Below are 281,137 nucleotides of genomic sequence, written 5' to 3'. Positions count from 1 at the left end.
GAACCAGCAACAGCTTCAGCAGCATCGACTGTGGAAGCTGCTAGCTGGAATCTGGCAACGTGGCGTATGCGCAATATTATTAGATATTGAAAGCAGCCATCGATGATGATGGCCAAACGCTGCCCCGCTGGCTTGGGTTCCCCCTTTCCACCACCGAAAACCGAAAGCAATTGAAAGCAGCCACAGCAGCAGACATATGAATTTTTTCCTGGCTCCCTTTAGCACTTGGATTTGGAATAAACCTCCTTTAGCCCAGGCATCCCCTGCTCATCCCTCCGCATTTATATGGAGCATGTGTGAGGTTGGTGGGCTATGCGATTTGAACTCGGATTTGTCTGTGGGCGTGTCCTCAGCGAAAAGCTCTGTGGCTCCATGGCTCTTGCATATGAGGCTGAAGCTGTATTAAATCGATGGCAATGTGCTAAATTTGTGGCAGATTATTTATTAGTGTAATGGCTTTAAATTTGCCAGCGCAGATGCTCAAATCGAGGATGCTTTTCTTCCCGAGATTTATGTTTGTGCTCCGAGTATGGCTATTTAAATATAACATATATATGGTTTGTTCATACGATGCGATGAACACAAAATGATTGAGTCGAGATTTAACGCGCTTTTTATGCGGTTTGCCCGGAATTTATAGTGGAATCCGTTTGGGGGGCTTAAAAGGAGCAGTAACGTATTAACATATAGAATCATAAAATTTGCGAACGGAAATCAAAGTAAATGCATTTCTGTGAGGGAGAGTAGTGTAAGTTGGAACCCTTTTTTTATTTTTGTTCTGCATTATCTGGTAAAACTAAAGGTTTTATATAGCGATTGAAATCATTATGGGGAACTTAACCCCTGAAACAGAAAGAATGTTAAATATCGATTAAACATTTGTAAGTATATTTTGATACACGCTTTCGGCCAATTAGTCTAAGCTTGTTCATGACCTATGGCTTTGACCATGCCAGGGATATAATGGTCATGTTAATCGACCTTGGTTTCTGGAACTATATGATTATATTATTACCAAATTGTTTCAAAAACGATAGATTCTTGATTTTATAGCCTTCAACAAACCAATTTAAAGTCGGACCAAACTTATTCCAAAACTTATCGAAACTTCAGGATGCCCATAACCCTTTAGCATCAATGTCGGCAACTTATCTGTCACACTCCATCTGCAAAGTGGAATTGCTTCTGTCTCCCCAACTCATTCACCCATTGCCGCCTCTAATCTTTCTAACCATTTGCCCATTTTCAATTCGTTTTACCCCGTTCGGTCGCTTTTTTATCTGGCTACTTTTAAAATCAAATCTTACAAATTCACAACTGACAACAAAAACCAAAAAAAAAAACAAAGCGGTGAAAAATAAGTGTGAAAAAACAGCAGAAGCCGTCAGAAGGAGAGATGAGAAAAAAGGCAACACGAAAAATCTAATAAAAGAATAGCTCAAAATCGGTGTGTAAAAATCAAATAAACGCTGCAACTGCAACGGCAGCCACTAAAGGGAAACCTAGCCCCCAGCTGAGTTTCCTCTGGTCGGGGAAAAGTTAGTTTTTCGCCTTGTGCCAAGTTTTGTGCGTTTTTAAATGGCCCGAGCTGTGCTTGGCCCAAACAAAAAAGCGAACAAGAAAAGCTGGGAAAACCATTGGAAACACATGTCCAGCCAGCGGACAAGGACACGAGCCATGGATCCATGGACCCCGGGAGCTGTTCAAATGTTTGTGAGCTTGGATTTCTTTTTGGTCATTACATTAAGTTGGCTATCTGTGGAGATTCGTAGCTGCACAAGCACAAACACACAAACTCCCTGATATCCGCATAAGTGGTATTTGTGCTCCTTGGCCAACAGATGGGGAGCGACGGCTGCTCCTAATGGTCAACGATTCGTAATATTTTTAATATTTGCTCAATAAAATGTCAGACAATTTCTGTCTCTGCCACTTAGACTCATTACATTTATTTCAACGGTGGTTGCTTTGTTTGTGCTAAGCAAGTTCCCAGCAAGCTTAATTCGAGAACAAGGGAACTTGCTGATGCTCTGCGTTGCACGTAGTTATTTACCACATTATTCAGGAAGGTTGCTTGAACACCCACTAAGAAACGATGATCAATTTAACGATTTCTTTTTTTTTGTAAACATAATAAAACTATGAAAATATACTGACTATAAAATATTTTGTTCATGATTATATTATATGAATGATAAAAGAATATATTTTTAAAATGAACTTAGTGATTAGGTATTTTTAGGTACATATCTGTATTAATAAAATTCGCATATTCTTCATGATATTCTTTGTATGTAATTATGTATACATTCTATAAGAATTCCTTTACAGATATCCTATATGGTACTAAAAATAAACTTATGTAATAAGAATTAAACTTATCTGTAGTAGTATCCATTTGGATATTTTAATACAAAGTTATCCCTGGCATTTTATTTTTGAAGTATCCTAGTGAGTATGTATATACTTGTATATTGATCCCCTTAAGAAAAGCCGGGGCATTATTCTTCATATCCGTTGGCCAGGAAGGCAGAGAATCCCGAGGGGGGCATCTTGTAATCCTTTTTGTCGTTGACGCAAATCCTGTTGCTCTTTGCCAAGTCATAAAGTTTAATTTAGTTTTAAGCCTTTCAACTGGAAAATTGCATGGCTAAAGAAAGAGTAAGCGAGAGGGATAGAGTAAGAGAGATCAACGAGTGGCGCTTCCAAGCGAGCTGCTCTTTTGCCCCCCTTTCCATCCACTGGAATAACAAAAACAAATGGCGTTGACCGCAGCCTGTCATTTTGAGAGGGTGAGAGGGGGATAGATAGAGTCTGACATCTGCGCTGGCTATCCTGCTCTAAAATTAACACACGTTTAATATGCAAGTCGTGCATAAATTGCATTGTTGTTGTTCTTGTTGTTGCTGCTGTCACTGGAAAGAGTTTTCATCTTCTTCTTTGCGTTTTTAATTTGCCATCTGACGTCACGATGGGGAGGCAGTGCAACAACAATGACCACATGTCAGCGCCCTGCGAGAAAGCCGTGTGTTTTTTTTCCATTGCCACTTTTCAAAAAGGGAAAATACGTGCCGGTCGTCTCGTTATCATCATCATTATTATTATTATCATCGGGCGGCCGGACATTAATGTTGATGCGCTTTAATTGCCAATTGAGGCGATGCCCGGTTCTTCGCCCGATCCAATCAGAAAACTGCCACTTAAGGTAGTACCACTGCCGTAATTTTATTACATATGGCCCATCGTTTTACCGCTCTTATTGCACTTATTTTATACGTGATTTTTATACTTTACTGAGTAAATAAATCGGTTTACAGTTATCTTTTCAGGGGAAAATTTACAATCGCAGAGTTGCAGTTTTAGAACGGAATGAACGAACTTTTAAAAAGATTAAAACCAGCGGAAATAATATCTATAGGCATAACAAAAATAAGTATGTTTCATTTGTGTGTTGACAATCTGAAAATAAACTTTTTTCAAATTAAAATCAAAAAAGAAAAAACTTATCACTGTGGATAACAAATATTCATTGTCTCCTTTTGCCAATCTATTCACCCTAATTTATGTATTTCCGCCCAATTATGCCTGTTTTTGGGGCAGCAGACGGGATTTCCGCATTTTTGAGAAAATGCCAAATTTCTTTGCTGTCGCATTAACGACAAATGTTGCCAAGTAAATTGGCATAAAACAAATCGGCGTCGTCAGCGTTATTATCGTTCCTCTTCTTCCGGCGCCTAATTAGATTGTTCTGCCAGCACAAAAACAACTGGCAATTGGCAGACGCAAATTGTTAAATAATTTAAAAAGAAATTAGCGGCCATTTCGGGTGTGCGTGTGTGTGTGAAGAGTGCAGACAAAGCAGCATGAAAATAAAAATTGTAACTAATTTCATGCATAACAGTTAAATAAAATTTAATTTAGCAGAAAAACGAAGCAAATGCGAGTTAAAATGGGAAAAGAGCGAAAAGAAACATCAACTGCACAAATTGCCAAAAGAAATAAAAATCAGAGCCAAATGGAAAGAGAGGAGCGAACATTTAAGGTCACAATAATAATACAAAATATTAAATGCAACAATTACAATTACATTTTTCTAAGGAAAACGGAAAAATAGCACATAGTTTCAATCATTTTAAGTAAAAATTAACAACAAAGTTGTATTAATAAATTTAGTGTATACAAATGATAAATATTATTATACATTAATACAATCAAAAGTTCCAAAAATAAATGTTTTGATCGGCACGCAAATTTTGTTTCCGAACTATTTTTTTTGCACAACTAAAACATTATAATCTTAAAATATTTTCCGGTTTTTAATGCTACTGGCTTGAACCCAACTGTACGTGGGAAATATGGTAAAATAAGGGAATACCGACAAAATAGACAACGCAAAATGCGTTGGCCATAATGAAGACTTCATATTTGTGTAGCAGCAGCAACAAATGAATGCCGTCAACATTTATTATTAATTTTAATATTTCAAGGAGCTCAGGCCAGCGAAAAAACATAAACATTTAAAAAGAGAGCCCTTCTCTTCTTTTCTGTCTCCCAATAGCTGCTGTGCCTGAAGGAAAATGGAATAAGTAGGCAGCTTTAAAGTTTTAATTTGAGTGATTTTGTTGTTCGCCAATAGGACTGACTCAAATATAAACTGAAAATAAAGTTTGGTAACATAATTTAGTAAATCACTCACCTTTCTTTACACCTATTCATTTGCCGCCAGCGACAACAATTAACTTTTAAACGATTGCCAAAGGCTACAAAAATGTAATCAATTTATTTTATACCCTGAAAAAACAGAAATAAATGGCACTAAGTGCGCTTGAAAATGTGAATTTCATTATATGAAAACATTTGGCTCTGGGGTCAGCCTAAAGTCTTAAACTAACATTTGATTGTTTAGCTAAATTAAAATTGGTTAATTTATTAATAACAAACAGTCTAAAGAGGTTAAACTGCCTTTGATTTTAGGCTTTTAAAGTTTTTGATTCCGTATTTGTTGGTTAAATTTAAAGTTTAACAACCATAAATCAAAAAATATCTTTTAAATTTACTTTATAAACAAATTTTCAAATGTTAAATATATTAAATTAATTAGTTCACTGGGAACAACAAAAAGATTACTTCTAGTGTTCAAAATTTTTTAAAAAATATGATACAATAAATGGAACGTTGCTTTGTTAGTTCCTTATTATAATTGATAGTTCTTTGCTATAAAAAACTTCCAATCAAAGCAAATGCAAATGCCAATGTACAAGTACAACGTCACACACTGAATTTTTTCTTTGTCTAAGCTGTGCAGTATACTATCTTGTAAATTGCGCGTGTTAAAAATGTCAAAAAAATCGAAAGACAAAACGAACTTAATTTTAACGACAACAGAAAATAAATGGGTATAAAAAAAGGAGCTTTAACAAGGAGAAAGGAGCAAGGCGAAAAGGGAGCAAAAAAGGCATCAACAATGAAAACCACAAAGCGGCGCTTTTGTTTGCCAGTGTCGCATGCAGTCAATCTATATATATATGTGTGTGTGTCGCCTGCCAATCAACTCAACAATCGCAATCAATTTGCCCCGCTGCATAGCGCCCCCACACTGATTTTCCCACCCCATTTCCCAGCCCCATTTTCCATTTCGGGCGCATTGTCATGGTGCAAGTGCAACTGTCATTTCAAGAGCGCAATCTCTGCATATGCCGATGGGGTGGGGGCAATAGGAGGTCGGGGAAACGTGTGATATATCAGGGAAACCCAAACAAAAAAACAGAAATAAGAACAAAATAATACCCACGGCGCTGCAGTGCACTTTTTAATTACGATACTGCGACATTAAGAACCGCAGAAATCACATGCATGAATCATAGCCCCAAGATATTTAAAAAACAGCGAAATGAAAATCGTGTGCCCCGAAAAGGTATGCCCTTTAAAAGGTTTAAATTTTATAATTTCTGAATATAATAAACGAGAGTTCCGCACCTCAGATTGATACAATATTTGTCTACTTTGCGGTGGAGGACACTTTGATTTAAGTTTTTGCTTAATTCAAAGTTCTGAAAATATTAATTTAAAAAATTCAAAATTGGATTTTGATTCAACATATTGTATACACAGTTACAATTAAGTTTTGAAGTTTTAAGTAATTTTCAGTAATTTTAAGTCAACATTGTGATGGGGTCTATTAAAGACGGCTTTTGTAAAAGATACGATTTCTTTAAAAAAATGATAACGGAAACACAATTTGTTTTGGCTGGCCATTGGATGACCAAAAGTATAATTAATTATTCAAATTCTTGTTATTTTTATTTTTGAAGAACATTTTTGGGTTTTCCTATTAGACACAACAAACTACGAGGAGAAAAATTAACCCAAGACAGACTTTAAAGCTATTAAAATTGAAGCGCATTATACGCGAATAAAAATCATAATCCTAATACGCATACGCAGCGTTGTACCCGTAAACTCAGATACTCGTAAATTTACCAAGCATTGTTATGCTAAATTTATTTACCCTCAAAGCCATCTGTTGTTGCTGTTTTCGATGTTGTTGTTAACTTCATCAGAAGTGCGATTGAAACGCAGCTTCCGTTTCCGCAAAATGGCTGTCAATGTGTGGGAGTGTGAGTAAAAATGCTAAGGATGGGGAATTCCACTTAGCCTGCAAACAAATCAACTTGAACTTCCGTTTCATTTCGCTTTTTCTTGCCATTTCATATTCTTTTGCAAGTTCCCCCTGCTCACCGATTTAGCCGCTCTGCTCTGAAAAACCCACTCAACTCTCAATTTTTATTTTTCCTTTACTGTGCATTTCGGCGACTTTAGCGTAAATTTACTTTTCACTTTCAGCGCCATCAAAAAAGTTTTTGTGCATAGCTAACTTTTTGGCTCACATTACGTATATTTTCCATATTTTTCTCTGCTTCACTTGCTTTGCCTCTTATTCAACGTGCCTTTTCAATGTCACACACTTTTACACTTTTACAAAATAACTTGTATACGGGTTAAGTTCATCTTCTTTTAAAAAAATAATTTTATTCAATTATAAGCCATTAAATTCTGTTCCATTTATTTATATTAAAGTCTAACCCAATAGATAAAAGTTTTAAAAGAATGTTTGATTCTTATGTATACAATAAAAGGTAAAATTTAATAAGCAAAAAAAGTATGAATAAAATAATTTATTTGCATTTATTTATTTTATTATTTATATATATTTACTTATATTTAAGTTTAATTTGAGTTATTTTTATATTTTATATTTAATTTTAAAAGTACACAAATAAGCAATACATCATACTTATTCCCTGTGTACCAACACACTCGGAAAAGCTTGGCGTATGTGTTGCGCAAGGGAAAATTCCGTCTTTTCGACATTTCATTTCCTTCATTTCAGACGTTTTGCACCTCGGAGCGGTTTCCTTTTCTTTTTTGCGAGGGCGTGGACTAGGGCGGATGCTACAGTGGGTCTTCTTGTGTTTTTCTATTTGGCTCTCACTTCTTCTGACTGATTTTCCGCGAACTAAGTTGTTGCTGCTTAATTTAATGCTCGAGTGCCTATTTAAATTTTTGTCCCCCATCGTCTTTTTTTCCAATTTTGTTTTGGCATTTACGTTTGGTTTATATTGTTCACTCGTTTCCCAGCGAAATCAATCAGCGACCGGCACGTGTGTGCATTGATAACGTGGCCAATAATAGGAAAAGCCAAATGTATTTTTGGCAGCCCATGAAAATACATCCCAACTTTTCGATGCGAGTTAGCAATTGTTTGTGCAATAGGTGGAAAAGATGAAAACAATTTTGTGCAGCATGCTGTTAGGTAGTAATTTGTTTTTGGCCTCGAAAATGGAAGTGGGTCTATGAAATTTGAAACCGGGGCAGAAATTCAAATGTTTGGCAATTACAACCGTTTGTTAGAGATAATTAAATAGATTGAATAAACTTAATAGGCATGGATTATTTTTCATTTATAGTTTTACATTGCTTTTAACAATCTAAATTGTGAGGATGTAAAGATTTAAAGTCTAAAGAACTATTATTAAATGTAACTGAGGTTTTCAAAAATATAGTGTTTGTCTTACAATTATTACAATATTCCAATGATCACCCATTTACGAATATTCTTAGTTAAAAAAAAAAACTTTTCTTTCTTGTTCGAGATATATCAGTATTTCATAAATTTCTATCCATCAATTTTCATATACATAAGACTTCTTATTATTCACGCTTATATCCACTTATTAATGTTTTATTTTCAGCAAAAATTTATTTATTTAGTTACTTTTAACTTTCATTTCTTTTCTCTTTCCCCCAGAAAGGAATTTCCTAAACAGCTTAAAAATAGCAAGAGGAACAACGATTCCCAGAAATATAACTAACCCTACAATTATTAAAAGCACATCCACATTGTGATATTGCCACCAATTCAGTCTTTGGGCCGCACTCTGCAAGTAGGCAGCTCCCTGGTGACGGGTCACATGTTCCACCCAGTATATGGCATTTTCCAAGGGCGTCTGCTGCTGATCCCGATACCGGAAGGACATGCCCTGCACTACTCTAGTGAAGGCCGGCTCACTGGTGATCCTCTCGATCGCGTCTCTGAAATCCTGGGCCTTCAGGGACTTAAAGTCCAGCATAATGCCATAGCCAGTCTGCTCGGCATGGGCCATATTGAAGAACTGGTCGCTGAAGATTGGCAATCCGATGACTGGTTTGCCATGATAAATGGACTCCGTGGTGCTCAGCATTCCTCCGTGGGTCACAAAAGCCAAGACCTTCGGATGGGCTAGAATGTCGGTCTGTGGGAACCAGTCGGAGATGTAGACATTCTCTGGCTTTTGGGGCAGATCCTCCAGCTCGAATTTCCAGAGAACTCGCTGTTTTAGTCCACGGAACGCTCTCAGAATCTCTTGAACCTTTGCTGGCGGTAAGTCCTTGCTCTTGAGATTCGAACCCATGGAGAAGTAGATGGCTCCGTGCTCCGATTCATTGATAAATCTTTCGATCTTCTCGGGAAGCGGGCTTAGATTGCCATCGATATGCATGCCACCCACTTCAATCATGTTGGGTGAGTAAGGTCGTGGGAAACTCAGTGACGCATGCTGGTTGATGAGCACCAGCGAGGCATTCCTGCGCATTTCGTAGAAACACCTTTTGTTTTCCGGGAAGAACTCCTTGTAGAGCTGCTCCTGTCCCGGTAAATAATAGTAGTCTAGTAGAAATCGTTCATAGGCAAGGAAAGCCACGTTTAGAAGGCGTTCATAGAGCGACATGTGATCATTGAAGGGCAACATTATGTGGGGCACAAAGGAAGCTGGAGCTGGTGATCCAACCTATAAAGAAAAATTATAAATTAGTAGGCCAAAAGAAAGGTACTAAGTCTAAAAACATAAGAAGAGTATTCCTCCAAAAGGTATTTCGTGAATTTTGGAAAATATTTATAAAATTATCTTAACTAGTCTGAAACTTACGTTAAAGATTGATCGCAAAACCTAAAACTTTATTATTCTTTAATTCCTAATAAATTCGGTAATGATTACTTACCATATCTGTGATAAAGGTCAGACCTCCACCCGTGCTCAATCCAATGAGTGGGGCCTTGAAGTGTTCTGCTAAGCCATAGTGGGCATCATTATAAAATGTCTCACAAATTACGGCATCGAAACTTTGATTGCTCCTTAAAAAATCCTGGAAATTGGAGTCCTCGAAAAGACCTCTTGTTATGCGGAATCCCATTTGATAGTGATCAATAAGCTTCTGAGTTACTGGTTTTTGAATGGATTTCCACAAGGCAGCAATGTCTCCTAATAAAAAACACAGTTTTTTAATTAATAAAATAAAGCTACAAATAAGGAAGGAAGCAAACATTGGCAAGTCGAAGTTTATATACGCATGCAGTTATTACAAAACGACTAAATTTCAATTTGTATGCCTATATTACTAAAAACAATGAAGCTATGTCTGTGCATTATCGGCTTGAATTTGGTAAAGTTTGAAATGCAGATTTTTAGAGAATCAAATCACAAGTCTTTAGAGGTATGCCACTTTGGAATCGGCTTAAGTTTGGTAAAGTTATGGACTCTAGAAGTGCAACTTTGGGTCACTCTATTACAAGGCATTGGAAAGTTAGAAAAAACTAACATGAAAATGGGTTAAAAATTTGATCATCGGTAAATGGAAAATGTTGAATGCAGATTTTTAGAGAATCAAACCACAAGTCTTTAGAGGTATGCCACTTTGGAATCGGCTTAAGTTTGGTAAAGTTATGATCTCTCGAAGACCAATTTTGGGCCACTCTATTACAAGACATTGAAAAGTTAGAAATAACTAACATGAAAATGGGTTAAAAATTTGATCAACGGTAAATTGAAAATGTTGAATGCAGATTTTTAGAGAATCGAACCACAAGTCTTTAGAGGTATGCCACTTTGGAATCGGCTTAAGTTTGGTAAAGTTATGGACTCTAGAAGTGCAACTTTGGGTCACTCTATTACAAGGCATTGGAAAGTTAGAAAAAACTAACATGAAAATGGGTTAAAAATTTGATCATCGGTAAATGGAAAATGTTGAATGCAGATTTTTAGAGAATCAAACCACAAGTCTTTAGAGGTATGCCACTTTGGAATCGGCTTAAGTTTGGTAAAGTTATGATCTCTCGAAGACCAATTTTGGGCCACTCTATTACAAGACATTGAAAAGTTAGAAATAACTAACATGAAAATGGGTTAAAAATTTGATCAACGGTAAATTGAAAATTTTGAATGCAGATTTTTAGAGAATCGAACCACAAGTCTTTAGAGGTATGCCACTTTGGAATCGGCTTAAGTTTGGTAAAGTTATGGACTCTAGAAGTCCAATTTTGGGTCAACGTTAAACAAGCAATCGGAAAATTAGAAATAACTAACATGAAAATGGGTTAAAAATTTGATCAACGGTAAATTGAAAATGTTGAATGCAGATTTTTAGAGAATCGAACCACAAGTCTTTAGAGGTATGCCACTTTGGGATCGGCTTAAGTTTGGTAAAGTTATGGACGCTAGAAGTCCAATTTTGGGTCACTCTATTACAAGACATTGGAAAGTTAGAAATAACTAACATAAAAAAGGGTTCAAAATTTGATCAACGGTAAATTGAAAATATTGAATGCAGATTTTTAGAGAATCGAACCACAAGTCTTTAGAGGTATGCCACTTTGGAATCGGCTTAAGTTTGGTAAAGTTATGGACTCTAGAAGTCCAATTTTGGGTCAACGTTAAACAAGCAATCGGAAAATTAGAAATAACTAACATGAAAATGGGTTAAAAATTTGATCAACGGTAAATTGAAAATATTGAATGCAGATTTTTAGAGAATCGAACCACAAGTCTTTAGAGGTATGCCACTTTGGAATCGACTTAAGTTTAGTAAAGTTATGGTCTCTCGAAGACCAATTTTGGGTCACTCTATTACAATATATTGGAAAATTAGAAATAACTAACATGAAAATGGGTTAAAAATTTGATCAACGGTAAATTGAAAATGTTGAATGCAGATTTTTAGAGAATCGAACCACAAGTCTTTAGAGGTATGCCACTTTGGAATCGGCTTTAATTTGGTAAAGTTATGGACTCTAGAAGACAAATTTTGGGTCACTCAATTACAAGATATTTTTGTCCGATTTTAATTGGAATAAATTCGTAATACCATAGTATTTTAATATTACCAAATACCAAAAATTAAAAAAAAAATTAAAAACAACAAAGTTATACTTTTTTTATATTTTTTTTGGCGATTGTTCCTATGGGAGCTTTATGATATAGTCTCCTTCACTGCGTTGCAAACTTTTGACTGAAATTATAATACCCTCCGCAAGGGTACAAAAATAATCGTAATATTATACTCACCCCGCATTACTTTAATCACATTTGGTACATTGACATCGTGATAACCTGGTATGGGATTCTTCAGGGGAAATACGGATACTACAGTAATCTCATGTCCTGAATTGACCAATCCCTTGGCCAAGGCATGACCCACATTAAAATGCGACCGTCCCGCCGAGTTTAGAATCATTAGGAAATTGTAAGCATTTGAGAATCCAAAGCTAATTGTTATTCCCAAAATGAAGGCCAATAAACGCATGATGCTGAAAATCGATCGAGGAACTTATAACCGAACCGAGCAGAGCACGCTGCTTTAACAAACTGAGCATGTTTGCCGTGCTCAACATATCTTTATATAGATATCATTTCCACTCGATTATTGTGAAATTCTTAATTTGCGTGAGGCTCAGCACGGTGTGGACAGAAGCCAAAAGGTAAACACACTTGTTTGATTGTAGTAAATTGTGTAGGTCAAGTCGACTGATGAGTGAGCTATAGCTGAAAATATTAGTCAAACATTACTGTAACTAGTTGATTTTATTCGTAAGTTCATATTTTTCCAATATAAACAACTAATATTTATTTTCTAAGCCAGTTTATTTTGGCTTTACTATTGTATAAATATCAAGAGTGTTTAAATATGTAGTGTAGTGTCAAGAAGTGAATTGTGCTGATCAATCAGCATATGAATTAAACCACTTAAGTTCTCAAAAGAGCACACACAAACAAAACTCGTTTGACTCAACTCAAAAGCTATTAAGCAAAGAGTATTTTGTAGTGAGAAGAATTAAGTGATAATGCGTGTAAGAGAACAAGAAAAAATAAAGAGAACTTGAAAATATTAAGTATAATGAAAATTATAATATTAAATTTATTAAAATATATATTTATTATTTAACAATTATTAAGATCTATTTGTTAATTTTTCTTATAAATGACAAAGTAAAGTAAAACTTAAACAAATTAATACAGATAAAGCTTAACCAGAAAATTAGTTTTTAGTATATTGTACCCAAAATAATATATCAATTTGTAAAAACTCTTCAAACGTATTGCTAATCCACTCACAACTTATCTTATCAAATTCTATAACTAGCAGCTACAAAAGCAGTCGCTCTTCAGTCTGGTTAGAACTTCCGAAGGTGCTGTCATAATGCGTTGTTGGCTCCTCAATTCTTGGCTTTTTATTTTAGTGCCCTTTTTGGGCCAGGTTTGGGGCTACTCTTTCCTGTTGGTGAGCCACACTGCATCTAAATCACATCACGACGTAGGATTGGCGTTGGCCAAAGGCTTAACTACCGCCGGTCATGAGGTCACATTGATATCGCCATTTCCCCAGAAGAAACCCGTCAAAAATCTAATCGATATTCACACACCAAATATTATCACCGTAATGGAAGGTGAGTCTTATTTTTAAGTGGTTTAGTAAAACTTATTCGCTAACTGGCACGTAATTTCTTATCGCTTAGAATAATTTTGCGTCATCTGATAAGGTAGAACATGCCTAATTCTCAATGGGTCAACAACAAATTGGTTGCTTTTGTCGGCTTTTATTAAAAGATTTAATTTTGTATTGTTATTTTTCGAAATTGCTTTAATATTTGGTTTAAAACAAATTAAATTACCTAAGCAGAAGAACAAAAATCTTATATTTTGTAGAAGTTATGCATAACCTCAGAATCAGATTCTGAATGCTAAAAAATATAATTCTATTCAATTTATACAAAGTTATAGCTTTTTAGGTATGTAAAAAAATGCCATAAATCTTTTTCATTGTTTGATAAATATATTTGCTTGCTAAATATCAAAAATTATTTCAAGAAAAGAACTTAAACTTCTCTATTTACCTTCACTTATTTGTATCCAATAGTTTACAAAGCGAGGATTCTGGAGAATGCCAAGAGACCGGTCGTTCTGCGCTATCCATATATGAGTGCAATGGGATTGGACTTGACAGAAGCTCTTTTTAAGGCTCCGGCGGTGAAGGAGCTGTTGGGTCAAAACCGTACCTTCGATGGAGTCATCTGCGAGAGCTTCATGAACGACGCCCACTACGGATTTGCCGAACACTTTGGAGCTCCACTGATCACCCTGAGCTCTTTGGGAGCTACAGGATGGACTTCAGATTTGGTGGGCACTCCCTCACCACCTTCGTATGTGCCGCATAATTTACTCCGTTTCGGTGACCACATGAACTTCTGGGAGCGAGCCCAAAATCTGGGATTCCAGATATACGAATTTTTCTACCAGAACTTGATCAATCTACCCAGACACGAAGTGCTGTATAGGAAATACTTTCCCAACAACAAACAGGACTTCTATGAGATGCGCAAAAGTACTTCGTTGGTGTTGCTAAACAATCATGTTTCGCTGAGCAATCCACGTCCGTATTCGCCAAATATGATCGAAGTGGGTGGCATGCACGTGAATCGCAAGGAGCCGAAGCCCCTGCCCAAGGATATTCGGGAATTCGTCGAGGGAGCCGAGCACGGGGTAATCTATTTCTCATTGGGCTCCAATCTGAAAAGCAAAGATTTGCCCAAGGAGAAACGAAAAGCAATTGTGGAGACTTTAAGGAGTCTTAAGTACCGGGTACTTTGGAAGTATGAGGAGGAAACCTTTGCTGACAAACCCGATAATGTATTTGTATCGAAGTGGTTCCCACAAGACGATATTCTGGCACACGACAAAGTGATTGCCTTCATAACCCATGGCGGACTTTTGAGCACCATGGAATCGATTTACCATGGAAAACCGGTCGTGGGAATTCCCTTTTTCGGCGATCAGTTTATGAACATGGCAAAGGCCGAACAATCGGGATATGGAATCACCGTAAACTACGCCCAACTCACAGCTCCTTTGTTCCGGTCTGCCATCGATAGGATCACCAGTGATCCCAGCTACCTTGAACGGGTCAAGATCATGTCCAATCAGTTCCGGGATCAGAAGGAAACGCCTCTGGAGAGGGCTGTGTACTGGGTGGAGCATGTGACTCGACAAAAGGGAGCTAAGTACATGAGAAGTGCCTGTCAGGATCTGAACTTCGTGGAATACCATAATTTGGATGTGCTGGCTGTGTTCTTTGCGGTTATAGGCTTGGTTTTTCTTTTAATCTTTTTCACAATACGTCTTGTGATTATTAAAGTAAAAGGCAGTAAACTAAGGTCTAAAAGTCTAAAAAAGAAAATAAATTAGTTTAAGTTAAACAAGAAAGGAAAGCTAACTTCGGGCGGAGCCGAAGTTGATATACCCTTGCAGAATACTCTGTAAATTATATTCTCCAAAATTATTCATAATATGCATTCTTAATACTCAATCCCAACTTCCTAACTTTAAAAACACCAAAGTTAAAGCATTTCCAATTGTTCAGTTATATGGCAGCTATAAGATATAGTCGGCCGATCCTTATGAAATTTAATAGGTCGGATTGATTGGCTAAAAATGAAACCCATAGAAAATCCCAACTTCCTAACTTTACAAACACCAAAGTTATAGCATTTCCGATCATTCAGTTATATGGCAGCTATAGGATATAGTCGGCCGATCCTTATGAAATTTAGTATGTCGGATTGATTGGTCAAAAATAAAACCTCTAGAAAATCCCAACTTCCTAACTTTACAAACACCAAAGTTATGCCATTTCCGATCAATCAGTTATATGGCAGCTATAGGATATAGTCGGCCGATCTCGGCCGTTCTGACATATATACTGCGTGCAAAGGAAAGAAGGGTGTGTGCAAAGTTTGAACTCGATAGCTTTAAAACTGAGAGACTAGTTTGCGTAGAAACAGCCAGACGGACAGACGGACATGGCTATATCAACTCAGGAGGTGATCCTGATCAAGAATATATATACTTTATAGGGTCGGAGATGTCTCCTTCACTGCGTTGCACACTTTTGACCAAAATTATAATACCCTCTGCAAGGGTATAAAAATTATTTAATTATCAAATTAGTAATATTATGGGAAGGGCTGTGAAGACAAAACATTAACAATTATTTCCATCCCCATGTTTGCCATTACCATTAAAGCTTAATAAATAAATTTCAAAAAATAAAAAGGCAAGGCCAGTAAAGATGCTAAGAAAACTTTATACTCATAAACCCCACTTATTTGTTTAAATAGGGTTTCAATTATGATTATTTAAATCAATATATATAAAACTTGCAATATTAGAAATAACTTTTTTTCAAGCTAAGAAATTATTCAATAATAATAAAAATGTAAAAAAAAAACAAGAAAGAAAGTTTTAATACCTTCATTCTGAAGTATATGTATACATATGTACTTTTTTTATTATTCAGACCTAGCTTTTGTAATTTTCATTAAAAAAGGGCATCTTTAGTTAATTTTAACTTTCATTTCTTTTCTCTTTCCCCCAGAAAGGAATTTCCTAAACAGCTTAAAAATAGCAAGAAGAACAACGATTCCCAGAAATATAACTAACCCTACAATTATTAAAAGCACATCCACATTGTAATATTGCCACCAATTCAGTCTTTGGGCCGCACTCCGCAAGTAGGCAGCTCCCTGGTGACGGGTCACATGTTCCACCCAGTATATGGCATTTTCCAGGGGCGTCTGTTGCTGATCCCGATACCGGAAGGACATGCCCTGCACCACTCTAGTGTAGGCCGGCTCACTGGTAATCCTCTCGATGGCCTCCCGGAAATCCTGGGCCTTCAGGGATTTAAAGTCCAGCATAATGCCATAGCCAGTCTGCTCGGCATGGGCCATATTGAAGAACTGGTCGCTGAAGATCGGCAATCCGATGACTGGTTTGCCATGATAAATGGACTCCGTGGTGCTCAGCATTCCTCCGTGGGTCACAAAAGCCAAGACCTTCGGATGGGCTAGAATGTCGGTCTGTGGGAACCAGTCCGAGATGTATACATTCTCTGGCTTTTGGGGCAGATCCTCCAGTTCGAATTTCCAAAGAACTCGCTGTTTCAGTCCACGGAACGCTCTCAGAATCTCTTGAATCTTTCCTGGCGGCAAGTCCTTGCTCTTGAGATTCGAACCCATGGAGAAGTAGATGGCTCCGTGCTCCGATTCATTGATAAATCTTCCGATCTTCTCGGGAAGCCACCCACTTCAATCATGTTGGGTGAGTAAGGTCGTGGGAAACTCAGGGACGCATGCTGGTTGATGAGCACCAGCGAGGCATTCCTGCGCATTTCGTAGAAACACCTTTTGTTGTCCGGGAAGAACTCCTTGTAGAGCTGCTCCTGTCCCGGTAAATAATAGTAGTCTAGTAGAAATCGTTCATAGGCAAGGAAAGCCACGTTTAGAAGGCGATCATAGAGCGACATGTGATCATTGAAGGGCAACATTATGTGGGGCACAAACGAAGCTGGAGCTGGTGATCCAACCTAAAAATGAAAATTATAAATGAATTATAAATTAGTAGGTCCAATAAAATATCCTACTTTGGAAACGGGTTGCAAATATTAAATTAAACCATTTAGGAAAACATAGAACTTAATCCTAAAGATAAATCTTAATGGGATAATAAAACTCAAGGGTGTGTACAAATTTCAACGCCTTAAAGATTTATCGCTTAAAAGTTGTAAACTTTATTATTCTGAAATTACGAAACGTTAATAAATTGTAAGATAGTTACTTGAATTTACTTAAAACATTTATCGCAAAATTTTGTAAGCTTTATTACTCTTTAATTCCGATGCATGTTATGATCATTTTTTATTTACGAAAACTCACGATAAATTCGGTGGAGATTTACTTACCATATCTGTGATAAAGGTCAGACCTCCACCCGTGCTCAATCCAATGAGTGGGGCCTTGAAGTGTTCTGCTAAGCCATAGTGGGCATCATTATAAAAGGTCTCGCAAATCACGGCATCGAAACTTTGATTGCTCCTTAAAAAATCCTGGAAATTGGAGTCCTCGAAAAGTCCTCTTGTTATGCGGAATCCCATTTGATAGTAATCAATGAGCTTCTGAGTTACTGGTTTTTGGATGGATTCCCACAAAGCAGCAATGTCTCCTAAAAAAATTTTAAAATTTGATTTAATAAAGTTAAATTAAAAAATTAAATAGTTTCTTAAATAATAATATTTGTACTTACCATTCATTACGTTAATCACATTTGGTACATTGATATCATGATAACCTGGTATGGGATTCTTCAGAGGAAACACGGAAACTACAGTAATCTCATGTCCTGAATTGACCAATCCCTTGGCCAAGGCATGACCCACATTAAAATGCGAATGACACGCCGAGTTTAGAATCATTAGGAAGTTGTAAGCATTTGAGTATCCCAAGCTAACTGTTATTCCAAAAATAAAGGCCAATAAACGCATAATGATGAAAATCGATCGAGGAACTGACACCCACCACGTTTCTTAACAAACTGAGAATGTTTGCCGCGCTCAACATAAATTTACAGAACATTGATATCAGAGACAGCTTATTGTGAAGTTCTACTGGTTGAGGCCCAACGCAGTATGAACACAAGCTAAAATGTAATCTTACATGTTTGATTGTGGAAAAGTGTGTAGATAAAGGCGACTGTTGAGTGAGCTATAGCTGAAAATGTAAGCCGAAAATTAAATAAAGAGATAATGCGCGTAAGACCACCAATGTGTAGGATAACCACTTCAAACGTATCCACTCACAACTCTTATCCACTCTTATCAAATCCAATAGTTAACAGCTCAAAAACAGTCGCTCTTCATTTTGGTTAAAAACTTCTGAAAGTGCTGTGAAAATGCGTTGTGGACTTCTCAAGAATTGACTTTTTATTTTGGTGCCCTTTTTGGGCCAGGTTTGGGGTACTCTTACCATCGCTTTGGCCAATGGTTTAGTTGACGCCGGTCAGAAAGTCACACTGATATCGTCATTCCCCAAAAGAAACCTCTAAAAATTTAATCGATGTCGACACACCAATTATTATCACCGTAATTGGAGGTGAGTCTTATCTTTGAATTGTCATTTGTAATCTGATAAGATGAAAACTTGCCTAATTCTTAATGGGTCAACAAAAAATTAGTTGGTATTGCCGTGTTTTAAAAATATATTCCATTTCATAATTTTTGAGAACTTTTTCACTCAAATAAAAATTGTTAGAAATTTATCCAAATTGCTAATATGTATTGGAAATTATATTAAAATCTTTTATTTTTTGAAGTAGTTATCCCTAACTACACAAATACCTTTAAACTCGAAATGCTTCAAATAATAATATAATTTTTGTCAACTAAGCTTGACATTTTTTAAATTTGTTTAATAATTAAATGTTTTTCAAATAGTTACCATTTAACTTTATTTAGCTGTACTCATTTCTATCCCATAGTTTGGCGAAGATTCTGGATTTTGCCAAGAAGCCGGTCATTCTGCGCTATCCATTAATAAGTGCAATGGGATTAGGTATGACAGAAGCACGGACATGGCTAGATCGACTCTCTTGGTGATGCTGATCAAGATTATATACTTTATAGGGTCGGAAATGTCTCCTTCACTGCGTTGCAAACTTTTGACTGAAATTATAAACAAAGCAAAGAAAACAGGTGAGAGCGTTTGTATCGTGAGTAGCCTACACAAATTGATTGTTCGATTTCGGCAGCGTAACGATAATAGATAATCATAGATATGAAGAGAGATCTTGAGTGTACTGTTGCTGGTCATGAGAGCGATAAAGCGCCCGAGATACCAATACAAGAAGTCTCCTTCTCCCCAAAATGGGTCCTAACCCAACCACATATAAATACCCCATCAAAGGCTAGCAGCGGCCTTCAGTTTATTCCTAATCGCTGAGGCGATATTATATACCCCGTAAAAAACAGTTCACAAGTGGCCAAAATTAAGTGCAATTACTTGTTAGAAATCAAAGTCCAAAAACGGGAAAAATGAAACCAACCGCTGGCCAAAAGAGTTTTCTGGCCCTGCTGTTTCTTTGTTTTTTAAGCTGTGCATCGGCTTATAACTACTTGGTGGTTCTCCCTACCGCTGCCCGATCCCATTACCATGTGGGATCTGCTCTGGCCAAGGGATTAGCCAGCGCAGGACATCAGGTGACCATTATCTCCCCTTTTGAGCTGAAAAAACCCATTAAAAACATTAAAGATGTGACGTTAAGGAAGGTTCTGGCAGACTTGAAAGGTGAGTTTAGCTAACAAATTGGTATAAGCATTACACAATCAGACTTGTTTGTCTTTCATGAATGAAATTTTTCTGCTCAAATATTAAACCACGTTCTAATGCAAAAAAGATAACTTTGTGGTGTTACAAAACGCAGTTAATAGTTATGTAACAATCAAGAAACTAAAAAGGTTGTTTCATTTGGCTTTCATCTATATATTTGAAAAATATGAAATCCCTTCACTAAAAAATAACTCATATTGGATGACCTTGACACATGTATATATTTTTTTATATATATTTTGTACAGATAAACTTGAATGTTTTACTGCGTTAAGACGAGAAAAGTACAATTTATAAAAACACCCAATCTAATGGATAACAAATACACAAAATCTCCGTTACAGAAGAATTGATTATATAATTGGTTTGATAATTTTTATGAAAAATCAGTGGCTCATTTTTTGGTTTCATTGTTTATGATAACGTAGGTAACCATTATAATCCATTAATGCTCATACACTAAATCGACACTATCTCGTTTCTTATCGCTAATTATACCCTTGCAGAGGGTATTATAATTTTGGTCAAAAGTGTGCAACGCAGTGAAGGAGACATCTCCGACCCTATAAAGTATATATATTCTTGATCAGGATCACCTCCTGAGTTGATATAGCCATGTCCGTCTGTCCGTCTGTCTGTCCGTCTGTCCGTCTGTCTGTTTCTACGCAAACTAGTCTCTCAGTTTTGAAGCTATCGAGTTGAAACTTTGCACACACCCTTCTTTCCTTTGCACGCAGTATATATGTCGGAACGGCCGGGATCGGCCGACTATATCCTATAGCTGCCATATAACTGATTGATCGGAAATGCCATAACTTTGGTGTTTGTGAAGTTAGGAAGTTGGGATTTTCTATGGGTTTTATATTAGGCCAATCAATCCGACCTACCAAATTTCATAAGGATCGGCCGACTATATCCTATATCCGCCATATAACTGATTGATCGGAAATGCCATAACTTTGGTGTTTGTGAAGTTAGGAAGTTGGGATTTTCTATCTGTTTTATTTTTAGCCAATCAATCCGACCTATCAAATTTCATAAGGATCGGCCGACTATATCCTATAGCTGCCATATAACTGAACGATTGGAAATGCCATAACTTTGGTGTTTTTAAAGTTAGGAAGTTGGGATTTTTTATGAGTATTAAGAATGCATCATATGAATAATTTTGGAGAATATAATTTACAGAGTATTCTGCAAGGGTATATCAACTTCGGCTCCGCCCGAAGTTAGCTTTCCTTTCTTGTTTTATTATACTATAATGCAAAATTTGTTGTCAAGAGTCCACTATCAAATATATTAGTCACTCAATTCAAAAAATAATAATTCATTTAACTTATTCTTAGGAAGAATGACAAACATATTGGAATCAACAAAGCAACCCTTAGCCCAAAGGATCATGAAAGTTTATGACATGGGAATTGAAATAACTGAACGTCTGCTGAGTGAACCCTCTGTAATTGAACTGATGAATTCGAATCAGACCTTTGACGCCGTAATATCTGAGGTTTTCGTAAACGAAGCTCATTTTGGACTGGCAGAGCATTTCAAGGCCCCACTTATAGGACTCGGTCCTTTTGGGGCCATTAGCTGGAACACAGATCTGGTGAGACTTCCATCGAATAAGTTTTATAAGGCTCAAAACTAAAATCATACTTCTGTTACTCGTATAGGTTGGATCTCCCTCACCGCCCTCATATGTTCCGAGTGCTCTGCTCAAGTTCAGTGACCACATGACTCTCGTCGAGCGGGTGGGCAACCTGGCCTTCCTCACCTACGAGTATGTGTTCCTCAACTACTTCTATCTGCCGCGCCAAGAAGTCATTTACCGCAAGCACTTCCCCAACAACAAGCAGGACTTCTATGAGATGCGCAAGAACACGGCCTTGGTGCTGCTGAATCAGCATGTCTCCCTCAGTTTTCCCCGACCCTATTCACCCAATATGATCGAGGTTGGCGGTATGCACATTAATCGAAAACGCCAGCCGCTGCCCAAGGACATTCAAGAGTTCATCGAGGGAGCAAAGCATGGATGTATTTATTTCTCGATGGGTTCCAACCTAAAGAGCACAATCCTGCCGCTGGAGAAACGACAGGCTCTGATCGACACCTTCGCCCAGTTGAAGCAGCGTGTCCTGTGGAAGTTCGAGGACACAGATATGCCCGGAAAACCACCGAATGTCTTCATCTCCGACTGGTTTCCCCAGGACGATATTTTGGCCCATGAAAATGTGATAGCCTTCATCACCCACGGCGGTTTGCTGAGCACCACGGAGTCCATTTACCACCGCAAACCCTTTGTGGGGATCCCAATCTTTGGCGATCAGTTCCTGAACATGGCTCGCGCCGAGCAGAATGGATATGGAGTCACGGTACACTACGACGATTTGACTGCCCCTAAACTTTTGGCGGCCATTCACCGACTAATCGAAGATCCTGAGGCAACCAAAAAGGTGCGCGACATGTCAGACAGATATCGGGATCAGCCTCAGACTCCATTGGAGCGGGCTGTTTTCTGGGTGGAGCACGTGTCCCGGCACAAGGGTGCCAAATATCTGAGGAGCGCCTCCCAGGATCTGAACTTCATTCAGTACCACAACCTGGATGCCATTCTAATCCTGTATGGCGGCATTATATTCGTGTTCTTTTGTCTTTTCCTGCTGATCCGTTGGGTGTGGCGCCTTTTGCAAGAACTGTTTATAAAGAATGAAAATTCCAAGCCAAAACCAAAAGCCAAGCGGAATTAAACCCAAGTGATAATTTTGTTTGGTATCCATGACCAGTCTAAAATTTAGGGTGCTTTAAAATAAACTTATTTTCAGAGGTGTAATTTTGTAAAAAATTAATTCTAAAATAGTCTTTTAAAATGTTTTGTAAATAGCTTACAGTCAATAAAAAAATGCATAATTTTATGATTTTTCTGATTCAAGAAAATAATAGATAAAATAGTTCCAGAAGTATAATGTTTTAATATCTAGTGTATATATTCTAAAAAGTGATATTTAAATAGCAAAAAAAGTCTGAATAGTATTATAAGAGTTTAAAGATATTATTTTTTATATATATTTTTTTTCGACATTTCAGAAGAATAGCTACCTCAACTATTTTAACACCACTATATAGATTGTAAAATGGCCACCAATTCAGTCTTTGGGCCGCACCAAATTTAATATCAGAAATGTTGCATTTTGGAAGTGCGATCGTCATGACTTTTCACCTCGTTAAGGGGTGTTTTTTGATTGATATTAGAAATAAACTATTTTCTTAAGCTTAAGAATTGTTCAAGATAAATAAAAAATAAATTTAAGCAAGCTAATAAATCCAATAAAATGATTTTCTTTACAATTAAATAAGTTCAAAAACAAGAAAGGAAAGCTAACTTCGGGCGGAGCCGAAGTTGATATACCCTTGCAGAATACTCTGTAAATTATATTCTCCAAAATTATTCATATGATGCATTCTTAATACTCATAAAAAATCCGAACTTCCTAACTTTAACAACAACAAAGTTATGGCATTTCCAATCGTTCAGTTATATGGCAGCTATAGGATATAGTCGGCCGATCCTTATGAAATTTGATAGGTCGGATTGATTGGCCAAAAATAAAATCCATAGAAAATCCCAACTTCCTAACTTTACAAACACCAAAGTTATGGCATTTCCGATCAATCAGTTATATGGCAGCTATAGGATATAGTCGGCCGATCCTTATGAAATTTGGTAGGTCGGATTGATTGGCCAAATATAAAACCCATAGAAAATCCCAACTTTCTAACTTTACAAACACCAAAGTTATGGCATTTCCGATCAATCAGTTATATGGCAGCTATAGGATATAGTCGGCCGATCCTTATGAAATTTGGTAGGTCGGATTGATTGGCCAAATATAAAACCCATAGAAAATCCCAACTTTCTAACTTTACAAACACCAAAGTTATGGGATTTCCGATCAATCAGTTATATGGCAGCTATAGGATATAGTCGGCCGATCCTTATGAAATTTGGTAGGTCGGATTGATTGGCCAAATATAAAACCCATAGAAAATCCCAACTTCCTAACTTTACAAACACGAAAGTTATGGCATTTCCGATCAATCAGTTATATGGCAGCTATAGGATATAGTCGGCCGATCCCGGCCGTTCCGACTTATATACTGCGTGCAAAGGAAAGAAGGGTGTGTGCAAAGTTTCAATCCGATAGCTTTAAAACTGAGAGACTAGTTTGCGTAGAAACAGACAGACGGACAGACGGACAGACGGACAGACGGACAGACGGACAGACGGACAGACGGACATGGCTATATCAACTCAGGAGGTGATCCTGATCAAGAATATATATACTTTATAGGGTCGGAGATGTCTCCTTCACTGCGTTGCACACTTTTGACCAAAATTATAATACCCTCTGCAAGGGTATAAATATATTTGTATATAAATATGGAAGTGAAAAATTCACAGACGCCCTCATGCTACATTCTTAATAATATGCTTTTGTTGAATAGTAATTTAAACAGTCATTGGAGCGGGAAGAGGAACCTAGAAACAAAACAAAAATTGAAGTCATAACCGAAAAGCCGGTAAACAAAACAAAAAAACCAAGATTCGAGAATAAAACAAAACAGATAATGAAGGCGGTTGAGAGGCGAGAGCGTTTGGATCGTGAGTAGCCTGCAAATATTGAATGTTCGCTTTCGGCAGCGTAACGATGATAGATCATAGCTATAAAGAGAGAACTTGAGTGGTCAAGAGAGCGATTTAGAGACTGCGATACCAATATACAGAGTCACCCTCTCCCCAAATTGGGACCTAACCCAACCACTTATAATTACCTCATCGCATGGCGAAGCTTACTCAGTTTATTCTGAGTCGCCAAGGCGACAGTACCCATACATCAGCTCCATAGAACACAGTCGCCGGCCGATAAGAACACAGTTCCCAAGTGGCAACAATTAAGTGGAATTAATTGTTTAGAAATCATAGTCCGAAAATCGGAAAAATGAAACCAACAGCTGGCCAAACACGTTTTGTGGCCCTGCTGCTACTTTGTTTTCTAAGCTGCGCATCGGCCTATAACTATTTGGTGGTTCTCCATACCGCCGCCCGATCCCATTACCATGTGGGATCTGCATTGGCCAAGGGATTAGCCAGCGCCGGACATCAGGTGACCATTGTCTCCCCTTTCGAGTTGAAAAAACCCATCAAAAACATCAAAGATGTAACGGCTAAGAGCGTTCTGGCCTCCATGCAAGGTGAGTTTAGCTAACAAATTGGTTTGAGCATTACACAATCACACTTGTTTGCCTAATGCTACACTAATGGTCTTCCATCAATGAAATTTCTCTGTAAACTCATATAAAAAACCTTGTTCTAGTGCAACAATATTTCATCATATAAAACGCAGTTATTAGTTAAACTAATTATTAAGCTAAAAAGGGTGCTTATTTGGCTTTTATCTATATATTTGAATAAAACTTGTAATTGGCCAATGGCTTAAACCGGTTAGGTTACATAAAAGTGATTTCAGTTTCGATTCACTGGTGAAACACTTAATTAAGATATTTCCAATACATTGATAATGAGGATAGATAGATAACAGATATACAGAGTCTCCTTTGTAAAAGAAAACAATTAAATAATTAGTTTCATAATTTTATTGAAAAACAGTGGGTCATTCCTCGGTATAAATTTTTATGAAAACCTCGGTAGATTATAAATTATAAGTCCCCATACCCTTCGACACTATTTCTTTTCTTATCGTAAATTTCATTACACTGCAAATGCTGTTATCTAGAACCCGCTATCAAATATATTAGTTTCTTAATTCAAGAAAATACTTACCTTGTTTACTTTTTCTTAAAATTGAAGGAAGAATGGCAAACTTATTGGAATCATCAAAAAGACCTATAATCGAACAAATCATTAATTTCCATGAAATGGGTATTGAAATAACTGAACTTCTGCTGAGTGAACCCTCTGTAATTGAACTGATGAAATCGAATCAGACCTTTGACGCCGTAATATCTGAGGTTTTCCTAAACGAAGCTCATTTTGGACTAGCAGAGCATTTCAAGGCCCCACTTATTGGGCTGGGCACTTTTGGGGCCATTAGCTGGAACACAGATCTGGTGAGTTTTTCTTCGAATAAGTTTCATAAGGCTCATAGCTAAAATCAAATTTTTTGTACTTTATAGGTTGGATCTCCCTCACCGCCCTCATATGTTCCGAGTGCTCTGCTCAAGTTCAGTGACCACATGACTCTCGTCGAGCGGGTGGGCAACCTGGCCTTCCTCACCTACGAGTATGTGTTCCTCAACTACTTCTACTTGCCGCGTCAAGAAGTACTTTACCGCAAGCACTTCCCCAACAACAAGCAGGACTTCTATGAGATGCGGAAGAACACGGCCTTGGTGCTGCTGAATCAGCATGTCTCCCTCAGTTTCCCTCGGCCCTATTCACCCAATATGATCGAGGTGGGCGGTATGCACATCAATCGCAAGCGCCAGCCGCTGCCCAAGGACATTCAAGAGTTCATTGAGGGAGCAAAGCATGGATGTATTTATTTCTCGATGGGTTCCAACCTGAAGAGCAAAATCCTGCCGCTGGAGAAACGACAGGCTCTGATCGACACCTTCGCCCAGTTGAAACAGCGTGTCCTGTGGAAGTTCGAGGACACAGATATGCCCGGAAAACCAGCGAATGTCTTCATCTCCGACTGGTTTCCCCAGGACGATATTTTGGCCCATGAAAATGTGATAGCCTTCATCACCCACGGCGGTTTGCTGAGCACCACGGAGTCCATTTACCACCGCAAACCCTTTGTGGGGATCCCAATCTTTGGCGATCAGTTCCTGAACATGGCTCGCGCCGAGCAGAATGGATATGGAGTCACGGTACACTACGACGATTTGACTGCCCCTAAACTTTTGGCGGCCATTCACCGACTAATCGAAGATCCTGAGGCCACCAAGAAGGTGCGCGACATGTCCGACAGATATCGGGATCAGCCTCAGACTCCGTTGGAACGGGCTGTTTTTTGGGTGGAGCACGTGTCCCGGCACAAGGGTGCCAAATACCTGAGGAGCGCCTCCCAGGATCTGAACTTCATTCAGTACCACAACCTGGATGCCATTCTAATCCTGTATGGCGGCATTATATTCGTGTTCCTTTGTCTTTTCCTGCTGATCCGTTGGGTGTGGCGCCTTTTGCAGGAATTGTTTATAAAGAAAGAAAATTCCAAGCCGAAACAAAAAGCCAAGCGCAATTAAACCCAATTGATAATTAGTTAGTATTCATGACCAGTTTAAAATAGGGTGCTTTAAAATGAGTTATTTTTAGCTATTTCAGTGGTGCAATTTGGTGAGAAATAAATAAAAAATTATTTCAGAAATAAATTCCTCTAAAATCTTTTGTCTGTATACATTACAAATATATTTTTCAATTTACTCACAGCTGGGAAAGTTGAAAATACTTTAAGAAGCAAAACTGCATTTTCATTTCAATTTTTCGATTCCAATTGTAAATGATAAAAGACAGGGAATTTATTTGCAAGTGTCTATACGTTTTCCTACAAAATATCTTCAAACTCGTAACCATTTCATGTTGTTGGGGAGCTCGTGAAAATTTCATTTGATTTTACAGTGGGGTTGTGCGGTTGGATTCGGCCTGCAGCTTGAAACTTGTAAACTAAAATGGAAAATATTTTGAACTTTTATCGAAAAAAAGCTACGTTGCTCTTGCTATTCTCCTTTTCGATTCTCTTCTGCTTTCATTTCCCTTTATAGTTGTGCACTCCTACAAAAATAATGTAGTAACAATAATTTTGTATTACCTTTCTATAAACAAATTTAACTAAACAATATTAAGTGCAAAATGTTTCTTTATAAGACCAGTAAATGTACAAAATTCTATTGGCTTATAAATTTCAATCCTGGTAAATTATTGTATTGTTTCAGCTAAGAGTATATGTAGTTTCGATTGAGCGGAAATACCTTTTTTTTGGCTCCTATTTTCTACGCTCTTTTCTTTCATGGTGATGCAAGTTGCACATAGTTAACGCTTCAGTTGTAAAAATGCCCATCAGCGCGTTCAAATTTTTAACAGCAACCAACTGCGTGCCACGCCCCTGCTACACCCACTTACGCCCCCGGCTAAATGCTTTTATTTTCTTTACCGTGCATCCCCCTCTTCTCATCCTTTTTGGCGCGCAAAAGGCGTGTAAAACTTTAAGCCCAACTTATTGAAACTGTTTTGTGCCATGGCAGCGTCCGTCGCGGAAATGTTGGCGGCTTTAGTGCCGATCCGGTTTAAAAAGGAGACAAGGAGCTATTGTTTTTGTGGCATTATGCATCACGAAATAGGGAAAAGACTTAACAAATGATTATTTGGTTATAATTTGTTGATAAAAAAACATCCAAATGTAAGCATGGTTGGAAAGAAACCACAAAACGATCACCCACTCAAAAAGAAAATATTATGTTGTAAGAAAACCAATACTTTATGTAAAATTAAATAGTATTTATTTAAAAATATAGCCTATTTCACCTTTATTATACATAAAATTATAGGCCTACAATTGGTTTTTATAGAAACTTGTTGGGGAATTTTTTTAAGATTCACAGAAAATAAAATTAAATGGAACTATTAAAGTTCAGTGATATAATCTAGGAAACTTAGTTAGAACCAATAAGGAATCATTTTAATTTATTAAGTTAAATAAATTAATCCAATTAGTTTGCCTTATTATAAGCTAAATTTAAAAACAAAAAGATTACATTATTATAATTCCCATAAAAACACAAATATTAATAATTACAGATAAATAATATTTGACGTTTTGAGATTTAAGCTTTTAGGTTTTAGTATTTTTATTTTTATTAAAAATGAATTTATTTGTTAAACAATAATGTACTATTTGAACTGACTTTTGTCATCTTTATTGAAAATTCTTTTTAAAAGTAAAACAAATAACCCTTTTGAGTAGCTGTTTTACGTATTCCTTTGTTCTCATCTTTAGCGACTATTCAGCTGCGCAACATCGTATGAATCTGTACATATAGAGACGGCCAAGTGATCTTGTTATTATGCCAGATCAGTCGCAATCGTTGCTGGGTAAACCCCCAATACCAATTTCAGCCGCATGATTTAGTATAAAAACGACAGTGGAAACTTTTACATCTCAGTTTCAGTCAGTCGGCGAGATGATAAAGTTCTTTACAGTGGAACTGCTGGTTCTGCTGGCCAGTTCATCGGTTTTCTCCATCGAAGTGGACACCGAACTGGGACGAGTGCGGGGATCGAATTTGACCTCCAGATTGGGATTGCCGTTCCATGCCTTTCGTGGCATTCGCTATGCAGAGCCGCCTTTGGGGAACTTACGGTTTGTGAATCCCCAGCCTGTGAAATCCTGGTCTCCAACGACTTTTGATGCCACCGAAGATGGACCGATGTGCCCTCAACCGTGGGACAATATGACCGATGTTTCCGAGGACTGTTTGCGGCTGAATGTGTATACGAAGGATTTGAAAGGTCGCCGACCAGTGATCGTCTTTCTGCATCCCGGCGGCTTTTATGTGTTCTCGGGGCAAAGTAAATATTTGGCCGGTCCCGAACATTTAATGGATCGCGATTGTGTGCTGGTCTCGCTGAATTACCGGCTGGGTAGCTTGGGCTTCCTGGCCACCGGAACCAAGGAAGCTCCGGGCAATGCAGGACTCAAGGATCAGGTTTTGGCATTGCGATGGATTCAGAAGCATATCCACCGTTTTGGTGGTGACCCCGGAAGTGTGACCCTTTTGGGCTATAGTGCGGGTAGTATCAGCGTAGCTCTGCACATGCTATCCCCCATGTCGAGGGGTCTATTTCATCGCGGCATTTGTATGAGTGCCTCACCATATGGACCAGTTCCCTTTAAAAGCAATGACCTTTTATTGGCCCAACGACAGGCTAGACTATTGAAGTGCCCCCAAGAATCAGTCAAGAAAATGGTGGAGTGTATGAGACAAAAACCCTACTTGGATTATGTGAGTACCTACAACGGCATGTTTGAGTTTGGCTGGAATCCCGTGCTCAACTGGAGGATAGTAGTTGAAGAGGACTTTGGGCAGGAGCGTTACCTAATCGAGAGTCCCTTCAAAACAGCTCGACGTGGCGACTTCCACAAGGTGCCCCTCATCACTGGCATTACGGAGTTTGAATTCCTTTCTGGAGCATTTTGTAAGTTCTAATTTTAAAAGGCAATTGTAATGTGATATAACCAAACCTCTTATTATTACCCACAGTTGATTTGCGGAATGAGAGCATTGTGAGCAAATACAACCAGGACTGGGAACACTTTGCTTCAATTGCCCTGCTTTTGGATCGTAACTCTACCCACTCACAAAATGCCAGTCGAGTTTTGAGGGATTATTATATGCCAGAGAGTAGGGACAAGCTGGAATATCCGAAGTCCCTCAAGGGAATGGGAGAACTCCTTAGCGATGCCCTGATTGGAGTGTCCTTCAATCGTTTTCTTCGCATAATGGCCCCCCACACACCCATTTACACCTATCTGTTTCGGTATAAGGGTAGATATAGTTTCTTGAAAAATCCCGATAATCAAGAAGCAATGGGTGAGCAGTTGTAAAAAATTACCCCGAATTTTACATATTTATTATTGTTAAACTTACAGGTCCCGTTCACCATGATGAGCTCTTATACTTATTCCATGTGGGTCTTTTGAGTCCTCTATTAAAACGAGAGGACCCTGAGAACTTTATAATTGAGCGTTTGACGCGTATGTGGATTGAGTTTGCTCAAAAGGGGTAAGTGTTCATATTTTACTTTATGAAATTTGTTGTTTAATGTGTTGTTTACCAGTGATCCCCACAACAAGAACGATGAGTACCTGAAAGATCTTAACTGGCCACTTCACAACTCTCACGATCAAGCTTATTTGGAAATCGGTAACAATCTTACGGCAAAAACTGGTGGCTTCTTTCTAGAGCGATATAAAATCTGGGAAGAATTATTTCCTCTGTCAAGCTTTTCTTAGAAGTTTTCCTGCATATTTAATCGCATTTCCTTATATAATCAAAATTAACTTTATATATATATTCCTTATTTTTATTAGTGGATATTTCTACAAAATTCCAAACCCTACTAAACTTAAAGTTATTCCGCAATAAAACAAATATTCCTTGAAAACAGTTATACTTACTTAAATTTTGTTGAATGATTATCCTGAAAAACCTTTAATTTTCAAGATAAATCAAACACAACAAGAAAGGAAAGCTAACTTCGGGCGGAGCCGAAGTTGATATACCCTTGCAGAATACTCTGTAAATTATATTCTCCAAAATTATTCATATAATGCATTCTTAATACTCATAAAAAATCCCAACTTCCTAACTTTACAAACACGAAAGTTATGGCATTTCCGATCAATCAGTTATATGGCAGCTATAGGATATAGTCGGCCGATCCTTATGAAATTTGGTAGGTCGGATTGATTGGCCAAATATAAAACCCATAGAAAATCCCAACTTCCTAACTTTACAAACACGAAAGTTATGGCATTTCCGATCAATCAGTTATATGGCAGCTATAGGATATAGTCGGCCGATCCTTATGAAATTTGGTAGGTCGGATTGATTGGCCAAATATAAAACCCACAGAAAATCTCAACTTCCTAACTTTACAAACACGAAAGTTATGGCATTTCCGATCAATCAGTTATATGGCAGCTATAGGATATAGTCGGCCGATCCTTATGAAATTTGGTAGGTCGGATTGATTGGCCAAATATAAAACCCATAGAAAATCTCAACTTCCTAACTTTACAAACACGAAAGTTATGGCATTTCCGATCAATCAGTTATATGGCAGCTATAGGATATAGTCGGCCGATCCTTATGAAATTTGGTGAGTCGGATTGATTGGCCAAATATAAAACCCATAGAAAATCTCAACTTCCTAACTTTGCAAACACGAAAGTTATGGCATTTCCGATCAATCAGTTATATGGCAGCTATAGGATATAGTCGGCCGATCCCGGCCGTTCCGACTTATATACTGCGTGCAAAGGAAAGAAGGGTGTGTGCAAAGTTTCAATTCGATAGCTTTAAAACTGAGAGACTAGTTTGCGTAGAAACAGACAGACGGACAGACGGACAGACGGACAGACGGACAGACGGACAGACGGACATGGCTATATCAACTCAGGAGGTGATCCTGATCAAGAATATATATACTTTATAGGGTCGGAGACGTCTCCTTCACTGCGTTGCACACTTTTGACCAAAATTATAATACCCTCTGCAAGGGTATAAAAGGTGCAGATGAGTCATCTCTCGGTGTCACAACTCACAGAAATTAACAAACAAAATTGACAAAATGCTTGAGCGCATAACTATCACCAGGTGAACGAGCAATGAACATATTTTCAGCAATTTCCAGCTGCAGCAACTCGAATTTTCTCGACTTTTCCCCTGCACAAATTGTTATAAAAACAGGAGAGAAAAAGCAAACTAGAAGAGGAACGCAGTGAACCGACCGATTTGCTTGGACAAGTTACCGATTAGATTCAGTAAAGAAGTGAGCTGATATTTCGACACGTTTCTTAGTCTGCAAATTGGAATTGCTGACATTGCGTAAATAATAGCAATACTTTGGGGCAAACAAAGAGGGGTAATTAAACGGCAAGTCATGACTTAGATTTTTGAAATAAATATTTTTGCTGTTTCCGTCGGCGATAATCAACAGCTCATTAAAAACGCGTCAAACCACAAAACAGGACATCATTAAATGGCCTCTTCTGCACCAACCACTCGGGACATTTAAAGGGCACAGAGACGGAGCTGCGGGGGTCAACAGATCCAACCCAAAATTGCATGAAATAATCTACATTTGCATGCCAACACAAAACACACAGAGCTAATGGCAATTCCAGCCACACCACATTTATATAGCTCATGAATTTTTGATTACGCATTTGGCGATGCGGCCAAAAACGGCCAAAAGCAGCCGAGCCCAAATGAGCCAAACCAATCCAACGGAAGTGACTCCGTGCAATTTAATATTACGCATACGCAGCGAATGCAACTGATTGGCAGCGGTTAATAAATGCGCTCAAACAGGCTCGCACACATGGCCACGCAAATATTTGTACGCGTATTCCATAATTCACTCGACGCCAATCGAGCAGCTTTGCGTGTGACCAGAGAAGCATCGTTATATAATAAATACGTGCATCATAATATCCCATCATTTTGGTACGCTGTCTGCGGTGAAAACAAACTAAGAGCCATGGGGCCTCTCAGGATTCAACTTGCCAATAGGTAGTTATTTGCCTGCCATTATCCGGCAGTGGATATTTCCATAAGTATTTTTCTGCTTCGCACTACCACTTTTCAAATATAAAATAAAATAATATGTAAAGTATTTTTTTTTAAGAAGATTATGTCTTTGTTGTTTTAAAATCCGTCTTTAAGGCCCAAGGTCAAAATAAAAAAGACAATTTTTCCCAAACCCTAAAATAAGATCATTTCATTTAAAACAAGAAAGGAAAGCTAACTTCGGGCGGAGCCGAAGTTGATATACCCTTGCAGAATATTCTGTAAATTATATTCTCCAAAATCGGATCGGTTATTCATATGATGCATTCTTAATACTCATAAAAAATCCCAACTTCCTAACTTTAAAAACAACAAAGTTATGTCATTTTCAATCGTTCAGTTAGATGGCAGCTATAGGATATAGTCGTCCGATCCTTATGAAATTTGGTAGGTCGGATTGATTGGCCAAAAATAAAACACATAGATAATCTCAACTTCCTAACTTTACAAACATCAAAGTTATGGCATTTCCGCTCGTTCAGTTATATGGCAGCTATATGATATAGTTGCCCGATCCGGCTCGTTCTGACTTATATACTACCTGCAATAGAAAGACAACTTTTGGTAAAGTTTCAAGCAGATAGCTTTAAAACTGAGGGACTAGTTTGCGTAGAAACGGACGGACGGACAGACGGACGGACAGACGGACGGACAGACGGACAGACGGACATGGCTAGATCGACTCTCCTGGTGATGCTGATCAAGAATATATATACTTTATAGGGTCGGAAATGTCTCCTTCACTGCGTTGCAAACTTTTGACTGAAATTATAATACCCTCTGCAAGGGTATAAAAAGGCAACGGGCCGGTAAAAAAAAAAAAATAAGTCATTCAAGTTTTTTCAACATTTAATATAATAGATTTCTTAGCCCCTTTTGTCAGCTGCAAAAATACAAAACTTAATTTTAAAAAATTATAAAAAAACTCTAAAAGCGACCAAATTTGTTTGTAAAATTAAAAAGCCGAATTTTACTGAACTTTCTGTTTTTGTTTTCCTTTATCGACTCCACGTCTTAGGATCATCCTGCAAATCGTAACGACACAAAGGACAAGAGCTGCAAGAATAACCAGAAAGGCTACAAGAAAAGTGCCCAAGACATCCAGACTGTGAAAGATGAAGAAGTTTAATTCTCTTCCAGCCACTCGCATATGGGATGCACCCTTGTGTCGCAGGACGTAGTGAGTCCACCAGACAGCCGTTTCCAAAGGATTCATGGGTTGATCCCGATATCGAGCTGCTGCTGTTCTAGCCGCTATGTCGAAACTCTTCTCAGTCAGCAACTGGATGATAGTCGACCTGAACTCCTCGCTTGTCATATTCTTATAGTTCAGAACCAATCCTTGGCCCTGTTTTTTGATATGTTCCATATTGCGGAACTGATCGAAAAAGAAGGGCAGTCCCAACATGGGTTTGCCATGGTGAATGCATTCGACGGTGCTTTGCAATCCTCCGTGGGTTATAAACAGCTTAACTTTTGGATGGGCCAGGATATCCTGCTGCGGAAACCACTTACTAATGAAAACATTTGGGGGCTTATCCGGCAAATTCTCATCCTCAAATTTCCACAGGACACGCTGTGGCAGGCTTGCAAATGTTTCAATTAAAACTTTCTTACGATCCTCTGTCAGATTTTTGGCCCTAACATTGGTGCCTAGAGAAAAATAAATTGCTCCATGCTCACCAGCATCTTGGATAAAGTCCTCAAAATCCTTGGGTAAGGCTTGGGGTTGTTGATTAATGTGCATACCACCCACTTCGATCATGTTCGGGGCATATGGCCTTGGTTGAGCCAACGTAAAGTGTTGATTTACCAAAACCAAAGCAAAGTTTCGAGTAATCTCAGACAGTGGTTGCTTATCAGCTATTTTCGGGAAATACTTTCTGTAGAGCGCCTCATGATTTGGCTCATGCCGCCAACGCCAGTTAATCCAAAAAATAGATTGTTGCACAAAGTGACCCAAACGTCCTCCATAGGTCTCCAAATCGTAGCTGGTAAAAGACGGAGAATGGAGGTAAGAAATCGGAGATGTATTGCCCACCAATTCGTCGATCTTCAATTCAGTGCCGTAGGAAGCTATTCCAATTATTGGGGCATCAAAATAGGCCGCCAAACCATAGAGAGCATCGAGCCGCCAAAGATCCACAATTATTAAATCAAACTGAGCTTTTCCTGGCTTAAGTACTTCTCGACGAACTCCGTCATTGTTCAGCACTAACTTTACGAGGTTAAGATTGTAATTGTTTATATATTCAGAATAATCCCAACTGTTTAAGGGCGTCGAAAGATGTTTAATCATATCTGAAAAAAATTGGAGAAAATAAGGTCAAAAACTTCAAATTAGATTGCTTATTTGTTAAGTAAAAAATGTAAAACAAAAACTGTCAAACAAAATTTGGACTTTATAACTATATTTGTATCAAGTAAATTTTAAATAATCATTATAATATCACTTACCGTCAATATTGTCAAACAGTTCTGGAACAGGAACGTCTTTTATATTATTCATAGGTTCTTTCGATGGAAACGGGCTCACAGAGGTTATTTCATGACCCAAAGAGGCCAAATTTTTCAGATAGGGTAAGGCGTGGTAATAATGCGAGTGACTCGGTATGGGAAACAAGGCGAGGATGCGAACTCCCTCCAAGAAACCGGGCAGAAAAATCACTAGGAGAGTGAATGAACTGAAAACCAACATTTTCAGACGGCTCGTGCATTTGTGGCAAACTCGATGGATAGACTGACTAGTAGAGCCCACAAGAACGAACGAAGAAACCTTCTTGTTGATAAGATTAAACAACCAAAAACAATAAATTATGAATTGGAAAAGGACAAAATTAGGGAAATCACTCTGTATACGTTGGCTGTAAATCAATATACTTTTATCTGGCTGTTAAAGTTTTTGTTACACTTTAATACACATTTGGCTCTTAGTCTCCCTTTATTTTACTGAATGTTTAACAATTAACATATAAATCTAGTAATTGTGCTAGCGAATTATTGTTTTTTCTGCTTTTTCTTGGAGTTTCCAAATCCAGCTATTTTCCATAGAATGACCAAACTGATTGTCAGGATTAGGAGAGCTCCACCCAAGAGAGCTCCAAGGACATCCAAGCTGTGGTAGGCGAAGAAGCCCAAGTCCTGGCCAGCCACGCGCATGTGGTATGCTCCTTTGTGCCGCAGGACGTACTCTGTCCACCAGATGGCCGTGTCCAGAGGAGTCATGGGCTGATCCCGATATCGATCGGACATCTGCCTGGCCGTCTCGGCAAATTGCGGCTCCTTGACCAACCTTTCGATAGTCCCCTTGAACTCCTGCTGGGTCATTGTCTTGTGATCGAGCCCCAATCCAAATCCCGCCTGCTTGGCCCGCTTCACATTCAGGAACTGATCGTAGAAGAAGGGCAGTCCCAAAACCGGTTTACCATGATGGATGCTCTCGATGGTACTCAGCAATCCGCCGTGGGTGATGAAAAGTTTAACCTTAGGGTGGGCCAAAATATCTGGCTGAGGAAACCATTTGCTAATAAAAACATTGGCAGGTTTGCCAGGTAGCTGATCGTCCTCGAATTTCCACAGGACCCGCTGCGGCAGACTGGCAAAGGTTTTCAGCATCAGTTGCCTTCTCTCAGCTGGTAAGTCTTTGCTTTTTACATTGGAGCCCAGGGAAAAGTAAATCACACCCTCCTCCCCGGAACCCTGAATAAACTCCTCCAGGTCTTTGGGCAATGCAGCTGGCTTGTGGGATATATGCAGACCTCCAACCTGAATCATATTCGGAACGTAGGCACGCGGAAAGCTCAGCGAGAAGTGTTGATTTAGCAGCACCAGGGAGAAGTTTCTATTCAAATCAGTGAGTCGAACCCTTTTCGAGGCTATGGGGAAGTACTTCTCATACAATCTCTCCTGTTCCGGCATATGCACCAATCTGTAGTTGAGCCAGGCCACTGTAGTATCCACAAAGTTGGACACACGCTCCCCGAAAGTCATGCGATCGGTAAAACCCGCTGTTACCAGGGGTGTATACGATAGAGGCGATACATTGCCCACCAGCTCATCAATATTCCAATCGGTTCCAAAGGTTGAGATGCCTATAATAGGGGCATTGAAGTGGGCCGCAAATCCGTAGTAGGCATCCGAGCGTAGAGCCTCCACAATGATCAGATCATACTGATCCTTTCCTGGAGGCAAAAGGGTTTCGGTAACCTCTTTATTGGTAAGAACTGATCGGGTGATATCCACAAAAAACTTGTTGATGAAATTGTTCTCCTGCCATATATTCATCGGATCGTTAAGCTCGTTTATGATTTCTATAAAAATCAAAGGATATATTACTTAGTCTAGCCATGGGTGTGTATAGATGTAAACCTACATAATTTTGCAAAACATTTAACAGTCTTTCTCAAAAAAAAAGCTTACATAAATTTAAATATTATATTTGTTAAATATTTTATTACCATTATAATTGTCAAAAACTTCCGGAATGGGAATGTCTCGAAAGTTTTCCAGTGGTTTCTTTTGCGGAAAGGCGTTAATCGAGGTCACCTGGTGACCCCGGGAGGCCAGCGTCTTCAGATAGGGGACCACATTGATGTACTGCGATGGACCAGGAAAGGGAAAAACAGCCAGTATCCTGGCAGCCTGTATACAAGCTGGCAGAATAAGCAACAATCCACTCAGGTGTATAACCAGCATCTTAAAGATCGTCTGGTTTACACAAACTCAAGCTATAAACTGAATCGGTAAACGAACATTAAAGCATAGAACAAGGTTATTAGATAACATTCTGAGGCACCGACATGCGATAGCAATTCTAGACAGATGCGATTACGGACATTTCGTAGGCGATCCACATCTCAGCGTCGCACCCCATCACTACATTGGCTCCCATCCTAACCCCTCCTATCCATCAAACAAACAAAGCATTGCACGGAATTAAGCGATTCCTACAGTTCAAAAACTAAGGAGTACAATCCGAAATTCTTATCACAGCTGGGGATTACATTTACTATAGTAATTAATTTTAAGATTCGCAAATCCACAACTCATGATTTTTTATAGGTATTCTTTTAAAAAAAAACAAATTTTGGTATCTACCATACAAAAAATTTATTTGAACATTTTGGTACTATTTATTTTTCTGAGTGTGATGTCGGTGATAGTAACGACTTTAAATTAACTGATAAAAAAAGGTTGGGGTTCATGCGTGCACAAATATGATTATAATGATTGCAATTTACGTTCTAACAGTAGACTCTTTAGCATGAATAATTTTATTTCGTTGACCAGGACTCAAGTTAGTAAAAAGATAGCATTAATAAACAATAAGTTAATACCCTAAATTGTCAAGTATTTTTCGAGTTTCATTATGTTTTCAATCAATTTTATATTATTACAATTATAAGTGCTAATAACACAACAAATAATTTCAAATGTACCTTACACTAACGTTAAAAATTAAACAATTTAAAAAGATCGGTGACGGCATAAACTCGACTAGTTAATGGCCTTTAATTGGTTACTGGGTCTTCAATTTGCCGGACCCCTCACGACGCCTAAAGATGATATAACTGAGTCCCCTCAGTAGATAGCGTAGTGCAGTCACAAAGATCAGTATGGAGACCAGAGTGACAGCGATGAGCAGGCCCCAGGTGTCTAGTCCGTGGAACTGAATAAAGTCCATATCGCGGGAGGCACATCTCAAGTGGGTGGCGCCCTTGTGCCTCAGTACGTATTCGGTCCACCAAATGGCTCGTTCCAAAGCGGTTTCCTTTTGATCTCGAAATAGTTTGGATTTACTTTGAGCTGCGGCCGCATAACTGGGATTACCCAGTAGTTCCTGAATCAGAGAAGTAAGTTCTGTGGCATTGGCACTCCACAAATTCGCACTGAGACCATAACCCGCCTGTTTGGCCCGCAGAACATTCAAGTGCTGATCGTAAAAAACTGGCAGACCCAAGACGGGCTTGCCAAAGTAAACACTCTCGATGGTGCTTAAAAGTCCTCCGTGGGTGATAAATAGCTTTACATTCGGATGAGCCAGGATGTCCGGTTGTGGAAACCACTTGCTGATAAACACATTCGAAGGCTTTTCAGGCAGCTGATCATCCTCGAATTTCCACAATACACGTTGAGGCAGGCTGGCCAATGTTTCCATTAGAACTTTTCGGGTTGCCGGTGGCAAATCTGCACTCTTGATATTGGAGCCCATTGAAAAATATATAACTCCCTGGGGGGCCTGCTCCACAAATTCCTTCAATTCTGTTGGTAGGTCCTTCACCTTTCGCTGTTGTTGCAAATGCAGACCGCCCACCTCGATCATATTGGGCAAATATGGGCGTGGATAGCTTAATGAGAAGTGCTGGCCCAGCAGCATCAGCGAAAAACTATCCAAAACTTCCTCCAACGATTTCCTGGCATTTGGAAAGTATTTTGCATACAGATCCCGCTGAGTGGGCAGGTGTATAATTCTCTTGTGCAGCCAAATAATAGTAGCTTCCCACACATTTCGCAGACGTTCCTCGAAACCCATTCGCTCCGTTCGCGATGACAGCAACATGGGATTATAGGATAATGGGGATATATTTCCCATCAACTCATCGATGTGAATATCGGTGCCGTACGACGAGATTCCAATGCTCTGCGCCCCAAAATGCTGGGCTAAGCCAAAAAGAGCTTCGGTTTGAACCGTTTCCGAAACGACCAGATCAAAAGTTTCCCGACTGGCCAACAATTCCTTTACAGCAGGATCATCCAGAACACTTGTGGTAAGGAGATTAAGGAAATCGGTGGTCATGGTCAAAACTGTCCATTGACTTGCCTCCTGATTGTAGTCCATATTTCCAAACGCTGTAATACAGGGTTTTCTATTACTTTCTGGTGTTCAAAAATAAGGCACATATAGGACAAATTGCGAAATAATGAACATTTCGCTTTAAAACTTAACAATTTGTGTAAGTTTGTTATAGAGGAATATATCGCTTTTAAACGGACAGATATTTTTATAAAAACTATTCTATAGAATACTATAGTATTGCTGATTAATGATATATTATTTCAACAAGACATGGGGTATGAAATATAGAAATTAATATATTATATATACATAAATATAATATATATCGAATAAAGTTTCTGACTCTCAAAAATTTCAAATTACTTTAACCACGATTTAAATATCATTTATTTCGCAATAGATCGTTTGTATAACCATTTCTTACCTGCCATTATTTCGTGTATTTTTTTGGCACCAATCACACGAAAGTTGGGCTCATTTTTATCGCTGCCGAACGTATTGATCACGGTGACATTGTGACCCCGACGGGCCAGTTCCTTGAGATACTGTTCGGCGAATATGTACTGCGATCGGCCGGGAAAGGGAAAAACGGCCAGGATTCGGGAACCTTGAACCACTTCATCGGCATTCGCGCCGAGCAGCAAGACCAGGCCAAATATCAGAAGGCCCAGCCCAGTTCTACAAAGTTTGATTCCCATTCTCGAAGCGACCATAACGATTCGCTGACAAACGACAACTAATCTAACACAAAAACTTTTCTATATATAAATGTAATTATCGGTGAGTGCCGATTAAAAGAATCGCCAAAAATTTGCTCATTCTACAAACAATAAATTCAATGGAGCGAGACGAAAGCTTCGTTTTTGCTATATCTATAGCTTTAAATTTATGCACATACATATATGTATGTATATATTTTTTGGCGTCACCGGCTTGCCTTAGTCAACATTGTTGATTGTTTATACACAATTAGTTGTTGTAATGCGATAGGAGAGTCGAATAGTGCTCTTTCTCTCCATGTAGCTCTCTTTACTTCTCGGCTTATCGGCATTTGACTCTTAGCTTGTCAAGTTCTATCGTTTTTTTGTTTACCAGAACATCTAATTTGGCACAGTTTTTGTGCTCAGAGAGCTGTGAAATGCATATACCCTACTCTTAATTGAGTATTGATCATTTTAGTTTTAAGGCAAAACAAATTTTAAGCATGCAGCTTTAAAATATAATGCAGTTAAACTGGCATAACAAATATCAAGGCGAAATTTTAATTAAAACACCAAACATTTTTTGTCTTGTAAATATATATTTTTATACCCTTGCAGAGGGTATTATAATTTTGGTCAAAAGTGTGCAAAGCAGTGAAGGAGACATCTCCGACCCTATATATTCTTGATCAGGATCACCTCCTGAGTTGATATAGCCATGTCCGTCTGTCCGTCTGTCTGTCCGTCTGTCTGTCCGTCTGTCCGTCTGTCTGTTTCTACGCGAACTAGTCTCTCAGTTTTAAAGATATCGAATTCAAACTTTGCACACACCCTTCTTTTCTTTGCACGCAGTATATAAGTCGGAACGGCCGGGATCGGCCGACTATATCCTATAGCTGCCATATAACTGATTGATCGGAAATGCCATAACTCTGCTGTTTGTTAAGCTAGGAAGTTGGGACTTTCTATGGGTTTTATATTTGGCCAATCAATCCGACGTACCAAATTTCATAAGGATCGGCCGACTATATCCTATAGCTGCTATATAACTGATTGATCGGAAATGCCATAACTTTGGTGTTTGTAAAGTTAGGAAGTTGGTATTTTCTATGGGTTTTATTTTTGCCCAATCAATCCGACATATCAAATTTCATAAGGATCGGCCGACTATATTCTATAGCTGCCGTATAACTGAACGATTGGAAATGCCATAACTTTGGCGTTTTTAAAGTTAGGAAGTTGGGATTTTTTATGAGTATTGAGAATGCATCATATGAATAATTTTGGAGAATATAATTTGCAGAATATTCTGCAAGGGTATTTCAACTTCGGCTCCGCCAGAATTTAGCTTTCCTTTCTTGTTTTAAATAAAGTTATCGTCATTGTCCGTTGTTTATTTAATTTATTTTTAAACATATAAAAAAATGGTTTTTACTTTTGTAATTCATTATAATAAAAAATCAAAATGTTTTACTTATCACAAATAGAATTAAGATTAAAGTCTATTTGTGGTCAGCTAATTTTAAGCTAAAAATCTCTTAAATAAAAAATTATACAGCCGTATACATAAACACTACGCCGTGTTAAAAAACACTTCGAAACAATCATAAATAAATGGCAATTAAGATAAGATAGCTACTATAGTGCTTATCATTTACTATACCCGCTTTTATCTCGAACCTAAACAACAATGAACAATAAAATAATTACAATCTAATTTAAAATATACATTTTAATAAATAAGCATAGCATTTTAACGAAGCCCTTCGTTATTACGTTGAATACCAAGCGGAGGCCAAAAAGGTTTTATATATTTGGCAAAATTAAAGCGGCAAAACCTCATTTTGGAAAGAGCCAAAAATACTATGCTCACGACCAGGCATAGTCGAACTCCAACCATTAGGAATTTGTCCAGGGAATAGTATTCAACTAGCTTTATCTTTGATTGGGGGACCCTCATGTGCTTCGCTCCCTTGTAGCGCATGATGTATTCGGTCCAGTAGATGGCCGTATCCAACGGATGCATCGGCTGATCCCGAAATCTCTTGGAAATAGCCAACACATTTTCTCTATATTTTGGTTGATTTATCAAGCTATCCATTGAATTCTTCAGCTGTTCTTTTGTCATGCTGTTAATGTTTAACTGAAGGGCTGCTTCCTCCTCAATCAAAACTTCCAAATTTCTGAATTGATCGAAGAACAAAGGCATGCCCAAAACAGGCTTCGCGTAGTAAGTAGCCTCAATAATACTTAGCATTCCGCCGTGGCTAATAAAGAGCTTTACGTTTGGATGTGCCAGAATGGCTTGCTGTGGCAAAAGTTCGGATAGGTATATATTACTGGTTAAATTCCCCGGAGGTTTACCCTCAAACTTCCAAATCACTCGCTGTGGCATTAACTTGAAAACATCCAGCAGCATTTTCTGGGTTTCCTTTGGCAAATCCTCACTCTTCTGCTCCACACCCAAAGTGAAGTAGATCACACCATGTTCGGCCTCATCGATGAACACCTGCAGATCCTCGGGTAACTTTGGATCCTCTTTGGGTACATGGAAGCCAGCCACCTCGATCATGCTTGGAACAGTTGATCTGGGCTGAAACAAGCTAAAATGCTGATTCAAAAGTATTAAAGAGAAACCGTGTCGTATCTCTGAAAAGCTCTGATTAAGATGGCCAAAGAAGTGATCGTGAACCAGTTTCAGTTTCGGCAGTAAAACTAGCTGTATCAGCAGCCACTCCTCGGTGGTGTAGTACCAAGTGTAGATGCGATCCCAAATATTCCGCACGGGCATTATGCCATTCGGCATCACTGGCTCCACCAAAAGGGACGATCCGTGATTTAACAGGCTATTAAGATTCCAATCCGATGCACAGGTGGAAAGTCCGATCAGTGGAGCCTTAAAATGCGCTGCCAGTCCGTAGAGCAGATCGGTGAAAGACGGTTCCACCACTACCAAGTCGTATGTGACATTCGATTGGATCAAGGCCCGAACCTCCCCATTATTCATTACATTTAGACCAACATTAACCATGATTTTCGTCAAAAAATGCATTTCTCCCCACTTGTTCGCCGCAGAAGCGATCAGAAAGTCTTCAAAGTCTGGAGTAAACGAGAGGAAACAAAGAAAATTAGTTCGCTAACTTCGTCCCATATGCCTAGTAATATTTTAATATATGACAAAATGTGTTTTTCAAAACTAAAACAAAACTAATTTGTCTCTGTAAGTGCTAAGATCTTTTATTGTAGTACGTCTTGATTGCCTTTATCTTAAGATTGCTATTCGGCTTTTTCACCGCCCAACGAAATAATATTTCTTATCTCGCGTCTGAAACTGTAAAAAGAAAAATTTCCTTATCAAATAATAATGACTGAGTTTAATGATAAACTAGTCTGGCAAACACTGATCGCTTTTCCCAATAATTTGATATTTTTTAATTATCCGGCTTAAATGGATATGCTGACAACCCTACGATATTCCCAGGACTGCAAATCTCGTTGTTCGAGACAAGTTTTGCTTTTTACGTATTAACATTAATTTTACGAACCTGAATAAACGTTATTATAATCCCTAATACGTATTAAGGTCACATTTTGAATGGGTTTGCAGTGCTTAAATGCATGTATCACCGTCAGCTGGTGACCCCGATCGGTGAGGCCCTGTATATAAGGCATCATCATCAGGCATTGTGCGTGCGATTCGAAGGGGGCGATGACGAGAACCCGGTCGCCTTGGACCCAGAAATTAACGTTAAGTATCAGACCGATTACCGGAAAAAGCCATCGCCCCGAGGGAAACATATCGATCGAGCGCCCGCTTTTCAACTGACTAACTGGAGTGGTTTCAATTCGAACGTTTGCGCAATTTTGCTCATTTTTTGTACTGATTAGATTGCGCCATCAAGCATGTCTGTCGCGGTATTTTGACCAAAACAGTATCGCTTCGGGCATCGGTATGGGCGGTCGATTTGCGTGAAATGTCTGGGGGCTCGGGCATTGCTGGTCTGCTGCTACCAGCTTTGATATTTGGCCTGCTGGGCCCAAAACTGGCAGAAACGGAGAACATTTTGGCCATCTTTTCGTACACCTTTGGCTCATCCTATCTGTTGATCACTCCGTATTTGAAGAGCCTAGCCCAGAGGGGTCACCAATTGACTGTGATATCGTCCGTCTCAGAAATGCCCCACATAGAAGGTGTTCATCACATACGCGTGCCTAAATTGGATATGCTAATGGAAGGTAATTACCCTCAGCAAGCTAAATACTTTAAATAACTATTTGATTAGGAAAAAACACTACTTTTATTGACCATAATTTTGAATTATAGTCCCAATATTTGCTTTAAAATATTGGATTCAATAATACAGCTAGGGTTGAATAGAAACCTTTGGCTGTATACACTATAAAAAATTGTATTTTGATATCGACATGATTCAGTGAGATGCAGAAATATCGTTATACTTAGTTACAGCTTTATGATATTTTATGTGTTAGTCTGGAATTTGATTTACCAAAATTTAAATTGTCATAAAATAGTAAATGTTTTTTATATTTCAAATAAGTCATTTTTAATCACTTACAGAGCTTCTAGATTATGACTTCGACTTAAAACTAAGCAAATGGATGGAGGCTCAGTTTGTGTCCGAATACTTTTACAACTGTTCGCGATACGTATTGGGAGATCCTGGGGTGCAGGAGTTGCTCCACAACTCAAGTGCCCAGTATTCGATGGTAATTCTGGAGGCTTCACACACCGATGCCCTATACGGATTTTCGCAGCACTTTAATGCACCGCTGGTGGGGATTGCCGCCTACGGATCGGCGTGGAACATTGACTTCCTGGTGGGGAACTCAGCACCGAGTGTCTACGAGCCGATGTCCGCCTTGGGCTATTCACCCGGACACAGTCTGATGGAGAAGTGGCACAACCTGATCTTCATCACCGAGGAGCGTCTGGTGGAGCGGTTTATCTACCTGCCCGACCAAATCGATCTCTACAAGCAGTACTTTCCCGAAGCGTCAGCCAGTATTCATGATCTCCGCCGGAGATTCTCGCTTATCCTGATTAATCAGCATTTTAGCATGGGTCGAGTACGCAGTAATGTTCCCAATATTGTTGAAGTGGCCGGCATGCACTTGGCTGAGCCTACAAAACCCTTGGATCTGGAGCTTAAACTTCTATTGGATGAGGCCGAACATGGAGTCATATATTTTTCAATGGGTCTGCAAGTCCTGGATAAGTGGCTGCCCCCGGGAATGCAGGATACATTGTTGGCCGCCTTTGCACAATTAAAGCAGCAAGTGATTTGGAAAAGCAATAATCCAGCTTTGTTTAATAATTCAAAGAATGTGTATGCGAGATCATATTTTCCCCAGCGGGAAATCCTTAATCATCCCAATGTGAAGCTGTTTATCAATCATGCAGGCGTCTTGAGCACGATCGAAGCTGTTCACTATGCGGTTCCCCAGCTCTGTATTCCTTTATACTACGATCAGTTTCAGAACACCAAACGCATGGAGCAGTTGGGCGTGGCCCGAAGTCTGGATTACACAGATCTCACCAGCGATGGCATTGTTATGGTCATTGAGAATATGTTGCTAAATGCTAGCTATAAACAAAATGCCCGGGATTTGTCTAACCGATTTCATGACCAACCAATGTCGGCTATGGAGACTGCAATTTGGTGGACAGAATATATCCTGCGTCACAAGGGAGCCGATCATATGCGAATCGCCGAGCAGGAAATGTCCCTGATGCAATACTATAATGTGGATGTTGTTTCGGTGCTTTTTGGACGAATCGGACTAAGTGCTATGATTGTAATCTTCCTCGGTTGGAAACTGGTCGCATTGGCCACAAGAAACCTTGAATACAGATTTAATGTGCCCATGATAAGGTAAACTTGAGAATAGAAAACAAATTAATACATGGCCAACATTTGGATCTTAAATATATATCCCGAGGGAAGAAGGGTTAAATTTAACTATTTTAGGACAGTGTTTTATTTTAAGACTAGCTGTAAATAAAAATAAGTAGTTGTATATATATATATATATGTATATTATAAAAACGTTGGCAGAAGTATTTAATTACTAAAGCTTAAGGCTTTTTCAATTCAATTTCCTTTTAATAAAAGGCTGATTACATCGCAAATTGGTTACTAAACTTTATTATTTAACAAATCAATAAGAAAGTTTACGGTTTTAACCTTACGTTTCGCTAATCTAAATTATATATATATGTATGTATTGGTATGTGCCGTCTAAAATCGCGTGTAGCGCAAAAGAAATAACTGCATTTATTGTAAGTGTTTCTATCGCACTGATAATAAATTATCTAATCAGTCAGCCCTGGAAGCGCCAAATAAATGTTTTCACTTAAAAAAAAATTAATGAGACTACAAACCATTTGCAATTTGTTAATATTTCTTTTCATAGGTTATTAAGCAATATTTGTGGTCATTCATTAGTTTTATTTGGAATATGAAATGTATAATTAATCTAGAATGGCATAGCGGTCATATTATAAAAGTCGCATAATTAAATTTACCCAACCACATTAGTGCTTTAGCAATTAGGTCATGATTATTTTATTTGGACAAAGAAAAATATTTAAAATGGTGGAAATTACGAAAGGAAAGACCGAAAGACTGCTCCCCTCTTAACTGTCATGTATATTATAATTAGAAAACTCTACCTTCTCCAATCGTTATCTATCCAAACCCTTTTCCTTTTTTCGACCATAAACATAACCGCGCTCATTACGTATTTTACATCAATCAGCACGTGCCCAGCATCTTTTCAACTCTCCACCAAAAAAAAAAACAGAAAGAAAATAAAAGGCGAATTGAAAAAAGAGAATGCTGGAGGGAAAAAGGACATTAAAATGCACAGGACAAGATGGTAAAAAAGTGCGCACAATTGCTCCCACAATTGCTGGGTGAAATACCCCCAAAAACGTGAACCAGAAGAAGTCGAAGTCGGCTGGTCGACAGAACTCGAAAAGGGTGAACTCGAAAGTGTATAACTTCCCCTTCATAACCATTGAAGCGGAATGTCTGTGACGGTCCATCGATAGCCAAGGTAAAAGGGGATCCAACTACAGTGATCGGTCGGTAAATTGGATAAATAAATACAGGTGTTCTGATAACTCTTACAGCGTTTGTATGCTTTGTTCATTGATTAGATAGCTTGATTGCATTTTGTTCATATCAATATTTACCCAGCTCTCTTTAATAGGCGAGCTTTTCAAACTGGAATAGAGAAAGTAATTAATTTCACATTGAATAAAACATACTAAATGTTATGACAAATTAAATAAACAATAATTATTGTTTCCTATATTCAATATATATTAATTTAATAACATTCAAAAGTTTAATTGATCAGTGCACATCGTATTTTCCAGTTCATCAAATTTATTTAAAAGCTGGTACTAGTAATTGAAAACGAAAATCTATAAAAATCGAATTTTACCCACAAGAATGTGCACCTAGTTATGCCAAAAGTATACCTAAAAGAAACCAAATAAAATGTGTGTCAAACGTTGGCATGTTAATAAGTTAGCCGAAAAAGGACCAGGCCGGCACAAAACCAAATTGCACTCAACGTGTTGTCAATTTGATGTTTATTGCAGATTTTTATTTGATTTTCTGTTTGCAACATTTGAATTTATGATCCGGCCATAAACTGACGGCGAGTCTAATCCGAAAATTCTTGTAAAATTGCCAAAGCCTCGCGAGGCACTGGGCGATGAGGAGTTGACCTAAGTCAGGCCAATTTTATTGGCCATTTGGCAAAGGCGCCGAGGCAAACTTTGTCCCTTATTGTTGGCGTTGGCCAATACTCAAGTGGGCGGCTTTCATTGGCGCTTAACTAACTGAAATTAAGTAAACTTTTCTTTTGACTTTCATAAGCCTTTTAATAAGCCATAATCCCCGCTGGCATTATCTGGCCCCCGTCACAAGCGCACAAAGGACAAACCCACACACACACAACAGCACAGGCATACTAAAATCTAATTAACATCCCGGACTGAGCTCGGGAAAACCTCGCGCAATAAAAATCATCAATAGTAGGAAAGAAGTTTATTAAAAGTGATTTTCATCACTGCTACCAAGTCTCTGTGGGTTGATGCTGGCTATTGCTGGGGATACAGGAACTAAATGTTGGGCCAAGAACTACTATTTCCAGGGCAGATTGACTTTATAACACATGCCTACGATGGCCATAAAGAGGATATGACCAGCAGAGTTTCTTATTTTCTTTAGGGGTTAGTATATATATGTCTTAAGAATATACTCTTCGTCTAAGATACATTAAAAAGTACTTTATTATTGTTTTTTTTTACCCTGAACTATTTTAATAATAACGAATTATTTAACCGTCTGATTTCGACAGAGCACAAATAAAAAAGTTATTTTAAAGTAATTTAAACAGAGGCCATAATTAAAATAAATTTTCCATGTTTAAATTGGTTAATTATTAATTATGTTCATAATAATAATAACGGGTTTTACTGAATTTTGAATTACACTTTTTTCGAACTAAAAATATCCTATGGATTTATCAATACTTCTAGTTTGGTAAAGTACATTTTTCAAACACATTTTGTATTTACCTCTCATGTGTTATAAAACCCTTTTATTACCCAGCTTTTACCACAAAATTGAATTAGAGAGCATATCCGATTCGTCACATCGATAAAGCCCCTTATTTTAATATTCCTATGACTCTTATACACATTTTTGGTTAGAAAAGTTATGAGGCAGGCTTTTAATTAGCGCCTGCCAACCAGTCAGCCAGCCATCGTGGCGAAAGTCCCAGAGCGTATTACGCATACGCAGCGTTGACGCCGAGGTTGCCGCTGAGGCTGGCACATCGGCTTTGGGATTGCCGCTGGCTGGTCGGGCACGATTTTAATTAATTAGACTTTTATGAGGCGTACATGCAGCTCCGGCATTGTTGGGTTAAAGCCCAGTTATTGTTTTTTTTTCTATTTTTTTTTGTATTTTCCTTCTGCTAAACCCCGTCTGTGCTGGTTCATGCCGCTTGTTGGCCCGGCCTAATAAGCGTTTCAGAGCTTAACACCGCCAACGAAATGTGTATCAAAATTTAGCATTTATTTTTGGCGGACGGGTGTGAGAGGGTCGCACACACATGTCCGCTGGCCATGTCGTGTGCGGTAATGAAAATTGCGGTGGCATTATGCTCAACATTTGGCATAATTGCAGTCCAGGATATGCGTTTATGCTCAGAGATTACTTTTTGTGGCTGCTGGCCATTGACCAAGCCCCAAGCCCCCACCACATACACAGCCACCGCCGCTACCAACAACAGCGAATGGCCAAGCATAATAAAAGCCAGACGATGTCGCCTTTTGTATAAAGGAATAAAAATAATACCCAACTCCCCCCACCAAAAAAAAACCCTTACTCCATTGTTGGTTTTTGTGTTCCAGCCCTTGTTATTGGTATCTCGCTTTTCTACTCTCCGGTTCCTTGTTCCCTTTTTTTTTTTTGGTTCCTTTTCCAAATTAATTTCCAGTTCCTATTTTTTTTTGGTTTCGCGACATATTATTGTTGCTGTCACACTTTAAGGGAGCGCTTTTTAAGAGTGAAAAAGGGTATACGAATTTTCATAAATTAGGTAACAACTCAAATAATCATGAGCAAATTTGTATCTGAAAATTGTAACTAAAATGCTTTACAGGCTTAATGGCTGGTAGTAGGGATTAACTTAATTTTTAAGTCCGCTTTAAATCTAGAAGTCCAATTGTGGATCAGTTTTTACAAGTATGCGGAAACTTAACAATAACTAACATGAAATGGCTCAACAAATTTATCAATGTTAAAATAACAAATTTGGCGGCAGACTTTAAGAGAATCAAACAACCAGTCTTATGAGTTTTGTCACTTTGAAATCGGCTTAAGTTTGGTAAAGTTATGAACGGTGAAAGTTTTATTATGGGTCACCTTTTTAAAAATCATCGAAAACTTAAAAAAAATAGTCTACTTTAAAGTGACAAATTTAAAATTACAAATCGGCTTAAATTTGGTAAAGTTGAGAACTGAAGAAGTCCAAATGTACCTTAAACTGCATTGCAATCTTTGAACTGAAATTATAATACCCTCTGCATTCATGGCAGTAATTAAAACTGATTTTTTTCATTGGCTAAAATTTTATTGCTTGATAATAACAATTTTTTTAAACGCTTTACTCAATGTTGAGAAGATTCCTTTCACATTAGTATTTAATTTTTAGTAAAAAGAGATTTTTGTGGCAATTAAATACAGGCTTATTCATTTACATATATCTGTTATTGTTCATATTCACAAATGCAGAGCAACGAAAAGGTTGTTTGCTGTCTTTCACCTTTAAAGAATAATTACTCCATAGCATTGCAATTCACGCTTACTGTCAGTGGAAAACATAAATTACAGTGAACAAGTAAAAACGGCCTCAGAAATGTGTAAAAGACTTTTATCGCGCAAATCAAACAAGACCAGCAAAAAGTAACCAATAAACATAAAAAAACAGTTGCAAAACAATAATTAAAATGCACACGCAACAATTTTTTTGCTAGGCAAATGTATACATAAAAAAGTGAATAAAAAATAAAGAATAAACCAAATTAAGTTTATTATTATGCACGATGAATGGAATGGAAGTAGAAACAAACAAAGCGTCAGAAGAAAAGTGCGCTGAAGGGGCGTTATCAACCAAAAAAAAATGAAGAGAAAACTTGGGGGTTGGCGCCAAGTAATCCGCTTGTTAAAAATAAACGAAAAGGAAGAGGGCAGAGGAAGCGCACACAAAACATAATCATCATAAACCGGAAATATCCCGACGGCAAAACATCCGCACATAAATTTTTTAAATAGTCTACAATATTTCGTTTTGCCGTTCGGCATTTGGTATTCGCCATCTCTGTTTCGGTTGCCTTCATTGTTGTGGTTCAACTTCCACTTGTTGTTGTTGGGTTGGCATATCGCGTGTAAATACGTTTAAGTGTCGGTGCTCTCCCCAAAGATGGTCGGAACCCAGCGCCGAACTTGGCCAACTGCAATAAACACACAAATTAACCCGTAATACCCAAGGCCAAGCCAAGGACCAAAAGGACAACGTGCCGCAATTCCAGTTTCGTTTTGCTGCTGTGGCTATTCCTGTGCCAGCAACAACGCACATAAATAAAATATTACAATTTTAATTTGTCTCTAATCCCGTCGGACATTGAATGGCTTGTGGCTGCCATCTGAGTGGGTCTGAGTTTTGCCTTAGGGAAGGGATTTCATAAATTGCTTGAATACACCCAGACCAAGTTTATCTATGCGGGATTTGTAGCCACGAAACAATGAATACATAAATCAAATGGACCGCTCTCACTGACAGAGCTTATTCAATCGTGAGGTAAGTATGCTCTGCACCTTTTCTCCTTCTCAGATTGTCGCGGATTTTCTTGAAGTTTCCTATTACTAAATCTGGACAGCTTAGCATTCAATACTTGATTGAAAGTTCAGTTTATTGACTATCATGAGATAGACCTGGAATTCAGTAAGGAGCTTAACTCTGAAAGTTAAACCTTTTTAATATGGGCTAATCACTGCGAGTGCACGTAAACAATATATTAATGTGGTTTCTTAAGCTTTTCACAAGATTAAAGCTAGCGACCTAGAACCAATAACTTCATAAGAAAAATGTATCTTAAAATTATTGTCTGTTATAATACTGCCCTTCCTAAAAAGTCCAGTAAGCCAAAGATTTATGTTTTTTTTAATATATTTCAATACTATTGAAACATCCAGAAAAATACGAAGATCTTAATCATATATGTTAAGTAATGTTTTTTGACTTTTTTTACTCTTTTTTATCCATAAGCTCCTCTAGTGACGAAAATAACCTCTATCTTCCATCGTCAACGTTATCTGATTGTCTACTTATTTATGATAGTTTCCGACCCGTCTCTTCCGCTTCGTTCAGGACACACGCTGCGTATACGCAATCTACGCTTTCACTTAATTCAGTGCAGTAAAATCGCAAACGTTTCGATTGCAACCCACTAAAAATTGCGATTTGAGCCCGGCTCGCGACAATAGCCAACGGCGCGACACTAACGGTAACCGTTACGGCAACAGCAATAACTACAGCAGCAGCAAAACTCAAAAAGCTTTGGGCGAGGTCCTGCCCTCCACAGTTGTTGGTATTGCTACATCCAGTGCCACTACGATTGCGATTGCTAGTCGCTGCCATCGGTGGTGAGAACTTGGCTATATCGTACTCAATTTAAATGTATTCTAAAGAACTGTATGGGGTGTAGTAGGGCAGATGATAATAGTCCAATGTAAGTAATGAACTTTATTATTTTCAATTCCGACTCAGTTTAATAACTTTATACCCACTTAAATATGTGAGATATGAGATAAATACCTAATAATCTAGTATTTCTTGTAAGATAATTTTTTATAGGTTAACTTAAAGTAGACTATTAAAATTATAAGTACCAAATTCATTCATAAAATAACATATTTTAATTATGGTAACCTCTTTCTTATATAGAAAATTAACACATGGTTTTTTACTTACATAACGTTTATTGCACTTCATCGTTGGCTTACCTTTAATAACCAGTATAGTTTTTATCTTTCCATATTTCGTTTACCCCTACCAAACACAATCTGTTTTTGGTTTTTGGCAAGGACCAGCAATTTCGCCTGCTTGATTGGACCAGAATAGTTGGCAACACTGGTTTCCAAGCCGGTTGCCAGGGTCGGCTATTGCTTTCACGTCTCTTTTATTATTTCACGCCATTTCAACAGCCGTGAGCAACAAGATTATTTATGCGTTTTTCTCGCCCAGTCCCAAGCACGCTTTAAAATCGTCCCGTGTCCGTGTCCGTGGACCGTTGTCCGTAGTCCGTAGTCCTTAGTCCGTATTCTGTATGCCGTATTCCGTATTCCGTTGTCGGGAGTCCGTGGTCCGGGGCCAAACGCATTTGGTAGACGCGCGTGTTTGGACACAAGTTAGCTCGGGAGTCTGTCCATTGCCTACTTCGCGGCGTTGTTACAATGTGGGTGGATGGTGGGTGGATGGTGGGAGGATAGTGGGTGGATGGTGGGTGGAGGTGCGAACTTCGCGGAACGGGAAATGAGAGGTGTGAGCACTTCGAGTGCTATAAAATGCCGACGGAGGGACTGTTATTGTGATTTTTGGCAATGAATACGAAATGCCGAACGTCTCCGTTCTCGTTTTCGTCCTCGTTCATCTCGCTCCTCTCCACTGTTCATCATCGCTTCGCTGTGTTGCCTTTTGACAAATGGCTTCGATGATGTTTTTTATTGCCCAGACCTATCTGACTCAACTGTGTGTCTCCATGCCTGCTGACATTGTTATATAGGAGGCGCATATATATATGCTTACATATGTACATCCATGCACTGCGCATACGTAAACTTCAGTTAGCACTGGGGCATATTTCGTTCATTATTTTCGACACAGACTTCAACCTGCCCCTAACTCCGTTTTTTTTGGGCTGGGAAAATATTTATTTTCCCTTTCCTCATTTTTTGGTTTACGTGGAACTTTATGTATAATTTTTTTTCACTCTATGTCAAAGCATTTTCAAAATGTGAAGAAAAGTAAAAATGTTTAAAATTTTATGACCTTTGTGACTATCTAAGTATAATGCATTAATTACTAAAACGTATGTATGCTAAAATTTTATTTTATATTACTAATAAGATCTTATCATTTTCCAGAGTATTTAACTGTTCGGTCTGATTTAGGTCATCCAATTTGGTTTCTTTCTGTGTTTGTTTTATTTTTTGTGTATTTTTATTGTTGTCATGTTGCTTTGGCCGTAATGGCAGCTCGTAAAAATGTTTCATTTATGCTAAATTCATTTTTGTGCCTGCGAAATCTGTTGCCGCGCCAAAGTAATAAAAGGATTCTTTCCATTTGCAACCATTCATTCGCTGGCCGCTCATTCATTCGCATCCTTGTCTAGCTGGGGAGGGGGGAAAGGGGGGTTCTTCTTTATTCTTTGTTGTTTGTTGGCTTCCGCATAAGGAGGATACCCACGGTCTGCCCATTTTTGGACCCAGCCAATGGGGGGGGACTGAAGTTTATTGGTCTACAAATTATATTTGCTTTGTTCAGCAGTTAATGAGTCTGTTAACGTTGTGTGTTAGCGCTTTTGAGTGTTCATAAAATAAGCGAGTGCATACTGAGTGGAGTTTTGAGTTGCTATTCAGCTATTCATGGACATTTGGGCGCTCACCCTTTGATGCCGCATAATTACTCGATAATATGCATTCAAATCGTAAAACCGCCAAAAAAGGCTGTAAACGGCAAAGAGCTATTAGCCATGGCCACCTGGCACGCTTAATGATGGCCATGAAATTGGACCGATAAAGTTCGAAAATTTCCGAGAAATAGTTTTTAATGGATTCAGGAGTTCACGTTCACATTTGCATTTGCAGCTAATTGCTGGATTCACTTAAGCTTCAACTCCAACTTTTTATTGCATACTTTCGGGGAAAAGATTTGGAAAAATAAATTAGCCCCGCCAATCCCCGATTCGAAATCCAAGCCAGAGACAAATCAGAAATCCAACAAGCTGTGCAGCAATTCACACCCCAAGCCACCGGGTCGCAGGACTCCGGAATAAGGACTGCGGGACTCAGGACTCCGAAATCCTTGGCCATCGGCGGCGAAGCGTTGCGAAAGTGACAAGCATTAAAACCGAGTGAGATGGAGGAAGGAGAAAACTGCGAGGCATCCAACCGCCATGTCATTAAATGCGAGAATCCATTAAAAGCCGAAAATCAAACCAACTTTATTGAATATCAAATTAACATGTTCATAAAAATGCGCACATTAAATTAAAAGCAGAAAGCTCGGCAGCCAAGGACGAAGTCGGAGTCCAATACCAATTTCAGTGGCTGTGGTGCGAAGAGGAAATAATAAAAATTAACCAGCAGGCAGAGAAAAATATATATAAAAGAATCCCAAGACAGGCGAACTACGTTTATGGGATCGAAGATTTTTAATTCGTATAATGACCTTTAATGAAAAATAACGTTGGTTTAAAATTGAAGCTCATTGAAGTTAAATATAATGCATTCTTTAAACAATATTAAATGACAGTTTAACAATTAATAAAATTTGTCTTTTAATGATTACAAAAATATATAATCACATTGTTTTAATTACATTATCTTTTTAATCAACCATTAAATTTGCATGCACTTGTCTCATTATTTTTTAATTTACACATTTAATTAGTTAATTGTTACTATAATGGTAAAATATTGTTGTAAATAATTCCTTAAGGAATTTAGTCTATATTTTCTTATTAACAAATGGATTTGTAATGCAGTTAATTATAAGTAAAATAAAATCACAATTTCTTTATTTGGTTTATTTACGAAACATCAACGTGTAAACCTTTAAGTTTGGGAACACTTGTTAGCCAGGACCAAAATGTCCTTTGGTGGCCTGTGGAAATAGCACGAGCATTTTATTTATTTATTACGCTTAGGTGACAAGGACATTGGAGGAGATTTTCTTAGCTCCTTTCCGATGTTCCATCTCCTTATCTTTGCCCCTCTACCTCCTTTCTCTGGCGCTTTGTGTGTGTAATTAAGTGAGGCATAAATAAAATGCCTTTTTAGTATTCATCACAATTTATGCTAAGCTCTCAAAGCATCAAGTTGCCTATGACAAGGCGCCAGAATCTTTTTCGCATTCCTTGCGAGCAGGGTAGAAAGTGGTTCTGGGTTTTGTATCTTGCTACTCTGTTGCATAACTAAGTGCGTCACGGTGGAGGGGGTGGAATTGGGCGTTGCGGGTGGATTATGGCATCCACTAGTTTGGGGGCTCCTCGCACATTCCACAATTTGCGTCGCCCGCTTCGTAGCTCATCAAATATGCAATTAAATCAGTTTCCGTTTAATTAAACCGGAAGTGCGTCGACTGCCATCTCACTCGGTTATGTATTGGCATCCCCGGCCCCCACACTCTGTGGTTTGATTTTTAAGTGCTTCGCCAAGCCGGGATTTTTACATTTTTATGAGGTTTTTCACTGCATTCCATTTCATTTTCTCGCCGTTTTCCTCTCCGGCTCATTGGTTATTTTGCATTTTATTGAATCGAATGAAAGGAGGTTCGGAAAAATGAATGGCAAGCCGCAAATGAATCAGTGCTAAGCATGCAGGAAGGCTTAGCCTAGCAATTAGTTGGCCATCGGCATTGCCATTAAGTTGCAAGCTGCAAGTTGCAATCGCTGTTGCCTTGACTGCCTGAAAACTGGCTAATTAAACCACTGCGAATTGTGCGCCTTAAGTTATGCCACACTCGAGAACAACAATATATCCAACAACAATGAAATTGCCGGCATTACCTCCTTTTCTGCTTTCTGTTTCGCTTCTTGTGCTTATTTCTTAATTATTAATTAAGAATGAAAACAAGGCAAAAAGTAAGTTGCATGCGGGTACTTTCGCTGGAATTGCCACAATTTCACTGAGACGCCCGTGAGCATGCAAAAGCTTTTCCACACTAACATTGATGTACGGGCATGTTCAAATTTAGCACTCAAATGCAAAGTCAGATAGGCATTTAAATATTGCTTAAAACCATTTATTTCCTTAACACTTACTTAAATTTTATTTATTTACCTAAGAGACTAGTTAATTTTATTATATTTCCTTATGATTAATAATGCTATTTTACATCGATACTCACAGACTTATGTGGGTTCTTACTTTTACAATTTAAAACAATAAATAAGAGACCATTTCGAGTTTTTTTAAAGCCCTATAGATTTATGAGGTACCTTTGGACATAGTTTTTACGGAAATAAAAAGTCATAAAATTCAATTCTCAAACAAATTTAATACATTTGTAGCTTTGTTAAGTAATGTTTTTGAAAGAGCATCTATAAATTTACATTGAACGTATTTAGCATTTTGCCATTTTCCCACTTTGGCAGCCTCGTCAAGACATTTGGATACAACAACTGTGTCACTTCAGCCGTTCACCTTACCACCCGAACTACCCACATTGCCGCACCAACTCCCACCACGACCACGCCCACACCCCAAGCCCCAAGCCTCGGCACTTGTATACCTAAGGTATTATCCAGCGTCGTCAACGGCAACCAACGACAACAATGGTGATGATGATGATGAGGACGAAAACGAAGACGATGTTGCCATAAGTTAATTTGCGTCTCATATATGCATGCCTGCATTTGCATGTGTGTCAGTCAGCCTGGGTTTGCATTAAAACTTGAAAATTTAAATGCCCTAAGTGTTGCAACTTCAACTGTCTTACAAGTGGCCATATAAGTATGTATATCTCTCCTTGTGCCAGTATCTTACTGTGTGGTTCTGCAGCTATTTCACTTGTCTGTGGCGTTTGTAATTAGCATGAAAATAACTTTTTGAATCACCTCCAGGCGGAACTTTAAAGATTTTTCGTTGAACAAGCATGCATACACGGTGGTATACTTCGTACATAATTGAAACAAATGCATATTTAATGAATAACGCATAACTGCTAATATGTGTCATCTGTCAATAGACATGTTTAGGTATTGGCCAGTAATTGATTTTGCGAATTTATCACGCAAATTAATGTTAATTGTGAGCTAATATCGATATTTACCACCCCGCCCACACTGCGTATGATTGATATGCTTAAGTGCCACACTTAAATTCAATTTTGTGTTGGTCCTTCTAGTGCTTTCATGTGCAGCTTCAGGTTGCTGTACTTTTGTTAAGTCATTATGCCTTTAACCACAATATAACAGCCCTAATTAAAATGGATTTTAAAATTTAATTTCTTATAATTTAAGTCTTAGCAAGAAAACAGAAGATATTATCGCTAGCCAAAGTATGGATTCGAAATACTCTCACTCAAAATAATTTCGTTAAATATGTAGATAGAAATCAATTGGCTTTTAATTTTCTTCGACCTCAATTATTATTTTTTTTATATAATATTATCAAATTTAAATTGTTATGGGGTAATTTTCACAGTGAAATTTCAGAAGCAATTGCACAAAATACACACGTGACCCCAACCCCAAAAAAAAACCATTTGCAGGCCAACCAAGAGTAGCAGTTAAACATTCTTCACTCTTTCTTCTGCTACGCCTTCTTCTTCTCGTTTTTATACCCTTGCAGAGGGTATTATAATTTTGGTCAAAAGTGTGCAACGCAGTGAAGGAGACATCTCCGACCCTATAAAGTATATATATTCTTGATCAGGATCACCTCCTGAGTTGATATAGCCATGTCCGTCTGTCCGTCTGTCCGTCTGTCCGTCTGTCCGTCTGTCTGTCCGTCTGTCTGTCCGTCTGTCTGTTTCTACGCGAACTAGTCTCTCAGTTTTAAAGATATCGAATTGAAACTTTGCACACACCCATCTTTCCTTTGCACGCAGTATATAAGTCGGAACGGCCGGGATCGGCCGACTATATCCTATAGCTGCCATATAACTGAACGATCGGAAATGCCATAACTTTGGTGTTTGTAAAGTTAGGAAGTTGGGATTTTCTATGGGTTTTGTATTTGGCTAATCAATCCGACATGCCGAATTTCATAAGGATCGGCCGACTATATCCTATAGCTTCCATATAACTGATTGATCGGAAATGCCATAACTTTGGTGTTTGTAAAGTTAGACTGTTGGGATTTTCTATGGGTTTTATATTTGGCTAATCAATCCGACATGCCGAATTTCATAAGGATCGGCCGACTATATCCTATAGCTGCCATATAACTGATTGATCGGAAATGCCATAACTTTGGTGTTTGTAAAGTTAGGAAGTCGGCATTTTCTATGGGTGTTATATTTGGCCAGCCAATCCGACCTACCAAATTTCATAAGGATCGGCCGATTATATCCTATAGCTGACATATAACTGAACGATTGGAAATGTCATAACTTTGGTGTTTTTAAAGTTAGGAAGTTGGGATTTTTTATGAGTATTAAGAATGCATCATATGAATAATTTTGGAGAATATAATTTACAGAGTATTCTGCAAGGGTATATCAACTTCGGCTCCGCCCGAAGTTAGCTTTCCTTTCTTGTTTTTTTTTTCAATTTTAATTACAAAACTTTTCATTTCGCTACATCGGAAAAGCAGGGAGTAGCGGAGGTTCCATGGGGGTTCCACGCTTGATTACAGGGCGTGCTTATGCGCTGATTGCTCGGCTATGAGTTCCATTCACTCGCTCCTGCAAAATAGCCCCTTGTACCGCATTGCTCCCGCCTCACTGATTGTTCCATGCAGCATGACTTTGCCATTATTATTGGCTATTGGTCGCTCTTTTATCTCTGTCTCTATTTTTGTACACTTTGTGTTTGATTTCGGTTCTTTTTACGTTCCTCTTAAATGCCACATAGTTGTCCTTTTCATTATTAATTTTCTTTTGGGCTACAGGCTACGAACTCTTTATCAAACATTGTTTTGATGTTTTTATTACTTTCTAAATACTTTCGTGTGGCATTGGCGATTATTTGCCCAATGCCCGAAGGGAAATACTTCTCAGGCAATCATAATCACTGAGAAAGGGAAGATATCTTTTCTAGGGTGAAAATAGGTATACACTTTGTGTTGATTAAATGAAAACTAAGGATTTATTAAGAGTAATACATTTTTAAACGTTAATAAGTAGGTAACTTATTTAAATTTTAAACAATTTTGCTATATTTTAATAAAAACGTAGACACAAAACACTTATGACTAGTTGAGTAAATATGTTACCCCCTCTTAAAATAAATATAAATTGTAATACGTTCTTTTTATATTTATTATAAATAAAATCTTTTCTTGGCATCTCAAAACAACTATACCTTGAGCGAGAGTATATTGACGACTTTTCCGGTTGATTACTCACAAAGGTCTTCTCGATACCTTTACCTTTTCAGGTTTCACTTTCTTTTTAACCTTTTTCCAGCTCAACTTTTGTCTAAGGCCAAATTACAGACATTTTTTACGAGGATTAAGGCCAAGTTTCGTTTAACCAAATTAATTTTCCAAATTAATAGATGGCATGTCTGCCTACCTCGTTTCCCCTCCCTCTTTCCGTCTTACCTGCCTTCGCCCGCCAGTTTCAACCATAAAAATCTCTTTAAAATGTTGCCATATGTGTATGGTTTGTTGCTGGAGCCGAATAAAATATGCTGGAAATGCTGCCACATTTTGCTGGCAGGCAAAAGAGTTGACAGAAATCTCCTGCTGAGAGCGAGACAGCTACATGTGGAGGCGGTTGAGCAAAGGGGGCGGGGCAGACTACGACGAATTACAATTATGATGACACAAATTGGTTATGTTTCTGCATGTGTGTTGCTTTTTGTTCTGCCTTGAAGTTGCTTTTTTTTCGGTGCTGTCTCTTTTTGGTTTTCTAACAACCCAAAATGTCAGGATACTCAGACAGGATACATGGCATGTGGGGCTTGTCATCGTTTCGTTGGCATTCGGTTGGCTCTCTATCCATCTGAGCATTTTTCCGACTCAGCCCCAAGAGCGAATAAAAACAAAATCGTAAAAAATCATAAAGTATTATGCTGAAAAATGTATGCAAAAAATGGCTTGCTAGCCTTCTGGCCAGGCCAGCATAGCCAAACATAAAATATGAAATTACATATAATAAAAAATCAAGCCATAAAGTTGTTTGCTACTGCATAAGCTCCACTCTTTGATGCTGGGGTCATATTCATGGGGTTTCTCAAAAAAAAAAAAAGTGGGATGAGAAATGGGTGATGGGGGAGTGGGCGTGGCTGCCAGTCTCTCCTTGAGAAGTAACTAGAACAAATTGCATTTGATTAGCTCGATTATGGAGTGGAAGCCAGTATGATATATGAATACCTAAGTGAGCTGAAAATGGATCTAAAATGAACGGCATTTCTGTCTTTAAAATCGTTTAAATTTTGTAATATTTGTAGTATGCGCCAAATCATCTTGGCACATCTTGGCTCATCTTGGCCGTAATGCTAAGCAATTTATTATAATTTTCTTAATTTTATAATCATACGTTTTTTAGTAAGTTTAAGCTTTAAGTTATAAGTTTTATACGTTCGCTTTATACGTTAGCTTAGGACAAGGAGTCGAAAAAAGGTTTCGTGAACAAATCCTGACTATTAAATAATATATTAATAATATTTTAAGCTTTAAAATTTATTTAAAAAATTTATAAGTTCAAGCGCACCAAATATTTTTACTTTTCTTAGCCATCTTCATTTGGGAATGCATTACTTGCCTTCTCTAATAATGATAAAACATATTGAACGGCAGAAATTAAAGTTTTTTAAATGAGAAATCCAGGATATTCATTTGTAATAATCCAACAGGTACAACTTTTGTGCAAAAGTCAATTGTATGCTCAATAGCTAATAACCGCTGGCTATGTGTGCGTGTCCTGGTTTTCCGAGGGGGAGGGCGGGCTGAAAACAATTTGGAGTCACAGACCTCCCGCATACAAACGACTATTTCAACCCTCTGGCTAGGAAGAGCACCACCATTACAACCACCACCCACTGAAATAACTTTCCCACCTGCTGGCCAACAACAACAGCAACAACATCAACGAGGGCATATAAATAACAATGTTGCCACTGAATATGTGAGGTGAGGGGGGCTAAAAATGAAAATTGTTTACGCTGGCCACGGAGTTTGTTTCGCCAGCAGCATAAGACCCTAACTTATTAAATTATTGTTTTGACCATAATTTCAACGACACTAAAATTAAAAAACCATTACCAACAGCCAAAAAGCATTATGCTCTAAAAAAAAAAGGCCAAGTTGAGGGAGAAACACCCCACACAACACGGCCGGAAAATATATTTCCGCTTAATTTATTAACGATTTTTGTAAGCCATAAACTTTTCATGTGTGCGCTTGTGAGTGAGTGCCCTCCACTAAGTGATTTTTATCTTAGGCAGGGCAACCTCCCCCATTTCTTTTTTGTTTTTTTTACGATTTGCACATAATTATAATTGAAATTGCGACGATGCCGTGAGCCAACGACTTTCATTCGAGTGCCAATAAATAATAGAATCAAGTCATAAACTGATAAATGATGTGGCACCATCAGCGGCAGGATGCGGATGAGTGGGCGGATGCCTTCCCGGTTCGCCCAGTTCTTCCTGCTGTAATAAACAAAGTTAATCATTTAGGATAATTGAAATTTTTACGAGACACTCAAAGTTCTTTTTGCCTCTTTCTTTTTCACATCTCTCGTTTTTCACCATTTTGGCAGGTAGCTTAGACCCTCATTAGTCTACATAACCGCTGTGCGGGGGATGTCTGAGTTCGCAGGGTTCGACGGATAAGTGTTATATACTTATCGATGCAAGCTGTTGATTGGAATTATGCCCACCCGCCCAAGAGAACAAAGACCGACGAGGACGAGTCTGCAATACATAAATAAAAGCGAACACGTGGACCATCAAAGCGCCTGAAAGTATGCAACAAACGCGAGTCAGCAAAAAGGACATAGGCCTTGGATTTTTTGGTAAACAAAGTGAGTGGAGAAGTCTTGGCAGGTGTATTATAATTGGCACTTTACCTAAAAAAATAACGTTTTAATCTAAAAACAGAAGTATTTTTTCACTGCAACTCACATTTATAAAAAAAATACATGAATACTTTTAAACCGTTTAAGAACAACCTGCAACAAAAATAGTTTTTGTATTTTATGACACATTTTATATTCACAACATCTTTATTATATTGTATATTTCACAAAACCAATTTTACTCATATTTAATTTACTTTCTGAGTTTATGAGAGATTCTTATTAGGTTCAAAACACCATGCTTTTATTTTCTATAGACTGGCGAAAAAGCGTATATTTATATAATGAAATTTATTAAATTCCACAAGCCAATAATTAAATTTCACACCCATGTTCGCACTCAGAGGGTAGTTCGTTAACCTATTCCCTTCTGCCGTAAAAGAGCATCTGTCAGGCGCCAGTTTTCCGGCCACGTTTGCTGTGTACCAACCAAACACACATTCCACCCAAAACTTGCTGGCAAAATACATTAAAATTAAATATTAAATTTAAGTGCATCATAAACGCAAAACAATGAACCCATCAGACAGTCGAGTGAGACAGCCATCGGGTGTGGAAGTGGGCTGGGAAATTTACCTGCACCCAAAGTGTCGACGCCTCAATTTTCATCACACGAAAATAAGAGCAAAGGTGAAAGAAATCCAAACTCAAACCAAAAAAAAAAAAAAGGAGACCCGAACGTAAGCCAACTGACAATATGTTAAACCGAAATGGTGGCATGGAGTGACGAGGTTGGATTAAGCTGCACCAAAGAAAAATTCGAAAAGTACCGAGAGGAGTGCACTGGAAAATTCAAATGAAATACTTTAAATAATATATTTAATATATATTATTAGTATTCTGTTAATTATTTAATATGTATCTGGATCATTCCAAAACTAGTTTCTATATATACAAGTATCTATAGATAATCTGACAAATAGCAGAAATCTCTAGGTTTTATTTGAACAGTATTATTATTATTTTGTTGATACCATTGTGTATCTTTACAAAATATTTTCTTTTAATTTTTATGCTAAAGTGTAAGCCTATTTTGCTTTAAGTCTAGTATAGATTTAATTTGACATCCTTTTTAATTAATACGTCAGAAACCCAATACAAGATACCTACCTAAATTCCCCGGAAATCATAATTTTGAAAGTTCGTATTTATTAGTAAAATTTGTAGAGTGTAGTTTCACTGTTACTGCCACTAGTGCACTTGTCGATATCGACGTCAAAGTCTCGTAATGCCGGCACTCGCAGTTGTCAGCCTAAAGATGACAGTGATGGCAATGTGTTATTCTTGCCACGGTGTGGTTGCAGGAGCGGGATGGCGAGCGAAAGGACGCGAGGTCCTGGCGGGTTAACACATATTACGGCCCTTGCGTATTGATGTCGATCAAACCAATATACGAGCATGTATATATGTGCCCGTGTATCCAACGCAATTGAGGTCATGTCCATGCGGCATTCATTGTCGACATCGGCGATGGCGACATATATGCCAAAGCATTAACTCGGCATTTGTTTCAAGCTGCTCGGAGGCAAGTCCGAGAAGGGCGACATGGGTAAAGGGATGGGGGTGGAAATGGGGGAAGGACATTCGGTATTGGCGGGCGGACAGATAGCGCAAGTTCGGGCCGAGAGTTGCGACATATTGAAAATCATTGCACACACACACACACACACACTAACTCACCAGCCGGGGAAAGCCAAAAAAAAAGTAAAGAAAGCAGGAACAATGTATTGAAAGACAAACGGCATTGGCATCAATTTTTATTTGCCTGCACGGCAATGTGTATGTGTGTTGGCCGGAGGACAAAAAATTTTTATTACATTGAAAATTTGCATAAAATATTTAAGCCAATGGTCTGTCGATTGTACGGCTAGGAATTCTAAAAAAAAACTTCCCCAAAGCAATGGCAGAAGGACCACCTCCACTCTCTTAGTCCTGTGAAAGTTGGTGGGATTTGTTGTCTGAAGATTTGACAGGCCTTAAGGGCTAGAGAATGGTAACCGACAGTTGCGGTTTATTTTCGATATGTAAAGTAAACCTTATTGTTAATATGTACCCCTTTAAGTTGGGCTGCTATGATTCTGCAGAAAAGGATTTTTGCAATATTTATTAGATATTTTTTATTGACGTCCAAGAACATTTATACTTTTTTATTAAATATTTGCTTTAATATTTTATAGTATTTATTTATGTAATATAATATCCGTTTTTTTTTTAACAAGTGATTACAAATAAAATAAGAAATAAACAAGAGTGTTTTAAAAAAATATAGGGTTATTATATAACTCAATTATTGAAATATAAAAACAATAGAAATTCTTCCCTTTCACCGAGAGTTTGTCCTTTTGCAACATATCCTTTGAGGATCTTTAAAATACTTAATTTAAATGCGCGACTGAGATAGCACTACATCTCTATCACGATGAATGAAAAGAAAGAGACAGGCGAATAGGGAGCTGTGGCGAAATAGAGGAAACTTCAAGTATTCGCTGCACGTTCGCATCTTTAACGCCATATGTTGACTTTTGCTATAATTTTCATGCTAACCCACAAGAAGTGGGGCACGGGGTGGGCCATATCCTTTATCTTATATACGCTATTTTATGCCTGCACAACACCACGCCATCTCCCCTCGTACGGATGTTTTTGTTTCTCGCCTCTTTCGCCAATAGATTGTGCCACCACACTTTGGCATTTTATAACATAAACTTTCATTTGTTTTCTTTCGTTTTTCTTACTGTTTTTTATTTTTTTTTTATATTTTTTACGCCACAATGTTGTTGTTAGTGCTTGTAATGCGCTCATGTAGCTTGCCCTCTCAGCCCCCCTCGCACTCTTCCTTTATCCTGTTTTGGGGCGCATATGTTAAGCCCCGAATACATAGAAACGAGTCCGATGTCTTGACATCTGTCTACCGAGCCCACAACCCCAACTTCCCCAGTTTTTGGGCTTTGACAATCGTCCAAAAATGTAGATTTGCATGCGCATCAGCATCGGGCACACATTTATCTCGCCCACTTTCGACATTGCCGGCCGTCAGTTGTGTGCTCCTTAATGTAAGGCGATGCGAAAAAAAACAATGAAAAATTTCCTTTAATGGTAATGAAATATTATTGGGACTTTGTAGAAGAATATCACAAAATTAAATACAGTATTTGTTTTACTTATGAACCGAAGCTTGACTAATAACCAATTAATAACGCAATTTTTCTCTATTCAAAACTTACATTTAATTTTGTACCTTCTGACTGACAATATATTGCTAGATTTTTTTAATAAATAGTATTAATCAATAATACATATATCTTTTGCAAATAAATGTCTTTTAAATTCTGTAATTTCTCAGCACATCTTTTTAAATTATAGAGTGAGACTCTCTATGGAAATACAGATAGACGAACATGAACCATAATGCAAGCAAAAGTATAGGCGAATTGATTGATTCGAGTAAGTGAAAGAGTTTATTTGCGTATTTTACAGAATTTTATTGCACAACGGTAAACAGAACTGAATTACTGCAGAAATATGCAAAATATTTATATTGCAAAAATATTTTTAACATAAATAAATGGGTGGTCGATTGCAAAAGTCAAACAAATGTAAACTCACTTTGTAGTTTATTGAAAATTTAATAAAGTGCAGCCGAGAAGCAAAAGGATAATACCGGGCATTTAAGATTGAATAGGTAAATACCAATAAATGCAGAAACTACATGGAATGAGAAATAGCCAAATAAATATGCTATTTGCCTTTATTGCAATTCAAAGCCCCCGGAATCAGGAGTCAATTTACGTATTTAGGGATATATTTATTCCACAAAGAATTTGCAGCTCCCTCGACTGCTCGGCATTTTTGGTATTCAAATGACATTTAAAAAGCATTTCTGTTCGGAATGGTTGTCAAGACTACACGGCTGACACAAATCAGTCAGCAGGTGAGGCAAAAGCCAAGACTGGGACAGCCTTTGACCTGCATCTGCCCTCTGACATCCTATTTCTTTGCTCTTTTTTTGATCAATATGTGTGCCTGGAAGGAAAGCTTCATACAATGTACAAGTGATTGGTTGAATGCACTTTTTAAGCTATGAATCAAGAAGAGTATGCATTGGCTACACGAGTTGGATACAAATAAATAATACAAATTAAATTTACAATTTTTTTTATTTTATTAACATATAATAGAGGTGTGTATTATAGCTTGATATTTTACTTTAAAATGGGACCAACAAAATTTTGTTTCTCTTGTCTCCTTTGAGAAATAATATTTTGTTCAAGTATGTGGGTTTATAAAAATTTGTAGATGGGATTTTTGTAATTTTGCAACTTACAAACCGCTCTATTAATTGTTAATTTTATCGACTTTTCACTTGATTTCGAAAAATTAAAATAAATAAATGTTAATAATAAAGGGTGTTTTAAGAACCATATACAATTCACAAGGCAATGCAATGCCACACACAGTTCCACCAGCAAGAAATTAACAGACAGGAACGTTTTAAAACAGGACGTAATTCAGACATGTTTGTTGTAGTTTATATTGTTGGTTCGGAGACCAAATCAAAATCCAACAATATGGCAATAAACGAATATTGGTTGTACCAACGCATTTGATCTCCGCCGGTCTGCTTCCACACGAACTCCGCTTAACCGCATACAATTTTGCTGGCATGCTGATATCCATGGCCACGGTGATGGGGCCAATGTACGGAATGACCCACGCCCAAAGTGGGCAGGATAAGGCACCTAATGGGGGGCAGAGGGTGGTCCAAAAATGTCCCTAGGTGTTGGCTACATGGATGCCGACCAAACGCATCTGTTTGTATTTTGTTGCAGGACATGCTCTCTGTGGCCATATCCTTTACTAGCCTGTAGAACGGGGGGAAGTGCCTGTCACAGGGTCATCAGACGGAGGCTTTTATTGAAAATGTTCAATGGCAAAAATTCATAACTGCAGCAGAAAAGTACACAGAAAAAAATATAAATTAAATTCGGCCGCCATTATTCCTTACTACATTTATTACTCCATTTAGATTTTGAATCGTATAATTTGTTCATAAAAATGCTTTTATAAATTAAAGGTTGACATATAATAAAACAAATTGTATCATATCATAACACACTGGAAAATAAATTATCATATTTACACTTTAACTTATATACAACATTTATTTAATGAAACATAAAACACACTTTTTGGATAAAAATAAGAATAAAACAGTTACTTATTCAACGCAACCACTTTTTTGAACAGCGCATCGCATTTACGTTTTCATTTTGAAATCAATCGTGGACAGTTTTAGCCTCCCGGGCAGAACATTAGAGTTTGTCTGTTTTATGGCCCAAAGAACTATTTTGTTTTTACGAAACGTTGAGTAATACGATTGCGGTAATAACTTAGCTGCAATGCTTCAGTTTCAGTATTTTTGTCTCTCATATCCGGCACTTGGTTAGTGACATTGGTAGAGAATTGAATAGCTTCGATTGCCGCGGGCGAATCTTATCAATGGCCGGCCAAGTGGCCGCTGGCTCTTCTGAAAAAGGCTCTGCAAAGTCAGTCAGTGTCAACATGTCGTCGTGGGTTGTCTCCACCACCGAGCTGTACGATTGTGGTGCCAATGGCGCAACATCCTCATCCACGTCCACATCCGCTCGGCACACTCGACTGATCCTCCTGGTTTGGCATAATCTGGCGGAGAAGTGCCAAAAAATTGGAACCTTTTTTAGGCGCGAAACAAACAAACCGCTGCCCAAAGAACTGAGGCGATCGTTACGTCTTAACAAATCGGCCAGGCGAAAAGGCTATCGGAGTTGCGAGAGCGAGGCAGATAAACGGTAAGAATTATAAACTTATATTCGAATGGGCTAGATAAGCCCATTGTTATTGTTTACCAGAAGGTACGCCTATGTGCACCTGCTAGAGTGGACCTCTATAAGCTGAAATATATAGACTTTAAGTGGATTAAAGTGTATTATTTGGGCTTAGAGAGCTTGAATCAAAAATATTCCATAGTTTTTTTTAAATTATAAATAACTTGCATTAATTTCATATTGAGCATAGTTTAAAATATTCAATTTATTACGATTAATTTAGAAATTTTAACAGATAAAATAAAAAAATAAAAACTATAGCCAATGAAACCATTAGACATTTGATTGTGCTTCTGAAATTTTGAATTTAAGATGAATTTTGGATACACTCAATTTATATATCATAAACTAATCTATGAAAATTTTTCCATTCTTCAGGCTGATGAAAGAACGTTTAAACGAACCCGCGAACATATCCATACGAATGGGACCTGCCTTCGACTATAGGACATCGAATTTCTGACCGATTTTGAAAAGGAAACCAGGACATCGAACTTCGAATTTGTTAGCTCTGTTGCTAATTTAGCTTAAGATGTAATGTTGGCTGTTGTAATCTGTTATTAAAGTTTAAATTTTACCCATTTTTACATAAATGTAGTAAGCTCCGCAACAGCTGATGAAATTCGAGAGCTTTACGAAGCAAACAAAGCTCTATATTTCTCTTAGGATTGCATGTAAACTTGCTTCGATGAGCTCTCTTCAGTTGCTAGTTGGCCCCTGCTCTTAAGTACGCCCACACAAAAGTTTATTGCCCCGCTCACAACAAGTGGACGTGACGTTGTACTCTACCCACAAGAGTATATTATCAAAATAAATCAATTAATTTTTGAACAAATATATAATTTCAAAGTTGTTAATTCACTAAAAAAAGTGCTAAAAATTAAAAAAAAATAATTTAAGAACTTAGCAACAACAAGTGAAAGTAACAAAATGTACAGAATAATATATTTTAAATGAATGAACTTGTATTAAATATAATTTATAAAATTAAATATTCATGAACAATTACTTAAGAAATCGATAAGGGGCAAGGAAAAAAAGAGAACCCCAAATAGTTTTCACTCTTAAAATCTGGAAACTCTGCTTTCGATTTCTGAAAACAAAAGGCCAAAGAGCATTTGACAGTCGTTGAGACATTTAAAGTAACTGGGATTTCAGTTGGCTTTTCCTTTCTGCCGCCTTGCACTGCCACTCTCACTCTCTGCGAAGCACTCTCCATTTTTCTCTCAACCTTTCTCTTCTCATACGTCACAGAAAGCGTTATCTCCCGAGTTTTTTTGTATTTTGCCTGCTTAGTGTAAAAAACGTGTTCGACGCGGAAATGACATTGATAGTGAAATTTTAACCAAATTTGAGCAGAGTCGTGTTTATTTTTGATATCTCGGACAGCAAACAAACCAGTTACGAAAAGACTCAAAATTCGATCTGATGAGAAGTGAACTTTGATTTAAAAAAAACTTAAAATTAGTTTACGCTATTAAAAAAAATTAACATAAACAAGGGGTTGAGTTCAAAATGAAGCTGATTTCCACATTTGTTTATTTACTAGTGGCATTCTACAAATTCTTAAAGAAACTCCTGTAAGTCGCCATAATTATCTAACAATGTGATTTATTTATTGGGTGTGCCAGGCTTCGTCCTTTTTTCGCCCTTTTCCTCCCTCAAAACAACAAATCTTAAAGCTTATTGATAAAACAACAAGCAAAACATTTCGTTTTTTGCTGCTGCTTTTCATAAATTAAGTTTCCTTTGTGAAGCTTTTCCGTCTCGGTCTTTGTTTGCTGTTTTTTCTTTATTTTTTGTTTCTTGGATTTTGTTTATGTTTTTTGTTTTTGGACTTTCAGTTTATTAAAAGAAATATACAAATTTGCTCCAATCTGCTGACTTGTGCGAGTGAGAGGGAAAGATAGAGTCCAACCCGCTCTTTGTGTACTCTTCCCGCTCTCACCCTGTATCGCTCTCTTACCCCCCACCTCTTAGTAAAGCCACGTTTTTGTTTGGGTTTAAGGTCTCTAGGAAATTGGATGTGGTTTGTTTCATGTGGCGCTTGTAATTTACCCAAGTGCATGTTTGCGTGTGTTTTTGAGGGCGGGTGACAACAGAAATGTCTTTTTAATTACTATAACTGCCCTTTGTGGGCCTCTTTTCCAGCTTTAAGGGCGTTGTACACATAAGTTCCAGCAAGCACATAAGATCTTTACTGATTAAAGCGAATATCTCTTGTTGGAGGAGCTTGTAATTTCATTACAATTGACCGGAATTCCCCGACCCCTAGAAATCCCACTTGTTGAGGGTAAGAGCTGACAAATGTAATTGTCATAAAGAAATGTAGCTTTGGGGTATGGGATGATTAAGGTCATATAACCAAAAAAAACTGTTTAGAGTGTGTACATATATAAAATGAATAAAGTCTGTGAAAAGAAAACTAATTCAAAGCATTGTTTTTTAACTTTCTAAAACAACACAAAATAATTATGATTATGCATTTAACAACAATCTATTATCATACAATAAACATTAAAAATCAATTATCCATCTGCCTATATATTACTTATATATATTTACACAAATATTTATCGAAATATCTTTATAAAATATCTTATCTAAAATTCACTTATCTTTTAAACGTTCTTAAGAAGGTAATTGATTTTAAATAGCCTTTTTCGGATCTTAATTTTATCATGACTGTTTTCACAAATGTAAATTGTATATAAAGACTAAAATCAGAAAAATATAATTGCAACTTGAATCCCGTTTCAATCGGAATTGCTCAGTTATAGACCTTATGTCCCCATATTTACTATGCAGCTTTTAGTACCTTTAAATAACACATTATGTGAACGGCATACGCTTGCAGGTCCCATTGCCAAATTGATAAGAAGTGAAAGCGGTTTGGCAGACGTGAATAAATAGCACGAAGGTTCTATTATTAAAAAATGTATAATATAGATGATAAACTAAGAACCGAACTTTATACCGAAACACTAAAACAAGGCCGCTGTTGGTCCACTCGAAGTCGTTATCTTATCTCGGCGGCTAGACCACTGGCTGTTAATACTAAATACTCGGCTATACTAAAAAAACTAAATAGTTGTATTACCCACCTAATCGGCAGTCGCACTCACCACTGACCTTGGCAGGCCAACTGGGTGCGGGATTGGCGAGAACTACGCAAATCCAACCGCCCCAAACTAATTAAAACCAATTAGATCCAGGCTACGTCACTTTTTTGTTGCATTCCCCGTTCTTATCAATAAGTAGTAAATCAAATCCAATTTGAAAGTTTTACAACAGACCCGTGCGAAGGAATTATGCTGGGAGAAACGTTTTCAAGTGGCTAATGCCTTCGGTTCTCATATAAGAGCACCCGATAAGATATACCCCAAAGCCAGACACAAGACCAGACACGATCCTCATGTCATTGGCATTGTTATCAGCGCGAATTTACAAATTGTTCACAATTGACCCACTCAGGTCCAACAAAGTAAGTGAGTCATTTGATTGACGTCTTTGAATCTTTGTTTGAGTGGGAAAGTGATTGATAATTGCCTTTTCGAAGTGCTGAAGATTATTTGCATGTATAGATCGCTTCAACATAAAGCTTTTATATATTTTTTGTTTACTTTATTATTAATGAACTTAAGGTATTGTTATTATTATGAATAGCATGATTAAAGAATAGAAACAACCCTTAAGAGAGTTATTAGGGCAAAAGTTACAAAAACGTATTAAGCGAGGTATGGAAGAGTATAAGAATAATGTAGCTCGTTAAGAAATTTAACTTGCATTAAGTTTAATGGATTAGATTTCATTTCACTCGTAAATATAACCAAGCTTGTATATTTTAAGTTATAATCAAATTAAAAGAATATCCTAGATCTATACCCTCAAAGACTGTGCCTGTTCCAAGTACCGCAACTCTAAAAAAAGTATTGGAAAATGTATACATATAAACAGTATAACAGATTTTCTGTTCATTTCCTAATACAGGGCTTGTAACCTAACAAAGACAATCATTTAAATAAGTGTATTTCCAGTAAAAATCTCTTAGCAGGAAATATTTGTTTACTTTAAGAAGCTAGTGGATGCAAAGTTAAATGCTGATCAATTTGAAATAAATTAATACCACATATCACTCATACGCAAGGTATGCCCAAAAGAAACCGAATAAAGAGCCGTAGACCCTCGCGACTATTTACACTAGTGTTACAGTCCCTGAGAGCGTGAGCCATTGAACTTATTACGATAATGAGGTAGATAGTATAAATCGGAGAGGGCTCTTCTCGCCGGCTGATTGTGCAATGGTGCCTCAGTCGGCCAGACGAACAGAGCGGTCTCTTGGCATTATCCTTATCAGCTTCCCGCCACAGAGAGCGTTGGTATAAATGTCGCAAAGCACGTACCATCGAGTTTAGTTCTTTGCAGCTCGCCGGAGCATTTGAATCGCTTAAAAATCGCGCACTGTCAAACCGCACTAGACGTTTTCTCGGTTCGCGAAAAGCAGTTTGCGGACAGTTTGGATACTCTGCGATCGGTAGTTAACCATGTGTGGTGGTGCTTAGTGCAGGCAGTGCAAAATGGTGAGTCTGGCATTCGCAGCGATAGGTTGAATTTGCCCCACTGAACCACTTGCAATGTGAGCCACAAAGCTTTCGGGGAAAAGCGGTCGATGTTTCATTGATTTTGCGTCCAGATGGAATCAGCTTTTGCCGGAGTAGAACCAGTTTTTTCCAAGCCAAAGCCGATGCGATACTCTCCATATGTAGTACGAGTATGTGTCCCAATCTGTCGCTATGCTGTTGTATAACAAAAATAATCACCAGGCAGCCCACTAAGCCGTACACTATTTGTCTATACCCTGTATTGGACCAGATAATGTTCAAAAGAATAAGCTGTTATTTTTAATAATGTCATTTTTACACAAAAAAACCAAAAAATAAATCAAAATATTAGGAGTTACACAATTTTTATAGCTAAAGCTATAATTTTGCCGAACAAGTAGTAAACAAACCTTGAATATATGTCAATCTGTAGATTAAGGAGTGAAAGATCAAACAGGTTACGTCAACAATCCTTCTACCTCAACCTTTACAATCATTGTGGCAATTTTAATGTCCAGGTCATCTGATAGTCGAGTTTACAGGATGGTTGTGTGTGAAATCCCCTGATAAGCTTATCAAATCGCTGGCGTCTCTCCCTTTTTATTTTGTTTTTTGTTTGCCTTATATTAATCTATATCAGATGGAGTGATCGACGACCCGATCAGCCAGCGAGAGCAGGTGTCCAGCAGCTACATAGTCAGCTGAATTGGCAAAAAATGTTATATAGTTTCTTTACACAATTCCCTATTATCTCGCCCATGAGGTGTGGGCCTGTCATAAATTGAGCGAACCTGTTGCCAAGTTCATGTGGCATTCTCGGCATTTGGACGACTCCCCACAGGCCCGTACACTCACGTACATATAGCCATATAAATAAAATCCAATGTCGGCCGCTGCTCTTGTTGATTCCGCTCGACTTTCCGCAGTGCATTGCCAAAATAAATATAAGACCCGTACAAACGTTTGTAGAGCAGTCGCACCTGCGGAAGGGGAAGTGAATATTATTTTCAATTAGTGAGATATCGAAAATTGACTCAAGCTGTGTAGGTATGTACTGCTTAAAATATAAAAAGTACATTGGATTTGATCAAGTTCAATAACAGCTGAGCAAATATTCAAAGGCCAGATGGTAAAAACTCTTGCCTACTTTTGGGCAGCTATTTAAGAACAATTTAAAAAAAGAAGGAAACAAAAAAAGAAATGTATGTGTTTTCTTATGAAAGTCAAGTGAACATTATATTTTTAAACCTATAAATTAAATTCTAATTAATAATTAAGGTTAAGCCAATTAGTGATTTACTTAAAAAGAAAATTCGCATATGGCGGAAATGAATAAAAGTCGTTCTATTCATGCAATTAGCCTTATGTCTATTAGCCAAATGAAATGCAATCAATTTGCTCTTGAATTAATGCAAAACATGAAAGTGCATAATAATTTATAAGCTACAAATTAGCATTGAAGGCTCATGTCTTTTCTCTCGATTTGTTTTGATTTCATTTTGGAGAGGAACAAAGTGAGGCGTAAAATTAATTATGTCTGTGTGGATATCAATTGACAGGCAGCTGACATAGAGGGTAATTAATCAATCGCAGCTGATTGGAAATTGTTCTTTATTTATCTGAAATTGATTGTTTGCGGAATACGAAATTCCTTTGCCATTTTCACACACATAGAACCTTAAAATTAACTTACACTCTTAAAGTTGATTAGAAATAACTGTGTGCGTGTTACAAAAAGTATTTCCTTTGATTACCACTTTTTTGTAAACACAATTTTTTAAATATTTGCAATTATTTCACACTCGATTTAACCTTAAGCAGCTGCAAGTTCAAGTGAAATCTTGTTTGTTATGCTTTCGAAACAATAACAACGCTTGGCGTACTGATTCATCGGGTCATGTTTAAAGTCGAGTCGATGAAAGTATTATTTAGTATTAAGCTTATGACTTTTAAACAGCCAAACCGAGTCTCTATTTGGCTAATAATAAATTTGACATTTTGGAAAGTAATCAAACAAAATGTGGTTTGCCTTTAAAAACGAACTGAATGAGAGCGGCAATTTCAATTTCATGCTATATATTATACCTATGGCTAAACAGCGGCAATCTGTCTGCTCTTTTAATGAGAATCGAGAGAGAGAGATCAGGGAACTGAGCAGCTGGCACTTGATTGCCTCGATCTCGGCTAGAGTCAACCAGAAGATATAAATAAGGAAAGGCAACGCACGCGCGTATTAATTGTTGGCTGTTCTAAACGGCCAGAAGTGCGCTCAACAAATAATTGCAACGAATATTACGCATACGCAGAGTGGTCAATGAACAAAGTGCTGGTTAAAGAAGTGATACAACAAAAAAATGGATCAAAATAGTAAAATACGTGAAAACTATGGCCACAGACGTCAGCCAGCCTTGGGCAAGGCCATGCCAGTAACGGCTCTGCTGTTAAATCTAGAGGTCAATCCTATGGATTACAGAAGAAGTGATGGAGGATCGGAGGTGCTAGAAGAGGATGATAAGCCACCACAGTTGTTCAGTGTGACGGATGAGCCACCCTCGCCCGATGAAGAGGACTTCAGGCCACCCAATCACTATTCGGAAGATCCAAAACTTTCTGGCCATTCGCAGAGGGATACTCCCTGTGCAAATTGCCTGAGAATGGCTCCAGATCACCTGACCGATCGCAACTCGGCCATTAATGAGATGTGCCAGCGCCTGTGTGGTCCCGAATGCAGACAACCCCAAGGCCTCACGCTCGATGGATTTCGACAGGATTTCCTCAGGCAATACGAGATCGCGGAAGCTGTGGCCAAGACCTCGGCCATGACCTCCACCGTTCAGATGAAACAGCGCCTGGCCGCACGAAAACTGGAAATCGAAAAGGAAATGGATGACCAAATGGGCGGGGCCAGCCCCCATAACGATATTAATCTCGGCCAGAGTTCCGCTTCTGCAGCAACTGGAGAGTTTGAGTTTGAGCCGCCCCGCGATCTGCTCTTGTATCTGGTGAGGTGAGACTCAGTGAGACCCAGACTCGTTTCTTACAGGGGCTACCTGTCTGTCTGCCCGTGCTTATAAATCAAGTTCATGGCTGGCAGCGTGTCAAGTGTTCTTAGCCATTGGCCAGGCCTCAAAGCCACTTAGCGGCAATCAACAACAACAAACAGCAGCAGCGTCAACAGATCACCGAGAGCAACAAAAACTAACCTTGCACAATTTGCGCGAAAGTGATCATGACAAAAACTGACAGTATAATGTATATATAGCTGCGCCCCAGGGAAAGAGAAATACGAAATATTTTTTATTTATATTTATTTTATTTTATTATCCCGATGAGACAAGACAGGGTTTTATATTTTACTATATCCTGGGCTTACATATTTAGGATTGTTTTCTTGATTTAAAGAATTACACACGTATATTTAAAATCTCAACATCAATGTGAACCATTCTTACTTCAGTAAACTTTTGTATTTTCTTAAACTTTGTTTGATAATTTTTATAATTTATTAAAAGATTATTACGTCAGAATTAATTATTAATAAAATTAGAAAAAAAAGTAGTAGTTTTAGCATGTAGTCAAAATGGCTTTTCTTTATTGATTATTTAATATACGGATATTTCTTGGCTTTCTAAATTATTTAATTGAATAGGATATTTAGAGCAATAGGACTTTAAATTTATGTCGAATTTTAGAATTTGTAATCAACAGAGTTCCTTTTATTCATTTATTTGCTTTTCTATATTTTTATATTTTCAGTAAAAAATATTTGTATACATTTTTCTTTTCATTAATACATTTTATTTATCTTCTTTTTGCCAAGTCTTCAAAAAGCATTAAGGAAATTTGTGGGGGTTTAAGAAAAATAGTTATACAATTTCAAAAAATTAGGTTTTAATTTCGTTCAGCGGTTTTGGTATCGATTTTGTAAGCTTATCTAACGCACAGCTTAATGGCTTTCCATTAAATGATAACTCATGAGTGATAATTAAATCGCAACCGTGTTGGTGTAAATGGAGTAAAAAGATCCTATCAATGAATACGATAATTGCATTTAGGTCACGAAAGTGTTTCGACACGTGCCAATGGATTGAGTAAAGTTCAACATTCCGCTCCGAGATTAGTGGGCATCTTGCAAGTGGCATTCAGTCTGAGATCAATGAACCAAACCCATACAATATTCTAACCCTGTAATAATTTTGCCTTTCTAGGAATCACAGATGGGGCCGCGTCTCTTTGACATTGCCATACTGACACTTAATATAAAACACTTTAAGTTATCCTAATACCTTAACAAGAAACGAAGAATCCCAGACCAAAAATAAGAAACCGAATAAACTGAAAGTGATATTTTACTTGGACGAGAGTAAAGATAGCAAAAACAGTTCAAAATGGAGTTTCTAATGAAAACATCGCGATTGATCGTCACATCGAAGACTTTCGCGAGACGTGTGGCCGTGCCGATTCCCAGGTAACAAAATCTCCCCCTCGCCGAATCGGTTGCAGATACAGATAAAGATTCTATATATTTCTTGGGGCGGACAGCTCATTACGCATGTAACTGCGTTGCTGTATAAATTGTGCAGATACAATTGTATCTTTTGTCTGTCGTATTAGCATTTGAGAACATTTGGGATTCTGCTTAGGCATACAACACCGCCAGGCATTAGCTAAGGATGCTGGCTCCCTTTTTTTCTCCATTTTGTTGTTTTGTTTTTTGCATGCATATTATATCTCATTCGAGCACTTTTGATTTCATTAACTGATAGCCATTCCCCGCCGCCCTGGCCGCATAAATATTTAACAAGCCCGTCAGTCAGAAACGTTCTTTTGTTTAGCATTTTGGCGGGGCGCTCTCACACGTGAGCCGAACGTATTGATCTCGTTGTGCGGGGTATCTGTATCTTGCAGATACATCTCGTATGCGAAATACCCGTTTGTGCGTGCTCTCCTCGCGATCTTTTCGCTGCCTCGCGATCGTTCTCTGCCCGGCAATGATGTCTCTAATAAAACCCCGCACTTCAGTTGGCATTCAGTTTCGCGAAAGTCGCTTGCAAGCGCACCTCGTTCCGACTCCCCCAGGTTCCAAAAAAAAAAAACTTTAAAAACTAAGTCCGAAATCCTAAAATCCCAAAAATCCCGCAGTTAAAATTCTCGCAGAAATGGAGCAAGAACTGCCGATAAAGCGAGCCAACAAGGCGCCCTGCAAAAACGATCGAAAGGCCTATCTGCAGAAGGTGATGCTGACCAGGTGAGAAGAGGATGTGGTGGGGGGGGTCTCATCTTAGTGGGCATCTGCTCCACCGGCGGGTGATTGATTGCGGTGACAGGCCGAAACCCGTAAGCCCCAAAATCCAGTCTCCATTCGACATCCATATCCATCCCCAGCTGGGAACTGGTTTCAATTCTCTCGCCGAGCAAAGCAAACCAGCCGAACAGCTGCGAAGCTATTGACCGAGCGACATTTTTCGCCTTTGTTTTTGTTTCGCGGGACTGCCATCGCGTGGGCGGCCCACCATCTCATACATCCCCCTCTAAGTCCCCACTAATTCCCCTTTGATTCCCGGTCAGTTCTTGGAATCAGAGCATATGTGATAATTGTCGAGAGCTTCGGTTCACGAATTGGATCCAGAATTAGACATCAGCAATAAAATAGTTTTAGCTATAAGCTATCAGGCCTCACCAGGAGAATAGATTAGATTTACCAAAGGATCAAAAAGGAATTAAAATTACTAAAAAATAACTGAGAGGATTTAAATTTAAAGCTATGAACGTTGAAAATTATTGTAATTATTGTATTATAATACCATATCATATTATAATATGAAAAGCAAAAGTTTCATTGTATCTAGAAATGAATTATCAGCTTTGTGCTTTCGTCTTTATCAGTTTATTTTGGAAAGAAATTTAAACATTTAATTTAAAAAGATCTTAAAATCAAATATATTTTTTTAGCGTCTATACATTTTTAACTTCATTAACACGAATTCTTTCTGGTTTGCTTATGCATATGTTTATTTTACGTGTCGATGTATTTTTTTAAATTTTGAAACTTTATTTAACAATATCTTAACAACATTTTTCTTCCTCCATACACGAAATTTGACACCACCAAATAATTATTTACAGCAAAGTGAAAATGGGAAAATTTTATACGAGTCAGCGGCACAGTCATAGTCTGTTCATTTTCAGCATAATACTGAGAAAAATTTTATATAGAAAACCAAATGCTTTGTGAGTACCAGAAAAAATTGAAATTAAATATATTTCATTGATGTATTTGCTGTTGTTAATTTGGTGTTGTTCGCTGAAAGTTGTTTGTTTGTTGCGAAAAGCTTTTATCAGTTTTATCGATTGAAATGCTAAAAGAAAACATTTAAAGAGGAGCCAATGAAAACATATATTTTGTTGGCTTATTATTTGTGTTTTGTGAGCAATATAATCGAACGTTTGCTTAGCTGAGTTAAATCTCTTTGACAATTATTTGAGACTAATTGAAATGCTGAATCGTTTTCCAGAATGGGCTCATTCAACTCGGCGCCCAAGATCAACAATGTGGACTCGCAGGACGATGGACTGGAGTTGCCCACGGGTCTGAGCACTTTTGCTCTCCTCCAGCATGTCCAGCAATTGCGCGGCGGTGGAATCGAGCAGCCCTCGCTGCTCACCCGCGGCTTCCTGAAACCGCTCCTGGTGCACGAGGATGTCGCCGACGGACTGCGCTGCCTCCAGCTCAACTCCTTGTCGAGGGGTAGGTTTCCATCCTTGTCCTGTCCCAGTGGTATTTTCTAATGTGTCCATGCAGTTTGCAGTGCACCAGTTGAGGGCGATGCCTCGCAGAACATTCGATTGCTACAGTGGAACATTCTTTCGCAGAGTAAGTATTGTAAAACAAGAGAGAACGCTATAGTCGGGTGCCCCGACTATCAGATACCCGTTACTCAGGTAAAGGGAGTGCGAGGGAGATGGAGATAAAAACTTTGATCACGCATAACTTTTTATCGAATGGTCCGATTTGAAAAATTTCTTCTACATTTCGATAGGTATTGATAAACACAATAAAACTGCATTTTTACTTTTCCGAAATATTTAAATTTTTAAAATCGTATATAAGCGATTGTGGGCGTTAAAGGGGGCGTGGCACCTTTTTGAAACAAACTTGCGCTGCGTAGGAACTCCTAAAATCTACATGCAAAATGCCAATCTTCTAGCTTTTATAGTTTCCGAGATCTCAGCGTTCATACGGACAGACAGACGGACAGACGGACAGACGGAGAGACGGACAGACGGACAGACAGACGGACAGACGGACATGGCTAGATCGACTCGGCTAGTGATCCTGATCAAGAATATATATACTTTATAGGGTCGGAAACGCTTCCTTCTAGCTGTTACATACTTTTGCACGAATACAATATACCCTTTTACTCTACGAGTAACGGGTATAATTATCTATTCTAGTCACATTGTATTAGGGTAATGCCATTATCAGAAAAAAAGAACTTTAAGTCCTTTTGCAAATATTTATTTTCTTCCAAGTTTAATTTTTTTAAATTAATAATCCTAGACTAAGGTATTCAATATAATTTTGATCTTAACTAAATAAATAAACATGAGCGGTTACATTGTAATTTTGGATAATAAATCAAAGTTTTTTGACTACATTTGTTTTTAGGTATTCTGAAATCTATAATGACATTAATGTTTAGCAATATCCCTCTAATACGGTTGCTCCTCCCCCAAATTAGCTCTCGGCCAGCACAACGATGGATTTGTGCGTTGTCCCGAGGAGGCGCTCACCTGGGAGCACCGGAAGTACCTGATTGTCCAGGAGATCCTGCAGAACCAGCCCGATGTGATCTGCCTGCAAGTAAGTACACACTACCCCAAATCATCAGGGCAGTAGCACTTTAACGTCTTTTTTGATATATTTAAATAGGAAGTAGACCACTTTAAGTTCCTTCAGACGGTGTTGGGTAGCCAAAATTACGCGGGCATCTTCTTCCCGAAACCGGATTCCCCTTGTCTGTATATCGAGCAGAACAACGGACCCGACGGCTGTGCCATTTTCTATAAGCGTGATAAGCTGGAGTTGCAAGGATATGACACCAGGATCCTGGAGGTGTGGCGGGTGCAGAGTAACCAGGTGGCCATCGCCGCTCGGCTGCGAATGCGCTCCAGCGGTCGGGAGTTCTGTGTGGCCACCACCCACTTGAAGGCCCGACACGGTGCCCTTTTAGCCAAGCTGCGGAACGAACAGGGCCGGGATCTCATACGGTTTGTGAAACAGTTTGCCGGTGAAACTCCTCTGCTGCTGTGCGGTGATTTTAACGCTGAGCCCGTAGAGCCCATCTACGCCACGATCCTGGGCTGCGATCTTCTTCGTCTGGGCAGTGCCTATGCTGATGTGAAGCTGGACCGCGAGGAGATCCTGCAGCCCAGCGAGGATGTGGCTGAGTTCGTGTCGGATTCGATGAAACGAGAGCCACCCTACACCACCTGGAAGATCCGCGAGGAGGGCGAGGAGTGCCACACCATCGACTACGTCTTCTACACTCCCGATCGTCTCAAGGTAGGTTTATAAAGCTGGTTCTAAACGGTTCAGCATCTGCAGAAGCTGCAGTGTCTCATCATGATAATATCATCATTATATGTATATCATCAAAATATTAAAACGGTTTCAATATTTTGTTTAGCATGTTAAGGCTGCCGCTGCACCGTTTACCTGTTTACAATTTGTTCGATATTATATTATGGTTCATTTAAATTTGACTTAATAGCTAGTGACCTTCTATTAAGTAATTTATAAGAGTATTGATTTATTGTTGAGCAATGAATTTAAAATAGTCTCCTTTATTTCAGATCAAAAACTGTCTAGACTTTCCGGCCGGCGAACAGATCGGCAAGAACCGCACGCCCAGCTACCAATATCCATCGGATCACTTTTCCCTGGTGTGCGACTTCGAGCTGCTACCTTCAATGGAAAACGGAAAGGAAAGCGATGGGGAAAATGAAACGGAAGCGGAGGGCAGCAAACATGGATCCATTCAGTAGAAGACTCCGGATTCAGAATTTACCAGAGGAGAAGTTTCAATTACATTACATCGATTGTGATATTAGTTGTTAGATACATTTTAGCCTCATACAAGAGCGTTGCACGACAGTTTGCAGCTTTTACAAATGATAATCCAAAATTCACAATAAATAAATTACTAATATGGAAGAAAGTCAACTAAAATAGTTTTTTTGTGACGATCCTGTGTTGTTTACGAAAATAAGTGTCGTATCATATCTAGATTGACACTTTATAGGAGTTTAAATCATCATGGGGTATATTGCAATTATTAAATAAAATGCACTAACGAATATTTCTTCAGAGTTTTTATAAATAGCTTCGATTCGATTTTTATCTCAAAAAAATTTAAGACTTTTTTAGTCTGCTTGTATCTGAAAACTTAATTTAAAACTCTTTCTCGTTAATTACGCTAGGTTAAGTTCAGAAGGCACTGAACAGATTCCAGTGAATAAAAATAATAATAATAACGAAATTTAAAAATCTTTCCCATATCTGTAAGTTTGTAGTCCGTCGATTTTAATGTTCAGTTAACTAATCTGACAGCACTGGGCGTATACTTGTTCCTCAATTTTAAATACTATAATACTTAAATCTTAAGACTCGTTTTCCTTTATTTCAGTATTATTTTAATAGTTTTGAAAATAATAAAGGTTGGTATGCCTTAACAAAATGTTAATTGTTTATATATATTTACATAGGACATATTATATACGAAGTAATTTTACGAAGTTGGAACACATTTTTGTAATACGAATAAATAAAATTTGAAAAGCCTTGCATACTCTCAGGCGCAGACGTTAAGCATTCTATTAACGAGAGTCGATGATGCGGACCGTATACTTGATTCTATTGCTGGACCTTAAATTGCCTCCCAAATCATCCCACAATTAGAGAACCTCGTATGAATACACCCAAATTATTATAAAACACGCTATTCCGGCAAATTGTACTGAAGAATAAACGAATGTAACGCTTTTAAAGTAAGCAAAATGGGTTGCGTAACACAACAAATAGCATTTTAAATATACACACTACATGTATTTAGTATATAACAATTTTCACATCATGTTCTCACTAGAATTTTATAGATACAGGCAAGGACCTGAGCTTAGAGAAGGGCCAAGATTGCGGTCAGCACAAAAGAGGTGGCGACCATTGCGTAACCGGTCGAGTAGACCTCCTTGATCTTCAGGAATCGCCCGGTGTCCCATAGCAGATGCCGGATGCCATTAGCCGTATGATAGCCTGCCGGATAGGCGATGATGAACTTGAGGGCGGTCAGAGTGGCGCCGCTCAACTGGAGTCCCTCCACCATGGTCACATAGTGGTTGATGTCGTGCGACGAGATCAAGGCACCCAGTCCAAGGCCCCAAACGCCCACTCCCAGGGCCAATCCTGTGCCGCGATGCATGATCGACAGCATGGAGGTCAGCTGCGGCTGGTAGATGGTCAAATGGGGCGACAACTTCCTGCCCAGGCGCTCGTTTTTCTCGAAGAACGACTCGTCCTTCTGGGTTGCGCCCACGGAGACCACCTTCAGCGACACCTGGCGGTTGGCAGCGGCCATTTGGAGGCCCTGGCGCAGCGCCGGCGATCGGATCAGCGAACTGGAGAGTGCATACCTGCAAAAAGCAGTCTTAAATCAGGGTTTTGGCAGTCCCATCTCATAAATTACGTACATTTCCCTGTTTTTCGCTCGAACTTGTATGGGTGGGACCGTACACAACGTGTCCAAAATTACCGCAGGCAATGCTGCCACTATGTTGTAAAAACCCAACGGATTATCGATTATATCAAATAAAACTTAAAAATAAAAAACCGTTTTTAACCTTTTTAAGATTTGAAATTTTAAACTATTAAGGCGCGATGTAAACGTTTAATGTAAACGTGAGAAGAGCAATACCGTATCTAATATATACAAAAGTTATTTTAAGTTATATTAGATGTTTTGTCAATGCCAAGGATTTCGTAAAACGATTTAATTAATTAAGTAAATTTGGAATTACAATTTTTGAAGTTAAGAACTTTATATATAAAATAAAAAAAACAATTTGATAATATCGATAGGCGTAGTAGGCGCTGCCACACCGGCCATTGGCGTTGCCGGACTGTGGGACATCAAGCGAGTTGGCAGTTCATTCGCCATTTTTTCTCGCTCATTCTTTTTGCTATTCAAGTGAGCGCGTGGCAAGTCGTTTCGCTGTGTTCCCGGTCCAGTGCTGTTGTAGTTGCATATTCGCCATCGATTTAGACGCCATCTTCCGACTCCCGAAAACTCACTCACCATGAAGATCTACAAGGATATCATCACCGGCGACGAGATGTTCGCCGACACCTACAAGATGAAGCTGGTGGACGAAGTGATTTATGAGGTGTATGGCAAGCTGATCACCCGCCAAGGCGACGATATAAAACTGGCAGGCGCCAACGCCTCTGCGGAGGAGGCGGACGAGGGCACCGAAATCACCTCGGAGAGCGGTGTGGATGTGGTGATGAACCACCGCCTGACGGAGTGCTTCGCCTTCGGTGATAAGAAATCGTACACCATATACTTGAAGGACTACATGAAGAAGGTACTGGCCAAGCTGGAGGAGAACTCGCCCGACCAGATCGATGTCTTCAAGACCAACATGAACAAGGCCATGAAGGACATCCTCGGCCGTTTCAAGGAGCTGCAGTTTTTCACCGGCGAATCAATGGACTGCGATGGCATGGTGGCCCTGGTGGAATACCGCGAAATCGATGGCAACAGCGTCCCCGTGCTCATGTTCTTCAAGCACGGTCTCGAGGAGGAGAAATGCTAGAACGGATCGCAATCCCCCCGGAGCACACTATACTCATGCATACCTTCTACATATATTTATCAGATGCTTAGTTACAATTTTGAAAGTCTTAAATTTATGTTAACCGATGACGAAAAGCCTGTCCTCAATCTGTGCGATTTTATTTTTGATTTCTTTCGGCCGGAGCTCTCATAAATTCGACTTAATGTATGTTTCTTGTTTCAACCCACACCAAGCTAAACAACTGAATTGCGCCAACAACTATTGTAATTAAATTAATATTTTGATAGCAACAATTCAAATTTTTGTATGCATTTTCGCTTTACCCATACATAAATAGAAAGAAAAAAACTACAATTGGGAACACCAGTACTGAAATTAAACGGAAACCATATACAACTGTAAATCCGCATGCATGTACTTCTTTCCATTTTACAGTTATGCGTAAGTGCGAAAGAGAGGGGCCGTCTGAGTCACGCAGACTTTGGTTTTTTTTTGGGCAATTGCGGAGTTATTGACCTTTGACAGTGATGTACACGTGCCGCCATATATATATATATACGGAGGTCATGCGCACTGGACTACTATTTTCTGCACGCTGCAGTTCCATTTGCCCTAGATTCTCACGTTGCGCTCGCCCTAACCTCAATGTTGGTAACGAAATGCGCCGCTCTCGCCACAATTTAAAAATTCTATAATCTAATTCTAAGGCGGGGAAATCGTTAGTCTTTATCTGCTGGCGGGGTGGTGGCCGGCGTACCAACACAGGTGCAATTTTCATTTCGGCAAAACGTGTCGACCTGTTGCCGTCGTCGCGTGAGAGATGCTTACAGTGAGCACTCGCTGGAATAAGTTTGGCAAAAATCTTTTGCTTAATATGGACCAAAATGTATGTAGTCGGCAACATATAAACATAGAAATAATTCTACCACTTTTATTGCAAATAAAAATATTTTTTTAAATAGTTTGATTAGAAACAACTTTTTTAAACGTAGTGCCCTTAATAAAATATACAACATATTTTTATTTCGTTAATATTAAATCTTTGTAGCTTTCAAATTTTACTTGTGAATGGGTGTTACCACAATTTAATTCTTAATAAACTGCTTATATGAAACCCTAAAATACATACGCAAATTAAATTCAAGTAGCTTGAATCAATAAGAAAAGTAAATAACCATGCACTTATTTTGACTTTTAAAAAAATAGATAGAAGACCACATTTTGAGTTAAAACGGATTTTGTTAACAATTTATATTAGATCCCAAGAAAAAATAATAATTTGATTTGCCATTAAAACGTTATTTTATGTAAAGCATTTTTATGACAATCATTAAAATGTTGTTAAAGGGCTTAGTATTTTGTTATAAACTAGCTGGCAGTTGATAAAATACTTTTCACAAATTATTATGAAAAGAAAAACACCAATTAGGGCTAGAATACGGTACTTTACTATATTAAATAACGGGCACAATTATCTTTTAATCAAACCAAATAGGTTGTGCTACTTTTAATTAAGCAGAAAGTAATTTTAAATTTGTATTAGACCCCACAAACAACTGATGGAAATTATACACTAATATCACCCCAACCAGAATTAAAACTCGTTTTAATTCTGTTTACGTATAAAAATGCTAATAACAAATTAAATTTTATTTCGTTCATAATTTTGATACTTCAAACTGTGGCAAAAACGGTTCTCTTAATGCACTTCCACCGCACAGCGGAATGTCCGTGGAAATGTCAGTCAAATTGAAATATATGCTATTTGTAGGTATGCATGTTTCGGGTTTTGTTCTTTCTGAATTTTAAAAAAAACTTTAAATATATATATTTACTCTTGCACAATTTCATTCGCTTAGCTTACAATTACACTAATGCTCCTCGATATCGACTATCGCATACGTTATGTTATGCTTTCAGTATGTATAGAATGGAATGAATGCTGAACGCATTTCAACAAATACAAACGTTAATAAGTTAACAAAATTCGCAAAATTACTAGTACAACTGAAGATTAAACATTTTGTTTTACTTAGCTTTTGGAGGGGATTTTTGGAAGTGATGGGGAAGTTGTGGCGCCGAAGTAAACTAAAATTTTAAAATAATGTTTGATAACATCGACGCTCTTTCGCACTGCACATAAACATGCAACACGAGTGGCCAAATATACACATCATTGTACAAGGACGCCGGTGGGCGGATCCCATCTGAATCAAACATAATCCAGTTGTATGTAGATCTGCTTCACGCCCACCGCCTCAAAGATCATCCGCGTGTGCGTGACCACGTACTTGGGGTCGACATTCTTGGACACCTCCAACTTGAGGGCTCCCACATAAACATCGGAGCAGAGGGTCCAGAAGTGCGGCTCCTGCACCGCATAGACACCGGCCAATCCCGTGACCTTCTGGTAGCACTGCGGCAGCGATCTGTCCAGGTCGGTCGGCTGGCGCTGCATCAGGATCATTATCGACTCCTTGATTAGGCCCAGCACACTGAGCGCTATCAGCAGGGCGATGAAGATGGAGCAGATTGGGTCCGCAATCATCCAGCCGAACATGTGCATTAGCACTGCCGAGATAATTACGCCCACCGAGCCCAAGGTATCGGCCAGGATGTGCAGGAAAACGCCTCGCATGATCTGCGAGTTGCTGCCCGACATATCTCCATGCGAGTGGCCATGGCTGTTGTGATCGTGTGAGTGCCCATGACCTGGAAAGATTGTAAACATTCAATTAGAAAATAATTATCAGAAACCAATTTATCTAAAAATAACTTGTGAAAAAAAGGTAATTCCTAATCAAAATATCCTAAAAACTGTGCCTAAAAGGAATTGTGTTTTTTAGGCTGTGTAAATATGATTTTGAAGGCTAAAGGCTAATAAATTAACCATTTTCAGTAAAATTTCGAGAGTGAAATTCAAACTTTTTGCCTTCTTTTAGAGCTTAAATATTTCAATAAAACTGCCCGTTACCATTGTCCAAGGTGATGGCCTGGTGATTGTGGTTGTCGGCGTCGTTGTGGCTGTGCGAGTGTCCATGGCCTCCACCGTGGGAGTGCCCGTGACCACCGCCTCCATGCGAGTGGCCGTGCCCGCCGTGATTGAAGGCATAGATTCCCACCAGATTCACCAGCAGCCCCAGCACGGAGACTACAAACAGCCGCTCATGCTTGACTTCCGGCGGCTCAATTAGCCGCTCCACGCCCTCTGACAGGATGAAGAAGGCTATGAACAGCAGGAACAGGCTGTTGACAAACCCGGCCAGCACCTCAGCCCGCACATAACCGTACGAATACTTGTCGTTGGCCTTCCACTTGGTGATAACCGAGGCGGCCAATCCCGCCAAGAGTCCAGTACAGTCGAAGAACATGTGAAACGAGTCGGAGATCAGACCTACGGATTAACCATCAAGGGGGTTATAAAGCCCGGATAAGATAAAAAGCAATTAGGGGCCAAGAACAGAACCAACCTAAACTGTTCGTCGCGATACCGTAGAAGAGTTCAACGAAGGCGAAGCTCAGATTAAGCAGCAAGAAGAGGAAAAGATTCCGGGAGTTGCGGTCGGAAAAGATGAGTCTCTTCCAGCTGTTGAGCTTCTCCCGGACCCTGTAGCCGAAACTACTCCGGTCCTTGTGCGACAGCGGTATCATCTTGCCGGATATGAATCTGCAAAGGCACCCAGATGTATGTTAGGGCAAATACCCACAGATAATACTTATTGTTTGCATACGTGGTATTATCGGGGGCCTATAGGCGCGCTCCAGCTGATTCCGTGATTCCCACTTCGTTTCTGGCCGGGTACGCGAGAATCTTTATCTGCGTGCGGCGGCGACAGCTTTTTGAATCGCGAATTACCTCACAACCTCAACGCTTCCTGCTCGGCGGTCGTCTTGTGTGCACAGTTGTGCGGCGCGGGCTGGTCGATCTTCTAGATTTCGCTAGCTTAATTCATTTTTACTGGCAGCCAGATACTTGAACCGAACCCGTCTTTGCCAGCACCAAACCAATCTGCCGTGTTGTCATCAAAATAAAGGTAACCACGTAAACATATTGGCTGAGTTAAGACCGTTTCGCTGCGAATGGCAAGCACAGTTGGAATCCGCATGAATGTTTATTGGGTAGATTATTCCGCGCAGGGGTGGCAATTCTTTTATTTACATTTAGTAACTTTTTAAAGTTTTACAAGGGCTATTAAAATTATGGTCAAATTTTGTAACCCAGTGCTGTTAATAAAAAGATGCCCGTTTAGCTTAAACATAAAACTTCTAAGCAAATTCTCTAAGCAAATTTTAGAAACGGTTCGTAACGGAAATGATTGGCCAATTTTTCGTAATTTCTTTGTTATGAGTGCCAAATATTTTTTAGCTCAATGCATTGCAGTGGTAATCTTTCTCATATATATGTTGATACACACCACACAAGGATGGACAATGTTTTCTTGTATTGTCAAATAAATTCTAAAGATCCCAAAAAAAGCGGGTGCTCTATTCTTGGGCAAATCAGGTGTGGTCATAGCCGGTTATAGTGAAATATATAGCTATCACTGCCAAGAATCCATAAGTTTGTTAGGTGATTTCCTTCTAATAACAAATTTTCATATCGTTATTATTTATTATTTGACATTTTACTAAGTTAAAAAATCTTTGCTAAAATATTTGATTGAGATCTAAGTAAACATTTCTTATATATTTATAATGATTTTATTTTTGTTTCTTATTAAAAACAAAATTAATTGTTTAACAATGATTTTATACAAAAATTAAATCAAAGGCAGTCCAACATTGAAGTGCTTACTGTTAAACAGACGTGAGCACGTAAAGGGTGAATGCCTTCGGAAAAGAAGAAGTATAAATTCTTATTAGACACAGTCAAGCAAATATTTATTGATATTGTTTTATTAAATTTAATAAAAAACAGGAAGTAAAATATTTAATTGATTAAATTATTAAAGCTGGTTAGTAGTTAAATTATTAATTTTTGAATTCATATGAATTTACACATTTCTGCTAGAATACAAACCATATAAAAATCAATTTTTGTAGTTCTAGCTAAAAATTATTCTCTAAAAATTATTTTGAATAATAACAGTTAGCCTGTTTGGAAACAAAAATATGTATTGCATTTTGAAGTCAAATTGTATTTTATAGACGTAAAAACATAGTACTAAATTATTGATATTATCAATATTACTAAACCAGAAGATTTCAGTTGAACGATTTTGAATACAATTCAGCTTATAAAATCATTGGTCCAGTTAATATTTAAGTCAAATTCTTCTTAATAAGACATCACATTTCGGTTTCATTACCAAAAAAATGGAATGTTCTTAGAACTGACCTATGCATGTACTAATAGTGTTGGCTTACTTAAAAATACTATTCTCTAATGCAGCCGGCAAAAAACCGAAAACCACAGTTTCATGGTTACCCTTTCGGCAAGAGGTCATCATAAAAATAAAACATCACGCAAATGTTCCTTACATCAATAAGAAAGCAAGTTTATTCAACATTTCACACACAGCGGCATAGTAGAGCTCTTGAATACAATCAGTGTTCGATTGTAAAGCGAATGCGACTACAGAGATGCGTTGGGCAAAAGGTAAAACATTTACGCCTCATCACCCTTGGTGGCACGTGTGTAGATGACCTGGGAATGATGCTGCACAACCTGCTTGATCAGACCTGAAAGTGGATAGGATTATAATTAGAAACTGTAAAATAGGATAAGGTTTATATCCGGAAAACATACCCTTCTCGCGCAGCTCAATCAGAGCACGCTTGGCCAGGGAGCCGCGGATCTTCAGACGCTCGGAGACCACCGATGGGGTGATCAGCTTGTAGGCGGGCACTTCCTTGTACAGCTTCTCGTAGGTGGCCTTATCGAACAGCACCTGGTTGTTCAGCTTGTCCCTGACTTTTCCCTTGGACCACTTCTTCTTCTTGGCCTTGCCGCCGCCGGATCCCTCCTTCTTCTTCTGTGTCTTTTGCGGCTGCTTGGCCGAAGACTTTGCGTCCTTCTTAGGCGGCTATCGAAGAAATAAAATAACATTAATATTTGTCACTAATAACAATTTAAATAATTTCCATTGACCACCGAGCAGCACCTGGAGCTGGCCGCTTTCGAGGTTAGGGCATGCTTTTGTTTTTCGCCCGGAATTTCACATTTTCTCTCTTTCGGTGGTCGGTATTTTCATGGCACAGCCCTGGGGCAACAGTTCAGTCATGTTTTCTTTTTGTTTGGAGGCCACTTTCACAGTAAAACACTATTATTTTCACAGAAATCAGTAGCAGCGAACTCACCATCGTGAAAAGTCAATGCAGAAAGATGGAGGGCGGAAACAGTCAGAGTTACCATTCATCGCGAAGAGCTGCACGCTTGCCTATCGATAGTTTGTGCTGGAATTTTTAAAATACTAAAAATAAATGAAGGTAATACAAAATTTTTTTTTTCAAGTTTTGAAATATTACAAAAAACAAAATTTGGAAAATAATAGCGTCAACAAAACTTGAATTGAACTTCGATGTACTGACCATGTTAATTCAAGTTTATTTAATTTTAAACAATTAATATGCTTAATAATAAAATTAAAAATTAAAAAAAAACAATGGCAGAAAGACGACGGTATAATCTGTATAAATATTAAAGTATTTTTAATAAATATAAAATAATTTAATTCATCAAATAATAGAAATGAGACATCGATGACTAATTCAGTGTCTCCTTCAGGGTAGTGTGGCCAGCTGTGAGAAAGTCAAAACCCGCTTACAAATGCCAGGCTTATGGTATTATTGTAATCAGCGGGCACATATTTTGTTCATGTCAAACAAATAAATTTAAATAAAATAATTGGCAATTCAATTGGATGAAATGAAGCAGTTCTGCCGCACCTGCGGCAAGACCATAGTGGCCGATCAGTGTATACAGATCTTCTCGCCCGAGGGCCGAAAACTGCTGCAGTCCGTACGCTCCATAACAAACTGCTGGGTGAGCATAAAAGTTAAAATATAATGGACTCAGTTTCGACTAAAGGTTGTTAACCAACATGCAGCTACAGAATTCCCAGGACATGCCCAATCATGTGTGTCCGGATTGTCAGACGCTGCTCAAGCAGGTCCAAAGATTCCGCCGGCGATGTGCGAAGATCGAGAAATATTTCGCCAGGCGGCGGAGAAGAATGAATCTCGGCGAGGCTCCTGCGGCCGTGGCGCTGCAGCTTCCCGTCCAACAAACACCTGCTCCGGATCCCCTGGGCATCGACGAACTGATGACAGCCAGTGAAATCAAATTGGAACCCAGCCAAAATGGAGCAGGAAACAAATTCTTATCAAGAGTATCAGCACCAAGAAAAAAGCTTCGAAGATGCTCCAGGCGAGGATTCTCTGCCCCTGCCCGAGGACTATGGAGAAGGACAGACTGAAATGGTGGGCGCTTACGATTCCAAGCCGGAACAAGGGAAAATCAAAACCAAAATAAAGTCCAGCAAGCACACAATGCGTATGGGCAGAAAGCTAATCCACGTAAAAGTCATTAACGACAAACAACCGAAGCGCATTGTAGACCGCAATGGACAAAATGCCAAACCATGCATTTGTGAACATTGCGGCCGGCAATTTAAGGACACTAGCAATCTCAATGTTCACCTGCTAAGGCACACGGGCACCAAGCCATTTGAGTGCGAGCAGTGCCACCAGAAATGCTATACCCTCCATCTGTTGCGACGTCACCAGCTGAAGCATACGGAGGGTCCCTACGCCTGCACTTTCTGCGGCCTGGAATACAGCACGAATAGTTCACGTGTGCGGCATGAAAGGTAGGTCAAATTAAAGTTTTTAACGCTGTTTTTACATGGACTTGCATTTCACAGGGAGGCCTGCAAAAAAGGACGAGCGCCGCAGTCTAAGTGGGAGATCATCAAGAAGGGCGAGCGCACTTTCCAGTAAGTTTTTATAGTAAATCATCTATTTTCTTAGCTAACTACTCCGTTTTTTTAGCTGCGAAGTATGTGATTTATGGTTTTTGCGCGCAGGCAACTTCACCCAGCACATTAACTCCTCCAGTCACATGGAAAACGAACGCAAAAAGAAACGTAAATCAAAAACAGTGCAACCCCCTGCCATAAATACATGAAACAACTGCGATTGAAAAACAAGCTCTCGTTTCATTCTGCTTCAAGTATTAGTTCTCCGCCAGTTTTGCGTACGTTCTCCTGGTGCATTTTGCTGTTGCCATGAGTCTTCAGGTTGTACTTGTAACGGAAGTGAACATTGCACACCTCGCACCTGGAAAGATTATGAAGGGATTGTTCCATTTATTATATTTGAGGAAGCGTGAAGAGAAAAAGTTGTTAACCCACCAATATGGACGTTCGCCGGTGTGGATAAGCTCGTGCTCCCGCAGTCGCGTACGCTGGTAGAATCCCTTCAAACAGACGTCGCACTGCAGCGGCCTCTTCTCGTGGGTCATTTCGTGTCGCTTGAGCTTGTTGGGATCGGAGTAACTCTTGCTGCACTGCTTACACTTAAAAGCGTTCGCATCGGTGTGCGACTTGATGTGCCAGCCCAATGCGTATTTGGAAGCGTAATGTTTGTGGCACAGCTTACATTGGTAACGCACGTCATCCCGAGGTTTGGCCATGGGCTTTGGGTTGATTCGCTTCACTATCAGGCGTGGCGCTGCATTATGGACCTCACTAAAAATTAGGAGTGTTCATATCCTTAATATGTATATTGTATACCACCCACCTCTCGTGCTTTTGGCGAGCTCCAGCATAGGCAAACGTTTCGCTGCAAAAACGGCAGGCAAAGGGCGATTCGCCACGGTGACGAATGCGGATGTGTATGTTGCGCATGTACGCGTCGTAGAAGGTCTTCGGGCACTCGCTGCACTGGTAGTTCTTGGTGCGGCTGTGCCGGAGCATGTGGATGCGGAGGTTATGGGACATTCGGAAGGCTTGACCGCACTGGTCGCACACAAAGTTCGGCGGCTTGGCTCGCAGCTGGGCGCGACGTATGAGATTCCTCTCTTCTTTGGTCTTGGGATTGGCCCTGCGCTTTGGCTTTTGCTCGGAAAATGCGGTTTGTCGGAACCTAGACTTCTTGGCAACTGTCGGCTCTTTTTTTAGTTTAGTTCTTTCATGCCCCGTGTATTGGTCTATTAATTCCTTAAAGATCTTAGCCCCTAGAGCCACACTGAGTGGATCCTGTGAGGTGGGCTCATCGGGTTCGATGAATGGCTCTTGACTCAACTGGTCATTCGAATTAGCTTCATCCTCGGCAGGCTCTTCATCTTCTGCGACTTCTTCAATTTCTTCTAAATTTGTGAAGTCTGAATCCGAGCCAAATTCAGGTTCTGATGTCGAAGACTCCTCGTTCAGATCCTTAAGCTCGATTTTAGCTGGCTCCATTTTGTTCAAGGGGTTGGACTGACTGATCTTAAGCTCCGTGCTGATGCACATCTCTCGGAAATCTATGGCCTGGTCTAGGGATAATAAACAAGCAGGGCACATAAGTTGAGGCTCGGCTGGTTTGTGGCTGATCTGAAGGATAATTGAATCAGTAATGCTTAAATCTTTAGGGAAAGTTTATAGGACCAACCCAAACACCGCTAATGACTTCAATGTGGAAGAGCAGAATACTGTTGGCCTGGTCAAAGAGATCCTTTGCCCTGTTGTCCACGACAAAGTCCTGGTAGCAGATGCGACACTTCTCCTCCTTCTCCATCTGAACTCCGCCGATAATTGCATCGTAATCCATTGCTACAGCGTCTGCTAAATCCACATTATCCTGTTCTGGACAGACAACCGTGGACGGTGCTAGAGCACTCGACTTGGACTCATCTTCTGCCAAAAGTTCGGCCACCAGTTTTTGGTTTCTGCGCCGCTGAGTCCTTTCTTTTCGCGCTCTTTCCGAAGGACTTTCCTGGCTTTTGTTTATGCAGGGAACCGCACCCGGTCGCAACGTTCTCTTTTTGGCCAGTCCTGATTGAAATACAAGGAATTAGTTTGCAGTTGCCACTTCTTTGGTATGTAATCGGATGGAACTCACCCATTTCGAACTTTAATGAGCCCTCGATGTCCTCGTCTTTGAAGTGTTCAATGCAAATGCACGGATTCTTCCACTTCAAGGAGACCTCGGTGAAGCCGCAGAATGCGAGCCAAAGTTTGAATGTTTCCGGGCACTTGGGAAACCGGAAGAAGCCGATCTGCTGCTGCTGATCCGGATCCCTTTTAGATTTGCTGACAAAAGCATTCCTGCAATTGGGCACGGCACATCTCATATTTTTAGAAAAGAGTGCGCAATGTTTATTAAAATTATATTTAGCACTAGTTTAGTGTGACCAGCTGTACCAAGAGAATGATGAGTAGAAAGAAAGGTGGTATGGTGGTTACGTCATAAAATTACTTTTGTTATATTAAATTGGAATAATAATTGTCGTTACAAATAGTTTTTATTTAATATTAATGCTACAATGTTAATCACGTCAACCACAGTGTTTTGGGTTAGCTGAAAAATAAAACGCAATCGCTGAGAGCAAATAAAAATAATACAATTTTCAAAAAAAGAAGCAAGCAAACGAAGTTTTCTTTTTTATAGACTTTTTACAAAACATTTAATTTTTATTATGCTACTTTTTTTTATGCATATAAATTTTAGAAAATAGCTAAATAAGCTGTTTTTAAATAAGAAAATTTTCCAGGAATAACATCAGTATCTTTTTATTTGATTTGATTTGCTTGCGAACCAAGGGACTGCAGATGTTAAAATTGTGCACTTGGAATTTTTTGGGATAATTGGGAAGAAAGAATAGCATATTCTGCTGATGATCTGTGTGCTTTTCAACCCACCATAATATGCATTTTACAGAAATTTAAATATACGTACATGGATAAATACATATGAGTAACTAAGACTAATATAAAATATATCATTTAGATTAAATATTAATAATAGAGAGTATAATAGTAAGTTGGTTGTGCCTATTTCTGGGACTTTTCCACCCGGCCAGTCTTGACTCCATTAAGCTTCAGTTTCGGCTCCTGCTTGGCGGGCTTCTTGGACTTCTTTTTCTTCTTCTCGAAGGCGCTGAAGTCGACGGTATCGGAGTCGTCCTCGTTGCCGTACTTCTCCACCAGGCGATCCATCAGGGAGCCGAAGTTGGACTCCCGCTGATTGCGGCGCGCGAGGATCATTTGCTGTAAGTCGCCACCGTTGTCCGCCAGATCCTGGTCATCCTTTTCCTTCTGCCGACGCTCTAGGCGCTTCTTGATAACCTTGGCTTCTTTGAACTCGCGTGCGTACTTCTGGTGTCGCTTCTTGCGCTTGGCGACCGGCTCCTCGGTGAAGATCTTGTACTCGGGCACCTCGCCACTGGCAATCATCGTTTCGACGATCTTCTGGATGCGCGGCTCGTCCTCCACTTTCATGAAGGGAACATGGTTCATGAGGTAGTTGATGCATCCCTTCCCGCCCAGGTACGCCTTCTTTACGTCCGTCCGCTCCAGCTCGGAGTCCACATACTCCTTCTCGTAATTGTTGATGTCCTCCTCGGAGATGGGCTTGAAGATCTTGCTCCAGAGGTCCAACCACGACGACAGCTTGGACTCCGCCTCATCGTCGTCATCGATCACGCCCTGCTCGTCGTATAGGGCACGCTTTTGCGAGTCGGTCAGCACTTGGTAGAGCTTCGATAGCACCTTGAACTTCTCGGTGGCCTCCTCTTTTTGCTCTTCCGGCACTCGGTCGGGATGAACCAGCAGGGACAGCTTGTGGTAAGCCTTCTTTACCTCCTTCTCAGCAGCGCCTTTGGCCAGGCTCATAAGCTGGTACACGTCCTTCGTCCCAAAGTACTTTTCGCAGAGATCCAGCGTCGACATTGCGAATTTTGTTGGTTTTATTTTTCACCACAAGCACTACCACAAAATGCGCCAAAACGCCAAAGAAGTGTGACAGGGCGAGGGATGGACAAAAATCCTGATTCAGTGACAGTGGTTCTAAAATTTGCTATATTTATTTTGTTAAGGCCTTTCGCACTTATAAATGTCAACTGAGTTTTTTTTTTTTTGGTAGTGCTAAATAAAAAACATACAATGAAAATACAAAGTGTTTCAGAAGAACAGTTGTTTCAAAATATATCCAAATATAAACTTTATGGGACCACAAACATGTTTTATTTTTATATTTCGTTGTTTTTTTCCAATTTATAGCTAAACTGAGCTTTGATATTGCGGTTGATATCTGGTTATTTAATTGCTGAAATTTTTACAAAATGGTTCAATCAGTCGTTAAGGGAATACAAAAATGATTTCATATCAGCAATTTAGTTTATTTTGTATAAATTAATAGATATACAAATAAATTACCGTATGATGACCTATAATTAATACATTTTTCTATAGAATGCTTTGATACAACAATGTACCCACCTACTTTGAAATCAGATTAATTGTAACATTTAAATTATGATTTTTACAGAGAATTAAAATTAAATAACCAATTTTTAATGCTGGCCAGTTAACAGAGCCAAACCGAAAAGGACACAAATGGGTTGAGCACGAACTATGGTTAGCATAGATCAAAACCAAGGTTTGTCTCAGACATATGTTCTGTTAAGAGTAATTTTTAATACATAATTTAAACCGAAGGCAGCCACACTGCCATCAAATCGCAGCCAACTTCACTTCGCCGGGCAGCACTTCCCTTCTTTTCGTTTTCATCGTCTGAAGAGAACAGACATGGTAAGTTTCAGCTCACTAAAATGGGGTAAAATAAGTGAACAGTAAAGTGTTGGATGGTTCAAGTACATCAATTATGTAAAATGCCGAGAAATACTAGCGGTTGCTTGCACCTAATGACGTTTAGATGCATGCGAAGTTGTTTTATTTTGATAAATTGCGAATGCAACATCCACGTGTTCACCTAACCTTAAAGTGAAAAATGCACAGTTGCTGATGGTTTTTTCAACTTATTTTACAGTCGCATCGCAAGTTCTCAGCGCCTCGCCATGGCTCCATGGCCTTCTACCCCAAGAAGCGCTCAGCTCGCCACCGCGGCAAGGTTAAGGCCTTCCCCAAGGACGACGCCAGCAAGCCCGTCCATCTGACTTGCTTCATCGGCTACAAGGCCGGCATGACGCACATCGTCCGCGAGGCCGATCGTCCTGGATCCAGTAAGTACTCACTTTCACCTAAAGACTTCCGAAACTACACCCCTTCCATGATGAGTAAACTAGAAGATTTATGGTTAGAACACAACTGATTAACCGTGATTATCTCAACTAGGGCGGACTGATTAAGCTCATAGCTAGTTTATCATTGTAGAAAATATAGTGGCATGATATTAAAGGAGTTATTTTCTTCATTTACAGAGATCAACAAGAAGGAGGTGGTCGAGGCCGTCACCGTTCTGGAGACCCCGCCCATGATTGTGGTCGGTGCCGTCGGCTACATCGAGACTCCCTTCGGTCTGCGTGCCCTGGTCAATGTCTGGGCCCAGCATCTGTCCGAGGAGTGCCGTCGTCGCTTCTACAAGAACTGGTATGTATCGAGGACCACGTGTCTGCCCCACTCTCGTCGCCATTTTGTTTGTCCCCGGGTGTATACACACACATACACCAACCACGTGTTTTCTACTAGAGTCTGGATGATGATACGATGGTATCTGAAAGAGCAAACATTGTTGAGAAGCCTTCTACCATCTGCTGCCTTCCTTCTGATCGGCCTCCTAGAAAACTCTTGGTTGGTTTTGTACTTCAAATTTTATGAAATATCTTTTTTAATTATTAGATTTTTTAAATGTGTAATGAAATTTATAAGATTTTTAAGTGTACAACCCGGTGTGTAAACTGCCCTTAAAGAAACCCATTCAATTTAAAGAAACCCATTATTAAATGCAAAATGCAATCATAAAGTTCTTCGATCAGCTTGCTGAGAGAGCTTTTTAAATCGCTGAAAGTTGTGTGAGCTGTCAGTTTTTTGGTCTGGGGCCCAGCCCCTGGTTGACTGAAATTACTTGACGAGTGAGCACGACACGGAAGACTGCATCTCCGCTCGCCATTTGTTGCGATGAGGTGCACTTCCTGTTCTATCTCGCCCCACATAAACAGCGCGGCTAAGAAGTTGGAGTTGTTGAGACACCCCAATGGATTGCATCATGTCGCTCGTTTCTGACCATTGCATCTTCAACTTGACCATCGTCTACCAGGTACAAGAGCAAGAAGAAGGCCTTCACCAAGGCCAGCAAGAAGTGGACCGATGATCTCGGCAAGAAGAGCATCGAGAATGACTTCCGCAAGATGCTGCGTTACTGCAAGGTGATCCGTGTGATTGCCCACTCGCAGGTAAATATCAACTTCCCTAGTATTCCTTATTCACGACGTCCTTGGCCTTGTTGTGCCATTGGTGCTGGACCCTCGGGCTCGGTGCCTATGGTGCGCCTGGCCTAAAAAGCATCTTCGCTGTGGTTTTCAATGCACAGTTTAGGGATGCAACGTCGCAGAGCAAACTGCCCCTCGGGTGGCGGAGCTTGATATATTCCAGTAACGGTGCGGAGCCGCTCAGGCGATGATAGCGCGGTTAAACCATATCACGCACAGTCCCACAAAACAACCTACAATTGGGTGAAACTAACTTCAAATCTTTTCTCCCTTTATAGATCCGCTTGATCAAGCAGCGCCAAAAGAAGGCCCATGTCATGGAGATCCAGCTGAACGGTGGCTCCATCGAGGACAAGGTCAAGTGGGCTCGTGAGCACTTGGAGAAGCCCATTCAGGTCAGCAACGTGTTCGGTCAGGACGAGATGGTCGACTGCGTCGGCGTGACCAAGGGTAAGGGATTCAAGGGTGTCACCTCACGTTGGCACACCAAGAAGCTGCCCCGCAAGACGCACAAGGGTCTGCGCAAGGTGGCCTGTATTGGAGCCTGGCATCCGTCGCGTGTGTCCACCACCGTGGCTCGTGCTGGTCAGAAGGGTTACCACCACCGTACCGAGATCAACAAGAAGATCTACCGCATCGGTGCTGGCATCCACACCAAGGACGGCAAGGTAAGCAGTAGTAGCTATCAATTGCTTAGCAATAATCTTAAATTCGGCTATCAAAATCTGTTGCTCTGATGATAAAAAACCAAATAACAACGACATCGAAACTAAAAAAAACTTGATGAACCGTGATATTTATAATGATAGGACTGATCACAGATCTTAGCCAAATAAGATGAAATACCTAATGTTTTTCCCAAGATTACAAGTAGACTGACCCCATATTTCTCACTTGCAGGTCATCAAGAACAACGCTTCCACTGAGTACGATCTGACCGACAAGAGCATCACCCCCATGGGTGGCTTCCCCCACTACGGTGAGGTCAACAACGACTTCGTCATGATCAAGGGCTGCTGCATCGGCTCCAAGAAGCGCATCATCACCCTGCGCAAGTCCCTGCTGAAGCACACCAAGCGCTCGGCCCTGGAGCAGATCAAGCTCAAGTTCATCGACACCTCGTCGAAGATGGGTCATGGTCGCTTCCAGACCCCTGCCGACAAGCTGGCCTTCATGGGTCCGCTGAAGAAGGATCGTCTCAAGGAGGAGGCCGCCGCTACCGCAGCTGCTGCCGCCGCCGCCACCACCACCTCGGCTTAAGCAAAATGTTGTCAACGCTTAGTTGTCTGCTTGTTTCTACCGCCTACTGCTGCGGTAGGGCAGCGATCAATAAAAAGATTTTGGCTAAGCTAATATAATCAATGTCTTAAATTCGATCAACTGGGGAAAGACTGCTTCTACTTGCAATATTTCGCTTTATTACTCTAAATATTATCGATTCGGATCAGAGTTAACTTTAATATCCATTGTCTCAATATATTTGAATCACTTGGGTCGATTTTATTATAGATGTGGTATTCGCTTAATCATTGGCAAAATTAAATTGTAAATAGATTAGATTTAAATTTATTTGTTAGAACATCTTAGAGCTACAAGTTTTATAAACTTATTAGGGTACTAGTAATTGTTTATAATAAATAGAAAAAAGTAAACCTGAACCCGTTTCTCCTTAATTCTAACAACAAAAACCACAGTTGTAGAGTTCAGCTCTTAATATCCGCATAAGCTTTATATAAAAAGAAAAGTCATTAATCAAGCCATTATACATATATCAGTTCCTAAAACAGTTGGCTGCCGTCGACGACCTTCTCGTTGTCATATATCTCCTTGGCGTAGCACAGGTTGGGATAGTCGAAGGCGGCGCCATAGCGGTTCTTGCAGCCGGTAGTGGACTTCTCGCCGGGAGTGTACACGGGCTGACCCACGATGTTGGAGGTGGCGAAGTTGCAGGTGAGCACAAAGTGGTTGTAGAAGTCGCGAGAGAAGCGCACAGCGGCACAGCGGCACAGCCCACATGGGTGTTCTTCTCGGCCACGGCGATGGTGAACTTGGCCACTGCCTTGTTGGGCAGCTCTTCGGGGAAGCTGGCCAGGATCTCAGGGGAGGCATTAAGGCGCTCGGCGAACCAGTTCTCGATCTGCTCCTTAATTATCTCGGAGTCGGTATACTCGCTCTCCGCTCCACTGTAGTGGAAGATGGCGTTGTTCTGGCCGGCATAGGCGAACCTCTCCGTGCTGCGACACTTGTCTGGCAAGGATTCACAGGTCTTTACGTTGAGCAGGGCCAGGTGAGACAGCTCCTCGCACCAGGACATCTTGGCCATCCGAACGGCTTTAGGGAGGCCTTCAATTGTCCCACCTGCCACATTGTTGCGAAGCTCGTTGAACAGGGATAAAATCAACTTATGATGGGCATTGATTTTAACTTCTCGGACATCCTTGGGGCAGTTCTCACTAAAGTTCTGGTGGGGAGAGGGTTAATAACAAAAGGGATTGATTCCCATTACTTACCCCTTTGTTATTGCAGGCAACATGCTTATCCAGACATGTGGGCAGGGCACAATAGTCCACAGCTATGGCGGTACCAAACAAAACGGAACCAAAAGCCAGGAGCAGGACACCAGTTGTCATGTTAAAAGACTTTGCTTGAATTGCTCTTGACTTGAGACTGTCAAAACAGGCTTCAATGTGCGGTTTTTATAGCAGGTTGGAGCCCAGCCTAGTTAAATTACTACCATGATTATTAAGAATTTTGAGTTGGAAACAGTGATTCCTCCGAAAACAGCTGCCCATTTCGCAGTTAATTATTGCAACTCGAGGAATATGGCAGCAGTCTTCCATAAATAGAGACCCGCAACTATTGGCACTTCAGTGGGAAACCAACTGCGAAGAACACCATGAAGACTATCTTTGTACTAGCCTTCCTAATCGGAGCTACAATTGCCGTGGACTACTGTGCCCTACCCACATGTCTGGATAAGCATATTGCCTGCAACAACAAAGGGGTAAGATATGCCAATTAATGCCCTTCGATACTCATCCCTTTTCCACCAGAACTTTAGTGAGAACTGCCCAAAGGATGTCCGAGAAGTGAAAATTGATGCCCATCACAAGTTGATCTTATCCCTGTTCAACGAACTCCGTAACAATGTGGCAGGAGGTATAATGGAAGGCCTTCCCAAAGCCATTCGAATGGCCAAGATGTCCTGGTGCGAGGAGCTGTCTCACCTGGCCTTGCTCAACGTAAAGACCTGTGAATCCCTGCCAGACAAGTGTCGCAGCACGGAGAGGTTCGCCTATGCCGGCCAGAACAACGCCATATTTCACTACAGTGGAGCGGAGAGCGAGTATACCGACTCCGAGATAATTAAGGAGCAGATCGAGAACTGGTTCGCCGAGCGCCTTAATGCCTCCCCTGAGATCCTGGCCAGCTTCCCCGAGGAGCTGCCCAACAAGGCAGTGGCCAAGTTCACCATCGCCGTGGCCGAGAAGAACACCCATGTGGGCTGTGCCGCTGTGCGCTTCTCTCGCGACTTCTACAACCACTTTGTGCTCACCTGCAACTTCGCCACCTCCAACATCGTGGGTCAGCCCGTGTACACTCCCGGCGAGAAGTCCACCACCGGCTGCAAGAACCGCTATGGCGCCGCCTTCGACTATCCCAACCTGTGCTACGCCAAGGAGATCTATGACAACGAGAAGGTCGTCGAGGGCACTCAAGTGTTGTAGGCATCGATCAAATTGGATTGACAGAATAATTAGAAAAATATAATGGGGCTATATGGTTCACCTTTTTAACTTTTGTAGTAATATGCAACAGGAATAAATTCAAAATAAGTAAATAACGGCTTTTCAATATCCCATCAGCTGTTTTACCAGCAAGTGGACAGCCCTGTTCGGGAAAATTTAAATACCCTTTATTTCAGAAGAGAGAAGGCATATTGAGTTAAATTTAATTCCTTGTAAAAGAAAGTATCTGGCAAAATAAATACGTATCCACTTATAATATCTTTAAATTGATAATCTAGTTTTGTATGGTGCCTTACGACTCATTTAGGAAAAGAGTTTAGCATCTTATGTTATCAAATGAAAAATTAATACAGGGTGTCTCATGGTCGAGCAGAGGAGGTGCTCACTTTTCATATGTTTCTGTAGGAAATTTTTTAGCCGGTTCGAGATGTTACGCGAAGTTTTAAAGATCGGCAGCAGGCGCTGTTATAGCTACAAGTCCGTCCGTCGTCCCAGTTTGGGTGCCACCAGTCCTCCAAAGGTGGAGGCAACAAAGGAACAGTCAGGATCATCTCCTACAATAGAAAACGGACATGGCAGCCTTTCCAAACAGTTGCGGGCCAGGATTCTGGCAACTGGACCCATTCCTGTGGCGGAATATATGCGCGAGGTGCTGACTAATCCTCAAGCGGGTTACTATATGAACCGGGATGTGTTCGGGCGAGAGGGTGATTTTATAACATCGCCGGAAATATCGCAGATCTTTGGAGAGGTAAGCTACAAAGCATATCTCCATTAGTATGGCTCAAGGTAACCTTTTATTCCCCAAAGCTCGTCGGGATCTGGTTGGTGAGCGAGTGGCGCAAGATGGGTAGTCCCTCACCCTTTCAACTGGTGGAATTGGGACCCGGGCGTGGCACCCTGGCCAGGGATGTGCTAAAAGTTATCACCAAATTCAAGCTGGGCGCCGAGTTTTCCATGCACATGGTGGAGGTTAGTCCGTTTCTGAGCAAGGCACAAGCACAGCGATTCTGCTACTCCCACGAAACGGTACCAGAGGATTCGCAGTTGCCTCATTACCAAGTGGGTACCACGGCCACTGGTACGAAAGCCTTTTGGCATCGCCGACTGGAGGATGTGCCTCAGGGATTCTCCCTAGTGCTGGCCCATGAATTCTTCGACGCATTGCCCGTGCACAAGCTGCAACTGGCCGGTAATAAGTGGCAGGAGGTGCTTATCGATGTGGCTTCTGAGGGGGAGAAGGACTTCCGATATGTGCTATCACGCAGTCAAACTCCAGTATCGAGTGTTTTCCGTCCAATGCCTGATGAGACGCGCTCCTGTTTGGAATACTCCCTGGAGACAGAACGACAGGTGGGACTCCTGGCAGAGCGCATTCAACGGGATGGAGGCATTGCTTTAATTATGGATTATGGACATTTTGGTGAGAAAACCGACACTTTCCGGGCCTTCAAGCAACACCAGCTACACAATCCCTTGCTAGAGCCGGGCAGCGCTGATCTCACGGCCGATGTGGACTTTAAGTTGGTGCGGCATACCGCTGAGACGCGCGGAAATATCCACTGCTGCGGGCCCGTGGAGCAGGGACTATTCCTGCAACGGATGCAGGGAGAAGCTCGGCTGGAGCAGCTGGTGTCACACGCGCTGCCCGAGAACCAGGAGATCATTCGCTCTGGCTACAAGATGCTAACGGATCCGGAGCAAATGGGCAGCCGCTTCAAGTTCCTGGCAATGTTTCCCGGCGTGCTGGCAAACCATCTGAATAAATATCCCGTCGTCGGATTTAGTTAGTTTTAAAAGTAAGGTCTGATTTTATGGTTTTGAATATGTTGCACATGATTGTTAAACAAAATACGAATTCTATTTCTTTTGGAATGATGCATTGATCGCCTGCATCTCTGCGGTGGTAAATTGGAGCACCGCCGAGATGGCGTTTAGCATGTGGCGCTTGCCGTCCGCATCCCGGGTCACAATGTAGCTGATGATCACGTTCTTCAGGTACTCCAGATTAGCGCCCTCGCGCGTCTTGCAGCGCTCGAGTCTGAAATGAAAAAGGACAATGCGTTACTACTTGTTTAATATAGAGTGCGACATAGCTCCACCTGTCCACCTGCTCTTCCAGGCATTCGATCTTCTCATGCATCTCCTGCTGTGAGGTGACCTTGTCCTGGATGGCCTTCCTCAACGTGGACTCGGCCGCATACTTGGCCTTGCGCAGGGTGGTGATCTCGATGTCCTTTCGGGCCAACTCGTTGGCATAATGCAGCATGTGGCAGTTCTCGCCCAGTGACATTTTCTTTGAGCGCACCTTTAGCTTGCGCTCACGCTGCTCACCCTCTACCTCGACGCTGTCGGCATCGGAGGAGTAGTTAAAAGATTCTGCGGCGGCTTCTAGTGTGGGAGTGGCTAGAGTGCTGCCCACGCCACTGGCCGAGTGAAATACCTCGAAAGAAGTCTGCAGTGTCTTGATCTCCTGTTCCTTCTCATCGAGAAGCTGCAGCGATCTCTGACGCTGCTTTTGCAAAAGTTGCTCCAGTTCGTTAAGCTTGCAGCGTGTTTCGTTCTCCAGGTCCGCCTTTGCTTCCTGCCATTTGGTTCGCTCACTCTTCAAGGCCAAGCGCAGTTTCTCGCCCTGCTGTTTCAGATCGATTTCCGCCTCGTCGATGTTACGATTGAGCACCTGCACCTTCTCCTGGAGCGTCTGAATGTGCGAGTGCTGGAGCTGAACCTTTTGTTCGAGTAATTGGCGCTGCTGTTTGGATGCTTCTAGCATTTGCTGAGCTCCCTGAAGCTGTTGCTCGCAATGGGCGTGGCTTTCCGCTCGCGTCGATGTTTGGCCGCTTAGAGAGAGGATCTCACCGAGATCCAATGGATTGGCGGATCGGGCATTGGCACTGGTAAGCAGTTTCTTTAAGCGCACCATCTCGTCCACCAGCGTGGCCACATCCACATCTTCATTAAGAGTTTTTGAATTGGACGTGGGACGCACGTGGGCCTGCTCTAGGTCCTGCAGCTGTTGTTTCAAGGCATGGATGCTATCCTGATCCTGCTGACGCAGGCGATCGTAGCTGCCTACAGTAGTGCTGAGCTCCGCCAGGCGCGCCTCCAAACTGGCCACACGATCCTCGTGGAGAGCCGCCTGCCTGCGACTCTGATCCTCTGCCCGCAGGACACGTCGCTGTTCCTGGCGAATGGCCACCGCATGCTGCTCCTTTAGCTGCTGCATCTCCAGGCGCACTTGTTGCAGCAGAGCAGCACTATCCGCACTGGCGGCCGCAGCTGCAGACTGCTCCGCCTTGGTTTGGAATTGCTTTAGCTGCGATCGTGCCTCTTTTAATTGGAATTGCAGTTCCCGCAGGCGACTGTTCTCTGCCTCGTTGCTGACGAACTGCGTCTTAAAATTGTTCAGTTGCATCTCGATGTTGTCCTTCAGATGGCGCTCGTCGGCATAAAGCTTCTGCAGCTCGCGGATCATAAGCATCTGGTTGTTGGTCTCCTTCTCGCGTTCCTGCCGCTCCACAATCCACTTGGCCTTGACCTCGTCCACATCACTTTTGGCACGCGCGGTCTGTTCCTTGGCGCGCACATGGAGTTCCTGGATGGACTGCTCCTTTTGAGCGATTTGGCTGCGCAGTTGCTTCTTATCTGCCTGGAAGGAGGCCTCCATGCGGGATTTCTCGGCGGAGAGCGTTGCCAGGGAGTTCATCAGCGTGATGATCTGGGTCTGCAGTTGGCCCTCGGCTTGAGGGGCTGGTGGACCTGAGGCACCCTCGCCCGCGCCATCCGTTGAATCTGGTGTCTTACTGTTGCTTTGGGACTCCACGTCCCTGGCCGGGGATCCGTTTTCGCCCACCGCCGTGGCCTCCGCGTGCGCCGCCAGACTCGTCTCCAGCGCCTCCTTCTCCTTCAGCAGACCTTTGTAGGCAGTGACCACGTCTGCAAATTATTTAATCACTCAGAGTACACTGCAAGATCGCCAATGCAATTGTTTACCTTTCAGACGCTTCTCGTAGCGCCCTAGTTGCTCCTTCTGCGTGGAGACCAACGCCTCCAATTCCCTTTGCCTCTTCTCCATCTCGTTTTAAATTTTAATAATTCGCTTAACTTTTAGTTGGCTTATTCATTGAATTTACTTCTTTCCCGTGGCATTTTTGCATTTCCTTCAATTAACAAATTTTGGCAGCTGGCAGGTGGGGCTGCCAACTAGTCGGAATTGCTGAGCAACTAAAAATTACCGGTGATGTGATTTTAAAAAAATTAAAATGATTTTATTTTGAGTTTTTAGATTCTGACTAAATATAGTACTATAAATAGTTACCTAATGAATGCCAAGGGATTTTAACTTTTAAAATGTATTCATTGTAGTCAATTACAAAAGGTAGAAAGTAAGAATGCATATTTAAACTACAGCCCATATAAATAGAGTTTAAAAATGTGTATTTCCACAGGAAAATTAATTTGGCATTTTAAAAAACTAGCTAGATTATTATTTTAAGCAAATTTATTTCTTATCTTTAATTTTAACGAAAATTTCGTTTTTAGATTAAGAAAATATTTGTTGATTTCTCGTTAAAGTAAGTAAATTAAATTATATTAAAAAAAATTGAAATTATATGTTGAAGGGTTTTTTAAAATAGAAACTATGTTCGATTTTCTTTAGACTATGGTACAATGGTTTCTGAAAACAAGGTTTTGCTGTTTTTTGGCATTTTTTTTCAGAACACAGAGGTATTTATAAATACATTTTTTGTGGTGTTCTTTTTACTGAAACCAAAATATCATTTCTTCTTATTAATAAAACGAGGATGCTTTTCAGCTTTGTTTAGCTAAACCACTGAAAAAATCCGAAATAAGATTAACTAATTTGGAGTTTATTCATTTCCCTCCTCCTCCTTCATCATCTGCTCTATTAGCCGCTTCCGCTCCTCAGCCTGGCGCATCTTGCGCATGACCAGGTCTTCGTAATCCGTCGATGAGGCAGCGCTCCCGGCGGTGGATCCCTTGGATGGCTGCTTCTCTTCCGCCGGCGGTGTCACCCATTCGAAGTGCAGTGGCTTGGCGGGATCGCCCTTTTCGTAGGCCAACACCATGTCACAGGCTTCACGGGTGGCCAGCTCTACCATGGCGCGTCCCCGTCGCTTGCTGTTGACCACCAGGGCCACCACATCGCCGTACTTCTTGAGGTACTTGAGCAGCTGATCCTGCGTGTAATCCTGCCCGGCCTCAGCCTTCCACTTCATCTTGATGCGATGCTGGGCGGAATCGAACTGGGCCGGCTGTTGCAGGAGTCTCTGCTTCTCGGCGTGATTGCGGCGAAACTGCTCCTGCATGGCCCGCTGCTCCTCCTCCAGCAGACGGGATCCCTCGCGTCTTAACCGCTCAATTTGCTCTTGGAGCAGCTCCTCGTCGCTTTTGGCCACCGTGCTGTAGGGTTGACTCTTAGCCAGCTTGTGAAGTGCCGCCCGTTCCCGTTCCTCCAACTCCTGCTTAAGTTTCTGCCGCTTCCCATCCAACTGGCGACTCCTCAATTCCGCCGCCTTCTTGGCTTTGAGCACTTTGTCATAGGCTGCCCGGGCGGACTCATCGGTGAGGATCTCGAGGGCCTTGGACAACTCGTGGAAGCGCTCGACCGCCTGTGGATTGTCCGGATTCTTGTCGGGATGGCAATCGAGGGCCCGTTTTCGGTATGCCTTGCGTATCTCATTTTGGTCAGCCTCCAGGGAAATGCCCAAAAGATCGTACAGATTGATGTCACTGAATTTTTTGCTTGCCATTTTGTGGATGTGTATTTTTTAGATATAAATGTTTGAGTATTATAAAATATACCCTTGAAATAGGTAATTGCCAATAAAGAATCTGCTTAGCCAAATTAATCTGTTTTGTGAGACTATTTCGCGAAACTACTTAACTTTTTTAGGCAGCTAGAAATAAACGTACTAGCTAGCTATAAATAAAATAATATATGCCGGTTTAATGCATTATATAGCCCTTTTTCTTATTTCACAACAGCAGCCGGCTTGCAAAAACAAATGAGAAATAAAATTATTGCTCGGCCAATTGTTTACCAGATCAGCTGTTGTGTGCAACGAGTTGGCAGCACTGCAACACAACGTGCCTATTTGTTTGGCGTGAATTTATCTTAATCCTCACATTAAACCCTACATATAATGAATTCAAACCCTTAAAACAAGAAGAAAGTACGTCATGAGCATCTATCACGACGAAGTGGAAATCGAGGATTTTGAGTACGACGAAGAGGAGGAGATGTACTACTATCCCTGTCCTTGCGGCGATCGATTTCAGATCTCCAAGGTAACAAGGCGTATACGCAACGATTTCAGACCTTTTATAATTTGATGTTGTACTTCAGGAGGAACTGATCGAGGGTGAGGAGGTTGCCACCTGTCCCAGTTGCTCGCTAGTCATCAAGGTCATATACGATCCGGTAAGTGGCTCATCCAAATCAACTAGAAACCACCCACTCACAGATTGGAATATTTTAGGACATGTTCAAGGCAGAGGAAGATGAGGAATCCGTCCTGAACGAGAAACTTAGCGACTTGAAGCTGGAGAAGAACTAAAACTAACTTTTTGGTGTAATTAAATAGTTTTTATTTATATATTTTTATATAGACTCCATTTTAGTGTAAATAATACGTTGACTAGTAAAACAATGAATTCAAAATATGCAAGCTCGCGGAAACATTTCGATTTGTTATGGATTATTCGTTATTGGGTGAACTACAAATAATTTATACACACATTGTACAATATCTAGAATTAAAACAAAGGGTTAATACATTCAACTGAGCACTTTTTGGTCTAAGTGTTTTACAAGCAGAGCCCAATATGATAACCAACGTAAAGTGGCAATTTGGAAACACAAATTAAAGGAACTGTGGTGTACCAAGTGTGGAAATGTGAGTAATACATAGAGTTACATACAGTGGGAAGCGGTTGAAAAAATATATATATAACATACAGTTTACCACTTTCTTCTTACGGCTTAGGAATTCGACTTAAACTTTGCCTTAAATATTGTTACGGTTTGTCATGTAGCAACCAGGGGTTTGGCTTTTCTCGGCTTCTGATTTCTTTTAGAGAGCATGCTCGTTCAGCAAGTGAGTGAAGAAGGTCTTCATCCTTTCGATGCGTTTAAATGCCGTTTGCAATGTTTCGAGTGTGGGAGGGATTCTAATACTGATTCTACTGTTCCAGCCAGGATCCTGTGACGGCATTCGGTGACTTAAGCTGCAGTGAAAAGAATTTAATATTTAAATGCTTTAACAATAGTTTGCCAATCTCACCCTTTATGTTGAACTGCTTTAGAGTGCTTTCCAGTGCCATAGCATTGCCCGAGAAATAAGCAGCAATGGCATTGTGCAGCAGAATCAGTTGCTTGTGCATCACTTTAATCTGTTGGCAAAATATCGGGGATAAATCTAAATGACGCCGCGTTTTCGTATGGTTTAACAACTTACGCGATTCTCGTCAAGAAATTGCATTTTAACCGCCACGTCAGAGCGCAGCTTCTCGTATTGCTCCTTGTGCTGTGCATAGCTGCGCTGGGTCTCCTCCAAGGCTGCGGCCGAGGGCGTTAACTCCGGCTTGGTGTTTTCTAAGTCCATGCGATAGGCATCAAATTCGATTCTAAAAGCCAATCAGCAACATAGTTTTTTAAGAACAACGAAAATTATTAGCAAAAAAGTAAAGCTTGAAATAGGTTAACTTCTTTTATTTAACCGCAGTTGAAGTGACTAAAAGTGAACTTTTTCAAGAAAGTAGGGTTAAGTTAAAACTCTTATAGCAAACACATGAAAAAATGTAATTCCGTTCCATATAGGGGTTGCTATTTCTATAACCGGAATTATTTATTCGTAACGTTCAAATTTTTATTTTCCAAAAAAAGTGTTTTAGTAACACAAGCATGTACTTTGAAATTTGGTTAATCGCAAATTTTGAAGAACTTATATCATTGCTTATAGGGATTTAATAGCAATAAAGCTCAACATAACGCGAAATAAGGAGGAATATTAATTTTAACAAAAGGATTAATGGACTAGTGTTACCTGGCTGTTTCATATTGTCGTATCGTCAGCAGCGTGTCGTCGATCGTCTTGTTGCACAGCGTGTTAACCGATGAAATGAAGAAGTTGAGTGCGTTGAGCAGCAGCTCGCCATTCTTGGTGAGATTGCGTTGCGTCTCTGAGTTGCAGGTGAACTCCTTTTGCAGCTCGGGGTTCTTCTGGGCCAGATCGGCGAATGAGTCGGCCAGGGCGTGCTGTGTGACAACCACGTGCTGGAAGTGCGAGCTAAAGGCGCGCGTGAGCCTCAAGATGGACAGATACTTCCGCTGTGTCTCGCGCAGCTGTTCGATTTGGGCCTCCAGCTCCGAGTCCACGGTGCGCTGCGACTTGCCCAGCTTCTCCAGCATGATCTGGCGTGTGCACTTGTACGTGGATATGCTCCAGTTCTTGAGGCTGTCGATCTTGGAGGCGCTAGTGCGAATGAGGCTGCCGCTCCCGCTTTCCGTGGGGCTCATTATGCCATTGCCAGAAGGCGGGCTACTGGGCGACATGGGTGTAGTGGGTGCTATTGATTGATGTGGTGAGTAAGGTTGCTTGGCAGTGATATATGTAAGCGACTCACCTGAATGGTTCCTAAGTGGCAGACTGTTGGGGGCGGCAAAGGGTACCGCCCATGGCCCCATGTCCTCCTCCTCCGGCGATACTGTGGCTGCTGGCGCTCCCGAGGACCAGGCTGCCGCCTTCGGTGCCCGTGTGCACCGATCCACAGCTGTCGTTCAGCGATGGCGCGTCCTTCAGCATCTCGTGTATGCTACGCTCGCGATCCGCCATGGCGATTTCTCTCTTTCAGCTTCCGAAAACTATTTAATTGCCTGCGGAAAAGTACTTTTCCTGTCTGCCCGTCTGTGGGGGTGTGGATGTGTGCTTGGTGGACGACGGGGAAGGATGCGCATCTGCGATTCCCACACCAAAATCAATGACGACGCTGGGCGATGCGAGATTCCAATAGCCGTCGCCTATACTCTGAGCAATTTCGCAATCCTTTTAAAAATCAGAGAATATTCACGGTTTCCTTAAAACTGAAAATCTGTGTGACCGTGCGGTGGTTGTGTATTAAATACCTTAGTCGCAATAAACTCTGTCAGGACACCGGCATTTACGCTTAGTATTTATTGTTGGTTAAAAATATGATTTAAACAAAATAATTTGAGTATTCCCTAATACCCAAAGCCAATTTATTTTATATTTATATTTAGAAGATAAACAGAGAAAATCGAGCCCTTTCAGTGAGTTTTCTCCGATATTATAGGAAATATATTCCAAGTATAATTTTTAGAGAACCCAACTCTGTTTTGGTGTTTTAATAAAGACCACCTGCGGTCACATCAAAGCAGACATTCTATTTAATTTTGGGGGATTTCACGTTAACCAAGTGGCCTGCCTTATCAGTTTGTTATTTAATCCTTTGAATTGCGTCGTTTTAGTGCAGTAAGCAGATGCAAAATGGTGTACCTTAACTTTGTGTTTGGCCTTGGCGTGGTTTTGGCGGCAGCTGCAGCGGCTGTTTACTTTAGCTGGCCGAACTACCCGCAGGCGGCCCCTCATCGCCAAACGCCTAGGAATCGCAGGGATGAGGACAAAGAGTTCGACCAGGGTGCCAGATTGCATCGGAACTTCAGGGACCAGCGTTTGCGGCGCAGGTTAGTATCCAGGAGTCGTTGAAATCTAGGAATAGCCTTACCAAATCCTTTGCTTCCTTGCAGCGTGCCGGGCGACAGGTGCCCCGTGTGTCTACTGAATATGGAGCAGAGAGACATGCACCACATGAAGTGCGGCCATGCCCTGGACAACGCCTGTTTCGAGGATTATCGCTACCTGCGCAGAAACTGTCCGCTCTGCAACCAGACGGTTAATCTCAGCCTGCCCGGCGACAGTTGCTCGATTTGCTTTGATCCTCTCGAGAAAAACAATATGGTGCATCTGCGCTGCCAGCACGCACTGCATAGCGAATGTTTCCAGCAGTTCATGAACAGCGGAGCAAAGACCTGCCCGCTCTGCAGGGAGCAATTGTAGGAGCCACAAATTTCGTTCAGAGCTCTGCAATCAGATATATATTTCAACTAATGATGGCTCCCCAAAAAGAAATTTAAGGAACCACATATATTATCAGCAGAAGCAAGTGATATACGCTTGGTGCACAACAATTTTTTATCAACCAACAAAAAAAAATAGATAAGCAATCGAATGAAGTCTGTCTTAGCGTGTAATTGTCAAACGTTTTGTTAAATAAACAACATAAAATGCCTTAGAGGAATGCCTCCAGTACGGGTGCCGCAACGAGACGCCAGCTCTCCCGCCAACGCAGCTCCTGGAACTGTTGCAGGCTGCGCTGAAAGCCGGCTCGCGTCTCCACGATACTCGGATTTTTTGGAAAGTGCTCGAACCAGATGCGTAGCTGCTCGGCCAGCTGAACGTGGTCCCCAAACACAAAGCCATTCTCTCCGTGCTTCACCAGTTCGTTTAGGCTGTAACAAAAGATTGGTAATTAGTTTGTAAGTCCTATATAAGAGTTGTTTCTTCGCGTTATTCCAATATTTATATTTGGTAACCAAATTATTTTTATGAAAGGTTGCCAGTTAAAGACAAGATTTTTTAAGACTTACGGACGTGTTTTTAGATGTACACATACTAACTACAACTAGATTAGGCTGAAATTGACTGATTTTGGTACCCACCACTTGAAATCGTAGGCGCAGACGGGCAGCCCGCTTCCGAACATATCGACTACCTTCATGGGCAGGTCCAGACCACTAGTGCTCCAGTGCAGGCACACTCCAAGATCGGCGCTGGCCAGCACAGTGGGATAGTCCTCGATCTCTAGCCAGGGCGTGATCACCGACACCTTTTGCCATTCCAGCCGAGCGATCTCGTCCTTGTAGTGCTCCTTTTGCGGTCCCTTGCCGGTGATGATGCACAGCAGCGAAGGGTACACTAAGGGCTCCGCTTGCGCCGTCTTCTCGTACGCCTGCAGGGCGTTGAGAAGTATCCCAAAGTCTTCGTCGGGCGTCCAACTGGTGCTGGACACCAGAACTGCCTGTCGTTGGGGTTTGTACTGCACACTGCCGTTTGCCAACTTTTGGGTAAGAGCGGTGGCTTCCAGCACATCGGAATGGCTTGTGTCCTTGGTCTGAAACTCCGGGAAGTCCTTGGCCAGCTTTAGAAAAAGCTCGTGCTTCTGGGGCAGGTCGATGGGATGAAATTGAGAGGGCGCTCGGTCGTACAGAACGTTTACGGGTCTAAAAGTGGATCAGTGATTGGTTATTACTACCTTTAAGGGGTTAAAGCCAGCCTTACCCAATCCCCCAGTTCTGCTGCAGATCTTCCTGCATGGCCCGCGTCACACAGAAGTGCGTGTGGGCCTTGGAGCCGAAGTAGCGCTCAAGACGTCGCACCAGCCGGATCAGGAGACTCTGCTCCCCGCCGGACATCCCCAAGGCCAGCACAGTGTAGGTGTAGTTGTGCCAATCGATGGCCAGCTTGGTGCGGGTAAGGGCGCAGTACAGGTAGCACACGACCAGCGTGGGAATCCCTGGCGGATTCTGGACGAGCAGGAAGCTGGGCCGACCTATGGAGATGAGGGCCATCAGCAGGCTGAGCGTCTGCCAAAAAGCCTTGAAGAGCAGGCGCAGTTTGGGCGTGAGGTTCGTCACCGGCACGGCGGTCAACTCGTGGATGCGACACCGGGGGTGCTGGTTGAGAGCCTCCAAGGGCCGTGTCTCCAAATAGCCGATGATGTCCACGTTGAAGTTTTCCTCCAGCAGGCTCTGGGCATGGTACTGCATTCGGGGACTGCGCCCAATGTCACCCAGCACGATGACGCAGGCGTTGCGCTTCTTGGGCGGCACTTCCGTCATCGCGGGGCAGGAAAACTACGTGGGTTATCTCTGATCAACGGCAATTGCGCGTTTTGTTTTTGGTTGAATCCTGAGGAGGGGTGGGAACGCTACTCAATTGTTAAAAAATACCTTTGAACCTGGAGAAATATCGACGTTTGCGGATATCGATAATTTTGGCGGAAAACGGCGATGTTTGAACCACAAAAATGGTCCTCCTGTATTTGCTAAAAACTGCTAAGATATAGTCAATACTTAAACGGTTAACATTTTCCGTTAGCAAGTACACACTCCAACTTTAGCGGATAAATACGCACCAGGTAGCGGATACGGGCGCCGCAGGTAGCAAATACTGGCACCACTTCTTTCTCGCGGTTAATGATGCCCAGCCAAACATCGATATTCCAGATGTTTTGAAAATCAAATTTTCAGTTTCGACTCGCAGCGGCGCAGACGTCGCTTGGCGCGGACGGATATGCAATTTCTTGCAAGAAACCCAAAATAAATAATGTTGTTGGTAAAAAAAATAACAGAACTAAAGCAAAATCAATAAAGTATCACAAAATATCGGAGTCAGTGCAAATATTTAGTAAAATAAAAAAAGGGAATAAGAAGTTAGTTGCAACCATTTACAATGTTTGAAAAATAACGGAAAACAGGATGAAGTTGCAGATATTGCTCGCTAGAAAGCAGCACTGTTTCGAATGCGCCATCTGTAGGTTCTGTGATCATGAGTTTGAGAGTCAGTTGTCAGTCTAGTTTTAGAGCCACTGTTACTCCTTTTGAATACTGTTAACAATAGAAAAATGGCAGCGCCGGGATGGGGGTCTTGAGGGTGGCAACGCTGGAAGTCTTGAGGGTATGATTTCGGTCGTGAGGCTTGGGAGCGTTTCCTGCGCTTTTTTGAGGATCGTGGCGGATTTGGGGGAGCGGGCGCAACTTTTGGGGGCTTAGTTCGGGAAACTGAGAAATTGGGGAAAAACCGGTAAGGTTCAGTTTGACGGTCTGGTAGCACTGTATTTTGCACAAGGGTAACACGCGCGACTGGAAAACTGGTGTATTCGATCACTTTCCACGGAAAACTGATCGCGGTGACCTGCCGCCCACCCCCGGCTCCCGTCGACAGCACTTTTTCTCGCGGAAAATGCGGCGAAACGGAAAATTTCGCGACACACAGATTTCAGGTCCAGGCAGTGTGACCACCTTTGGGTTTAACGCAAATATAGGCGCTTTCTGGCCATTTTCTCAAGGCGTTACAGGACTTTCTGCGTTTTCTCCAAAAAAGGAATATAGTTTTGCCGCCTAGTGTGCGATATATTCGACACCGTTAGAGAATGCAAAACATCGATAGCGCCCTGTCAAACATCGATATTAATATAGATACATCGATATTCGCAAAACATCGATGGCGTGTATGTCGGCATCGACGTTCTTGCACCTCTAAATCGCGCGGAAATCGGATCGTTCGGACGTCACGTCGCGGCTGGTTGCGGCACTTTTCTAACGGGACATCAAGCTCTGTGTTTGTGTGTGCGCGTGTGCGTCAGTGTGCGTCAGTGTGTTTACCTACAAAGCTGTGCTACAATATTCGAAGCGACTAAGCTGAGATAGAGAAAATATTAATTAAATACTAAGTGGTGAGAGAAACAACAAAGGCAAAAAACAAAGTCTGTCCATATTGTGGTTTACCATTGGACTTCGAGAACAGAATATATTCCGGTGAGTAAAATATGGATAAGCGCTCCAACTGCCGTTATTTTACGCATTTCGCCGGCAAAACAAGCCGGTTTTCCACCCTCCATTTGGCGCCTGTCTGGTTTTTTGTGTGTGTAGGTGTGTGGGGTTATTTCAACCATCGAATTTCGATGAAGTGGAAATGCAAATTTTCCTACACCACACACTACAATTTCCGAACTTCAGCAGGTTTTGTTTTTCATTTATGCATTTTTATGCGCGTAGTATTTCTTGCTATCATAAAATTTGTCACACGACTGTCTGGGATTATAACTGTATGCACAGATGCGGTCAAGAAATTAAAAAAAAAATAATATTTTAATAAAATTATTGACAATGTGCCATTGATTAATAATTGTTAATTACTTTCAAATTTTAAGATAAATTTTAATAAATTCTATGAATTTCTAAGCCTAGATAGACTCTTAGACCCAAAAAAAAAAATGCACTTGCCTGATTACTTACACTTAAACTTAAAAGCTTAAAACAAAATATTATATATTGAAAATCTATTTTTCTTCCGCAAATTGTATTATTTTGGCCCCAGCTGTGTGAGTGCTACACGTAGTTTATCCCATTAGGCGCGTCTGCAATTCCTGATCCAGACGCGATATTCTCTACTTCCTGCGTCCTTCGCAAAAGGCCAAATAGCCAAACTGCCACCCCCAAAGGAGGCGTTGAACGGGGGGTGGTTGCACTGGGTGGTTGGGTGGGTGGTTTTCGGTGGGTTGCTGTGTTTCCTACGCTCGTCTCGTGGGGTTGGCCCGCAAGTTTCCACTCTTGATTTTTGATTTCTGTGCGGCTTTTTATTGCGCTGCAGAAGTTTTTGCCCTGCCGTCGCCCTTTTGCGCTCTTTTCCATTCTCTTTCCTTATGGCAGCATTCGGCATACAAAAGTTATCCTCGGTCTAGACACGGAATCAAAGGACATTTTTCTTAGACAGGTTTATGCGGTGGAATTAAAATCGCATTTTAAGGATGCTGGATAATACTTACTTACATACGTTTTTGAAATCACTGCAGCGAAAATTTGTTCCATTGAAATCCATATCTATTTCCGTTTAAAATATTTGTCAAGGCTGATGAACTTAAAGATAAATATGAATATGTATAGCACAATTTATTTTTACTGCTAATTTTGGTTAGGACCGTTATAAAATTGATTGTTTGTATTTCAACATTACACATCTAGGTTTTCTCTTAATTTAATGTTTCATGTTTTCAAGTTTCATACTTTCAAGTACTTTTTCATTTGAACTCGTATAAACTGGATACAATTTTACTTACATACACCCTTCCTGCAGCCTGCGACATTTCATTCATCATTTTTCCCTTTTGCAGGATTCAAATTAATTTCATGTCAAATTTATGTCACTGAATTTCGTTTCGCCAAAATAAACTTAAATAGTATTTCAAAAATTGTTCCTTTGCAGCTACTACACCGGAAAACATATCAAAGAAGGGATTATTTTGGACTGAAAAATTCACTTTAAAGGAGCTCGAGAGTAAAACCCGTGACAGGTAAGCTTTTCCAGCCAGTGCGTGTGTGCATTTCGGTGGGTGAGGTGTTGTGGTTGGGTAGTTTGGTAGTTGAGTAGGTGAATGGATGAGGATGACGGAGGAACTGAGGCAGTCAACCTGAATAGTCGATTATCGCTGCATCTAATTTGTATGCCAAAGTCGTCGGGCTTATGGCCCGCATGCAGACCGCTCCAAAGGCAGGCGCGAGCTATTTGAATAATTCGCATCATGGACTCTCGGATGCCTGGGATATATAGTCTCCAAATGGGGCAGCTGTTTATAGGGTCAGGGGGGAGGGAATTCTGATGAGACGGCGCCGTATGCAGGCAGCTGCATGAGCTTGTAAAATGCCAGCACACAATGCCAAATATCCTAAACAAACTTCCGCTTCGCAGACGTCGCCCCGACGGAGAGGTGGCTATAATTAAAAGCGGAGCGAATGAGAGGCCGTCATATGGCACAGGGAAGTGTGAGAGAGTCGGCAAGATCGAGGCAAGTGCAGTGCATCCAGGCCCCTTTTTCTATTTGCGCTCGTCTGATTTACGGCCCATTACTTAAACACACCAATGCAATGTTAGGATATTAGGGAATTACTTGATGAATTTACCTTAAAAAATGATAAGTTTTAATATAATTTAAATTTGTAGTTCATTCAGAGCTGGCAATTATAGGTCTTACAATTGTATTTCGAGTTTTTATAAAATATTGGCAAAGGAGGGACCTTTCTTTCTTTCATTTCATTTTCATTACTAAACCTAATTTTTTTTAATAATATGTATATATATTGAAAAAACACTAATTAACAGATTAAAACTAATGAAATGTTAAAGAAAATTTTAGTGGTTTTTCGAAAGAGTATATTTTTTGAACAATTCCGATTTTGAATTTCCAGAATGGCACATTTTGTAGACCTTCTAATAAACAGTCAATTTTAAACAATCTCAACCTTTAATACCTACAATTTTCTTTCAGTGCAGCGCAAGATCTTTTGCTGGGCACCGATCAACATCAATTGTCTTTGACATTTTCCAAATAACAATCGACAAATGTTCGCTTAAGGGAAACAGGGAAAATAGCTGCGGAAGTGCTTGTTTCGTCTTTCATTCTCTATCTCTAATTCTCTCCATGCACTTCAATTTGTGAAGTGCTTTCTCCATGATAGTTGTTGCGAGGGGATGATGAGACGCAGGAGGGGGTGTTGCCTTAAAAGGAGGGCGAGGGTAATCGAGTTCAGTCGCCACACGTGACAAACATGTGGAACAACTTGTGCCGAGATGGTAAACTACTGGCTATCAAAAGGCAAATTACGCGAACCAATTCAGGTAGCAGAAGACATAGAGAAAGATAAAAGATAGCGAAAACAGTATCTTCGGGTCAATGGCTAAAGTTTGTTCACTCCTCTTAGCAATTCTACTTCTAAAGAAAATGGCAAGTTACGCATTAAGAACCGCAACCGTATTAAAGTTTTTCATCCTTAATAAAGCTATTTAATAGCTGCATAAAAGAGAGAATCCAATAGAAAACAATTATAAATTGTTCTTCCTGAAAGAATAACCATTTAAAAAGATATTTACATCCAAAGCCATCTATTGGGAATGGTTTAGTCTTTATTTGATAATATTTTTTGAGGAACCAATGACCATTTTTAAAATTATTTGATATACATAGTGTGTATTTAGCAAATAAACTAACATCTATTTAAATATTTCTTTTGAGGTTTTTTTTTCGAATTAATCCACAATTACAATTACTTATTAACCATAATATCATATTATCAAGCGTAGCCAGGAGGAATAGTTTTCTACCTTACCGTACCGTATCTGAAAGATTCAATTTCCGTGTAGTCACTGCAAGGTGCTTGAAATTCCGTTAAACTGTCGGATGCAGATGTCTCGTCTCCAGTCAGAGATGCAAGTTGCTAGCGGGTCATTTGTGCTGACGCTTTTATCCCCGCACGTGGACACGCGAATGACTGACTGACTGGCAGACTGAATGACTGACTGACTGACTGACTGACTGACCGAGTGAATGACTGACTGACTAACTGACGGGCACGCAACAATTGCGGCAACAACAACTAACTGGACGGAGAAAGGTAAGGGAAGAGGAAGCGAGTAACTTTTTCCTTCCCAGGTTCTGCCATCCAAATTTATGCAGTCCCTCTAAATGGAGGAGGTCATTGGGGTGGGGGAATGCCGGGTGAGTGCCCTGGGCAACGACAACTGCAAAGTGTTATTAAGTTGAGTTGTTGTTGTCACTATTGTTGTTGTTGTGCTGCTAGTACGATGGCTCTTTTGTTGTTATTCTCTTTTGTAACTACAGTGCCAACTCTAATACTCGAACAAATTATAGAGGACAAGTTTTATACAGTTTTATAGAAAATTGGTAGTTTTAAACTTGTGGCATCTAAATATTAAATATTTTACAAATTCTTAAGCTAAAATCAGAGAAAAACAATTTTCACTTCTCACTTAATGGTTTGCTAAAACGAAAGGTACAACTGATCTTAATGATTTATTTTAATAAAAAATTGTTTTTGTCCTATTTCAATGCATATTTTTAATAGTTAGTTCGATTTCAAAAAGTTTAAAGTCTTTAAGTCGGCGTAAGAAACTTTGAGTTAGTAAAGTTGGACTGTATATTTGTGTTGTCACTGCTCTTTCTCATTGTTGGCACTTGCTTTTGCTTGTTGCCTTTGGGCAATATTTTGCACCTTTTACGTTTATTGTGACATTATGCTTTGAATAATGGACGACACAAAAACAACAGCAGCAGGGCAAACACTTTTTAGAAGGCATGGGGCTTGGCGGGGGAAGGACGACTTTGTTGGGTTAGTGCCTGCCACTTTCCTTGTGTATTTTGCATCCTTTTTACATTATGTTTTGATTAAAAACTGAGCCACAACTTCGCCGCAGCAGATGGCAAAAAAAAAAAACAACTGAATACACAGAGAGAGAAAATCACGAGAAATGCAAACAAAAGGCCCGAGAGCAAGGCAAAGGCAAACAAAACATAACAAAGTGCGGTGTGTACGGAGTCTGGTCAAGGAGAGGGGGCGTGGCAGTTGGTGGGCGGGTAAATAGCTGCCACTGCGGCGGTCACTTTCAGGACATCGGAGCGCAAAATAAAAAATGCTGCGGCTAAGTGAAAAATGCTGATTAAAACGACCAAGACCAAGAGCCAGCTTGTGGCTCTCGGAAATTTATAAAAAAGCATGAATTACAAAAAAATAATCTGCTATTTCACTCTTAATATCTTCATAGCTGCTGTGCAAATAACTCAAATGTCATTTTAAAATATCCCGATTACAGCATCACTGAGTCTTTTGTGTAATTTTAATTAAAATGTTCTGTCTAGCATGACAGCATGAAAAATTTTAAGGTATGATTCAGTCCTGTGTTAAAATGATTCTTTCATATTTGACTTTATTTTATTGATAAAAGTATGGAACGTATTTCAAGATTTTGTTGATCTCTTCTACTTAAATTATCTTCTTAAATTTTTGGAAATTATCATTCTTATTACTTTAATATCATCATTGGCTTTTCGTTTAAAAAAAAAAGTTTATATAGTGTTGTTTTTTTATTTTCTTCTTATAACAAATATGTCTTTAGGTAATTTGTACGAGCATGTTTGTTTTTAATGTCAACATTGTACAAGTTGAATCGAATTTTAATGAGACTTTCGTGTTGGCCATGTAAAACATAACTTATTTAGTTGGCCACAAAGTTTTCATTTTTCACGTCACGCTTTGGAAACCAATTAAAAATATTCCTTTAAAAAGCGAAGAGCGGCCCGTGTTACATGTGCCAGGACACGGGACTTGGGATAAAGGATACAGGACACGCTTTTCTGAGCTGAGCCGGTGGCTTGTCACACCTCCCAAAAAAATGAAACAAGGAAAAAAACAAAAAAGATAGCAAACTTCGGCATACCGAAGTTTTTACACCCTTAAAAATTTTTTTTATTTCGATTTCGATGATTAAAAACAGTAGCTTACTACGTGGATATATGATATAGATGTTTAATATACAATTGAAACCGAAATTCTATAATCGTTAAAATTAGTACGTTTTTTACTTTTTATTTTTCCCCCCAAATTTTCCTAAGGTACTTCTTGCAAAGTTTCAGTTAAATGGGTTATTAAGGACTAAGGATTGCGTAGAAACGGTCTCACAGACATGGCTTGGTCAACTCACCTGGTTATGCTGATGAAGAATATATAAGTTTATAGGGTCGGAAATGTGACTTTCACTGTGTTGCAAACTTTTGAATACAATTATTATACCCTCTGCAAGGGTATAAAAACAAAAATGCGAACTGGCAAAGGAGCAGCGAAACCCGACTCCTCTGCAGTTGGTAAACTCCGTTGCCACAAAGTGAGTGAGTCATTATGGTGGCAACAGGGGGCTTCTGTGGCCAGAGTTTGGATGGGGGAGACGAGGGAACAGGGTTTGACGTTGGCGCCTGTCCGTTTTTTGCAAATGAGGTTGGCCAAATCTTCCCAGAAGGATGTGTAACTGCGTGTGTTTTCGGGCCAGCTGCATTGTCGGGCAATTAAGCGCTGTCTTTGGCTGAAAATAAGCTTCGTGCACTGCGAGGAACTAGATGTTTAGAAATCGAAGAACCTTAAAATAATTACTGCATTCTCTGGGACTCTTTTAAAGTGATAAATTAGAATGTAATAAGTCAAAATGTTATCTTAAGACTTTAAATATGTTTAAAGATAAAGAACGATTATAATTAAACATAAACATACACGGTCTCGATCATGCCAAAATTTCTTAAAATTAAATATTACACTTATCAGCAATCTAAGAGCTTTTGAAGCCTAAAGTGTATTCATTAACTAATTTTTAATGGAAAGTTTAGCACTTGTGTATAATGAGAAAAACGATTTTCTTGTGGAAAACATTGGCTCTCCCGTTTTTATTAGATCAACTTGTTTAAATTAACAAAATGAATGGGCAAATATATTTCATTAGTGGGTGGAGAGGTGCCAAGATTGTGATGGCTCCATTCCCCCCAACCACCACCTGCCCCTCTTTTTCATTTTACCATCTTCAATTTGGGTTCATTGTCGTTTCTCGTGGCTTGTAATCAAACAAATGACTGTGCTCAGGTGTTGCCGTGGGCGGTACCACACCCACCCAATCGCCACCCACCCACGCAGCACCCATTCCCCCACCACCGCTTTAAACTTCACCTTATTGGGAGGTGTACAATTAGGAGGTATGCCAGTGCCCTCAAAGCTTCTTTCATTGCCTGTCAGTCGCTGGGTTTTTGGCTCTTAACGTGCGTTTGCCTTCATTATTGGCTTTTGGCAGGCTCTTTTCTGTTCCTCCTCTTGGCCCTCACATGTCCCGCTTTCTTCCCATTTCCCAGTCGACTCCCTCTTTACTTTTAATGATGCGCAATTTGTCGTTAATTTTTTGGGCATTGTGTTTTATGTTTTATTTTTGCTTCTCATCGTTTTCCAGCTGAGACTTGCTTCTATCACTTCCTGGTTCTTGGCTTTTACACAGAAAAAAAACACTTTAAAAAAAAACGTATAAGGTGCTATTTAAAATACCATGGCACCCTTAAAATAAACTCATTGCATGCCTGCATTTATAAACAAATGGCACCCGTTGATACTTGATTATAAGTGAATTGCTAATATTCATTAATTGATGTCAATATTGCAACCATAGAAAATATATTTTTCTTTTACATTTTTTTGACTGTGTAAATTCTCATACCACTTAGAAAACGTCTTTGTTTTCAATGCTGTGACTTTGGGGAATTTTTGTTTTATGTGTTTGGGTCGTGCAAAACTTTCTTCGTCGTCATCATCATTTCATTAATGGCATTTTTAGTTGTTACTTTATTCCCCATTGCTGTTATTCTGGTTGCCATTGTTGATCTATGTCCTTTTTCGGGTAGCTATTAAAATCTGATTATGTGCTCCAATGGGATTGCGAATACATAGATAGCAAAGCAGCGGAAGCACTAACATTTTCCATTAGATTTTCCACAGCATTCTCAACCGGTTTCCGCCCATTGTGTTCATTAAGTTAAGCACTCGTTGAAACTAAATGGCGCTTAAAGGATTCCGAAAGCGGAGCAAACAAGGAAAAGCGGAAAATAGAAAGGGCAGCGCATTACCAGCCACGTGGCAAACCCTTTTACGACTTCATTTTCATTAGCGGAGCCCGTGCAAAGTGCAAAATCCGGGCAAAAATTGAGCTGCACCCACTAGTTTCCCCATTTTTGGGGTGGCTAACTACTACGGAACCCAAAATAAAGAAGAGCAGACCAGACCAAACCAAACCGTACCAGAACCACCAACCAAAACAAATGCCCCACGGCATTGTGGTAACTGCGCATCTGTTCATCTGCTCATTCACTGCAACTTTTGACCCCGGAATTGCTGCACCTTTTCATTGGGCAATGGGTGGATAGTAGAGGGATAAAGTGACTAACTAAAGACATAATCAGGAGGGTCTTGAAATAATGCATGAGATATCTAATAAATCTGATAAAATATTTATTCTATTTATTTAAATCGGACTATTTTCAAGTTTATCCTTTTGTGATGAGACAGTACGATAGTACTGAATTTAAAACTGAAATTCAGTAAAGTTTGTAATTTTATATTTTTTGACGAAGCAGAATAATTAATTTCATTTTTTAAATTACTTTGCACTAAATTTAAAAATTGTTTAAATTTTATCCAATTGACAAAAAGAATCTTAAAGCACGCCAGCTGGTTTCTTTAGAAAAGCATTTTACTTGAAGCAATAATTTCTATCCTTCTGCTGCTGCTTATTGTTCTGATTGCTGAAAGTGCTGCGAAATAGAACTGGAAATAGCGAAGGAGCAGAGGATGATGGCTGCTGTGCTGTTCAACTAGCTTTTAGCCAAGAGCCGGCTCATTTCACTCGACGCCTCATGAAACAACGGGCATTGGCCCAAAAGGCACTCCGCCTGCATTCCACACTCAACTTGCCCCCCCTCTAGTGGTCCAATCCAATTGCCATGCAAATGTGCAACAATTGACAACAGAAACAGGCGCCAGACGAGATGCCATAGATAGCACCGGGCGGAGGAGCGGATGGGGGGAGTGGAGGACACATGACGCACATGGACATGGACAGACAATTAAGTGTCAAGTTTTTCACGAACATTATAATGGAGGAGTAGCATCGTGGCCAGGGGGAAGAGTGGAGTGATGGGGCACACTGCAACTAGTGACGACGAGTGTTTTATGCTGTTTTTCATTTGTCTGGGTATGGAGCGGATGCGAAGCGCGGTCCAACACAGAGAAAAAAACCACATAAAATCTAGTACAAGTTTTTTAGTCCAAAAGGTTGCATCTTTGCTCAGTTTTTGAAAAAAAAAAAAAAATTGTTTAACACTGAAAATCTATTAAAACAATCATTCAATAAGAATAGTTTCACTTCCAATTCTAATAGTTTATATAAGTCTCAACAGTTAGATACCATAATAATTTTATCCAACAGTAATAAACCTTGTGTTTAACAATTAAAAACAATAATTTGGATTAGAAAATAAGATAAAATAAAATCTATTACTGGCACTTTAATATTTTGTAATAACATAATTGCTGATTAAATTGATCAATTTTTGGCAGTGTCGTTGAATGCCATTGCTGTGACATTTGTCAACTGGATTGTAACAAAAACGTTGAGCTTCAAGGGTTAGGGTGTAAGGGCGACGTAGACAACGGGGCGTATGTATAACTTCCGGATTTTCTTGCTGTTATTGTGAATTCCTTGTTTTTCTTTTTTTATCTGAGCAAAGTGGATTATGCTAGTGTGTGTGTAGTAGGGATTTTTCATTTGCCTAGCTCCTGTACAGCCCCCTTTAGTCTCCTCAAACACGAACCATGCAGGCAAACAATTGCCTAACAAAAGCGGCTTACATACAACACTTGAGGCTCGTACAATTCTGGCTGTTGCTCTCTGGTTTTTTGCTTTTTGCCATTTGATGCTGCTGTTGTTGTTGTGGTTGGTGCTGCCAACTAGAGTCTGACTGCAGTTAAATTACAATTGTTCGCTTTGTTGCACACTTGTTTTTTCTACCGATTTTTGCGCAATTTGCATTCTACTTGGGGTTTCCTACCCGCCATACCCCGTTCTAAATATAGGGTGCAAAAAAGTCTTTTTGCGTTAAGAATGGTTTTGAATATAAATGAAAACGTAATTCGTTTTTAATTAATGTTTAATTGATTATATAATCCATATTAATTTTCTATAAATGTCTAATTAGTTGCTTATTAATTAATGTTCATTTTTTTTGCAGGTAATGACATTTATCAATGGATTTTTCTGCGAATCTCTTATTATAAGCCGTGACTTGGTAAATAATACTTTTTTTAATTAAGATAAATATATTTTTTTCTTTTCATTTTAATTATTACACTGGTGTTCTGATTTTAGTACCAAAATAGAGACACTTAATTTTACGAAAACTAGAAAAGCCTTTTAATAAATGAGAATCATATAAGAGTATTAACAATTTATGTTTGCATTGGATTGTAGGTACAAAATGCTAACGCATTCATTCACAGAGTACATCCAATTCGAACCCCTTTTCTTTTAAATGAGAACCGCTTCTAACTGTGAGTTCCCTTTACATACCTCCATAGAAGTAATATGTAATTGTGTTTGGTCTGCTCGAAAAGAGATGCACACATTCAGTGAAAAAGAAGAATGAGACAGGGGCTTAGAGAGGAAAATGGAAGGGGGTGGAGCCCCACCAGCTTTGTCACAATGTTTTCCGCCATTTCCCGCTGCTGTTTTGCATTGTTTTCTGTCTGGCGGTGTGTGCGACAGTGTTTAAATGGTATAAAATGCTAATCGCATTTGCCCCACACGGCGTTGATTTATGCCTGTATGTGTGTGCGAAAGGATTTCTTCCTGCCGTGTGTAGGTGTAAAGGATTATGTAGAATTTGGCTGCCACGGCTTAAAATTTCATGTTAATTGTAACCGTATTCGAAATTAATTCATTAGTCATAAATCAAATGAGAGCAGAAAATAAAAAAAATCCAAGGGAAAGGGACAAACAAACGCACAAATTTCACTTCAAATATAAAATGTAACGCGCAGACAAACAAACCTCATTTGCATATGCAAGTTAACTTCATTTGCATGAAATGTGACGCTGCTTACCCCCCACAAAAAAAAACAGGATCAAAACAGGAGGAAAATGAAGATGGGAAATGGAGTTAGCATTTGCACTTGGTTGACTTATAAAGCAACAGCAGTGGGGACTTAAAAACATTCACACCTTACTGCCGAGTAGCTAAATAGGACATAGAAACTGTCGCGGATACAGTGCAACTTGGAACGTCGAAAAGTGTAGCCAATACCACAAATTACGTTTTCGATTTGGTTTGTCATCATTTTTCAATTCCAATTTTCAATTTAAAATACTTTCAGGTAACAACAAATAAATGTATCTCGAAACATACAAAAAAGGATTTCATAACTCTTACAGTACATTTTGTAACATATTGGAAGAAAATATAGATAACAAACCTGTTTTAGTAACTAATCTTATCGAGCTATGCTGATAAAAAGTATTGCTAATGCAACTACCATGAAAATGGGTTATGATTGCTTAATGTTTCGATATAAGTCAACAAAATTATAATTTATAAATTGATTGTGAGACTACGCTTATAAGTACGATCATAAATTAATAATCATTAAGTTAACAGAGCAATGTATAGTAAAAACCTATTATTTAATACTGTTTTTGTTAATTTAATAATAGTTATTTACTATTATTTATAAACTGCTCTGTAAACTATTCTTAAAATCCTTAGTATGTAGGTATTAGGTTACTCTTCTTGACGAAAACCCTTTAGTTTGATGATCATTTAGTAATTGTGTGTTTGGGAAAGTAACTCATAATTAAGCCATTTAATCCGTTTGCGTTAACGTTCATTAGGCTTGAAATTCAAAAACGCACTGTATGTGTGCATCCTGTGAGTCCTGTAAATCAAGAACATAATGTGGGTAAATGGAATGCACACAAGTAGTGTGTGTAAAGAGAAAGCAGGTGAAGTCAACAGAGGATTGGATGGCGGATGGCAGTTCTGGGTAAGGATGAAAGGAGAACTGTGGCTGTCTAGCTGCCTGCATTCCTATAATGAAGCATCACGAACTTTTGTATTATAACTTATTACATTTCTGCGGCTGCTACAGCTCCTGGAGTTTTAGTTTTTGAAATACACTAGCAGAAATTGAAGCCTTAATTAAAGACTTCCGGGGTTTTTTCCTGCTCACTTCATCTGGCATTTTGTTTAATTATTCGCAACGGGAGGAAGCCATAGCCCCGGGTTTCTTTCGACCTTTTCATTATTATTCTTTTGGCCCCGAATTCATTTTCATTTATGCAGCTCGTAAGTTTTTCACATCGCCACATGGCATCCTGAAGTCATTTTTCGCCGGCTTTCCTCAGTCTGTCTCTCTTCTTTCTACTTAATCCTTGTTAGCTTTCGGCAAGAGCTGGGTTTTCTCCGTCTGTCGCGCATTTTATGCAAATTACTTGCTTAAAGCTTAAAGAATAAAAAAATAAATGGCAAGTGCAGATTGGTCCTGGCATAAAGCCAGTCACGTCACATGTGGCTGTTGGCCCGAGGAAAATATGCCATTCGGCTTTGGACTTATCGACTGCGTCTCTTTGAACCTGGCCGAAGGAGATCCTTTTCCGCAAATGCGAGTTGCGTGACTTTTATTTTCTTTGACTTGCTCATCAACGAAGCCACTTGCGACGAGTCATCATCATCAGAGCCCTCATCATCATCTTTCGCTTTCCTGTTGACAGTTGAGCATTATAAATGCCAACGAATTGCTACCTCCGACTTCTCCTTTATCTTTCTGACTGTTCTTAACTTTTTCTGTGAGTATGCCGGTGGTATACACCCGCTTTATTAAATGGAGCATAATTTATGTGCGGGATTTCGTTTTATTGCTCGCAAAAGGGAGACTCGTGATATGCATATCAGAAAATTGCCTCGCTGTAAAGAATACTTAGGAGCCGAGATAGGGGAGAAATTTGTGCAGCCAGCAAGTGCTAATTGAAGTCTAATTACGGTCGGGTCTTCCCTCAAATGGAAATCTACTTGTAATCCACACTCAACTTAATTCTCTTACTTTCCTTTTATGTGGGTCACCATCATGTCCCAAATTTAAGTATCTAAACCAAACCAATCAAACTATGTGGCTCTAAAACCACCCCAAAAACAACCCTTTGGGTCAAACAAACCACACCCCGCAATCAAGTTCAAGGCATGCATGTAATAACCAACTCAATTAGAGGCACTGGCAATTCGCTATCGATTTAATAATTGTCTGATAAAAGTAAAAATACATGGCAATCGATAAAATCCATTAGCCATAAACAACCGGGAGAGAGTTCTGCGTAGTTTCCTGGCCCAAGCCATCAACAAGAAATCAAAAATCGATTAAGCCCCTGATGAATTTCCCCTTTCTCCTCTGCGGTTGGCAAAAAGTTTTAATTACGCGAAAATAACAAAAAAAGCGTGTGTCGCTGTTAATATGGCAGAAGTTCTTGAAATTTTCATCGCAAATTGCCATTTAAAATGCAATCACATTAACCCCAGACTTCCTTTGATCAATTGAGCCAATTGCGGAATGCTTAATTGCTGGGCTTAATGGGTTTTTTCATCATTTTTGGTTCTGCACTGCAGCTTCATTTAATTAATTTGTGAAGTCTGCTGCTGGGAAATAAATATTTTTAGGAACAATGGTAATTTATTAAAAACAAAAACTATTTTAAATTGCAAAAAAAATTATACTCCAAAAATACTTTTAATAAGTACTTAAAATTACCATGTTATTTAGGGAATTTAACTTATTTCGTATTTTCTTTCATATATTATATATCTTATTTTGCTATCTCCTACATATCCAAACCTTGTGGCTAAGTGTAAGCACAACCGCCAAAAAATATAAAGGAAACACGTTTCATCTTCCTGTTTGGGATGCATCTGAAATCTAACAGCTGCCTTTAAAGGCAGATGAAACCACCGATTGCCTGGATGACTGACCATTAATTTGAACAAAGCTAATGCTGAAAATTATATGGCCAACGGTATCCGCCAAAAAATTTGGGTTACCCTCGAAAACGAACAAAAAAACGGGTTTGTTAGCGACTGGTTCGCGAAATAAGTCCCGCTCCCTTGGCTCCAAATCGGTAAAAGACCAACAACAACAGATGTCGGCGATCGCGATCGAGTTACCTGAGATCGGGGGCAGCTTTGCTGTTGTCTGCTATATGCTGTCTCCTTTGATTTGAGCTGTGGCAGGTGCAAAAATCCAAGTCTGATCATTGCTTTAGGGTCTCTGTTGCCAGCACTGAACGAAATAACGTCAAAGACAAATCTAATATTCGAAAGACTTTGATTGGAATTTGATTTTGAAAATGAAAATTATATTAATTACTTGAAAAAACATCTATTTAAGAAAGATAACTCTTTAAAAATATTAGTAAACTTTCAAACTGAATAAGAAATATTCAAAAAGGAGGCTCATGGTATATTAGTTTTATATGAAAGGAATAATAACCCTAAAATAAAATTTTGAAATCCCTAATGATCTCATACTTTTAGGGCATTTGGTAATGATTGGGCTTATAATATAATCCTCAGTGCAGGTATATCTGTTCCTGTCCCTGGCTTTGTGTCCATTGCTTTAACTGATTTCCTTTGCGTTGGCACACCTGCTGTTCCGTCCTTGTTTGCGATCTCCCTCCAAATGTATGCATATATCTCTCCTTACACTCTGACTCATTCAGGTAGGCTGACGTGATCCTTTGTGGCCATAATGACCTTTTCGCAATTTGTTTGCTTTGGTTGTTGGGCTCTGTGTTAATCGAAAGTGCTTAAGTCTGTATCCTGCGCAGGACTCTCGGAGATTACAATCTGCGGCTTAAGGAGGACGGGACTGGAACGACCTCTATCATGATTGTCCGTGTCACAATAATTGCCATAAATTATTCGACTACCTGCTACTGTCTGGAAATAACCTCGAATCAGTTGAACAAAAACCAAAGTCCTTGTGAATGTGTTAATTTCGTTGACTGCCTTTTGTGAAGTTTTTTACTAGGCGTCAAGTGAATTGATTTATTTTGTAGGGCTATTCAAGCGTTTACCTCGTTTCCTTCAATACGTTTGTATTATAAATAATATATAATCTTTTATTTTTAGATGATACAAAATTGTATTATTTAAAACACTTTTTAAATTATAGAAAAGTTGTTTAATTTAAGTTAAGTTATTTATTGTCGAAAGCTCATATATAAAATGCCTTCCATTGCCATTCATGCTTTAAAAAATGTCACTCCCTGCAACCTTTACAGTAAATTTAAATTAAATTTATCATTGCCATTTCATCGTTTTCTTGTTTCAGCCCTCTGCTCTTATCAACGTTTGATGAAGTGATTCCACTTGAGTTTCACTTGACCAAATAAAATTTCCTTCATTAAAATGAATGAATACCAAAAACTAAACTTGAAATTGCTCAGCCTCAAGGGGGAAGAACAACTTAAGAGGGAGGAAGGAGGCTTAGCTATCTCTGAGTACATCTCTTCCGAGTTCATCTCACATTTTCAGTTTGTCGTGTCGTTGTCGTTCAGATTTGCGAAAATTACGACTCTATACACGGGGTACTTCAACTTGAACTGTCGCTTTTGGTTGGTGTTTCCTGAACAGACATTCTCCACCCAGCTACCACCTCGCACCATTCCACTTTGTTTCTCTCTACTCCCAAAATCCCAACTGCATTTGCCAGTGTTATTCCAACGCCATTCGCCGTCGCATTGTTTGACAGTTCTGTCTCTACTTTTCGCCGTTCCTCCTCTATTTTCCTTTTATCTAACTGCCCCCCTTAAAACAGCCGAAAACCAGATAAAAACTTTAGTTTTCGACTGTACACACAGAAATTGGTGAGAGAAACAAACCAAAACCAAACTCAACCAAAAATCGATAGAAATAATAGGCGAAATAATACCTAGGGAATCTCTTGCTCAGCGTAGTTTAAAGTCTTTTCGTAAAATAAATTGTACAGACAACACTGAAAAGCAGTTACTATTAGAACCAAAAAGTTTTGAAAAAGTTTTAAAAGGGTTAGAAAAATAGCTTTATATTAAAAATACAATTGGAATGTATTTGTCTTATTTCATTATTAAGGCCTGACTACCGTTGTGATGGTGATATAGTTTTTATAGTATCATTGGTTTTTAATTAAAATAAAACTAAACATTATTAGCACTAAAACATATTTAAACTATTTATAATGGTTAATTTCTTTTAAAATCGAAAAAAAATATTAGAAGAATTAGAATTAGAAGGACTACGGTGAAAACAAAAAGTCAATTAAAACTTGTTTATGGTACTCAACACCAAATAATCGTTGTTATCAACGTTCCAATACCTTCAGCAAAGTGTCGAAACTTTTTAGAGAGACTTTAAGCGGGTAGCTGGGGCTTGCCCGTCAGTTTGCCCATAAATAGAATGACGGGTCTGCAAAAGAGTCCCGGTTTCCTCATCCCCATCTGCCTGTCCATTTTATATTTCGAAGCATCCTCCCACGGATGTGGTTCCTGCTGCCTTTCCTTCATTAATGTTTGACAGACGCTGAGATGTACGTGTTTAGCCGAGGTCCTTGGAGAAAAAGGGGGAAGCCTGTCAAGGTAGGGACGTCAGAGCTGTTTGAAAATCTTTGTTGATAACCGCATTGAGGCATCCTACTGTCCTGCAAAACTGTCTCATCCCCCTGCACGAGCAGTTCCTGCATACATACCCATCAATTGAGGAAATACCACTTCAAGTGGCCAGGCCATAAAACACAAAAACCCCTCAAAAAAGTGGGAGCCCAAAGTGGAGCCAGTGTGCCACTTGAATCGCCTCGAGTGCAAATGAGAAAAGACGGACGAGTGGCTGGAGATCCTGAGGTCGTCGTAGTTGGAGTGTCCTGTGTCCTCTGCTGTCCCTGGATATTTATCATTTTGCACTCTCGACTCGAGTGACAAACGAGTGGAAAGCCAAAGACACACGCACAGAGATGAGCCGATGGCCAAAAGAAAATATTGAAAAACAAGAGAGAACGCTATAGTCGGGTGCCCCGACTATCAGATACCCGTTACTCAGGTAAAGGGAGTGCGAGGGAGATGGAGATAGAAACTTTGATCACGCATAACTTTTTAACGAATGGTCCGATTTGAAAAATTTCTTCTACATTTCGATAGGTATTAATAAACACAATAAAACTGCATTTTTACTTTTCCGAAATATTTAAATTTTTAAAATCGTATATAAGCGATTGTGGGCGTTAAAGGGGGCGTGGCACCATTTTGAAACAAACTTGCGCTGCGTAGGAACTTCAAAATCTACATGCAAAATGCCAATCTTCTAGCTTTTATAGTTTCCGAGATCTCAGCGTTCATACGGACAGACAGACAGACAGACAGACAGACAGACAGACAGACGGACAGACAGACGGACAGACGGACAGACGGACATGGCTATATCAACTCAGGAGGTGATCCTGATCAAGAATATATATACTTTATAGGGTCGGAAACGCTTCCTTCTAGCTGTTACATACTTTTGCACGAATACAATATACCCTTTTACTCTACGAGTAACGGGTATAATGACTCGAAAATGGCCCCCGGTTTTTGGTCTCCGATTATAGGGTTTCTGGTGTCCGATAATGTCAAATGTCAGTCTTCAGTTAAGCCAATTACAAATTGTTCAAAAGTTGTGTGAAAGGAGAGTAACTTTATTCTGTTGCTGGATGTGCTGGCAATGATTCATGATTGAAAAGAAAAATCAAATTATATTTTTTAAGCCTAATTGAATGAGTAATGATAAAATAATAAATGTGAGATAATTTTTTGTTTTTTATAGCAACTTTATAGGTAGGCTAGTCTTTCATTACTTTTCCAAATGATGAAGTTTTCTAGCTGACTTGACCCCATTGCTGATTGTATCATTATCTCAAAAATGTATGTACCTGAAGGAATGTGTGTATTTGTATTAGTATGGGAGTGTGCCTATGCTATCTATGTGTGTCAGTTAGTGAACTTTTGTGGCTCCCCCGCACATCAGAGTTTTTCAAGCAGTGTGATATTTACTTTTACGCCCCACTCCCTGTATTTTGTGACTCTGTTTGATGACGAAGTCGTGGGGCCGTTGCCTTTATCTCTGCTTACTTTGCCACCTAGCGGGTGGGTCTTCCTGAATTTCCCACTCTCTTCATTTCTCCAATTCTCCCTTTCTCCTCGCCTTTCTCCTGTGACTTCTCTAATTCAGATTGCCTGAGTGGCCGTGTTGGAAGTTCCCTAAAACATTTTTGTGATTATGTCCGCCTGCTTTTCTCTTCCACACTGCCCGCACGTAAGTTTTTCGAAATTCAGCTCTAGTCCAGATCCTGTGGCTCCTCGAGTTGCTCCTTCAGGACCTGCCCACATTGCCTTAGATTTCTGCTTAATTTATGTTTCTATGTCGAGACCGTTGGTCTGTTTATCTGTCTCTTTTACTTTTTCAGGTCTTTCCTTTCCTTTTTCCAACTAGTTCTGTCCTCTGTCTTCCATATTTAGCTTTTTGACTACCCTATGCTGGATTTTTAAAGATTAAGCTAAACCACCGCTTAATGGCTGGATTACCTGTTAAAAATTTTTTATTTTACTATTATAATCCAAAAGTATTTAAAATTTGAGAAATATTTGTTTATAAATACATTCAAGAGCTGTTAGATTAAAACTTGAATGATTTAAAGACTTTAAATATATACATAGATAAGAAGAAATTATTTATTCCGAAATTGTATATAATTTGTATTTTTTTTAAAGTCGCAAAGTATGTTTTTTCCAACGTTCTTTTTTTTGCTGTAAGAGTATACAAATTTTGACTGACATTTTTAAGAGTTAAAGGGTGTTTGAAATTCGTTCATTCCCTTTTAAGACTTGTTGTATTCACTACTCTGGCTTTAAGTCCCATTTACCAGGTGTTCAGCTTCCCTTTACACCTGTCCTCCTCCTGCATAAAAATGCTGCTAAATGCTTGCCTTTGCTCTCGCCTTCGTTTTTACGTCCTGAATTTCCATTTACTCGCCAGAGCCAGCCCCATTTGTTTGGGCTTTAAGTTTTCGGTTGCATGATAAAGTTGCCCAGATTGCGTCACATCTTAATGAGCAAATGCAACGGCCAGGAGCAAAAAGGACATAAATGGGGACGCAGCTACTTCCGCGACCAGTGCGCCGGCCATGATTAATCTCAACACTTTCCGACCCATTAATTTCACTCGGCTAAAGGGCCCAGTCGCGGTGGTAATGGATAGGGCACAAAAACAGAGGATTCCAAAGGGGTCTGCGAGTTGTCATGCGAGTGCTTCAATTCGCATTACTTCACACTCCTTTTGCAGCTGCTCTTTTGTGAGGGGTTCCCTGTGACCCCCAATTTCATCCACCTGTGGGGATTTCTCCTTTTCGACCCACCTTCCCCTAAGGTGTGACGACTGGATGTCCAGCCCCTTTTTGCCACGGGGATTCTGGTGACGATGGGCAGATGATGATGTGGTGTGAAGGTAACAAAATGGCAGATTGAAAGTGCTCTGCCGCATTATAAACATTTGCTGTGTAACTCTCGGCTGTAAATTGGAATTCGTTCGGCCAGAAAGGTGGGTCGGTGTCGCATATGAGGAATGCGTGTCATAAAACTGGCTAAAATATTGCCCCAGGCTGCAATTGACATTAGATGGAGAGGGTGAGACGGCCCAGTCTGGGAAGTATTGATAGGGGGAGTAGGACATTAAGACGTGACCTGGTCGGGGAGTTTCATTTTCAGCCTTCGCCATGGCAACACCCTAATCTACGTCCTGCCAGAAGCGGGGAGGAAATGTATATTTATTTATTTTTCTGCTTTTCCGCTATTTTATTTCCTTATTCTGCAATGCTCTTTTCTACAGGCATCACGATTTTAAATAGAAGTTTGTTAAACATAGTAATAAATACATGTATCCCTTAAACAATTTATAGAAAATAATTTGATATAATAATAATTAATAACAATAATTATAGTAAACAAACACTCATAATGTATACCTACATATTTATTTCATCAAAATATTTTTATCATTGGCAATCGTTTTATATCTTTAAGTATTATTATTTTTCGTTTGCAAATTAAATTAAATTTTCAAACTAAAATGTCCATATAACTACTGACACTTAAAGAACATTTATTTTATATGCTACTTAAGAAGTTACAAAAAATTGTAAAAATTGTATTCAAAATTTATGAATGCTTTATATAATAAAATCTTTAAAGAGTAGGTTAGGAATATCGATTGAAAAGAGCATTTCAAGGCTTGTTCTTATCAAGTTTTCCATTATTTCCTTCTTCGTTTTTACGGATTTTCTCCCCCTTCGTTGTCAGGATACGAAATTACATTTGTACCTTTAATTTATTGATGTTTGAATGCGTTTGCCTAGTCACAGGGCATTCCGCAGTTCAGGGGAGTGGTGAGTTGTGTTTTCGGGGGGTGTGTCCTGCTTATTTGAAGGTGCCGATATACGAGGGGTCACCTTTGTGGGCTCAGTTTAAAGGTTCATTTGTTCAGTACCCATTCGGGGCGTTGAAATGGCCAACTAATAGAATGTCTTGACCCGAGAAAAGGGTTGCCAGCAATTTGATTTACAGGCCTGTCCCTAATGGCAGGAAGCGGATGTGCCATGTGGGGCTTCTATCATGGAACAGACTTTTTTTTTGGCACGTGACAGCACGAAATGCTAATGAAGTGGGAAATGGAAACCGTTTCATTTGTTTTAAGGCCCCGCCGCTCAAACGTCAGGTGTGGATAGTAATGGTGGATAGAGAAATCTCTTTTGGCAAATTGGTTGTGAGAGATTTCCAAGCAAATCGGGCTCTGTCAAACTCTTCTGGCTCCCTTAAGCCCTCATTCAAACGGCCATAAATTATAAGTGACGAAGGATCTGGTGTGCTCGTTAAGTTTGATGGCAAAACCCCTGCAGCACCATTGTCCGCATGTGTTGCAACTTATTTACGTGCCACGCCAGGATTCGTTTCCACTATATATCTAGCTATTCCCTGTCGGAGCACCCAATCTGCGTACCAAGAACTTAATGCCACGCGCCAGACAACAAAGAAAAACTCTCCTGAAAAAAAATGAGGAAACCCCACAAGAAAATGCAAAATTTATCATTTGCTGCAATGAGCTCTTCCGAATCTCTGAAGAAATCCCATACTTTACCATCACACAATGATTTCTTGGGTGGCAGGATGCAAACTAGCAAATTGTTGGTGCTGATATATTTACTAATCTTAGTTTTTTTTAATTTTTTAATTTTTTTTGTCAATTTAAAGTACTTTAAACATTGTTCTTCGTGAAACCTTTATAAATTATGTTGAAAGATTAATTAAGACCATTTTATCAGAATTGCTCCAACTTTTATCTCAGAGTTGCATCTTTCAATTGTATAATTCTTCAATAAAATGTAGAATTCACACAACGCATAAACGAAGCGGCGACTAAAACTTTGCAGCTTTGACAATAAAAAAGTTTAAAGTCCTTGTGCACCATTAACCAGACTGAGACAATGACTCGACACACACTCCCGAAAAGACAAAGTTGAGTCACCCGGGCACCACCCATAAAGTCTGCAGATTTCCACACAGCCAAATGTTTGCGTAAATTTTCCTGCAACAATTTTGCCTTTGGCCAAAAGGAAGATTCATTTTTTGGGTAGGTGATGGTGGTGGGTGTTGCTGCAAGGTGACACATTCCTTTGATAGCTAGCAAGTGGCTGCATCTACTCTGTGCTTGTTGACTTTCCTTTGTTTTTATTTTTTTTTACTACTGAGGATATTTTTCATTTTTCAATGCCAAAGGACAAAGGGACGAAGGACTCTTTTTTCGTTACTCACTCTTTCTAGTTCTTTCCGTTTGGCAATCATATTGGGATCAGCATTGTAAATTGCCCGACCAGAGTCCCATATTTCTTTATTTCTTTGCCTGATTTTGATAAATGAGGCGAGGGGCAAAATTGAGGAGATGGAAAAATCTCCCTAGGCACAGCTTGTAGCATTTGATTGCCCCTTGCCACGGCAAAAGTTAAACATTATTTCCTTATTTATTTCCCTCAACTTTCCAGACTCCCCAGAACCCTTTTGCACGCATTTCCTTTCGCTTTCGCTGGTTTTTGTTGCCCGAAAACATAAATTTGCTTTGTCGCAGCTTCCGTCTGGTCATGTTTTATTTTTTGTTGGGTTTTTCCTGCTTATTTTTCCTGCTTCGTGTTGAACAGTTTCACAAGCTCTGAACATTGGTAAACTTTTTCCCCAACCCTCTTGGTTGCTTTTGCAAATGAGATTTCGTTCAGTTTGCTGTGATAAATTGTTGATGGCCCTGAATGTGCTTACATGGATGGTGTGGGTGGGAATTTGCCAGGGGTGACGAGAGGTTAGATTCCGATTTTTTGGGAGTATGACTCTGGGTGGCATTTGGCATTTCGCTTGCTGAGAAATTTTTGGGGTAAGCTGAGTAAGGAATTCCCTTGACTTTTTTCGCTTCCTAGGAGTTCTCCACCGCTCTCTTTCGGTTTCCTTTTAATCCAATTCAATGAACATAATATGGAAATTGTTCTTTGGAATTTGCGGAGGTAAAGGCTCAAATGACCTCTGATGGTAGGGAGAAAAACTCAAGGATTTTAAAAATTAACGTTAGGGAATGAATAATAAAATTAAACAAGTTTTAGCTTTACTTCTTAAACTACCAGAATATTTCAACCTTATTCAACTATGAGATAATTATTCAAAGAAACACAAAATTCGACGCTGAAATTTTAATGAAATATGCAAATGATTAAGCAGCTAAGGACTGTACGATGGGTATTTCTGTGGTCAGTCAGTGGAAGTAATTGTTGAAATTATGCGCTAATATTTTGCACAGTCAACAATAAAAATAGCGAATGTTGAACTCATTTCGTAATTAACTAAGACAGAACTGAAATCCAATTAAAAGTTAAACGCCACAAAGGCAAAACCCATTGAAGAGTGTCTGCCAAGGAGCAAGGTGTTAAAACACTGCACGAATATCGCTGTTCAAATTAAATTATTAGGGTGTTAATATTGTTAAGAAATTTCCGTTTTTCTGTCAATAAGTTCTTTTAAATCTACGACACAGACTTTCCTGCCTGAGAAAGAATACATCTGAGAATATATTCAATAATATAAAATTTGATCTTTTAAAGATCTGTATTGTCTTAAATGACCACTTACAATAATATATTAATTTTTAGGATATCTTTCTAATTCTTCTCAGTGTGAGATCTTGAAGTAGTGCATTTTTTTTCTCCTTGGCGCGGTGGTCAAGTTGAAGGCTTCCGGTTAGCTGCAGTCGAGGCCAAAAGGAGTAAGCGAGCAGCGAGCTTAGCATATTATAAATAACATCCAAACACGCAAACCGTTTGGCCAGGTGAAAACTACGGAAAGAGGGGAAGCCCCAAACGAGTTAACGAAGCCATTGGCCGTAGTGTTGCGTGCCCAAAACTCTTTTGGCCAAAAGACCAAACTGAACCGAAAGAGAAACTTTTGCAGCTGCAGGACGATGAACAGGAACTACGGGAACCGTAAGGAACTTTGATTAAGTTTTCCATCGACTTAAAGTTTCTGCCTGCGAGGCGGCAAAATTAACTAACACGGAATTGTGAGAACCGCGTTATATAGGGAGAGAAAGAGATAGAGAGAGAGAGAGAGGGAAAGAGATGGCGAAAAGGACGTGCTTGGGTTCTCTATGAACAAGAGCCCGGATAAGTATGCTATAGAGATTCTCGATGGCACGTAAACATATAAAGATGAGTGCGAGAGAGACACCAACATAGCGCGCGAGAGGGAGAGAGAGGACGATGGGATAGACCGAACCTCCTTTATGATTATTGTCTTAAAATTAATCAATGTGCGTGCCTGAATTGGACAAACTTTTTGGCTGGCATCCTAATAGATTTTGGGCCCTTCCCCACTGCCATCGTCTATGTTTGTGTTTTGCATTTAATTGATATCCACAATTTATGCGTAAACAGTAAATATTCGCTAAGGGAACTAGAATACATAAATATTCAAAATTAATTATTTTTTAAAATTTACAATGGTGTGTGTCTAATAAATATTTTCCTTATAAACAATTTTTAGTTCTCAAGAAAGAAACACTCATTTTGGGACTAAAATTTAAGAGAATATTTATAAAAAATAAAATAAAAAAAAGAGTTCAGTATACAGTAAGTAAAGATTCTTCTAACCTTTATTCAGTAAAGCATATAAAAAAACAGTTACTTTACTTTTTCTCTGATTCTGACGACTTTAATATCATCTCAAAAAGTTTACCTTTATTGTATAAATCAAGACTATGTTTCCAGTTGTAAAAGTTTACTGGGTAAATCCCAACACCAACATCGCCACCAGCTTCAGGTCAGACTTTAATACTTTCGTGGGAGATTAATTAAATTACAGGCAATATTTGTTATGCAGAGGACAACGCCAGCCGAAGGATTTGCTTTCCAAGCGAAACAAATTTTTCTGGCGTGTGGAAAGTTTTCCTAAAAGAGAACTTTCCCACTTGCGGTGTGGTTTCGGATGTGCAGCTGTGTGTGGTGTTGGTGGTTGGAGTATGACAGGCTTTTGACGTGGTTATTTTTGACAGTGTTTGCGGCCGATTTGTCGTTTGAAATACCCAACACTTTGCGGCCGGATTGTCAAAAGACACCTGCGGCCAAGGTTTCGATTAACTATTTGATTTTCGACAGGCCGCAAAAAACACTCCTCAAAGGCTGCTCACGTCATTTGCATAAGGCTGAGGCGCCACACTTCGCTAAATGTTAACCAGCTGTCTCTGAACGCCTTGCTTGCTAGCTAGCAACGATCACAATATTTCTTACACAGAGAAACATTTTCAATACTATGTTATTTTAACCAAAATAAAAAAGCAATTTTCGACAAGTAGAAATTTATATGCCCTAGCAGCTGTTACACAAATATAATATTGTATATTCAATGTTGGATACCTAAAAACATAAGTGTAAAAGTACTATTTGACGCTTAGAAATGGAAAATTTAATGAAGATATGCGATTACGATTTTATCTGTGTACTTTTCTCTCTCTTTTTTCCCCCATCAAGTGTCAACCACCATTTTATGTATCTTTAAATATAGGAAAGAAAAAATGCAAATAAGAGCGGAAAGTGGAAGCACATTTTAAACTGTCATCAGTTTAAGCTGATGAAATTGCTCACAGACAGACCCCCAAACCCCCATTCTTTTTTCTGTCCACTTTTCGTTCTTGGTTCATTTGCCATCATCGTCAATAATATGACATAAGTATACTTCCAAGCAATAGTCCTTTACCAAAGTTTTTCCGTTTTCATCTCGTGACGCCCGCTGTGGCTGAGCTTCGTTGATTTCATAATGTTTTCTGGCTGCTTTTCTATTTTTTGATTTAGTGCCTGACATGGTTTCGTCCTTTCTCTCAAGCGAAATAGCTACAGATATTTATTTGTATTATTTTCCTACTTTCTGTTCGTGTTTTTATTGGCTCTGCTGATTATGATGCTATTTTTGACACTTGATAAAGTCAATAAACACACAAAATGGTCTTGTCAAATAATAGACTTGACCTTTGAGTTTGACCAAGAGTATATAGGTTTTAAGTTAAATATATTGTATTTTTTTAAAAGCTTTCCCTTAAACAAAAAATCACAAACATTTCAAGAATATATATTTTAACCCATGGCTTAATAGGTCCATCAGTAACTAAGCCTCAGCTTTGGGGAATAAATAATAATCATTTTGCTCCCACTGAATGTAGCCTATCAGCTAGGACATTTATTAAAGCAACGGCTTTTTGGCTTTATTGCTTAACCGTGCATTTGATTCATCGATTTCATGTGGCCATCATAAATCAATTTATTTATATTTCCATTTCGGTGGGTTTCTTTATTTTTTTTTTGCAGCATCAACCATAACAAATTGGAGTCAACCAAACGGAACCAACTTTGAGGCAAAAGTGCGTTACGGTTCCGCCAATTAATATCGATGGTAAGTTGATCTTTATTCCCGAAAATATTTGTTTGCTTTTTGTTTTGCGTTTTACATAAATTGCATTTTGCAATAAAAATTCTTTGATCATAAACTCAATTAAGTCTCTATGGTGTATAAATATTTCGGAATATGCAGTTTAATGAAATTGATGGTGGGTTCATTTAATTTGTTTGCACACATGAGAGAGGATGTAGATTATTCAAGAATTTAAGTTATCTGGGTACATTAAAAAAAGTGAAAAGTAAATTTTAGTATTTATATTTATGGTGTACGTAATATTAGTTTTTAACTTGGTTACGCAAACCGTTCTTTATTGTTTATATCAAATTTAATATAAATTTATAAATATTGCTAGTCAACATTTTATTCTAAAGAGCTGTTATTTAATCGATAAAAGAGTAATCAAACTTCCCAGAGCTAGAACCCCAATCCTGCGAAATTGGTTTTGTATTTTTTGGAAACTCCAGCTTGCTCCATTTTTAATGCAGTTTGTTGAACTTTTCCCGTGCAATTTGTATTACTAATGCGGACGGCAAACAAAGATGAGTTGGGGAAAAGTGCAGGAAAAATAGAAATGGCAAGCCAATGAGTCGAATGATTCGGGCAATTGCGATTCCAAAGGAGCAAAACTGTTCGCTCTCCTTGGTAGCTGGCCCAGATATCCTTCGGTTTGAGGCGGAAAGATGTCCGTAATAATTCACTTCTGGCAAGGGTGAGCTGGAAAAAAGGATTAAATATGCAGCACAAGTCGAGACCAGGAAAACTCTTAGTCACACGGAAAGAGCACGAGAAAACAGCAGCTGAAAAGTTTAGTTTAAGTGTAGAAACAACAACAACATCGACGACGACAGCAAGTAGAACTTGGCTTAAATGCGCTCATGTGCAAAAATGCCATTGTTTTGGATTTGGTCGTAAACAAAGCGGTGAAGCGAAGGCAAAAAATTTCCTTTTCCCTTTTTCCAAGACCAGAGAAAAACTAGGCGAAAAAGAGGAAGGCAAGTTGGAAGAGAAAATGAAAACGGAAGCCTCAGACTAGTACTGCAAATAAGTGTAAAAGGTTGGTCAAACTTTTAGACTTGGTTAATTCCCTGGAAGAACGATCATAAAAGCATTAGGAAAGTGTCTTATTAGACTTAAGAATTCATACAGTTGTCCTTTTTACTTTATTAAGAAGTACTTTAGAAATAACAACTTACTAGTATTTTTTTAAGTCTCAAAGATTATAATCTTTAGGTTTCCGAAACATTCAATAATCTTTTAATTCGAATGTACCCAAATGGTTGTGGTTTTGTTTTTTTAGAGTGTATGACCAAGTAACAATAGAAACAGGGACAACAACAATGCCCGTTCAGCTCTTGGAAACTCTTTCCTACGCATACACACAGATGGACTTTCGAACTGGAAAGGAGTAATGGAATGGGTGTGAGCCAAGAATTCTAGATCCTTTTTAGTTTCATTTCTACTTGAGGAGTGGGTAAAAAGTGCTATTGGGTTTTTGGGTTCTTCCTTCTGCTTTTGCTTTCAACGTGCGTAGTTTTCAAGAGGAATAAAGGGGGAGAATGCGGCTGTGGGGCTGCAGACTGTGCCACAAATGGCGTCACATGCTAAAAACCCAAACAGCAACGGCAACTACCCCAACAACAACGACAATGTTGAAAATGTTTGCTTGCAATCTCACTGCAAAAACTTTTAAAATGCTACAAAAAAAGGGGGAAACCTAGACGACGTGGGCGGAGAAGTTGGGGATCTCTCGAGTGACTACAAGTCATAAAGTACACAACACAACAGGGCAAACACGGAAAGGACAATACGCAGACATTCAAGTCCTCCTCGAACAGTCGACTGCACAAAATGTCCCCCAAAAATGTTCGTGTCTTGTTGCTCGTTTCTCGGTTCTCGTTTCCTGGTTGAATTGCAGTCACATTTCTGGCATATGTCACCACACCATATGCAATTACAGGACTCCAGGCAAACATTCACATTGAAAACATTTTAACCAAAATAGAATGTACTCTATACTCCTTCCCAGAACTCAACAAAGACGACAAAGCCCCGTCCATTAATAATTCTGAATGGCCGCCAACAAATTGACCATCCAAAAAGAGATCCCTCTTCTGACCCATGTGAGTTTTTCCAGAAGTGCCGGAAAACAGCAACAGTTCCGTAAAAATGGCTTATAAATTATTATGGCACAAAAGAAGTAAAAGTATTTGTTCGCTCACTTTCGCAGCGTAGCCGAGTTTATAAATTGGCAATAAAAACCAGAAGCGGCAGAGAAAAGTCGGTGGTTTAAGGGCGACAAAAAAACTTTGCGACAAATTGTCGAAAAAAAGCTGCACTAAAAATATGGGACAGGCTCGCCGGTTGCCCACTTTTATTCGGGGGATTATGGAAAATGTTTTTAAACCGTAAATTTATGGTGTATATTCTTGATTCAGTTACAAAAATGTAATAAATAAAGTAATTTATACGAAATACGAATACCAAATATTAATCTTATTTACGTTCTTTGAACCTTCAAAATATTTTAGGGAATTTACTAACTTAATATAATTAATTACAATTTTAAAAGTCCAGAAGTCTCTTACTTTCGTACCGTCGAATCTACCCTTGAATCTGGTATTAAATGGTCATTCAACATTGTTGTAAATGCTTTAGTCAACAATTGGTTGGCCACTTTATTTGTATAAAATGGATTCTATCTAAATATTTATGGTTTTAGTTTAGAGTTGTCTTTATTAGACCGCTTTTATTTTCCTATTCCCATTCCGTTATCCGTTATCCATTGTTTGGCTTTCATTTTGGAAAATTGATTTGTCTATTTAGATAAATTCATACTGTGAGCATTTCATGCGGATACGTTGTCTATATGGATGGGTAAAATAACATTTCCATTTAGTTGATTAATTGTCAATCAAGGATATTTGCTTTTCGCTGCCTTTTAACCACGCCGCAAGGAAATGCCTGCTGGCTGATTTTAGAATATTTCCTTGGCCCTACCGTTTCTCTATCTTCTTTGTCTACCTCTTATCTCTCGTTCATCTGGTTTTCCTTCGTCATGTGTCAGCTGCCTTCGCATTGCAAATAAATATTTTATGGCATTTTGGATGCGCTCCCCCCGTCCCCTCGCTCCAGGTTACAAATACAATATGGCCGCCGCCATTTTGGCATTCACTATTTCGCCATTTTTACCATTCCGCCATATTTCATTTCCGCTCCTTCCATGTGATTGTTGTTTTTGCTCCCGCTTCCTTTGTTTGTTTGTTTGCTGCTGCCATGGCGCATTTTGTGAAAAGTCAATTATTTATGCATGTCACGTTATTTTTCGACAAAAAGGCACAAAAAAACTGAAAGAAAGGAAGAAAACCCCACCAAACCCAACCAAATAATCATGAGTTGGGTATGCAATGAAACAAATAGCAAAAAAAAGAGGCGAAATTTGCGCTAAAATGGCCAAAAATTCAAATGTCACCGCCAGCAGCAACCGCATGTTCTCCTTCCCAATTTTACCCCCATTAGCTCGGCTTTTTCGGCTTTTTCTTCTCGCATTTCCACCGTCAACATTTTCACATTCGTTAGGTGGCAAGCTGATTATTAGATTTCACATCTATGTGTGCCTTGTGTGTTTTTGTGTAATTTTGGTTATATATTTTCGCTTTGCTGTGTGTGCTAGAAGGGAGGGAGCGAAACTAGAGAAAGGCACAATGGTAGCGGCTGCCGAATCATGACAACACATGCGATTGAAGGCAATTGAATTGTAATTCAATGGAATAAAAAAATTTCTTCATTTGCTGCCAAAGTAATTTTTTCATTTTATTATGTCAGCACAATGTAGGTACATATAAGCACGTAAACAAAGAATAATTAAGAAAGGTCTCGCAGAAAAGTTGAGAATTTTAAATAAAAGTGACTTAACAAAATTCTGTGTTATTTTTTTGTAGTAAAAAAATCAACTCCTAACACACAGTAAATGGGATTAAATACTAGAAAGATTTTATTTGGTCGAAAGTCACTGCAGAAATCTGCTGTTGCATTTATTATTACCGTTCGTTGTAAGTTTTGCCGCCTGATTTCTTAATGACACATGTGGCAGACCAGCATAAAGTATTGACAGCACCTCAAGAGTCAGACGGCGCGGCTCATTGACGATTCTCAAACCAGCCAGCCATCCATCAATCTTTCCATCAATCACGCTCGGTCGTCATATTAAATCTTGACAGCCACCAGACTGGACATCGTGAAAAATATAATATTTGTTTTCAGTTGCTTTAAACACCAATTAAATAGATTAAAACCAAGCTCGTGTGTTGCCAGCAGCAGTCAAAAGGAAATGTAGTCAATTCAATTAAATTTAAATTAAATTTAATAGAAAACACTGGGCAAAAACAGGCAACAAAAAGGTGAAGTGAAAACAATGGCCAGAATCCATCGCGAACTGGGCTCAGTGGGGCGTTAAATTGAATTGTTGTCACCACAATTTACACAGCCACGCCCTCGTTTCCTCCATTATTCTGACTCACTTTTTGCAAGTTATTGTTGTTGTGGTTTTTTGTGCATTATCGGGCTTCTTTTCTTCTGTCATATTATTACATTATTTGCCATTTGCTTTAGACCAGCCGGCACACAAGTTTTTCCTTCGCTTTTTCCCTTAATATCCCGGCATCCGCCGTTTTTCCGAGTCGCTCTCTCTTTGTCCCCGGCCATGGGGCGTATGCGTATTGTAATCAAGTCATAAATTTGCCCGACTGCGAATTGGTCTAAAGCGTTACCAGGCATTTTCCCGGCCCACAAGCAGCTGTAAACTGCTTTTCAGGCCGCACGTGCCAACCAACCAGCCAGAGAGAGCCATTCAGACACATAAAGATTTATATCTTGGGTGGGCCACACTTTTTGCCTCGTTTTTGGTTTTCAATAAGAAAGGATTAAGTTGAGTAGGAAAACTACAAACGACAGTCGAGCTTTCCACCTCCTTCGCAACCCATGAAAGCCAATAAAAAGCAAAGATTGCATATCTATAAACCCACTTTTATAGAGGCCGCCTTCCCTGTTCAGCCCCATTTTTTGGGCGATAAGTGTTATTTTCAACTGCCAGCTGTGATTCTAAACCTCTTTCAACCTCCCCTGAAAAAAAAAAACAAGAAGAAAGTTTCATGTTCAGGAGATGTGCCTCCACAACTTTTCTTAGCCTGCTTTTTATCCACTTTTTGCTGGTAGCTCGCATTTCACCAGTGTGCGTGTGTGTCACTTATAAATTTTCTTATCTCAACATTAAATTTGTCTGCTTCAATTTGGAAATCTTTAACTTTCGCCCAAAGAAAGTTGAATGTAATAAACTTCAAAAAAAAAAAAAACAAGAGGGGAAAATGGAATGACAGAAAGAGTCAAGCCCAGCGGCGAAAAAACAAGAAAAAAATGTAAAAAATGTTCCTTCTGTTTGCTGGGAGTTTCCCTTTTGCGTGGGCGGGGAAACAAATTATGAACAGCTTGCGCCATATGAGAGGCACGCCCTCTTAACTCCCTGAAACCTAAACGTTTGCGGCACTTGACTTTGGCACCCTCCTCCCTTTTCGCATCCACTTTTTGTAGGTTCGGAATTTTGAGCTTTGGCTTCATTTAATTTTCATAAGGCCAAATGGAAATTTCATTCTTCATTCTTCAAGTGGCTTTCGACCTGCAGTGTAACCAACCAAGTAACCAAAAGTGCCTAAAGAATCAAAGGGAATTTTAGTTGACAGCTTGAGAGGAGCATTAAAAATCATGTGGCCATTAGGCTTACGAAATGGGGTTTCTATAATTAAAAATTTAAGTACTTCAAGTAAGAATGAAATAATATTGGGTAAGACAAACTATAATAATTTTCAACATTTGTATTTTTAAAAAAATTTTTTTCTTGATTTTGGTAGTACATGTTCAAAATTAAGTAACACTCATTAAAAAGTTTTGGTTTTCGTACTTTTTTTTCAGCACGAACAAATATTCTTGTAATATTATGTTTAACGATTTGTGAGTTTGCTTTCCATCTGGTTGCGGAACAGACTTCTAGCTTTCCTTTCAATATACCTAATAATATGTAAAACTAATTTGAAGTTGCGGGAAGTCAGTCCTTTGCTGTTTTCCCACTCCTGCTTATCCGCCCGAGTTTTGTGGAAATTCCTTTTAGAATTTCAATTAAACTTTGCGTCACTTTGTCGCAGAGCTTCCATCGCTGCCAGCAGCTGTCAAGGGCGCCGCCTAATGGAGCTGCCCAGGGGGTGGGGGTGGTGGAAAGTTGGGGATAGTCGTGGGAAAATCGGGGAGGCGGAGTTTGCCGCGTTAGCTGTCAACATTTGTTCAACACAAAATTTCAGTTTAGCATTTTACGCTTGACGCTTTGACTAATGGTCGGGATGAAGTGCAACAGAGAAAGAGAGAGGATACAACAAAATGAAACAGGGAAGAATAGTAAAAGAGAGAGGGAGAGAGAAATATAGAAGGTCGCCTTAAATGAATAATGCATTTTTATCCTCAATTTAGCCAACTTTGGTTATGCTCGGTTTTTGTTCTTCTTTCTGTTGTGCGCTGGCAAAAGTTTTATTTTTTCAGCCACTAACTAAGTCAGAAACTTAAGCTAACCTCCTTCGGTACTTACACCGCCACTCCACCTTTTTTCTATAATTTAATTGAGACCTGTATTGCGTTTTGGTTTTCCCTGACCGAATAACCATTACTCGATTTCAATGCAAATTGTCTAGGGTTTTCCTTTGTTTCACTTTTGTCGTTTCTCTAACTTCGTTTTTAGCTCATCTTAACTTGGCCTACCCGCTTCTATCTTTCTTGTGGGCCAAGTTAAGTGCCAAACTACTTCATTCGTATGCATAAACTGCAATCAAATGGGACGACAAAAACAGCTTTGCCCTTCTTCTTTAACTCGGAAAATCCTTAGCAGGGTAGATAAATATTTTCCATTTTTAATAATCGTAGCTTATAGAACGTTATAGACTTTCTGTGTGTTTGTGAGGAGATAAAGATGCCGGCAAAGGAGACACTCACACACACACACACACAAGCAGGGCTTAAAGCATTCTGGGAATACATTTTTGCAATTTTTATTTGTTGTTGTCAGCAGTTTTTATGAGTTTTCTTCAGGCATGAACTTCCACAATTCCCAATAAGTACCAAGTCACAGCCCACCCATCCCTCGACTTTTTATACCCGTTACTCGTAGAGTAAAAGGGTATATTGTATTCGTGCAAAAGTATGTAACAGCTAGAAGGAAGCGTTTCCGACCCTATAAAGTATATATATTCTTGATCAGGGTCACTAGCCGAGTCGATATAGCCATGTCCGTCTGTCCGTCTGTCCGTCTGTCTGTCCGTCTGTCTGTCCGTCTGTCTGTCCGTCCGTATGAACGCTGAGATCTCGGAAACTATAAAAGCTAGAAGATTGGCATTTTGCATGCAGATTCTAGGAGTTCCTACGCAGCGCAAGTTTGTTTCAAAAAGGTGCCAAGCCCCCTTTAACGCCCAGAATCGCTTAGATACGATTTTAAAAATTTAAATATTTCGGAAAAGTAAAAACGCAGTTTTATTGTGTTTATCAATACCTATCGAAATGTAGAAGAAATTTTTCAAATCGGACCATTCGTTAAAAAGTTATGCGTGATCAAAGTTTCTATCTCCATCTCCCTCGCACTCCCTTTACCTGAGTAACGGGTATCTGATAGTCGGGGCACCCGACTATAGCGTTCTCTCTTGTTTTCTTTCATCCTGTGCTCACTTTTCTGCATGTTCACCCAAGTTGATCAAGTTTTATGGCAAAATATTTCCTGTGCAGCGGCATCGCCGATTTTAAACATATAGACACTCTAGATTTATTTGGATATTAAAATAGATAAGTATTCTGATAGAAATTTCTGGTTTACTGGTAAAATGTGGTAATGCTTATGATTTTGTTTAAATTTAATAAGTATTTATGTCTTCATTTGTTCGCTTAAGATATGCAAAGCAATTATTATGTTAAATACAGGATTCCTAATATTGTTTAATTAAATAAATCATAATAGAACACAAATATTACCATCATGAGCAGTGATAATGATTTCGTGGGTTATTTGATTGACGTTTACCAAGAAATCTTAACCATTAGGAAACGTCAGTTAAGCCGTATTTCCGATAGGCAATTTCCTTTCGCTTACTTGCCTATTTCCATTTGGAAATCGAATTTCAGAGAGTGCATTGAAGCTTCGTGAAGTCAGGGTGAGCCGTTTTTAATGTCCGTGTTTGAGTTGCTCAGGCATTTCCCTGGCAAACCATACCAATCCATACTCCACCACCAGCACATCCTTCTCTGCATCTCTCTGCGTCCTTGCAGCGAGTTTTATGCAAATATGCGCAAATGTGTTCATTGCTTGAAAGTTTTCCCAGCCCCTTTGGGGAACCCCCTTATTTTCCAGCCAGCTGTCTTTGTATGTCGGTGGGTCCTGCTTGTGGCATTCTCGTGTCATAATCTCTGACAACTATCGGCATTCATGTGGCAGCCAGCTGAACTAACTTCTCTCCTTTTATCCTACGCCCCTGACAATCCTTTTTGCTAACCAAACGCACTTGGCATCAGCATCTGCATGCCATTTGATTTGCTGACTTGGCTTACGTTTTCCTCTCACACACTGCTGGAAAAGGAATAACCAAAGGCAAAAGTAAAATTTTAAAATGCTGATTATTATCATCTCAGAATATGTTCTTTTTAGGATTTCCTTTAAATGTATTTTCCGCTTATAAAAGAATATAAATGTTGCTGTGTTTGTTTAAATATATACACAAATTAAATCCTTTTAATAGTTATTTGTAAAAAAGGTATTCTTGTTTTATATAAATCTCTTGTCTTTGAATTTGTTTTCAGTGAAAGACCTGCTGAAGGAGGTGTTTTTATGGGGGTAGTTGTGCAGGAAAAGCAGCTGCCAGCTGTGGTTGCATTTTTCCGCTTTGTATTTCCAGCTTCGCAACAACTTTGTTGTTCTCTCAAATGTGACCACTGGCCATTTCTCATCTTTCACAGCTCCTTTTTCGTCTGTTGCCCCATTTGATGATGGTTTTTGCTCCGCCCGATGGCTCTTGCGGTTTTGTTATTAAGTGAAATTGAAACCTCTGGTATCGACTTTGGCTGCCGTCTCAATTTTACTGGCATGTGCAATTTTTAATAGCTCCCACCAGCTGGAAGGTTGGGTCAGATCGGTCTTTGGTTCGGTTTAGCTCCAGTTTGTCCTGTCACTTGGCTGGCTGATCCTTTATTGCCCTGTGGTTTTTGCCTTTAGCTTGTTTTGTCTCGTCTGTCCGCTTTACTGCGGTTTATGCCTTGAGCAAAATACTTTTGGCTCAAATTTCCTGACTGACGATAGCTCTGTTGCTGGGCTGTGATGTTGCTTTCCTTTTCGCCACTCTGGCAAATAATTGAACTTGTCATATAAATCCCAACATTTGCAATTGTTTTTGTGCGGTTTTCCCCCCTACATACTGGAAATTGCATCAATTTATTGCTAAAATGTGCAGAAATGTAGAGAATCGAGTGTGGATAATTTATTCAATAGCTTACTGATGGCTTTAGTGAAAATGCTTGTAACAGATTTTGCAATTTCGCACACAATACAAATTCAATTAAATCCTGGCCAAGTCACATCATTCTGTTTTCTATATTTCCAATGTGTGCTTGTATGCGCTTAACTTGCCCAAATATGTTTATGAATCAATATTGAGCATACGCCCCGTTGAGCTGTGGTTTTTGTGCCCACAACACGACCGTCAAACGAACATGCCAAAGTTGATTTCAATTGCAATGCAATCATTATGAGCCACGATTTTCCCCAGTTCCCACTCCTACCATTTCCATTTTCAGCTAAAGGCAGAATTTTACTTTTTTTCCGCTTGGGTTTTCCCTTCTGTTTGTTTACCACTCACATGAGCAGCTCATAGCCAGTTGGTCAGTCGGTTAGCTTGTGTTGATATCGCTGTCGGCGTATCACTACTGAGGGACTGAGGCAGATGGGAAATATTGTTGTTTCTGCCGTTCTGCCCATTTCTCCTATGGCTTAATTAAAAAACCAATTTTAGCCGTTGAAATTGAAAGGAAATGATTGTCAGGAGCAGCGATTGTGTCTCTAAAAAACTTTAAGGGAAATAAAAGAATAGAAATAAATGGGTTACTGTTTCGCCAAGGGCTACAGATATTATCAGCAACATAAACAAGTTAAAGAAAGGAAAATACAAATATTGTGAGTAATACTTATTCGAGTATATCGGTTCATATTAGTTTTAAAGAGAAGAGTAAGGCGTTTATTATTGTTATTAAATTAATTAACACAGTCACAAATTAGATGGCCAATAAAAATGTATTTCCTTAGTTAATTGATTTTTTGTTGCATATTTGTTTATAGAATAAGATGATTGATAACCAACGTCTGAATCTTGTTTGTCTTTAATATGGTTATGTTATGGTTGATATAGTGTATGATTTTTTAGACTTCATTGAATATAAGTAATTTCAGAAATTTCTATATACCACTTAAGTTAAAAATGTCCTTTGTAATTTGTTGGTACATAAGAGTACTTTTCAATCTTCTTAACTCTTTCCCTAGATGACCCTTGTTAAAAGGGTACATTTTCCGCTCAGCCTTTCGTGTACTACTTGTGCAACATTTGATGAAAGCGGCTTTCATGTCCTTTTTACTTTCTTATTTTTTGTGTTCGTTTCGTTTGCTGCTTTCTTTTTGCCAAGTGCGCAGTTCCAGTTTTTCCTTTAACCTTTCCTCATTCCTAAAATTTGTTTTTTTCTTGCCCTATTCTTGTTTTGGTTTTGCCACAAAAGTAGGCAACCCAGAGGAAATGTCAAAACAAAATGCCGCTTAATATGGCGTGTCGTGAGCCCTCAGCCCACCTGTACAATACAGAAGGGTGGTTTGATGGGGGTTTCATTGATGTTGTTCGGGGGACTCATCGATTTTCTTAAGCGGGAAAAGTTTTCGCTTTGAATATTTTTTGAGCCTGCCAAACTCACTCATGCAATGTGCACAACAACAAACCGCTGACTACGACGATTGCACAATAACAGGGCACCACCACACCCTTCCAGAGTTTTACCCTTCGAAAAATCCATTCGATTGCCATGAATTCTCCGGCATTTTTACGACCCGGAACCCGGGGGCAAGTACTCTCTGGGAATGCAAGCGACAGAATCTCCGTGGGGAGCTGGTGACCCAGTAGAGGGGTGCCGCCACATCCCTCAAACTTTGAACCCCTCGCTTTTACCCCCATTTGCCGTGTAACGCAATTTAAGCACTCTCAAAATTGGTAACATTTCAACGCGATATTTGGCTTAGCCCGTCTGCAAGTGGTGGCATGTGGCTCATTTGTTGTTGCCCTGGCTTTGGGTGGTTTGGTTTTAGGGGTTTTGAATGGGCGGTGCAGCACAGTGTTGGTGAACGCGCCCGCGATGCGATAATTTACATGCAGACAATGTTCTCTCCTTTCATTTGGTGCCATTTTATGCGATTCGCATTCTAATTTATAGAGTTTATTATGTTTTATTTTAATTCTATTTTCCCGCTGGTAGCGATTTAATTGCAGTCATAAATTTTACCACTCCCTTGCGGGTTTCTTTTTATTCGGTTGTTGTTTATTTTGGTAATTTCGGGTTACCCAGGGCATTTATGACCTAGTTGCGCACTAGCCGTACAAATAAAAAAAAACTTGATTTTAATAACAGCATTTCAGTTATGTTTTGGCAAGTTTTACATAATTTTAGTGTTGGTCCTGCTGCACTGAGCAATAAATCAAAATTAATTGTACCTATATTGTGTTAAAGTTTTGGGGGATTATTCGGCAGCCCCAGAAAGTAGGCAACACATTTTCAGCTTACTCACGTATTGCCAGCTGGAAAGTTAAAATTGAAAAAAATGTCATTCGATGGTGAAAAAGGGGGGTAACACGTATTAACTCGGCACATGTGTAAATCCAATTCAAAACATGCCACGTGCAACCCTCCCTGTACCCCACCACCAAGCTAAGCCAAAAACTTTTGCCAGCCAATGCAGAAAATAAATTCTTCTCTCTTTTTCCTTTGTCCATGTTTGTTGGCAACTCTTGCTGAAAATACATTTAACAAGTGAGTCACGATGTTGCAGAGGGGTGAATAGAAACTTGGCTGCTGGAGGGAAGATGTTGCAGTCAGAAAAAGTTCGGCTTAAATTTTGAAATTCGGTAATATAATGTTGAGAAAATTAAATTTATTTTTCGCTTATATTTTTTCAAAGGGAAAACAGAAAAAGTAAATTTAGTTTTCTTTATTTTTTTTACATTTTTTTTGTAACGATTATCTTATGTATTCTCAGTGTACTCACATTTGTCACGCTTTCAGTAACAAAACCAACTGCCGAGATGCAGCAGAAGAAAGAGAGTTTCCATTGTGTTTGATTTTGAAAGAAGAAAAAAGGACGAGAGTAAATGATGCGGCGAGGAAAATGCAACATTTTCATTTATGCAAAATTGTGAAAAAGCAGAAAAGCCATTTCAATGGCAGTTTAAATAAATATATAAGCATCAAGGAAATTGTACAAAGATGAAAATTTGGAATGTTTTTCTTTGTCCAGCTCTTCAGCAGTGACCGTTCAGCCATCAAAAATAAGAAAGGAGTGGAAAATGAAGAAGGGGTTGTTCAGAACGAGACAAATGAAGTAGAAGTGGAATGAAAGAAGCTGCTTGGCCATATAAATTAGCCGGAGTGGCCCACTTGAGCATGCCACTGGCAATGTGTGAGTCGAGTCTGGAACTCGAGAGGGGGGGGTTCATGGGGAACGAGAGGGGGATTGTGGGGTGCCAAGTGCCATTTAGCATATTTTGCTGTATTTTTCCCCCTGTTCTTGGGGGCGGAATGCTTAAGTGAACCTGAGTCTGCGTCTTTGGAGGGGGTAAATAAGAAAACCCGAAAAAATGAGTCACACTAATGGGATGAGAAGGGGACGTGGCGTATGAAAAAGTGGAAATAAAAGTGTGAAAGACAGAGAGAACTGTGCTAACCAAATAAATGCAGTTGAGTGAAGTTTTTAATTTGCATTAACAGCAGGGAGGGTGTGCAAAAAACGAAGAAGGTCCCACGTTATCTCTCTCTGCATTCAGAGCAAAACATTTTAATTTTACGCCAGGACACACAAAGGAAATGCCAAGGAAAAAACACATATGCACTGGGAAAAATTGGATATTTCAATCAATTGGAAAATATTAAAATGTAACATTTTTAAAAGGAATTCTATTCACATTAAATGAAGGAAAAATCCTTTATAAATCCACATCTACAGGCTTTTTTTTATACAATTAGAAATAAAAATAATATTTATAGATAAATTTGATTATAATTTTTGTTCCTGTGCACTCACACACCTCTCGACGCCTATAAAGTGGCTGTTTCATCTGCGTAAAAGTCGTGCGAACGCGACAAATTGCCCCAAGGACAGGGGCAAAGTTCTTGCTCTATCTTCTCGAGAGGGTCCCAAAAACACCCAATCCACCCTCCAACAAAATCCCCCCCCCCACTCCACCCATTTAGCTGCACCGGCAAAAGACAAAGAAAATACCCCAAAGGAAAGCCACTGAAGAAGGGAGCTGGAGCGGGAAAAATAAATGTAAACATCTGCATTTATGACTTTTGCGGCTGGTTAATCTGATGTTGGGTATGTCAAAACAGGAAGGAGGAAGGAACTCCAGGGAGTGCTTGGATGGGTTGCCTTGGGTGCACATTAACCACCCCCCATTTCCCTGGGACGCAGCCACATGGCCCCCGGAACTCCACTGTTCTGTAGACAACCAACATGAAACAGAACTCCTAGCTGCGGAGCCTGGTGGAGATTGTAATTAACATAAAATTAATATCAACATGAGGCTCTGGTAAACGGAACAGGACTTACAGGATCATGGCTGACAATGTTTGCTAGATTTTGTATGAATAAGGTAGCAGATTGTGGGTAAACATCAAGTATATAATGTTGCAAGGATGAATTGGCAACTACAATTTACTAAATTAGATGTAGGTATTAAAGAACAGAAAGTTCCTTTGATATTTTTAAATTTGCAAATTAAATTTCAAAATGAAAACAACAGAAGCCTTAGCAATTTTAGATAATTTAATGTGTGAAAATGAAATCCAGTTTTCTACTGCATTTTACCCTCCTTTAAATATACTGAGATTTTGCATTACTATTATTTACTGCGGATGTTTAACTGTTTTCTGATTGGGCTACCATTTCGCTGTCGCTTGGGCCATTGACATTACGTTGTTCACAACAGCCATTATCAATTAAATCGGGTCAATTACTGGGCAGCGAGAAGAACGCGGAATAAGGGCACATTCCCGCCCGTTTGTTAACTTTGTTGTTGCAACGCGTTTAATTACAAACAACGTCGACGCGAACAAATTGCAAACATTTTATTATTTTTGCATGGCAAAGAGCAGCGGAAAATGGAAGGAAGGCCAAGGAACTGCGTTTCCCATTTCCCATTTCCCTTTTGGCCAACTCGCGGTTGTGTTGAACAAAACGCAACATTTGCTGAAAGGCGGCATAAATGTTAACGGCTCTACACATGTTAGATTCAACTGCAACACGCAAAGCTGCAAATAGTTTACCTGCCTCACACTCGGTGAGCAGAAGAAAGTACACTGAAAAAAACTAAACTATTTGAAGATTTTGATCGAAAAATAGCTTCTTCAAAATTGAATAAAAAACTTAGTTGCAAAATTGTTAAATTTGAAAAACATATTGCTTAAAGTTTTTGAACATGGTCAAAACACTTTCTCGCTACTTTAAATTTTTAAATATTACCATTACTGATTATGGTAATTAGCTTATATTTTATTATTTAATAATCATATTGACAAAAGTATAAAATTAACAAGGTTATGTTTGATTCGAACAATGCCACCAGAAAAAAGTAGAAAAAAACGTTCTTAAAAAAATGTTTATTTCTTTAGAGTGCCTTATATGCCAACCAGTATTAAAGATTTTTCTACTTTTAAACTTTTTTTTTTGGTAAGTGTCTTTTTGGCCTATAATTATGCCGCTTTCGATGTGGCAGAATACGAGGCGCGATGCATAAAACAAGGGCCCAGACAAAGGAGGCTTCTCCCTGGAGGTTCCGCCTCTGTCTCGCCCATTCCCCGGCTGCATCTCTCCCGACGCATTTGTCTGTCTGGCAACGAGCGTTGCCTTAATTATGCGACAGCCAACAGCGCCAGCAACACCTAGCAGCAACATGCGACACCCAGCAGCAACAGCAACAGCAATATAACGCAACGCCCAAAAACGGCAGGAACTTCAACTCTCATGTGCCAAATTGGTTTATAGACACCGAATGGGCAGTAATTTCTCCGCCATTTCCCCTAGCGGATTGATTTGTAGTTTCACCCCTCTCTGATATTCGTTTTGGGAGCTGTAATCTTATTTAAATTGTTGCCAATTTGAACGCGTCAATTTGGCCATGGGCCAGCAGAAGAAAAAGCTGAAAACCCGTACGTGACTAATTAAAACACGGCTCGGATTTGCGCTCGACGATTAATTATTTATGGTTTAAGTGAGCTTTAAAAATGTCATGTATTTTTTAAGGGATTTGCAGAATTATAATTGTCTGCCTAATTACATAATAGAATGGTTAATTAAAAAAAACAATAAAACTGCGACTTGTTTAGTATTTATTTGATGATTTGACAATTTGACGAAATGCTTTACAACTATATATTTTGGATATATTCAAATTAAATTAATATATGTTTAAAAATATTTTGGTTTAATCTGTGACTGAAGGGTTAATTATCATTTCAATCTCTAAGCTAAGCTATTTATATTTCCCAAATATTTATGTGATTTATTTCCACCACAACTGATTTTCGCATTTATTTTTCCTCTGTGATTGCAGACACAGCAAATCAGTGTCAATCAAAGTGTGGGAAAACGACACGAATTTCCACAAATATGCGCCAGCAAATAGAATTGTTGGACGCTATAATGAGCCATATCAGCGAACAAATATTATCCACGCCGCCAGCCACTGGAATGGGAAATGCCCAAAACAATGAGCAGCAGCAACATCATCATCATCAGCAGCAGCAGCAGCAGCAGCACTTGAGTAAATAGAAAATCAGTGTTCAGAATCAATACAAAATCAATACAAATAGTGCGGGGCGATAGACAGAAATTGATTGTCAACATTATTCGCTGTCGCGCTGAGCGATAAAAACCCGAGTAGCGGCAACAAAAGCTAGTGGAGGAGCATTGAAAGGCAAACAAAGTCGAATCCCCCAGCGAGAATGGGAGGCAAGCACCAAGGATCTGCAGCCGGCGGAGTCTCCTCTGGAGGCGGCGGCAGCCACAACTCAAGTCTGTGCAACTCGGTGATGACGACTGCCACCACAGCCAGCAGTAGTCTCACCCAACAGCAGCAGCAGCTGCAGGCCAAGTACATCAAGTCGAAGCGCCACCAGAGCCGCTACACCAGCCTCCAGCACTCCGGCCACGACTCCGGCAGCTATCTGCACCTCAACTCGCTCTGGTCCATCTGGTACGGGGTGCTGCTCACCCTGTTCCAGGGATACCTGGCCATGCATGGGGCCTACAGGTTCCTGGGTGAGTTTACGCAACAATTTTGTTATTGCTTTATTTAAAACCTTACAGATAGCTTTCATATTGTTTTTGTCAAATATCTGCAAATGAAAAAAAATGCATCCTTTTCCTTTGTGGTATTCTTAACAGCAAAATAAATAATTCTTTTTATTTTGTTTAGTATTCTCAACAGCATAAATTTAGCTTACCTCCCATTCGAATAACTTTTATATTTTAATCAAAATTTCTTTGAAATGCAATATACATTGTCAAACGAGACATTTATTTTATTATTCATTTGCTAGTAGTGTTAACAATTAAATACGTTCATATGAACGTATGTTCATGTTGGAGATTAAGAGATTGCAGTTTATTGCACATTTTGCGGGTAGAAAGTTTCAAGCAATTGTCATTTTAAATTGTCTGTTTTATTTATTTTTATCTTTGCAGGCTGCTCACTGATACCCTGGAAAATCGAGCCCGTGGCCGAACTAAATCTGCAGATTGTACTCTCTGGAGTGGTCTTTATCCTGTTGCCAGTCTTTTTCACTTCGGCCGTGTTTAAGGTGAGTGGCTGTTGTAGTGGCCGCTTTGTTCCAATGGGTTTTTAACCGGGATCATGCTCCTGCAATAATTAACTGTATACGGGAGTGTCCTCTATCTACGCGAGTGTACTCGGTTGCACTCAATAATTAAATTTTTTTGCTGTCTCGGCCGCTGCAGTGGCTCCATTTCGCCTGTATTCTGCTCTTTGTGCTTGTGTGAATTATTTTTAGTGGCATTATTCTCGTTATTAAATTTATTTGCAAACAAAAACAGCAGCAGCAGCATCAGCAGGACCAGGAGCAGCATACGTTGCGGGTCCTTTTCAGAGGATCCGCAAAATGGCTGACAGTACAGACGCACACATGGACACTCGTCGTGTGGTTATGCCTTCCCCAGGACACACATTGGTGGGTCCTGTGTGTGAGTGTGCTCCTTTCACCCCTTTCCCAGTGTCTCTGTTTTTATCAGCATAATAAATGCAATTATGGTTTTCCCTTGTCCATTTCCCTCTTGGTGGTTCCCATACCTCGTACATAGTTGGTTTGTATTTTATTTATCATCTATTTATAGAGTGTACGGCAAGCGATGATGGTAAAAGCTCGATAGAAAAATACAATCACCGACAAACGGCATTTTCTTTACCACCTTTTACTCTTTCACTCCTTGTTTCTGGTAAAAGCCACTTAAAATGAAAGACAGATATGAAGAGAGGTACGGAAACGGGAGTTAGGGGTCTCTGCACTGAAAAAATTGCAGTCCCACAAAGCATACAACATTTGACCTGAAATTAAGACATAAAATTTGGACTTCTAATTATTTTCTTTGCAATAAATAGTTTAACCAATTCATTTTGACTTCAACAAATTTACAATCTGTAGTACTATCAACTAAGCAATTACAAATTTAGCTATTGCTTTATGGAAGAAGAAATGAAATATGGTATTTTCTTAACTGTTTTTGCCTCTGTGACTGTCATTCCAAGTCTACGTCCCCATATCTGTTTTTCCCAGGACCCGCTCTATCTGAAAGTTTTCACAAATAATTGGCTTGTTTTTAAAACAAGCGAAATGGAAGGAAGCTGCTGGAAACTAGTGTGGGAGATTCGAAGTGGAGTGAATGGCCCGCCACAGGCTGTCCATTGGCTGTGACAGCAGACTGACCATGTTTCCTATCACAGGAAGTCGGCCTGCTCCAAGCGGCGTCACTTGTCCTCCTTTGACGACCATCCCCTTCGGTCCTCAAATACGTAATTCCATTAACTACGTAGCGTAATGTCCCAGGAAGAGTTGATTATACTCCTCTTGGTGAAAGGGTATTGGCTTGGTAACGGAGATATTGTTAGCCCACATGTTTGGGTATATAAGTATAGCGCTTCGGTTAAATAAGTTTTGTTAGAATGTTTAGATTTTAGTCAAGTCGATAACAAATCAGAAAATATTGTCGGCCTTTCTGATACTTTTCTAAGGATTTCGCAAAATGAATGGCTATTTCTGCTGTCAATACCTATTTTCAAATGGAAGTCATTGGTTTAAAATGCGAAAGAACATTAATTATATGGTGGTTGTCTAAACCTAGTTTATTAAAGCTTATTGATTTATTAATTGTTGCTATGCAAAATCAATTTGAAATCATAGTTTTTTTATATTTTTGTTGCTGATTCCTTACACTGAAAAATAATCGAAGCTTTTCAACTTTTTATTGATTTCCGTATAAATATTCATGGACCGATCACAAAAATCTCTGCGTGAATTTTTTTACACTACAAAAGAGTATACAAATTGTATGCAAATATTTATTTTACTGCGGCCAGACAGCCACAAAAACGGCAGCGGCATCAACAACACAACATCATCAAGAGCAGTCGAAAAATGCTGGCAAAAGCTGCCTATCAGTCAGCGGCCAGACAGAGGCTGATGAAAAGCGAGGAAAGCGTGGGGAAATGCGGGGGAAAACTACTGAAAACCGAAAACCGCCAACGAGCAGTGTGACAAAGGGAAGGGGTGGTAAAAAAACAAAGTCAGGCCGGGGAAAGGGCTTCATCACACGTCACCGAACGTTTAATAAAAGGCAACAGCAACGACAACGAACAGAAATTGGTTGCAAACTACAATCCCAACATTGACCATTGAGGCGTGGCTATCAGGACCCTGGCAGAGACTAGAAACCAGAGTCCCGAAATCAGGACGAGCAACAGGAGCAGCACCAGAAGTTCATAGTTTTGCTTAGTTTTTTGCCAGCAGACAGACCACCAGACCACCAGACCACCAGACCAGTCACAATTACGTTCATTCCTCGGGGTACGAGTATGTGTCGACCGATAAGGCTTGGGGCAATTGGAAAAAGTGGGAAGAGCGCTCATCAAAGCCGGGTAAATCTGGGTAAAACGGGCAAAAGAGCATGTCCACCACGGAGTTGGCAAACTGTCACAACCATAACAACGATATGCGAAAACTTTGCGACTTTCATATTTGCACAGCATTTGAAATTAATCGAATGAAACGACGGGGTTTCAGGACAAACCACACACCCAATGCGGCGTGGGTCCCTAACGAAATGGTTGACCAACATTGGCTGAGGTGCTCCAAGCAAATAACTTTTAAATGCCGGAAGCGAGCTCGTCCAGTATAGTTGGTGTATAAGTGCAGAGAACATGTTTGTTAGAATGATTTCCTTTCTTTTATTTAAGCTGACTCTTGTATAAAGCTGATTATACGTTTATCCACATTTCTTTTTTAATAATAAGTTGGTAGAATTAAAAACTTGTGTTATTTTGAAGATGTTTTTTGAAACTATTTTAACTTTCAAAATGTGTTTTCCTTTGTAGTTGAAATCTCATCCTAGAGGCTTTTATCGTCTAAGACGTTAATGAGGAGGTGCATGCAGTGACATGATTTAGAGATGATTCGCCGGCGGTGGGGGAACTGCGAAATGTTGGCACATTTAAATGTATTATCTGTCTGGCACTCAACTTATCTCCCGCTCCCCGTATGCACTTTGAATGCACTTCACTTTTTGCAAATTGCAATCATTGTATCCCGAAACGAGGCGAAACCAAAACCAAACCAAACGAAACAAAACCGAAACCGGAGCGCTGCAAAACAAAGTGAACGAGTCGAGTTCCATTTTCTGCTCCTGGTGTTTTTGCTTCAGATCCTGATTCAGATTCAGCTCCTTCATCATGCTGATGTCTGCTTGTTTTTAATTTAAAAGCCCGACAGCTCGCATTTATTTATATATGTATGGTGCACGTGATTTTAATGCTCTTTTTTTTCCAGCTCGCGCAAATAAATGTGGAGGGAGCGTGAGAATATATATGGGAAATAATAGATGCATGTATATTGCATGGGTGCGCGTATATAAATATTTCATTTCGCCATTTGTCACGTGCAACGTTTTCTTTATTTTGTTGCTGTTGTTTATGCGCCAACGCGTCGTATGCGCAATGCTTTGGTTTCTCTCACTCTGTCGCTCAAATCGCGATGTGTTCGCATTTTGAGCGCATAAAAAATGCATTAAAACACAAAAGCACTTTTTGTGCGGATTTTTGTTTCTGCTCTACACATGTTCAATTGAAGTTTTCTCGCTCTTTTAGTCGTTTTTATGTGTGAATATTTTTTTGTTAATTGCCTCTGGCCCAAGGGACGAGTACACTAAATTGTCCGTCGCGCAGTTGGACTGGTGTGCGGTCAACCAAGGACATCACTTTGACAGTCCTTGTTTTCATTCGCAGGCAATTATGGAATGCTTTTCCTGCTTGATATATTCACAGTTGAGTAATTTATTCATCGAAAATAGTAGATGCCATTGATTGTGAGAAACGCGAGCAAAGGCAAATCAACATCAAATATAATAAATCCTTTGCAGCCTAAGATTGTCTAATATTTTTTAAAATAAATTTAATCCTCACATACATATTTATTGTAGTCAACGTCACGACGATATTGATATTCCAAGAATAATTGATGCTTAACCTAAGCTAAGTGAAATATAATTCACGACAGTATTGATATTTAAAGACTAATTGATACTTATCCTAAGCTAATTGAAATATTGGTGAACTTATTGACTCAGCCTAATAAATACTCATTTTATACTTCGTTACTAATTTACACCTTTTTGTTAAATTCATCTATCTTTAAATAATTTAATTTTTTTTTAATTTATTTATCTTTGATTTTTTGTACACTTTGTAAATTGAAAGCGGTAAATCATGAATATAGTTAACTGTGTGTAATGGACCTAAAAAAACTTTAAACTTTTGTTGATATAAAACTGTTGCATTTTTTTTTAGGAAAAGCAACAATTTATATTTTTTTATTACTTTTGTTCTGCTATTATTTGTTTTATTGTTTTCAAAAGCTACAATGTGCTGTTTTCTAGCAGTTGTGCTTTAATTTGTTATTCTACCGTATATTAGAGAAAATTAAATTGCATATGCATGCACATTTGCCAGGAAGTTGAGTGAGTCTTGGGAAATTTTCAATTTCCGCTCGTGAGGCAAAAGCGAAAGCGAGGTCGAATCAATAAGCATTCATTGCCAAGTCCTTGGCTCTGCCTAATTTAATCCTCCCCTCGGCAGATCATTTGCATATGCGAACTATTTCCCCTGTTACAGCCCACTGAATCTGCTGAGGACCAAAAGTACTCGAATATATATTTCATTTAAATAATCTTGAATTTTGTGGACTACTCGACAGGTTGGCAACTTAGCAAACGACGGCATCAAATTGGCCACCGGTGCCAGGGAGCGCCGGTGCACGCTTTCTCCGCACGATGGCCTGGAGGAGGAGTCGCGCGGTGGCACCCTTCGAGCCCTTTGGACCCACGGCGGACCTACGGCGGCCTTCGTCCACATCCTGATTGCCCTTTGCCTGCTCCTGCCGCGCCTGCTGCTCGAGGCTCGAATCATTGAGAACGGATTGCTGCCAAAAGGTGAGCTTAATTAACCAAGAGCACATACACATTGTGAAATCAGAAACGGAAGCAGCCCATAAGTATGCAGCAGAAGCGATGCAATACGAAACTGCCGGAAACTGACGCCATGTTGCTTTATTTCCAGATGTGCACTTTCGGTGATTGACTTTCAGTTATGCAACAAATAATTTCTTTGCATTAAATTGATATAGTAATTTTGATCTGCATATCTTGCCTTAAGAATTCTTTGCTTAATCTCAAAACAATTTGTTACAGATGCAACTAGTACTAGGAAAAATATTTTCAAAAAGGGTACTGAAAGTTTCGATTCCCTTGGAGTCATTTTCATCGCTGTTTTTATTGCATTTCCATTATTCATTTCCCGCGGAAGGGGAAGTGCCGGGGGCAGTCAAGAAGAGAATAACCCGTGCACAATGTTGCAGAGCACGAAATGCATTTATCCCCACTTTCATTGTTGTCAAGCATACGCCACGTCGTACATTGTCATATTGATGGTGCGATGACACTGGCGCTGTCGCTGATGACAACTATTAAAACGAACATGAGTGCAGACAGTTTTCCGGCTGGGGAGAGTGGGGGTGGGCTTTAAATCAATCATAATTTCCATTGTCGATGCAATCAATTCACAATTGCGCTGGCCATTCGGTGTTTTAATTTAATTTATTGTGCTTAAAACGAACTGAAATTGTCTGCAATTTCCATCCTCCTTTGGGAGAAAACGGAGGTGGGGTAAGTGAGCAGGCCAATTTAAAATCGTTGCCATATGTTAAGGGCTATGGCAAACTGTTTAACCAAGAAGTTTAGGATGCTCCGAAGGACGCTTAACAAAGTGAACTTGGGGGAATTTCCGGGGGAAGCTCAAAAAAATTCCGAGGAGTAGCTGCTGGAGCAGCAGCTTCAAAGGCAATCGCTGGGGAAATCTGCTGGCCAAACATCTACGGTATATACATATGTGTGCACTTGCACGACCGCTCGGCAAACAAAAATACAAACGAACGAGCGAGCACACAGGCTAACAACCGCAGGAGCAAACACCACTCACTCCACACACACATATACTTATATAAGGAGAAACTGGTTGACAGGGACGAGGTGCGCCCATTATGGCCAGCAATAAGCCATGTTAATAACAAGGCAGGCAGCAGCAACAGCAACAGCGAAAGCCAGCCAAGCGACCCAAAACTGAGCAAATGTTGGCCAACTGTGAGCAGGACACCAGTCGAATGAGTCCTGGGCCACATCGGCAGGCCTCTGTTTGTATATCATCCCAGGAGCTCCTCGTGTGTTTGCCCTTCTGTTTCTGTGTACAGTCGGATCGGCGAGTCTCACATGATGCCGTCGTCGCAGCACAGTAAACTAATTCCACAGTTAATGACAGGCGGAAAAAGTAATGGCGGCGAACTTTAAATAAGTTGGATAAGGGCGAATGGATATGTCCCCTAAAACGTTTTGTGGATTTCATTTGATTATTCAACTTATTGGTAATTTGCTAAGCCTATCTATAAAACAACAATATTTTTTTAAATATATGTTCTGGAAATTATTTCAAAAAATCAAGTGGATATTAAAATATAAATTTATTTTGATTCTCAATTTTACACCTTAATGAAATCTATAATTTATTATAGTTATGTTACTGCAATGATTTTACAGTTTTTCTTCGTAACATTTTTGATTAGATCCCGATCCCAATTTGAGTATTTACCCTTTCGACCAAAATTTTACATTAAAATTGCTAAATATAAAATAGGCTTTAAACTCATTTCCAACTTCCTAAGCTGCTTTACAAAATACACATACCCTTATTGTAAAAAACTTTCGCTAAATGGCCACAAATGGGACTGGCGGCTGTAATAGTAGAAGGAAAAAAACGCGATGGCTGAAACGATGATGGAAAGCTATAGCAGCAGCGTTGGCAGGCAAATCAAAATTTACTACATTTAAAGTGGATGCAAGCTGGAGTCCCTGGCCAGCAGTTGGTCCGGAATTGTTCGCCGGTTTATTGAACCAGTGGGAAACGGAGAACAGAAGTGAATCAGTGGGCAGGGCGAGAAGACAATGGCATCGACGGTCCATCGTTTCCACGCGGACTAAATTAAAAATGTGGCATCGACAGCGGGGCATTGGGTTGGATTGGCATCATAAAAACCATGACGAGATGAGTTTAAATCCTCCCCGACTGACTGACTTGTATGCTGTGGGTCCTCCCTATGTGATTTTTCAATTAATTTCGTTGTCGCTTTTGTTGTTTCTGCTGTTTTTCCTGCTGCTCCTGGTTCGCTGCCACAAAGTCGATCTCTTGTCGCTGACAGACATTCTGCAGTGGTCGATGTGCAATCCATGCTGGGCGGGAAATTGTTTTTCCACCCACACCCCCCTCTTAAATTAGAAAATCATTGGCACAAATAAAATGTGCAGTCAAAGCTAAAGTTGCACTTGGCCAAAAAGAGGAGGTGTGGGTGGTGACGGGAATGGAATGCTCGGAGTCAAGGGGCCAGCTGGTCAAGCTAAGTGCAATGCCTTGTTGCGCGACCCCTTTTGGCCATTTTCACGCTCGGTTTGCTGGCTAGCTGGCTGGCTGCCTGGATTTTCTCCGTTCTCTTCTTTTTTTGCCCTTTTCCTTGCCCGCTTGTCCCTCGTAATTTGTCAACGCCTCTGACATCCTTAAAGACTTAAGCCTGCCAAGATTGGCCTGTCGGCCCGGTCGATGATGCGCTTATGGCTGTAAGTTGAGAATTATGATTTTCAGCCGGCAATTAGAAATTTTCTGCTAGTTGATTGACAGCCACTGATTGGCTGGTTGGAAACTAATAAGTGGGAGGGAACTGAACTTTTATATTAGCATAAAATCGGGACCACAGAAAGATGAAGCAATTAGGCGGAGCAAATCATAAAAAACGCTTTTAAAAGTTTCGCCCAACTCGCATAAAAAGCTGCAAGGAAAGGCCATTAAAGGAGTGGAAAATGTGGCCACAAATGCATTTCATGATTACGTTTCATTAAATTCAGCCAGAACTTTAACAGCTTTTGGGGAAATTGCGTATACGCAGAGTTTGCTTGGGAAGCAGCAAATTATGGCTTTATGAGAAACCTATAAAAGTAAGGTGGCTAAGATAAAACATTGAGAAGATTATCCCAAAGAAGTGACTTCATCATTACTTTTTCCGCAAAACCATTCCATACAACTGTACCCCCTTAACTATGCCAAAGATATCTCTAAGATTTGTTCATCCTCTGCTAAACTTTCCCACTGTCCCAACAAACTGCTTCATTTACATATCAAAGTAAAAGAAAACTTATTAAAATATTATAATAAAAACTTTCCTAGAGCCTGCAGCTGTTGTTGGCCAAAAAAAATTTATGAAAAATAAAAAAAATATGGTGTTTAAGGGCAAAAAGAGGAGGTGGCGACAATTCATTAATTAATTTCATTAATAGATGACACAAAAATCACTTGGAAGGACAATTTTATGGCGAAATCACTTATACGCCATCCTGTACTCATAAATAATTAATGCAGACATCTCTGGCGAAAAACAAATGAAAATTCAGATGAGAATGGGCGGGAAAAACAGCAATAAGTGGATGGATAGAAGAAGGCTCCAGTCCAGCGCCATATTAAGCGCATAAAAGGCTGCTAAACAGGCTGGCTCAGATTACCACGAGCCTCGTGGATGGGTGCTTTCTCGACGGGTGCTCCGGAAGTGGTTCAAGACATTGGCCCAGGATGGTCCGATGGGGGTGGTCCCCTGGCACAATGGCGGTCAAACTAATAAGGGTATCAGGAACGTCCGAATTTATTTCATTTAATATTCTTTGGTTTAATGTCTTTTTATTTTTTCCAAGTCTAAAAATAATTATCATTATTTGCCTTATAACAGAAAATTCCGCTAACACAACTAAAATTTCAAGCAGAAGTAGCCTTGGCTACGAATGTGGCAAAGAACCTAGGTTTATAAAAGCAAGAGAGCTATTTTTGTGACCGCCACTGTACATTGGCTTTGCTCCCCGCCAAGAACTTATCATTATTCATGCTAAAGACTTAACGAGCGCGAGTTTGGAGCTGCAGGAAGGGGCAGGCGATTGGAGCGGGGTGGTGAGGTGGTTGGTTGGTGGATTGTGGGTCCGTCTTATCGCAACTATTACCGCAGCGGGAAGTCGCCGCCTCCGGTGGGCGTGGTCGTTGGAGTTGGATTTGCGCATTTTCATTACTCTTATCCCCAGAGCTCCAGCGTCTTTCGTACATCGTTCCTTCGGCCGCTCGTTCTCGTTGGTGTTATTGTCATTGGCATAATCAAGAGGGAGGATGGGTGGCAGGATGATGGCACGTGGTGGCAGGCCTTCGGGTTAATCTTCAGATTTTCGGTGTTGTCGGTTTTACGAGCCACTTGCCGCTTCGCCAGCACCGTCTTTAGCCATAACAACAACGACAACGGCAGCAACGACATATTATTATGGCAGCCATTGTTGTAATCCCGACTCGGTTCGTGTCTTTTGGTTTTCGCCCTTCGTTTTTGGGCCATTGTCTTTAATATTTGCTCGGCAATTCTCATTTTGGCGGCTTTCTTTTATTTCCAACCGCCCGCTGGGTAAATGTCCTTAAAGCAACTCGACTAATAAATTATTTTATGAAAGTGTTAACTTTGCAAATTTTCTCTTGTATTTTTTTTACCGCTCCATTATCAACTAGGGCATTTTGTAGGTGCTATGTGTATGATGCCATGAGCGACATCATAAAGTAAACTAATTAGAAAGCCTTCAGGAATCTTCACAAAGTTCAGCACTGTCTTAACTGGGCTAAGACAAACAAATTTGTTACTCGATGGAGGAGTTAATAAGGATTAGGAGCTGTGTGAGTAGGAATAGTATTGTGGTTGTGCTGAGCAATCAGGTGGAGAATTCCTTGAGGCAGAAAAGTTACTTGTCTTGATCCCAAAGGGATTTCGTTGTCAATACAAATCTGCCAATTATTCATTGACTGATAAAACATTTTGAGAAATTTGTGATTCGCTCAAAATGAATATTGTGTTTCTAAAACTTTAAAATACATATAAAGCGCTCCGCATTGAAAGTATTTTTTCCATCGAAATGCAATAAAGGAAAAGCAGAGCATATTGGCAAGCTTAAAGGAGTTCAAAGGTTCTACAAAAAATGTTCTTTAATTTTCTTAAAGTTTGATTAAGAAGACCCAAAACTGATAACTGTAGTTATCTGCTCGACTGATTCGCTTACCGACTTCGCTGTGACATCCAATGTTTGGTTAAAAGCATAGGGACAGGGTGTGATACCAACCCTTGCGGAAAATCCCCAATCCTCCGCTCACTCCAATAAATCCAAGAGTCAAGGCTTGACCGTAATAAACATGGATATTAAGCTCGACCACCGAGCAAGAGTTAAGCCACTGCAGCTCAGTTATAAGCATCGAAGTTCAGCATGTATAATGTAAGCTAAAAGCAAGTAGGGGATTTCAGAAGCACATATGTTTTCAATGTGCGCCTAATTAGACCTTCGAAACTGACCGGGGAAGATGCCTAATGGTGAAATTTTGTACATTGTTCTCCCATTTGAGCAAAATCGAGCGGAAATGGGATGTGTAGAGAAATGGATTTGTTTTCCGTTTTTGCCTTTCGACCACATTCCCTATTGTCTGTACATTCCAGTTAGCTTGGTCATCGATTGGGCTCGTCTTTGATTGGTATTCATTGCGATTCAAGCAAAAAAAAGTAACCACCTAAAATAGGCAGACACATTCGCATCTAATAATCAACAGGGCGTGGATTATAGAAGTCCTGCGAGTATCGATGCCTCATTTAATTAACGATTGCTTCGCAGATGAAAGGAGATGGTGTGGAAGAGAGGAAAGGCTCATGTTTATGCAAGCGGTGTGCGTATGCTCTTAACAGGTGCTTACCATGTAATCCTGCGTGATGTATTCCAATTAGATGCGAAAGCAACTTGGCTGCTTCCGAGTTCAAAGCAATTAATTCTCTATACTTGAGCAGCCATCAATCTCAACCCCACTCTCCCTTTCTCTTTCCATTGCAGAGCAAATTTGGGCCACTGAATTGGACTTTGTTGTGATCAATCGACGCAATTTGATGGCCCTGTCGGTTGTGGGAGCCACACCATTCCCCAGGCACCACCAGCAGCAGCATCAGCAGCACCACCAGCACAGACTGAACCTGACCGCAAACAGCTTGGAACAGGACGAGGAGGACTACTTCAACGACACCATGTTCACGGCCATTCGAGGAGTGCCGGCCGGGGGCAATAACAATTTGTTCGACCTACGACCCGATAAGGCAAGTGGCAGAAAGGCGGCCAAGGCGACGGCAACGACGAAGACAACAACCACCAAACTGGATGCGGGCAAGAACCAATACTTTGAAGTGCCCGATTTAATTAATCAAGATATCGACGAAGAGGAGCGCCAGGAACTCGAGGAGGCGATGCGGGGTGAAAACGAGGAGGATGAGGAGGGCATGGGTGAAGAGGGAACCGTCATCATGCCCGAATTCGATGAGTTGCCGCCAAGAACCGCAGTTGGCACGACAACCACAACCAGCACTGATGCCGGCAAGTTAAATATCGAAAACTGGCAAAAGCTGGGAACCCTGGGTAAAGAGACCACAACAACCAGCTCCAGTACAACACCATCTACCACCACTACATCAACGACAACGACAACCACGGCTGCGACGACAACTAGCAGTAGCACCACCACCACCACCACCACGACCATTAAACCTGTTGAGATACAAACCAGCAGTAGGCAACCACATCACCACCATGCAAAAGCTCGTAAGCACCACAAGCATCACAACAAGCAGCAGCAGCAGCAGCAACCACGCCGCCATCATGTGGCCTCGCACGAGCAGGCAATCCTCGAGAGCTTCCAGGAGGAGGAGACCACCACTCGCGACAGCAGCATCCATCGAGTGAAGCCCGAGGTCCTACCCGAAGTGGCCATACCCTCAACGCCCGTTTCCGCCTCCAATTCGAAGATCATTGCTATCAAACCGAAGAATCAAAAGCGAAGGATTGCCAAACGGGCGGCCGGTGTGGAAATCGAACCGGAATATTTGCTTGGCGATGCCAATATAAATTCCAGTGAATTTGTGGCCAAGTCCAATGAGGAGGTGCCGGAGGAGGCTGAGGATTTCGAGCTGGAGGATGGTGATTTTCAGGCAGTGCCCGCCCTAAGCCCAGCCCCTTCGGCGGCGCCAACCAACCTGAAGCCTGGAGAGGATTACGTCCGTCTAGATGGCTTCGCCGGAATGCTGCAGCTCTTCTTCGGCATTGATAAACCAATTGATGTGGCTATTTTCTCCCAACCACCAAGCGCAGAGTTTGTGAACTTGCTGTGCGCCCTGCTGGTCTGGTCCGTTCGTTATCCGGCAGTTTTCTGGAATACCTCCAAGGCCTTTGCCTGCGTGTTTAGCCTCCAGATGGTAGTGGCTGCCCTGGACATTATCCTAGGCTATGTGGGCGTCTCCAATCTATACAAGCTGCAGATCTACGCCGAGGCCATGCCAGTTCATCAGCCTGGACTAATCCTAAACGCCGTGGTCACATTGGCCCTGTATCTGTTGTCCACCGCTTTGGTGGTGGCCTCTTCAATGGTCATGTATTTGTACGGGCACGGACGTCTGGCCACGCGGATGCGGGACCGCTCGATTATCACGCTAAAGAGCCATCAGACCTGGATTTACTTCGCCCACTGCGCATCCTTGTGCTTCGTACTTGCCCTGGCGGTGGTGAAAGCGCCGCTGCTCAACGACCTTAGTGCCACCTACAAGAACAACCTCCATTGCCCCACATTCCTGGCGGGTAAGTACAATTTGTAACTATTAAGGGCTTCGTCCATTTGAAAATGTATGCAGAGCAGTAAGCTTGGGACAGAATTTGATTAGAAAAAGAAGAATTTTATATCTAACCTCGAAAATTAACTTTTCAAGTTATGAATTACCCTTTAGAAAAACTAAAAAATACTTCGCCATAATAACCTTCAGGTTGCCAATACCTGGCCATACAAAATATCAAATATTAAATATTTCCGAACTCAGTTAAATAATCATTTTGTCTAAAAAGAATAACCTAAGCCGATTGAGCAGCTTGAAAAGACTTTCATTATTAAAACGATTTAATTACTTGGCAGCCGAATTGTAAATTAGACAGATAGTTAAGACACATAACTTTTGAAGGAGTATTATTTCGAAGAACAATGTATATTTGTAAGCAAATGTATAATGATCATTTAAATTTAAATTTGACTATATGTACATGAAAAGGCATTTAAACAATCATGTCTAGTTTAATGCTTTTAGTTCAGATTGAGATGTTTGAGTTATTTGATTTTAGAGGAGGGCAGTGATGCAAATCACCGAACATTTGATTAGGTGTGTTCAATCTGCATAATGGAATAGCCGGTAGACACCAATTCAAGAAACCTCCAGCGATGAACTCGGTCTGAGGTATGTTTTGTAGCCTAAGCCAATTAGCGGAAATGTTTGGACTTTGAATGTGCGGTTGTCTGAGTGTTAATCGTCGGATTGATAACCCGATGAGACAAAGACGACGTATTGAGTGTCACTCGAAGCGAGACAATCGAACTGCAGACTCGGTCCAATTAAGCTGTCATACGGCTGGTTTGCGCCTTAACCGTATTACGTTTCCACCTGTGCCTTCTCACCATCCCCCCTACCCTATTTTGTCTCTGGATTTTGCAGCTCTTGTTGGAGTGACACACCTGCTGCTCTGGATCGTCATCTGGCTGTGCCTGACCATCAAGCGGCGTTGGCACTTTAAGCTGCCGCCGCTGGACAGCACTTATGGGGGATTGTTGGGCAAGTCCAGCGCCCAGCCGCTTTTGATGTCCAGCGGTCAGCGGACGGGCAGCAACTCGAGCAGCAGTGGCTGCAACTCGACCAGCACCACCGTCAATGGAGGCGATTCCAAGCCGGACATGATGAGCACGGCCACCAGCACGGAACTGGGAATGAGTGGGGTTATCAATGGGGGCATGGGAGGGACGGGCATGGGACTGGCCGCCCAGGAGGACATCTACTGGCCCAAGCTGACACCCAGCTCGCCCAAGCTGAAGGTCACCTTTAACGAAGTTACGAGTACGTCTGATGATGTCCTACTAATTGGTGACCAAGAACAAACTGATGGCAAGCGGTAAAAAATCGTTTTTTAGCTACCAACAACCAAACAAAAAGCATTACGGGTTCGAAGCTCCGTATTTGTCCGTTCTCTTAACTCTAACCATAGAAACTAGTTTCATTTAGTTTTTGTTCACACACACTGCACCACCAACAAACAATAATAAAAACAAAAAATGCAATCACTCAATACATAAACCACCCTAGCACCACTTTTCAGGAATTCCATGTGATTTTATTTTTTTCGTTTTCCTAGACTAATTCATTCATTTTGTACTTTATCTGTGTGTTTCCCTTGCACGTACCATTTTGGGGAAGACCTATTATTGAAAACTAATTGCCCAACACTAATCATTAGTGCAGTGTTTTGCCACACCTAATTTCTCCCACGTTTACCAGCACTATATTCTTCAGTTCCGATACGTGCGTGCTTCTGACATTCGCCATTTTGTGTAACCACATTTTGTGTTTTCGTTTAAGTTTAAGCTTTTGTTTGTCCACTAAAACGATTGTTCAATTTAACATAACAAAACGATTTATCCTTATATATATATAGAAAGACATGTATGTATAGAGGATGCAGGATAATGATGAGAAACTATTTTGTTCCGCTTGTCGCCTGTTTTTAAAAACGATTCTTTTCATTTATTTTTTCAATTGTTTGATTTACTAGAACTTAATTACTACTAACTCTAGCTAATTGAGTGTGGGCGAATTGAATTTTAATTAACAATTACTACTTAAACAAAGCGTTCTCGGATTTTGTGTTGTTGTTGTCGTCGATGTCGCCGTGTTGTTGTTGTTGTCCTTGGTAATTTGTTTAACTAACCGGAAAACCATTGAACTAACGCAGTAAAGGTTGGAACGAATTCAAGGGAATAAAATGAACGCTAGAAAATATTTAAAAGTGCTTTAATGGTATATTTGGCCATATTTCAAAGTTAATTAATAGAATTTAACCAAAATTCACAGATTTATTGTGAGATAAGTCAAATTTGATCACACTTTGCGCTTTTCCAGTTAAAGAAAATGGTTTTTAAATTAGATTAAACTAATTTAAAGGCCTACAGACCTTAAATTTTTTTAACGCTTCTTTAATATTTCATCCTTTCATTAAGATTCAAAAACATTGCTATTCCTAAAGAACTAGAGTTCCTAAAATTGTGTTAGAAGCCAGATATGCTTAAAATGTATTTTTTTCTAGCCAGGGTTCATTCTATTCCCAGAGGTGGCTAACAGACCTAAAAGCAACCAACACAAGGCGACAATTTCATATGACAATATAATACTTACTTACCAAAACCACATCCATATCATTCTTCAGCCATACGAGCCGTGGAGCCTCGATATGTTTTGCCAGTGCTGCGGGGGAAATTGACGACGGCGAGTACGCGACACTAAGGGCAGCCACCGCCGGAGCCGTCGTGGGCATCACCATGGGCAGCATGAAGAGCGGAGTTAGCACCACTTCGGTGGGGGTCAGTCTGCTCCACCTCTCGGAGTATGATGAACTTCCGCCACCGCCGCCGGCTAGCCATCATCATCAGCAGCAGCAGCAGCGGCAATCCTTTGCCCATGGACATCCCCACGACTATGCGAACCTCAGCGGATTGGGTGGCATCAGCGACGACAACATCTCCGAGGAGGGCAAACTGCTGGCCTGTGTGCGCGACGACAGCATTACATACGCCTCCACCAGGGATCTGGAGCCGCCCCAGCCGTCGGCACAGGCTCAGGCTCAACCACCACCCCCTCCACCACTACCCATGAAGGGGGCTCCCGTGCCGCAACCACCAGCGGTACTGCCACATCCCGGCATCTACGGACGGGCCCCTCAAGCCATGCCCGAGATGATGCAGTTGTCGCCCGAGCACCACCGCAATCCCCTTCAGCGTGCACTTCAGCATCCACAGCAGCATCCTCTTCAGCAGCAGCAGCAGCCGCCACCACCGCAGCATCCTCTCCAGCAACAGGGCAATCCGCACCAGCATCAGCATCTAGTCAGCCCATTGGCTCCGGTCACGGTCGCAGTTCACACCAACGAAGCGCATGTAAGTAGAGGAAGCGGTTGTATAGGTGGCTTTGTTTTATAGATAGATACTCTTACTTAGAAAGGCTCTTATTGGTGGTGACATTAAAAAGAATATTTTATCTAGGTATTCCAAAAGGTATTTAAACTGAATTAAAATAGCAATTTTAATGAGGTATATGGGGAATAGTAATTTTATTTTTTTATAGATAGTTTAAAACACTTTTGTTGGGATACATATTTTGAAAGAGGAGTTTAAAGAGTATATTTAAATTTGTTATTGAATTTAGTACATGCGCGCTGTCATGAAATATGATGTTGGTCTAAGATTTTTAATATAACAAAACTTGCTTGCTTTTTTCTGTGGGAATATACGCTTTTAAAAAAATTTTCCCATTCGTTTTACTTCACTAGAAATATTTTAAATTTGGCTTCTTAGAGTTTCAACTAAATTCTCCCTCACAGCAGATGGAATTCCCAGACTTCTAGGTGCACCCACAGCTAGAGTATTGCCCCTTCAGCATAGTGCATAGTGAATAGGTTTGTGTTCTTGTTTGTGATTTGCATGTGGGGCGGGGCTGCAAGAAGGCGATGCGTCGTCATGTAGGGGCGTGTATGCCACGCCCCTGAAGCAGCGGCAGCAGCATGAGATTTATGTTTGCTGTTATGAGACAGCATAAATCAGTGCCAGGGCCACAGACAGCGACATGGATATGGGATTGGTCTGGGGGACAGCAGCGACACAGTCCGAATTAGTGCCCTGGTTGATGGATGGCCCTAAAAAGAAGAAGGGTTCCCGAGACTGTCTCCCCGATTTGATTTGATTTCGTTTTCACTTGCAGACGGGGCCACGCTGAAGCAGAGCCCCTACTATCACCTCCCAGAGTCGCTCATTATTCCAACTGCTCCTTGACCACTTTCACTTACATCCCCCTGTCTCTGTCTCTCTATCTCTCTCTGTCTGTTTCTGCCCCATTCCCAGATCGCATCCAGTTCCACACCCCGCTGCCTGCGCCGCGCCGACTCCGGCGTTCCCAACGAGGCGTTGACGCCCCGCAGCGATACCACCTCCACCACCGAGAGCACCAACACCACTTCGCCCCCGGAGCGTGCACCCTCCGAGTCCTCCAGTGGGGTTCATTCGGGCGAGGAGCGTGAGCTGGAGGTCATCATCCGGCCGCGGGCAAACAGCAAGCCGCCCCCACGTCCCCCTCAACCGCCCATCCAGGAGGAGCCCTACGGCCGCTGCACCAATATGCGCATGTCCAGCTTCAACGCGGATCCCACTGCCGTCTCTTCGTCGGCCATCAACAGTGCCACCCTGCCCATGCAGCGTTCGGTGCCGGAGCAGAAGTTCGACTACACGGCTCACTGCAGTACTATGCCGCTGCCGGTGGGCTGCCACAGCCAGCAGCTCGCTGGGAGCGGTGGGTACGCCTCCACCTCGGCGATGACCAGTTCCATGGGCGGCGGAGGAATGCCACCGCCGTCGCAAGTGTCCAGCTTTATGACTCCCAACAGCATGCACTACGCCAATGCAGCCATAGCCCTGGGCAATAGTAGCGGTCAGCAGCCACACACTACGCTGCCAAATGGAGTGCGCTACTCGAATCCGCACTTTCTGCGCCGCCTGCCGCATGTGACCAAGGCGGCGGAGTCGCCCTACGGACATCTAGGCTACGGAGCCGGCCATCACGCCTTCGCCAAGCTGCCGCATGAAACGCATCCCACCATTCCGGAGGACCGTGACTCGGCCAACTACTCAATGGCCTCCGACCAGGACTGCGGATTGTATGTGACGGCTCAGCTCCACTAGGATGGCGAAGAATCCCTCTTCAGGCTCACCTACTATGAACTAGACTTATTGCTAGACGCATTGAAAAATCATGTCCTTTAAAACCCCATAAATTGTTCTTTTCTAAGTTACAGTCTGATTGCACTATGACATATGTAGATGGACAATTCAAAGTACCCAACGTAACTTATATATGGAATTAATGAAAAAGATGAAGACACGTGTTTTAGTGCAATCGGAGCATAGACCCATAGCATTATCTTGCAATGTCTGAAACCCCCTATTTATGTCGCTCTAAGTTAGCCTCTCGGTTTTTGTACAGCTCCGGGCCCTAAGAGAAGCCATACCAAATCCACTAATCTTCCAAAGGATCAGCTGGTAACCGAATCCTACATGGACTAAATTATTCTTTATTTGCTTTGCCTTGACGATGATCCACTCAAGTATTTAGCGCAAACTGCCACTCAGACGACCCACGTAAAAGAAAAAACGAAACCTTTAATCTATATCTAAACTTCACCTACATCTACGGCTAAATCTAAATATATTTATTTATATTTATACATGCTATGCTCGTATACAATGTGTAAGATAATAAGCTAATCGTGTTTAAGTAATCAATGTAAACTAAAGTTTATCATATCATATATGAATGAATATCTATAGCTAACTGTAAGACCTTATCAAATATTAATCTGAAAGGAATAAAATATCATAGCTCGATCATGTGCAAGCACTTAAAGTATTTTCCCCTAAGCAATTTCACTTATCGAAAGGAGAAATAAGAAGGAACAAAAGGCATACGAATTTAAGCTGCAATTCTATGGTTTTTATTGTAAGGATAAACTGTAAAGTGGTAAATCGTAATTTTACGGCACTAACTAGCCAAAACGTTATGCTTCAGCTAGTCGACATAGATGATAGACACCCTGCAAGGCTTTGGCATATGTATTTTCTATGGTCTCTCAACGCTTACCGTTTAAGATGAATGTAAAATGTAATGTAACAAAGCGACAATATAAATACTATCTAATGTACGATACAAATAAATACTATCCATGGCCCCATACATATCTCACACGCTCAAGACTTTCGACCTTAACCTACTGCACGCTGGAATGCTTTACACCAATAAACCCGCTTATTAAGTTCTGTTTTTTGTGCCTCCGCATAAGTAGATAAATGTACTTTTATTTCTAATCGGAACTAGTGTTTGCTCAGAAAAAAAAGGAAAAATTATTAACAATCGGTGAATATAACGGACCCTCTACGAAGAGCATTCAATAGACCGGTTGTGTTTATTTTCGTTATAAAGACTGATTAGTAATATAATGCAATTCGAAATGCACATCCATCACAGAACTTTACCAAAAGATCCGAGGTCAGCTTAAGAAATTCATAGCATTGATACGATAGTGGATAGGCCATAAATATAGTTTAGTATGTCGTCATTAACTTGGTTCCTTTGTGAAACGCACTAAACTAAACGAGATATCAACAGTTAAGAATGAAAACTTTTGTAAGATAATTTCAAATTAATTAAAAAATTATTCAAACGAGATATCCAAAAGAAATACTAAGTATGCCCCAAAACTGAACTACAAAAACATGATTTATTAACCTGGGTCAAATCTTTTTTGCGCTAGCGAGCAAAACCTGTAAATGAATGTAAGGTTAAATCAAGTTTCCGATATGACTTATGCATCCAAAACATTTATATTTAATAATATAAATCAATAAATGTTTAAATTATTTATATATACAATATACGGATTAAATGGTTTATCAATGGTAAATAAAGAAATACCACCGCTTTATGTAAAACCCCAAAAACTGAATTTTTACTGATGGGAGCGTTTGAATTTTATTATAGATGCCAATTTAAAAATCTGCATGCAAATTTGCCATTTTAACGTTGATCCAATTTTTTACCCATTTTCATGACCTTGCAGGGGGTATTAGAATTTCAGATAAAGATCGTTATTATACCCTTGCAATTTTTTGACCCATTTTCAAGTTCGTTATTTCTAAGTTTCCGATGTCTTGTTCACTGGTGACCCAAAATTGTACTTCGAGAGTCCATAACTTAACCATCATTAATACTATTTTGAAGTGACATACCTCTAAAGACTTGTGGGTTTCCGATGTATTGTCAAAGGGTGACCCACAACTAGACTTCCGGAGTCCATAACTCTACCAAATTTAATCCGATGTTGAAGTGGCATACCTCCTAAGACTTGTGGCGTGATTCTTAAAAAATCTGCATTAAAATTTTTCGTTTAACGTTGATCCAGTTTTTGATCCATTTTATGTCATTTATTTTCATGTCATTTATTTTCATGTCATTTATTTTCATGTCATTTATTTTCAAGTTTCCGATGTGTTTTCAAATGGGGACTCACAACTGGACTTCCGGAGTCCATAACTCTACCAAATTTAATCCGATTTTAAAGTGGCATACCTCCTAAGACTTGTGGCTTGATTCTTAAATAAACTACATTAAAATTTTTCGTTTTTACGTTGATCCAATTTTTGACCTATTTTCATGTCATTTATTTTCAAGTTTCCGATGTATTGCAAAAAAGTGACCCACAACCTGACTTCCGGAGTTCATAACTCTACCAAATTTAATCCGATTTTAAAGTGACATACCTCCTAAGACTTGATGATTGATTCTTAAAAAATCTGCATTCAAATTTTTCGTTTTAACGTTGAGCCAATTTTTGACCCATTTTCATGTCATTTTTATGTATTTTTATGTTTTCGATGTGTTGTAAAAAAGTGACCCACAACTGGACTTCCGAGGTCCATAACTCTACCAAATTTAATCCGATTTTAAAGTGGCATACCTCCTAAGACTTGTGGCTTGATTCTTAAAAAATCTGCATTCAAATTTTTCGTTTTAACGTTGACCCAATTTTTAACCCATTTTCATGTCATTTATTTTCGCGTTTCCGATGTGTTGTCAAAGGGTGACCCACAATTGGACTTCCGGAGTCCATAACTCTACCAAATTTAATCCGATTTTAAAGTGGCATACCTCTTGAGGTATGCAAATTTTTCGTTTTACCGTTGATCCAATTTTCTACCCATTTTCATGTCATTTATTTTCAAGTTTCCGATGTGTTGTCAAATGGGGACTCACAACTGGACTTCCGGAGTCCATAGCTCTATCAAATTTAATCCGATTTTAAAGTGGCACACCTCCTAAGACTTGTGGCTTGATCGTTAAAAAATCTGCATTCAAATTTTTCGTTTTAACGTTGATCCAATTTTTTACCCATTTTCATGTCATTAATTTTTATGTTTTCGATGTGTTGTAAAAAAGTGACCCACAACTGGACTTCCGAGGTCCATAACTCTACCAAATTTAAGCCGATTTCAAAGTGTCATACCTCCAAAGACTTATGATTTGATTCTGCATTTAAATTTTACGTTCTAGCGTTGTTTTGGACCCGTATTCGTGGTAGAATTTTGTATGTCTCTTATGACATGTAATCGCCGAATCGGGAAAAAAAGAGCAATATATTTCGGAGATTGTCATCGGACGATTATATAATATAGCTGCAATATAGGAAAAATCGAAATTTATCGGAAAGGAAACTAGCTTCATTGTTTTTCAGCATCATATAGAATATTTCATTTTTGTAAAAGCTGCAAAGGTACATAAACTTCGAATTGCCAATGTTTGATTCTCTTTTTTTAAATTTATCCTTAAATAGTAATAGATACCCAATTAGTTTTCGATTTAAATAAATAAAACACATCTTTTTGTTTTATTAGAAAACAATTTTTAATGAATTTTCTTTTGTTTTGTTCTTTAAATGTTGCTTTTCATTAAATTTTCTCTTTAGTTTTACACAATTCAAGTTTCTGTGTTCATCAATATTTATAATGCTCTTCTCTGCAATTTTTAATATAATTTTAGTTTTTGTGTTTTTATTTTGTTTTTACATATTCATTTCACAGTTTATTGTCGTTTCTCGACCTTCGATTGTTGTCGAGATATTAAAATACAATATAAGGTGTTCAGGGCGCCCAGCGAGAGCGCTGCCATTCGCCTTTTAATCAATTTTGTTCAACATTTGCAATAAATGATATATCCTTGTGTTGTTGATCTTGTAGTGTATCGTGTATTAACCTCGCCTGTCCTTCAAATTGAACTTAGTAAATAGCATTTTGTTTCTTGTATTGGTTGCCCTTGAAATAACTTGCCGTAATATATCATTTGCTTCATTAACATTTTCTATATGCTTTTGTCTTTGGTGTGACTTAAATGTAACGAATTCTATAGGAATCCTAATAAGAATTTCTTGTATGATTGAACAGGAGAAACGCCCTTTACGTAATATTCGGTTTGGAATCGCTAAAAGCGCCCTATTTGTTTGCAAATTCTATTCACATGCCAATAAGTTTCGAAAAGGACATTTCAACGTCGACCTTGCCGAGGTTTTTAGTATTTTTGTTCGTCCTCTTGCTGGTTTGCTGAGTAATCAAAGCATCTTTGACTGTTTGCTGAAGGAGAGCAGTGGAAATAATATAAAGGTAGAGATAGAGAGAGTTTTATCATAGAAAAGTTAGTATGGGGCTCGTGAGAAGCGGAATGTACAAATCTGATTATCTATAATGTATGTATCTGAATGTATGTTCCATTGACTTATATATCGTATAATTAGTTGCTGGAAACCTCGCTGGTAGTTTTACTTTACCCTCCTCTTTTTTTTCAAACGTTTGATGCGCGATTTTTTTGTGATTTTTTTGCAGCAACATTTTGAATGCATTTTCCCTGTGTTTCGGCATTTCTTTACGTATCTCTTAGTTGATTAGTTCTGATATAGGAAGCTGCTGCTTGGATGGATATGCACATGTCAATATATTATTTAACTTTACCTCAATCTGTAAGCTGTAACTGCAACTGTTTATGTGTAGCTGTGTGTATCTGAATGAATGGACGGAAAGGTTCAACTCAATATCCGTAGCCATGAGTGAAAGCAAAAAGAACGAGCACTAAACAACTGGATAGGAACAATAGCTAGGTGTCTCATAATCATAGTTATCCCCATGACCTATGCCCTAATGTATATATAAAAGTTAACTGCTCCCATCCATCATCTGTCTGCAGGCCAGTGATATGTTTGCTTCTCCCCAGGAATGCATTGCAAAATGTTGCCCAAAATAAATCCAAAAATATCTCAAATTAACATGTAGTAAATTGCAAACTATTTTTGGTTTTCCGTTACACTTTTCCGTTTTCCATCTATGCTAATGTACGTGTACGTGAATCTTTGGCAAGCAGGTAACGATTTTTACAGCTCACACTATTAACTTGAAGGTACTTGATGCGTTTTTGAGGCAAGTTGATTGGGAACCAAGGTGACAAATGGATTTTAAAGCGACTCTAAAAGCGCGACGAAGTGAAGCGAGGGGAGCTACAACAAAATCGCGGTATAGTATATTCATATAGTGAGATAGTTTTCCTTTGCTCTAAGTTAAATTATACAAATACTTTCTGAGTCAAATATATAAGTGTCCTCATCGCCGACGGCAAAAACTCGTGCATTTTGGGGTCGCTGCGGAGTTTTTACCATGGCGCAGAGTTAAATCAATAGCTTTAAAGCCTAAACTCGGGGAAGCGGTAGTTGGTAATCGGTTATCCGGATGTGGTGTATATGTAACGTGTGTGGATCGTATGTACAGCTTAAGTTCAGAATTCGCATTATTAAGTTAAACTTGCTCATCTCTCGCTTGGTAAATATTTTTTGTTCTTTGTGTTGTTCGATTAATACATATCTCTCATATCCCTTTTTAGTAACCTAATCTTAAGCTTTAACTTTATCGGTTTTATCGTAAGTTAGGCTTATTTAAGTGTTAGTGGTTCTTTGCTTGCTTAAACAGTAAATATATTTATGTATATATCGATTTATATATGTATGTATATATACTTAAATAACTCCCACCTCTGAAAATCTATAACTCCCATTACTGATTTAGATTTAGCTATTTATTCAATAAACAATTTATATCCCTCTGCGTCTCTGCTCAGGCTAAGGCTTAGGCATGACTGACATTAGCACTTGAACTATATCCACCTTCTCCCTTGTTTTTTTTTTTTTTTGTATTTTTATCCTTTTATCAATAATAGTTTTAAGTAATAATAATCGTAGTAATCGTATTACGAAAATAATAGTGATCTTAGGTGTGTAATAAAAATTATTTTAAATATGCATAATTTACAAGTATCCTTTGTCAAATGTTATCCGTTATATATGTGTATATGTATATATAGACTTCCTTTACATTTATCTTTTAGCTGTATTCCGTAGTTACGTTTAATCATTTTACTGCTCTGCTTGTGTTCTCTGTTCTCGGTTCATTTAAATGCATTTGTTTTCATGACTTATAAAAATTAGATATTTCTCTTTTTTTATATTTTTCTGGTTTTCTTTTTGTTCTTGTTTGTTTAATTTCTTTTAAAGTCTTCCTTCGCCGTTGAATAGAAAAAAAAACAGATGTGGACTTAGCTTAGGCCAGCAACCTGCCGGATGAGGATCGAGCGGCATCCTGGGATCCTCCGCTGCAGGCTAACCTTTGGTCCTTTGCTATTTGGCTGCCGGGCTGACAGCACGGGCGAATGGTTACTGCAAGGATACAGGGATCGATTAGCATGCTAGTCTTGGGTGTTGGGAATTATCTGTGGGTGTGTTTTGTTAATAGTTTTCGAAACGGGCAAAGTGGGTTAGTAGCGGTTTTCACTTTTGTTTTTTTTTTTTTTACACTGGAATTGATTACATTTTTCGTGGTGTTTTTTTTTTGGTTGTGTAAAATGGCAAAGTGGCGTAATGTTTGGTTTGAATAGCGCACTAGAGATTAAGCTTGAATTGATTTAAATTGTTTGGGTGCACTTACTGAATTCAGTTCAGTTTAGAGTTCGCTTGAATTGAATTGTGCTTGGGTGCTTAAAGTGTTTTCGTTGTTGTGGCTGTAAAATTAAGCGTTGTGGTGGTTGTTGGTTTGGGTGTCGATAGTGTTGGAAACTGTTATTCGCCCGGCTCCTCCATTATGACTGATTCGCCGGCCCAGACAATCGGACGACCCTGGTGTGGTTTCAAAGTTGGTTGGTAACAGCACTGGTTTTTATCGTTTAAAAGAATTACAAAAGAGCTAGGCCTAGGAAATTGCTATTTAATATATATGTATGTTCTTTAACTAGCCAGAATTTGCCATTTTATGTTTAAGAATGCTGTGGTTTAATTGTGTGTTACAAAATTGTTAGTTGAAGAGTAGTGTTGGAAATCAATTGAAAGCAAAAGATTACGTAACTAACTTAACTAAGTCGGTGTGGATCGTAAATTATAATGATTTAAAATGTAAACTGGAGATACTTATCTACGCATGCACTAGGAAAATGCTAAGCAAAACGGTTGTGTGTGGTTCAGTTCTATTAAATTGATTTTGATTGGGTAGTTGGGGATAGAGAAACATACCTATATGAGTATTATACGAGTCTATGTGAAAACTACGTTGAAGTAACGGTAACTTTAACGGTAACGGTGATTTATGGTGACTTGCGAAAGGTTATTTTCGTATTAATTTGGTTTGCAGTTTGGTTTTGATTGGTTTGCTTTCGATCAACTTTCCATTCAACGTTTCAGGACACAATGCGAATTTTCATTCTACTTTTGACTCATAAGTGTGTTGTGTGTGTGTGTGTTTCCGTGAGTTTAATAAGCTTTTCATTTACAGGAGTGCGTATGTATATTGCTAACTAAAAACAAATGCTTTGGATGTTGACTATTTTATCGGTATAGTTCTTGTTGGCTTTTTAAATTAATCTTTTGATTTTGGGATTTCTTTTTACAGGTGTTTGCGACTGATTACGCTACAAAGTTGAATAACTTTTGTTCTTGGTAACTTGCTATGAACAAAACGTTGAGCTAAATACTATATAAATATATGTTCTGTGTGTACGTTTATATAAATATATGCAAGTGTTTTTGTTTATCAAATTTGCGATTTGCGAAATTTCTGTCTTGTGTTTGTTTTTTTTTTTCTTGTACGAATTGAATTTGAAAGATTTTGATTTTAATCGAGTTCAGTTTAGTTTAGATCTACAGTTTAAGTGAGTCGAGTGAGGCTATGGATGAGCGCCTAGACCCTAAGCCTATATTAGTGGGACAACTGACCAGTGAGGTGGTGCCAAAGAGCTTGTACCAGCCGATCACGATATTCGACAGATTCAGATCGTCGAGCATTATCTGCGCCACGCCCATAAACACCTTCTTCTCGATGCGTCCATAATCGCCCCACACGGTTATCTAAGGGAAAATTACAAACATTGGATGAGGAAATTAAAGTAGAAGCTCTCAAGACCTACCTGTAGTATGCAATTGGTGTATGACTGCTTGAACACCAACTGCTGCTGGTATAGTGGATCCAGAGTTCGTCGGGCCGACGAGGTCTTCATCTTGTCCACACATCTTTTACCCGACACCAAGTAAACCTTCACATAAGGAGCGGGCAGCATTTTTGATTGGGCTTTTTGCTATGAAATGTGAAATGGGTAATAAATCTTCAGCTGATAACGAAGTACCATCCTGACTTACCTGTAAGCCCCTAGCCCGTATGACCTCCACCTCTAGGCAACCCTTCTGGTGGCACAGCGATAGCTGGATGTCGCCCAGCGAGGGAGCTCCCAGCACCTGGCGGCCCACCAACTGACCTGGTCCCAGGCCATCCACGAACTCATTGAGGGCTCCATCATTGCGCAACGAGGGGGAGAATCTAAATGTGGGGATCGAGGGTTTGTTGGGTTTTGGACAGGGGGTACATTAAAGAAAGCACTTTAGTACAGCATCGTTGGTGTGGTTTCTTGTATCATCTCTCATCTAAAGATCTTTTAAAATTAGGTAACATAATTTACACAAAGAAAGGATTTGTTTTTTGAGAAAGAAAGAACTCTTTATACACAGGGAGTTGTAGAAAGACAGTAAATGTTGTAGTTTCAGTTTGGAGGTTGCGACTGCAACTGTAGTAGTCTGAAATGCATAAGTGTGAGTTTGGGTGAGGGGTGGTGTTACTGAAGGTGATACTGGTGGTGGTGCGGAGGAGAGAGAGGCAAGTGGAGTCACAGTTCGATGGTGGCATGCAAGTGTCTATCGCTTCGCGGAGCAAAAGTGCAGACAAGGTAAGACTATATACGATCAGAGTGGTTAAGAGTTTTCTAGCAGAATCCTAAGTCATCTGAAGGAAGAGAAAGCTTGTTCTCTAAGTCTTGCGATCTTTCGCAAAATCTACGTCTTTTCTGATTTCTTTTTTATTTACCAAGCACTGTTAGTGTTCGTCTTAAACTTAATCCCTTCATTTACACACACATCGAAAGGTGAGGTTATCATTTTTATATACATATATATATATACTATTGCTGAAAATCATAGTTAAAATCATAGTTACAAAATCACAATTTATACACATTACATGACAGAAAATATACAAACAAGTGGAAGAATCAAACGGAACTCAAGTAAGAGAAAGTGGAAAACACTTAGAGAAAAAATGTTCGCAAATGCAGGCTCGCTTTTAGCAGTTTTTAAGGCACACGCACACAGACATCGATTAAGTAGAAAAAGAGAGAGAGAGAGATAGAGTTGCAGGATGAGTTTTGGGGAAGAGTTGGAGATGGGATCGCCACACAGATTACCATATACAAAAGCCAATGGAGGTAGAGTTTTACATTGAGTTGGACAGTCGGAGAGTGAGAGAAGAGAGAGAGAGAGTCTGAGATTCAGAGATACAAAGACAGAGACAGAAACAGAGGCAGGCAAGATAGATGTCCTTCAGCCGGAAAGGTAGTATACTTTTGCTATGGCCAAGGGGCCATGCGGATGCGATCGGGAGACTTACGATGAGCCCTCGGAGCTAGTGATCGAGTGAATGCTGCCGGCACTGTAACGGGTCACCGGGGGCACCGGCGGCACCTCCACCGACCGCTGGATGCTGCCCGCCGAGCCGCGCGACTGCCGCTGGTGGTATGGATGTGGTGGTGGTAGTGTGATATGGTGGTGACCAGCGGAGCTGGTCGAGCCGCCTGGTATTACGAACTGTGCCTGGTATTGCTCTTGTTCTGCCGAAGACAACAATACATATTTATACAGATGTGTGTGCGCGTATATACAGAGGGTAGGGGTGGGGGGTGTGATATCGTTATCGGTGATGATCAATTGGGTGATCCTAACATTTACAATCTGTTGGGACTCAGAAATATCTAGACCTTAAAGTCAAATAGTTGGGCTGTCAAAAAAATATATGCCCCTATATACAATCTATCATTCGATTTCGAAGTTCTGATATGTCTAGACATTTCTGGTTATTTTTGTGGATATACAAAAGGGAGGGCTGATTATTTATACAATTCAATTTTGTTCCGAGTTACAGATTTCCCTTTTTTCTCTCAAAAACTTAAAAGCGACGATGCTGGGTGAGGTGAGACTGCGACGCTTTTTTTTGGGCTCAGGATTCTTGACGTTGGGCTCTTGGAAACCTCAAACCACAGCGAAACCCAAGTTGGGGAACCCCGAAGGAGAACAAGACAGAGAAGAGTCGTAAACGGAAATCGGAATACAAACTGAGGGATAAATCAAGCGAGAACGATAACTGAATAGCCATAAGAACATATATCATAGAGAACACATTATATGTATATATATATTTATATATCAGCGAAAAATCATCAAAACTAGTGGCGTAAATAAAAACAATTATTGCGTTTAATCACTAAAAACTCAACCCGTCTGGTTGTGTATTATAGATCTAGTTTTTCTAGAGTGTTACGTTGAAGCTTTGTTGTGATATATACTGCACTTTTTATCCACTACATCGTGTGCAATGCGAATTTTGTGGCGGTTTGTTTGGCCAATTTTTCAGATGAGGATTCTGGTTGTTTATTATGCTGCTGTTTTTGTTGCTACTTTTTGTTGATGTTGTTTTTGTTGTGGACTTTTGTGTGTTGATTGTTGTTGTTGCTGTTGTTGTTGGATGTCTGCTGACTTTCTGTGACAGAGCTCCCTGTATATATACTTAGTTATCCGAATCAATTACGCAAAACATAATCGAACTGAAGGAGAATCTTGCGGGAGGCAGATGATAAACATTAGTTCGCTGATTGGGGATCGAAGACCTCTGCCAGATCCCCGATCTGGCTTGGTATGGTGTTTAATTCTTTTCTTTGGGGAGACTGCCCGGTTGTGTGGAAAAACTCCGTGGTGGGGGATCAATGCCGGTTGACTCTTACCGCTTAAAACAAAAAGCCGTAGCTGAAGCCGAATCACAAGCTTTAGCTATGGCGATTACTTATTGAGAGAGGCTGCAATAGAGTGGTAGTAGCTGGTATGCCGAGTACGAGTGGTTACAAGAGTATATAAGTAGGTATAGGTTGGCTTAACTCAATGCATGCAAATCAAACGAAACTCTAGGAATAAATGTTGTGTGGATTATACAAAATGGCATTAGCAATCGGTACGGGTTGGTTAGTAATAGTATAGTAAGTATGCTGCTACGAAAGTAAAATGCAAATGGGGCGCACCCACACCGCCGCACACAGTGGGTGCGAAAAGCGTGTGCCGCGTGTTTTGCACAGCCAAAAGCTTTGCTCAGTGTTCGGCATTTTCCGGGGAAAATGCCTAATGGGCAAAGCTTTCGGTGTGCCTCGCTTCGTTTTGGGGGATTCCCCCTGCTTTTGGGGGATTCCCTTTGTAAGCCTAAAAATACGTATCGACTTTGGATTGTTTGTTGGTTTTTGGTTTGGTTTAGTTGGGTTGTTCTGGTTCTGGTTTTATTTGGTTTGTTTGCTTTGGTTTGCTGCGCCTGCGTTTTCAAGGAGGTCGGGAAATAATAAATCAAGTTAATAGGGAGAGGCGGGTGGCTCATTTACGGTTAAAATTACATTTACAGTTGGTCATGCCTGCGAAGAAAGAGAGCTTTGGCTGAAGCTTTAATAAAAAGCGCGCGGAAAAGTCAGAGAGCAAAGTGGATGAAAAGCTCTTACATCTAGGGATATTAAAGGACTAACATCCTGTGTGCTGAACGGGGTTTTGTTTTCGGAAGGAGGGGTTTCTGTTACCGATACTGTACTGTTACCTAGTTCTTTTAACTGTTTACGTTTCACGTATTCGTTTGATGCGTTTCTGGCCGACTAATGTTTATCATCTCAATCGACAGCCTAACAGTTTTAAATTACTTCTTTCTCCAAAAGGCAACTCAAAACCAAAAAGAAAGTCACAAAACGATAATCAACCGAAAATAACTGATAGCAAAGCATAGAGAGTAGAGTAGTAGTTAGAGTAGAGTAGAGAGTAGAGAGAGAATATAGTTTGGAGTAGAAAGTTAGACTTGTGCGCACCTTTCCCCGCCGGCGCCATCGCCGAAGAACTGCTCGATGGCGTCCGCCTCCGAGGACGAGCCGCGGGACAGGCCGCCCCCGCCGCCGGCGCCACCTGAACCGCCGGCGCCACTGGCACCACCACCGGCACCGGCACCGCCGAGGCTAACGCCGCCGCTCCGCAGCTCCCGCGTGATATCGCCGGGCAGCACTTCTTCGCTGCGGTGCACCGTGAACGAGTTCTTACCCTTCTTTCCAAAGCCCATACGTCTTTTACGACCTTCGAGTACGGCATTTTACACAGTTTTAGTTTTCTTAGTTTTACTTTATATATATCGGTTAGTTGGGTTAGCTTGGCTATGGTTATGGTTATGGCTATGATGTTAGTATAAGGCAACGAAAAATCGAATGGCAAAGCAATGGATGTTATATCACGAAAAAAAAAGGACGACAGATGTATATGCTCCAGCCGGCTTTCAATTTCCGGGCCAAGCCTACGATGCTACGAATAACTGGTCAACTGAGCAAATGATCAACTGACGGATTGATTGATTGACTGGCTGACTGAGCAACACAAGGCAACGGAACGGTAAACGAGCGCAAACAGAGAACGGAACAAAATCGCCCTACCTGTGGCTGAAAGTTGCGATGTGGAGTTCGACTTCTTGCCCATGCCGCTGCCTCCTTTGGGGGATCGCTCCTGGTCGACGCCGCCGCCCTTCTTACGGTCGTTCGCGGTGTCCGAGAGGCTGCCATCTAAGGGGTATTGTAATATACAAATAAATATAAATCTTACAAATCTAAAGCAAAAGAATGTCTAGGGCAACACTTTACTCCTGAGTCGGAAATTAAAATTTAACAGGGGGGTTAATCATTAAAATTAAAGATTTACAGATAATTCATAATGAGATCTATCAATATATCGGTGAAGTATTCTTCGTAAGCTCTGTTTACTCACCGACTTTATCTTCGGCACCTCCACCCTCCGCTGACTTGGAGCCGCCCGCCTCCTCAGCTCCGTTCTTGTCCTTGTCGTACTCGCTAAAGTCATCGTCCAACATTGCATCGATGGCATCCCAGTCGATTGCGTCCAGCGGAGCATCCGCGTCCGCATCCGCATCAGCATTTGTGTTCGTTGTTGTTGTTGCGTTTGGTTCGTTCGTGTTATTCGTTGTTGGATTTGTGGCAGTTGTTGTAGCATTTGTTGTTGCCGTTGTTGTTGTTGTTGTTGCGGTTGTCGTTGTCGCCGCATTCGTTGCATTCGACGATGTTGTGGTTGTTGTTGTTAATGTTGTTGTTGTATTTGTGATCAGATTTGTGCATGTATTTGGTGGTTGTTGTTGTTGTGAAGGTGGTTGTTGTTGTTGTAATTGTTGTTGTGTGGCGTCAAGCGTCAGGTTGTTGGCGTCAATGTTGGTGTTTGTGTATTGTTGTTGTGGTGTTGATGATGGGGCACGTTTGTTATTGTTGGGTGATCCATGAAGTTGTTGTTGTTGTGGTTGGGGATTTGCAAAAGAGGAAGAAGAAGCATTATTAGCATTAGTACCACCGACGACAAGATGCCCAGCAGCGGCAGCAGATGTTGCACCACCGCTCCCACTACTAGATTTCGTCAGCTGCTCCGATGCCATCATCGATCCGCTGTTGGCGGTGGTGCCTTCTTTCCCTTTTTGCCTAACTGATTGTTGTTGTAGTTGTTGTTGTTGTTGATTGTGACTTTGGCTAACACTAACACTACTCGCTTGGCTATTGTGGTGGTTGGTGTGTTGGTGGTTGCTATTGTGTGTACTGATACTGGTAGTGTTGTGTGCACCACCGCTACCCATTCCGTTGCCCTGCTCCATTCCCGCTGCCGCAGCGTTCAAGTCCATCCCCGAACCCGGCTCCATTGGTGAAAAGTTGTGGGCATTCTGCGCGCTTGGTGGATGCGGCAGATTCCGTCGGCGCTTTAGGTATGGAGCCGCCGGTCCGTACAACTTCTGTTGGCTGGTTCGCTGCAAGTCCAGCGACATATGGTGCCTGGCATCCGCCAGTCCACGCTGGCGGTGCGCCCCTCGGAATAGCGACGGAGCCACCCCACGTCGTGTCCAGCCCACATCCGAGTCGTAGGTAATGGTAACTATCTTGTCGTCGGTTACCAGGAAATGCGAGTGACTCAACGGATGGCTGGCATCCACATTTGCGCCCATATACGACTGCCGGATATTGGTCTCCGATCCGTAGCGACGCGACATTGCCGCCGTTGGTGAATGGGCATACGTGCTGGGATGCGGATAGGGATAGTCCGCCGAGGAGGGCATCACCTCGTCCTCGTACCGAATGCGTCGGCGACCCCAGCTCTTCGTGTGCAGATCATCATAGTCCAGGGACCGTGACTGACCCTCGTGGAAGAGTCGCCTTCGCTCCAGCTTCGGTTTCTTCAGTATCGAAGTGGGTTGCGCCTTGGCCTCTGAAATGGGAACCGCAGCCACCAGGGCGTCTTCGCTCAGTTGTCGCGATAGACGCAGCACCGATTGTGTGGGCGGTGGTGCAGGCGTCGCCATTTGTCCCCTGGCCCGCCGATGGGCATTCGGGGTGGGCGTGTGCACATGGTAGGTGGGCACCACGCCCAGATTCAGCTGCGGCCCCGTCAACCCGCCCAGAAAGTGCTGATCCACACACTCGCCGCACATAGCCGGATCCGAGGAGAGTGGCTCCCCAAACGGATACCCCATGGGCTGGTGCTGGGGATGGGGATGGGCATCCGCCAGACAGCAGGGATCCTGGCAGGCGCCGATCGCCAGACCGGCGGTGGTTAGGTGCAGGGTGTGGTGCGTCGACAGCACCACCGGCTGACTTCCATTCTGGCAGTGGCTGCAGCTCTTGTCCTGATGATCGCGCACATATCCCACCAGCGAGCTGGGCGTTGTGGAGGCGTGGTCGTGGGCGTGGGCGTGGGCATGGACGCCCATGGGCGAGGAGCTGCGGAAGAGATTCGTGATGGGCGTGGTAATGCGCTTGAATTGCTCAAAGCTCGGCAGCAGCGGCAGCGGATAGGCAGCGGCGGTGGCTTGTACGTTCGGTTTCTGTCCGTTGGACCGTCGTGGTGGAAAGATGTCGATGTCGAATGGCGGTGGTGGCAAATGGGGCGATGGCGAATAGAAGGCGGAATGTGGATGCAAATGGGGATCGAGTGGCTCCATCATCATTTCCTCGGCCATGGTGCCGGGTTCCACATAGAACTGTTCCACCAACTGGCCGCTGTTGGCATCGGTCACCAGCACCTGATGTGGCGCCATTCCAATGCCGGCAGAAATGGGTGGGGAATCGGCCGCCGCCAGAGCAGCCAACTGTTGCAGTTGCTCCAACTGCTCCAGCAACACCAGTTGCTGGGCACCACCTGATGGCAGATAGTCGCAGTCATCGACCTCGATGGTGTTGGCCCTTCCGGGCTCCGAGTGGTGCAGACGCAGTCCGGTGATGGGTTCGCCTCCGGAGCCGCTGAGGAAACTGTTGCGGGCGCCAAAGAAATTGCGCCAGTTGCGCGGGAAGCTAACGGTTATTGCGGGCAACGGTAACGGGTGGAATCGGGTGTTTACGGGTGGTATCGGGTGGTAACAGTTGGCAGCGGTGGTGGGTGTTTCGTGGTGAAAACATTTTTCAGGTTTCGGGGCATGCAAAGTGTTGAAAAGGGTAAATGCCATTAACCATACCCGATGAGCGTGATGTTTCATAAACAGCGCTCGGTGTATGGTGAGTTTATAGTGTGTGGTGGGTTAAAGGTTATTGTTGAACAATTAAAAAGGCACATTTGAGGGAAGAGAGCGAACAACGTCCGAGGTCAGCGTTTGGTTCGAGGTGAGTGGACACATTGGTGTCATGAGTAGCGAGTGGCGATTTTCGTGGTAAGTTGTGGTGTGTTGTTGAGTTTTGTGGTTAGTGGTGAGTGATTGGCGTGTAAGCGTGTGGTGAGCACAGCACGCGAGAGAAGCATTCAAACACAAACACAAAGAGAGTACGCGCGGCGAGAGCGGCGTTGTTGATTGTTGTTGAGATTTTCATATAGATTTGATTTTTATTTGAGCGGTTTGATTTTGTCGGTTGGTTTGGCAAACGCAAAAAGTAAATGCAAAAAAGAAACTTTATGTTTTCGCTATCGTTTTTCGTTGGTTTCGGTGTTCGTATCAGGGTGTTGGTGTATCTGTGTGAGCGAGTAACTGATGTACGGTGTGTGTATCAAAGAGAGATTTGGGCGGTAAGCGCGCCGATTCTGATCATGATCGAATACCGAGTCTAATTTGGAGCCTAATTCAGGGCAATTTTGGATTTTGCTCGCAGCTACTACTCAGAAAATATGTGTGGGATGATACCACTTGGCGTGTGGCCCAGAGCGGAATTTCAGCAGAATTTTGGCAGGTAGCTTGGCTTATTTAGCTAATGGCTAATGGCTTCGGCCTGACTGGGCACTCCTTCCTCCTTCATCCTCTCCTCAGCCCGCCGGCCACTTACCTGAGTCCGCGAGAGGTGCGCGGTCGCTCCGACTGCGTGGAAAAGGCGCTGGAGGTTACGCTGACCACCGACTCCATGTCCGAGTCGCCGAACTCGCCCATGAAGTCCTTGTCCGGCGACAGCGAGTGCCGCGGACGCATGCGCGCGTCCATCGATTGCAGGTCGCTGTCGGACAAGTCCCGTGTAGTGGCGCTCCCAGCCGCCCATTCCGGTGCTGCGGTAGGTGGCCTGGTGGTGCGGCTGCCGTGTGCGGTGCCGTCCGAAGCGGCCGCCCGATGCCAGCCGCTCGTCAAAGTCCTGCCCGAGGCGGTCCCGCAGCATGGCACTGCGAGAGGTCTGCGGCACCTGTGATTTAAATTGAAGGAATAAGGTAAGCGTTATGTAATAAAAAGGAGTTTTTTAATAATGTTGACCTTGGTAAACTTCATTTTTTGATAACTTCTGAAATAGTTAATCGATTTAAGAAATGGTTTGTGGGTTATGTTCTTGATGTTAATATCTACTGGACATAAAAGTTTCTCTACCAAGACTCCAACGAATTTCACGATTTGCTGACGTTTAGTGGGCGCTGCTGACTTTTGAAACTTGCCTTATCCCAACTCTCTAGCATTTATTGTTCCTGAGACCTTAACGTTTATACGGACGGACAGGACGGACAATATACAGTTTTACTCTACGAGTTACGCTAATAACTACTACTAAAATTAAATTGATTGTTGGCTGGGATGAAACAGTTCTTATGTATACCTTTTTCTTTCGGTAGTGATGTTTTGAAGCAAGGGTAACATCGACGAAATTTTTCCCCCCTCCTTTTTTTTGTGGTGAGTTTACCAACGAAAAAAAAAACGAAAAAAAAATAAGACAGTGCTGAGTTAATAACCCATAATCTGGGTTGGGACAGCAATTAAGTTTGATTTATTAATGCAGGAATCCTAATTGCTTGATCAACACTCTCTTGATTACCTGTGGTAGTTGCCTCTTCTTTGGGGACCCTGTCGGAGTGGCTGTGGCCGAGCGCGATTGGAATCGCTGCTGCTGCGATGCAGCCGCTGCCGCTGAGGTGGCGCCACCCGGACCCTGGTAGACCGATGGAGCGTTGGGCGAGCCGTGAACTGGAAGCACTGGATAGTCTATGTAGCGGTCGTCGGGTGGAGAGAGGGAGCCCCGCCGCGGACTGGTGCTCCTGTAGCCGTAGGCGGATCCGCCGGAGGGCAGTCCGCTGCTGCTGTGGTAACCGTCGCTGGGTGCTGCCGAGTGGCTCCGCTGGCTAAGGCTCATGCCACCGGGACCGATGGTTGAGCCGACACCATTACCAACTCCGCGACGATAATAACCGGTGGCAGAGGCCTGCGGATGGTGGTGCATCAGGTGGTGGCATGGAAAGTAGAGTGTGATTTAGTGGTGCACCCTTCGAACGAAGCTCAGTGATCCCCGCACACAGGGCACCAGGGATTCTTCTGACAAACATTCGGATTAAAGCTTACTGACTAGGCATGTGAGTGGTTCTGGGTGATCGAGTGGTTCTGAGTCAGGCATTAACAGTGTGCTTGGTCTTTTGTGTTTGGGAGTGTTTTGTGTTTTTGATTAACTGTTGTTACTGAAACTTCTACTAGAACATTAATACAAATAACTTCATATATATATCATTATACGTAGTTACTGAGTTAAGAGTTAGGAGAGCAAGAGATAGAGAGCCATACAAATTGTTAAAAAATACACTTTCCAAACGAAATCAATTAAAATACAATTAGAGCCGCGAGCGGCTTGTTAGATTATTGGTGGGTTAATCGGTTAGTTAGGTTAAGTAAAAGATTAGCATAAACTCTGAATTGAAAGTGCAGTAAGTTGGCGGTGGTTTTGGTCTAACTAAACTAGCTATACTTGTGGGATTGATAATGGTCAATATATGTTTTGGACTGATTATCTGGTGAGTCAATGAAGTGACTTTAAGATGCCCTATAATTTATGACTTCTTGAAAGCTATATCCTTTGGTAAGGTTAGAAGTCTCTTTGAAAGAGACTTGAGCTTGAAGTATATTAGATAATTTTCCACGTGATGACAACAGAGTGCCGACAACTCAACCCCGAAGATTTCCTGAGCTAATCTCTCCATTTGAAATGTTTTTGTCTGTACTGTTCTGTTTGTTTGGCCTTCTTTTCGGCCATTTAGTTAGGTTGTTCGTTAATTTAGCTTGGGTGCAAACCTGATTGTGGTAACTTTGTCCAATGCCAGATACAGTGCGGTAGTCGCGGGCCACCATCCCGGCCACCCGTTTGCGGCCCTGGGGCGACATGTCACGTCTGGACCGACGCTCGTTTAGATCGAGCTGGATCGTCGTGTTTGGGAATTGGAGTGGAGCGGGACGAAAGGGTTTTCAACAGGGTGGCGGTGGTTCGGTTTGGGGGTTTCAGTGAGAGGTAAGAATCAAGAGAAAAAGAAGGAGTAGACAATACAGAAATTTACATATGATCAAAATGAGTGAAGAGTCTGCAGAACAGTGTGAAGGTGTTTCGAAGTGTGTGGGATTTTAAATATTCCGTTTGGATATTGGCCTTTTACATTGTGTTTGTGAGGGAGTATCTCTAGGTTTTTGGGATTCGTTTGGTGTTTCTCGGAGTCTGTGTTCGATTAACTCAACTCACATCAAGTATACGCAATGCTACACACTTAAAGCTACAAGGTGAAGCCACAAGGAAAGCAGGACGGGCATTTGGCAGGTGCTAAGTGATGGATAGATGGGCAAAAGCGGTTCTCTACAACGGCATGCAAAAGCTGTTTTCAAGTGCCCTTCGATGACAGTTCGATCGTGGATCTTATGACAGAGAGAGATAGTTTGTTTAGAGACAGCCTTGGGCAGTATGTGTTCTCAAGTTTAGGTTTACACGGATTCATAACTTAAAATATTCGGCTTATAAGACTTAGACTAGATTAACTTTGATCTTAAATGCAATAGTAATAGATATCGTTGGCTGAAAAGACGCGACCAAATCGAGCTTGGATTTTAGTACAGAAAGTTAGTAGAACGACAGTTTTAGACTTCGAAGAGATAGAGTCAGTAGATCAAGAGAGAGAGAGAAAAATTTAACACACGCACAACCAAACAACGACACCAATTAGTTGAATAAAAGTTTCAAACGAACTCAAAACATCATGATAACCAAAATACTTTGTACAATTGCTGGGAGGTGTCATGTCCTGTTTTGGCCAAAAACATGAACAGTCGGCATCAGTCCGATTCTGTCCCTCTGACCATGAACCAGTTAGAGTGTGTGACTGTGTTGGTGTTTAGTATTCGTGTTTGTGGCATGCGAACTGAGAACTGAGAACTGATAACTGACAGGAACAGGAACTGGAACCGCAACGGAGTCCTCTGATGGAGCACACACGATGGCTATGTATGGGTTATTCTTTTTGTTTGCGATTGCTGTGCTGATGATGGCCAACGAGTTGCCTGGCTGATGGTGATGATACTTATGCTGATGCTGCTCATGGCATGTGAAATGTGAGTTACATTTAGAAAAAAGCACACACACATAGAGAGAGAGAGAGAGAGATAACAAACTATAGGAGCTCAAGTAAGCATACTATGCAAAGCACCAGCCACATTTTCGACGCACCGATGACTGTATACTCTTACTTTAATTAAGACTGATTTAAATTTGGAATTAATCCTTAAAAGCAACTAATTTATAACCCTATTTAAGATTTTCTAATAATTTTCGTTATTAAATCCTGCCACAATATGTATTAATATATAAGAAATAACTTTTTTAACTTTTCCCAAAGGAAGTAAAAAATACAATTTGTAAACTAGTTGAAAACATTTACATTTAAAGTGACATAAGTGATATAAGTGGAATAATCATAAGGTAATTATTATTTTCGCGCTATCTGAGATTTATTAAAAAAACTTTTTTCATCCAATTTATTATATATAGTAACTAATTCCTATACAAGAGTATACAGACAGCATAGTTTTTTTTATTTAAGTGCTATGAAACCAGCGTCAAATGCTTTGTGGGCTTTATGTGTATGTGAGTGGGTGGGTTTCAAAGTAGTCGGGAATGTTCGCATGTATTTGTGTATGGGGCTGAGTGCCACTGGAAGTGGCAAGCTGCGATTGAAGTCTAATGTATGCATGTGTTAGTGTCTCTGGTGTCCTCACTCCTGTTTGCTGTCAGTTGTTTTGGCTTTGGTTCAACCTCCCCTTATTTCTTCGTGTGTATTATATACATTTGTGTGAAATAATAAATTTGATTCAATTTCAGTTTTGGTGTGTGCCTAGTGAAATGTTGCTCTGATGATGTTGTTGTTGTTGATCAGGCTGTTGTTGTTGTTATTGTTGTTGTTGTTAAAGTTGTTTGTTTGAAGTTGTTGTGGTAGTTGCTCTGGATTTTACCTCTAGCAGGGGCGGCGGACTCGCTGAGCTGCCCATCGACGAGATGCTTGCCCCGGGCGTCATTCCATCGATGTCGCAGTCGGACGTCGTGTCCGAATCGCTCAGACGCGACATGGTGCTCGGCGGTGATAAATGATCTGTCGGTGTCAGTATCAGGCCGTCCACATCGCTGCCCTCGTCACGTAACTGTTTGCGTTGTTGTTATGGTTGTTTTCGTGGTTGTTGTCATAAATTTTGCGTCGCAATGTTGTATGGGTAACGGAACGAAACGCAAGTGTTGTTGTTATTGTTGTTGTTGTTGGTAATGGTGGGTGGTGTATTTTTTTGGGTGGTGATGTATTGGCGGGTGCACGACAAAAAACCAACGAAAAAAATAAACAGATTATGACAATGCTGAGTTAATAATTTTGTTCAAACCGGGTTGCTGCTGCGGATTGGGGGTGGAGGGTAGGTAAAGGACATTAACAGGTCAGTTGTGGCTTTCACTATCACGAAATTCACTCCAAGTGCTAGGACTTAATTCATTTAATAACGAATTTTAATTTAATATTATAATTATTATTAACGAATTTGTGAAAGTGAAACCCATAACAGCCTAAACATCGAGCTTTACAAATGAAAATTAAGAACATAATTAAACCATAACATTTTCCATTTTTCTTTAACAAGATTTGTGTTAAGTTTTTCGCTCGCCAAGACTTCGTTCCTGGATCTGAACCTGAACTCTTTACGTTTCCATCGTTTTTAAGTGATTACCAACACTTATGCAACAACCAGGAAGCGGAAACGAACGAACGCAAAATGGAAACCAAATGAACGAACTTAAAGAGCCGCGGCCCACACATACGAGATAGGAGGTGTCCTGGTGGGGCTGCAGTTGATACCACTCGGCCTCGTCGTCCAGGATGTGGTGTGCCAAATCGATGACCACCTCGCCGATAAAGTCGTTGGCCCCATACCGCACATAGTCCCACAGCGTCACCTGGCAGGTGAAACATATTAATGTGATGACCACATGTACATGGCCAAAACTCACCTCGAGCAGTCGGCCATTGAGGTCGCAGCGTCTCAGACCCGAGTAAACAAAGGTCTGGCCCCATCGGGGTTCGCAGGTGGTGCCCACTGTCTTCGTTCGCCGCTTTGATTTGTGGCTGCGATCGGGCAGAAGGAACACCTGCAATGATATTTAACAAGGACAGTGATTAGACTAAGAATATATTAGGATACTTAATACAAAAATAGGGAATTCGAAAATAACAATAAATTATAATAAATACAACATAATTGTTTTCAGAATTATATTTTTTTCCGGCGGTATCCTCTTTGAAACTATTTTATAGTAAGTTTAATAACATTGATCTTCAAATAGGAAATAAAAAAAAGGAATTTACAAAATTCTTACAAGAATCGAAACTTTTATTATTCCCGATTATGATTTTGAGAACCTTTTAAGGGTGGCCACTTAGTAATTCCGTGTTAATAAATAAATGTATAAAATTAATATATTTAAGATATTCTTAAAACTGGGAATTGATGGACAATTTTGTCTTTTGGATTATCAATTATTAGCCTTTAGAATCATTAGCGCTTAGTCTTGGGCTATATTTTTGTCGACCACTGAATTTTTTAAAAGAAGTTTTAAGACTTAAACGTAATAACTGTGAAAATGAATCGATATTTATATTGCGTATCATAAAATTCTAGAGTCCTGGCGATAGTAATTTCATATATAAAAGCGGTTTGATCTTAATTTTTTGATGGTGTATCTATAAAATCATATGAAACTAGTAATTTGAAGTGATGTACTCACTTTAGCATAGGGATTGCGGCCCGCTCCGCTCTGTCGCAGGGAGAGGCCGGTGGCGCAGACCAGGGTCACGATCAGCTGCAGCGTGTTCTGGTCGTAGCCGAGCTTCAGCTGCAGCCGCCCCTCGATGGGGATGTGCTGCGTGGTGGTGCCGGAGCCACTGCCACCGCCCACCCCGTGGCCTTGCAGGTGGGCGGCGGGCGGACCCTGGTGCTGAAGCGGATGCTGGTGCGGATGCGGATGCGGGTGGTGGTAATGGTGGTGATGGTGGCCCGCCGTCGTTGTGCCGTGCAGGCCGCCAGGGGCGGAACCGGAAGCGGACGCGGACGCGTGGGCGTGGCCGGGCGGTCCGTGAGTGGATTGGGGGGCGTGGGGGCGTGGACGCTGCTGGTGCTGCTGCCGCTGCCGCTGCCACTCCCGCTGCTGCTGTGGCTGTGGGTGCTGTGGCTTGGTCCCAGGCGCTGCGTCTGCCCGACGCCGCCACGTTGCCGGTGTCCGCTGCCGCCTGCTCCTGATCCCGATCCCGATCCCGGTCCGGATACACTGGGGTGGATGTCCGGTGAACCGGGCGAGGTGATCAGCACACTCGGCTTGTCACGGTGGATTTCAATAGCCTCGACTGCAGGTGCTGTTGGTAAATTACACAACGGGTTTAAATCAGGAATGTGGCCGGGAAGTTATTTAATTTGAGTTGCGGTAAGGTCGGATTGGCGTGTTGTTAGTGGTATCGTTAGTTGATTTTCATTATTTTGCAATGACTTCAGTGGATGAGACTGTGATCTTTGGTACACAAAACATATTTGCATTCTAACTGGGTCTTGGCACTAATGTGTTGGACCAAAAGTTCTTTTAGTCAAAGAATCTCTAATATGTAGTAGAGCATACAACAAAGCTACAGATCTCTTGTGGCCCTTGAGATCATTGAATAATTGGTAAAGAGCTGGCTTTACATTAATATGCTAACAAACGAAAAAGTGCAGTAGCTTCAGTTTCCGATGTTTATTGCTAAGATGCATTACAAATTTAAGTATATTTTCGTTGAAAGGCTAGCTGAAAGCTAGCTATATAGAAGTTTTCCTTTAAAATGTATATTTAATTAGTTGGCTTTTATTTGCAAACTTTTCATTGAAACCACATATTTTTGATCAGGTGTCACTAAAGTTTCCTAACCTCTTCCAAAAATGTAAAATGTAAATGTAAGTCAGTGACCACAAATGAACTTTAAGTGTCAGTGTGTGATTATTTTTGAAATTATGAAATGGAAACTATTCCGTAAATGGAGTTTCCCTGAATTTTATCCAAGTTTTTTGCATCTATTACAAAGCAAGTAACTCATATCAGTCACACTTTCTCAAACATTCACCCCGGCAAAGCCCTATATAGTTAGTAGTACCTTTGCGCTGGAGATATCGTCCGCCGCTGCTGACCACCGCACTGCCGGCCATGCTGCTGGCCAGCCCGCTGTGCGGGAAGTTGGCCGAGGAGCGGCGAGCGGGGGCACCGCTGTTGGCGGATCCGCCGGAGGCGCCGCTGATGGGACTGACGTTGCTGCTGCTGCCGCCACTGCCGCCGCTGATGATCGGACGGCTCACGATCAGTTCCACCTGGGCATCCAGCCGACTCTCGTCGATGATGTCGTACACCTCGTCGGCACTCTTGTTGTGCAGCCCGCGGCCATTCCACTCGAGGATCTCGTCGCCTGATGACCGTTCGGCGATCGATGGATGATCGGATGAATGGTTGGTGTTTGGTTGGATGTTTGATCACAGGCAGATAGAAATAGAGAGAAAAGTCAGAGTGAGATGCGGTGGCAAGTGGGGGGGGGAGGTGGAATGCACGGTTGGGATGCACTTTACCTGGTCGTATCCTTCCCTCGAGATCGGCCACCGATCCGCGCTTCACCTTCTCCACAATGGCCCCGCATGGACCTCCGCCGCCCGATCCTCCCGCTCCTGTTCCCGTTCCCGTTCCCGTTCCGAGGAGCTGACCGCCGTTGACCTTTAAGCCTAATATATCCTCCCCATCATAGTATTTACGCAATATCATGTGCCCGATCAGGCGAGTATTATCCGCGGATGTTTGCCAATTCACCGGATTCTATATGCAGCGATCGATTTACGATTGTGGGTGTGGGATGGTAGTTGGTTTGGTGATTTGTTTTTTTTTTTTTTTTTTGGTGGGATTGGTGGTTAACAGTTTACAGTTCGGATTGCGGATGATCGTGCATAGATTTTTGGTTGTTGGATGTGGTGTCGGTGGGGAGCCATCGTATGCGGGAAGTAGAATTGTTTTTAGTTAGCTTTTTGCACCGTCACAGGCCTTAGACATAGAGCTTATACCCTAGGTTAAACTTACAGATAGAGTTGTTAAACGAAAATATATGTGTAACAGTAGAAAATAACAGTTTGTACACTTTTGAAATTCATGTTTTGTTTTTCTTACAGGCTAGAAACATGTTCTACTCAGTCACGGATAGTTGCATAGTTGCGCATAGGTATAGATACATAGTTTGTTTTTTTTGGTTTTCCTACTGGTTTTGAGAACACACACGTTTCAAGAGTTACCTCAATGCGAGGTATGGATTAGATAAATTTCGAATGCTATAAACAGTGTGGGCTAACGACATTTAGGGGTCATGCAGGGCGTGCTAATAGGGGTTCTTTTTAGGTGGAGCTTCATGCAAGCACAACACTTAGAGGTTTGGAAAAGATCGGAATATTTGGGCATGCAAGATTAGTTCTTTGTGGGTTTCGAATTTCTCGGGGTTTCAGTGAGGTTGTATGCTGAAATTGTCAAGATGTTTGTCATAATAGCTGGAAGTTTGTTGCGAGCTGGGAGTGATAACCAAAAACGATATTATTGCTTGATATTATGTTCTGGGGGTTATGGTTTGGTTTTTTTTGGACATGACAAGAACAACAAACAGAGAAAGTTGGTGGGGTTATCTTTTTGGGATTTTCATCGGGTTATTCTCCACACAGACAAACGGAAAGTGGGGTCCAGAGATGGGGACGAAAAAGACAAAGAGGGGGGAGACTCTACACAGACACAATGCACTCTTGCCCATCATTGATTTCCGTATTTCATCTCGACATCCTTGTGTACCTTGGGCCCATCTCCTCGGTTCGAATCCTCGCTGCTGGTGAACGTGCTGCTGGTATCGATGCCCGAGTCCTTGGTGGCCGAGTCCTGGCTGCCCTGTCTCTCGGCCTCCCAACGCGCCCAGTCCGCTGCGCCGGCCTCAAGACTCTTCCCACTGCTCAATATGGTGGCCGCACCCACATCCACAGCCGTCGAGGGCAGGATTGCCGTGACCGGTGGCAGTGAGCTGGCTGCCAGTATGGAGGCCTCTTCGTCGTGGGCATCGAAGCGCACCGTCTTCTTTATTCTGCGCTCGGTGAATCGCCGCGAATCTTGGGCCGCCGACGAGGAGGAGCTGGTGGCCGGTTCGTCCCAGTAGGCCGCCTCGGTGGAACTGACCGAACTGCTGCCACCACCACCGCCACCCCTTGTGGTGCCCAGCAGGCCACCACGCTGACCACCTCCTCGCGCCGCCTGAACTTGGGCCTCCGCCGCTGCCATGGATACCGCCGATCCGCGATCGTATCCCGATCCCGTTCCAATCACAATCTGCGGCTTCGACTGGGGATAGTAGCTGCTGCTAGTGGTGCTGCTGCTGCTGCTGCCACCGCCGCCGGCGGCTGCCAAGGGCGGGGCACGTCGGTAGGCGCCAGCAGCACCACCCCCACCGCCTCCTGCAACTGGACCGCCGCCGCTGCCGCCGCTGGAGAACTGCCGCTCGTGGTTGCTGCGGTTCAGCGAGTTGCGCTGCTGGACGTCCAGCCGAGCGGTACGCGTGAGCGGATACTGCTCCAGACGCTCGCGATGCTGCAGCTGCAGCTCGTAGCGATCCCGCTGATCGGCGGAGGAGTACAGCCGCTGGGTGGCGTGCGACAGGTGGCGGAAGTCAGCACCACCGACGCCCCCACCACCACCGCCGCCGACGCTGAGCAGATCCCGCTCGTTGAGGCTGCGCTGCTGGCGCCAAGGATCCAGAGAGGTGCGCACCTGGAGGCGCCCGCCTGTAGGATTGGTAGATGTTGATTGGGTGTGGCTATAAACGCTACTACGGGTATTGCTCTGCGGGATTTGAGGGGGGTTTGGCGGGGGTTCACTGGGGTTTCAGGGGTTCGGGTGGGGTTACTCTGCGGAGGGACTGCGCCGCTTGCCTGCCATAGTTTGTTGTCCTTTTCAGATGTGTCAACAAATGCACACAATCATAATGGTAATCGATCGGTTGAGAAAGCAAAAGTTTAAAGCAAAATATACGTATGATATGTTATTAGACTTAGTTTTCGGAATCGGGTCTGATGCAACCCTGCGAGTTTTGAGATCTTGTGACAAATGATGTACTATCGCCATTGTTTTTCGAACATTTCTGTAAATTCAGTAAGCATTGAAATTAAAAAGTTTCCTTCCATTAAAGAAACTTTTTAAAGAAACTACTAAAGATTTTTGTACTATTTTTAACTGAAAGATGCTAAGGTTTATGAAATTTTTAATGAAACTAATTGTTACTATTATTATGTGTTTCATACCACCTAAATAGATAAGTAAATATGTACAGAATATGCAGAGAAAAATGTTTATGAATTAAAATATATTTTATTTATTCATCTGACTGTTAATAATACGTTTGACATTTATTTCTGTTTAAGACAAGCTAACTTGTCAAGAAACACTTTGTAATTCCATTTAATTATTTCAAATGTTCGAAAAACCAGCGACATTTCGGTATTCTTGACCGCAACTGCATGAGTAAGCTAAGTATGTGTAGTACGAGTATCATAAGTAGACCTACGACTAGAGCTACGAGTGCCAGCAATTGCTGGATCTAAAGGTGCCAGGGCCAGGAGAATATGACTCAAGAGTTAAGTGCCCGGTTGTCATGGGTTCGGAGAAATACAAGGCATTGAAATACTTATCTGTTGTGGCTAAAAGTTGCAAGAGCATTAAATTACAAGCTAAAACTTCGGGAGTATTTCGAGGGGTGGTGGTGGCCCACGGGGACAGTGTAACTGTTGAATGTTCTGAATATTTTCGATGTGTGTGTGTTAGGCAGTGTGAGTTCTGGTTGAAGTTAGGAGGAAACGGGAAACAGCGTTACGATATCCATGCAAATTATTCACCAAGATTTCTTGTTTTGTCAAAATTTCTTTTTGTTTTCGTTCACATTTACAGGTAGGGCTTAAAAACGTAGAAGATACATAAAAAAGGCGGAAAATAACAAATACATAAGACAAAAGTGTTCGAAAATCTCGTCAAATAACGATAACGTGTGTTCACAGCCAAAAAGAGAGATAGTGTGTGGAGTGTTTGAGGAAATCAAGTGATGATCGAGAGAGCAGAATCGGAAGCAAAAGAAATACGGACTGAGAAACGTTTGATTGCATAACCAGCTTAATGGCTATTGTTGAAAAATCTAGGGAGGAGAAAGTGGAGGAAAGTGTGGGAGAAAGTGTGAGTGGAACGACAGTGCTCGAACAAAGAAAACAAAGTTAACAACTAAGAAAATCGCACATTCCTTGCTTTCGCTTGTGACGTGTGGTAACTCATAAGAAAACATAACATCGAAGAGACACACACATTCAAATTAATTCGCATTAAATGCCTTCGGGCCTTGATTTAATTCTTTTCGCTTACATTTGCATGAATCTGTAGATCGCCGGGCGAGAGTACGGTTTGGACACTTTGAACGCCGCCAAAATTACCTGCTATTCGATGTTTTTTTTTTTGGTTTTATTTAGATTATTCATTGGGTATTTTGGGTTTTATTTTTGTTTTGTGGCATAATGGTTTATTGTGGCGGGCAAGTTGGTTGCAGTTTCATTTTTAGGGTGGACCAAAGAGAGAGAAAGAGTGGAGAAAAATATATGAAAACAATATTTCAAAGGTGATTTCGAGTGGTAAATGTGAATTCGACTAGCGCTTAACTAGCTTACTAACTTAGCTTAGTGGTAAATTAATTAAATTAGCTACGTTATTGAGGGATGATAATAAATAGTTAAATAGGTATATAATAGAACTACACTCCCTAGTGATTTATACAAGTTATAAGTAAATACGAGTGATGGTCAAGGAATTATAATACACTAAAATAATTACTTATCTATTTTTACCCCTAATTATTGCTGTGCTTAGCTAAATGTTTGTTTATAGCTTAGGTCGGATGGTTTTGAGTGCTTATAAGCAGCTAAAAGCATTCAACTTTACATATCTGATGCATTTTACTCAATAAGAATTGCGGCTTACTTTTTGCCCTTGAAAGTAGGCAATGAAAGTTGTTGAAAACGCATTTTCAACCGTTTCTTTAAAACAAATGCACACTCACACGGACACCAGCATGCCAACACTTACTCGGAAAATCGCCTTGGGTGCGAAAAAGAACTAGTTTTCCGAGACACACAGACACACATATACAGGCATCGTCTCACACATACACTTGTGTTTTGTGGGCCATACCCCTGGCATACTTTCATTTGACTTTGGTCACGATACAAAACGTTTATTGTGCGCATAATGGGCAACAGCAGCAGCAACAACAACAACAGCAACAATAACAACGATGGCAAACAAAACCAAAAACAAGTGATATAAAAATAAAAAAAAAAGTATGAAAAAATTACATAAAAACAGCAAGACCAAACGATAACAGTGTAAACAAAAGAAGGCACGAAAGTAAAACAAAGCCAAAGTAAAGTAAATTATTTGAGAAACCACACGCACAATCTGCTTGTTGGGGCATGGGCTGGTTTAGGGGGTAGTGCGGGGGGTGGCGCCACGAAAGGGGGCAAGTGAAAGGCGCAAAAGACCAAGAAAAGAAAGCAAAAATCAATAATGTACACAAAAACACGGTCATTTCTGTCCCTTGGCGACCTTTCTTATTGTTGTTCGTGTTGTTGTACGTATCGTTGTTGTTTGTTGTTCTTATTGTTGTTGTCCCTGTGGAAAGGCTGCGCACAATCATCGTATTGTGCAACATACAAAGAAATTCGAAAAATCAAACAAATTTTACATTCGTGTGTGTGTGTGTGCCGCTGCTTCCTGTTGTATATTTTTGGCCATAAATTCAAGCCAGTTTTGGCTGTCAGGCGGAAAGGGGGGAGGGAATGGGTGGCAGCAGGTGGGGTGTTGGGGAGTAGGGCTTTTAATGGGCGTTGGGCTGGCAAAAGGACACTAAAACCATCATCATCATCAGCGGCAGAGCTGGAGAAAGCAGCCGTAGCTTGTGCTATTTTTAAACCAACTCAAACAAACACAAACACACACAAACACACGCAGGCGCATAAATAGCACACAAATGGCCGCAAACGGGCACACAAACACCAGCACACGCAGACAAACAAACAGGCGGCACCTACACTTTCACACGCACTTTATGCGTGGGCCAGCCTCAATGTTCGCATTAATGTCACTCATACGCACAGTTGCACATGCAAACAAACAACAACACAAATACGAACAGCAACAACAACAAACAAGGCAACATCAACGTCAACTGGTGTTGGTCAACGATTTAATTAAATTCAGACCCATTCCCCAAAGATCCTCAGTCGGTAGCATTTTAAAATAGCCAAACACCCGCTTATATATCCTGTAAAGCACACACACACACAAGCACGCAGGAGTGCGGTCTATATTTACTTATTCACAGCCTGGTTGCCCATATGCGACACATTTCGCGTTGATGTTGCGGTTGCCATTTTAGTTTTCGACCCCCCCACTCCCCCATACTTTAAGTCCATCTAGAAGCTATTGATTTTGTGTGTTTAATCGAAAATGTAATTCATTTCACAAATTTGTTACATAGTTTTGAGCGGTATTTGTTTTTATGGGCGGGGGTGGTGGGGTTTGGCTTGCACACATATTCAAAATTTGCGGCTAAAACTGTAGCTGTAAAGTGTAACTAACAAATCGAGAGCTGTCTAAAACGCATTGTATATCTGCTAAGTGATATGGAATTCAAATGAGTGTGGATGGAGTCACCTGCCTTGTTAAACTAAATCAATGTTACGTTTTTTAATTTTGCCATATTTTTAAAAAATTAACTTCGTATCTTCGAATCCATTAAATTGTATTATTTCTGATTTCTAAAATTAATAAAAAAATTTAGACTTTATTATATTTCAACCAAACTGGTATTAAAAAATGTCCTTTAAAATAATTAGCTGAATTCGTGCTCTCCATTATAAATTGAAACTTTACTATGATTGGCATTTATCCAAAAGAGCCATAATTTTTGGCTCGCCACCATTCTATTCTGCTTTTCTGCATTCCTCAACGGTTTTTGTTTCAATTGATGCTGCCTTGCTGTTGTTGTTCTTTATGTTGCTGTTGTAACTGATTTTTTTTGACCGAATTTTGATTTTTTTTGCTATTTGCCATTTTTTTTTTGTAGGCTTTAAGCATTTTTTTATACTTGGTGCTAATCTATTTGCATTTTGCATTTAAATATTTCACTTTTTGGCTGTCTAAGCATTTTGTTTGCGGTTTTGATGTGGTTCGTTGATGTGAGTGTGTTTGTGTGTGGCAGTTGTTGTTTTTGTGGTTGTTGTAGCTGTTGTGGGTGCAATTCAAGAGAAGCTTCACTAACTGCAACTGACACTCACCTCAAAACTCAGCTTTTTATTTAATTTGTGAAATTCTTTTTAGGCTTGGGGCTTTTTTCAAGTTATATTTCCGTATGTCAGTAAATTTCGAAGGTTTTTTTTTTATATATTTTTGTTTTGTTTTCCTTATTTACAAATCCAGATTCCTTGAGCTGATGTTGTTGTTTAATTCTGGTTCAGGACGTTGCCTAATTTGCGGTACAAATTGCTGGGCATGTTAGCCAACCACCCGACACACACACACACATATACTGGGGCTCAGGTGGCGCCTAAAAGCACCACCCAACCACCCACAACACACACAAAGATTGCGTGGCAGTACAGTAAACAAATCGAGCGTTTTCCTTCTACCTGCTAACCAACAGCAAAATGGCAAAAAAATAAAACAATAATATTAAGTTGGTGCTGCCTCCGCATTTTCTTTTGCAAGTGAGTGTGTGTGTGTGGGTGGGTGGGTGTGTTGGTGGGTGAGTGGGTGGTTTTTAGGCCCTTGGGTTCGGGGTCGTAGGTAGCTGGTGTGGTTGGGTGGTTCAGAGGCTCGGTGCAAAAGCGTCCGTTGGGCGCCACAATTTGCGCAGTGTATTGTTAGTCGATTGACTGATTCGAGAGCAAATTTGTTTGCTTTTTCGCTTTGGTTGTTGGATACGCTTTCGCTCAATTAGGCAGATTTAAAGTGATTTCAAGGTCGTGGTTACCTTTTTTCTTTTGGAAATTTTCTTTAGCACATTCACTTTGTTGGGGATATTTTAAATTACATTTTAACACTTTAAAGAGGGTTTTGGCTTTTTTAAGAAAACTTTTTGTTTAATTCCGGCTGCAGGCCGTTTAGCCTTGGCTGCTGTTCAATGCCAAGTTTTCAATTATTCATGCTTCATGGCCAATTAAGTACATTTTGTTTAACTGACGCCGCTCTCTTTACTTTCTCCACTTTCTCCGCCCGACAGCCACATGTCAGGCTTTTCCTCCGGGCCTCCTTCTACTTTTCGGATTGTACAATTTCACACCAAGGTTATTTTTAACTCGACATTTACATTTCACAGAGTTTGGCTTTCGCTTTTCCGCCCGCCTCGCTTTCGATTTCACTCACTCGGGGGCTTTTGCGCTTTTCACTCGTATTTCGCTAGCGTGGATTTTCCGATTTTCCAGCAACGTATTTTTGCCTATATTATGAGTAGTAGAATATTTTCCTTTATTTTTTTTTTTTTTTTTTTCTTTGCCACACACGTGCGAAATCCGCGAGAACGACCGCTGCGGCTGTTTACTCGCCTTTAAAGTTCATCGAAAACTAATTTCGTTTCGATTTCATAAAAAATCTCAATGGAATTTTCACTTTACGCTGCCATTCGCTTTCCCTTGCGCCTACTCGCTCTCTCTCTCTCTTTCTCTCTCACTCTCGGTGGCTGTTGGAGCCTACAACGTTTCCAATAACAATGTTACACGGCGGCCAGTGGTTGTTGTTGCTATTGCCCACTTTCCCATGGCGATTTCCAGTGCCGAACTAAAAATAAAGTTAAGCGCGTGGCCAACACCGCTGCCGCTGCCCTCAGTCGACGTAGCAGTCAGCAGCGATAACATTGACAGCTGCTGCCGCCCACCACCCCCCAGCCACCCACTTTCCACCCACCGCCCACCGCCTACTTAAGGGTCAGCGGGTTTTTCCCTGTGAGTGTATGTGTGTGTGTGTGTGCCTCGCTGTTTGTGTTTGCCACCTTCAAGGCGAACCTCTCGCAAAGTCAACGTGTTTGCCTTTGCCTTCCAGCCGAGCAGGCGGTGGGTGGTCAGTGGGTGGGTCAGTGGGTGGTGCTGCGCGTGCTGGATGCGGAAAAGCTAGGAACTATAGCGATGGATGGCTGCCACAGCCGCTGCAAGTGCATTCTTTGTTGTTGCTGGCTGTAGTAAGGACCATGACGGTGCACAAAGCCCCCGAAACGAAAGGCACTGAATGAAATGACGTCGCTGCAAGGGAAACCCAAAACTGCGATGTGGACTCCACTCGAATTGCAGACTTTAGGGGGCACGAAAAAAGGGAAAAAGTGGCTAACGTGACGCAGATCGAGGTAGTTATTAAAAAGAGTTTAAGAGTTTAAGAGTTCAAAGGCGAGTGCTTGCTGAAAATTTAAAATATATTCTATAATCTCAACCAAAAAAAAGTTATATCTTCCTGGAGCTACGGAAGTTCGACTGTAAATTTGTTTGGCGAAATATAAAGATTGAGCTCAAAAAATATCTTTTAAGAGTCTCATATTTAAGCACAGCAATATTAACAATAAATGGTTTCCTATGAGAGGGATTGCTTCAAATTCTTAACACACATACGTATTAAAAATATGAAAAAAGAACTTCATAACATTTTCATAGTAGTATTGTTTTGAAGTTTTTTTTAAGGAATTTGTATCTTAATTTCCTTTAATGTTACTTGATACATTATGACTTTTATTTGATTGTTAGGCATCAAATACTTTTATACAATATATCTGTATTTTAAAAATGTGAAAAGCTATCAGAAATTATAAGATAAATCCACCAAGACAAGGCCGTTGTCGAATAAATGAATGAATTTAACCTGAATGGATTCTTAATTATGATCATATTCAAACCACCGCAGATCAATTGTGGGTTAAGCGAAACTTTTTGTGGGTTTACGCGCGCTTCACGCCAACATCAGCTGCTCTTCTGCCTTGCCCACCCACTTTGCCACCCACCGCCATGGAAGTGGATGTAAAAACAAGGGGGGAAATGGAGAGATGGGGGAAATGCAGCGCATGCGTCTTATTGTGCCACAATGGTGTGTGGGAATTTTCCAAGCGAATTGTTGGACGGGAAATTCCAACGCATGACGTCTGGCGGTACACTGCGAGCATTGTGAACTGACAAACAAAGTGGTGAGTTTTTGGTGGCATAGATGGCATGGTGAGTTCTGAGTGCACCTGCACCAACAACACACAGCCCACAAAACATCCACCCAATCAACCACCCACTTACTTTCTTCATTTCCCTTGAGACTTTCACTTGCTTCGGTTTCGGTTTTGATTTCTTTTATCACTTTGCTGCATTTTGGCATTTAATTTACGGCATGCAGACATAAGTTTGGCCACCTGCTTATCGGTGTGGTTGCACGCCAGATCAGGTGGGTGGGTCTTTCGGTGGTTGGCTGGGTGCTTGTAACTTTTGGGAGCCTAATTTTATGCCACACTCTGCGGCCCGCAAACACACTCGCAACTGAATACTGTGAGCCTGGGGCCAAAGTTGAAATCAATAATTATTATATGCTAGTTTGTTGGGAAATTGAAAATGACAGAGGGAGTTGCGAGGGGGGCTGGTGGGGTAAGTGCAACATGCTTGCCAGAAACTTGCGCGCTAATGTGCAGCAATAAAAAATTTAAATCACCAGGCGCCGCATGTTGCACTTGCCGAAACACTCACTTAAAGAAACTAACTAGGTTTTAAGAAATCAGCTTTAAAAAATTAACTATCATTTACTACACTTTTGGACTTAAGAAATGTAATTGACTCGACTATTTTTCTAGAAAATATTTGGATTCAAGTATGTAAAGCCAAAGCCCCAGAAAAGTGCCAATATGTTTTACTGTAAATTTTTTATAAAGCATCTTCTAAATCGATATCATAATTGAATACCAATTAAACTTGGCAACACCAATCACCACAGTTGTATACATATTGCAGTCAAATAATTGCATCATATTAATGTTATCAAAGTAAATAATATTATTTCTGTTAATGTACTAAAGCATCCATGTGATGATTGATTATGTTGAAGACTTTTTTCTGAGTGCATATCAAACTGTCGCCTGTCGAGGGGGTGGAAAATAGAGGGATTTAAGGGTGGCAGAACTGCAGCAAGTGCCAACAAGAAACTTTCTAATTAGGATAATAAATTTGCCAGCATCGCACTTGACAACGTCGCCCGGCATCTCTCAAAACATGAAGAGCAGAAGGAAAGCCCCACCCATTGGCGCCTCCCTCAAGGAAATGCCACCCCCTCTTGGCCACCCCCTCCCCCCTCCATCCCCTCTCCAACCACTCCGACAACATCGGGCAAGTGCAGCTGCTTGGCCAACTTCTTGATGTTTTGTGGTGGCTGCCAAAAAGGAAAAGCTGCTCGTCCTGCGCCTCCTTCTTTTCCGCCGCCGCTGTCTTTTGCCGTTGGAAAATGTGTTTTCGGGTCAGCTGTGAGCAACCTTCCTGCCGTGCACTGGCGTATAATTTATGCTGATTGCATTTAACGGCCAGCGCGGTACAACAACGCAAAGTGAAAGTATGCAGCGTCCAGGAGTGCGCACTTGTCTCGCGGTGGCTCTTTTGGCCTCTCAATGTAAACAATTTATTTTTATTTTCGCCGCTTCCGCGGTACCTTCTTCTTCTTTTCCACCCCGCCTTCCCCCCCCTGCCCCATTTTCACCGCTTTTCCTGCACCCTTTTCAGATTTTCCTTTCCATTCGCTGGCTGTTGTCGAGCGTTGAGTCAAGTGCCCCCAAGATAAGCGCATCGAAATGTTTCCGCTACAAAACATTCCTTGCCATTCGCTTTTCTTTTTTTTTGTGCACGATTTTCCTCGCTATTCCGAAGCTGTAAGTGTGTGTGAGTGCGCTTTCTATTTTTATAACCTCCGGCATGCAAGTTGCGTTTTTCCTTTTGCGGGGAAAATGTTTGGCGAAACTTTTCCAGTTTGGCAGCTTAAACTTTCATTTTGGGCAAAGCGCAAATTTAGGGGTTTCCTCAGCCAGCTTAAATCGAACTTAAGGCCTTAAAGTAAGCTTAAAGTTAACTTTTAAGATGAGTTTAATAGACATTGAAAAATTAAACATTTATATACACCGATTAAAGAAACATAGAAAATGTGAGGCAAAACATAAAAGACTTTTTAGTTGGTTCGGAAAAAAACATCAAATACTGGATCTCAAAAACGAGTCAAAGAAAAAGACAACGCACCAATGTGAGACAAGAGAGTGCTACATTTCGAAAGATTATATTTTTTTTTTGGCGGGATAAAGGATTCGGGGTTGAACGAGCGAGTCAAAGAGAGTTTACATAGACAGAGAGATAGTGAATTATATGGGAAAACTTGAAAATGGAGTTGGATCTTAAGGCATGGCCTTGGGAGACATTCAGAGTGGAAAATATGGAAGCGATAGAGATAGAAGGGGAGTTTAGGGATCAGAGGATCGCTCAGGCGATCAGGGGGAAGTAGAGAGCAGAGATAGAGAAGGCAAGAGCTGGATGCGAATTGGACAAAACGTCTCAACTCACCGTCATAGTCCGATCCGGCGGTCACGGTGGCCACGCCCCCCGCCCCCGCTGCCTGGGCCTGGGCGGCCAGCAATTGATGCTGGAACTCCTCCTCGGAGCTGCTGAAGGACCTCTGCTGCTGCGATGCATACTGCGATCCTGCCAGCGCCCGTCGCTGCTGCTGCTGCTGTTGCTGCTGGCTGTAGGCACTGGGGTCCATCGCATGACCACCGCTGATGGTCAGGTTGCGGGTCAATGGTGGCGGCTTCTGATAGCCACCCATCTGCGGCACCTGCTGTCCATGTTGCTGCTGCATCGGCTGATGTTGCTGCTGCTGATGCGGATGTTGCTGCGGCTGCTGGTGAATCTGGGCCTGGTAGGATTGCTGTTGATGCTGCTGCTGCTGCTGTTGCTGCTGCTGCCTGGCCGCAAATTGCTGCGAATGCTGCTGCTGCTGAGGATGTTGCTGCGGTGACGGACGATGCTGCTGTGGCATAATATGTTGCTGCTGATGTTGCTGGTGTTGCGATTGCTGCTGCTGATGCTGCGAATGCTGTTGCTGCGGATGTTGCGGCTGCACCTGGCTGGGATGCGCCAAGTGGGGATGCTGCCTCATCAGACCGTCCAGCTCGCCCTGCAAACAATGTATAATAGGGTAAGTATTGCGTTCACTAAACAAGTATTCTTATTTAATTGCAGTTGGTTTAAATATATCTCAACTCTTAAATTTGCTTTAATTTTATTTCAGCTTCTAATTGAGTTTGATGATTTGGAATACTTATTTCTAAAATTAATTAAAAATAAAAAATTTATTTAATGAAAAACAATTTTTTTTTAGGAAATTTCGAACTATTTCCGTTTAATTGCCTACCTGATAGTAACGCGGATCATCATCGGGATAGGCACCACCCGATCTTGGTTGTTGCTGCTGCTGCATCCCGTATCCCTGCTGCGCCTGCTGCGGATTCATTGGCTGCATCCGTGATCGCTGCTGCTGCATCTGCTGCTGGTGGTGCTGCATCTGCTGCTGGCCAGGACTCATCATGGGGTCCATTCCGCTGTCGGAGGCCGAGAGGCGGCGGTTCGTGGGCTGCTCCTGCTGCGAGTACTGCCGCCTCAGCACACTGCCCGCCCGCTGCATCGGCAGGTTCTCCTTCTCGGCGGCACTGCGTGTCCTCTCCAGCTTGGGCCGCTTGTCCGTGGTGTCGTGCGGATCCACAATGGGATGCTGGGAGATGTCCTGTTGGTTAACATAATCATAAGCCATGATCTGCTGTTCTCGTCCAGAGCGGACAGGTCTACTCACGCTGCTCCCATCCGGCTCGATGCGTCGGATGAAACCGTCTTGTTGCGCCGCCGTCTTGTTGATCCATTGGCCAGTCTTGGACAGCAGCTCTTGTTTCTTGCGACACAGTATGCACACCCAAATTACCTGGAAAATTAACAGAGATTTATAGTGCTTAGATTGGGAAATTTACTTCTTATTACTACTAGAGAAATTTTGATATACGCGGTATACAAAAAATTAAGAATCTTAAGGGTTTTATGGACTACTTTACTTTTATCTACTGCAAATATGAAATATTATCGAACTTGTAAAGATATGATGTATCGATTGACATTCAGAACTGAACATTTTGTTAAAGGACTTTTGTTTACCTCAGATCCAAAACAAATTAACCAAGTTGGAAGTTTTCCCAATCGAGAAGTTCTCCAAAATAACATTCTTATTAGCTTGGGCAAAAAAATTATGCCAATAATAAATAAGTGAAATTCTTTTCAGCGTATCCAGTAAAACTAGTTAGGTCTATGAAGCCTTTAAGTTTCATAAGTTCCACTACTAAATCTCAAAATACAGAAAAGGGTTTTATCCAAACAAAGAAGTCTCTAGGGATTAAAGAGATACGAGGCAACCTGACCAGCATTTAAAACTATGTTTTTGCTGGTGTCACTTCCGCTTGTCCCCAAGAATTCTCTAAAGGTTATAGCACCAACCCTTTCCTTGAAATGTCAAAAGATTGAACCCATTCTAGTCTCTCCTGGTGCTTCAATCACTAGAACACACATACATAGTTCCGGTACTCTCCCGGGAATTCACACGTTCACTCTGATTCGCTTTCAAATTTTGTGACCAGGCTTTGCCATGGACGAGTTCCTAAATCTGAGTGTCAGCCACATACAGTATGAGCTGGATGCCTTTGAGGAAGACGAGGGTGAGAGCGATGGCGATGGTGATGGCGATGGTGATGGCGTGGAAGCAGTTAGCGGTGAGGAAACCAGGCTGCTCTACTACTTCAGCAGATTGTACGACATTCTGAGCGGGAATATCTTTCTGACCACCTACGTGGAACGCGGGCGAAGCGAGTATTTCGCGGGGTTTAGCAACGTGCATTTGGTGGCTCCGTTCCAGGACGATCAGCAGACGGAATGGTACCACTGGATCCACCTGTCGCTCATCTTCCGCGCCTCTAGATCCTCGACACTCTGCTGAAGAAGATGCCTTCGTGCCGTGTCACAGCCAAATTGAAATTCCATTTGGCATTTGTTCGGAGTTGTTGGCCCATCTCGTTTCATTTTGCGTCCTGGCATTCACTTCTTAACCCCCCAAAGCCCACATTTGTTTCTGTGTGTGTGTGTGTGTGTGTGACATTTTGGCAGCAGTTCAACGGAAAAACGTTTGGCAGCAGGGCCAGAAAATGATAAGCCTGGGCAGCGAAAAAAAGAGGGAAAGAACCAAGAAACGGTTCACTGAGTTAAATAAAAATTGAAAAAAGTGTAATTGAAATGCAATGCACTGTGGGGGGCAAAACGAAGGTAGAGTGGACTTAAAAAAGGAATGCGGAGGAGATATTCTTCAATGCCAGTAAAGATATCCTGCTATCAAGGTTACTGACTGAGGTGACCCAAAATAAATCATACCAGAAATAACTCTAGAGCAGCCACCCTTCTCATTGGCCAAAAGTGCATAAATTAAATGGCTTAAAAATATATTAATATTCCCATTCATTATTTTTTTAGAGTGCTCAATTTTCTAAGATGAGATACCGAATAGAAAAAGTTATTTTAATCATGGCAAGTGGGTTCATAAGCCTTATTTTCTACAATGAGATACCGAATAGAAATACTTTAATCATGGCACGTGGGATTAATTAAAGCTTTATTCTATTTCCGTTTCCTTAGTAGTTATAAACTCATTTTAAGCACTTTTCGTTTCAAAAAAGCCTTAAATTTGATGATAGCTTTAAAATCTTTTACTGGCATTAGAATTTATTGTACATTATTGGTGTAACTCTAAGGCTAAGAAAGATATTGGGTCATAAACTATATCTCGGGAGTGATTTTTGGCTGCCCAAGGAGTTCCGTCGTCTGATATCCTTGACCAGAGGCAACGCTTGAAACTAGAAATTATACGTAAATTATGAGTGTCAAATTGGGAGGCGCCTGGACGAAAGTGGCCGGGCGACAGGGTTCGGGGAGGATGTCCTCCGCAACACCCACTCGCACTGGCACACACACTCGTCCATCTCCAATTATCCAGCCCGCGATGGCGGACTACAAGGCGACAATGAAATTTATTCATGCGCCCAACGCGTCACTGGGGACAGTTGGCAACAAGCGACCAGTTGGCCTATGGCAATGTCGATGTGGCAATGGGGCGTATGAGTGATGGCTGCTTAGTCAAGCGGCAGCCGGGTCGCCAGTAATATTGGCACCAGCGTTGTCCTATTTGTCAATGAGCGGAAAATGAGCCCGTCACCCTTTAGGATAAAAAAAACCTATTTTCCCGCTGTCACGCGCGTTTCAATGAGTGTCTAAGTCCGATGGAAGGACTCAGAGGCACAAGGAGTAAGCCCGTTCGATTTGGTTAGTAAGGATATGGAGGCTTTGGCCAACTCACCTTGTTGCTGCGCAGCGTCACCTTACCGCCACATCGGGCGCAGCAGCGAATGTTGCAGTAGTGGCAAATGTGGCCAACGCCGTCGGCGAACTTGGTCTTAAGGCATATGTGACAGGTGGCATCCAGTTCGACGCCAGCCTTCTTCTGCTGCTCGGAGCGCTGTCTTATTTGCATTTCCAGCGTGACCACCTCATCCTGCTTGCGCCTGCAATGGGATCAACGAAGAAAAGCATTTCATTACATTTTAAATTACATTTTTAGTCCACTTAAAGAGCCCCAAACTGGCAGTCTTAAGACATAAGCCCTAAACAAATTTTTATATTCAATATCTGGTTGATTAAAATATGGTAAAAATAAAATTATAAAATATATGAATGTTGTAATTACAAAAATCGGTTTTGTAAGGGTTAAATTGAATCTTGTAAAAAACCCTTTAAGAGTCAAAGCTAGTTGGGAAACTAAGAAAAAATAAATTATAAATTATAAATACAGAAGCTTACTTAATCACCATAAAAAGAATTTATAAATACTTTATATTTTTATAAATTGTCTCAATTGTCTGGATTGGAGATTTTACATTAAATATTTCATCGATTAATAGATTGTATAATACTAACTTGGTTAATAATAATAAAATATATTTTATCGCCGATAACTTATTATTTACGATATATTACAAATTATTATTAAGAGGATTTTAAAGCTTTTGAGAACAGGCTTGTCTTAAAAAACAAGCAAACCAAATAAAGATTACTTAAAATAAAATTAGTTTCTCTTCAAAAATACTTAATATATTCTAACCAAATTCCATGGGAATTGCATGGATGTAGGGTTCGATTGCACCCAACTTCGGTTGTTAGAGATTTCTGGCGCACCCCGATATAATTTGAATACTCACCGCATGACCTCGTTCTGCTTCTCCTCCTCCTGCTTCTGCCGCATAAGGACATTCTCGATCTGCATCCGCTCGTGGGGCGTGAGGTGCGACAGGTCGGGCATTTCGTCCATGGCTCCGGTCTGGGAATCGTGTCCTCTAGTGGAATTGTGGTTCTGATCGAAGTTGTTTGACTAGCGCTAGCTGCTCTAATTAGTCGCAGTGTAATAAACTTTGCTTGGTTATATTTATAGAAATTGTTAATTTACGTTTTCGGTTGGATTTAAAGCTTTTCTTTGGGGATTTGATAAACTTTTCTATTTTGGTTGCTTGGAATGCAGTTTAGCAATATTTATATATACTTTTTGTTATTAAATATTATAAATATTATTTTGGATTACTAAACCATTCTGATAGAAAATCACAGAGCAAATTTCAAAATTTTTTATGATTTTTTTGTTATGAACTTTTTGTTTAGATTTGTTGTGTAGACTTTTGGAAATTCGTTGAAAATTGTTCACAATGCACTCGTCGTCCTTTGTGTCCGTGTGTTAAATGTGTTTTATGCGCTCCTTATGGTTGTGTTTGTGTTGCGTGTCCTGTGTGTTTTTGTGTGTGTGTGCGTGCCCTCTGACCCCTTTTCACTGGCGACTTTCTTATTGTGCACTGTTTTGTGTGTTGTTTCCTTCCTCTTTGTTTAGACCTTTGTATTTCTTTGGCTGAATGCAAATTTAAGTGGAAAATTCGTTTCTGGTTTTTGTTTCATTTTTCCACCGCTCTATATCGTTGCCGGGCCTTTGCTGTTGTTTCTAATTGCAGTTGTTGTTGCTGCAGCCTTTGCCGAGTTAGTTGCGTCCTTTGTTGCTGTTGCTGCCGATGCTGATGATGTTGCGGTGCCATTTTTGCGTTGAGATCGTTCCGAAATGCAGTCCACTCGGTTTAAGGGGTTGTTGTTTAGCACTGCAAACAGGATAATGTAGAAGGAAATGAGTATTAGTAATAAAAAAACAAGCTCTTACTGCTAGATCTTATGTTGTTCCGAAATCAATTATATTTACTCTAATCTGCATAGGCCAAATGAAAAATCGTAAAAGGCATTGCTTGTTTGAACGAACTGGAAAATTTGAAATACCTGCTAAAATTTGATTCAAATAATGTTAAAATTGAATCCATAAAATAACTCCAAGGAGTGAACATACCTATATTAACCAATTAATTTACCACTCAAATGGAGCGACAACTCTTCCATCCCAAGTGAAACATTTAATTAAATCCCGTAGACCAAATGCAATGCGAAATTAAAAAAACAAACAAAAAGTAAGCCAGTAGGAAATGAGAATTTTAACGAGATGAGCAGTGCGGGAAAAGCAGGCAAAAAGGGGCGGTCCCAAAGCGGAAAGGGGGTTCCAGGGGTGGTCAGTATCTGGCCGCAATGCAAACATATGTAACTGTATTTATGGCCATCAACGTGCCAGGGCAAACAACCAGCCGCAAAACCAGGCAGGTCCCTTTAGTGAGATGAAGTGGGACGAGGGGAAGGCAAAAGGCACTGCGGTTGACACGGTGACGCACGTACAAAATGCGAAAATATATACGAGGCCATGTACAAACACACTTAAAGAGAAAATTACACACTTTTAATATTTTCGAATTTCTAAACCCTACAAAGAATATCAACATGAACAGACAGTCCTTAAAATATTAGTAAATTATCTGAACGGTTTATTTGAGATCCAAACCACAAATTTTAACTATTATGTGTTTCGCAAAAATTTCTTTAGGCTTCTGAAACTATTTTTTAAAGTCTAAAATATTATTGGAAAAAAAACCAAAGGGAGTCACTGTTTTAAAAATATCAGCTTGAGTATTGAAAAATTGTCTAGTTTTATTAGCTACTAAATAATGAATATGTCATATGTCGAATCCACGATGAGCATTTTAATTTAACAAGAATTGAAACTACTATTACTTTTTTTTGTAAGGAATATTTAATATATGCATTATTTAATTATATTATGTATTTCCTAGTTCCTGGTTATTTTTTTCAGTGCTCACGCATATACTCACGCCTAAGAGGAGATTGCCTGGCCAGACGGAAAAGCAGAGGGGGAAGTGAAGTGGGGCAGATGAGAGGCAGCCCGCCTATTTATATAGACAAGCCCGTTGGAAGACTGCAGAGTGCAACCGGAAGCAGACACTTCACTTGCAGGGGAGCCAAAGATGCTTTCATGCGCCTCATTTCCTCCGGCTGAAAGGCATTCGAAATTAGCATTCAATGGCCAGGAAGCAATCTAAGCCATCGTAATTAAAAGCCATCAAGCAGGCTGAGCAAAATAAAGTAAGCCAGATACCCGGCAGATGGGCGACTTAGCCAGGATATCGACCTCTAATCCTATTTGATTACCGAAAACCGAGGCTCAGGAATCGTCCAACCAAAGAGCAGGAGCAGCTGCATTAGGACCATATTGTTGCACCAACTTTGATTGCATGAATATTGCAGCAGCAGCAAGAGCAGGTCAAAAATGTCCCACCTAAGTGGGCATTGGCTATGACCCTCGGACCACTGAGAACAATTTCCCAATCTGAAAACAAATAACTTCACGAGACTTTTTGTACTTGTCCGGCCCACTTTTACTCAAATTGAGTTAGGAGAACATTAAAATCCATGTCGAATCATCCACGACATGAAAAATGCGATTGATTTCTCTCATGAATGTGTATTTATTGCTGGTTTATGGCGCATCCTTAGGGCATGCACACGAAAATTCGCAGCGCTACAGAGAAAGAAAAATCGCTTGTCGACAATATGCGTCACATCCTTTTAAAATTGACAATAAACAATTTGACAGTTACATTTACTAAACTGACTTTGAACTAGGACTATATGCCTTAAAAGCAAGTGAAATTTCTATTGCTTGAATATTGCAACTTAATATAATATTAAGTCTTTTATAATTCTAAGCCTTCAAAAAGGAAGTTAAGTTCAGAAAACAGAAGAAAATGCTGAAATGGTTATTTAACATTATCATAAGTTCTCGTAAATAATTATTGACATTATTATTAATTTTAGATACTCCACAATATGGTTTCTTCATAAAAATAAAGCTATGGAAAGGGAATCCAACACAACGTGTAATTTCTACACCCACATTTTTTTAGATTACCTTGAAACTACTTTTATTTTCCTGACTCTAAGTGCAAACTCAATCCACCATATATTTACAAATTTCAGTAAGTCCTTTCGATTTTGTACCGTGCAACTGCAACCCCCTCTTGGCCCATAACTTATGTAGTTCAAGCGAGATAAAATCCAGCTTGCATGGTGTTTATGGGCCTGCTTTATGCTGCCATCCACAGAGGTCCTCCGGCGATGGCGATGGCGTGTATCTTGTATCTTGTGTATATGGCGTCTTGTGTTTCAGCGGGAGCTCATGAATTGATAATGCAGCAGATGCAGCATGGCCTGCAACAACAGCGCCAACGTGCCATGCAAAATTGATGGCTGCGTTGAGGGGGGGTTGTGGGGCTTAAGTGGCTGCTTTATGGGCGACAACGGAGCAGGACATCCAGGGAGTCAGGACATGGGACCTATTTTGGCCTGGCAGGACCAAATTTAATGCCAGAAATCAATCTTGTGACTCTTCAATCAATTGATTAAGATAAGTTAAGTTTTCCCCTTGCCTTACTTCACTGCAAGTTTCCGAAAATGAGGCCTAAAAAACACAAAAATCAGCATATCAACTGAGAGGGAGTGAAAGAAAGTGGACGAGAGAGAGAGAGAGAGCGGTTAACATTTCACCACGAACTACTCCAAATGCGCGCGCTTGCGAGGGCGCCAATAATTTAACTGCTGAGAGCGAGTGAAAGTCCCACAAATTTCCCCTTGATAATTTCCCAGCCACCTGCTTCGCAGTAGATAGAAATTTTATGCGCTGACCGCGCGAACTCAGTAACAACAAGAACCATAGCAATTACTGAAGCAAAAAAAAAGTGCAGCAATAGAAAACCCCAAAGCGCGGGGGGGAAATGAGGGGGAAAACTTATCAGGCACAAGGATGAATTATAATAATAATGAAAAATCCAAGGATGGGGATGGCGGGGGCGGACATTCTGCATTCCTTGTCCACTGGCCAAGGTTATTTCACATTACGCATACGCCCCGCGGCCAACTGCAGGGAATGGCACAGTCACAGGCACAGGCAATGGCACTGGCACAAATGTGAAAGTTCACTGCCAGGCAGTGCAACTGCCCCTGCCCAGCTGATAATTGACACTTTCAATTAGCCATCGCAATCAGAAACAGAAGCCGCAACAACAATGTGCCCAGCGGCAAGGAAACTTCATCGGAAATGCATTTGAAAAGCTTGAAAATGAGCACGGAGCAGTCAAAGTGGAAAGCAACACAAGAAAGCCATCAAGGAAAAGGTCAAAATGGTAAAACGCTAACTGCAATCAAAATCAATTGAAAATATATGGTTAAATATTGTATGGGTTAAGCAAACAAAAGGGCAGAAACTATTTTTAAGCCAAAAAGTACAAATTTTCAGCGGCTTTAAAAAATTCCATTAAAAACAAATTGTGATTAAGAAAACTAAATGTTTGGCAAAAGTTCCTGAATAATTTATACTAGTATGAAATAAAATGTTTAAAACTTGGTTTATTTTTATAGAAAATATTTAAAAATTAAAATTTTATTATATTTTTTCTTTTTTTTATAAATGTTGACCCAATAACGAAGTTATTGTAACATATATTTTAATTATCCCTTTAAAAGATCAATATTTAACATTTAATGAACATGTAATATTTGCCGCATATAAAAAATTGTTTTCAATTTCAATACGTTTCTGCAAATAAATGTTCTGCAAATTAACTCCAGGAATAAATTAGGAACTTATTCGGAAGCTCACACACATGTTCTCAGAAGTGCAAGCCAGCGTCTGCTCTAGCGTATTTTGATTGCTTTCGTTCTTATTCCAATTACTTAATTCCCGGAACTTCATACTCGCTTTAAACTTTAACGTTCTTCGTAAGTTTTGCACTCATTTTTATTCAGTAAAAGGGCAAAATATCAACTGGTTGCTCGATTAGGAACTGGGTCATTTATCAACTGACATCACCTGTCAACGGGGGGTTTCCTTATCGAGCTATATATTGTTGTCCCCGTGACGTCACGCCGCCCGTGGAGATCGCTCGAAATTTATGCAGATAACTAAATTGGCGAGCGAAATTTTCATGGCGTCAGCCATTTCAGCCGACGGGTGCAATGGACTTGGTAAAACTCGCTTCACACACAAACACACACACATTCACTCTGAATAGAGCCATAAAAGAAAACGTGGCCAAGTTGCCGTTTGTTGTTGCAGCCAAAAACTATAAACGAGGCAATGACTTGGTGACTTTTTGCGGTGGCCTGCCAAATGGAACGTCTTAGGGCTTTCCCCGCCAGCCTGACTAATGACCGTTTTACATTCGTGGCCGGCCGTTGATTCATGACTGTTTTGCCTGGGCCTACCCAGCCCATAATTGCACTTATTCATTCATAGTCGGTGCCCGGCCAAACAAAAGTCGTTGACTCGAGTGTGGTTGGCCAGGCCAAAAAGGATATCTATGCTTTTCCCGGAAACGGGAAGCTGGAACAATGCCACTTTGTCGGTTAGCTTGTTCAACTTTTTCAATTGCGCGCACAATTTCCATGCAATTAACGGCAAACAAATATGAGGGACAAAACACTGGCAAAAACTTGTCGAATAAGTGGGGGGATACAGCAAAAAAGTTGGTCCAACAAGAGACACTGAATATGTTTTACGGAGGGAAGAAAAGAGCCAAAAGGGCGAGCAATGACATCAAAGCATAAAAGGCAATTTCATGCACCCATTGACCCCCACAAAAATGGGGGAAAAGCGGTAAAAGGGGGGGCAGTGTCAATGGATAGTTGTTTCAATAATGTCCAACCAACCAGCCGCCTGCCCACACATCTACGCCCACTTGTATCCGCACAGCAAAAGACCCTTATTGTGGGCTGCCTGCCATTACTCATACGCCTCGTGTGCATTGTCAAACATTTATGACGTCCATTTTGGTTCACTTGGCGAGTGTAGACTTAAGTGTGGGTGCTTGTGTCGTCATTACCATCATTTGTCTATAAAGCAATAGGTTGGTCTATTCCCAACCTCTGATTCCCCTATTCGTTGTTGCCTAGTGACGTTCGCCATTTGCCAACTGAACGAGTCAAAAGAAAATCGATTCGAACTGGCTGCCTGTTGCTGTTGCTACTAGTTTACCTTTTAATTAAATTTAACGCCCATCGATGGCACCCACCGCCATCACCCACACACTCATTTTACTATTCATTATTGCCCAGTAAACAAAGCAGTAACAGCCACAAAAGAGAAGAAAATTGCAGACAAAAGAACAGAGGCAAAATTTGCTTTATATGTCGTGGCAATTTATCGGCCATTGTTTGTCATTGTTTGGGGCAACTGTTGATGTTGTTGCCCCTTGATTATAAGATTTTAAATATTTAAGCTGCTTGATAGGTTAAAAAAACTAGTTCACCTTCATTTGGTTTAACTTACATGCATTTCTCTATAAAGTTGTTGTGTAAACGGCGTTGTCTGTTTATTCGTTGTTTCTTTCAAGGGTTTTTCTTATGTTTTAAATTTCTTTGGTTTAATTTTCAGTTGGTATTATCAATAAGAAAAGAGTTTTGTTCATTATTTATTACGTTTTGCTATTTACAAGGCTTTGGTTGATTTTCATATACTTAATAAACTTGAAAACTGTTTGGTAGAAAGATATTTGTTATGGCTTTTAATAATTTATATGTATTTTTTGGTAAACACTGAAGCGGCTCTCGTAATTTGTTGTTTCTCTAGCGAGCTTTGCCTGTCGTCTAAGTGTAAAGTTGAAGTTGAGTTGTAATTATGTTGCATGCTGCCTCTATTGTTGTAAAACACAAACACACACACACAGAGGAAATAAAAGAGAGAGAGACAGGGAGAGAGGAGAGCGAGTGAGAGAGGACACTGCAGCTGGCAGGAAATACTGGGATGTTATTGTGCCAATACTGGGTTTCCACTCAATCAACGGAGACGAAAAGGCCAACTTGGGTTAGCCAAGTTAATCATACGCACTGTTGTACATTAAAAAAATATTATCATTGATTTTGTTTTTTTTTTACCTTAAAAACCTAAACAGGAATTTATTTTGATTTAATTTGTACAATTGTACGAAGTTTTATTTTGTGTTGATTGTGTGTGTGTGGTGAACTCTCTCTTTAGCTTCTTCTCACATTCGACTTTTCACCCGCATTAATAGTAACTTTTTTGTTTAACCAAATTAAATTAATAGATTCCCGTCACTTTCATGGTGAAATATTTTAAATAGTTACAAAATTCTTTGCCAGTCATTTGCTTAATGAAATTTTCCTCTGGCTCAAGGATAAAGGACAGCAGTTAACTGCTCTACATGTGTGTGTGTGTGGCTTTATTTTTGCATATTTAATGCGTTCATCCGCACCGAATCCTGGCCAAAAGGGACGACGAGATCACGGCCAACACAACAAAGGAGCGCAGAGGCGAGAAGTCGAGGAGCAAAGAGAGCGGAGAGAGGAGCGTTTTGGGTGGGATTGCGTGGCGTTGTGTGTACAGAAAAAAGCAGCAAGCTCACGAACGATGAAAGAAAAAAAAACACGAACCAAATTTTTGTTAGGAAAACCCAATGAAAAATTCAGAAGTTTCTTACATTCTTTATACACTTTTTTTAACTGATTTGTGGTTGTGGTCATTAGCTTAAATCACAATTGGTTTGCACTTAGAATTTATGTAGATTTGTGTGTGTATAACATAGGCAAATATACATATATGTATATATACGACTATATCTATATCTATGTGTGCAGCATTCCATATGCCCAAATTAATTTTCCGTTTAGTGAACTCATTTTGTTTTTTTTTTTTTTTGTTTTAATTGTTGTTTGCTGGCGATTGGAGCCTGATGTTGCTGTTGCTACTGCTAGTGTGTTGGCGTTGCTGTTGCTGTACTGCCTGCTGCACCAACAACAACTACATGGAGTGCGGCGACAACAACAACGACAACGACGACGGATGCGACGACGGCAACGACATCACGACGGCACGACAACGACTGAAAACTGAACCCGCAGCTGGAGCTGAAAAAGCTGGCTAACTGGCTGCCTGGCCCACGATATAGCCCACGATATGGCCCACCTACATCAGGAATCCGCTTCGATTGTCGTCAGCAGTTCAGGAATTTCTCTCTCGCTATCCCCATTTCTCTCTCAGGGACTCTCTCTCTATCTATCTCTCTCTCTCTGTTTTTTCGAAACGTGGTGAATTGACCAGGGAGTTGTTAACCAGGCAAGGGGAGCACTGTTTCTTTCAGTGTTATGAGTGGCTCTTCATATTTCATGTGCAATTTTAACACCTACTACAAACTAACTGCTCGAATAAATGTCAGTGTGTGTGTGTCAGTGTGTTTTCGCCTGACTTCAACTCCCCCTCAAAATCCGCCCCTCGGGCATTACATGCTCATATAGTTGTTTTGGGCAAACATTAAGCAACAACATCGTGTTGCATATTCATAAAATTCAACTCTTCATGTTGGCGAGGGTGTGTGTGTGTGTGCTTATGGAAATGTGATGTGTTGGTTCCTCCCCTCTGATGTTGCCAAAAAAAACAATTTTCAATGCATTTTGCAAGGGGGAAATAGTTGGAGGTGGTGTAGATGGTGTTGCAGTAGCAGTAGCGGCAAATTGGAACGAATCACTTTTTATTGCATACTTTGAGGGGCATCAACATGCGGGGTGAAAGTAATATTGCATGATTGAACAGATTTGGGAGCTCAATCGGGGTTAAAATGCAATAAGTTCGTCCGTGCAGATTTTTTTGACATTAAAACGTATTTAATTAAAAGATATCCAAAAAAATGAAAAAAAAACATTTATTATTTGCTTGTTGTCAAAGTTTACATTTCCTTATAATTGGTTACACTCTTTTTTTTTTAAATCAACATTAAGATAATTTTACCAATGCTCAAATGGTTTTTACATTCTAAGATATTAGACTTTCTCCATTTAAATTTTCTCATATTTTTGGACATTTATAATACGTCCAAATTACTTACATTTTATCTTGCATGACTTTTCTTTATAAATCTTTTAAATTATAAATTAAATTTATTTTTGGGATCACAACGTCTGACCCTAGCACATGACGAGCTTGTCAAAGATATCAGACACACAACAAAGCCTATAAAATTCGTTCACTTCTGTTGCATATATCGCAATTGGCTTGAGTTGTCGTTTCTGTTCTCGCTTTTATCTGCCAGCTTATCGCAGCCATCATAAGATTTGGCATAAATTGTCAGAGCCACTCAATCCCAGCCTATTTTTAGACCCACTGCATTTCCTTTTCCAAAGAAAATCACAGAGAAAAATACAAATATTTTTTGGCAATACATACTATATATCAATACATTGTAGAATTGTTTTAAAGCAAAATTAATGTAAAATATATTATTCTGTTTAAAATCACAATTTGTATCTATAAAATTAAATTAAAGTTTTATGTATTTTAATTTTAATAATATAACTTTTATAAATTTACTTTGTTAAGCATGTTTTAAAATACCATTTGATTTATTTATTTTATTTATTTTATAAAGCGTCAAGAAACTTTAGAAAGTTGCTTAAACTCAGACAAACTTCTGAAAATTCTTCTTTGTGTAAAACAGCCGAAAGCGGGTAGAAAAACGCGTTTCTGGCTGTCGAAATTCTTAGTCCATTGCTGATAGCCTGCTCACGTGCAGTGTCTTCGGCTCCACAACACACGCACACTCGCCGGAACACACACATCCACACACACACACACTGGCACACGAAGGGGAGCTATTGGGTTTCCGGTGGAGATGAGAGCACAACCCGTGGGCGGGGGGAGTGACAGGCGGAGTCTGGGAGAGCCTGGAGCTATATGGCCAACAGCACTTTTCAATGTTGCCTCTTACATTGTAAGCGTGCGTATGTGTTTGTCTGGACGGCTGACGTCATTGAGCTTTTTATTGATTTTCATTTTAACCAAAAAAAAAAAAAAGGACTCTGGCAAGCAGAAAAGAAATACTTGGGCTAGGACGGCGGGAAGGAAGGCCAACAGATGTCATCCAAGAAGCGACGAAAGGCAAAATTAAAGAGAGAGATTGCAAAGGGATTTTTCAATGGGCTTTACAATGGGCTTTAAGGGGGTTTTCGAGGGGTTTCGACTTCGGTAAGGTTAATGGTAAATACTATCAAAAGTCTTCCCCCAATTGGCAAATACAAGTCTACGCCTACTAACGTATTATTGTGCGATTTAATTTGATGTTTGCATTTAGCTGAGTTGCTTAATCAGGCTGTTTATACGGGAATACACATTCGTATAACACTATATTTTGATTTTTCTATTGTTGTTTGGCAAACAATCGTTAGGGCTGGTTTTGTTATATTTGTTGCCTTGTTAAAGCTATCCGAAATGGGGACTATTGGTACAGGAATTTATAGAAGAGTGCATATTAAAATTAAATGAAATTATAAATACCTTTTCAAGTATAATGCTAGCCAAAAGATGGAAAAATGGTAATATTGGCTTAGAATAACAAGTTTTGAAATTGGCTAGGCTATTAACTATTATTTTAATCGTATATTACCTCTATAAAAAGAGTAGATTACAGAAAAATATAATAATTCAATTTTTATTTTTATTCAAAATGATAATATTTTGTTATTAATTCAATAAGATATATTTTTCATTAGGAAATCTGATACATTTTTGTAATATCCTTAAAGATCAACATTTAAGATTTAAATTATATTTATTCCCCCGATTATAATTATAGCTTATTTAGGCGCTAGCACCAATGAATGCCGATTATTCCCTATGTAACCCAAACCCAAACGTTGCCGCAACACCAACAACTAAATTTCAATTTAAACCTTAGTTCCAGATGCAGAAATATTGGATTTTCCCGGAAAATCGACGAAGAAGCCCGGAAAAGCCTTATACAGTAGAAAAAACAAACGCGACCCCTATGGGCACAAATATTAAGTTGTCAATTCGCCTCATGCGGCGAATTCAATACATGGCCCAAGTTACCAAGCCAACAACCTGAGCCATCCTATGACTTAGCCAATGCAGCAACCATATAGGAAGAATGACTTTCCTATTTTCCAAAAAACCTGCGCAGCTTAAATAAACTTTCTTTCTCTAAATTGTCTGGCTCTCATTTGGGAAATGTCAAAGTGACATGTTCGTTAAGGCTGACAATGGAAAAGCTACGTGTACGAGGAGAGCGAAAAACAAACAGATAAAGATAAAGCCACCCCCAAAAAGCCGCCCCTTACCGTTTCACACGGACCCCCAAACATGCGATAACCGAACAACCCCCAAAAAAGCGAGGAAAAATTGAGGAAAAATACCTGAATGAGATTATAATGGGCCTTGAAAAAAATACAAGTGCCGAGGAAAATTGAGTATTACTTTTTAGAGGGGGGAATATTTTAATGCACCACCCACAACCAGCCCTTAACAACAATTGTGTGTGGAGGCGCTCTCAGGAAGTTCACTCTCTCTCTAACTTTCTCTCTCTCTTGGATGCTTTTTGGCTCTGCGCGCAGCAATCTCAACGAGATGGGGCGAAAATCTCTAATAAGGATGCCCGATGATGAAAAATTCATGGCCTGGCATCGGACGCATCCTGCGCTGGCTCCTGAGTAAACGAAAACACTCCGACTCAGCCACACGCAGCGAACACAGGCCAGAGATATAGTGAAAGAACCCAAAATAAAAGCCAAACTGAGACACATCCGAATTGTGCAATAAATAAATCGCTGCAATTCGCAGGGCGCAGCCAGTTTGTTCCGAAGCCAAATCGAGTAATCCGGCGAACGCGAGTGCCACTGAAAATTCATAGTTTCGAATACCCAGCCATTGATTGTATAATTTCCATTGCTTTGCTATTTTTACGGGTGTGGGGGCCCAACGGCAGCGGCCAACGAGATATATATCCCAGGATATACGTATTAACGAATCTCCGCCAGAGATAATTAGCGAATATCCCCCCATTTCGAAATTTCGGCATGAAAACTTAATTGACTTAAATAAATAATTTCTAGTGCGATTTGTTGTTGTTTGTGCGCCTACGGTTTTTTTCGGTGAAAGCGAATGCGGGGCCAAAGCGGAATCGGAAAAAGTTACTGAAATTCAACGGCCAGAAAAAAAAGGAATACATAGAGAACTTGCCGCTGCCGTTGCCGCCTGTAAAAGCAAAGAGAAAGGAGTGGAGAAGGAGCAGGGAAAGAGAGAACGAGAGGGAGAAAGCGCGGAGGAGGTCGCGGAGTTGGAGAAAGGGGGCTCAAGGAGTAAGAGAGCGCGAGAGAGAGAGAGAGAGAGCAGCCATTACTGAGAAAAAGAGAAGCACGCCGGAAGAGAAAGGCACAGAGAAAGTCCAAGAGACACCCACGCATTTTTGTGGAATCCAATCGCAGTGGATGGAAAATTTATAAACAAAACTTAATGTCCACAAAGAAATTTGAAAAAAAATAAACTTTATGCTAAAAATATAACAAAATATTTAAGAAATGTAACTTAAATAAAAACGAATGAAGCAAATCAATACATATCATTAGTCTCTAGTGGGAAATTAAAAATAAATTAAAGACTACGTCAAGCAGCATAATAAATCCAGCAATTACCAAAACAAAAGATATTACAAAGGAATTAAAAAAAAAAAATGCGATAACCCTACATACACGTAAAAGCGCTTAAAAGGCAAAACAACAATATAAATAAACCAAATCTAAATCTAAGACATAAACAAGAAATGTAAAAGATACAAAAAATAAAGAGATTTCAAAAGGAAAACGTAAACATATCATGTAATACGCCTAAAAAGCTTGCTGAACCCTAAACCAAGCTCTTTTACTTTATCCACAAAAATAAACAAAACCAAATGAACTAGTCTTAGGAAAATTGTGCAAATTATCGCATACATATCAAATCTCTTGCAAAGAGTAAATCCCTAGTATAAATATAAAATATAAAATTTACAAAAATATATAAAACATAAATTTTAACTGCGTTAAGAGAAAATTTTAAGGCAGCAATTTTTGTTAGAAGTTTTACATCAGTTATCGAAAATAACGAACAGAAAAATATATACACCAATATCGCCACATATCATTGAGGAAGCCTCAGCAGATCAACTAGCAAAAGTGAAATATCATCACGACTAGAAAACTTATTAATTATATAGACTGCGTGTTGAAGGGAGCTACGAAAAAGAGTTTCTTATTTTATCAAGCGGACCAATTTCATATGCCGAGAAGACTTAATTTTATTCCAGACAACGGGGCAGGAAACACAATATTGTTAATAGGTAAGTTTTTATGATGTGCTCTATTATTTGATTTGGTAATAAAAATAAAAAATTCCTTAACTTAACTTTTCTGGCCACAAAACAGTCTTAATACTTAACCTACATTTGGATAACTGAAGAATTCCTTTAAAGATTTTTATGAATGAACTGCTTTTTTTATGATTCTGTGTCTTGAATATTATTCACATTTTCCATAAAAAATACAAACTCTTTTTAGTCTTAGTTTATCGTGATGATTATATCCATCATAAAATACTGCTGCTCGTATAAATCTTTAAGTTAAATCCAAACTGTAAACTTGAAAATAGCATAGGTTAAAATGTATTACTTTAAAATACAAAAATTTGAATTATTTAAACTTTATCCCTTTGATACATATTTTTAAAAACAGAATTTAAACTTCATTGACGATTAATTGGAAATTTAAATTAGAAAATACTTTCTTAACATTGGCGTTCTCCAGATGTGTGCCTACATCACTCCGCTACCCCAAAAGCAATCATAATCTTTTTGGTTAAAGCATGTGAGCATAGGTAATCCATAAAACAGCCTAAAATAAAACCGCCAAAGGCCCCAACAGTTTATGCGCCAATGGTTCTTGAGGGGATTCGCGATCCGCCCGACTCCAGAATTGCGGCAAGCCGTAATGAGCCTGTCGAACTGAAATTTGTTGCTGCATCGCCTAAGAGCATGCCACAAAAATACGCAAACACTCACACCGAAACAAAATCAATATGCGGCCATGTGTGTGTGCGGGTAAACAGCTAGAAAAATCAACCAACACACACGCAAGACGGGAAAACAAGGGGGAGTTTCGTCGTCGTCGCCACGCGCGCTATTAAAATTTTCATTTTTATGATTATCGCCTGCGAAAATCCGCAACAATTGTGCGGGTTCACACGGTGCAAAGGCAAAAGGGACTAAGGACACAGGGCAGGACACCTACGATGACGAAGCCGTAAGCAGGCCCGAAAGGAGTACGCGTATGCGTATGCGTGTGTTTGTGTGACCGAGCAAATGTTTAACTTTGGCCATAAAATTAAATTTAATTTTCAATTACCGCGGTCGGCAATCGTTTGTTTTGGCCTTGCAAGAATTGCACCCCACGGCAGAATAACGAAGCGATTAAAAAATTCTCCAGCTGCCAGAGTTAGCTTACCTTTTGGCCATTAGAGCGGTGGCCACTTTAAGGCCGCTCTCACTGCAGCTGCCTCACTTTTGGGGCATCAAAAATTCATCTCCAGCATCCCGAGCTCTCCATCAGCCAACTGCTATCAGCATCTGCTGGCTTTTCGCCTTTTCCCGCGCCATTTTCCGCCCCGGTCTTGGCCTTCTCTGCTGTCCAGCTTGGGCCAGCCACTTTGCGCTGCATGCTTGCAGATGGCCAGCCCCTAATGAGTGCAAAAATGTGCTTCGGGGAATGGCGAACGGCAGCAGCAACAAAGTAGTTCTATGAAAATGAAAGGATACGCGCGGCCTAGCCTTGGATATCATAATTACGCTAAGCTTCTTAGTCAACTATGTTATAAATAGTTGCCTTACATAATTAAAGGTGTAAATAAAAAGAGTAAAAAGTGGCTGGAATAGTTGGGGATGGACAATGCACAAGTACATAGATGACAAAATGTGCTGATATCAATTATATTCAAGGACGAAAAAAAGTTCTCAAAAATCCCAATCATTTAAAAATTATTTCATAATTTTTTAAGCTCGCGCACAACTTTCTTGGTTTACTCGCTCTTATAGATTTATGTAATTTTAAAAAAACTTTCTTTAATATTATTTTCGTTGGTCTTAAGAAAACTTTAGTTTGTCCTTTGAAATTCTGCAACTAGCAGTTACTGACCAACGTCCGCAAGCTTTTTATGCTGATCCCAATGAAAATACTCGATTTAAAGTAATCTTTCCCTTCGTAATGCGTTGCCATCTTTTGGCCAAAGTTAAAGTAGCTGAAGGCAAGGCTATAGCCAAAGCAACGGCAGTGGAACTTTCCACCAAAGTGGGTGAAGGTAATTTTCCACGTAGTCGTGTCGACATTTCATGCAAATTGTACTTTTTGTTATTTTTTGTGCAGATTTTCTCCGTTGCGTGAGTGTATATTTTTATGTTTTTTGTTCTTTACTTAGTTAAAGTTTTGCAGGACAGAGTGCCAGGGTACTAAACTCGTGGATAGAGCGATTTAAAGCGGCATTCATGAAGTCGTCTACATTCTGTTAAGTTCAAAACTTGAGTGCATGGTTTATGGCGTTTCTGAGAGCACACGCAGGTCGATTGGCAAGCGGGTGATGTCATCAGCTGGGCTCCCAAGTGGGAGTTGAATTTTGGGAGGTTGGGTGCTTGGGAGGTGGTTGTACCTACAGGTGGACAATCTAGCCTAATCGCTGGCCCCACAAATTAATCAAAATTCATGTAGCATACTCGCTTGAATACAACAAATGCAATTAGGCTGAGCTGTTTCTCGTGCGAATGTGTGTGTGTGGTTTGGCCCAGAGCAATCATTTAAATAGCTTACGTTTTAGCCACCTCAAACGCCGCACAAATATATCATATGCGAGTGGCACAACAAAAAAAACTTGGCTGGCATACAAAATTTCAGCTGCTTTGGTAATAAGCGGAAAAGCCGAACAACCTTTGACCCTCTTTCGCTCCCACAAACAGCCACCATTTTGCACGCTTCATTACATTAGATGACACGCCCCCTCGTCCGCAGCCCACCTTTTGTGTCCTTCAGACTTATGTAGACGTGTGACAATGACGTAGTAGAACGTTTCATTTTTTCGGCGGCAGGAAAAACTTCAGATGACTAACTGCCGACGGCTCCACGCACTTTTCCCATTTCCATTTGGGTATGGGTTTGTGCCAGGGCTCATTTTTAATTCATGAAATGTTTGCCACTAACAAAAAATTACACTTAATGTTAACCTGGCCAAGAAGGCGGGCGAGGAAAATCCAAGTAAATTTTCCGAGCCACTGCAGGCAAGGAAAATGCGCCTCGAGGCGGGGGGACCAGGGACAAGGATAATTGTCACTTACGGCTACTCCTGTCTATATGTATTTGAATCATATCTTATATACTTTAGCACGAGCCCAAGCAGGCATTAAATATTTATGAAATTACAGTAAGGGAAATATATGTATGTACGAAAAGTTCTCTTTGTATACATGGATACATGGAAAATTGATTGACTGGCTGACTGACTGACTGCTTGACGGCTGATTGGCAGTTTTCTGGACGGGGGCGTGACTGTTTTCGGCCCAAAACTTCTGCCGACTTTCCCAGGCCCTATACGATAATTTTCCCTTTTAATTGTCCCATTTGGCTTAATTTTTAATGTGTCAGTGGGAAAGTTTAGAGCATATCACATATGAACAGATGTTTGGAGGGGGCTTTGCTCGGAAAACCCTTCGGCGATGACCAGCCGTAATTACATTGACAGCTGTCAGGTTTCCGCAAGAAGTTTTAAATTGGACTAATTCTCTAGACATGCAAATGATGATGATGATGATGATGGCTTTCATGGCCTCCCAGGGGACTCGCTCCACTTTCTTGTCAGGTGCGTTCCTTAAATAGTTGCTCATACTTTTACACAAGCGGAAATTCAAATTTCAACAGCACCGGGAACACTCAAAGGACAGACAGCAAGAAAATGCAAACTCGAAACTGATTTCCCGCTCAAGTGCATACCAATCGGTCCCCAACTGCAGTGCACTTTGCTTTTCGGGATTCCTTCCCTTTCTGTCTCTGTTTGCTTTCAATTTGATATTGACTGATTTGTAATTTAAGATAAGCAAAGGGACGAGCAGCGAACGGAATCGCAATGGGAATCTGCAGGAGCAAGGCAAATGTTTTGTCAATATTTGTCTGAGAAGCTAAAAGACGTTTAAAATCAGCGTACTCAGGTGAACGTTTAGTGAGTGATATAGTCAAGAGGAAACCCCCGAAAAAAGGAAGGTTGAAGGGAATTTTGGACAAAGTTTGATTGTCTTAAGAGAAAAATGGCAGTTTTGATTTAATATATTAAATCAAATCTTGGAAGACAACAATATATCTTAATAAGAATATAACATTTTAAAGCGTGTTTATTTGTTGACAAGAAACAAAGTTTCAAAGTTTTAATTTTAAATTCAAGAACTAACATTTTAGGGTTTGGTTATTAAACCATATATACATACTTATATCTCAATATATACATTATTAAAAATCGATCACCAGGGAAGATCTTAAATATGTTGACTTTAATATTTAAATTATTTATGTAACTAACTAACTTAATAAAATAATGATAATGATTATTAAAGCCAAAAATTCAAATTAAGTTGAAGCCTCTAAGAGCGCTTACAAGTTAGCTTTTTAATTTGAAGATCACATATATTTATGTGTGGGCCGACAGCGATTCTCGAGCGAGAAGTTAATTGGAAGACTCAAAGATATGGACTTTAAGGCATCCGCTCGGGCAACTTTTCTTCATTTTCCGTCTTAGCCGCAAACCGCTTTTCATTGCTGGCGGGCCCCAAAAATCTGTGTCAAGTTGACATTTTGACTAATTTAAAATGAAAGCCTCGGGGCGGCCACGGTGGCAGCAGCAGAATCAGATGAAGGAGAGCAGGGGGTTGGAAGGAATAGGGGGTGGGGGAAGTACACACACACACACACACACACACACACACACACACACACACACACACACACAACACACACACACACACACGCCCCATACATAATGAAATCTTTTTGGAAAGGCAAACGCACAAAAGTATGCTACAGTTTTTGCAGACACACTCAGACGCACACTAATGAACACTCACACATACCGCACACACACTAGCTCACAATTCCTGTGGCTTATGCGCATATTGTGCAATTTTATGTAGCATACTTTGAGGGGCATGTTAAAAAGCTGCCTTAGCACGAGACCGAGATGAAAGTTTGCTCTTCACCCCGTTTTCCCTGGTTTACCCCCTAAATAACCCACTCATCCACACTCTTTTGGCATTTGTTTAACTGCGCCACATTTTACGGCATTAACCCAAATTAGCTCTTAACATAAAACTCATTTTCCGGGGGTTTGGACCCCATTTCCCACACCCTCCATCCCAAGCTACCCCTTTTTGGCCAATTTTGAATATGAAAACAATATTTCGTTTGTGTTTGCAGTGCAGAAGCTTTGACAAAACATTAATCAAATGATATTTTGATTATCATGCTAGTGAATTAATTATGCTGGCCATCTTTTCCCAACAATTCCTCTTCCCCATTTCAGCAAACAGTTGTCCAACCTACCCTTTTGGTAACCCTCCCCTTTAGCATTTTTTTTATTGATGACTGTCTTTTGGGTTCAATGACTGAATAGCTTAAAGTTAAGCCGCAAACCAAACTCCATTTTCCCATGTTTTTGTATGTACTGACCACGCCCAATTACTCCTGAGCGCTATTATCTTTTCCTTTTTTTCCTGTCATGTAATGATTATTGAGTTGTATTTCATCATCGTCATTAAGGCTGAATAGAAAGGAAATAAAAACTAAGAGAGAACTATGGAATATTTTCAATAACATCGATAGAAAAATACGATTGTGTAGATTTGAAGAAATCCATAAAGTTTGGAATTTGAATATCTGGTTTTTAATCTTACGTAATTTGTAAAGAACACTTTATTATTTTCTTATAAAAATTAAACTTATGGAAGATATTTAAGATATGGAGTCCGTCAAAGCATTTCAATGAAACCATTGAAACTATCAAAATTATTCGACTCCATTAAGGTAACCAAAAAGCGAATGATAGCCCTTTGGCGTTTGGCGCTACGGGGCCTTTTCCAGCCTATATGGGCCTTTACTTGATGAAATATTATTTCATTTTCATTTACAGTGTGTTGTCTGTGTTTGTTATTTTTTATGTAAATTATCGACCGCAGTTCATGCGACGCGCGTTTGCAGGACGAAGGACTTACACCTCGGCACGAGGCCGGTTCTGGCATGTTATACTTTCTGTCTCTCCTCTGATATGTCCTGGCCTGCTCTGGCTACACAGAGAAAAAATGAATAATTTAACAACAAAAGGCGCGTAAAATCTATGTCGAGTTCCATTTGAATTGAAATTTAAATGATTGGCTGAATGTCATTAATTCCTTTATAGCAAACAGTAAGATGACCGATTTTTCAATGATATGTTTTTATATGATATTAAGGCTTATTAGACAGGAAAGTCTTGAAAAAAGCAATGTTTTAGTTAATATTTTGAAGGTCGGTAAAACTAATTAAGCTTGTCTCTGGCCATAAAGACCCTGTAAAGAATTAACATCACATCGAGAGTCACATCACATTGTTTCCGAACAGTTAAAGTAAAACATGACATAGGAGTTCAGCACAAACGATACAAAAAGTGAACAAAACCAGTTGGGAACTATAAGGCATTGGCAGGAAAATAATTCATAATTCAAAAATGAATTATGCTTTATATAAGGATATTCTTTTAGTTTGAGAACATGATTTTTTTCGGTGTAGGTTTGTCACCGCTGCCTTTGGGCGGTAAGTGGTTAATGCCACTTGCCCGCTGGCCATTTGTGGGCTGGCCTCGGGCCTGGTTACATTTGCACGAGAAGGATACGCAGAGTCCACAGGCACACACACACACACACCCGTGTGCAGCTCATATCCCACAAAAACATACACACACCGGTATCCTCATGCGTACCATTACCTAGCAGGAAGTGTTGCCCTTTCTCCCTCTTTCCCTCGCTCACTTTGCGGTCACGTATTCATTATCATTATCTTAATGAAGCGTTATGCAAGGTGCATTATAATTATGGATTTTTTGGTCGGATTGCCGGCTAATGATGGACACTTTGGGTCCTTGCCCTTGCTGCTCTTTTGACTGCGGCAAGAAAGTCAATAAAGTGGAAGTCATTAAAAGAGCTTTACATCGCAAAGGAGGTGACTTTGCGGCCCACAATGGTTCTTCAATTTTTATTTGAGGAGTTTTTATTGCTGGAAATCTGTGCGGCAGCGGTCAAAGGCTTTTCATTTCGACCATTAAAACGTCAGTCATATAAAAAAGATTCCCTCTCGCTCGACGTCCGTAAACATATATTGAATGGTACACTTGAAAACAAGTATCCTTTAGATACACATATATGTACATTGTACATATATGCCCTGTTAACATATTTTGTCCGGCGCATTTGGTGAACAATTAAAATTAAAATTTCATACGCATCGCATCGGGGGGCTGGGAAAATGTTTGACATGGCTGACACACAAATAACGACAACAACTCATCCACCGAAGGACGGATATAGTCCCATATCCTTGTTATGGCCAGCTCTCCATGGCTTTGTGTGTCCGTGTGTTTTGTGGGGAGTGCATTTCAAGTATTTTGGTATTCCATTTAAATTTTTAATAATTTTCAAAAATTGATGAGTGGCAGACAGGGCAAGCCGAACACAATGGTCACCCTGCCGTCGCATTTCTCTCTCTTGTGTCCCCTGTTTGCTCTGAAAAGCTTTTGATTTGATTTATTGTGATGAGTCGAGAGTCCTGAGAGAAAGTTTTAAATGGCATAAAATGAATTTCGTTAGCTTTGCTGGAGTATATCCAGAAAAAGGCTCTCACAGCACAACAGGATGGATAGTTGTCCTTGCTTGGCTCAAAATTGTGTCTGCTGTTGAGATTTCTAAATAATTAAAATTATTTGTGACATACTTGTGTCCGCAACGGAAGGCCAGGATTCTCGATGAACATTGCCACCATAACCTGTGCACAAATTTTATCCTCTACGATTTGTCAATTTGAAAAATGTTATTTATGCAAGCGGTTGACTTTTATTATAGCCGAAAAACTGTCAGGGACAGAAGCAGGTCCTGGCAAATGACAAGCGGCACAAACGTCAATCAAATCTGCCCAACTCCTGCTTTTTATTTCGTAACCAAGCCATTTTTCCTCATGGCCAAAACTCCTCCTCGAAACAAAAGTTCAACTTGAGAGCACGGCAGAGCCTTTAAGTGTCAGTAAATGGAAAAACGGGTTAAGGGGTCGTCACGCGGGATTTATGGAAATTCAATCGCCAGTCGCGGTTTCCCGGCAACCAAGTAAATTCCTCCCCTATTTCGTTGCTTTTCCTGCTGTGCTGTTTGTCTAATGAAAACTCAATTCAATTGGAAATTGCTTAAAGAGAAATTGATTTTCACTTTGAAGTTGGCCCACAACCGGAGATCTCTGCCGGTGACATCGCGAAAAGGGAACAGAAAGAGGGAAAGTTCAAGGAAAAATTTTTTTACAAGAATACAACACTTTATCGGAAAATTTTATATACCACTAAAGGATTTTATTAAATATTAAAAAGTTTACTTAAAATAAAATAAAGGGTTTTAAATACAACAACTTTAAACTGTTTGAATACATAAAATATTCTAATTCTTAATTCAATTGCTAAATTTAGAAAAATACGGAACATTTTTTTTGGAAATTTGCATTGTTTAATACTTTTGTTTTCGTTAATATATTATGCGTAAATAACAATGTATTGCCAATATTTGATACGCTAACGGTTACAGAAATTAAAGTTAAAATGAGAACGATTGTTTTTAGGAGCCATGCTTTCTCGGATGTCCTTGCTGCTGTTGTGTGCGTGCCCATTATCCATTATAATTTATGCAATTAGCTCGATTAACAGGTTTCTCTTGTTATTTATGCCAAGCGATGGTGGAAATGGGGGAAGCGAAATGCTGAAGGGGGATTGCGAGAATGAGAGGGGAGGGGGAGAGGAAGAGGAAGAGCAAGGCCGGAAGGGAAAGCGAAATATACAGAGACAAAACGATGTATGCCAAGTAAATTTGCATAGTCTGACCCGAACCAACTGAACCACTGAAACAATGTAGCCAACCACCCATTCACCACCACCACCACCACCTACACAATTCCGAAACTAAGCCAACCACCAATACACCGCCCCACAATTAGATCGATATGCGTAGGTCCTGTCACTGTGATTGCTCTTCTAATTACCGCAATTGCGGGCACTTGAAGCGTCTGCTTTAATTGAAATCTTCAGCCCGAAGAAGTGGGATATTCCTCCACAAATTAAGTAAGCCTCAATTTCCCCAAGGAAGAGCCGTTTTTTGGGTGTGGGTGTTGGCTGCCTTGGCAACGGCCTAACGATTTCTTGTTGCCACTACCCAAACAACGATGAAAACACAGATAAAAATGGTGACAGAGTTAAATGTGTTAGATATTTTACAAGTGTAACATTTAGTATGATATATAAATTCAAAAATAATATTTTGTGTAAAAAAACAAAATGTTGGCATTGTCTTAAATTAAGCTAATGTTAAATTAAAAGACTTTTTATAGATAATATTAAAGTCCCTATTTCCCTATTATCCCTATTTCTACCGAACAGTACTTGGAAATGTCATTAGGTACATATTTAAATAGTGCAAAGTAGTGGAAAATAGTAATTTTAAATGTAATTTTAAATTAGACTTTTCTAAAATGGCAAATAACAAACCAATTATTTCTTTACCCACTTTCAACAATTGATTTTCCGAGTGCACCATTCTCTCGCATACTCTCTCTGCGTTTCTCGGCCGCCGAACGAGGGCTAGCCACGAAGGGCACTTTGCAGAAGGTGGATACAGATGTGCTAGCCCTGCGGCTTAGCCAGCTTAGCCTATCGAGCCAAGGACCTCTGGCTGTGGTGCGCTGTCACGCAAAAGGAATGCCAAAGCTCCAGCCATTGCTAGGATACGAGCGCGAACTGGGGAGGCCAAAACAAAACACGCATTGTCCTGGCACGCCAGTTGGCAGTTGGACTCAGTGGCAAATGGCAGCAGTCGCAACAGTAGCTAACCAGTAGAAATACCAAAAACATACCAAAATACCAATAATGAACTGAGGGAGGTCAGAGAATACTGAAAAATGGTGACATAAGATCGAGTAGGACGATGTCGTTGGGTCAAAAGATCTACAAAATCAAAAGTTATACCCAGAGATTTTGCCAGAAATTTGCGGTAATATTGCGCAAGGACTCGCCGATAGGACACGCGAGGTGAGAATGGATAGAGTATATGAAAAGAAAGAAAGAGGGAAGGTAAAATATAAAAAGAAGTTCACGAAAAAACTCAAAAAGTGAGTGGGGGAAAAGGAAATAAAAAGCTGGAAAGTGCAAAAAGAAAAACCAAACAAAGGAATAATGTAACGAATATACCAGTGTATACGAATGTTGAAGTTGTACAATTATAATGTTAAAGTTCACTGCGAGGACAGTAAATAATTAATCATAACCAGCGATAGTAAACGCAATTACAAATAAGTGACGGGTCATGTGCAGTATTAAATTATTCCCCCAAGCCAAAGTGGACAGAAAAAATAAATAAATATTATTTGCGTTTCAGTCCTCAGTGTCCTGTCAGTGAGAGAGTGTGCGTGCGGGCAAGTGTGTATCCTTGCCATAAGTGCGCGAGTGTGTGAGCTTGGCTTATTGACGACGCGTAGCCAAGGCAACGCATGTTGGCCCCAACAAACAGAGGCGGCGAAATGGGGGCCAGGCATATAATTATAGACCAACCGTCCCCACCTACATGCCATCTACACAGAAAAAAATTGTATCTTTTTCTTAGATTGATTTTATTATTAAAAATTACATGTTTTCAAAGGCTAGATAATATCTAAATATTTTTAAAATAATAAATTTATTAATTACTTTTAATAATTTTATGGTATCAAGAGTAAAATTTGTTTTTTTCCAGCCAAGTTGATTAACTTTAACAGCTTTTGTAAATAAATATAGCTGAAATTTTATTATTCCATGTGTGTACTAATTTTATCTCACAGTATTATCATTTAACAAGATGTTTTGAACTATCTCCATTTTTAAAACGAACTATTCTTTTAAAATATAACAGATTTTAAGTTCTATTATATACATAAATTTTACATATGCAGCTTAACTATGTATGGTATTTTAAAGCTATTCCCAAGTTAGCCAAATGCAAAATGTATTATTACCATACACCCATTTATGTTAATTCAACGTTACAAATAATATACAACACTTTAAATATATAGTTTTTATTATTTATTTAAATTAAATTTTTTGCTGTGTATATCTGTTATTATATACACGTGTATTCGTGTGCCATATACTGCTATATGGCGTGCCTGGCAGGCACTGGCAACACTTTACTCGATTTGTTTAATCGATTTTTCTGCCAGTACCTCCAGCTAAGGAAAAAGGAGGTTGTGGAGGAGGTGGCACGAGTCTCGGAGGGTAGTTGGCATGGGGAATGGCTCAAAATTGCCTTTATTATAGATAAATATGAACGATTTAGTGCCGCACGCAACTTAAACTGACCGGCGGGTGTTGGAGAAATGGTAGGAAAAGTGGGAAAATGGGAAAAAAACGGGGATGTTGAAAGGGGAACGCAGCGAAGACGCAACCAGCCAAGCGTCATAAAATAAACGCCGCAGGCAGTCAGATTTATAGGCGCCATCCAGTAGTATCTCCCTTCCTCTCTTTAAAGTCGGCTATTAATAATAAAACTAAAAGAACTGGCTAAGTATAAGCAGCAACAAATTACCATAATTGCCTTAAATCATTTTCATTCATCCTGCTCTCAATGCGCCAAAAACGACTTAACAGTACTTACCAAAACTTGCATTTCATTATTCCGAACTTCAAGAATGTTGTGCTAAGGTAACTCGAATATCTGCAACACGATGTTTAAATACTCTTATTATACTATTGAGAATAGTGTAGAAATAGGAGATTGTAATAAATGATAAGAAACATATTTAAACCAATAGGTGTAATCAATTGATTATCCTAATTAATGCTTAAGTGTATATCTTATGTGAACCAATTGTTTAGTAAACAGTTCATTTGATATTGTTTCATCTAAAAAATTCGCAGGTCACACTTCCCAAAAAACATTTTAAAATAAATTTATAATAACTATTATACCTATTATAACTACTGCACAATCGATTAAAATCAATAGTACGTTCCTACTTCTATGAAAATCTATAAGATATAAAGACTTGAGTCCATTGGCATTATTAACTTACATTTCTTCGCATAAATCCTTAAATCAAGTAAAGTCCTCCTGTTTTTCCTCTTCTGTGTCCCTCTTGATTGCTTTACAAATTGAATAACCAAATCATTAGACTCATTCAGCAATGCTGGCAAAAGTGTACAAAACCGAGCGATGCAAACTGCTTTTTATGCCGCCCCCTTTCCACATTTCCACCTTTCTACCACTTTATTTTTACCCCATTCATTTAGCTGGTCATTTTGCAGTTCAGCACGAAGGCAGCTTGAAAGCTTCGACTACTTTTCCTCTCCAGCCATTGTTGTTGTTTTTGTTCGAATGGAAAACAGTGAAGTGAGGGGTTGCGGGGTAGCGATAAAAGTGCAAAAATATTTTTCCTTCTTCATGGTCTGTCAATTAACACGCCTTTTGCATTTATTCAATATAAATCGAGTGCCTGTCCGAGAAAAAGAGTGGGGGTGTGGGTGAAAGGGGGCTTTAAAGAGGGGGTTGGGGTGGAAAGCAGCGCTTCACCTGTAAATAAAATTAGTTTTCAAGAATGACGAATCTCTCGAACTCACTCAAATAAACCAGTTCTCGACTGAAACTGGACGCCATCAGGAAACTGAAGTTACGGAAAATGCCCACACACTTAGGCAGCGGAAAATGCAGTGACTGAGTCTGAAACGGAGGCATCGGGAAAATTCAGAGAAAAGTGCACAGACTGAGCACTCCAGTTGCCGTGCAGTTCATTACACATTGGCGCAATCCTTAAAAATACTCGGCCCGAACACATGGAAGCCATTTTCATAAAAGTGAACGAAATGCAAAAGGAGGCGAAAGGTGCGCCTCTCACCCCGTTTTCCGCACTTAACCCCCCCCCCCCCAGACCCCGTGAAAAGCCGAGATCTTTGTATTTAAACCGGGGCTTACACACAGTGCCGACGAGAAGTTTGTTCCCAAGCGAAATTGCACGTAACCGTCTACGTCTGTGGAATTGTTATAGAGTTGCATATAAAAATCGACTCTGCAGCAGGGACAAGTCTCCGCACTTTACAATTTTCCGCCCCTTTCTCCCTTTGCTTTATATCTGTCTGCGAATAGGAGAAAAGCCAGCTTAAACAAGCTGCCAGCTATTAGCAGTGTGAATACACAGAGAGATGCACTTGAGCACAAGCCAGTTGGAAATCCCCAAGCTGTCAAACGAAACTTGAGGCTAAGCTGCCAGAAAAATCTAACTTTTAATATGAAAGGCCCTTCACAACGTATTTAATTATTGAAGTATATTTTTCTTTTATATTCTGCTTGGAAATTAAATATTTTAAAGTATAACATTTTAATAGACATACAAAATACTCTAACACAGATAGGTAATACGATAGTTGATATAAGGCAAATTTAACAAGACAACTAATTTTCAACATTTATAGAATATCAGGGAAAGCAATAATAATGAATACTTTTATAAGCCGCTTTTCCGATGATATAAACATTATTATTATCATAAATCTTTTTATTCATAAACATAAAATCTAAATATTATAAATTGACACTAAAAATATTAGTGGGTTATAAACGAAAAGCTAAAAAGCCTTAATATAGGAAAGTCAAAATTAATTATGTTGTAATTTGATCATCTTTTTTTAAAATGTTAAAAACTGAGCTTATCATTTGTTCACTTAAGGTTTTTGTAAACCAAACTCATGATTTCATTATTAGGGACTTAATAGCTTTAGATTTAGAGCGGTAATTTTACAGAATTACATTTGTCTGAGGTTTTTCCCAGTGTATTCACCACAGAGTGTAGGCTAGGGGCAGGACTACGGCTAGGCACATCACATAGTTTCCTTTCAACAGCAGCAAAGGGAAAACGAAATGCGAAATACGAAATACGAAATGGGAAAATATAACACACGTGCAACATGCCAGCGTTCCACATATTCAGTGCTAGAGACTACTACTCTAGATTTCGTGACTCGTTGGCGAAGACTTCAATTTGTAGCACACTATATGTGCCATATCTCTCTGTGCGAGAGTGAGTGTGCCACGTGCAATCAGCGAGCAGGCACAAGGAGTCGCCTTCCAAAAGGAGGAGTTGAAAAGGTTCTGGGTCTGAGGCAATTCTGGATGACGCCGCTGCACACCAAATTGGGTCAAAGTTCAACTGCAATACAGCAGGCAAACGAAGGAGCTGAAAATCAACAGCAGCAGGAAGAGCTTGCCTTTCTTTCTGGATGAATGAACCATCCCAACTAAACCGATCCCTACTAAAACCGAACCCAGCCAAGCACAACCGAACTTTCCTCGGGACTGGGCCAAGAGCCCCGCCAGCCTTTTTATTGCCAACGAATCTTAAACATTTCCATTTTAATTGACAGCTTGTCGATTGCTGGCTTTGAACTGAGCCCCCAAAAAAGTGGAGGAAAAAGCTGTCGAGTTTTTCCCCAAACTCATTGAGTTTGTTTTGACTATCTAGTCTTACAGACATCCACTTTGACGTCAAATTATGGCCAAGAAAAATCCTCAAGGAAATGCTTAAAGCTTTTAAAATGGGGTTAAATTATAAAGGATTAAGATTCAAATTTGATTAGAAGAGGAATTTCTTTCTTGGCTGCAGTAATAAAAGCTTATAAACATTTTTAAACGCAGTACAATAATAATATTAAAATTAAAATGTAAGCAAGGCATAACAGACATGGAAATATGCTGTGAATGTTCTTCTATTCAAAAGTACAAAAACTACTGCAATATCATACACAGTCCTCTCAAATAAAAGCAAAGCTTCTATTGAATTTTTTTGTTATCAACTGAAGGCAAACTGCATTGATCCCAGGCATCTGGTTTATAGCTCGCACAAATTCCCACACCTTATCTGACGGGCACTTTGGGATTATCTTTTAGCTGCCTTCAAAAGAACACAGAGCCACACTGTAACCATAACAATCTATTGCCATTGACGGGCCTCTCGGCTCCCAGCACTTTGCCAACAACTTTTGACTATTCTATTAGATTCACTTTGCATGCAGTGGCAGTGCAGCAGGATCTACCTCGGCAAACACCCCCCTCCCCCTCCCCAATCCCCACTCCAATTTTAGTGCCCATTTTGTGTGGCTTTTGTTTACTTGTTGGTCGGCAGCGATGTGCGACAAAATTGGCTTAGAAAATTGAGCCTACACTGCCCAGGGAAAGCAGGAATAAACAAAAAGGATGGCATTTTGGGCAGCTTTAAAATGCAACTCTGTGTTTGGCACTATGGCGGATTTCATTAAACATTTAAGCAACAACATATGCTAAATTTCCACAGAGAACCAAAAACGAAAACCAAAAAATGCCATAGCAAATACGAGAGGGGCGGTAACAGGACCAAAAGGCAAAATGACCAAGTGTAAAAATGACATTGTTTTCACATGGTAAAAGAAAAGGAGCGGGGGGAGGGGAGGGGTTTGACTACAAGGACACTCCTGTGGGGGCCCTTTGGTTGTGGTGCTGTAATAAAATTAGTTTGGTAGCAGAGGGTATGTGTTTTTTTTTGGCTGTTAGTTGCTGTCCCTGTTGTTATTCGCCTGGTTTGTAGCTTTTTGCGCCCAGTTTCAGTCGCTGGATTTCCTTTGTCAGCTGCACTTTTCTGCCAAATTCTCGGGGCCTGCTGCATAAATGCAGTTGGCAGCACCAAAGGAATTTACGAGGAGCACAACGAAATTTACAGCAGGAACGCAAATTGATTTTGGTGGTCGCTAATTGCAAAGGTAATTTACTGAAAGGGATATGGACTAAGGCAACACGGCAAAAACTGTAATTAGTCAGGGCTCAAACGAAAGGTGGGTACTAAAATCCAGCTAAAGATGCTGCACGTTCACCGTGCTGCCAACTCTAAGAATATACAAAATTAATCAAACCTACAGAAGTGTGGTGGCGATGAAATTGAGTGCATTCTCGTGAAGTACCGTGAAAATCAAAGATAAATTGAATTGAACTCCTGGCGAGAGCATTTTGCAATTGCAATGCAATAAAACTAAAAGGCAAAGGGGATTCGGGATTGCAAAAAGGATGTTGGTAATAAGAGGAAATGTGAGGTGGTGCGAACATGGTGCCAGAATCTGGAGTATCCGTCAATGGCACAGGATTGAAAGAAATAAGTGAAGCACTTGCAGGGATTATATTTTAGTAAAATGATTGTCAAACGCAAGCTTCTCTTAAAGTTTCTTAAATTATCCAATAAATCAGAGATCAAAGCTTTAACTTAAAGGGAGATGCATCTCTTTTAAAAGTCCAGTAAGGAAACATTTTTAAAGTCACGACGGCTTTTAATAATTACACATATAAGCATAGCTGCAATTATGATATATGTAAATGTATCGATTTAAACTGCATGCATATTACTTATTTCCTGTCTGACATGTCTTTATCTCTATATTTTCAGACTTTAATTGGGCTGCTAACGGAAGCTCCAAGCATTTTGTATAAATTTTGTTTGCCAAGGTGAGTACACAGAAAATATGAAATAAAATTGATCTGGAAATTCGAGCAGTTACATTACTGTGAAAGTGGTTAGTGGTAATGATCTCCGAAGTCATATTACATTATTATGCATGCAAAGAGACCCCAGGCAATCAATTAATTGAAGCGCATTTGGAGCTTCATCAAAACAATTTGATATTCATTTGCATTGAATGTATTGTAATTATAGGAAGCTGTGCGGCTTTTGCTCTTTTGATAGCTTAATCTCGAATGCAAATGTGCAGGAAGTCATAAATTACGCAGATATATAAGTGTTGGGATAGAGATTGATAGATAGATGAAAGTTGAAAACCGCAAGTCGTATAAGCTGAGCCAAGTTAATTGGGAGCTTTGGCCATTGGCAACATTAATCATCATGATGGATTTTGCACTACAATAATCCTGCAATGTGTTCAATTATATTAATATTTTAGCAATTGAATAGTACCACATGTAGCTAATTAGTTCGATGCTGCAGGTAATCAATTAAGCTTTGTTACTAACACAGAAATCCTAACATTATTAGATATAAATTGTTGAATTAAACCATTGTTTAATTGTTGTTTATGCCCCAATACAACAAACTGAATATTTGTTTCAATACACAAACCACTTTGAAGGAACTTGGAAAATAGATTGTTTAGTTCAAAGATCAGAAAAAGGAAAAATAATAATGCATATATTTATTCCTTTACTTATACTTTTCTATAATAAAAGGCATCGCTTTTTAAATAATATGTAAGACCTAAATAAACATTTGTGGGGCTTGTAAAATATTCTTCTCACCCAACTGTTTAAGCCATTATCTCCGACTTCCTTTGATCTCGAGTGTAAGCCGCTTAGCTTGATTGGACCTCAGTTGGAGCTTGGCACTTGGCCACCTTCCCCGCTGTTGGCCATCTCTATTTATCTATCCCCCAATCCCAAAAAACCCGCAGGGCCAGATCCAAATCTGAAACCAAATTCCCTCGGCTTCCCTGGGGCGTAAGTGCCGCAAATTGTTGCACAATTGGCCGAGAAGGCCAGAACACACACGTGGACCATGGCCAGCCGCATTTTCGCAGCTCCCCGCTGGCGACTGTTGGTCCAGTTTTTCCAGCATTTTCCGCTACTTGGCCTTCGCTGCCTAACCAAGAATCCAATCGGAACTGCAGGCAGCATGGTAAACAGCTCAATTGGAGTGCTTCTTATTTAATTGAAAAATATTCGCCTCAACCTCGACGGCATTAATGAGTCAGAAAAGTGTCGCCACAAAGGTTGACAACTCCAGAACCCAACTCAGTTTGGGGTGAAAGGTGTTTTATGTTGGGCTTACAAGGTAAAAACTTAGGTAGTGGGTTTGGGGTTATTACTACAACTCGTTTGGTCTTTTTACCAGAGGAAATTGTGCGCCTTTTAATGAACTTTTGCTGCTTTTGCCGCTTCTTTTAAAATGACTGAATGTATGTGCTTATACCTGTATACAGACAGCTACGTATAATTATTTGTCACACCTGAGTTGGCGGGCCAGACAACAACAGCTACACAAAAAAAAAAGAGACGGCGACAGAAAAAAACGCGTCTCACCTGGCTGAGCATTTGAAACGCAACCAAGCAACAAAGCAGCCCCGTCCAAGCAACCACTGTTCCATATGCTACATACCACCTTCCGACATATCAACTTATAGTATAGTATAGCATCTGTATATCCCGGGTTTCCTGCCCGCTTTATGTACGCCATTTGTACCCCATATAATTTGGCCCAAAGTGAGACAACGCCGAGCAAAAACATTCAAGTTTCGGTTTTGGATGAGGTTTCCGTTGTATTTTTTGTGGCCATTTCTTTTTTCTGTGTGACGTAAGCTGAAGAACGTTGACCATTTATGGGGGAGGGCCTTACACTATCAAAAAACATTAAAGCTGGTGGAAAATAATTGAAAATTATAAATACATAAATATAACAGAAAAAACTTTAAACCCTGATTATTGTTTATTGGCTAAAGCATTTAAAATGCTTGTATCACAAACAGAATTAATTGCAAACTAAATTTCATTCAACAAAGCTATATTTTACAGCCTAAAAAATGTTGTAAGCAAATATTTAAATGTTATGGATAAATAAATATAAAAGTTTTCGGTCACTTAGTTCATTTCTGACCTTTTAAATTTTTGATATAAGATACTAATTTTGTGGAGTGTTGTCCAGTCATGAATAGATGGTTGTTGTACTTGGCTTGATTGACGGGCTGTACGCACCCCCTTTTTACCCAAAGTCGAAGAGTTATGCAAAATGGGGTTGTAGCTTTACCCAGTGGCCTTAAAAGTTTCTGGTCGTGGTTTTTTCTGGCCGTTTTTAGAGCAGTTTGTTAGCCTTGAAATGTCAGCCCTCGTAGATTTAGGTGGGTCACGTATCTTTGGCATATACTGGCATAAGTTGCCATATTTTCCGGTATTTTGTACGACACGCCCATTCTCACCTGGCCCATTAAAGTAATTTCCACCATTTAAATTTCCTTTCTTTTATTTGGTGGCTTAACTTTTCGCTCCTCGATTGTTCTCAATCATTGAATGCTGTTTTTATCAGTTATCGTTACAGCAGTTGTTGTCTTTTTTAACGCTATTGTAATTCCGCTGATTGCCCTCGCTCATTGCAGCTGTTATTGTTGTAGTTGGCCCCACTGTTTGTTGTTGAGTAAATCACAATAAAGCTATTAAGAACGGAAACGGAAGCATTCGCCGCTGCGCACGCATTGAAGCATGGCCGTCAACATTTGTCTCTTCCATCTGCGGACCCTCCTGATCCTACAGTGAATACTACTTTAGTGTACAACTCCCATCCGCCCACTATTATTGCCCTTTATGTTGTTCAGTTGGGGGCGCTTTGGATAGACTTGCATAACTCAGCTGCCCTGAATGACAGACTTTTGTTCTATTTTGCTTTGCCAAAGTAGGGGAGCTCTTAGTGCATTCTGTACTTTTTCACATGAAAGGGAAATCCAGGAAAGGCCATTAGATCTTTCTACATCAGTCAATCAGTCAAAGCGCATTGAATGGGAAACGTATCCGAGTTGCAATTGGCGAAGAAAACGAAAACATTTGGTAGAAAGGCATTTTAAATGAGCTGTGTCGCAATATTATTAAGAACTAACTTGTTTGGCATAATAACGCATCTTACATTTACTTTAAATATAAATTGAATACGTTTGAGAAAAGATATTTATAGAAATATTTAGATTTTACTAGATATTTATCGACATGGATATCCTCATGTTAATCAGAAAATCCGCTTTTTTTAATAAACAATATAATTGGCTTATTAAATTCAAAAAGGACTTTGATTACATTCATAAATGTATGTGATGTAGAGTTCAGTCTTCTTTGACAATGGTTTTTAATTAAAAGCTAATCCTTTTCTGTATATAGCTAAATTGCTGAAGAATTTTATTCAATAAGAAATTCCTCTTCATTTAAGGACAGAACTTTGAGGAAACCCACTAACTGCAACTCAAACTTCTTCCTCGGCTTGCATGCGGCTAATAATTCTTAATCTGACATGCATTATGCATTTCTATGATTGTTTATGCCATTATGCGACTGGCCGTGGTCATTGCCATTGTCCGGTTGGGTCTGCAGAATGGAACCCAAAAAAGTGGCAAACCCATGGCGAGTAAGTGCCGCAATGACTGGCCTGACTGGTCGGAATTCTCAAAGTTTATTCCACTGTCTGGCCCACAGCCATTGTCATTGTCTTCTGGCAATTGCAATTGCACTGGCGTACTTGGGCTGCAGTTGGAGTTGGACTGGCGACGGACTGGTTTCCGAAACCCTCGCCCCAGTCCGTTCACCCTGTCCAAAAAGTAACCCTCTTAAAAAAAAACAGCAGGGAAATACATAGAGCATATGCCTTGATAGAGACCGAAACACCTGACTTTGGGCCGCGTGTTGTTTCTATCTGTGTTTGTGAGCAACTACGCTTCCCTTTTCCTGAATTTATTACAAGCATAACAAAGTACGACAACACTGAAAGACTATATATTTTTAAGGAATTTACATCGAAGTTTCGCCATTAATTGTAAATGGTAATAACAGGTCTGTTGGAAATTAATTAATTTACATTTTTGGTCGTTATAAAATTATTTTGTTATTTATTCGGAATTATTATTATATTTAAAATGTAAAAAAACCTATTATAAATCAATATAGAGAGAATTTTCACTCATTATTTAGTAAAAAATAAAAAATAAATATCAAAAAGAAAATTATTAACTAGCAATTTAAATTTATAAGTTAAGTTAAAAACAGGAAATATAAAAAATCTTTTAGATTAGGCATAAATATTCTCTTTTTAATACCTATACATTTTTTGAAACTGGAAATTCTTGATAGTATGAGTAAAAACTCCCTATAATATTCGTAGACAGAGCAATTATTTTTTGTGAGTGTACCCATTGCCGGTGGTGCACCTGTCCCATCTTTGGCTTGAGCCATCGGCAGTGGAAGAAGCAGCAAAAGCCGGCTGCCGGCTGTTGGCCGTCGACCATCGAATGTTGGCCGTCTGTCGTCTGCCGTCTACCTGGGACAATTGGCCAAACATTAAGAGCACCGGGCAATGTGGATGTTGTTTGAACAGGGCAGAACTGCCAGGGAAAGGCACTTCGACTCAACTGTTTAGATTCCCAAAAGAGAGAGGAAGAAAATTCAATTTTTGAATTTGTTTTCGATGCATAAACAAGAATTGGTAATAGGAATTTGCCCCTCCCACTTCCCTTCTCTGATTAGGCCCTGCAGAGTCAATAAATATGACCAAGTTATGACTACGAATCACGTCAGGGCTCTTGGGTTCTTGGGGACTCCCCCACCATTCCACCTGTCCTGCCCACAATTTTCAATTTGTGTACGCAAATCCAAGGAAATCGTGGCCCGACATGAAACAACAGGGCTAATGCCTAACGAAAAAAGTCCAACTAAATCCGGCCAACTATTACCAAACTAAACTGAACCGAGCCATCTTGTATGTAAAGTTAATTCCACTCGTTGAGTTATGAATAAATAAATATTGTAAATGGTTTATCGTGACTGCCTGTCGTTGTGTACAAGTTCCCCTCTGTTTTATCCACGACACACATGCAATGCCTTCAAGGATAAATGATATGGGGGTTGGCGAAGGGCTGAGGGGCGGCGATTCATGACATGCAAATTGCATTTTGTCATTATTCCGGGTTGTTTGATCAATTTTTATGACAAATTATCGAAGAAAAACAAAAGAAAATTTGACAACGTTGGGAAGGGGTTGGATTTTGTTGGGCATAGTTAGTGCATGGAGCTTCGATTTCTTTGTACGAGTTGTATATTTTAATGGCCGATATTAACTATTTATAAGTTAAATAGTAGTTCTAGACGCAGTATGTACTCCGATTCCGGGAAAATGAGTAATTTAAAATTGCACTTAAATATTGTTACAGGAAACTAACTCTACTCTAATTGTAGTCTGAAAGTTTGTGTTCTAGGAATTCATTAAATTTGCATTAGTAATTAGCCTAGTTTCCTTTCAAAAAGACATAGAAAACAGTACTATTAAAACCAATCAAATTATTGTAATTAAATAAAATAAAAATCAAATCATAAATATAGAATGATCATATTATCTGAGAAAAGTTTACAGCTAGTAAGCCAATTAAATCAATGGTTGTTGTGCAACCCCACTGCATTTAAACCTTTGATATCGTTTAGTTTAAAAGAGCTCACATTGTGTATTTGTGGCTAGGAAGCATTTTTTGGGGCTTAGATTTTTGGTCAAGCATTCAGCGGGCACTTTCGACCTGCTCAATTAATGAACGTTGCCATGGACAGCACTCCCATGCGGTGGATATGCTCCTCTCCCCCATGTCCACACTCCTTTTCCATACCATACTATCCAGAGCCAGAAAAAATGCAAGTTTTAAAGTTCCACAGCGCCGGGAAAAAAGCAACTATAGCTAAAGAAAAGAGACAAAACCGAAACTCTCTGGGAAAAAGTGGGAGTGAGAAAAAATAGTGGTAGTAGGGGATGCGGGGATATGGCGAATGAAGTTTTAAGTGTTGTTCATGGCTCTGGTCGGGCAATTTCAACCGCAAGCCTGTCTAGGCGACACTCCCAGACTCTCTACTATACTCCCCCCACCCCTCACCAACTTTTCCGCCCCGAATTTTCCCGCTGCAGTCTGTGGCGATCCAGTTTGCCACACATTCGTGGCACATTCCTCGAGGGGAGAAGAGGAGCACGATGGGAGGTTAGTTAGCAAGCGAGTGAGTGAGTTTTCTTGCCTCTTACATAATCCCCATTCCTATTCCCCCTTGCCTTTCCCGAGCCTGGTGTGCGAGTCAAGTAGATTTCTAAAAATGGCAAATGATTTGTTAACCATTTCTATGACACACTGCAAACTCCCCGAATAGCAACCCTAACGAGACTTTTGCTTTTTGATTGGAAAAGTAGCTGACACACACACCGTCATCCACCTGAGGGGAAGCCGCACGTGATTTATTGTCAGTGTGCCGATTTTTCTATAAGCATTGTTCTGCACTGCAGGAAAATATAGTTGCTGCTTTGTAATATTTATAAAACTTCTATGACATAATTTTATAATCTTATTTTATGGCAAATGATTAAATTCTTAAGATGTTAACTTACCTTACAGTCAAATCCAATTTTTAATAATTGTTAAAAGTAATAAAACCACTGACTAGATCAAAAATACATTCATTAAAAATATAGAACCATAATTAAATTCCTTAAAAAACCTAATCTAAAGCCCAAGAAACATCTATTCAAAAAGTTATCCTACCCGTTGCTGTAACTCTCTTTAAACAAGGATAATCGAATGCCTCTTAGCTATTACTATGCCCTTCTATATAAGCTTTTGTTTTGTAAACTATACTATCATCTATAATAAATAAATAAAATATAAGCGCTGATAAAAATTAGCAATTTAGTTTACTGTTGCCCCATTGAGATATACAAATAATGCCCCGGCTAGGTAAAGTTAGATAAACTTAAAATAGATACTGAATAGCTTGTTAAAGATAAATATTAAAAATACATTAATTGGACTGAAAAATTATACTTTTTAAAATGTATTCATATATTGGCTTATACTTTGTAAATACTATACTATAAATTCAGGGTCCTTGTCACCCCAGTTTGTTGTGTTAGTAACAAAGTGTGTTTTCGAAACAGCAACTCAAACTTTTCGAGGGTAAATGGGTAATAATTATTGTCTTCTGTGTACCGAGGTATTTTCAGTTTTTGTAGGGGCTCAGGACATTTCGCTTTCATGTTTGAAGTGGACACCCCCATTTCCACCCCCGTTTTCAGACGCAGACCCATTTGCCTGCTAGCAGTACCTAAAATAACCGAAATAGAACCCAACTAAATGGCTCTCTCTTTTGGCTAGATGGAGTCCACGGGGGCTGTTCTCTTAGGATCCACAGTCCGTACTCTTTAGCCACTCTCTTAACTTTTTGGGGGGCCACAGGCGAACCGCAAAAGCAAAACAAATGTGAGGAAAATGCCGAATGGCGCTTCGAAAATTGTACCGCTAAGAGAGAGAGGGAGAAAGGGCGAGAGGCGGTGGGCCCGAAGGGGGTGGGTGGATGAGAAAGAGAGAGGCACTATTGCCCAGCAACCAGTCGTTGTTGGTGCTGCCCGCGTCGCAGTCGACGTTGCAGCCGAGCGAATGCCGAGCGCTGCCGACGCTCGCTGAGTTTTTTAAGTTAAGCGATTTGGGTTTGGATCGGGGCTTCGGTTTCGTTTCAGTTTAATATTTTCAGTCGAATGTGAGGAACGCAGTTAGCTGCTCGTCTCGTGCGGAACTCTCCAACTGGCCGAATAATAATAATAGTTTAGTAGCCGAATAAATAAACAAACTGCAATAACTGTAACCACTACCAGTACCAGTACAACAACACCATCGGTCGAAACTTGAAATATTGTAAATCAAAATAAGCAAAATAAACCGCCGCCAGTCGAGCGATAAAGCTGCAACCACAAACACACACATTTAGCCTATCTCGCAACTAGAAACAATTCGCATAAATCAAAAAAACTATATCGCAAACTCAAAAAGCGGAAACACTGGGCAATTATTCGTGAATGTGTTTAATTCGTGCATTTCGCAAAGCGTCTAAATTTCGAAAGCCTGGCTTTAATTCAACATTTAATTGCACTCGCCATCGAGTAGTGTAATTGTTTATTAACAAATTAAGGTGTGCATGGTGGGCAATTTTCCCTCAGCCACTAGACACAAATGAGTCACGTTCTAAAAGCCACAAAAAACAATGTGAAACTCGAGTCGTACCGAACTGAAGCTCAGAACTTTTTTGCTCGCCCATTTATTTGGGTTAAATGCAAAGCAGATAATAAATTTAAAAAAAATAAAAGACAACCAGCTAATTCATTAAGAACCAAAAAAATTGAAAAATAAATATTTAAATACATATTTAGTTATGCAAATTGAGATGCGAACATCCGAGGAGTCGGTGGATGATGAAGAAGTGAACAGCTTAAATAGAGATCAGAGAAATGGAATGGTATTTCATACCACTTTATAGAATTTCCACTTATATTCAAATTAATGGATTTGGAAATTCATTTTAAAGCCTAACGAAGACGTTTACATTTTTTGGGGATAAAAAAAGTTTTTACTTAATATCTTTATAAAAACAACGTAATCTTTCCTAATTTCTTATTTTAAATTAATACAAATCTTGTCAATCAAATTTAAACCTTTATAAAAATGTTTCAAGATATATTAAAATGTTATCTAATTTTTTTTGTGAATTTGTAAAAGACATTTTAATCGAGCTGACTAATATTTTTATTCTTATATTTCAAAATGAAATGAAATATGTATATAACTAATAAATTATTTTCATAAATAATGTTTGTTAAATTAATAATACAATTTCTTACTATACACTTTTCTCTAGTTCAGCTATAGCACTTAAATTTTCTTCACCTCGAGTCACCTTCAATGTTCTGCCGCAGATCCGTTTTCAGTTATGGAAATTTTCCAGTTGTAGGTCTGCCAGTTCTGTGCAGCATTTGTTAGTTAGCTGGTTAGTAAGGGATTGCCAATCTTGGGCCATAATCTTGCGAGTGAACCGCAAAATATTTTCCTCATTTAGTTGGGGCGAGGAAAAAGCAGCTGCAACCGCAAATTGAAATCCAAAGCCCTTGGCAACGGGCTAGACTTTCCCCTCTCTCCTTTTCCCCGATATCCAGCTGGCTTTTCGCACTGCAATTGCGTGCTGCAATTGCAAAGTGCCAATTTTATGGCAACAGGAATTTTTTCCATTTTGCTGGCTGACCAAAAATCCATTTAATTGGAGCCTTCACTTCAGCCAAGTACTGCGGTCTGGGAGGCGGTCATTCTTCTATGTCTTCATTAAGAACGCCGCACAATTAGCAGCAAATTTAATTATGAATCCAATACATCAACTGAAAAAAAGCAAACGAAATAAGTTGCTGCAGTATATCTGTAAAGTTGAGGGCGAAAAGAAAACTATTTCATTTTCATTTGGGGTGCGAAATGTTAACTTTGCCAGCGACAAAACTTTTCTGACACCCAACTTGAGGAGCGGGGCCGGAGTTGGTCCCCAGTTGGTAGGTTGTATGGCTTTATTTATTTTAGCCAAGTTCAAACAGCAGTCGACAACAGTCAACAGTCGGGGCGAGTTGAGACTAGAGTCTAGTTCTTGGCCAGCCATCCATTTCAATTCCGCTTTGCGCTAAACTTTTATTTTATGCCCATTGCCTGATATTTCTATCCCTGCTTCTTCTTCGCTTTTATTCTTGGTAGCACCAGCCGCTTCGGCTTCTTCTTCTTCTTCCTCCTCTTCTTGGCCAGCTGAACCTGGCTTTTGTCTTTATGTGTCTGTTGGTGCCCTCGGTGGTACCTTACTTTACGATTATTTCCGCTGAAGCAATGCGGACATGGGATCGGACTCGAGTTTGACTTGGTCAGCAAGTACACTGGAATAAATAAATTCTAAGAATGTAGAACAAGTGCTCCAAAAATGCTTTCAAAATATTAGAGAAAAAACCACAGTGTTTTGAATTTAATGGTGATTAAAAAATGAGATTTACTGAATTTAAAAAATAAAATAGTATCAAATTTATTGATAAAATTGCGTAGCTACAAATATGATCTTCAGTGCCTCAATTCGTTTAATACAGTATCTTCTTTACATAAAGAGAGTAGCATTTTCCAAACCCCAAAAATGGTACTTGGGAATTACAAGCTATCCCAGAATAAAAAAATAAAAGAAAAAAGACTGTAAGAGTTCCTTATAAAAACTATAAGCCAGAACAGTATTTTCAATTATTCCAATAGGAACCATTTTATTCTTGATTTTAATGGGGTTTTTTCGCCAGTGTACATCCCAATCTGTGCCGTTTTCCCCACTTATTCCAGCCACTAGTGCCGCTGACCTTTCAACTCTCGCACTGCTGCCTTTTCCCTCATTAGGCTCGCACTCTTTGGTTTTGGCTTTGGTTTTTGGTTTTGGGTTTTTGGGCGTGTGAAAGTCGTTGACTTCCACTGTTCTTACCGCGCCGTGGCCGCTGCACTCATTATGCAAGTGCCCCGGGGCACCGAAGTCCGGAGGTCCGGTTGCTGGCGGCGGGACTTTCCCACACACACGCCCGCTAACGGCCATGAAAATCGGAGAACGGCAACGCCAGCAGAAAATTATCCCGCAAATTGTATCAATTGTTGCCCGAGTCCAAGACTTTTGGCTCTTGGGCCAAGAATCCCAGCCGCAAACCGGTTCACAAAACGCTAGCTCTATAAATATACATATTTGTACATATACATATATCTCCCAGCACGGCAACATAAATCAGCTGCTGCTGCTGCTGCTGCGTTCTTGGCTTGGCCAACAGGTTTATTTGATTATGGCCAACTCGCCGCATATGCAAGAACTTTCAACTCTCGGCTCATGTGTGTGTTTGTGTGTGCATTTAATGTTGCATAAAAGACAAAACAAAGTGCTAATCACCGTCGTTAACGCAACTGACGATTTAACTACCTTTAAATTAATAACCCCCCTGCAGAATCATCAAAGTGAGGATATTTCCAAACCAAACAAAGAAAAACAACCCAAAAAAAAAATTGTGATACAAAAATTTGATTTACAAAAACGAATTGAACAAGAGAAAAAACTATAAATCTATATATGAATACCGATATATATGTGGAAATCCCCAGTGTATATATATCAAATGCAAAAAAAATAATTCAAAGTGGGCGGTGCAAAACAATTTGAAATGCTCTACAGCAACAACGGCTACAAAAATTTCAATTACAGTGCAGCTGAAAAGTAAAACTCTAACAACTATAACAACAACAACGACACGGCACAAAAACCAGTTAAAAGTGACAGGCAACAGCACCGAGAGGAAATAAATAAATAATAACTACAAAAAGGTAAAATATTTCAATAGCCGTAGCGCGGCAAAAGAGTTTGGCTTCAAAGAAATTATAAAAGTCAGCAACAAACAACATTTTGAAACTAAAGGCAGAGCCATAGAAAATTTATTAAAATCTATAAAGCCTTTATTAAACGGTATAAAAATCTATAGAAAATCAATAAAAACCATCAAATTGTAAACCGATTTAATAGAATTCAAAATAAACAAAAAATTAAAAAGTGAAACGAAGACTGAGTGAGTGCGGTACAGCTAAGCGGATCACAATGGTGAATAGTGTTCGCACCACTTTTGCTCCACTGCAACCACGCTGTACTTGACCCACAAATTATGCTTAGGGAGCAGAACTCTTATCGCTTGAGTTTCCCTCGGGGAACTTCGAAATGGGAACTAGAACTGGAACACCAAAGCCAGGCCATTATTTAATGCTTTATAGTTGCGACGTGACGATAAAAAGCCTATGTATAGGCAAACTTTTTCCATATACAAATACCTATATCAGGGGTTATCCATAACTGAGTTGAGGCTTGGAACCCAGCGACTATTTCCAAGAACTTCACATGGATATCGCCTTGGGAAATAGAAGTTTTTTTTGCCTTGAGGAAAAGAAAATATGAATGACATAAAGTTTCTCGGAAAGAGTTTTTGGTTTGCCTAAGGTCTATATATTTTTACATAACTAATATAAGATAGTTTAAAAAGATTCACAAGAATTAGTTTTATTATTTTTATTATATTGTCAATAGTTCCAAAGAATTTTTCCCCTAGCAAATACAATTTTATTTCCTCAAAAAAATTTAAACAGAACAACAAAAAACTACCTTCAATTAAATTCAATTAAACTACCAAGCGCCGACTGCTACTGCAAAGGTAGAATTTCTTATCTAAAGCCAACTTCTTGGTGTTGCCTACCGAGTCATAACATCACCTATATGGTAATTATTTCTTTCTGTATTTTTTTTGTTTTTTTATCAAAATTCCAATAAGCGATTACACTATGTGTGTCAGAGGCGAACGGCTTGTGTCTCATTCCACGTTCTTTTTATAACATTCTTTATTTTTATGAACGAGATATTTTCCGTGATTCGTAATCAGAACCTCGCACTTGACGGGGAATGAGGTAGATATCAAACAATGAAAGTGGTTAACTTTATTAATTGTTGAGTAATTATGGCAGCAAATAGATAGAGATTTCAGGGTGGGGGCAAAACTTGTATCTTGGCCCTTGACTTGGTTTGGGTCTCAAGTAGCCAACACCTCGACCTTTCTGTGGTTGCAGCTAAAACAAAGAAAAGCTGGGAAAGTAGAGCAAGTATCTGAGACAAAGGCAAAGAGGTTATAGATCATAAAGCAACTACGACAGCCAACAACATATGCAAACTCACGAAATTAAGAGAGCTCTACTGAAAATTGTTTAGCTCAGCTCGAAGAGGAAACTCGGCGAAAAAAAGCCAAGCACAAAATAGTTTTTTAATTATCGATGTCAATTAAAATGAACTGTATGTAGATTGTTGTAGCTATTGTTGTTGTTTTCTCCACCGCTGTTGATTTTATATAAGTCCCGGTCTGTCTATATAGACGCCCGACCACAACAACACCACCAGCTGCTCAAAGCGAAGCGGAGCAAGGCAACTAAGACAATAAACCCAAAGCAATGAGAGAGTCAGATATGTACATAACATAACATAGCGTGTTTGTGGGAGAGAAAAGCGAACTTTGGGCAAGTCATGCCCATGCACAGCGAAAAATAAGATTTCTATACCCTCGGGCTCCAATTATGAACTTATTTTTAAGGTCTTATTAACCTTTCAAACGATAAAACGAGGGAATTGAACTTTCAATGAATTGGCATTTGAGTTTTATTAATATTAAGCTCTACTTTCTTATAAAAAACTCTAATATTAAGCCTCAGTAACACACTAATATGGCTTAATAAACTCATATGCTCTTTTTTGGCAATTAATTCCATATATTTGCATTCTTTGTGCAAAACTTAATGAACTTGAGATATATTTTAAAAATTGTTTGAGCAAGTTCAAGTTGAAATAGAACGTTGTAGTGCAATGTCAAGTCTTAATGGACATTTTTAAAGCCACATTAAGATGTGCAATCTAAAATCAAGTTTAAGGCCGTGGCTTTGGATAGAAAATTTGAACAAATTTCAATTGCTTGGTTCACAATAACCAGTGATTATAAGTGGCTTTTTTGCAGCCTGCAGCTATGGGTCGTTGGATAGAAGTTAAGTTTAAATTTGGACCTAGAAGATGAAATACAATAGTATATGAAACTTTCTCATATTCTGACAGTGCATACAACTTGCAAGCGGTCATGTTTAGTTGTTTCCCCTTCCCGTTCGGAATGCCAGAGCAGCGACCCAGACCTCCTCCCAATAATATCCGTCATGGGTCGCCTAACGAGCCCCGCAATAAGTCGCTCTGATCGATGGTTGGAGGGGTGATTATGGTGGGGGAACTCGGTTCTTGGGAGGGAGTGTGTTTCGGTCGTTATAGAGTGTTGTCAGCTGTCTCCGGAGAAGTGAGAAACGAAGCTAAAGCCAATTTCAACTTATCTATCGATTGGTGATGGCCAAACGCTGTCTGTTTACAATATCGATAAAACTAAGGACCGAATCGTATACAAATATAAATATCAATACATATCTAGGTATATATGCGCATATGGCTGATAACATGAGCCGGCAATTGCATGAATATTTTTTTCATTTATTCCATTGGCTCGCCAATGAGACAGCAAATCGGAGGGAGAAAGCTATAGGAAATTATATCAATAAACTTAGATTGTTTGCCTATCTGCGTGTTTATTTGAGTTTGGGAGCGGAAATATTATAACGAATCCATATATTGTACATATATGGGAAACAGGCGATATCATCTGCAGTCGGCAAATATGGGAGATAATTTCGAGTATCCGATGAAATCAGCTAAGATAAAAGGGGGCGGGGCGAGGCGGGGAGAGAGGGGCCTCGTTAGGTCAATGCAATTGAAGTTAAGTGTGGGTTGGTGTGTGTGTGTGCCTCGGTCCTAATTGAATTAAAGACACGTTTTCTCGGAGAGAATAAGAGAAATATCTCCGGAGATCTCACAGGAAAACTCTGACCCCGCTCTCATTTTCCCCCTGCCCAAACCGAAATCAATCATCAATAAAATCTAATTGAATTTAAGACGAGAGCTCTCTCTCTGACCGCCATAAAAACTGAATCGAATGATCATTAAGTTCCTCGGTTCTCAAAAGAGTGGAATGCGTGCCGAATGTCCAAGTGTCGTAATGAGGTTCGCCACATAAGGGTCATTTGCTGTATTGAGAATCGGTGTGCGGGTCTGTTTTGTAACTAGTTACAAACAATTATCGCCAACATCGCAAATGGTTTTCGGAAGTGTTATTTGAACTTTTGTGTTTTCTGTTTCTGGGTAGGGGAATTTCTGTTCTGGGAAATTACTTTTTCCAAAATTGTTTCCAGCTGGTTGGTGTGAACTTCAGAGGGCAAGAGAAAGGTTAAATAAAAATGGAGGGCATATAGTCACCTTGAATTGGCAGCTGACATTGAAGAAAACTTTCGTTTGAACAGTGTTAGCTTTTAACTTGGTTCAGTAACATAACGATGATTTTGGAAGTAAAAATAAATACTAAAATGCTTACTCCCTATATGAAACAGGAGTTGTTCTTAAATAGTTTGTATATATTTGCCAAATTCTAAACATAGACTTAAACTCAATCGAAATTTGAATTAGCCGAAAGCGCTTTCTACTATGCATTTTTTGTAACTAATACAAGAAAATCCTTTTTCAAGAAACTTTAAAGTTTTATAAAGATCCGATGCAAAGGAATATAAATTCTGATGCATTATAATAAAAGTGTTCCGAAAAAAGAAAAACAAAGTATATATAGTCCAAAGATTACTTAAAGCTGTGCTTCAATATTATTCAAAATTGATACCCCACTGGGTAGCTCTCTAACGATCTTGTCGCATGTACATAAGCTATACATTTTATAGGTGTATTTATCCAATCCACCATTAGGAATGCAATTCACTAAGGTGAAACGCCTGCGAATGCTCAAAACTCTCCAGAGAATGCGATTCCCAAGGCGCGGAAAAAAGAGGGTAACGAGAGATACCGGGTTGTTTGGTTGTTTGGAACCTAACCTAACCTCTCCCAGCCCTTCCGTCCCGCCCTCTGATAATGCTCACCACAGGTGTGTCAATGACTTACCTGGGGATTGCGATAGCGGGTAATGAAAACGAAACGAAACCAAAATGCTAAGGCCAAAAGGGAGGCCCAAAGGGAGACGGCGTGATGGCGTAGTGGTAACAACCAGTCAGTCACCAGGGCAATGGCAATGGCAAAGTGCACTGCGGATAATTTCCACTTCCGACATGAAACATGACAAACCAGCCGCCCAGCGCAAACGGCCAGAAAGGGACGGTGGCGCAGGGATGCAGGGGGTGCGATAGAGAGGGCGAGACAACAGATGGGCGACAGGAAGAGGAAGCAGCGGGTCAGGAAGGGAGCGCCGCTGGGCCAAAACGCGAACCGGTGACGAGGTCAAGCCAAGACCATTAAAACAAAAAACATTACAAACTATGGGAAAAGGGAGACCAACTTCAGGAGCGAACACAGGAATACTCTTGTGAACCCATGTTAGTGGTAATAATGCTCAAAGATTCCAACATTGAATGTGGTTTTCATACATGGAGACCAATTGGAAATGAAAGTTCTAATAAGTGCAAGGTATAGTTATGAAAATATAGTCAATCACTTGAAAATCCGATCTATGTGATATTCAAGCTAAGTTTTTTCTATATATTCTATTTTACAGCAATGAAACAAAATATTTTACTCCGTAATGATTACAAATATCATTTTAGATACCCAGTCATAGGATATTCACTTAAGAAAGATACTTTAAAAAGAAAAGAAGCCGACAAAATGTCTTTGTTAAATTGAATTGTCAAGATAATAATATTTACCCACTTAACAAAGGCGTATTTGTATATTTCACACTCCAAACTTCTGAGAATTTTAATAGAACTCTATGTTAGGGTATAGGATCCAAAAACGGAAAAATACGAAAGCAGCGAGTTTGAAGACCTAAGGCGGCTGCTCCCATGTGTCCATGTATGGCCATTTATTACTGTGGCCATGTGTATCTGTCTCCGTGTGCTCTGTGTATAGTTTTAATCAAAGTGCGACTTGGCCACAGTTTGCTTTAGCGCCTTTTTTTAAGGTGCGGTTCAGTGGCCTTTGGGTGGCCATAAAACCAACTGCCAAACGGGCCAGAAAGAGGAAACCATCGCCATCAGCTGTCGCGCGGCTCGTTTTAGGGGCTGGGCGCAAAGGATCTGGCAAGGCGCAGAGTCCTGGAAACCAGTCTAAATGCTGGCTACTTCGGCACGAGGGTTGCAGCCGTGGTTAGGGGTTCGTTTTCGTTCGGTGGCTTGGCCACTGTAATTTACAACCAGCATGAGCCGGAGCAAAGGCGTCGAAAGACCTGCACGCAAACCGAATGAACATGCAACATTAATACAAAAACACACACACACACATGCAGCAGGCGCGGGGTCAAGGAGCCGGGTGGGGGAGGGGGTTGGAAGGCCCGAGGGGTTGAAGTGGCCAAAAAGGTATCCTGTACTTTTATTGTAACCAGGCAATAAATTTTCAAATTTTATTGTAGGCGCACGTGCTTAGTTGGAAGGCATATGCACTCAAAACAAAAAATGATCTTTACTATAGAAATGCAATTAGTTTTGAAAACAGATATATATTTTTTGAAACCAAATGGTTAAAAATTTTGATTTATTTTTAATTCCTAAAATATTTGTATATAGACAATCCGATATTACAAAGATCAGCAGCAAATATATTTTTAAAACGTTTGCAATGACGTGCCCCCAGAAAATGTTCTATATTGGAAAATGTAATTCAAAGTCAATATGGGAAACCTTTTCTTAATGCATTTCAATATTTAAATGTTTTGCCTCTTTGTTTGCTCTTTTATTTGTACTCCCTTTAAGAATTCTGTTTTCCCCTCCTTGGTCTCTCATAAAATGTCAAACATTTATTTATAAACAAATTGGCCATTTGCATTGAGTGTCGTCTTCCGCTGATTGATTGTTGAATTTGCCTCGTTTCATATTTATGTATCTCAGAGATACAGATACACAAAACGACTGCTCGCTGAATTCTGCTTTCGTTTCGTGCAATTTATCAAAAGGCTTTAGCCTTCATGGCACCTTAAATTGATAAACTATGCAAAAGATGCAAATGTAAAGCGCCAATCCATCTCAAAGTGTGGAAATGGGTTTCATATATTTTTCTTGTCAAGGGGGTTTCGTTTTCAGTTGAGGTGGTGGTACATATTTGATATTGGCCATATGGATTACCCAATTCCTGGCAAGCCAACAACAATGCATATATTACACAATATTCGCCCGCAAATGCGAAATGCGAGACGATTGAGCGACGGGCGACGAGCAACGGAGCTCTACAAGTGCACGACAGCAGATACAAAGATACAAAGATGCTTGGATATTGAGATACTCCACACTCTTGAGCTGGAAATGCCGCTCATGACGCAAACATCATTACATTGCCTTCTGTCTTTACAATGCAATAACCGACTGGCAGCTCAGATCCAGAGGGGCTCAAACAACGATGACGACTCTAATGGAGAGATTGATCCCCATGCACGAGTTTCTGACGCGCCGCACAGAAAAAAAAAATAGAAGAGAAACAAAAAAGCGGTAAATAAAACAAAACGAATCCGAATACAAATCCGAATCCGAGCTGGAAGTGGCTCACAACTCCAAGCGATGCCGAAGACAATGGCTTCAGCGAAAAAACAACAGAAATCAGCGGGAAATGGCGAATGCCAATAAGCGAGGCCAACTCGGGGAGAAACGTGCTGTGCGACTGTCCCTGGAGATGGCTGCGTGAAAATGGGGAGGGAAACTGCGGGAAAGCACTGCCAGAAGTTCAAGTCTCGTAAATAGGCTCCGTTAATTATGCAAATCACAAATATCTGAAGCCATACAGCTGTAAAGAGAGAAAGACTTAGGTTGAAAGTTTAGCAATACCAAATATAATATTGAAACGGTTGCGAAAATTATTCGTATGACAAATACAAAAGTTCTCAAAATTCCAGTATTATTTTGGCTTTTAAATTTCAAAATTAAATATTAAAACTATAACAACTAACTTTAAAGTATACAAATTTTAATTATAACAAATTAAGATTATTTTTAACAAATACCTAATGAAGTCAGCTTATTTTTTTTGTATCAGGCCAAAAAGTGATCTATATGAACTATTGTGTAACAATTTAAAACTAAGTCTAAGAAAATGTGAAGTACTTCCCCGCACGAGGCCATCTCTAATGGGTAAACTGCATTGACAGACTGTCTTCAACGGCGTCATCATCATCAGAAAGCCATTCATTCCCCCCGAAGCCAAGTCATATGGAGATATTTTCGCGCTGTGTGTTGCGAGTGTTTCGAACTGTTAGTTGGGGATTATTACAAAGTATCCGATGCCGCGGGCCCGTCTTTGTCTGCCTCTGGCTGGAGTCAAGTCAAGACCTCGGCAGCCATCGAAGATCGAACGAGAAAACGTTGACTCTGCTTTTCTGCTGAGCTTGCCTGCTGTTGCATCATTGCGCCTGCCTGCCTGCCGCATTTGCATTTCGGCTGCAGTGGTTTCCAGTCAGCCGGAGTGAAGTGCAACTGAGTGAACTGACATTGCCCGGAGCCAGACGAAGGAGTAAGGGTCTACAAAACTGCGGACCGAGTAGTTCGAGTTGATACATTGAAACACGCTCGAGTTGGCTCAAGTTGAAAGCAAGACGAAAACAAAGCGAAATGTGTAACTAAATAAATAGATTTCGCGCTTCGGCTTGCCAGCGAGCCACCTGTTGACGCCATGCAAATTTGCGCAACTGTTTGTAAACCCCCCACACCCAAGGTTCTGTATCCGTTTACACCTCAAGCCGATAATATGTATGTATATGGTTATGTATAGTATGTGCGCTTCATTGGAAATGCCGCCAATCGAATATCGGCAATGGGAAAATCATTGTTTACTCCTACTCGACCGCCACTCTTCCAGTCCCCTTGGTCATTCAACCGCAGTTTGCTTAACCCACTCGTCGGATACTTTCCATTTTCTACTCATTATGGGTAATTATGCGGATACTTATGCAGCAGTCTGCAGTTCCCCCCTCCTCATTGGTAATTTGCATAAACTTCCACAAAATGTTCATCAACTCGAGTGGAGTCCCATTCGACTTGGACACCGCGCTGAGTGAAGAAACCTTCCAGCTTTCTGTCATCCCAGCATTCAGCGTGTGCGGCCAAAAAGGCAAATTAATCATAACTTTGCTGGCGAAGATCGCCAAAATGTCTTGTCCAGCAAAATGGCTCGAAACGACTATAATATACCCAGTACTTAAAATATTGGTATTGCTATTTAGGGGTTCTTAAACAAATACATTAAATAAATATTATACTTTGAAAGATATGTTTCTCTCAACACTTAAATTGCCTTAAGAATACTCAGAAATATTATATATAAAAAATGGTTATAGAAAGGTATTTAGAATGTAAACGTCAAAGAAAAAACAAAAATAGTTAATAGACCAAAACTGGTTTCCCATTACTCAGCAAAATGTGCCTTCATAAAAAATCGTAACACCTCCCATCTGAGGTATTAAAATGAAGTGTCCATGGGAGATTTTTAAAGAATGGCCAAAGGGCATCCGCGTCTCTTGGATTCCCGTTTCCCGAGCCATGATTACTCCTTAAACTGGTTTAACTAGTTCTTCGCGATGACATTCATTAGCTTAGATTCTTGTCTAGACATTGACCAAAGTTAGCATGCCAGATTATTTGATCGCCTACATCGCAGACACATCTTCTTCAAGCTCTGCTTGAATTACAACTCAAACATCTGGAGGCCTTGACTTGGCTTTGCCTTTTGGCGTGGCGTATCTAACAAATTACGGTGGCTTTCGCGTAGGCGTTCGCTGTCAGCCAACTCCCTCAACGCTGCACTGAGAGAAAATAGTGTATAATTTCTAACTAAACTAAAACAATCAAATGATTTTAAGATATGTTCATTTCTCAATAGATTTTATTTGATGAATATTTTTTTATTGAATTAAATTTTTCTTTAGAAGGAAATTATAGCTGACTAGCGCTTTCTACTCATAACTACATTAACATAACTTATAATTGATTGGCTTTAATTTTGTATTGACTTAATAACATTTGATAATATTATTAGCTTAGTTATATTTCACTTGTTAAATTATCTTTCAAAAGATAATTTAGTTACTGTTTATGTTCAATTGCTTTGATACTCCGATTTGTCTCAGTGTTCAAATGTGTTCCACTTTTCTTGGCTGGCTTTCCTGTCGCCCAACAATTTCACGGCGCTCTCTGTTGGTTTCTGCTGGCTTCTTCTTGGTTTGGAGCGTTGCATTGTTTTGGCTTGCTCAGATTGCTCCCCCCCCAGCGGAATTCCACCCTGTCCCATTTCCAGGCTTCACTGTAAGCCGGGACACTTTGTCGGTGTCTGCTGTGTGGCTCTGGGCCGGGTTTTGTGTGTCCGGAAAGCGGGAAATGGGAGATGGGCGGTGCTAGATGGTGGATGGAAGACGGGGGCGCAATTGATGAACATGTTAAGTGCTTTGCCGAGGGGTTGGCCCAAAGTTTTCTAGAACGCCTTTCCTTACTGCCTTCCTCCAACTGCTTTGCTTGTGGGTGGTTGGGAGGTGTTAAGTGGTTGTGGCTTGCCCGGCGGCCTCTACTTCGGCTGCTGCTGTTGGAAAAGTCAATTATGGGCCGGCTTTGTTCAAGTGCCGGGGCACTGAGTAAGTTTTGGGCTGGAAATTGGAGCACATGTGTTTGCCAAACTGAGCACCAATCGAGGAACAACAATCAGGCGAAAGTGGGCTGGTGGTGTTTCCCTAATTCCGGGCTTCCAAATCGCCCGCCTTGCGAATCGATTCAATGGTTAGGGATTCCTTTAATGATACATTCCAGCAATTGCCTGATACCTTCTCCATTGCACTGCCGCCACATTAATTAAATGCTAAATTTAACACAAAGTCAATTATGCTAATCAGCTGAAACTCCAGCTTCTGCTTCTGCCGCCCTGTTTCACACTGCCTTGAGTTTTCCTGGCTAAAACACGAGCTCTGTTCCAAATTTGATTGCCAATAAGCCACAAGTATGCCCAGTGGGGGGATTTATTTTGTCTGGTACTCCCATGAAATACCACCCCAACCAACAGTCTGTAAGCCCTCGGTTTTCGTTTACTGTGATTGTGTTTTGTGGTTTCGTCTTTCTCTGTTTCGAAATTTCATTTTCGACAGCAATTACAAATTAGATAAACCACATAAGAGCCATCAAAATTGTGTGTATTTTTTGCACTGCAGAAAGAAAAAGATAGAGCTTAAAAAAATCAATTGTGAAAAGATGGATTAAAATCATTTTTGACAATAGCCATTTATTTTCTAATATTGTCTTCTTTTAAACAATGGCACAGCTTAAAAAAAAGCCTGGAATCTAGTTTTAATGTTGATAAATATGAAACCAAATCAAATCTTTGAGCTTGAAATTTAAAAAATTTCAATAAAGAATTCTACATAAATGGTATAACAGCTGCTATTTGCATTCATTTTTCTCTTCTGTGACCAGGTATCAGCTTGAATTTATAATAAGCTGTTCTTTTAAGCAGCCAGCAAATAAATTAAAAAAGGTTCTCCTTTTACGATACCCATTTAAGGTATATCCTAATCGACTTTGGTTTCACCCTCCTGTCTCTTTTTCATTTGCGTTTTTCGCGCTTCTTCTCTCACCTGTCGACACCTGTTCTTCGCTGGGTAGCATCTGTTTATCTTGCGTCATTCAGCGCCAAGCGGCATTAAATCAAAACCACTTCCGTGCCAACTGTCACTTGTTTCCCCCGACCCCTTTGAAATCCCCCCCGCACCGATCTCCTGGTTTACTCACATGATTCTTCACTCCGACGGCGACAACCAGTTTGCTGTGTTCTTGTTTAAGTAAATAAGCAAAAGGAAAAACGGAAAAGGTAGAGAATGCGCCCATCCATCCATCAAAAAAAGGGCTGCCAGCATGTAATCCGAGACTTGAACAGTCTGTGTGTGCGAGTGTGTGTACAGGCCCAGACACCCCCAATCAGGCAAAACTGCCACCCCATGAGAACTCGAAACAGGTAGCCACAGAGAAAAAAAAAATATCCTTAGATGGTCTTTAGTAATTATTTAAAGCGAAAGTTTTCTACAAGCTCTTAAAAATAATATCATTCAAAATATCCATTATATATCTTGGAATTAGGAACTTAAATCGATAGCAACCCTCACAAAATTCTCTTGCAAAATATATATTTAATATTTCCTAACTTATCGGAGCTTTTACTTTTTTTTGGTAAACTTTATTTGTTCAAGCATACCAATACTAATTTATTGGGCTTCATTTTTTGGCATTAAATAATACCTAATTTATATTTTGGCAGCTATGTGGGTGATGAATATAAAAACGATTACTAAATCATCTCCAGTCAATAAAAATAGACAAATTAAAAATATATTATTTTTTTTCGCTGTGCATTAAACATCATGTCATGAGGAAACCAGACTTTGAGGATAAAAAGGATTCGGAGACTAAGTTTGAGCTGCTTATAAGTAAATATCGTTTCGGTTTTTGTTCAAGGGTTGTCACTTACTTTATTATGTGTGGGCTGCCCTAGCTCACTCTGCTTTTTGCTTTCTCTTCCCGGCTAGAAGCTAATTGAGGAATGCAGCTGTTGGCAAAAGGCCCAGAATTTGAGTGTCGAGCTGAGGAATTTGCTCAGGCTGATTTATCTGGCCTTCCTTATCTGTCACCACTCTCTCTTTATTTTCTTCTTGCCAGTTGCCCTTTTTTGTTTAGCCATTTTCTAGACCTGTATTTGCACATCATTAGCAAAGACAGCAGAACACTTTTAGATACTTTTGTATCTATCGCCGTGACCGAGCAAGGTAATTCCTCTTGATGGATACACGATTGTACCTTTGTCTGATTTTCCATTGACAGATAAGAATGCATGCTGATTGCAGGTCTCACTTACCATTTATTTCCCATTTCCGACCAAAGGGAAACCCCAAAAAGTCAGTCAGGAGCAGAGGGAATAAACAAAAGCGAAGGAATGGAAAACAAAACCATTGCAAACATTGGTTAAACGGGGATAAAAGCGGAGCAGGGCTAAAGCAAGGGGGTATAACCAAGAGTAAAAGGGGATCGGTTTCAGATTTAGTCGGACTAAAAAGTGGGCGATAACATGAACGGCCTCAAAAGCAGACTGGAATGGGAGTTCATGAGCTATGAACTCGGACTTTAGTCCATTCTTTCCCTCTTGGTTGCTCTTGTTCGGTGAAAGGCTCTTGACCACAGAAATTATTTTGCCTTCACTGCACAAACAGACACCGCAAAATCATAGACCAAACTCGAATTGGAGCTGGAATCGGTCGGATACTTTGCCTTTCGCCTTTTTGCATTACCAAATTGTGGCAACAATTGGCCAGAGCAGAAAAACAAAGCCCGAAATCATTGACTATACTCTAACAAATCGTTTGTCTGAAACATTCAATTTGTGGAACACATCAAGCTGAGTTTGAAGAATTCTCACATTTTGCAAAGCTTCTGAGCGTGTTCCAAAGTCATTTAAATTTTACAATTCCTTCCATATACTTTAACAGACTTTTCATGAGTTATTAAATATTGATATGTATAGCTGAAACAAATTTCAAAGAAATCGTAAAGTGATAAAATATAATTTATGCTTTTTAGGTTTCATAAATCAATTCCATATATTGTTCGCTTTGTTAATAACCAATTACGGAAGCCACAAAATCTAGGGTTTCGAAATGCCAAGCGAATCACTTAATATATTTGATTAGTTTACTTAGCAAATTAAGGTAAAATTCCTAATAAATAAATAACTAATGGATCCTTCTCTTTTATCTTTGCAGGTGAGTTAAATTCAAAGTTCCTGAGTTCTTTGTTCTCCAAAAGGAACACAAAAATGTTTTCGTAAGTAAGCAGAGCTAACAAAAGTTTTCCACCGAGTTTGATCTGCATAATGCCTTTTACTTTTCTTTTACTGCTCCATTTTTGGCCGTACTACATTTTTGTTCGGCAACAACAATAAATCATGGCGAAATTTCCCCAGTTGGATTTTCATTTTATTGCATTTACTTAGTGTTATTATATTTTTGGTCTTGGCTTTTTTTCCACTGGGAGTCGAGTTTTAATGATTGTGCCAGCCCTCTTTTTTAGTGGCTACTGCGAGCGGGTCTTAACTATTGTTAAGTACTTTTGGCCAAAGTTTCCTGCCTGTCGAAGATAAAGCTTTCAACTTTTTCCTAAGCTCGGAGCAGCTGCTTATGATAATCATGAAAAAAAGAATCTCCAGAGCTTCCGCAATTGTATAAGCCGCCAGTGAATCTGAGTGGTGCTATTTATGTCTGAGTGATGTATAGTGTATCTTAGAGGAGGATTTTTATCTGTGTGCGGGTGGTTTTCCGATGTGTGGGTGGCACTCCGTCCAATAACAAATTATCCAATGCACTTTGCCTGCTGAGCCGCTGCTTCAGCCTCTGCCTCCAAGTGCGCTTTCCGCAGCTAATTGACATCATACTGAACTCATTCACATTAATTAATGACATCATTCCCAAGCCGGGTCAGCGATGAAAAGGGGGCATGGCAGGGGCGGACGGGCGGCATAATAAACAAAGCGCAATTTATGAAAAAGAAAGAGCAGCAAACAGATGAAGACGCACACGCACTTTGCGCTTAATTCGAGGCAATTTCACAAATGCACAGCAACAGCAGAATACTTTTGCTGAATGGCCAAGCGGAAGTCGATAGATGTAGGCACATATTTATACAGCTGCGGTCAAATTAATAGTCGTACCTTCAGGCCCCATTTTTTTACATTCCTGTATCTCTGTGCTTTAAGCATTAAATATCAAATACAAATTGAAACTTGCCTGCAATAATATTTTGTGATATATAAAATTTTGATACCCATTCCTAATTTTTAAAATTCTTTGAAATACAATTTTGACTAAAAATGCATAGATAAAATTTAAGTAGGTAGCGAAGTATCTAAAATGTTGAGCTTATTAAAAAATGTTTAATTTATTGTAATTTACCACAAATAATCTGAAATAAATTGAAGTACAAAACAAAAATGAACTTACAAATTTTAAATATTTATTTAAAATACTTTAAAATGTATGTAGAATATTTTTTTTTTGTCACATTCACATTCAGTCCTCTCCTTCTTTGCCAATCAAACCATAACCACAAATCGTCCTGGCTTTTCACAGACTTTTGCGGTCTGCCAGGGAATCGGAAAATGACAACAGTTAGAAGCCAAAAGGCAACACTCTTAACTTATGCAAAATAATTGAGTAATCAAATTGGGGGTTTATCTTTCCATCTCCTGCAGTGAAAATTAATATAAATTGAGCTGGGCGGAAAGCTTTTCCTTGTACGCTTCTCAAGGGAAACCCTTGACACTGACCCACTGACAGACAATCTGGGGATTGCTTACTCATGGCGATTTTCCCGGCCCCACTACTTTCGGTCTCTCCTTCTATTGTTTTTGGCTTCTGCCGCTCTGCTCGCTTTAATTATGCAAAATTAATGTTAATTAGCCTGAGCTGGTGGAATAATAAAAAAAAAAGTATATAGAGAGACATATAAAGTTGTATATCCGAGCTTAGAGATTTTTCCCCAGCGATTTGTGTAGGATTTTTTTCGCATTTCCGTGGTGTTTTTGTTCTCTGGGCGAGCTTAGGAATTTGTAAAAATTCAGCACAGATGGAAATTAATTGCGAATGCTAATGGCAGCGCCTGAGATTGCGGCCACAAAGGGCCAGTGGGTGTAAAATGGGAGGCATCTCGACATTGATGATGATGGAGACGACGACAATGGCATTTGTCAGGCGTCAGGGCATTTGTCATCGGTTCTAGTTTCATTCGTTTGGTGCGGTTTGAAAATAGCCTTCGACCCGAGTTGAGTTCCTTACCTTAGTCGTTCCGTATGGTTTCCCCCATCTCTATACATGTACAATCATTAAGGCACATATGCCTGGCGTTTGATTTGCGGTCTTCTGGCCAAGTTGACATTACGTTTTGATTGTGCAAGCTTATACTCGAAAACCGCAAATACCAGCTCATTGCTGGACCTTGCTATAAATACCCCGAAGTGGGTCTCGGATTTTGGCCAAAACAGAAGCCCAAAACGAGCAGTCTCATTCCGACTCCCTTTCTCTGGGATCGTGTCTTCTGGGGTCTTTCAATCTCCGCTTTTTCGCTTGAACTTTTGAACTAGATTCTGCAGACTTGAAGCTCGCTCACACACAAAGTTGTCTATTGTCTAGCTGTGCCTCAATTCTCCCAAGACGTGAGTTTTACTTTTCCCACATCTCTCTCTTTCTGCCCCGATCTCCATTGGCAATTTTGGGTCCGAGGTTTTATTACATTAACGTTTGCAATTTGGCGTAATCGGTTCTATGATTTATGGTATCTCAAGCTATCAGCCAAAAGCAACACATCGCACTAAAGGGAGGCGAAGAGACGGCATCGTCTATTGAAAGCAAATTGGAAAGTATCGGAGGGCATTCAAAAAGTGTAAGCACAAAGTTCGTCAGTCAGACGGCAAAGTCAGGCAAGGAAATTAAATTGAAAGCCTTGCAGGCTGCGGAAAAGGAAGGCAAAGATATAGATGTTGATGTAGACTTAGCCCAACCTACTTACCCACTCGAGTGTCTGAATGTTTGTGCATTAAATATGGCGTGGATAATAAAAGCAGCCGAATCAGCAGAGGGGCGGCACTGTGGGGGCGTGGCTGGTGCATGGTATACCGTGGATGTGCTACCTATACCATCCACCATCCGAATCCACCACCCACCACCCACCACTTGCAACTTGTCCTTGCCTCTGTGTATGTGTGCCACATGGCGTATGATGGATTTATGTTTAAGTTGCGTGCAAGCAACTTAATGGATTTTGTAATTTTCAGAAAAACGAAAGAAGAACACTCTTCTTTTTGTATTCATGTCTATATATCGCAGTACACATAGAGAGTCGAAGCCAAAGACAGGGCGGAAAAAAAAAGTTGGCCAGAACAAACTATCTCGTAGATACTTGCGCACACACATTCGGAATGGTTCATCCTCAAGATTCCGCCACTTCCCACCCACTGCCAATCCCCCTGCCGATGGCAAATAGAGACGGGCTGCCGTGAGGCATGAGTCGAGCTCTTGCACCAAAGAATTGGAGCATGCCAAGTTATAAAAAATGTTGCTCGAGCATCATAATATATGCGGCACATAAGCATCGCAACGAGCCAAAACCGAGACATCCTCTCTGACTCTGTTTCTTTGGCAAAGGAAAAGTTGAAAACGAAAACAAACATTCGGGTGGGAGAACTTGAAAAGCAAGCCGAACTTATCATGCCCTGCGGAAATAACCTTGGAACGAGCCAAGTATGAATTAGTTTTCCAAAAGTCAAGCTTAGCAGTGAACTTAAATGTTAATATAAATTATACTGCAAGTTTGTTCATTTGTTTATTTTTAACTTTTGGGAGTGAATGGATTATAAATGTACTGTGTTCAATGATGCCAGAAATAAAGTGAACGAAGAGAGGTCTTAAATATTAAACTATCCTTATAAAAGGATGTAGACATATTTCCTTTCTTACCGATTGTACCAGCTAACCAACCCAAAGTTTCGAATGAAGACAAGTACATAAAGAAGAGGTTAAATAAAAAGGAGGAAAGAAGAGCTGAGCAACGGAAAATTTCACTCGAGAAAACTTTTGGCAATGCTCTTGACTCGGCTTATTAAATATTAATTATGCAACTGGCAGCCGAGTCGCACTGCGAGTGTAGAGCAATAGCAATGACAGAGTTGATATGCTTCCCCGTTTTATGGCCAGAACCACTTGGCCTAAGGAGACGAGTTATTATTCTAGTGCCACTAGGCGTGTCAGCTCATTCAATTCTGGGCTCTTCTATAGTTATAGTCCCCATTATTATCATCCCCATCATCATCATCATGAGCTGTTGACGAATTTGGGCATTTGACACGAAACACGATATACATTTGCATCTAAGGCAAGATGAACGAGTGTATCTATAACAATTCGTGTATCTCAAGTGCTGTCAACGAGCGGAATGCGCAACAATCTACGAAAAAAGCGAATCACGTGGGAGCTGCAGATACTTGCAGCGTACTTACAGATACGAGTGCTTTGGGCTTTGTCTATCCTCACGCATTAGCAATGCTAATTGTGATTTCAGTTGCTGACAAGTGATCTGGCCAAAATCATCTTTATTTTTATGGCAAAACTCGTTTGCCAGCCGATCATCATCATAATGCCCCTGAGGATCGTGGGCGTGCATCTATTAGCCCGCGTGTGTGTGTCTCTATCTTCTACAATGAATCTCGACTGATCGAGCGGGGAGTGAAGGGCCCTGGCCCCGTCCAATTGCCAGCTAATCGAGCGAGCAGCAGGCAAATCGACTTTGCCAGCGGGCAAACACAATTTTGGATTTTATTTTACAGCCAACCAAATTGATCTGTAAACCAAACTTTCGAACTGGAGATCTGCTCTAGATTTCGTTGCCGCTTTCGAGATACACACAAATTTTGAATTCGTTACGGCTCTGTGGATGCTTTTTGTGCTCAGAGCCGATTTAATTGCTCAAACCGACTTCCCCTTCGGTGAGGGCGCGCCGCAGACAACTAAGCATTTGTCATTATAAAAATTACATTTAATTATATTTATTTTATGCCAAAACAACAAATGCTCCCGCTCCCAACTTCCGTTCCAGCATAGTTAAAAGAGCGACTCGATTCGGTTCGGTTCGGTGTTGTTGTTTAGCAAAGCGTGCGGGAAATTCATTAGCAATATTTATGACTCGCTGTTTTGTGTTGTTTTTTTTTTGTTTTGGTTCAACCTTTTCTGTACACTTTTTTCACATTTCTACCGACTAATTTCCATGGCAATGGAATAGACAGGCACAGCAGCAATAACAACAACAAAATGGTAGATAGTCATAGCGTCATTATTGTTACTCTCTGGCAGCCATTGAGAACCCCCCTGCCCCCAACTCACCTTTCCCGATTTTCTCTACCTTTTTCCATTGTATTTTGTTAGAATTTGTAGCCTCATTGTTGCTGCTTATGTAAACAATTCTGTGTGAGTGTTAGTCACTTATTTATTGCTGCAAAAGTGCATTGAGAATTCAGATTTCAGAGAGAGAGAATGCTAAATCAAAGGCCAGGTCTTTGGGGAAAATTTCAATTCTATTATACAGACTGTATCGCATTATCAGATCTGACAAATTACGGCAACAAGTTGTTGATTCGGTTTCGTGTTTATTGGCAGCTCCGAAAATTAATTAATTGCCTTCACGGAAATCAATTTCATTTATAACATTTGCGCAACCAAATATGTATTATGCGCTGTAGGTATATGTTATGTTTATTGCATATAGATTTTGCATGTTCTGCGGCCATTGCGCATACGCCTGTTTGGCCACTCATTAATCGCAATTTTTGGCCATAAATCTCACGCCACTTGATACCGAACACACTTTAAAATACACATAAGCCCACACATATCCGTGCTTCATTGTCTATTATATATTCATAGTGCGGTTGCTTTTCGGTATTTCTATCACTTATTAATCAAACAGGATTAGTGCTGCTGCCATCCCCAAATCATCGTTTGTCTGTTGATTAGTGGGGGTCATATTAAATTCGCATTTGGTCTTGAATCATCTTCTGCCGGAAAGCTAATGAAGTCTTAGATAGTTTAAAGTTAGTTTCATCTTCTGCATAATTTGTCATATGCACAATATGTGCCAGATACAAATCACAGGCGTCGAAGTGAAGGGAAAAAGTGGAACGGAGGTTCGATTCTGTCCTTGCTCCATTATAATCCGCATTCAAAGCCTTGCTTTGTGTTATACCCCGCATATATTTACACATCAACTCACATCCATATGCATATAGATCCCGAAACGTATCCTCGAGATCTGAACTTTAGTTATGTGCATATTTTTGCCAGCTCCACCGAGCGTTTGTAATACAATTTCGGTTTGTTGTCAGCTCAATTTTCAAGTTGTTTCAGATACACACCCCCTCCCTGCTCTCAAGTGAATTCTGGAGTGAGTGCGAGTGTATCGTGGGTTTTTGTTTGTTTGTTTGCCTTGCGGTTGCTGTTATTCCCATTTTGCTGCTGTTGCTTCTATGTATTTAAATTTTTTCGTACCCAACTACGCAATGGAGCTGCCAGCAGCTGGCCTTGTTGTTGCTTCTGATGTCTCACTATGATAAGCGTAAGTAAGTGTGTGCTACACTGCAAGAAACAACAAGAGCACTCTGTGTTTTGATGGAATGACCCACTGCCTTAACATTCCTTGCATATTTGTCAATGCTCGCAATTTAAAATGCAGATTGTTTCGACAAACATCCAAACGAACTTGGCCAAGAATCGAAGTTAAGAGTCACATGAATTGTCTTATTTGTGATTTCAATTGGAAAATATCCATCTAATTCAATAAACT

The 281,137-nt window shown here is 40.2% G+C and overlaps 32 protein-coding genes, 2 non-coding genes and 2 pseudogenes across 46 annotated transcripts; 19 read left to right on the top strand and 17 right to left on the bottom strand.

Annotated features, from left to right (window-relative positions):
- Window positions 1-8,158: 8,158 nt before the first annotated feature.
- LOC108042754 (UDP-glycosyltransferase UGT5) lies at window positions 8,159-12,156 on the bottom strand. Its single transcript, XM_017121188.2, has 3 exons — window positions 11,877-12,156; window positions 9,538-9,797; window positions 8,159-9,326 (listed from the first exon to the last, which is right to left on the bottom strand). The coding sequence occupies exons 1-3, from the start codon at window positions 12,112-12,114 to the stop codon at window positions 8,268-8,270; spliced, it is 1,557 nt and encodes a 518-aa protein (XP_016976677.1). The 5' UTR covers window positions 12,115-12,156; the 3' UTR covers window positions 8,159-8,267.
- An 835-nt stretch (window positions 12,157-12,991) lies between these two features.
- LOC108042752 (UDP-glucosyltransferase 2) lies at window positions 12,992-15,083 on the top strand. The gene is made up of 2 exons (XM_017121186.2): window positions 12,992-13,255; window positions 13,726-15,083. Exons 1-2 carry the CDS (start codon window positions 13,009-13,011, stop codon window positions 15,048-15,050), a joined length of 1,572 nt encoding a protein of 523 aa, XP_016976675.1. The 5' UTR covers window positions 12,992-13,008; the 3' UTR covers window positions 15,051-15,083.
- Window positions 15,084-15,725: 642 nt separating this feature from the next.
- On the bottom strand, window positions 15,726-18,239 carry LOC123037569 (annotated as a pseudogene).
- A 1,402-nt stretch (window positions 18,240-19,641) lies between these two features.
- On the top strand, window positions 19,642-22,796 carry LOC108041915 (UDP-glycosyltransferase UGT5-like). The gene is made up of 3 exons (XM_044458916.1): window positions 19,642-19,981; window positions 21,370-21,629; window positions 21,697-22,796. The coding sequence occupies exons 1-3, from the start codon at window positions 19,729-19,731 to the stop codon at window positions 22,768-22,770; spliced, it is 1,587 nt and encodes a 528-aa protein (XP_044314851.1). The 5' UTR covers window positions 19,642-19,728; the 3' UTR covers window positions 22,771-22,796.
- Window positions 22,797-24,873: 2,077 nt separating this feature from the next.
- On the top strand, window positions 24,874-27,501 carry LOC108041944 (UDP-glycosyltransferase UGT5). Its single transcript, XM_017120017.2, has 3 exons — window positions 24,874-25,273; window positions 25,890-26,149; window positions 26,216-27,501. Exons 1-3 carry the CDS (start codon window positions 25,021-25,023, stop codon window positions 27,287-27,289), a joined length of 1,587 nt encoding a protein of 528 aa, XP_016975506.2. The 5' UTR covers window positions 24,874-25,020; the 3' UTR covers window positions 27,290-27,501.
- Window positions 27,502-29,197: 1,696 nt separating this feature from the next.
- On the top strand, window positions 29,198-31,207 carry LOC108041934 (juvenile hormone esterase). Its single transcript, XM_017120004.1, has 4 exons — window positions 29,198-30,236; window positions 30,302-30,631; window positions 30,691-30,823; window positions 30,879-31,207. Exons 1-4 carry the CDS (start codon window positions 29,222-29,224, stop codon window positions 31,051-31,053), a joined length of 1,653 nt encoding a protein of 550 aa, XP_016975493.1. The 5' UTR covers window positions 29,198-29,221; the 3' UTR covers window positions 31,054-31,207.
- A 3,157-nt stretch (window positions 31,208-34,364) lies between these two features.
- Window positions 34,365-36,115, bottom strand: LOC108041926 (UDP-glucosyltransferase 2-like). Its single transcript, XM_017119992.2, has 2 exons — window positions 35,852-36,115; window positions 34,365-35,695 (listed from the first exon to the last, which is right to left on the bottom strand). Exons 1-2 carry the CDS (start codon window positions 36,090-36,092, stop codon window positions 34,365-34,367), a joined length of 1,572 nt encoding a protein of 523 aa, XP_016975481.2. The 5' UTR covers window positions 36,093-36,115.
- Window positions 36,116-36,316: 201 nt separating this feature from the next.
- On the bottom strand, window positions 36,317-38,101 carry LOC108041899 (UDP-glycosyltransferase UGT5). The gene is made up of 2 exons (XM_017119959.2): window positions 37,852-38,101; window positions 36,317-37,704 (listed from the first exon to the last, which is right to left on the bottom strand). Exons 1-2 carry the CDS (start codon window positions 38,087-38,089, stop codon window positions 36,392-36,394), a joined length of 1,551 nt encoding a protein of 516 aa, XP_016975448.1. The 5' UTR covers window positions 38,090-38,101; the 3' UTR covers window positions 36,317-36,391.
- A 452-nt stretch (window positions 38,102-38,553) lies between these two features.
- Window positions 38,554-41,025, bottom strand: LOC108041906 (UDP-glucosyltransferase 2). Its single transcript, XM_017119970.2, has 2 exons — window positions 40,615-41,025; window positions 38,554-40,243 (listed from the first exon to the last, which is right to left on the bottom strand). Exons 1-2 carry the CDS (start codon window positions 40,901-40,903, stop codon window positions 38,913-38,915), a joined length of 1,620 nt encoding a protein of 539 aa, XP_016975459.2. The 5' UTR covers window positions 40,904-41,025; the 3' UTR covers window positions 38,554-38,912.
- A 1,580-nt stretch (window positions 41,026-42,605) lies between these two features.
- On the bottom strand, window positions 42,606-44,694 carry LOC108041540 (UDP-glucosyltransferase 2). 2 transcript variants are annotated; one of them, XM_017119467.2, is made up of 3 exons: window positions 44,437-44,694; window positions 43,256-43,990; window positions 43,069-43,199 (listed from the first exon to the last, which is right to left on the bottom strand). In XM_017119467.2, exons 1-3 carry the CDS (start codon window positions 44,687-44,689, stop codon window positions 43,159-43,161), a joined length of 1,029 nt encoding a protein of 342 aa, XP_016974956.1. In that variant the 5' UTR covers window positions 44,690-44,694; the 3' UTR covers window positions 43,069-43,158. The 2 variants fall into 2 exon arrangements, with proteins under 2 accessions (XP_044315000.1, XP_016974956.1); XM_044459065.1 differs by having other exon boundaries at window positions 42,606-43,990.
- A 135-nt stretch (window positions 44,695-44,829) lies between these two features.
- LOC108041541 (UDP-glycosyltransferase UGT4) lies at window positions 44,830-46,890 on the top strand. The gene is made up of 2 exons (XM_017119468.2): window positions 44,830-45,127; window positions 45,471-46,890. The coding sequence occupies exons 1-2, from the start codon at window positions 44,866-44,868 to the stop codon at window positions 46,787-46,789; spliced, it is 1,581 nt and encodes a 526-aa protein (XP_016974957.2). The 5' UTR covers window positions 44,830-44,865; the 3' UTR covers window positions 46,790-46,890.
- A 22,121-nt stretch (window positions 46,891-69,011) lies between these two features.
- On the top strand, window positions 69,012-69,917 carry LOC108048721. Its single transcript, XM_017129549.1, has 2 exons — window positions 69,012-69,300; window positions 69,715-69,917. Exons 1-2 carry the CDS (start codon window positions 69,035-69,037, stop codon window positions 69,797-69,799), a joined length of 351 nt encoding a protein of 116 aa, XP_016985038.1. The 5' UTR covers window positions 69,012-69,034; the 3' UTR covers window positions 69,800-69,917.
- Window positions 69,918-70,641: 724 nt separating this feature from the next.
- On the top strand, window positions 70,642-83,166 carry LOC108048722 (nocturnin). Of its 8 annotated transcripts, XM_017129551.2 has the most exons (8): window positions 73,749-73,916; window positions 78,146-78,405; window positions 80,064-80,168; window positions 80,453-80,685; window positions 80,740-80,811; window positions 81,683-81,804; window positions 81,874-82,506; window positions 82,797-83,166. In XM_017129551.2, exons 2-8 carry the CDS (start codon window positions 78,326-78,328, stop codon window positions 82,986-82,988), a joined length of 1,437 nt encoding a protein of 478 aa, XP_016985040.1. In that variant the 5' UTR covers window positions 73,749-73,916; window positions 78,146-78,325; the 3' UTR covers window positions 82,989-83,166. The 8 variants fall into 8 exon arrangements, with proteins under 8 accessions (XP_016985042.1, XP_016985041.1, XP_016985045.1 ...); XM_017129553.2 differs by lacking the exons at window positions 73,749-73,916; window positions 78,146-78,405 and adding an exon at window positions 70,642-70,916 and having other exon boundaries at window positions 80,127-80,168; XM_017129552.2 differs by lacking the exons at window positions 73,749-73,916; window positions 78,146-78,405 and adding an exon at window positions 70,642-70,916.
- Window positions 83,167-84,021: 855 nt separating this feature from the next.
- Window positions 84,022-84,777, bottom strand: LOC108048720 (succinate dehydrogenase cytochrome b560 subunit, mitochondrial). Its single transcript, XM_017127732.2, has 2 exons — window positions 84,690-84,777; window positions 84,022-84,632 (listed from the first exon to the last, which is right to left on the bottom strand). Coding segments are annotated over exons 1-2 (516 nt in total). The 5' UTR covers window positions 84,692-84,777; the 3' UTR covers window positions 84,022-84,118.
- Window positions 84,778-85,159: 382 nt separating this feature from the next.
- LOC108048724 (translationally-controlled tumor protein homolog) lies at window positions 85,160-86,199 on the top strand. The gene has a single exon (XM_017129558.2). The coding sequence runs from the start codon at window positions 85,296-85,298 to the stop codon at window positions 85,812-85,814; it is 519 nt and encodes a 172-aa protein (XP_016985047.1). The 5' UTR covers window positions 85,160-85,295; the 3' UTR covers window positions 85,815-86,199.
- A 708-nt stretch (window positions 86,200-86,907) lies between these two features.
- On the bottom strand, window positions 86,908-89,849 carry LOC108047522 (zinc transporter 7). The gene is made up of 4 exons (XM_017127731.2): window positions 89,528-89,849; window positions 89,267-89,463; window positions 88,771-89,190; window positions 86,908-88,508 (listed from the first exon to the last, which is right to left on the bottom strand). Exons 2-4 carry the CDS (start codon window positions 89,445-89,447, stop codon window positions 88,009-88,011), a joined length of 1,101 nt encoding a protein of 366 aa, XP_016983220.1. The 5' UTR covers window positions 89,448-89,463; window positions 89,528-89,849; the 3' UTR covers window positions 86,908-88,008.
- A 1,420-nt stretch (window positions 89,850-91,269) lies between these two features.
- Window positions 91,270-92,185, bottom strand: LOC108047516 (40S ribosomal protein S25). The gene is made up of 3 exons (XM_017127723.2): window positions 92,097-92,185; window positions 91,546-91,822; window positions 91,270-91,478 (listed from the first exon to the last, which is right to left on the bottom strand). The coding sequence occupies exons 1-3, from the start codon at window positions 92,097-92,099 to the stop codon at window positions 91,405-91,407; spliced, it is 354 nt and encodes a 117-aa protein (XP_016983212.1). The 5' UTR covers window positions 92,100-92,185; the 3' UTR covers window positions 91,270-91,404.
- A 393-nt stretch (window positions 92,186-92,578) lies between these two features.
- Window positions 92,579-93,946, top strand: LOC108047521 (transcription factor Ouib). The gene is given in 5 exon segments (XM_017127730.2): window positions 92,579-92,781; window positions 92,846-93,096; window positions 93,098-93,607; window positions 93,662-93,733; window positions 93,789-93,946. Coding segments are annotated over 5 exon segments (1,086 nt in total). The 5' UTR covers window positions 92,579-92,664; the 3' UTR covers window positions 93,925-93,946.
- On the bottom strand, window positions 93,936-96,133 carry LOC108047520 (zinc finger protein 184). Its single transcript, XM_017127729.2, has 5 exons — window positions 95,841-96,133; window positions 95,391-95,773; window positions 94,539-95,332; window positions 94,151-94,486; window positions 93,936-94,076 (listed from the first exon to the last, which is right to left on the bottom strand). The coding sequence occupies exons 1-5, from the start codon at window positions 96,070-96,072 to the stop codon at window positions 93,956-93,958; spliced, it is 1,866 nt and encodes a 621-aa protein (XP_016983218.2). The 5' UTR covers window positions 96,073-96,133; the 3' UTR covers window positions 93,936-93,955.
- Window positions 96,134-96,495: 362 nt separating this feature from the next.
- On the bottom strand, window positions 96,496-97,807 carry LOC108047517 (J domain-containing protein CG6693). Its single transcript, XM_017127724.2, has one exon. The coding sequence runs from the start codon at window positions 97,667-97,669 to the stop codon at window positions 96,773-96,775; it is 897 nt and encodes a 298-aa protein (XP_016983213.1). The 5' UTR covers window positions 97,670-97,807; the 3' UTR covers window positions 96,496-96,772.
- A 637-nt stretch (window positions 97,808-98,444) lies between these two features.
- Window positions 98,445-101,525, top strand: LOC108047518 (60S ribosomal protein L3). 2 transcript variants are annotated; one of them, XM_017127725.2, is made up of 6 exons: window positions 98,445-98,530; window positions 98,769-98,961; window positions 99,160-99,328; window positions 99,996-100,131; window positions 100,446-100,835; window positions 101,068-101,525. In XM_017127725.2, exons 1-6 carry the CDS (start codon window positions 98,528-98,530, stop codon window positions 101,425-101,427), a joined length of 1,251 nt encoding a protein of 416 aa, XP_016983214.1. In that variant the 5' UTR covers window positions 98,445-98,527; the 3' UTR covers window positions 101,428-101,525. The 2 variants fall into 2 exon arrangements, with proteins under 2 accessions (XP_016983214.1, XP_016983215.1); XM_017127726.2 differs by lacking the exons at window positions 99,996-100,131; window positions 100,446-100,835; window positions 101,068-101,525 and adding an exon at window positions 99,703-99,898.
- On the top strand, window positions 99,009-99,087 carry LOC123037594. The gene has a single exon (XR_006417567.1). It is a non-coding gene; the product is annotated as a small nucleolar RNA U43 (small nucleolar RNA).
- On the top strand, window positions 99,432-99,511 carry LOC123037595. Its single transcript, XR_006417568.1, has one exon. It is a non-coding gene; the product is annotated as a small nucleolar RNA U83 (small nucleolar RNA).
- A 192-nt stretch (window positions 101,526-101,717) lies between the features above and the next one.
- Window positions 101,718-102,815, bottom strand: LOC108053724 (annotated as a pseudogene).
- A 207-nt stretch (window positions 102,816-103,022) lies between these two features.
- LOC108053723 (antigen 5 like allergen Cul n 1-like) lies at window positions 103,023-104,008 on the top strand. The gene is made up of 2 exons (XM_017136442.2): window positions 103,023-103,171; window positions 103,221-104,008. The coding sequence occupies exons 1-2, from the start codon at window positions 103,064-103,066 to the stop codon at window positions 103,893-103,895; spliced, it is 783 nt and encodes a 260-aa protein (XP_016991931.2). The 5' UTR covers window positions 103,023-103,063; the 3' UTR covers window positions 103,896-104,008.
- A 299-nt stretch (window positions 104,009-104,307) lies between these two features.
- Window positions 104,308-105,768, top strand: LOC108043506 (protein arginine methyltransferase NDUFAF7 homolog, mitochondrial). Its single transcript, XM_017122287.2, has 2 exons — window positions 104,308-104,667; window positions 104,727-105,768. The coding sequence occupies exons 1-2, from the start codon at window positions 104,344-104,346 to the stop codon at window positions 105,705-105,707; spliced, it is 1,305 nt and encodes a 434-aa protein (XP_016977776.2). The 5' UTR covers window positions 104,308-104,343; the 3' UTR covers window positions 105,708-105,768.
- LOC108043422 (GRIP and coiled-coil domain-containing protein 1) lies at window positions 105,704-108,114 on the bottom strand. The gene is made up of 3 exons (XM_017122168.2): window positions 107,910-108,114; window positions 106,019-107,852; window positions 105,704-105,957 (listed from the first exon to the last, which is right to left on the bottom strand). Exons 1-3 carry the CDS (start codon window positions 107,989-107,991, stop codon window positions 105,777-105,779), a joined length of 2,097 nt encoding a protein of 698 aa, XP_016977657.2. The 5' UTR covers window positions 107,992-108,114; the 3' UTR covers window positions 105,704-105,776.
- Window positions 108,115-108,489: 375 nt separating this feature from the next.
- Window positions 108,490-109,989, bottom strand: LOC108043680 (dnaJ homolog subfamily C member 17). Its single transcript, XM_017122522.2, has one exon. The coding sequence runs from the start codon at window positions 109,688-109,690 to the stop codon at window positions 108,788-108,790; it is 903 nt and encodes a 300-aa protein (XP_016978011.1). The 5' UTR covers window positions 109,691-109,989; the 3' UTR covers window positions 108,490-108,787.
- A 12-nt stretch (window positions 109,990-110,001) lies between these two features.
- Window positions 110,002-110,619, top strand: LOC108043782 (DPH3 homolog). Its single transcript, XM_017122626.1, has 3 exons — window positions 110,002-110,228; window positions 110,287-110,361; window positions 110,420-110,619. The coding sequence occupies exons 1-3, from the start codon at window positions 110,121-110,123 to the stop codon at window positions 110,495-110,497; spliced, it is 261 nt and encodes an 86-aa protein (XP_016978115.1). The 5' UTR covers window positions 110,002-110,120; the 3' UTR covers window positions 110,498-110,619.
- A 213-nt stretch (window positions 110,620-110,832) lies between these two features.
- Window positions 110,833-113,050, bottom strand: LOC108043594 (arfaptin-2). The gene is given in 6 exon segments (XM_017122404.2): window positions 110,833-111,167; window positions 111,224-111,332; window positions 111,398-111,566; window positions 111,986-112,508; window positions 112,566-112,608; window positions 112,610-113,050. Coding segments are annotated over 6 exon segments (1,014 nt in total). The 5' UTR covers window positions 112,775-113,050; the 3' UTR covers window positions 110,833-111,162.
- Window positions 113,051-113,193: 143 nt separating this feature from the next.
- LOC108043971 lies at window positions 113,194-114,251 on the top strand. Of its 2 annotated transcripts, XM_017122920.1 has the most exons (3): window positions 113,194-113,229; window positions 113,428-113,643; window positions 113,707-114,251. In XM_017122920.1, exons 2-3 carry the CDS (start codon window positions 113,447-113,449, stop codon window positions 114,014-114,016), a joined length of 507 nt encoding a protein of 168 aa, XP_016978409.1. In that variant the 5' UTR covers window positions 113,194-113,229; window positions 113,428-113,446; the 3' UTR covers window positions 114,017-114,251. The 2 variants fall into 2 exon arrangements, with proteins under 2 accessions (XP_016978409.1, XP_016978334.1); XM_017122845.2 differs by lacking the exon at window positions 113,194-113,229 and having other exon boundaries at window positions 113,308-113,643.
- On the bottom strand, window positions 114,189-115,995 carry LOC108043879 (chitobiosyldiphosphodolichol beta-mannosyltransferase). Its single transcript, XM_017122731.2, has 3 exons — window positions 115,298-115,995; window positions 114,679-115,239; window positions 114,189-114,468 (listed from the first exon to the last, which is right to left on the bottom strand). The coding sequence occupies exons 1-3, from the start codon at window positions 115,855-115,857 to the stop codon at window positions 114,249-114,251; spliced, it is 1,341 nt and encodes a 446-aa protein (XP_016978220.1). The 5' UTR covers window positions 115,858-115,995; the 3' UTR covers window positions 114,189-114,248.
- Window positions 115,996-117,290: 1,295 nt separating this feature from the next.
- Window positions 117,291-180,153, top strand: LOC108044776 (protein tincar). 3 transcript variants are annotated; one of them, XM_044458826.1, is made up of 10 exons: window positions 117,291-117,555; window positions 127,398-127,454; window positions 143,152-143,236; window positions 159,169-159,875; window positions 160,302-160,417; window positions 165,095-165,329; window positions 171,378-173,162; window positions 174,062-174,512; window positions 175,821-176,547; window positions 177,508-180,153. In XM_044458826.1, the coding sequence occupies exons 4-10, from the start codon at window positions 159,560-159,562 to the stop codon at window positions 178,339-178,341; spliced, it is 4,464 nt and encodes a 1,487-aa protein (XP_044314761.1). In that variant the 5' UTR covers window positions 117,291-117,555; window positions 127,398-127,454; window positions 143,152-143,236; window positions 159,169-159,559; the 3' UTR covers window positions 178,342-180,153. The 3 variants fall into 3 exon arrangements, with proteins under 3 accessions (XP_044314761.1, XP_044314760.1, XP_044314762.1); XM_044458825.1 differs by lacking the exon at window positions 127,398-127,454 and adding an exon at window positions 119,003-119,090; XM_044458827.1 differs by lacking the exons at window positions 127,398-127,454; window positions 177,508-180,153 and adding an exon at window positions 119,003-119,090 and having other exon boundaries at window positions 174,062-174,457; window positions 175,821-176,015.
- Window positions 180,154-182,094: 1,941 nt separating this feature from the next.
- LOC108041420 lies at window positions 182,095-228,200 on the bottom strand. The gene is given in 27 exon segments (XM_044459043.1): window positions 182,095-184,958; window positions 185,227-185,414; window positions 186,504-186,635; window positions 186,695-186,862; window positions 186,924-187,101; window positions 190,715-190,973; window positions 191,324-191,449; window positions 191,652-194,224; window positions 195,182-195,357; window positions 195,359-195,526; window positions 196,145-196,528; window positions 197,386-197,508; window positions 199,582-199,767; window positions 200,429-200,563; window positions 200,618-200,755; window positions 201,392-201,754; window positions 201,757-202,016; window positions 202,782-203,087; window positions 203,245-203,485; window positions 204,494-205,470; window positions 215,326-215,938; window positions 216,176-216,544; window positions 216,611-216,736; window positions 219,203-219,407; window positions 220,101-221,036; window positions 226,655-226,858; window positions 227,823-228,200. Coding segments are annotated over 24 exon segments (8,373 nt in total). The 5' UTR covers window positions 220,211-221,036; window positions 226,655-226,858; window positions 227,823-228,200; the 3' UTR covers window positions 182,095-184,958; window positions 185,227-185,357.
- On the top strand, window positions 217,359-218,063 carry LOC108041421. The gene has a single exon (XM_017119349.2). The coding sequence runs from the start codon at window positions 217,448-217,450 to the stop codon at window positions 217,793-217,795; it is 348 nt and encodes a 115-aa protein (XP_016974838.1). The 5' UTR covers window positions 217,359-217,447; the 3' UTR covers window positions 217,796-218,063.
- Window positions 223,418-223,734, top strand: LOC108045608. Its single transcript, XM_017124979.2, is given in 3 exon segments — window positions 223,418-223,473; window positions 223,525-223,583; window positions 223,586-223,734. Coding segments are annotated over 3 exon segments (264 nt in total).
- Window positions 228,201-281,137: the final 52,937 nt, after the last annotated feature.

Source organism: Drosophila rhopaloa, unplaced genomic scaffold (assembly GCF_018152115.1).
Source record: "Drosophila rhopaloa isolate 14029-0021.01 unplaced genomic scaffold, ASM1815211v1 contig_178, whole genome shotgun sequence".
Taxonomy (NCBI): domain Eukaryota; kingdom Metazoa; phylum Arthropoda; class Insecta; order Diptera; family Drosophilidae; genus Drosophila; species Drosophila rhopaloa.
This window is presented reverse-complemented; position numbering and strand designations above follow the sequence as displayed.

Coding starts and splice junctions, on each gene's coding strand:
- LOC108043422 (XM_017122168.2), bottom strand. CDS start 107,991: ATGGAGAAGAGGCAAAGGGAATTGGAGGCGTTGGTCTCCACGCAGAAG. Junction 107,853..107,909: donor CTACGAGAAGCGTCTGAAAG/GTAAACAATTGC, acceptor AATAATTTGCAG/ACGTGGTCACTGCCTACAAA. Junction 105,958..106,018: donor CTGGAAGAGCAGGTGGACAG/GTGGAGCTATGT, acceptor TTTTCATTTCAG/ACTCGAGCGCTGCAAGACGC.
- LOC108041540 (XM_044459065.1), bottom strand. CDS start 44,689: ATGTTTCCCTCGGGGCGATGGCTTTTTCCGGTAATCGGTCTGATACTT. Junction 43,991..44,436: donor TTATAATAACGTTTATTCAG/GTTCGTAAAATT, acceptor CGTTTACTCCAG/ACTTTGAAGACTTTCTGATC.
- LOC108042752 (XM_017121186.2), top strand. CDS start 13,009: ATGCGTTGTTGGCTCCTCAATTCTTGGCTTTTTATTTTAGTGCCCTTT. Junction 13,256..13,725: donor TATTATCACCGTAATGGAAG/GTGAGTCTTATT, acceptor TGTATCCAATAG/TTTACAAAGCGAGGATTCTG.
- LOC108043680 (XM_017122522.2), bottom strand. CDS start 109,690: ATGGCAAGCAAAAAATTCAGTGACATCAATCTGTACGATCTTTTGGGC.
- LOC108053723 (XM_017136442.2), top strand. CDS start 103,064: ATGAAGACTATCTTTGTACTAGCCTTCCTAATCGGAGCTACAATTGCC. Junction 103,172..103,220: donor TTGCCTGCAACAACAAAGGG/GTAAGATATGCC, acceptor CTTTTCCACCAG/AACTTTAGTGAGAACTGCCC.
- LOC108041915 (XM_044458916.1), top strand. CDS start 19,729: ATGAAACCAACCGCTGGCCAAAAGAGTTTTCTGGCCCTGCTGTTTCTT. Junction 19,982..21,369: donor GGTTCTGGCAGACTTGAAAG/GTGAGTTTAGCT, acceptor ACTTATTCTTAG/GAAGAATGACAAACATATTG. Junction 21,630..21,696: donor TTAGCTGGAACACAGATCTG/GTGAGACTTCCA, acceptor TTACTCGTATAG/GTTGGATCTCCCTCACCGCC.
- LOC108048721 (XM_017129549.1), top strand. CDS start 69,035: ATGTCGTCGTGGGTTGTCTCCACCACCGAGCTGTACGATTGTGGTGCC. Junction 69,301..69,714: donor GAGAGCGAGGCAGATAAACG/GTAAGAATTATA, acceptor TCCATTCTTCAG/GCTGATGAAAGAACGTTTAA.
- LOC108044776 (XM_044458826.1), top strand. CDS start 159,560: ATGGGAGGCAAGCACCAAGGATCTGCAGCCGGCGGAGTCTCCTCTGGA. Junction 160,418..165,094: donor TCACTTCGGCCGTGTTTAAG/GTGAGTGGCTGT, acceptor ACTACTCGACAG/GTTGGCAACTTAGCAAACGA. Junction 174,513..175,820: donor GAACAAACTGATGGCAAGCG/GTAAAAAATCGT, acceptor ATCATTCTTCAG/CCATACGAGCCGTGGAGCCT.
- LOC108041421 (XM_017119349.2), top strand. CDS start 217,448: ATGGACGAGTTCCTAAATCTGAGTGTCAGCCACATACAGTATGAGCTG.
- LOC108041906 (XM_017119970.2), bottom strand. CDS start 40,903: ATGGTCGCTTCGAGAATGGGAATCAAACTTTGTAGAACTGGGCTGGGC. Junction 40,244..40,614: donor AATACACGAAATAATGGCAG/GTAAGAAATGGT, acceptor CCTGTATTACAG/CGTTTGGAAATATGGACTAC.
- LOC108043971 (XM_017122920.1), top strand. CDS start 113,447: ATGGTGTACCTTAACTTTGTGTTTGGCCTTGGCGTGGTTTTGGCGGCA. Junction 113,644..113,706: donor GACCAGCGTTTGCGGCGCAG/GTTAGTATCCAG, acceptor GCTTCCTTGCAG/CGTGCCGGGCGACAGGTGCC.
- LOC108047516 (XM_017127723.2), bottom strand. Junction 91,479..91,545: donor GATTGAGCTGCGCGAGAAGG/GTATGTTTTCCG, acceptor ATCCACTTTCAG/GTCTGATCAAGCAGGTTGTG.
- LOC108048724 (XM_017129558.2), top strand. CDS start 85,296: ATGAAGATCTACAAGGATATCATCACCGGCGACGAGATGTTCGCCGAC.
- LOC108043879 (XM_017122731.2), bottom strand. CDS start 115,857: ATGACGGAAGTGCCGCCCAAGAAGCGCAACGCCTGCGTCATCGTGCTG. Junction 115,240..115,297: donor CAGCAGAACTGGGGGATTGG/GTAAGGCTGGCT, acceptor ATCCACTTTTAG/ACCCGTAAACGTTCTGTACG. Junction 114,469..114,678: donor TGCGCCTACGATTTCAAGTG/GTGGGTACCAAA, acceptor CTTTTGTTACAG/CCTAAACGAACTGGTGAAGC.
- LOC108043506 (XM_017122287.2), top strand. CDS start 104,344: ATGTTACGCGAAGTTTTAAAGATCGGCAGCAGGCGCTGTTATAGCTAC. Junction 104,668..104,726: donor TATCGCAGATCTTTGGAGAG/GTAAGCTACAAA, acceptor TATTCCCCAAAG/CTCGTCGGGATCTGGTTGGT.
- LOC108042754 (XM_017121188.2), bottom strand. CDS start 12,114: ATGCGTTTATTGGCCTTCATTTTGGGAATAACAATTAGCTTTGGATTC. Junction 9,798..11,876: donor TGTGATTAAAGTAATGCGGG/GTGAGTATAATA, acceptor GTTTTTTATTAG/GAGACATTGCTGCCTTGTGG. Junction 9,327..9,537: donor TGACCTTTATCACAGATATG/GTAAGTAATCAT, acceptor TTTTCTTTATAG/GTTGGATCACCAGCTCCAGC.
- LOC108047520 (XM_017127729.2), bottom strand. CDS start 96,072: ATGAGATGTGCCGTGCCCAATTGCAGGAATGCTTTTGTCAGCAAATCT. Junction 95,774..95,840: donor CTCATTAAAGTTCGAAATGG/GTGAGTTCCATC, acceptor TATTTCAATCAG/GACTGGCCAAAAAGAGAACG. Junction 95,333..95,390: donor AAGTCATTAGCGGTGTTTGG/GTTGGTCCTATA, acceptor ATTATCCTTCAG/ATCAGCCACAAACCAGCCGA.
- LOC108041926 (XM_017119992.2), bottom strand. CDS start 36,092: ATGTTGGTTTTCAGTTCATTCACTCTCCTAGTGATTTTTCTGCCCGGT. Junction 35,696..35,851: donor ACTGTTTGACAATATTGACG/GTAAGTGATATT, acceptor AATTTTTTTCAG/ATATGATTAAACATCTTTCG.
- LOC108043782 (XM_017122626.1), top strand. CDS start 110,121: ATGAGCATCTATCACGACGAAGTGGAAATCGAGGATTTTGAGTACGAC. Junction 110,229..110,286: donor ATCGATTTCAGATCTCCAAG/GTAACAAGGCGT, acceptor GTTGTACTTCAG/GAGGAACTGATCGAGGGTGA. Junction 110,362..110,419: donor TCAAGGTCATATACGATCCG/GTAAGTGGCTCA, acceptor GGAATATTTTAG/GACATGTTCAAGGCAGAGGA.
- LOC108047522 (XM_017127731.2), bottom strand. CDS start 89,447: ATGATACCGCTGTCGCACAAGGACCGGAGTAGTTTCGGCTACAGGGTC. Junction 89,191..89,266: donor TATCGCGACGAACAGTTTAG/GTTGGTTCTGTT, acceptor GTTAATCCGTAG/GTCTGATCTCCGACTCGTTT. Junction 88,509..88,770: donor GGCCATCACCTTGGACAATG/GTAACGGGCAGT, acceptor CAATCTTTCCAG/GTCATGGGCACTCACACGAT.
- LOC108041541 (XM_017119468.2), top strand. CDS start 44,866: ATGTCTGGGGGCTCGGGCATTGCTGGTCTGCTGCTACCAGCTTTGATA. Junction 45,128..45,470: donor ATTGGATATGCTAATGGAAG/GTAATTACCCTC, acceptor AATCACTTACAG/AGCTTCTAGATTATGACTTC.
- LOC108047517 (XM_017127724.2), bottom strand. CDS start 97,669: ATGTCGACGCTGGATCTCTGCGAAAAGTACTTTGGGACGAAGGACGTG.
- LOC108048722 (XM_017129557.1), top strand. CDS start 76,292: ATGGATCAAAATAGTAAAATACGTGAAAACTATGGCCACAGACGTCAG. Junction 76,945..80,452: donor CTGCTCTTGTATCTGGTGAG/GTGAGACTCAGT, acceptor ATCGTTTTCCAG/AATGGGCTCATTCAACTCGG. Junction 80,686..80,739: donor GCTCAACTCCTTGTCGAGGG/GTAGGTTTCCAT, acceptor GTGTCCATGCAG/TTTGCAGTGCACCAGTTGAG.
- LOC108041944 (XM_017120017.2), top strand. CDS start 25,021: ATGAAACCAACAGCTGGCCAAACACGTTTTGTGGCCCTGCTGCTACTT. Junction 25,274..25,889: donor CGTTCTGGCCTCCATGCAAG/GTGAGTTTAGCT, acceptor TTAAAATTGAAG/GAAGAATGGCAAACTTATTG. Junction 26,150..26,215: donor TTAGCTGGAACACAGATCTG/GTGAGTTTTTCT, acceptor TGTACTTTATAG/GTTGGATCTCCCTCACCGCC.
- LOC108047518 (XM_017127725.2), top strand. Junction 98,962..99,159: donor GGCCGATCGTCCTGGATCCA/GTAAGTACTCAC, acceptor CTTCATTTACAG/AGATCAACAAGAAGGAGGTG. Junction 100,132..100,445: donor GTGTGATTGCCCACTCGCAG/GTAAATATCAAC, acceptor CTCCCTTTATAG/ATCCGCTTGATCAAGCAGCG.
- LOC108041934 (XM_017120004.1), top strand. CDS start 29,222: ATGATAAAGTTCTTTACAGTGGAACTGCTGGTTCTGCTGGCCAGTTCA. Junction 30,237..30,301: donor ATTCCTTTCTGGAGCATTTT/GTAAGTTCTAAT, acceptor TATTACCCACAG/TTGATTTGCGGAATGAGAGC. Junction 30,632..30,690: donor CGATAATCAAGAAGCAATGG/GTGAGCAGTTGT, acceptor TTAAACTTACAG/GTCCCGTTCACCATGATGAG.
- LOC108041899 (XM_017119959.2), bottom strand. CDS start 38,089: ATGCTGGTTATACACCTGAGTGGATTGTTGCTTATTCTGCCAGCTTGT. Junction 37,705..37,851: donor AGTTTTTGACAATTATAATG/GTAATAAAATAT, acceptor TGATTTTTATAG/AAATCATAAACGAGCTTAAC.